Source organism: Canis lupus, chromosome 24 (genome assembly GCF_011100685.1).
Source record: "Canis lupus familiaris isolate Mischka breed German Shepherd chromosome 24, alternate assembly UU_Cfam_GSD_1.0, whole genome shotgun sequence".
Classification (NCBI taxonomy): Eukaryota; Metazoa; Chordata; class Mammalia; order Carnivora; family Canidae; genus Canis; species Canis lupus.
Window position 1 is genome coordinate 42,850,701 of NC_049245.1, and position 261,600 is coordinate 43,112,300.

The 261,600-nt window shown below is 51.9% G+C and overlaps 2 protein-coding genes and 3 long non-coding RNA genes across 27 annotated transcripts; 3 read left to right on the plus strand and 2 right to left on the minus strand.

The window, feature by feature from the left end:
* Positions 1-70,410: 70,410 nt before the first annotated feature.
* On the minus strand, positions 70,411-72,005 carry LOC111092118. The gene is made up of 2 exons (XR_005378029.1): positions 71,726-72,005; positions 70,411-70,892 (listed from the first exon to the last, which is right to left on the minus strand). It is a non-coding gene; the product is annotated as an uncharacterized LOC111092118 (long non-coding RNA).
* Positions 72,006-72,931: 926 nt separating this feature from the next.
* Positions 72,932-82,179, plus strand: LOC111092161. 3 transcript variants are annotated; one of them, XR_005378027.1, is made up of 3 exons: positions 72,932-73,508; positions 75,618-75,814; positions 79,096-82,179. It is a non-coding gene; the product is annotated as an uncharacterized LOC111092161 (long non-coding RNA). The 3 variants fall into 3 exon arrangements; XR_005378028.1 differs by lacking the exon at positions 72,932-73,508 and adding an exon at positions 73,843-73,890; XR_005378026.1 differs by lacking the exon at positions 72,932-73,508 and adding an exon at positions 73,971-74,337.
* A 6,387-nt stretch (positions 82,180-88,566) lies between these two features.
* LOC111092062 lies at positions 88,567-100,278 on the plus strand. Of its 4 annotated transcripts, none has more exons than XR_005378033.1 (9): positions 88,567-89,443; positions 90,063-90,151; positions 90,251-90,384; positions 93,387-93,422; positions 93,595-94,959; positions 95,778-95,963; positions 96,620-96,785; positions 97,636-97,734; positions 99,077-100,278. It is a non-coding gene; the product is annotated as an uncharacterized LOC111092062 (long non-coding RNA). The 4 variants fall into 4 exon arrangements; XR_005378031.1 differs by lacking the exons at positions 97,636-97,734; positions 99,077-100,278 and adding an exon at positions 97,049-97,457 and having other exon boundaries at positions 88,567-88,794; positions 89,342-89,443; XR_005378032.1 differs by lacking the exons at positions 97,636-97,734; positions 99,077-100,278 and adding an exon at positions 97,049-97,457 and having other exon boundaries at positions 95,775-95,963.
* Positions 100,279-102,178: 1,900 nt separating this feature from the next.
* Positions 102,179-192,032, minus strand: BMP7 (bone morphogenetic protein 7). Its single transcript, NM_001197052.1, has 10 exons — positions 191,615-192,032; positions 158,142-158,322; positions 142,547-142,556; positions 133,163-133,175; positions 130,871-131,011; positions 115,549-115,746; positions 114,736-114,738; positions 107,482-107,558; positions 105,874-105,984; positions 102,179-102,328 (listed from the first exon to the last, which is right to left on the minus strand). Exons 1-10 carry the CDS (start codon positions 192,030-192,032, stop codon positions 102,179-102,181), a joined length of 1,302 nt encoding a protein of 433 aa, NP_001183981.1.
* Positions 192,033-243,292: 51,260 nt separating this feature from the next.
* Positions 243,293-258,532, plus strand: SPO11 (SPO11 initiator of meiotic double stranded breaks). Of its 18 annotated transcripts, none has more exons than XM_038572660.1 (15): positions 243,293-243,523; positions 243,872-243,943; positions 245,727-245,840; positions 247,081-247,169; positions 247,576-247,642; positions 247,869-247,977; positions 248,417-248,503; positions 249,420-249,456; positions 249,781-249,890; positions 251,259-251,358; positions 251,676-251,713; positions 252,844-252,920; positions 255,377-255,488; positions 257,158-257,191; positions 258,408-258,532. In XM_038572660.1, the coding sequence occupies exons 1-15, from the start codon at positions 243,393-243,395 to the stop codon at positions 258,467-258,469; spliced, it is 1,239 nt and encodes a 412-aa protein (XP_038428588.1). In that variant the 5' UTR covers positions 243,293-243,392; the 3' UTR covers positions 258,470-258,532. The 18 variants fall into 18 exon arrangements, with proteins under 18 accessions (XP_038428588.1, XP_038428595.1, XP_038428585.1 ...); XM_038572667.1 differs by lacking the exons at positions 257,158-257,191; positions 258,408-258,532 and adding exons at positions 255,906-255,951; positions 256,042-256,175; XM_038572657.1 differs by lacking the exons at positions 257,158-257,191; positions 258,408-258,532 and adding an exon at positions 256,894-257,031.
* Positions 258,533-261,600: the final 3,068 nt, after the last annotated feature.

Consider the following 261,600-nt stretch of genomic DNA (forward strand, 5'->3'; position numbering starts at 1 on the left):
AAATTATTTCTGATTGAGAACCAGTGCTCTGGTGGACCATTCATTCATTCATTCATTCATTCCTGAGCTCCCACTGTGTGCCAAGCTCTGAGGATGCCTCAGGGACAAGACAGAGGTGATCCTTCTCCTCCCGGGGCTTGCAGTGGAGTAGAGGAGACATGAGGAGAACTGAGAGGCCCGGATGAATCCAGGGGTAGGTGGTGCTAGGACATGGGATGGCATGTGCCAGCTCCAGAGAAGGGGATCGGTGCTCTCCTGAGTGCTGGGCACAGAGTAGGTGCCCAATAAACACACATTGCATTAATGACCACCTAAAATAACTAATTATTAGCTGCCGAGGGTGGGGACTTTGGATAGAATGGTGGGAGGTGTGCCCGCGGGGAGGTGGCATCGTGGCTGGTGACTAAACAGCTAGAAGGAGCACTGTGGGAAGATGGCCGGGGCCTGGGGTAGAGGTCCAGGCTGAAGAAGCAGCAAGTGTTTTGTTCCCCGGCTGGAAGGGGCTTGCTTTGTTCAAGGAGCTTACTTGGAATGTTCCTGATCCTCATCCACTTGGTTCATTGCGACCTGCATTTGGAGTTCAGCTCATATCTTGCTTCTTCCGAGCCTGCCAGCCTGGAGGAGCCTCGGGCATACCCCTCACCGTGCTCTGTCCTTCTCGATGGCTCTGAGCACAGTCCAAGCCATTGCTTCTGTCTCAGTGGATAGTGAGGGGCCTGGGGCCAGAGGACCAGAGGCCGGCCACATCTGTTTCTGTTCACCACTAGCCCAGCTTCAAAACTGTGCCTGTCATGCTCACTGATGCATGGTGAATGAATGAATGAATGAATGAATGAACTGACTGGAAAGCACACAGGTAAAACCAGAGCTTCTGAGAACCAGGAAAGCCCACAGAAGATGAGTGTGGGCGCAGACTAAGCCTCTTGGCCTTCCTAACTCCACAAACTGCACCCCGTTCACCCACTTGCCCCCAGGTCCTGGTCCCACTTCACTGGTGGGTTCCAAGAACCAAAATTATTTTCTAAAAGGTAGGAAGTCGATGTTATCTTACCAATAGGAAAGGATTCAGAGAATAAGCTTTCAGTTGCCATGGCAACATTAAGTACCAGAGCTCTGTCTGTAGACTTAGGAGCTTGTGTGTGTCTGTGTGTGTGAGCATCTGTGTGTGCGTGTGCATGAGTTTGAGCGGGGAGGAATAGCACTGGAGTTCAGACAAACTTTGAGACATTGACAGGGGATGTGAGCTAAGTCTCCTGGATCTTGAAGGCTGTCAGAGGGTGCACTTGAACCCTTTCCCAAATCCCAGAGTACTAAATCTCAGGGGACCAGTTTGAGGACAAGTGTGTGGCTTTCAAACAACAATCTTACAAAAAACAACCCGGAAGAAAGGCTCGAAATAGAAGTCAATACTTCCAGCCTGGAGAGGCCGCAGTAGGGCAGAAAAGAAACATGCAGAGGAGATTTTAAGTCCTTGGTTTTACCTCTTACTATCAGGTAGGCTTTCAGCAGGTGACTCGGGCCCTCCAAACCTTTGTTTCTACATCTATAAAATGGGCGTAGTTATGATATCTCCTCTTCTAGAATAAAAAAGGATTGGGAAAAAAAAAAAAGGATTGGGGTGGGGCAAAGTACAGGGCAGGGAACAGCACGCGCAAAGGACGCGCAAAGGCCCTGTGGGAGCTAGAGAAGTTTCCTCGGGAGGAACTGCAGGGAGACCAGGGAGCCAGGTGAGCGAGGAAGAGCAGTGTGACACTCGCTGGTGGGACTGGCAGGAGCCGGACTGTGAGGGGCATGTGGGGCATGACGGTGGAGGATGGTGGAGGCAGCCTGCAACCTGAGGACACAGGTTGCAAAGTAAGGACCCAGGACCAGCATCTTGGGACTTGTTAAAAATGCAAATTATCGGGCCCCACCCCAGGCCTCCTGAACTGGCAACTGGCATCGGGACCCGCTGCCAATGTTTCCATAAATCCCTCCAGGGCATCTGTTTGATGCACACTCAGAGTTTGCAAACTATTGCTAAGAGCCATAGGAAATGGTTAGCAGTTGAAGCCAGGCCTTGAGAGGGTCAAGACTCCATCCTGGAAGTCTCTTTTCTAGAGAGGTGGGGCTTGCTAGATGAGTGTTACTTTTGCTCAAAAAACAAAAATGGTACATAGGCAGGGTTGTAGACAGAACACAGGACGGGATGCCAGTTAAATCTGAATTTCAGATAACACAACAAATACTTTATTCGTATAAGTATGTACTGTGCTCTATGTGGCAATGCTACCACAAGCACCGAATTCGGACCCCCTGGAGCCCAGCCCGGCTGGTTGGGTAAATGAGTAGTTTCCTTGCAATCTTCTGGAAGCGGGGAGTCATCTCTGAGATGGTGCCCATTGATACGATTACTCAGCACACCATCACTTCCAGGGGAATGGTCTCAGCTTCTACAAAGTGACTCATACTGAACTGATTAGTTTCAGAAAAAAAGAAAAAAAAATCTCTGACTGGTTGTTTATTACTGGGCTGCATTTCAGACAGCTCCTGTGTTGCAATACTGGACTGATAGCTTTTTTGCTCGGCCAACCCCAAGCCAGGAGAGGAGCTGTGTTCCCATCCCCTTTGCCTGTCGAGCCCTCCTCATCTGCCAGGGGCACCTGTGAGGCTGTGGACACAGCCTTGTTTAAGAGAGGCAGGGGGGACATCGTGGCAGACACACCCAACCAGGGCAGTGGGCATGTGCACTCCTGCTTTGTGATCTTTCCTCTTTTCCTTTTTGTTTTTTTTTTTTTTAAGATGTTATTTATTTATGCAGGAGAGACACACAGAGAGAGGCAGAGACAGAGGCAGAGGAAGAAGCAGGCTTCATGTAGGGAGCCCGATGGAGGACTCGATCCCAGGACCCCGGGGTCACAAACTGAGCCAAAGGCAGACGCTCAATCACTGAGCCACCCAGGTGTGTCTCTTTCCTCTTTTTTTAAAAACTATTTTTTTTTTAATTTATCTGAGAGAGAGAGAGAGAGAGTGAGAGCACAGAGGGAGAGGGAGAAGCAGACTCCCGCTGAGCAGGGACCCCACTGTGGACTCGATCTGGACCCCAAGATCATGACCTGAGCCGAAGACAAACGCTTAACCCACTGAGCCACCCAGGTGCCCGTCTGTGGATCTTTCCTTTCTACTCATTGGCCAAGCTAAATATACCGTGAACCCCTTGCCTCTTAACATCAGCGTTTTTACCTGATTTCCAGGTCAAGGTCTCCTGGGGGCTCCTGCCCAACCCCGTGCTCCCCTCTGACTTACCAGATTCCATAAAGGTTTGGAAGAATGTAGACTGATGTCTGAATATTGACTCCCCTGCTTCCTGGCTGGAGGAGCTTACACGGGTTCCTTTATTCCTCTGAGCCTCAGTCTCCTATTCTCTAAAAAGGGGATGAGAAGAATAGCCCTCCATCGGAATTTTGTCGTGACTAAGGAAACGCCGCCGGCCCCATGCATCTTTGGCACCGGAGCGCATCAGGGGCCTTCTAGAGGGGCAGGTCACAGTCAAGCACCCAGATGAAGACAAATTAGGAAAATGGGCTTTGGGGAAATGTTACTAGAATACTCGGACACCTTGAAAATTGTTGCAGCTCATTCTGGTTTCACAGTATAGGAGCAGGAGGGGGAAAAGGGAAATCTCTAGCAAGAAACAAAGTCTTGTTTCTGTGCTTTTGAAGACCTGAGAAGGTTAATGTTTTCGTCTAGTTGGCATTTCGTTGTATGTGCTTTGTGTTTTAATGTCTTTCAGGAGCCTGGGGTTACGAACATGGCCATGGCTCCAAAGTCCATCTACTGGTGACCACTGTCTTCCCCCACTAATTTCTTCCCTCTCTGAAGTTGTGTTGCTTTCATGTTATCTCATTTCACATAAATTCTCTTCTTTCTCCAGAAAATAAAATGAATCATACATCTACCCTTTACGAGAAAAGTGGGTTCATGTTGGAAACTAAGGGCAATAAAACGAGAAAGGAAAAAACAGGTCCCGAGCACTCAGAGAGATACTCCCTCTTTTAAAATAACATTTTTGTTCCTGATTGTTATCTGAAGCAAATGGTATTAAAGGAGAAAATTTGGAAAATAAAGATATAAAAAAGAAAATTAAAAATTGCACTACCCAGAGATATCTCACTACCCAGAAATATCTCATTTCAGGATATTTCCTTACATTCTCTAACACGCACATGTCTACACATCTGAGATGTAATCATATGAACTCCTTCCACTATTTGCAGTTTAGGACACAGTTTCTAACCGTTTCATTTCAAGCCATGAGCATGTTCCCACGTCAGTTTGTTCTCCTGGAAAACAATTACTTCGGTGGTTGCACAATGGCCCATTCCTCCCTGTGGTTTTGCTGCGATTTAACCATCCCCCATTGTTGGGCATGTAGGTTGTTTCTGGCTTTTCCCCGTTGCACACTCAGTGTATTCGCCCGCTAATCTGTGCCCTCATTCTGACTGTGGCCTAAGGACAGATTTTTCAGATGTCTGAGTCTTCAGAGAGTGCAACTGTCTTAAACTTAAAATTAATTATGAATTTCCTTCTAATTCTATGTCGATGCAAGTCGAGCTATTTGGAATTCCCAGGGTGGAGGGGGGTAGGGGATAAAGCAGAAGAGGTTCGGAATCCCTCTCTTAAATTCAATAATTCATGGTAGTATAGGCATGGCCGGAAACCCTACAGCTCTATCTGAAACATCTGTGCGTGTTTCACAGCAGCCAACACAAACAATGGTGCGATGAGAGCACAATGCTCCCTGTCAATGCCTAACACGAAAACAAGACAGCGCCAGCTTGCCAGGAGATTTTCTGGGGACACTGGACTCTGTTCTCAGAAAGACACAATTCGCTCACCATCGCAAAACGTCCTCCTGGACTGTCCCCACGACGCTCCATCTACCCTGGTCTCTACCCCTTCGGATAGGATCCACAACCTCAGCCCCAGCCCAGTGGCAGCAGTCCTGGGATTTCACCCAGTTGCAACTTGGAATGGGTTGAGTGGCTGATTTTTATCTCGCATGAATAATGCCAGGTTCCCTGGGATGAAAGGGAATTGCACGGACGAGACTACAGACTGGGAGGGTGGTGCGCTCATGCCCCGGCATGCGGCACCCTGCCCTCCCTGCTGGAGACCCCTAGCTCAGAGCACCTGCGCCTTTCCAAAGCTCCTTACTCACCAGACACTGTTCCCAAGCCGGACACCACCTTCATTCCCGTCCCGGAGAAAACCCCAGGTCCTACTGTGTCACCCTGGGTGAGTCACCTAACCTCTGATAATTAACGCTACCTACCTTTGAGGGTTAATGTGAGGATTAAGTGGGCTAATGTGTATAAACATGTGTAACAGGCCTGCCACGGAGTCATGAGTTCTGTGATGACAGTGTGAGCTCCATGCAATGTGAGACACTTGGTGGCGTTTGCTCCAGCATCCTCCGCACCTCCATGAGTGGGTGCTGACCGTGTGCACCCGGAGCCGGGACTCGCACTCCGAGCAGAGTGCCCGGCACACCCTGAGCGTTCCACTCATCTGTTTTGAACCCAGGACCACATGCTGCTTCAACCCGGGTAGAAGTACCCGGGTATCTGTTACAGAGCACAACGGGCTGCTGATTGTGATTCGCCGAAAGAAAGCCTGAGCGTATTCGTTTGAACCACCTTGGCAAAGACCCTTGCTTCCATCATCTTTTGAGCACTTACCACGTGGTGCTAGGACATCAAGAACCCAACCTCTAAAAAAAGACAAAACCAAAAGCAAGCAAACAAAAAGAACCCAACCTCTGGTGTCTAGAGCAGCTCTTTCCCTTGTTGGCAACAAGCACCTACGGAAGATGATAATACGTAGATGGCTCACTGGGATCCACCAGACGGGTTTGAGGGCATCCGCACTGAGCCCGGGGGAAAAATGTGTTACATTTAAGCACTCTATAATTATGATGAGGAGGATAAAGTACCAAGGATTATGGGGTATATTACTGACTTTTGTTTAGAATTTCCAAATGAAACTTTGTCACCAGGGCTCCTGGGTGGCTCAGCGGTTGAGCATCTGTCTTTGGCTCAGGTCATGATCCCAAGAATCCTGAGATCGAGTCCCGCATCACGCTCCCTGCAGGGAGCCTGCTTCTCCCTCTGCCTGTGTCTCCGCCTCTCTCTTTCTGGGTCTCTCATGAATAAATAAATAAAATCTTTAACATAAATAAATAAAATAAAACCTTGTCACCTTAAAAAGGAAAAACAGAACTTTGAACTTGCTTCTGTAAATGCACCTCACTATGTCCTCTTTCATGCCTGGCACAGTCATGCATTATTTCCGAGTGAGAATTTTGCTAGAGATATCTTGGAGTTCTTCCTTTTCAGTAGCTATATCAGAAATTTTGAATAAAGAAGGAAGAAAAAATTTTAAATCCGTTGAAAAGGAACACTCAAAACAGGAAGCAGAAACAAGGGCGGAAATCACATTTGAAGAATCCAAAGGTGTTTTTATTTTTTATTTTATTTTTTTAAAGATTCTGTTTACCTGAGAGAGAGGAGGTAGGAGCAGAGGTGGAGAAGAAGAGGGAAGGGAGGGGAGGGGGGAGGGGGAAGGGGGGGGAAGGAGAAGCAGAGCTGAGCAGGGAGCCTGTTGCGGGGCTTGATCCCAGGACCCTGAGATCATGACTTGAGCAGAAGGCAGACGCGTCACTGAGCCCTCCAGGTGCCCCTCGAAAGGCGTTTTTAAAATGACATGTGTCAGGGATTCTTGGGTGCCTCAGCGGTTGTGCACCTGCCTTCAGCCCAGGGCATGATCCTGGAGTCCTGGGATCGAGTCCCATGTCGGGCTCCCTGCATGGAGCCTGCTTCTCCCTCTCTCTCTCTCTCATGAATAAATAAATAAAATCTTTTTAAAAAAATGAAATGTGTCATCTTGCTGTTTGTCCAGGTCAAAGGCAAGCACTCCCCTCTGTCTGGCTTTCCCCAACCATGCATTTCAAAGTCCTGTTCCATCTCCAGTTTGCAGAACCGCTGTGTTTGACGAGCAGTTGGGGAGGGCAGGGGGTGGGCCAGGGAAGGCCATGTTCTCTCTTCACTGTGGTGCTTCTCAACTGGGGGAGGTTTTGCCCCTTAGGGGTCATTTGGAAACGTCTGGAGACATTTTTGGTGGTCACATCTGTGGGAGGGGGGTACAGGCCTCTGGAGGGGAGGGCCCAGGAACAGCCCCACAGCACAGGATGAGCTGGCCCCAAATGACAGCGATGCAGATGCCAAGAGTGTCTGCTCCAGGGCTTCATAAGTCATTGCAGTGACCTTAGCGGCACTGCGGGGGGTTCCAGAGGGATAGCCGGCAGCGAGGCGAGGGTGGTGGGACAAGAAACCCGCAGGTGCTGGCCAGGTGCCCAGGTGAGAAGCTGGTGCCCTGGGAGAGGTGACGGTGGATTAGAGCCCCTCCCTCCTGTGATCTCACCTTCTCATCTAGAACTCCACACTGAGGAACCGCACTACAGAAACAGCCAGGAAAAAAAAAAATTGAAAAGGGGCTGGGGGGAGGTTCAGGAGAGGCTCAGATAGAAATGCCAGAATTATAATTTAAAGCAAAAAAAAAATCACGTGTGGGGAGCCCCACCCACATCCAACAATGGGGCACAGCTGGGTAGAGCTGAGGGGCGAAGCCAGCGAGGGGGCACCCGCTGTGTCCCCCGGTGCCTGGAAAGGAGCTCCATCTCTGCGTGTCACCTGCGTGTTCAGAGAAGGACCCAGTGCCGCTGCGGGCTCCCCACAGGTTCCCCAGGGGTGAGGTGGGGTGCCTGGGGGCCAGGCCTGTGCATGGAGGCCAGAAGGACACACAGACAGTGAAGACAGGGGTGCTTGAAGGATTTTCTTTGGTATTCCTTCACATTGTGAGGACATCCCGACCACAGGAGCACGCAGCGGGAGAAAGGAGGGGACGCGCCGAGGCCCCCAGACAGCAGGATGGCCTCCAGGGAGGGTGGGGGGCTCCCGGGGCGCACCCAGGTGGGCAGGGGTGTGGGCAGGGCCTCAGCACCAGGTCCGGGGCCCTCTGAAGGCCTGGCCTCTGGAGTTTCAGGGTCTTGTCTCCGCTCCTCTCCCCCACCACCTGCTGTCAAGTCCCTCTCACTCCCCATCTTCCTCTCTCCCCCTTTCCCCCTCCTCCTCTCTCCCTCTCCTCTCTCCCCCTCTTTCCCCCTTCTGTCCCCCCTCCTCCCTCCCCCTCCTCCTCTCCCCTCCTCCTCTCACCCTCCTCCTCTCTCATCCTCCTCCTCTCACCCCTCCTCCTCCTCTCACCCTCCTCTCTCCCCCTCCTCCTCTCTCCCCCTCCTCCTCCTTTTACCCCCCCTCCTCCTCTTACCCCTCCTCCTCCTCTCACCCTCCTCCTCCTCTCTCACCCTCCTCCTCCTCTCACCCTCCTGCTCTCTCACCCTCCTCCTCCTCTCACCCTCTTCCTCTTTCACCCTCTTCCTCTCTCACCCCTCCTCCTCTCTCACCCCTCCTCCTCTCACCCTCCTCCTCCTCTCACCCTCTTCCTCTCTCACCCCTCCTCCTCTCTCCCCCTCCTCCTGTCTCACCCTCTCTTCCCCCCTTCCCCGCTCCCCGCCCCCCCTCCGCAGTTGCCTAACCATAGCAGGGTAATTACAGTCAGCACTTTCCTTGTGGGGCTCTTGGGGAACAAGTGGGTACAAGAGCTTGGATCTGGCCTGCCTCCGGACGGGCGGGAGGTGTTTCCAATAAACCTTCGGCTTTTTTAATGAGTCCTTTACAACTGCTAAATGATTAAGCGAAAGATTGACAGGAGTAACTGGTAGCCCGAGATCTTGGCAGCGACTGAGAAGAGCGGCCGCCCTGCGCCCCCGGCGCTCCTGTAAGTTAGGGCAGCAACCTCCTGAGCCAGCGGCCAGCACAGCCATTTGTGCTGTTTAATTAATAAACTAATAAGCACCATGCAGTTCACGGTTCCCTGGGAGACCTAGTTTTCCTTTTCTTCAGGTCTGCCGGAGATCTGCGTCCAGAACAACCTGGCTCTAGGGCTGGGGCAGAGCAGGGGCGGGGGAGGCCGCCCTCGGGCTGGTGTGGGGGCCCCGGGCCTGCCCTGGGGGGCGCCGGGCAAAGCAGGTAAAATAAAGGATGCCCAGGTCCAGGTTGATCAGAGCCTCAGACAAACAAGTGAAAAGATTTTTTGATATATAAGGATGTCCCAAATACTGCATAGGGACACGCTTATACTAAGTAATTGTTCATTGTTTACCCGAAATCTGAATTTCACAAGGTGTCTGGTATTTTAGCTGGCAATCCTGTTTACAGTTAAAGACTTATTTGAAAAAAAAGTTTTGTTTTTTTTTTTTTCTTTTTCCAATCCAAAAAAAAAAGGTCACTGCTTTCTCATTGTGACCTTCCAGGGTGTGAAGCATCCATGGGAGCCCGAGGCAGGCGAAATATCCCACAGTTGGTAAGAAGGATTGGAGCCTAGATTCAAATCCTGCCTCACTCCCTGTGCCGAGGTCCACTGCGGGCCTCCTCTCAGGACCCAGGTAACTGATTGCGTTCGGCAACAATGCCAGTCTCCTGACTTTGAATTCCCCGATGAGCACCAGGCCTGGTTGGAAGTAGGATCCAAACCCTGCCCTCCAGGAGTCCGATCTGGTTGGAGGAGAGAGAAGCAGGAATGTGAATGATAGGAAATGAGGGGGCAGGGTGAGGACTACTACTACTTTTTTTTTTTTTTTTTTAATTCATTGAGCAACTATTTGTTCCCAAGTGTCATTTGTATATGACATGACATCTAATACAGTCCTCGGGACAGCCCTAGGAGGTTGTCTGTAGAGGGGACCAGGGCTCCAGAGGAGAAGGAAGTTGTCCCAAATGACACAACTGGTCACTAGGGAGCTGAGCCTCCAGACCTGGATTTGATGAAATTCGATGGATCAGAGCAAAATTCAGGTCTAGGAAAAAGGGAGGTATGGAGACAGAGGGCAGGAATTTCTTCTGCTTTGAACCCTGAGGGGAAACCCTAATCATTTATGGAAAAGAAACTAAGGCTGCTCTGAGACACAGGTGGCTATTTAAATTTTGGGTAGTTAGATAATTAACTAATTTTGGGTAGCTAGATAGTTAATTTAGATACAATTTAAAATTCCATTTCTAGGTGACACTGGCCACATTTCAAGAGCTCAACAATTACGTGTAGCCAGTGGCTACCATACCAGACAAGCAAATGCAGAATGTTTCCATCATCACAGAAAAGTTCAGTCGATAGCTCTGCTGAAGAGACAAAAATTTCTTGAATCAGAAGCTGAACTTTCCAAAGCATTAAAGAAAAATATGTTTCTGGCTTCAAATGAAAAATTCAACCCCCAGACAATATTTGGGTTACTTAAATCTAAGGACACAAACCTACGTTCTGGGTTTGTGGGAGGAAGGTTCTAGAACCCTAAGAAAAAATTCAGGGTGGGGTATGTATGTATGCTGATAATAAGCACCAGAACCCCAAAGTTCCCGTCCTAAAAGTTCTAGAATTCAGAAAACAACCTAGAGCTCTTAAAATAGAGAGTATTTCAATTCTAGCCTTTTTTTTTTTTGACTTCTTAGTGGATCATCTGTTGAAATGATCATGTAATTTCCATGCGGAAGAGAAATAAAGATAAAACCATACGCTGTTAGTCGCTCCTGGCAGACTCAGTTGGTTATGCAACTGCCTTTGTCTCAGGGACCCAGCCCTGCGTTGGCCTCCCTGCTCAGTGGGGAGCCTGCTTCTCTTTCTGCCCCTCACCCCACTCATGCTTTCTCTCTCTCAAATAAATAAGTAAATAAAATCTAAAAAACACACAAAAAACCCATACACCGTTAGAATTACATTCTGCTACCTCCAACAAAGAATTTTAATAAGGTAGGCCTGTTTCCTTTTCAATGAAAAGATGTCTAGAGGACAGTAGGCCAGGACTGTCAAGTGACACCCAGTCAGTGGGAACCCAGGCTTCTTCTGGTTTTCTGCTTTTCATTCTCAGCAAAAGACGTCCTTACGTCTTGTTATGGTCTAATATGGCTGCTGGAGCTCCAGCCATCATGACTTATTCCAGGCAGGAGAAAGCAGCAAGGGGGTTGCACTGAGAAGCAGGGCACACTTCTTAGCAGAGTCAGCCTGCCTTGAAGAAGCCGACCAAGCAGCCCCATGTGTGGCTTTCCCTGACATCTCGTGGGCCATTTCTACCTGCAGGGAATCCAGAAATACAGTCATTTCACGGGGCACATTAGTACTCAGTATAAAAGCAGGGTTCTCGAAGGAAGGAGAAAGGGAAGGAGGGAAGCAAGCAGGAGAGCTGATATTGGGTAGGCACCTAGCAGTCACAGTCACCCCTGGGACAGGTACAGCCCCTTTGTCCCCAAACCCCAAGGAGCGGCTTAGAAATTCAGTCTGTTCCCTGGTGGTGGAGGGCCGGTCCAGGCCGAGTGTCACAACGGGGAAGGGGCAGGCAGTGGCAAACGGGAGTATCCGCAGCGTCTCAGGAGGCGCCACTCAGCTCTGGCTGATTGATGGAACCAGGCCCACTGGTCCCAGTTTCTGCTTTTCTTTTAAGGAGCATCCAGAAATCTAGACTGTAGAGTATCATGCCTCATTTTTAAATGTTGAACTTGCAACTATTAAAAAAAACATTTTTAAAACTCTGTGAGTGGCAAATAAAATTGGCATTTTGACCCAGAAGAGGCTATCAAGTGTTTATTCTCTGGTTAGAGACAAGACTATCTGAGAACCCCATCACACGGGGCCATCTAAGGAAATTGGTGTGTCAATTATTAGGGGGGAGGGGAGGAATGAGCTACACACAATCCAATCCACCAGGGTTGGGTGATGTTTGGGACTTTGAGTGGGGATCAAAGGGCTGCCTCAGAGAACTGGGTGCCCGAGCCCCACAGTGTGGTGAGCGGAGCGCCCCAGCACCCCCTCTATGTTGCAAGCCCCAGGGTTTCAAAGTCTCCCAAGCTCCCAGATGCGCTGGGGCCAAGCCATGCGGAGAGGGCAGGGCGGCGGGGGGGTCGCCCCGCATCATCCTGTGCAAGCCGCGGGGGAAGGCCAAACCCCATCAAGTCCAAGCCTGCTTTCCTGCAGGCTGTGCCTCTTCCCAGATTCTGGGTGGATTCCTTTGGGGATGAGCCAGGTTGCAAACTCAGGGTCCCGGGTCTCAAAGCCCACATGGCACATAGGAGCTGAATTCAGGGAAGGGGCCTGGAGGCCTCACTCGGGTTCTCCTGCCGGCCCCAGCCAAGGCCAACACGTCAGGCGCCACGCCAGCGTCCCGGCTTGCCATGTCGTCACCAGCTAAATGCCAGTTGCAAACATACCCATTCTGCTGTGAGCGCACAGAGCGTCGGGGATAAATATGTTTCTTGGTTCCAGCTTCCGGCCAGCGTGAAGGCAGCTGTGAGTCCTCCACAGAGGGCCACTGTCCTCCCTGGCTGCCTTCTGGGGAGTGCATTCCAGCCGTGAACTTAGCCTCATTGTGGCATCTCGTGAGCTCCCAAGAAGCAGTTAGAGGCTGCTCACCACCCAACGGCCCTGGTCTGCCCAAGACTAAGGGAGCCCCCAAGATACTAAGGGAACCTTCCGCTTTGACCCTGAGTTGACACAGCGTGTGCGTGGCCCTGCTCTGCACTCAGGCAAGCCCACCCATGAGCATCCCTGGATGAGTTGGTGGCCCTGTGTCTACCATCACTTTCCTGGGGTGAGCTCATGTCCCTGGCCAGGGATGGCCCAGGAAGCCTGTACTCCTGGAAGAGTCAGAGAGGGCAGGTGTCTTCCAGGGAGGCTGAAAACAGCCCTGAGTTCTCAGGATTCTCTCGGAATCCTCCCAACCTACAGAAAACCCCAAGCCGTAAAGGGGCTTGAAGACAAGTCAGCAACATCATGCAAGAGTCACACTGGAGATTGTTGTGGTTGTTATTTTAAGTTATCTTTGTTCAAAATCCAGCCGGAGACACAGAAACCAGTCCCCACCGTGCTGGACACTGTGTGTTCGTGACACAAGGTGCAAGATGATCCTGTGTTGCTTAAAATCAGAAATGAGCCAGGGATGCGCATGGGTGGGCTTGCCTGAGCGCAGAGCAGGGCCACGCACACGCTGTGTCAACTCAGGGCCCTCTGGGCCGTGGGAGGCCGAGCGCCGATGAGCAGCCCTTCGTCTTAGACTGTCCTGGTTGCTTGAGTGTTCACCGATTTTTGAGACTTGACACCTGCAAGGCTTTAAAACCGAACTATAATTTCTTAAAACTTAAAATGCTCCGGACCGAACGCGAAGCAGCCATCGGCGAGAATGGGTACTGAATGGCCAGGATCCGTCCTGCAAGGAAGGAAGCCAGTCGCAGCACAGAGTGTGTGGTATCATCGCAAAAACAAATAGATCTACACGTTGCAGATACTTATTTCAGTGTCAAAAAAGGTCTGAGAGGATTCACACTGCGATTTGATTATAAGTGTACACCCAGGAGAGGGAAAGTCAAGGTATAAACTAGTACTTTTAAAGCTACCCTCATCTATTCGGGTCGACTTTCTTCTCCCAAAGAGCATGTCCTTCTTCTTCTTTTTCTTCCTTTTTATCCCCTTCATGTTAAAATCACGTATCGTAAATCTCCAACCAACAGAGCAGGTGGGCCTCCTTTAAAAGCAAAGCCCCAGTGTTCCCAGATGTCTAAGAGCAATAGCGTTCCCTCCTACGGGTGATCTCCCTGGTGCAAAATAGGACACATTTTATACACCTTTTCGAGAACAAATCCCTCGTGTAATTAATTAAGCCTATAATTACACACCAGGCTTTCAAAATGTAATTTGTACTTTCCCTGCCATACTCATTTCGAACCTGACTTCTGATGTGGGCTAAATTATATTGGAACCAATTTTTACTACTTGGAGACTCAGGATAAGCCAGGCTTAACTTGTGATTGATTCAAACACATTGCCATTTCCACATTTGTTACTTAATCGCAGCTGGTATTTCTGGAGCCGTGGTGCACACCAGGCCCTGGATGTGGGGCCCCTGAAGAGTGAATTTTATTTCAATCTCAGCATCACCTTCCTGGGCTTGGAGAGATACGTCTTTTATTATTTTATTTATTTATTATTTATCTTCCTGCCTGGGGTTGACAGTTTTACTTATTTATCTTTTTTTTTAGTCATTTAAAAAAATCTTTATTTATCTTCCTGCGTGGGATTGACAGTTTACAGGACACTGTGCTTTGTGCCACTTGGAAACATCTCTGGATTTTACTAAGATGCCCTGTGCCTGGGTAAACAAATGAGAATTTTTTTTAAAATAAAAAGAGCAGCAGGGGAGTGACCGCTTTCAGAACAGCGCGGGTCTGACTCCCATCGGCTGTTTGCTTTATAGGAAAAAGGATGCCAGGCTCATCCTTGGCACTCTTGGCGGCTCTGTAGTTTTGCATTCTTTCCTGGCCATTTGCAGGATAAGAATGATGCAGACACAGACCTTCTGTAAATGCTCTTAGGAAGGGGGGGCAGGGGTGTGAAATCGCCTCCTGCCCATCTTTTTGTCTCCTCCAAGGGCTTGGAGGCTGAACTGATCTCTCACCGACACAGGAGATGGTTAGGGTGAGTCCTGCTGGAATTCTGACCTGTTGGGGCACATGGGCCCATTCCCCAGGTGAAGGAGAGTCAGGTGAGCACTTCCTGCCTGTTGGCACCACCAGGACTGGCAAGGCTCCGAGCCCCCTGTCTCCTCCTTGTCTCAAAGTGAGCAGACGAGGGAGTCCCATGGCCCTTGATTCTGAGCACAGGGGCTTTGGGGAGGGGCTTTCTACATACCTGGGGAAGGAGTCTCACCTGGAAACACCTTCCCAAAGCGGCACCTATACCAAACCTCCCTACCTATACATTGCCTTATTTTGGACTTTCACCCTGGAGACAGTTTTCTTATTAAATTGCTTGTAATCTTTCAGCAGGATTACTCATTCTGACCAGCGGGAGGAACCGCCTCCAAAATACCTTTTGAGTCATTTGGGGCTTCTCTCGCCTTGCATAAACTTTTGAATTATTCCTTTTGTTGAAAAGATGAATATTAGGAAAGACCTTTGCAAGCCGTCCGTACATGTCATCACATTTCCCCAGGAGACGGAGCCCAGACACCTGGCCACAGAGTTCCCAGGGTGGATCTGCTGGAGGCAGGTCAGGGAAGCAAGGGCAAACTCTACAGAGATCCAAGACAGTTGCTCAAGTTCCCAGGGATCATGTAGCAAGGCCCCAGCCATCCTCTACCTCCAGGCCCTAGTTGGAAGGTTCTGTTTGTGCCCTGCTGAAAACTGCCCCTCTCTAAAAATGAAATGAAGACAGTTGCTCCAGGCCAGAAACAAACCAACACACACACAACACACAAAAAACCCCTACTTACTCTCTTTCTAAAAATATAAACCACCATTGTTTTAAAAAAGATTTTATCTATTTATTTGAGAGAGGGACAGCGCACAAGCAGCGGGGAGGGGCAGAGGGAGAGGAAGAAGCACTGAGCAGGGAGCCCAGTGCAGGACTCGATCTCAGGACCCCGGGATCATGACTGGAGCTGAAGGCAGACGCTTAACCCACTGAGCCACCCAGGTGCCCTAGACCACTGTGTTTTGATGGCGACTTTATCTGGCAGGAGTTCTCAATCCATTCGAAATGGAAATAGGAGAGGAGAGGGGGGCAGTGGGGAAGGTTCTGGTGCTCGGGGTTCCACCCTCATCCAACAGAATCGGAATTCCTGGGCATTTTCATCTAATTGCTCTGGAAAGCTCTCCGGGTGAGTCTTCCGTGCAGCCAGAGCCGTGAGCCACTGAGCTAAAGCAAGAGGACGATTCAAACCCAAAGTGCAGAAAGGGATAGAGTCTCCAGGTAGGTTTCTAGAATTCCGAGTTTCCCCCATAATAGAGACATCCCAGGCAGCTGAGCCACCTCCAAACTCGGGCGGGGACCCTGCCAAGGGGATTTGGCATTCATGTAGCCCCCTCTGCTGGCCACAAAAATCAGTCACTTCTCATTTGAAAAGGACCCTGCAGAGGAGCCTCCCGCTGGGCTCGCGGTCAGGATGGGGGCTTCTCAGGTGCTGGATTCCACCGGGCGGGGAGATTTACAGAGCAAACCCCCCAAAACACGGGGGGATTGAGGGCTTCTCCAGTCTTTTCCTTTGCAATCGCATCTACCAACACCATTGTTTCGGGAAAGAAGACGTTTTCCCAGCAAAAACGTAAAGGGAAAGCAATTGCAGCACAGCTAACATCTACCCTTTAGAAATAAACAGTAGCCTTTAGAAAAACCTCACCGCATTTTCTGTATGTTTCTTATTTTGCTGCGAGCCAGCGCATGCATCCTCGCCTGGGACTCTCCTTTGGGGAGTGCTGGCCCCAAATAAGAGCTTTTTTTCTTTTAAAGATTTTATTTATTTATTCGAGAGAGAGAGAGAGACAGGGAGAGAGAGAGACAGGGACAGAGGGAGAAGCAGGCTCCATGCAGGGAGCCAGATGCAGGACTCGATCCCGGGACCCCAGGATCATGCCCTGGGCCAAAGGGAGATGCTCAACCGCTGAGCTACCCAGGTGTCCCCTAAATAAGAGCTTTTATTTAAGAAATTACTCTCTGGTCATTGTTACACAGCAACATTGCAGTCAGAGCCAGCTTCACCAGCATGTGACCAGTGGGGGCCCCCAGGGCCCTGCCCTCAGGAAGACCCTGCCCTTGGTTTAATGTTCTCCTGTCATCATCTGGAAATTCCTGATGGTTTCTGAACCAGGACCCCCACGTTTTCATTTTGCACTGGGCACCGCAAATTCTGAACCAGGACCCCCACGTTTTCATTTTGCACTGGGCACCGCAAACCGCAAGTCTGTGCGGACACAGGGCTTCAGCTGTTCAGTATGTACTTGACTGAGCCTCCGCCGTGCCAGGCGCCAAGGTTACAGCAATGGAGCACACCGAGCGCGCTTGCCCGCAGGAAGCTGGCTCTCTGGACCAGGCACATGGCCGGGACTTACGATGGGATAAGACCAATGACTAAGATCTGAGAAGAGTATGATTCTCTAAAGGATATTTCTGGAGGATGTAAAGCGGGGAGAAGCGGTGGCATGTGCTGGGTCGCAGAGGCCTGGGAAGCTTCTGGGAGGAGGGGACCCTGGAGCTGGGATGGGAAGAAGGGAGCAGTCGAAGTACAGAGCAAAAGTGTTCCGAGGGAGGGAGGGAGTGCTGGAGGCTGACAGAGGGAAGCTATGGGGGGGGGTGGGGAGGCAGGGACTGAACTGGAAGGAGAGGACAGCAGGTGACTTCCAGATTTCTAGTTTCACTAGCAATGACAGTGGCTGAGATCTGGTGTGTCTGGGGGAAAGGATGTGCAGGTACGGGGTGGAAAGGATTGTTTCAGCCAAAAAGATTGGCTCCCCCCACCAGTAATGGTCTTCTCGGTGGGTGGGGGCTGCGGGAAGACCGCCCGCTGGCAGACACTGGCCATCACCCATTAGGGCTGCCAGAGAAAATACAGGGATGCCCAGTTAGACATTGCCTGGGAGGTACTTATTCTAAAAGTTATTTGTTGTTTGTCTGAATTCAAATTTAACTGCTCAGTTTTTTAACCTTTTTTAAATGATCCGTTTGTACGTTTATGCTAAATCTGGAGCCCTATCACCTGCCCACCTGCCTTTATTCTGATTGGTTCAGATATCAAAAAAAAATCATAGGTTTCTCAGGTTTCATAGGTTTCATAGGGCATCAGTCCCAAGGATGAAACCCGTTTGGTCCACGCCAGTCACGGTAATTCCATTTCTTGCTAGTGGTTGGTTTAGGAAACAGCATGGGACACAGTTCTGGCCAATGAGAGATGAGAGGAAGTCTGGAGGTCTGGGAGTTGGTGGTATTTTTTTGTTTTATTTTGTTTTTAAGGTTTTATTTATTTATTCATGAGAGATGCATAGAGAGAGAGGCAAAGACACAGGCAGAGGGAGAAGAAGGCTTCCTGCAAGGAGCCCGATGTGGGACTCGATCCCAGGATCTCAGGATCATGCCCTGAGCCAAAGGCAGATCCTCAATCACTGAGCCACCCAGGCGTCCCCATCCCCAGATTTGGGAGCTTTGAGAGAAGGTTTTTCCTATGCTTGAACGGGCTCATAACAAATATACTGCTCTCCTTCTGTGAGTGTCTGGGCTGAAGCTGTGATGTGTGGAGCTCCAGCAGCTGCCTTGCAGCCATGAGGGATCAAGCCTGAAGATAAAGCCGAGGTGGCAGGGCAGATGATGCTCAGGGATGCCACCCAGCCTCCCAATCTGCCAGCTCTGGAGCCACTGCCTCCTTTTTGGACTTCTCGTTAGTGAAGTGATACATTTCTTGGTATTGAAGACAGTGGAGATGGCTCTTCTGTGACTTCCGCATGGCCACGCTCATTCCAGCTGCTGCACTGGCCGGCCACCAGCTTGTGGGGGGAGCCCCGAGGCTGAGTTCTGTGGAGGGAGATACAGAACATTTTCATGCCACACTCAGTACGGTGGAGAATAGACAATTAAGAAGAAGTAATTAGACTACAGATTACGGGGGCCGAGGGGTGGCTCAGGGGTTGAGGATCTGCCTTCAGCACAGGGTGTGATCCTGGGGTCCTGGGATCGAGTCCTGCATCAAGCTCCCTGTGAGGAGCCTACTTTTCCCTCTGCCTGTGTCTCTCACGAATAAATAATTTTTTTTTTTTTTTTAAGTGGCCAACTCTTGGTTTCAGCCCAGGTCATGATCTCAGGGTCCTGGGATCAATCCCTGTGGTGGGCTTGCACTCAGCAGGGACTCTGCTTGAGATTCCCTCTCCCTCCCTCTGCCTCTTCCCCAGTCTCTGCTTCTCTCTCTCTCAAATCAATCAATCAATCAATCAATCAATACAATCTTTAAAAATAAAAAAAAGACCACAGATGCCTGCCATCTCGGCCTCATGCTCTGTCCATACAGACCTTCGTCGAAGCCCCTGTCTCTCCTCCCTGCTCCTCACTCCTGCTGAGAGTCTCTGGGATCACTCATGTTTCTACCCACCTCGTGAGCAGAGGCACTGACAGCTTTTCTTCCAGATTGTCTTTTCCATGATGTTTGTTAGTGAACAGTCTTGGAAGACAGAGCTCGTGTCTCCCTCCGGGACAGAGGGCAGATCTGTTCGCTGTCCAGTTAGCAGCTGATAAGGTCTCCCTCTCAGGCGAAGGCGGGCGAGTTTGTTCACAGACTGGGGTTCCCTCCGCTGTGCCATAGCCTCTGTGCCTGCAGCAGCTGCCCGGGCCCCCTCACCTGGCTCCCCCGGAGCAGACACAGCTGGCGAGGCCTGCTATGCCAAGCACCGAAGCCCTCCCTCTGCGACACAGGACCATCCGGGGAACTGTGGCGGGCTCATGCGTCAGCTTGTAAGCAGGGAAAAATCTCAGACCCTTCGAGCTTTTGAACTCCCCTCCTGATCCCAGAGCTTGTCTCAGGACTCTTGAGCTTCCGAGTTGTCACTGGTGCTATTTTACCTGCATCCAGGTGGGCAGCAGCTCAGTTGACTTTTTGAAATGAGTTTTGGGGAAATGGACGCTGAGAGGCCCTTATTGCGTGGTGAGTGACCAGAGGCACGTTCATCTCCTGGACCTGCCCCATGGCAGCTGCATGACCGTGGTCAAGTCCCATCATGCTCCAGAGTCTGTATCTTCATCTGTAGGTTGGCTGTGAAGGGTATAAGTAACCCTCTCAAGGTAGATTGAGGAGAGCCGCCTTCATGGTGGGGAACTGGGGAGATTCCCTGGGGAACCAGGGAGGTTCTGTGAGTTCCACTCATGGAAATCCAGCCAACCCCAAGATGCCCTGGGAAGAGGGAGAGGCAGGGAAGCTGCTCGGTCCCCTTCCTGTTCGCTGTGGAGCTCTCTCCTCCTGTCCCTGCTGCTCAGCTGCTTCCTTCTTCCTTCTGTCCCAGGCCCTCCTCTACCCCTCATCCGTGTCCTCTGGGCCCCATCATAACCACCCAAAATGGCAGCCTTGGCTCCGACGATGCAGCGCATTGCCCTGTGGGCAACCCAGTCCCTCAGGTCTCCAATTCCCAAGAAAAAGAAGCTGATTGACCAGGTTTGGGTCCAGCGTCATCCTTGGTCCCATCCCGTATCTTAAGGACACAGGCCGGGCTGCCCTGTCAGGTAGTGCAGATTCTCTCAGCAGGGAGTTTGGATGGGCAGGAAGTTATTATCTCTGGAGCAACCAGATTCATAGAGTTCCTATAGAGGTTCATAAAGAGGTTCACAAAAAGTCCATCCTACAGGGCCTGGCACACAGGAGGTGCTCAAAAGAGGGCAGTGACTTAAGGGTGGCCCGGGGTGTTCATCACCAGTCCAGGGCACGTGCCTTAGAAGGTCAGGCCATGCTTGTGAGGTGTCTTTCTTCCTCAGCGCCTAGTAGGTGCTGAACCCCGGGTGGGATGAGGCCCTGGGACTCAGCCTTGCCCCCAACTCTGCTTCTGAGGGCCTCAGGCTGCACTGTGAGCTCCTCTCCATCTTTGCAGGATGCACTATTGGAACCTGTGGCCCATTTGTCATATTGAGTAACCACAGGTGCTTGGGGTTTTCTGTTTGTGTCCAGGTCTTTTGCGCACCCGGGACCAATGTTTGTTCATCATTTAGCTTTTTTCTTGGTGGGGTGGGTGGTGGGTGGATAACATTTATATGTATGAAATCTCCATCCATTTCCATTTTAAAATGGAAAATTTTTAAATCTTATTTAAAATCAGGAATGGATGTTGAATTTTATGAAATTCCTTTTTGACGTCTATCACAGCGATGACAGAGTTTTCTTCCTTCACTGACTCATATGAACTATGTTCATGAATGTCTTCCTCCGGAAGCATTCTTGCATGTCTGGAAGGAATGCCACGGACACTCTGCTGGGCTTTTGGGGATGCAAGGGCCCTTTTTCATTCTTCTCTAACTCATTTAAGTTTTCCTGGGCTTTATTGGCAATGAAGAAAGTGAAATGAAAAACCTCCCATTGTTCTTTACCTGTCGTCAAATAATTTTTTTTAATATTTTTTAAAAAGTAGGATTGTGCATAACATGGATCTACGATGAGTGTTTTCCAGTTGGGTTGCTGAGCCTACTCCCTGCAGAATACGGCCAAGCACTCTAGGCCATCTTGCTTCTTTGGCTGTTCTTTTGGGGGAACTTCCTTTTTCCTGTGGCTCTTCTCTTTTTTTTCTTTTCTTTTCTTTTCTTTTCTTTTCTTTTCTTTTCTTTTCTTTTCTTTTCTTTTCTTTTCTTTCTTTTTAAAGATTTTATTTATTTATTCATGAGAAACACACAGAGAGAGAGGCAAAGACACAGGCAAAGGGAGAAGCAGGCTCCCTGGGGGGAGCCCAACCTTGGACTCGATCTCAGGACCCCAGGATCACGCCTTGAGCCAAAGGCAGACGCTCAACCACTGAGCTACCCAGGCATCCCTCCTGTGGCTCCTCCAGTGTAGAGGTTCCCCAGGATTTTGTCCTCAAGGCCCCTTCCTTTCTCCCCATCCTCTTCTGGTTCTCTGTTGCCCCCAACGCTGCTCCCCTGCCCCCGGAAGGACCTGTAGACCCAGCCACCCTGCCTGCCTGAGCGTCTGTCCCCAATCCCCTTGCCTCTTGCTGTGCCCTCCGCTGCCCCCCACCCAGGGAAGCCCAGGACCCCAGTCCACGGCGTCACACCAGCGAGCAGGAGCACAACTTCTATGACAGGCCAGGGGTCCCAGAGAGCTGGTCTTTAAGAAGTACACCCCCAAAGGCGATTGTTTGTCCTCCCTTTGGAACAGATGCAATCAGTTCACAGAGGAAAACCACATTTTGTTTAGTCTTTTCCCGGCCCAGAGGCCTGGTATTTAATAAAGCCTGGAGCCAGCCCCGAGGGGGACTGGCTTTTCTGGGCTCCAGGCATTGCTGCAAGCTCCCCCTGGGAGGGGGGTCTTGACCTGTGGGCCACTGATCGGAGTTTCTTCCCGGCCTCGCCTCCCCTGATGCTGCCACCCCTTCCATCAGATGAAGAGAAACGTGGCCTCTCAGGGGTCAGTCTCCTTCCCAGGGATGCTGGGAGGAAGCTTCTCCAGTTTAAAGACTTCCCCCCGGCTCCAGGGAAGACCCCAGAGGAACTCAGGGTGACCCCTGACCTCTGGTCAAGGATGACATGGTTCGGCCAAGTGGTACTTGGGGTCCTATTACCTAAGTGAGTGCTTGATTTCTGGCAACGTAGCTGTGGAGGCGACGGCTCTCTTGAAGATGGGCATGAAGGATTTTGGGGAGCCTTCCCCAGGGCCTGAGTCACAGCAGTGCCACCCAGTCCTTGGCTCATTCGCAGCTAAGACCACCAGGCCCTGGGGTGCAGAGACAGGCCCTGCACACTGGGCACCCCTGCCGGTGGTCAGAGGGGGAACGGGCTGTCAATGGGGCATTTAGCCCCACCCCTCCGAGAAGCCAGCTTTCAGGAGCCGAGGGCACGGAGCCCTGGCGGAGGGTATTCTGGCCAGTGGGGACGGTGTCCCACAGGCAGGCTGTTCCTGGGGAAAACAGAACACGCAGGTCAAGTAGCCGCTCATTAATTCTAGGTCTCTAACTGCTTATGGAAGCGCACAGGGGGGCCCTCGACGCTGGTGGCTTAACAACAAGTCTTGCGTTGTATTAAAGTCGTATACTCTTAGGAAACATTTTCCAAAAAATGCAAAGAAGAAAAGGAAGATTACCGGAAGTCCTATCCCCGAGATCCCTCACTGCTTCCTCTTGGGGTGACAGCATCTCCCCATGCCACCCGAGGATGCCCCCGGTGTCACCTGAGGGAGACCTGATGAGACCTCGCCGCACCTGGTTTATCACTGCCCTGGGCGCCTTTCCACATAGGTCTCCTCCTCCTCCTGCAGAGCTCCTTCCATGCAGGTCTCTTCCATGCAGGTCTCCTTCCACGCAGCGCTCCTTCCATGCAGATCTCCTTCCACGCAGATCTCCTCCATGCAGATCTCCTTCCATGCAGTTCTCCTCCATGCAGAGCTCCTTTATGGAGATCTCCATGCAGGTCTCCTTCCATGCGGATCTTCTTCCATGCAGATCTCCTTCCACTCCTTCCACTCAGATCTCTTCCATGCAGGTCTCCTTCCACGCAGGGTTCCTTCCATGCAGATCTCCTCCATGGAGAGCAGAGCTCTTTATAGAGCTCCTTTATAGAGATCTCCATGCAGGTCTCCCTCCATACAGATCTCCTTCCATGCGGATCTTCTTCCATGCAGATCTCCTTCCATGCAGGGTTCCTTCCATGCAGATCTCCTCCATGGAACCCTCTTCTACGGAGATCTCCTCCATGCAGGTCTCCTTCCATGCAGATCTCCTTCCACCCAGATCTCCTCCATGCAGTGCTCCTTCCATGCAGATCTCTTCCATGCAGGTCTCCTTCCATGAAGATCTCCTTCCATGCAGAGCTCCTTTATAGAGATCTCCATGCAGGTCTCCTTCCATGCAGATCTCCTCCATGCAGATCTCCTTCCACGCAGCGCTCCTTCCATGCAGATCTCCTCTATGCAGAGCTCCTTTATAGAGATCTTCATGCAGGTCTCCTTCCATGCAGATCTCCTTCCATGCAGATCTTCTTCCATGCAGATCTCCTTCCACTCCTTCCACGCAGATCTCCTCCATGCAGGTCTCCTTCCATGCAGGTCTCCTTCCACGCAGCACTCCTTCCATGCAGATCTCCTTCCATGCAGATCTCCTCCATGCAGATCTCCTCCATGCAGAGCTCCTTTATGGAGATCTCCATGCAGGTCTCCTTCCATGCAGATCTCCTTCCATGCAGATCTCCTCCATGCAGATCTCCTCCATGCAGAGCTCCTTTATGGAGATCTCCATGCAGGTCTCCTTCCACGTAGCACTCCTTCCATGCAGATCTCCTCCATGCAGATCTCCTCCATGCAGAGCTCCTTTATGGAGATCTCCATGCAGGTCTCCTTCCATGCAGATCTCCTTCCATGAGGATCTTCTCCCATGCAGATCTCCTTCCACTCCTTCCACGCAGATCTCCTCCATGCAGGTCTCCTTCCATGCAGGTCTCCTTCCATGGGATCTACAGCAACATTAAACCCATGCAGGGTTCCTTCCATGCAGCTCTCCTCCATGGGATCTCTTCTATGGAGATCTCCTCCATGCACGTCTCCTTCCATGCAGATCTCCTTTCATGCAGATCTACAGCAACATTTTAAACAACTCTGAGCATTCCGTTGCTCAGGGTGTTGCTGCCCAGATGGTGTCACAAATATAGAAATAAACAGACAAAAGAACAGGGGAAGAATAAATAAAATAAATGCAGGAGGAAGGACTGGTCAGGAGCATACAAGAGGGGAAATGCTTTGTCCCTCCATCTGTCTTCCTACCGTCTATCTCTCTCTGCCAGACCCAGTCTGGTCATAAATATCACTAAAAGGGCACCTGGGTGCTTCAGTGGTTGAGCATCTGCCTTTGGCTCAGGTCGAGGTCCCGGGGTCCTGGGATCGAGTCCCGCATCAGGCTCCCCGCATGGAGCCTGCTTCTCCCTCTGCCTGTGTCTCTGCCTCTCTCTCTCTCTGTGTCTCTCATGAGTAAATAAACAAAATCTTTTAAAAAAAATTATGCACAGTTTCCTTTATCCTCACAGCAGCCTCGTGGGGTGACTGGCCAGTCTCCTATTTTACAGAAGGGTAAATTGAGGTTCTTAGAGTTACCACCTTGCCCCCAGCCACCCAGGTGGTCCGTGGCAGAGCTGGGCAGACTCAGATCTGTTCGAGGTCCATCCCTGCCTTTCTCGCCCAGCAAGCTGTGTCTGTGTGTCAACACACACCCCAAGCAGGCCCATAAATTCTTGGCGTTCTGGCTCACTACATTACTATAGTTTCAGGACCAGCAACCTCAGCATCTCCTGAGAGCTTCTCAGAAATGCTGTGTGTCGGGTCTCTGCCTCTGCGCCAGACACTGCATTTCCCCAGAACTCCTCAGTAACTCAGGCAAACATTATAGGCTGAGAGACACGTGGTCTCCAGCGCATCTGCACAAATCTGGACAAATAAATATTGGTCCCAAACAAGGACCGAGGAACACCCACACCCAAGCTGAGGCCCACGTTTTCTCCTTCCTGTGAGCCCCCTGCCCTCCCAGACCCCATCGTGGAAGGCTGAGCAAGGGAAAGACAGGAAACCTCGCATGTGGCTTTGTCTCTGCGATTAGTGGGGAAGAGAAAGCCCTGATGGTCGCAGCAGGGTCTGGGGGCTGTGGGGGTTGTGGCCCGGCCCAATTATCCCCCAGCGATGCTCACTCAGTCTCAGCACTTTGCCAAGATGCCGCGGCGATGGAGGCAGCAGTGAGGGCACCAGGGGGGTGGAGATGGGGGGGAGGCAGCTCTGGAGGCTCTGGGGAGACCGAGGCAGTGTTGCCTCTCTATCACTCTGCCCCGGGGCACTGGCGCTGGGAAGGCCTGGCTCCCCTGGTGGGGTCTCAGACTTCCCCTTGGGGAAGATGGTGATTCCTTTTTCCTGGGGAAAACTCTGACTCAACTCACCTAATGCAGCAGATGCGTTGGGTCCTGGGGAGAGCCTTCAGGTGGGGGCACCAAGATCCAGAACGCTGCTCAGGTCTGCAATTGATATTGTTAATGGAATTACATACATGCAATAAAATGTTTCCTTCTACTGGTAGTAGCAGTAGTAATGCATGATTCCCACATGCCTGACACTGCAAGGCACTGACCGTACTTACGGAAGCATAAAGCTTTATGCTCAGAGCCTCCCTCAACCCCCAGTTCCAAATTCAGTGGCTCTGAGAACTCACCTTTGTGCCTTATTCTCTCTGCCTCCCCCCCACAACCCTACCTCCTCTGGCTCCATCACACAAAGCACTGGGGATTTATAGCATTTGCATAAACACCCAGCAACTGGAGAGTGGATAATCCCATTGTGCTGCACCACACACTGGGTGTTCCAGAATGAAAAAGAAAAAAAACTGCCAACACCCTGCAACACAGGCTGGGGCAGAAATACATTATAATCTAGGGGAGACTCCTTCCTGGCCCTTTCCATCTTCTAGGAGGGCTGGCAATCCATGCTGTTCCTTGGCTCGCAGACACATTTTCTTTCTTCCTCTTTGTGTTTTTGTTGTTGTTGTTGTTTGTAAAGATTTATTTATTCATTTTGGAGAGAGAGAGAACACGAGTGAGAGGGAGAGAGAGGAAATCTCAAGCAGACTCTGCGTGGAGCTCAGAGCCCAATGCGGGACTTGTGATCTATCTCGTGACCCTGAGATCATGACCTGAGCTGAAACCAGAAGTTGATCCCTTAACTGACTGAGCCACCCAGGGGGCCCCATCACTCCGATTTCCGTCTCCATGACCACATGGCTTCTTCCCTCTGTGTTTTTATTTCTCCTTATAAGTCATTGGATTTAGTGTCTATCCTAATGCAATGTGACCTCATCTTAACCAAGTCTATCTGCAAAGACCCTATTTCCAAATAAGTTCACATTGACAGGTACCAGGGTTAGGACTTGCACGTATCATCTTTTTTGGGGTTTGGGGAGGGGGCATAGTTCAAACCATGACACTTGCCCAAGACAGCACAGAATCGTCCCAACCCAGGTCTGCCTGATTCTGGGATCCCTACTCTGAACCACACCACTTTTGGGCCCTAAGCCCATCCAATAGGAGGCATCTGCTGTGGGCCAGGCCCTTGAGAGTTGGGTCCCATCCTGGCCTCAGGAAGCTCAGCAGAACCATGTGGAGGGGCAAAGCATGATTGCTTCATTCAGTCCTCAAATACAGACACCCCAAAGATGTACCAGGCACTGTCTGGGGGTGGGGTGGAGGCAGGATCGGGGCAGATGTCACACTGGTGGACACCATCTCTGAGACTGGAAGATGAATCGGGTTGTATGGGGCCCCAAAGAGGCATTCCAGGCTGGCGAAAGGCAGGAACAAAGGCCTGGAGGGGGGACACTGGTGGCCTGGTGTGTTTGGAGTGGGGTGGATCCAGGAGGGCAGCAGATGACCTTCTGCGATGCACCCAACCCCTCAGTACCCTTGTCTCCAGAACTGCCTGTGGTGAACCCGGGGGACTGGAAGCCAGTGCAGTGTGGATGCCCTGGGACACTGCCCTGGATCCTGGGCATGCCACTGTCACTTCCAGATTCACCCACAATACAGGGGTGAGAGTCTTCACTCTGCCAACCCCAGAGGCCATTTCAAGTCTCAAAATAGGACTTGGGCAGCATCGAAGCTTAGAGACAAGGGAACATGTGAACAACAGCCCTGAAGAGAAAGCCTGTGCCTGCAATCCTATTTGGAAATAGGGTTTTCTCAGACATAATCAAGTTAAAATGAGGTCACGCTGGATTAGGGTGGGCCCAAATCCAATATGACGTGTCCTTAAAAGACACTGGCACACAGGGAGAAAGCCGTGTGACAATGAAGGCGGAGATTGAGACGACACACCTATCAGCCAAAGACTGCCGGAGCCACCAGAAGCCCGGCGAGCTGCGCAGAACACGCTCCCCCGTGGAGCCTGCAGACCCCTTGACTTTGGACTTCCTGCCTCCAGACTGTGAGAGAGTAAATATCTCCTGTTTTAAGCCGTCTCATTTGCTGCACTTTGTGACAGCAGCCTCAGAATGGGACGCTAATTCAAGTGTGAAGGAGGAGCAAAGCTGGCCGTGGTGATGGGCAGTTGACAGGGAGTGACCAGGAGGACCACTGAGAGAAGCCAAGTGGGCCAGTGGGTGTCCAGGAGAAGAGCATCGCAAGTGCAAAGGCCCTGAGGCAGAAGCCTGGGAGTGGGATTGGGGGGGAGGGAGGACAGACCACGAGGGTAGAGCGAGTGACAAGGAGGGAAGGACAGCTCAGTGGGGAAGGGGGCCCAGCTCACACGGCGCAGCGCCGGCCAGCACAAAGACTTCAGTTTTTACTCCAAGCTTTTAAAATAATTTCTTAACTCTCTTGCCCCCCACCCTTTAAACAAATAGCTTTAAGGAGATTAAATTAACTTGCCCTAAAATTCAAAATCTTTGAAGTGTACACATCCGGGGGTTTTAGTACATTCACAGAGTCATACGACCATCATCGCTGTCTTCTTTGAGAATATTTTTGTCACCCCAAAAGAAACTACCCCCCCTTTTCTTCTGAACTTGACACGTGGCCATCAGAGGGCCTGAGAAAGGAGCCACATGAACTGACTTTCACTTCAGCAGGATTGCAAGTGTGGGGCGCTGGGGTGGGTGAGGGCGGGGCGGGGGAGAGCGGGCCAACAGGTGAGGAGGCTGCGAGCCACAGGTGAAGCTGAAGGTGGCCTGGACCAGGGGCAGGGAGGGCGAGATGAACAGTGCACAGATAAAAGGTGCGTTTTGAAAGCAGAGCCAACAGATCAGATGTGAGGGGAAGAGAGAGAAGGAGAGACATCACAGTGATCCCAAAACTGAGCCCTCCAAAGGGATGAGCCCACAATGATGGATGTGGGGAGACCGTGGGAGTGCCCGATATATATATCTCCTAACTGGGATCCCTGGGTGGCGCAGCGGTTTAGCGCCTGCCTTTGGCCCAGGGCGCGATCCTGGAGACCCGGGATCGAATCCCACGTCGGGCTCCCGGTGCATGGAGCCTGCTTCTCCCTCTGCCTATTTCTCTGCCTCTCTCTCTCTCTCTCTCTGTGTGTGTGTGTGTGACTATCATATATATAAAAAAAAATTTATATATCTCCTAACTTCCTGGTTTTCTTTGGCCCAGAAGTGAGCATGGGATCCAAGCTGAGCCAATCAGAGCCCTTCCCTGGGAAATGCTCTTTGTGCACCTGCAAGGCAAAATATAAACCTTGGAAGTTGCTGACGGCCGTGTTTTCTTCCATGTGGCCTGAGAAGCCAAGGGAAGTAGTCTTTCTAGAAAGAAAAGAATGAGGCCCCTGTGCAGACAGGGGAGGAGCTTGAGCCCTGCCTCTTGGGTTCTCGAGGTCCGCCTGCAGGTTGCCCTTGCAGCCTTCTATCGCCTTCCCCTGGTGTCTGCAGCTGGTTCAGGTCGGGTTTATCACTCATCCAAGAGGCCTGGCAAACACAGCGTGAGTCCGCGTTTGTCTGTGCAGCTCCTGCCATGTGCCGGGTGCCGCGGGAAGGTCTAGGCTGGCCTCCAGGATTTCCTATTCCTGTTGCATTCAGACCTCGTGTCCCATGGCACTGAGGGTCTGGATTTGGGAATCCACAAAGCACTGTTCTGCACAGCCTCTCAATCCTCAGGACAACCCTGTGAGATGAAGAATCTGGGTTTCAACAGAACCGCCCTGCCCCATGCTTGCAGGTGACAGGTTGTTTAGACCCAAAGTTCTGGATTCCTCCTGCCTCCCAGTTTCTGGAAACTTCAGAAAGATGGAAAAACCTTTCTCCTCTCTTCTCTTGGACTCTTCTTTGACTCCCGAGGCAGTGCTCTCTCTTTTCCTTCTTTTGCCAATGCCCACAGTCCGCTAAATTCAGTGCCAAATCCCAGGAATGGGCAGAGTTACTGCGTGCCGATCCACCCGTCCTTGGCTGGGTCCAGGTTGCATCATAAGAAGCAGATGTGCCTCCCAGACCCACCTCTCTGATCAGCAGTGAAGAGCCGTGCCCCTCCCTGCTCCCCGGGGATTACCTTGGAGCTGTTGTCCAGACTCTGCTCCAGCTCTACGGGTTCCCATGACCCAGGTGCCATTTGAACCCATGGGACTGAAATGGGAATGCCTGTAATGGTCCTCCCCTGTAATGTCACCTGCCCAGGATTGGGCGGCCTGGGGCTGGGTGGTGCCCTTCTGGTCTTTGAGGCCTCGGGGACTCCATTTCTTTTGCTGAAAACGTCAGAGTGCTTGGCCCTCTACCGGTGGCTGCCCGGAGGTCACACGAGGTCAAACCTGGGAACAGGGCCCAAGTGTCCCTCTGCTGCTGGGACATAGTTTATCAAGCATCGAGGTGATGCAAGAAATTCCTGTAATTCCTTCTGAACAAAATGCTAACATTTTGTTCCTCCTGCCTGTCTCCGTGTCTGCACACACACACACACACACAAGCGCACACACTCTTTATGATGAACGACTGAGGAATATATTGCAGAGGCCGCACCTCCTTGTCCTAAGATCGAAGGCAATCTGTTCCATATGGTACAACTGCCAGAATCAGAAAACAACCTTGACACAAGACTGTGACCTACCGGCCACATCCAGGTCCCACTTTTTGTCTCAGAAACAGCCCTACAGTCCTCCTTCCCCCAGGAGCCCAGCCCAGCCCAGGCAACTGCCTTAGGTGTCACGACTCCCTGGCCTCCCTTGATCAGTTCTTCAGCCTGCTTTGTCCCTGCAGACACTGATGTGTTGGAAGAGGATAGGCAGGGGACACGATGGCATCTGGCTCACACATGTCTTATTCATAGCATTCTGACGACACATCCCACCCCCTCCAGACTGTTCTCTTTGCATCTGTTTGCAGGAGTTATAAACCCATCCCTGCCGGGGGTTGGCTGGTGGCCCCCACAAAAGATATGTCCACACCCCAAGCCCTGGAGCCTGTGAATGTGGCCTTATATAGAAAAAGGGCCTTGGCAGTTGTAATTAAAGACCTCGAGATGAGGTCATCCTGGATTATCTAGGCGGAGCTTCAATCTGATGTCAAGTGTCCATAGAGGAGACACACCAGGGGGAGAAACAGAGGAGGAGGCCGCCCGAAGTGGACTGATGTGGCCATAAGACAAGGGATGGCTTCAGAAGCCTAGGAGACTAAGGAACTTCTCTGCTCAAGGGAGGGAACCCAGCCCTGGGGACACCTGGATTCCGGACTTCTGACCTTGAGAACCGGGAGAGACTAAATTTGTTATTTTAAGCCACCCAGTTTATAGTCATTTGTCCTGCCAGCACCAGGACACACACACAACTCCTTTTCTCCCCTCAAAACTATCAGTTAGAGACACCTGGGTGGCTCATGGTTGAGCATCTGCCTTTGGCCCAGGGCATGATCCTGGGGTCCTGGGATCGAGTCTGGAATCGGGCTCCCTGCAGGGAGCCTGCTTCTCCCTCTGCCTGTGTCTCTGCCTCTCTCTCTCTCTGTCTCTCATGAATAAATAAATAAAATCTTAACAAAAAACGGTTATAAGGTCACCTATCCCATAACACCTTTCACGGAGCTGGTGATTAAAGGCTGATCGACAGAAGACACAATCCAGCTCCCACGGTCTGCGGGTCCCTGTGTCTCAGAGTAAGGTCTTGACGGGGTATGGTCGGGGTCCTCCTCTGTCCAAGGAGTGACCCAGAGGAAGGGACATGAAGTGACACAGGGTCCCCTCCCCATGCTGGGGGCAGCAGCCACAGCCCAGGATATGTCAAGACACCTTGGGACATTCTTGGCCGGGGTGGGTGCGAAGAAGCCACTTGCATTTGGGTGGCCCCATGCTAGGTGTTAGCTGGGCTTGGACCCTGCCAGCCTCGGCACCCAGTGGGGGAGACAAAGCCGTCCCAGTTCAGGCACATGCACCCACCTGGGAGGCTGGGTCTTCATGGACTTTCCCATTGTGTCCGGAGGAAGCCAGTTCGAGTGGAGCAGTGGGTCGCTCGGGAGGCCGCAGCTCCCACGCCCAGACGGGGCACTCAGGGACACCATCCTTAGAGGGGCAAAGCCTGGATTCACTTTGCACCCCACTCCCCACCCCAGGGACACCCTGCCTGGGGCGAGGGAAGGGGGAGGGGACGGCCAGGGGAGGGCAGGCTCCCTCAGCCTCCAGCCTCCAGGGGTGGGAGCAGCTGCCCTGGGAGCAATCGGGAGGCTTCAGGGAGGAGCTCTTCCTTCTTTTACTCTTTTTAGCTATTTTGGTTTTAATTTCAATAAAAAGGGAACATAACAATCTTTAATGAACCGTGGGAGGTGCTTCTTTTGTACCACGAAGAGGCAGTCAAGGTCCTGGGGCAGCTGGGATGGGTCTGCCTCCACTTTATGGAAAAGTCCTGGGTTTATTGTTAACATCCACCCCCAAACCACAGTGTATCAAGCCAGGACAGTAATGGCCCCCCTCCCGCCCCCCCCTCCCCCGGGGACCTGCGAGCTCCCGGCCTGGCCCTCAGGCTGACACCAACAGTGACCAAGTCATCACGGCGATGCTGAACTTAGACGCTGGCCTTGCCCCCACCCTCACCCCAACACGAGACCCCAACAGGCCCAGGAGCCGACGCCGAGTGACCGTGTTCAGTGGTCCCAATAGAAAGAGCTTGAAAGAGAGCAAACAGGTGACCCCACTCTCTCAAACTGCATTTCCAAGAATTGTGTGTATTTATTGAGCAACTACTATATGCTATGTGCCCCGTGTCGGGGGCCCTCCTGGAAAGTCTCGTGTCAGGAGGCTTCTAGTTGCAAATAATAGAAACTTTTAGCCACCTCCATAGCTGAGGGGCTACCCCCCACCCCAAGACAGCCACCAAAGGCAGCCCCAATGGTGGCTGATTCAACAGCTCGGAGAGGTCACAGAGCACACACAATTGTCCATCCTGCTACCCCAAACTGGCTCTTCTGGGGTCTCGGGACAGCTGCTATGATTTCAGGGCACAGGTAGAAATGTGCCCAGCCTTTCTGCACATCTTTAGTGACAGGGACCCTCCCCCAGGAGGCCCCCGTCAGACCCTACATTCCTCACTGGCCAGCACAGTGGGTCACATGCCCAGCCCTAAACCATCACCACCCAGGAGATGGTGCTTCCTCTATGTGACCCTGAGCCTCCACTCCAGGTGGGCCACCTGCCTGGGTGGTGGGCCTCCCCCGGGGCTGCGCCAGTGGCTTCAGGAAAGAAGGGAGAGCTGATGTTGGGTGGGCAGCTGGTGGGGGGCCGCCGCTGCCACGACTTGTTTCATCTTCAAATAACGAGTGCGTTTCCTAACCCATGAGGGTGACAGAGACAGGGGCGGGGGGTGGGGGGCATGCAGCACCCTCTGAGAGTCCCCGCCCTCCTGGACGTGGCAGGATTTGCAAAGGCAGGAGAGCCTGATGGCCCAGACCGTCCTTCTGGCACACACACCTGCCTACTTTTAGTCTCGCCCTTTTTTATTTTATTTTATTTTATTTTATTTTATTTTATTTTATTTTATTTTTTGGCCCTTGGTTTCAACCGGACGACTTTGCACCCCTTAGGGGACATGTGCGGATGTGTAGGAGACACTTGTGGTTTCCGTGAAGTGGAAGAGAGGAGCTCGCTGTGGGCATCTGGCACGCAGGGGCAGCGGCCGGGGGCTGCCAAACACCCTGCAATGCACGGGACAGCCCCCCCGCCCCCAGGGTACGTTGCCCCAAATGGCACCAGGCCCGGGATGAGAAGCCAGGGTAGCTCAGGGATTTGTCATACAAGACTCTGAACACACATCTATGGATGTTTTTACTTACGGGCACTGGAGGAGGTTTTGAAGAACGGCGTTAACAGAATGCACGTTTTGGCATCAGAATCTCCGGAGGAAATCACACGCTGTCTTATTCTTACACCTGGCCTTTGCACGAGCCATTCTGTGGAAAGCAACCCTGTCCCCACCACCCCTTCCCGGTGACCCTTGCCTTCTGAGCCCACGCCTGGCCTGGCTGAGCTGTCTCTCCCTGCTGTGGGACAGCCAAGCAGGCCTCACCCATGCTCCACCCCACACTGCTGCCCTTTGCCATAAAAACCCACATGCTCCCTCCGCCTACCTGCCACTCAGGGGACTTGAGAGGGCGCATCTCTCTTTGTCATCAGAAGCACACCTGCTCTAGGGTTGAGATGCAAATGCATGTTTTCATAATTGACTTTATAAGGCAAAAATGACATAAAGGAAAATTCCCACTGGGAAGCTATCCGTTTCCAGACACGTCGGTACCTGTGGTTTTGTGCGGACTGGGCCAACTCTCTCGGGCTGCAGCTGATTTTCCTCTGGCATGACACAGACTGGTGTTTCTTCTACTCGGCACCAGGTAAAATAAACCCCATTAAGCCAAGAAAACCGTGCAGGGAAGTAAGCAAACAATAAACTGTGGACAACTTATCAGCTGGGAGACTTTTAGCTGTAAAGAAACTTTTCTGAAAGAGATGCTTCAAATAATACAAATCTCTACAATTTCATGTCATAAGACCACAGGAGGGGTAGCAGTACCAGACTGTTCACTCAGGGACTTACTACCATCACTGACAGGATTCCTCTACCCTCTGTAGGTCACTTTTGGTCCTTAGGCCCGTCTCCTGAAGGCACAAGAGGGCTGCACCAGCTCCAGCCATCGCCTCACCAGCCTCACCCAGATGCAGAGAAGAAAGGTTTCCATTTTCGGTCTCCTTTTGAGACGAAAGATCGTTTCTAGACTCCCTTCAGTGGACATCCCTCAGGCTTTATGGGCCGGAACCATCGCCCAAACTCCTTCCTACCAACTGTTGGTGAAGGGGATGTATCGCGGGCACCAAATCCATCCATCACCTGCTTATGTGTAAAAGGCTGCACCCGTCCGCCTCCGTGTTGCCTAGAGCTGCTTTCATACGACAGCGTCAGAGATCACATGCCTAAAACAGTTACCGGATGCTCCTTTTCCAAAAAAAAAAAAAAAAAAAAAAAAAACTTTGCTGCCCCCCGCCCCCACCCGGTTTAGACTAACAAAATTGCTGGAAGGGAAGGAAGCCTCCCCAAGCACAGAGGCTTGGCCCCTGAGAGGGGGTGCGGAGGAGGACGGGATGATGATTTGGGCAGGAACCCCGCAGCAATGGGTGCAGGCCCCGCTTTGCCTCATGTGCGCTCTGGGGAGCCCCTGGGCGTTGTCGGGCTCAGCTCTCCGTCCGTAGGAGAGATGACGTTTTGCCACAGCTGCTTAGGATTCGGTGAGGTGACAGACAGGGAATCACCTGGCACGAAACAGGCCCGGGGGTGTTTTGTTCCCTTCGAGAATTTTCTAATGGGTTTCATGCTGTCAGGCTCCCCCAAAAGAGAGGCTTCCGGAGGGATTTGTGGTTTACTAACTGGGCTCAAAACACTGCTTCTGCTCTTACAAGAGTCAAACGACCCAAACAGGGTTTGGATTTAGGAGCTTTCTCAAAAGCAGAAAGAGCTGACAACAAACACTCCGGAGGGGAGTTGTGCAACATGGTGACGGGGTGAGGGGGGTGGTGGTGGCAGGGACGTCTGCTCTTTGCGGGGGGGGGGGGTGTTTCAGAGTCCGGGGGTGTCCCTCACTGGCTGGGATCATTGCCGCGGGCTAGAAGCCGAGGAAGGAGGCCGGACAAGATGTAAGGCTGAAGGGACCCTGGGCGACAAGCATCGGAGGCGGGGGGCTCAACCCCGTGCCCCCAAGAATCTTGTTTAATACCGCAGCCACCACATGTTGAGGGAGAAAATGACTGCCAGACAAAATGCTTTCATTAACTAATTTATTTTTCCTTTATTTAAAAAAATAAGAAGGCAAACAACAAACCATCGAGAACACATGCATCGGCCACCCTGGGCTTCCGCCGGGGCCAGAGGCCTGGGGACATAACGTGGAGAGAGCGCACCGTGGGGTTTAGACACCCCAGGCTGACGTCCCAGTCCTGCCCTCGGGGCCGCATGCACCTGCTTCAGGAGACTTGGCCTCTCTGAGCCTCAGTTCCCTCATCTGTACAATGGAAAGCACAGCAGGGCCTCCTCCCCAGGTTCTGGCAGACCAGCTAAATGGGGCCCAGACAGTGACCACCCTGCAGACATGAGCCACTATGTCGGCTGACGTATGTAACGCCGACACTGCCACGTGGGTATTAATCCCGTTCCTCAGAGGAGGAAACTGAGGCTCGGAGAGGTTATGTAAGTTAGCCAAGGTCACCCACGGCCAGGAAGCGGGAGAGCCACCTGTCGCTTGGAGGGCCCCAAGTGAGGTGTATTTTGAGTTGGCATGTGGGTCCGAGTGGCTAGGATGCCAGCAAGGAGACCCCAGGCCACAAGGCCACTGGACAGTGACAGGGCCGCCCACTGAGCTGTGGTCCTTCCTGCCCAAAGCCAACGGGGTTAGGGGTGCGAGGGGTGTTGTTTGCATTTCGTTGCATCATCCTGGGAAATGGGCTTCCGCTCTTCACAGCTCTGGCAGTAGCTTGTGGGGGCCCCTGCCTGAGCCCACCCCAGGGTGGGGACCCAGAGAAATCATGCCGACCAAGAGGGGGAGCCAAGGGGAGGCAGCCCCCCAACCCCGACAGCGGAGGGGAGGCCGGCATGACTCCTCACGGCCAGCAGAGGGCAGCAAACGCACCCGTAAGGGGGACCACCTGCCACCGCCGCCGCTGGGTGGCCTTTGTCTGTGCCCTGACGTGGTGACAGCAGTGGGGCCCTCGTGGCCCGGACCAGGGTCCAGGGCTGCGGGCTATGGTGACCACCCCCCGCCACCTTTTCTCTGGAGCAGGCACTTAGCACTATGGCCCCACACGGAGGGCGTCCAGCCATCCACCCGGCGGTGGCCTGAGGCCGCAGCCTAACCACACTGGGGCTCCAGCAAATTTGCACTTGCAGAAAATTCCCGAGCTCACTAGCGGTGCAGGTGCTGCGGCTGCATTGCACTTGCAGAAAACTCCCGAGCGCACCGGTGGTGCAGGTGCTGCGGCTGCACAAAGCGCCCGCAGCCCCCAGGGCAGCCAAATCCCTAGAGGCGGGCCCAGGTCACTCTGGTTTGACCGAGGCAGACGCTGAGGTGTGGAGAGGCGCCGCGATGTTCCCGGAGTGGTGGGCAGAGTCGCGGTCCCCAGCGAGGTCCGCGTCCACCTCCCCGGGCCCTGCCACCGTGTCGCCTGGCACGTGCGGGTGTGATGCAGTCACGGTTCACGGGATGGGGTGCGGGCCCGGCGCACTGGGCGCCCCGCGACACCCCGAGGTCCCTGCGGGAGGGAGGCAGGGGTCAGAGTCAGGGCAGGCCGCGCGCCAGGGCCGCGGAGGTCGGGGGCTGCGGTGAGGACTGGCTCGAGGCCGTTGCTGCCTGTGACCCCGGGGAGGGCGCGACAATCCCCGGAGCGAAGCCGCTTCCAGACCCTGGGGGAGGCGAGAAGAGGGGTTCGCCCCGAGGGCCTCCAGGGGCACCAGCCCCGTGATCCAGGGCCCCCGCACGTAGGAGGCTGCGCGTGCGTGTGTAAGCCACTGGCTTGTGGCCCGGAGCCCGCGGCGACCTCCGCGCGGCCTGGTCCCCGGCTGCTCCCTGCACCGTCATCAGTGTCCCCGTGGCGCAGAGCTCTTGAGCATCCCCTGAGCTCGTCCCCGCCCCCGCGCCTCCTGGGAAGCCTCCGTGCGCGCTCGCTCAGCCCGCGATCGGTCCCTCAACACGTTTACTAAGCACCTACTATGTGCCGGGGACACAGTGGGGAGCAGGGCAGTCTGGTGGGAGGGGCAGACACGGGGCGCGGGGGCGCTGGGATGAGCCAGGAAGCCCAGAGAGCCTGGAGGCGGAGGGACCCCACGGAGGGCTTCCTGGAGGAGGAGGAGGAGGAGGAGGAGGAGGAGGAGGAGGAGTCTCAGGACTGGGAGCCAGGTAGCCAGAGAGGATAGCGCCTCCTCTGGCCTGGGCCGTGGGCGGGCCCCGAGGACACAGGGACGACCTCGGGGGGCTCCGGGCGCCCCGCGCATGCGCACTGGCCGTGAGCCGTGGGCCGAGCCTTGCGGGCGGGACGGGGAGGGGGGCCTCGGGCAGGTGCGGAGCAGCTCTGCCGAGGGCCAGGGCAGCGGGGACCCGGCTGTGTCCCAGCAGGTGTCCCGCTGCAGGGGACGACAAGCGCACCCAGCCACCAGAGGGCGCCCGCGCTCCCGGTGTGCCCCCAGCACGCTCGCACACTCACCTCGCACACGCCCCACTCGCACTCGCGCGTGCACCCCCACGTCCGCACACTCACACTCACACCCACTCACCCTCGCACACACATTCACCCGTGCACACTCACACCTCACGCATGCCCCACTTGCACACCCACACGTTCACCCCCACATCCACACACTCACACACACCCTCACACACATCCACACACGTCCCTAGTCACACACACCTGCGCGCTCTCGCACACACGCTCCTACCCATTCACACGCACACGCGCAGACACCCCTTTCCACGCATGGATGGGCCTGTGGCACCACCCAGCCGTGACCCTGGGGGGCAGGCCCTGCGACTGTGGTTTGTCACACCTGCCAGGAGGCCGGGTCGGAGACTCAAGGCCATCGCAGGACCGGAGGCCGTCACTCACTCAATCGTCACGGCAGGCCCAGCGTTGGGACTGTTCTCGTCTTCCCTTCAGAGGAGGGAAACTGAGGCTCAGAGAAGGTAGGGGACTTGTCTGGAGGAGGACGTGGGGAGCCAGGCTTCCAGCCCAAGCCACAGAGCCGGTCTCTGCTGGACTGGTCACGGCAGCAACCACACGACGCCCCCTGGGGAGCTGCGGTCCTGGACGGCCGCCGGCCTGAGCACTGCACAAGGATCGTCTCCCCAGCATCACCCTCGGGGCCTCACGACCGAACGAGCTCCCGGTGTCAACTCATGGGACGGACGTCGGGGCCCAACATGCGGCTGCTCCCTAATCTCCCTCTCCTCCCTTGGAGGCTTGGCCTCGCTCTCGGGGCCCTGATGCTCTCGCTCTTTCTCTCTGTCTCGCTCTCTCTCCACGTCTGTTCCTGCTGCGTGTCCATTTGTCCATATGTCCATGTGTCCGTGTGTGTTCCCATGTTTCCACTGTGTGTCCATGTATCTGTGTGTCTGTGTGTCTGCGTGTGTTCCCATGTTTCCACTGTGTGTCCGTGTGTATTCCCGTGTTTCCACTGTGTGTCCATGTCCATGTGTTCATGTGTTTTCCCGTGTTCCCACTGTGTGTCCATGTGTCTGTGTGTCTGTGTGTCCATGTCCGTGTGTCCGTGTGTCCCCGTCCCTCTGGCGGTCACCCTGTCTCTCCCCACTGTGTTCCCTTTCTGTCCCTCCATGTGTGTTTCTCACCATCCGTTTGTCTGTCTGTAGTCCTCCACACGTGTGGTTGTGTCCGTGTGTCTGTCCACCACGCTGTCTGCTTGTCCCTGGGCCGCGTTCCCACACTTGTGTCTGTCTGCCTGGCCTGTCCCGTCATCCTGCAGCCGGGCCCGTGCACAGAGTCGGGATGTTGAGGCCCCGCCGGGAGCAGCGTTGAGCCCATGGGCTCTCCTGGGCGCAGACCAGCCAGGCCTTGGTGGGTGCGGGCCCATGTCACTGGAGGACACGGGCCGCCGGCCCCATGTATCTGCCGCAGGGCCATCTCCCAGTGTCCCGCCCACTGCCCTGCTCCCTCCACCCCCGCCGGAGCCCCAGCCTCCCCTTCAGACCACGCAGAGCAGGGGGCAGAGGGAGGCCTGGAATCAAGGGATTGTAAAATCGGGCCCTGGAATTTGCTGGAAGCAGAAAAGCCCCCCATAAAAGTCTTCCAATCCCTCATATTCGATTTCACGAGCTGGTCGTCTGGGTAATTGTGGAGACAGCTCGGGCATCAAAGCAGCAGCCCCCGTGCTCCCAGCCACATCCTGGCGGGTGGTCAGGAGGGGGACGACCAGGCCCAGGAGGGCGTGCTTCCTCTGCTTGCACATGCCAGCCGCCAAATGACAGTGTGCTGTCCATTACTGTCTAGGAGAGGGTGGCCCTCCCGCCGTGTCCCCATTACTGATGTGGGACACAGGAGGGCAGAGATCGTAGACCCCAACGGTCCTCCTCAAGCTTGCTCAGCACCCTAGTCTGGGCTGCACCCCTCATTTCCCTCTACAAAACTTCTTCTTACTCCAGACCCCCTCACCAGAATAAAAGTCCCTACTACTCAGATCAGGTGGCAGCTCCTGACAGTCAAGGGCAGGATGGGCCAGGGTGAGAGGGCTTGGGGTGGGGAGGTCAGTGAGCAGGTGCTATCCTCGGGCAGAAAAGACTGTGCATCTTGGTTAAACAAATTCATTCTTTCAAAAGCTCTTTCTTGAGTGCTGACAGGGAGCAGATGTGCCAGCCTGGGCCGGTGACCTGGCTTCTGCGACTCTTGTCTTTCTCATCTGTAAAGCAGGGATATTACCCGCCTCACAGGTTGCCGCGAGGATGAATTGTTTGTGGTAGTCAGAATCAGCTCAAGGTCAGGCCTCAGTTCCAATCTCAGGTCCACCCCTTACCAAGTGGGGGTCACGATGCTCAATTGGTTGTGTCAACTACAGTGAGGCCAGGGCCCCGGCTACCCAACTGATCATTCTTCTAGGTGCTTTGAGGGTGGAGGCGTTGTAGAAGTCATTACAGCCCCCAATCCGGTGACCTCCAGGAAAGGAGAGTGCCTGAGGGGATCTGGGTGGGCCTGGTCCAATCAGTTGAAGGCCTGAAGAACAGGCCTGAAGATTCCCCGAAGCAAAAAAGTTCTGCGTGTGGACAGCAGCCTCAGCTGGAGTCCGAGAACCCCAGCCCCTCCTGAGGGCCTGCCCCACGGATTCCGACCCGCCCAGCCGGCCCCCCCCCCCCACAGTCACCTGCACCTACTCCATGTCATAAATCCCTTACTATCTACCTTCTACCGCTCTGCCTCTCGGCTCGGACCCTGACGGATACAGGGCGTCTGGGCGTGCTATGCCGCCCACTTCCTCAGCCATAAAATGGGGAGAAACAATCTCTCATAAGATTAGAATGTAATCTAATCTGGGTAGTTTCTGGAACACACTGAGCTGCTTCCTTCCTCTAGGTCTTCGCGCTTGCTGTTCTTTCTGCCTGGAACGCCTTTCCCTAGCTTTCTACATGATGGGTCCATCCTTCAGAACCCACTCAGTGTCGCCTCCTCCCGGAAGACTTCCCTGACCGCCTCGGCCAGAGTGGTGCCCCGCACTCTTATGCTCAGTTGCATCACCCTGTTTAATTTTTTTTTGGGGGGGAGCTGCATGTAGTACAAATTATTTCACTAATGAATAGACCGATTTCTTCAGATCTATTTAGATAAGTTGGTTAGCTTGTTTATGGCTCGTTTCTCCCACTAACCTCGGTTTTTTAAAACTGAATACTCTCCCTGGAGGCTTTTTAGACATTTTTTTCTAATCATTGCGCCCCCACCCCCTTCCCCCGGCTCCGGCCCCCATAGCGTCTTTGGATGTTACTGACTCAACCCCGAGCCTGGCACACGGGCACGCAATGTAAGCGTGTTTTCTCTCCAAATTATCTTTCTCCACCTCCCCCTGCACCTCCCGCACCCCAGGCGTCTCTAACAAAGGACCGGCTGCCCGAAGCCCCAAAGCCACAGAGACGGAAAGAGCACAGATGCAGACGTCTGAGTCGCCCACGGCCTGCAGCTCCTGCCTTGAGTCTGTGAGCAGAAATAGGTCAGGGTGGGAAACGGGCACCTGGGTCCTTTCCACGTGCAAGTCAGGGGCACATATTCCCCTCGGGACCAATGTCACTGAGACGACAAAGCTGGATCTCTTTCCTTTGATCGCTGGCTTCAAAACTTGATAGCTGTAGGCGGAGATCCCAGCCACGGCCCTTCGGGTCCCTCTGATGTGATGGGCGTAAGGTTGCCAGATACAACACAGGATGCACGATTAAACTTGAATTTCAGATAAATGACAAATACAATTATTTTGTTTTAGCGTAAGTATGTGCCACGTGTTGCCAGGGATATACTTATACTAAGCAACGATCCTCTGATTTATCTAAAAATCGAATGGAACTGGGAGTCCTATGTTTTTATTTGTTAAATCCGGCCACTCTCAGTGGGCAGGACGGGCCACATAATTAAGTATGAAGAACTTCAAGACGGTGACGGGAAGCCTTAAACCAAGCGTGGAGACCTTTCCCTGCCTGTCCGAGGTGCATGCAGGCCCACGGAGAGGCTACACTGAGCCGTGACCATCCCCTTCCTGCCACATCTATAATGTTTCAGCTACTCCCACTGTCTGCCAAGCAGGGCGGGGGGTATGGCCTTGACGGGTGACAGGGTTCGGGTGACCTCTTAGAGCCGAGGAGCAAGACAAGGGAGCCCGAGCCCCTTTATCATCTGCTCTGATTCCCCTGTGGTCTGATAGATGTGATTCGGCCTTTTATTGTATCTGCGCTTTCCATTTGAGTTACCTCGATCTCTCAGGAAATCAGATTCAAATAGCAATTCCCAAAGGAGCCGTGGACATGGGACTGTCTTCATAACTATTTAGTTCTTTTTATTTCTTTAAAAAAGATTTTATTTATTTATTTGAGAGGGAGAGAGGGAGGGAGAGAAAGAGTGAGTGCAGAGGAGGGGGAGAGGCAGAGGGAGAGGGAGAAGCAGACTCGCCGCTGAGCAGGGAGCCCAATGTGGGGCTCAATCCCAGGACCCTGGGATCATGACCTGAGCCAAAGGCAGATACTCAACCAACTGAGTCACCCAAACACCCCTGATTTAGTCATTTTTCAAACAAATCTGAGGGCAGGCCGCATGCCCTCTCTGACCACGGCGGATTATCAGGAAGGCAGAAATTCACAGTATTAGTATCTAAAGTGTTCTGAAAAGGACGGGTGTGCACTGCACACCTGCTGAACCAAGTGTCCTGCTCTGTGGCTCAGGATGGCTGACAGGACACAGGCTGGACTTTCATTACTGACACCTTTGCTTTCTCGTCCCACCTGGACGGTCACCTACCTCGAGGAGCAGAACTTTGAGCTTTGCCGGATCAGTTCTAAGCGTTGCCATGGGTTCACCAGCATTTGCAGTCAAGCAGCAGATAAAGACCTAGCATCCGGATGACACAGAGAGCTCCTACGACTCGACAACAAAAAGACTCACAACCCAATTTAAAAATGAGCAGAGGGGGACACCTGGGCGGCTCAGCGGTTGAGCATCTGCCTTCGGCTCAGGAAGCGATCCCAAAGTCGCGGAATCGAGTCCCACATCAGGATCCTCGTATGGAGCCTGATTCTCCCTCTGCCTGTGTCTCTGCCTCTCTCTGTGTGTCTCTCATGAATAAATAAATAAAATCTTTTTAAAAAATGAGCAGAGGATTCCAAGGAAGATGTCCAGATGGCCAACACACACACGGCGGATGCCCCATCTCGTTTGTCATTAGGGAAATGCAAATCAAAACCACACAACTGTCCTCACTAGGATGGCTATAATTTTTTAAGGATGGAAAACTGCAAGGGGGCGGCTGGGATGTAGAGAAACGGGAACCCTTGCTGGTCGGAACACGAGATGGTTCAGCCGCTGTGGAAAATGGCCTGGCGTTTTCCTCCAAAAGTGAAGCATAGAATTACCAGGTGAGCCGGCAAGTCTCCCTCGGGGTACATGCCCCGAACAGCTGAAAACAGGGGTTCAAACAAATGCACGCACATGCGACTTGATAGCGCCATTCACAGGGGCCAAAAGGCAGCAACAACCACGTGGCCACCGGCTGATGCTGGTGGATAAACAAATGGTGGTAAATAGATGCATGGAATATTACTCGGTCCTAAAAAGGAATGAAGCTCTGAGACATGCTACCACGTGGAAGGAAAGCGTGAGGCTGAGCGACAGAAGCCAGATAAAAAAAGGCCACATGTTGTATGATCCTATTTATAGGACATATCCAGAACAGGGATAAATCCATAGGGACATATAGCAGATTGGGGGTTGCCACGGGGCTGGAGGGAAAGGAGGATGCAAGGCATCTGCTTAAGGGGTACAAGGTTTCCTTCTGGGGGTGACGACAATGTTTGGAGACCAGATAGAGGTGGTCGTGGTACAACACCAGGCACACACTAAATACCACTGAATTGTATACTTTAAGATGGCTAATTTTCTTGTGAATTTCACCTCAGTTAAAAAATATATATATTAAAAATATATATTATATATTTATATAATTTATTTAATTTATAAAATTATATTATAAAATTATTTATATAATTTATAAATATATATTACATATATATTTATATATATGTAATATATTTATATAAATATATTACATATAATATATATTATATCTTATCTATATTATCTATATTTATAATATATATCTTATATATATTATATATACATATAATTAACTGTTGCTTGGTGAAAATCATGGAAATGTATTTTTTTTAAAAATCTTCATTCTGAGCTCTCTATCACCGCCCTGACCCTCACCCCGCACTGCGGTACCCCAGACTTTAGTGGGCTCTGCCTAAGTGTCTGTCAGCATTTGCCAGCTGGAGATCAGAGATGGGAGCATCTGGGTTTTACAGCTTTTTATTTATTTCATTTTTGGGGGGGGTTATAGCTTTTTAATTTTTAATTTTTTAAAGATTTTATTTACTCACGAGAGACACACAGAGAGAGAGACAAAGACACAGGCAGAGGGAGAAGCAGGCTCCCTGCAGGGAGCCCAATGTGGGACTCGATCTGGGGACCCCAGGATCACGCCCTGGGCTGAAGGCAGACACTCAACCACTGAGCCACCCAGGTGTCCCAGTTTTACAGCTTTTTAAGCGGTGCAGCTACCAAACCCCGAAGCTGAGCGGTGAAACGGGTACCTGTGTAATCTGTCTAGAGCTCCCAGTTTCATCTTCTCATCCTATAAAACAAAATCTCTTCAGAGAATGTTAGAATAAAATACATTTCCCTACTCGCAAATTCTTTTTCAACTCTTTCTTCGGGTGGCTTGGGCTGTTCACTGGTCCTGTTTAACAGTCGGCATTTTGGGGGAGTTTGCTCTGTTCCTACGATTCTCTGAGTCGACGTTGTGCATTTTGGACAATCGTTTCGACCCTGAAGTTTAGTTTCTGAGAGATCATAAAATTATGACCAGACAAGTCCTAAATAAATTGCAGCCATGAAGATGATGGTGACCTACTGGCCACCCGCCATCGCAATACACAAACTTTAAAACCCTAGTGAACCGTTGCAAGCACCAGGTGCCTGGAGGGCTTGATGTCTGACTTTAAAGTCGAGATGAAGAACTAAATAAGTAACTTCACAGGTTGTCTGGAATCTGAGCAACTGGGGCTCACAGAGGCCAGGCCAGGATTTGCACCCAGACCCCAGCTGAGCCCGGGTGAGTCTCTGTCCACAACTCCGTCCCACCTCTAGCTGCTGCTGTGGCGTGGAACAAATAGCTTGGCCCCCGGGGGCTCAGTTTTCTATGATATGGGCATTTCACTCTCAAAAACAGCTTCAGTATTATTTTTTGTCCTTTGATCACATGGTTTGAAGGAGGGCTTATCAATCTATATGTAATAATCCATTTCCCATCTTCAGTGATCAAACAATTCTTGGCAAGTCAGGGGGTTCTGATGAGATTACCAGGATTAACACACGGGGCTGAGGGGCTGAGTGTCTCTTACCCTCCTACAGCTAATCCAACTTCAGACCCCCTCCCTCCTCCCCCAAGAGCTGGAAAAGCTAAATTTTCACTTTCTCAGACTCCTCTGCGGCTTCATGCCATAGTCTTGGCCAATGAAATATAAAGGGAAGTCTGCTGGAGCCCTGGGAAAACTTCTGATTTCCTGCTGAAGGGGATTTCCTCAGTGGCATCACTTCTTCCTTCCTTTTTCCTGCCTTGCCTACTGATGTGGTGGTTGGTGCTGCAGCAGCCGTCTTGTGACCTTCAGGAAAAGGCCAAGAGAATCACAGAGGTATCAGCATCTGACGTCACTGAGCTGCTGAACCAGTGGCAACTGCCTCCCTCCGGTTTCTTGTCATATGAACAAAATAAGTAAAGCCCTCTAAACTGGGGCTTCCGATCCTTGGAACAGCAGGCTAGCCCAGCTGATTCATAACCTGTCCCTCAGCACTCCCACAGACGCAGTGACCAGTGTATTAGCTGGGATTCTTCTGATTGCCAGGGGCAGAAACCCAACTCATGGTGGTGGCTTAAGTAAAAAAAGAAAGGGGGGGGGGAAAGAAAGGGGGGACTTTACTGACTCATGTCATTGGAATATTGAGTGACAGGACATCTGGCTTCAGATGCTGTTGGAAACGAGGGCTGAGATGAAGGTGTCTCCACATTGGCATTATTGACATTTGGGGGCTGGGTTAGCCTTGGATGTGAGGGCCGTCCAGTGCATAGTTGGGTGCTTAGCAGCATTCCTGACCTCGACTCGCTAGATGCCGGTGGCATCCTGCAACCCCGATGAGACCAACAAAAATGTCCCCAGATCTTGCTACACATCACCTGGAGGGCAAAACATGCCTGCTGGACTCCCTAGTCAAGATCAAGTCTTCCAGGCTGTGTCCATCTTTCCACGTCAGTGCTCACCGGGCCATCTTTTCCTGCAGGCGAGCTTCCTCTGTGAAGCCAAAGAAGAGTCACCAGACTTACATCACTCTGGTGAAAAGTGAGTTGCTCCTTCCCCACACCCTCCTGCCCACCCCAGGGAAGGATTCCGATTGGTTCTACTGGGGTCACTTGGCCTCCACTGAACCAGTGTCTCTATGGGGAGAAAATAAAAATTGGGACATCTGCTCATACCTGACCTGGACAGAGGGGTCTGTTGGTGGCACAGGCAGGCCCACCAAGGCCAAGGAGAATGGCAGCAGTATAGTTTCTTAGGGGTAAAATGGGGCCCTGCCACAAGAAAAACAGGGTAATGGACCCTGACCCATAAGAAAAGTTGATGTCCTACTCCCCTAACTCTAAAATAGGCAAAGAGGGCTGTAAAATCAAGCAGGTTGACAGTTCTTAATGGAGATGCAATTCACATGCCATAACTTTTGTCATTTCACAGTGTACAGGAGGGACTCCTGGGTGGCTCAGCGGTTGAGCACCTGCCTTGGCTCAGGGCGTGATCCTGGAGTCCCAGGATGGAATCCCACATTGAGCTCCCTGTGTGGAGCCTGCTTCTCCCTTTTCCTGCCTCTGTGTCTCTCATGAATAAATAAATAAAATCTTTTTTTTTTAAGTGTATAAGGAGTGGTTTTTAGCATGTCGACCAGGCTGTGCTCTGTCACCACTGATCCCAGAACATTTCATCACCACCCCCCCTAAATAGTCCTTGTACCCACTATAGTCATTCTGCATTCTTTCCCAGTCCCTGGTGCAACTTAACATTTTAAACAATGGTAGATGCCACTGTAGATAGTATGCGATTCCCATTGCACTTCTGCAGGATGGAAGATACCCTAGGGACCCTGCCACTGCCATCAGCATCTGGTGGACACACTCTCCCTTCCTGATGGAAACCACCACTGGCCTAGATGATTTCTAGGGTCAGTGCCAGCCATGGAGACCTGGTAGTGTGTTTATAAGATGAGTCCCTCGGGGGGCCGGCTATTTATAACTAAAAGCCAAGCCTATTGACTTTTGGTTCAGGTTAGATGAGGTGGTTGACCAGATCTCCGCCCAGAGCCATGTGCTGAGCTGACCCAAGAAGCCAGGAGGAAGGGGCTGAAAGCCAAGTCAGAGCCTCCACCTTGGGGCCTTACAGAGAGGGCTGTAAGTGCCACATCTTAGGGTCAGGTTTATCTGGATTCAAATCCCCCCTCTTGGGGCACTTGACGGGATGAGCACTGGGTGATATGCTGTATGTTGGTAAATTGAACTCCAATTAAAAAAATAAAAAATAAATTAAAAAATAAAATAAATCTAATGTGGCTATTTAAAAAAACAAAAACAAAACAAATCCCCCCTCTTGCCTTCTGCGTGACCTTCATTTCTCTGAGGCTTTGTTTCTTCCCCATCGTATAACCCATCTTAGGGAGTGGATTTAAAGCAGACAGGCTCACACGTGGGCCTTGAACCTACCAGGTCCTCGGTTCACATTCATCCAGCACTCATCACATCCCCACTGGAGACTGCTTTCAGGTCTGTTTTGTAGATAGGACCCTGAGGCTCAGATGGGGAGGAACTCACCGAAGATCACTGCCCATTTCACTCTTGTCATGGCTGCAAGGGCACGTCCCTATCTTCTTGGGGTTGGGCATGGCCATGTGATTCACTCCCACCATGTTCTTTGTTCCCCTCTGGTTTGGCTACTGGGTCCCTGAGTGGCCATAGGGAGCACTGCCTCTCTGCCAGTCTGTGATGTGTGTGTGTTAAGAATGTGTGTGTTAAGTACATCTTTGTTGGTGTAAGCTATTGAAATATTGGGATTCTTCATCACCACAGCATAATCCAACCTATCATGACTGAGACAGTCCCATGGTCAAGAGCTAAGACTCATACCCAAGTCTAGCTGATTCCCAGGCCTCCCCTAGCACGCTGCCTCGATGGAGAGTCTGGGCCTTTCTTGGGCTTGCAGCTGGTGCTTCTGAAGCCTGGCATTGGCAAGTGGCTCTGAATGCCTACCAACGGCCATGAAGACAGACATGGCAGGCAGACGTCTACTGATGGCTGGTCAATGATCCTCACCTTTGAATAACCCTCTGCACCTTGAGTATGAGAGGGGCCTGTAGACAGTTGTGTTACATGGCACAACTGACCTTAAGAAAGGGAATGATCCTCGGTGGGCCTGACCTAATCAGGCGAGCCCTGAAAAGGGACAAAGCCCTCCCTGGAAAAAGAGATTCGCGACATCTAAAACATTTAACATGAGGGACATTCTCTGTTCTTGGCTAGCTTCGAAAATGGAAGAGGCCACGGAGCAAGGAATAAGGCCACACGGAGTTGAGAGTGACCCCTGGCTCACACCACTAAGCAGAGAGGACTTGGGTCCTTCCCCACAGGGCTGGAAACTGTTACCACCACACATGCTTTGAGGAGAACCTAGAGCTCCAGAGAACAGGCCTGCCCACACCTCAATTCCAACCCAGTAAGACCTTTGGAGAAACGAGTCACTTTGGGCCTAAACTTCTGTCCCACGGACGTGAGAAAGAATAAACAGGTGTTGTTTTAAGCCACGAAATTCGTGGCTACTTGTTACACAGCACGGAAAGCTAATGCAAAAGGAAATCTTTTCATGTGGTCGCTGACCTGGGAGGAAGCTTCCTGAAGACCCAGCTTCCCCCCCACTGTCCTCGGGGCTCCCGTTGTCCCAGAAATCTCTCCCGGCCCCGCCAGACGTCTCTCCACCCCCTCTCCTGCTTTTATTCCTGCCACTGTCCTAATTCCCCTATTATCCCCTTCAGGACCCGCTCAACAGATGTGCCATGTGACACAGAGCTCTCCTTAGCACGGGGTGAAAAAAAACGAGCTTAAGCTCTCAAATGTAGGCTCCTAGTCAGAGCTGGAAATACCAGGCCGAGCTGGCACGAGGAATGCCAGTTCCTTGCCAACCTCGTTGAATGAGGTTTTTTAGTCTGGAACAAAGCTCTCCCTTTGAGGATTAACTGCCAACAGGGAGCTCTTTGTTTTGAGTAGAATTTAAGATGATTGCTGGGCTAGGAAAGGGGAGAAAGGTGACACCATCAAGATCACACTGTGTAAATCCTGGATCATACGAAACATAATTTTTTTCAACTTGTTGGCAAATATGGATACATATCGCGCTGACACTCTGAAACATCCGTTTGATCCGTGGCCCCGTCCCTGGTCTCACATTTCATGGCAGGTGATGCCTTCAAAGATATGCACGGACCTATGTGGGGCCTGGCACAGAGGAAAGGCCTCTCCTCGCTTGTCAGCTTTTTATGCTTTTGAGAAAAAAAAAAAAAAAAGGAAAAGAAAGCAAATCCTCCAGATACGGCCTTGATGTTGTTTCTCGAGGTAGAAGACTTTGGAGGCAGGGAGGGAGTGTGGGTGACTCTGACATGGGACCCAGAGCTTCCGTTTAGAAACGAGCCCCGGCCTGGTGTTCATGGCTGTTTATGACACGCCACCCTGCGCCTGCCGTGCTCTGCATGGAGCCTGCTGGGGTGAAGGGCTCTGCCCCGGACCCTCTCACTCTTTAAAGCTTGCCGCCCCCCCCCCCCCACCCCGTCTACTGGGAATAAACCCCAGCGTGCTCCCCCCTTGGGAGTGTCCTTATGATCTGGCTTCCCTGCTACGCATCTGACACGTCCGCTGGCTCTCTCCATCCAGCTATCACTGTGCCTGGAACACAGTGGACACATTCCCACCCCAGGACCTTTGCACAGCCACTCCCTCCACCTGAGATTCTGTTCCAGATACCTGCCGGGTGGACTCCATTTCTTCTGGCTTGTGCTCAAGAGTGCCATCACCTCAAAGAGGCCTCCTGGCGCCCTCATCTCTCTTCTCTGTGGACTGGCTTCACTTCACAGGTTGTATTTTTAATTCCCTCCCCTGCCCCTTGGGAATGTGAACTCCACGCATTGCTTCTGGCCTCATTAGGGAGTTTGGGCCAGCGGAGGGACAATTGCACACCAAGAGGCCCTAGTCAGGCTCCCTGCCCTCCTGGGGAGTGGGGGGGCACATCCTGGGCACCGGGCAGCAAGAGAGGGGGTGAGGGTCACTAGCTAGGCGGGGGGGCCTGTTCGCCTGCACTTGCCAAGAGGTCCCCGGTCGTGCTTGGGTGCTGGCAAGCGGCCCCGCGGCTGACCTCCCGCCCGTTAATGATTTTAAGGCCGCTCCATTTGTCAGCACGGCTTCGCGCAGCCTTGCAGGCGTGGGCTGCGGGCTGCGGGCCCTCCTCGGTGACCTCAGCTCAGGGAAGGGAGTCGTGACACAGATAATCCAAAACAGCTGAGAGCCACAGCGGACACGCTGATAACAAGAGCTGGTGCGTGCGACGGGGCTCGGGCCCCGAGACCGGACTCCGCTCCGCACTGTACAGCTGCTGGCAGAGCGTCTGACATCTGTTCTCTCCTCTCTCCCGAGCTCATTCCTTTGTTTTCACGAGCCTATCTCTCATCGTACGGGAAGCTTTGCTCCTTGGCTTGCAGACTAAGCCTGGCTACTACGCTGGGAAGATGTTCTGGAAACTCTGTTTATGAAAGTGAACACCGTTTATTTACTGAGCTGAGTTCACACACAGTGGCCGAGTCCTGTGAGTTCTGATGAGCACCTGCACACGTGAGCGCCCGCGGTCCAGATGCAGAGCGCCCCTCCCCGTCCAAATCCCAGCAGCGGCGCTGGGGGCCCCGGGGCCTCGTTCCCGGCCCTGGCATAGGCAGCTGCTCCCTGCACCAGAGTCAAATGACTGAATGAAAGACACCCGCGTTATTGTTATGCTGGGTTTACAAACCAGGAGGCGAGCTCCAGAGAGCGCAAGTTCCATCGCTGAGCACCAGCGTGCAGCTGGGGGCTACTGTTTGCATCTCCAGCCTCCTGCCCCCGTCACCGGCTCCCAGATTCATGGTTCCTTTCTATGGGATGGCTCCTCGGGGCCAGGGGGTCTCCGTACAGCCTCAGGCCAATCCAGCCTAACTACTGACTCTTGCTTTTCAGGTTCGTGGACATTCACGTGTAAAGCATGCTTGGTGGGCAGGAGTGAGGCCGGCTGACCCTCCGCACCCCGGGGGCAGAGAAAGGAGTCCTAAGCTGGGACTCTGTATCCTCAGGTCCAATCTTGACTCTGGCATGACTTGCTGTGTGACCTCATGCAAGTATCATGGCCTCTCTGGGCTTTCGTTTCTCCAGCTGCAAAATGAGGGCAGGGCTTAAACCTAATGGAGTCAGAGTCCTTGTAGTTCTGCCTTTATGGTTCTGCACTAGTGAGGACTTTCTCGGCTGCAAGAGGCAGAAAACCGCCTCTTCACACTCAGTGAGGGAAGGACAAGGGAGGATTCCCCTGGCTTATCCAGGAGTTGTGAAGTAATGCGGAGTCAGGTATGGCTCCATCCAGGGGCCCTGACACTGTCCCCCAATCTGTCTCTCTCTCTCAATCCACTCCCTTCCCCCCCACCCAATGTTATTCCCTCCACCCCTCAGCTCTGCATTCCTGTGTGTTAGCTCCGTTGGCATGCAGAATCTCCCCTTGGGATGGCGAGATGCTACCAGCAGCCCCAGGCTTCCATCCCTTCACCCCAGAGCTACAGGAAAGGGCCCACGTTGGCTCTGGTTGGACAAACCTGGGTCGCATGCTCCCCCCTGAACTGATCGCTGTGGCCACAGAAGTGGGATTCACTGACTGGCTGAGCTTGCATCGTGTATCATCTGCATCCCGGGGCCGGGTGATGCTGAGCCCACCTTATGTGGTCTGGAACTGGGGGAAGCATGGCTCCCCAAAGAAAAACCTAGAGGTGTTTTCAGAATAAAGGGAGCACACGCTGGACAGGGAAACAGTTTTACAAAGTCCACTACAGAGTCTTTGGGGCTGGCTCAGTCTGTAGAGCATGTGACTCTTGATCTCAGGGTTGTGAGTTCATGAGTGTAGACATTACTTAAAAACAAAGTCTTGGGGGGGAAAAATCCATTACAGAGTCTGAATTACACCTCCTGCAATCAACCACCAAGGAGGTTTCCCTTCTGTAAACCTGTCTGGAGAAACCCCACTGGTCCCCAAAGCCAGCCAGGAATTGCCCGTGCAGCTTGGCTCCATTTCCTCTCTCTACTGCGGTGTCTGGAAAGTCCCCTCCCAAACCTCAGGCAGCCCGCAGGGAAGAGTTCCATGTTGACTTCCTCAGAAGTGGGTGGTGCACGAGGCCCTTCTCCGAGGTCCCTAAGGTGGCGCCAGCCCTCGGCGGAGCCTGGGAGACACTGAAGCCACACTAAAGAAAGTGGTTCAAGGAGAATGAGATGCCTCCGGCTGCTGTAGCAAATCACCCCAAACGTAGGGGCTTAAAACCACACAAATTTCTTAGACACCAGGCTGGGGGTCTTTCTGGAGACTCTCTGGGAGAATCCATTTCCTTGTCTTTTCTGACTCCTAGCCGCTGCCTGCATCCCTTGGCTCCTGGCCCCTCGCCCCAGCCTGAGAGCCAGCAGTGCAGCATCCCCCAATCTCTCTCCTCCCTCTGCCCCCTCCTGAGGACCCTTGGGATTACACGGAGCCCACCTGGATAATCCAGGATCATCTCGCCATCTCAAAGTCCTTAATTTATTCACATCTGCAAAGTTCATTTTTCCAGGTAATATTGCATATTCCTGGGGATTAGGATGTGGACATCTTGGGAGGCCAGTAATCCCCCTACCCCAAAGGTTGGTCCACTCGTTCCCCTGCTGCATGGTCCTGCATACAGCCCATGGCAGTGAAAATTTGCTGTGCGTTACAGCCTGGGATTTGCAGTGGGTTGGACCAAGGTGGAGTCCCTACAGACACCTACACGCACAGAGCCTTTCTTGCCTTCTAGTTTCCCGCAGCGTGTGGCACGTATTCACTGAACATTTACGAAGCATCTACTGTGTGCTAGTCACTGAGCTTCACACTGAGGGATGACGGAGTTGGAGACGGACAGGGTCGCCCTTCACGGGTCCCTCTTCATGGAGCTTCCAGTCCAGGAACACGAAACCGGATGAGCCCTAACTAATTCATTAATTAATCCATTCAACCAATACTTTTTTCTTGAGGGGAGGAGGGGCAGAGGGAGAGAGAGAATCTCCAGCAGGCTCCACGCCCAGTGCAGAGACTGACTCAGGCTCGATCTCACAACCCTGAGATCATGACCTGAGCCAAAACCAAGAGTCGGACGTTTAACCAACTCAGCCACTCAGGTGCCCCTCAATCAAGACTTATTAAAGGCCCAATATATACTAGGCCCTATGCCAGGCTCTAGTGAATGGGACAGACCCAGTTCCTGTCCCCATGGAGCGTGCACTCTAGTGTATAAGACAATCACTGAAGCATGCGATGGCCACAGAGGGTTGGATGGGAAGAAGGACCAGCCAGGTGGGGGTGCTGACAAGAGGGAAGGGGAGAGGTAGAAGGTATCAGTTACCCACTGCTGCATAACAGATCACCCCAAAACTTAGTGACTTAAAACGACAACCACTAATTGTTTCTCACAAATATACAGAACAGCTGGAAAGTTCTGTTGACCTAGGATGGTGTCCACTGGTCGAGGCTGGGATTGAACTTATGTCTGTGGTCAGCTGCAGAGATAGGTTGAGGGCTCGCTGGTCTAACGGGACCCCATTCACACTAATGGTGGGAGCGGGAGGGGGCTGTGATTGGACCCCATGTCTCTCCTTCCCCAGCCTGCCAGCCCAGCTCGTTTGCCAGCAGTGGGGGGGGGGGGGTGGGAGTGGGCACGAGATGGAGCAGAAGTGTGCACAGCCTCCCGTGACCTAAGGTTGGAACTGGGGCAGCATCTCCTCTGCCAGAGGCTAGCGTCAAAAGCAAGCCACACACAAGCCAGATTCCGGGAGGGCAGGACAGACCCCACCTTTTGGTGGGAGGCACGATGCCATCACAGTGCAGAGGGTGACGCATTAAAAATCTAGCCGAAGGGGGATGAATGCAGAACCCGCCGGTACTTCTGTTCTGCACCTCCAGTCTGCGGGAAAGCTTCCCCTCGCTCCGGGCCTGACCCCTTGGGCAGTTCCACCTCCCCGCCACCGCCTTCTGCATCATCCTTTCCCATTCCAGCCCAGGTCCCCTTTGCTGGGCGAGCCTGCCTCTGTGGAGCCCCGCCAGGCGCGTGCGTCCCCAAGGCTGGGGCTTCCCGACCACCGGTGCCAGCAGGCTGCCGACTCCGAGGGAGCCAGAGCATTCCTCAGCTTGACTTTTCATTTTCCATCCGCCAAGTCCTAAGAGCTCCTGTGCAAATGTCCAGGAAAGCCCCCTTAGCCCTCGCACCGAGATGGTTTCTGGGTTGGCCTGACCAGCAAGGATCTTTCTGGATTTGCAGTAAAACCTGACCTTTGGTTCAACCCAGTTTAATGAGTGCGTGAGGCTGACAAAGGCTCAGTGCAGTCCCCAGAGCTGCTTTGGGGTGAGGCCTCCAGCCACGGGGTTGGCCCTTCCCTGTGATCTCAGTGTCCCCTCCCAGTCCCCACAGAGCCGGCAGGGGCAGCTGCGGGGCCGGCAGTTTGGGAAACAGGCTGCAGCTCTTCTGCAAGGCGGGAGGTGGAAATGCCGGGAGCCGGGGCAAAGCCTGCTGCCTTGGAAGTCCACGGAGGGCGGCCGGGCTTCTGGGAGGCCCCAGGGCCTTGCAGCCACTGTGACTGGGTCACTGCTCTGTGGCTGTTAGTAGGGCGGCCTCCGGTGTCAGACCACCTGGGCTCGCCGCTGGCCACTCAGCAGCTCTGTGATTCGAGCAAGTGGCTTAACCTCTCTGAGTACGGATCGGTCATCCACAAGAAGGGGTTAAGACCACCCACTGCCCAGGTCCCCATGAGGAGGAAGGAAGACACACTAGGAGTGCTCGATGAATATTAGCTCTAATTGCTGTTGTAGGCTTGGGGCACACCTCGGTGACTTGGAAGGACCACACCCAGCCCGGCCCTGAGACAACGTGTGTTCTAGTTCCAGTTCTGGTACTGGGAGACTCTGGAGACACGCCCTGGAATAGAGGGCTCATCCTCTCTATCAGTTGAGGAGAGCAGGCCAAGAGAGGCCCCTGGCCGTGCCCAAGGCCACCCAGCTAGAGGGTGGGACCTCGCCCCAGAGACCCCACAGCGCCCCTGGCCGCCCACCAAGGGTCGGGCACTGGGCTGGACACTCCACCTGCGTTGCGTCATCTGCTTGTCTCCACAGCCTCCTCCCTGTGGATGGGGAGAGGGGGCCCAGCAAGGAAAGGCCACCCTGTCGCCTGGGACCCTAGAGTCTCTAGTTACGTGACTCAGTGCTGAGCAGTTGGCAAGGCTGCCAACGGGGAACGAGCTTTGCAGGACGGTCAGGCAGGGGGGAGCTCTGCTCCTGCAAACAGAACGTGCCCTCAAGCTAGAAAAAACTGTCCGGAGAGTGGCTGCTCCTTTTAGGGGACCCTTGGGATCAAACAGGCGCCCAGAAGGAGCGAGAGACCTCCCAAAGACAGCGTGCCTCTGACCAGCACGTCATCAGACATAGTGATAGTCATAGTAGCAGACACAACAGCGGTCCCGGCTTGGCTTGCTCGCTGAGCTTGGCTCAGGACGTGCCGGGCACTGAGCCCACTCTCTGCCTTGGCCCACTTCCCCTCCACCTCGACCACCACAGCAAGGTAGGTTTCTAACGCCCATTTTATAGACAAGGAAACTGAGGCCATGGGAGGCTAGGTCACTGGCTCCGGGTCCGCCAGCTGGGAGGTAGCAGAGCTGGACACAGACACAGGCCCACGCAGGCCTGAGGCCCTCACATCCCTCCCCCTGCATGACGCCTGCTGCTCAGAAGGCCTTTGGGGTACAGTTCTGCGATGCACGGGCCCCTCCCTCGGAGCTGGGGATGCAGATTAGAAAATTGGGGCAGGGCCCTCAGGCGGGGTGGTGCACTGCTGGGAGCACAGGTTCTGGAACACAGCTGCCTGGGGTCCCGTGAGCTCCATGCTTAGGGGTCACTCCAATCTTCTGGTTCCTGAAAGATGCAACAGAGGTGGCTGAGCCATCGTGAAGTTTTATTTTATTTTTTTAAGATTTTATTTATTTATTCCTGAGAGACACACACAGAGAGAGGCAGAAACATAGGCAGGGGGAGGTGCAGACTCCCTGTGGGGAGCCCGATACGGGACTCGATCCCAGGACTCCGGGATCCCAGGACTGCCCAGAGGTGAAAGCAGATGCTCAACCCCTGAGCCCCCCAGGTGCCCCTATTTATATGTTTTTATAATATGTGTGGAAATACACACATATATACATTTGTTGTACAAAACAGAGCTCCTTTCTTTATCGTTTAATACTTTGCATTTTTATTCATATTATCTGTAGAAATACAAATCTAAGTTTGAACCGCATGACATCACCAATATCCAGCTGTTTTGATCTATAACACGGCAATGTTACATCGTTTGGCCAAACACATACCTGGTTTTTAATGACTGGCTACTATTTCATTTTGTGCCTGTGCTACTTTTTTCTTTTTTCCTTTTACATCCCCTGTCACTGGACACTTGAGGTATTTTCAGTTTTGGATCTATTCTGAGCCCCTACTATCCTGAATGTTTTTTTTGTGTGTGTGTGGTTTTTTTTTTTAATACCATCTTTGTACGTTAGCCCCATTACTTCCAGAGCTTTCCTTAACCATGTGGCTCTGCTGGGGCCACCAGAAAGCAAGAATCAGCCAGTGGTACAAACTGATTCCAGCATTTGAGTGAGTTCCCTGCTCCTGTCGAGCAGAGTGTGGGGATTCTGACCCCTTCACTCCCGGCCAGGAGTCGGTCGCACCCTGCAGGCGACCTGAGCTGGGGAACGCCTGTCTGACCTGGGGCTCCAGGAAGCTAAGTGTTTAACACCTGCCCAGAAAGGGGCAGGTCCCCCTGTGACGGGGAAAAGCAGGTGCTGGCAGCCCTGAAGGTTAATTTCCAAGTCTCCAGGATTGATGGCTCCCTCTCAGGATCCCTCCGTGGCTGCATGTGAACAGGGGATCCCCGCAAAGGGAGCCTCCTGGGGCCTCTGACCCTACACTGTGAGCCGGAGCCCCAGCCCCTGCAATCATTGCAAATGTGATCTGGCCCTGGAGGACGACCCTGAAGACCAAGCCACCAAAGGCCAGCGGTCAGGATGGCAGGATACGCTGCCCTCCTCCCACAGCCTGGGAGAGGTCCCTCCCCTGCCCCCCCCCACCCTTTCACCCTGAGCTGGGGGTGGGTAGGAGGGCGAGAAGCCAGCAGTGGCTGGGCACCTGCTCTGTGAAAGACGCTGCTTGCTGCCTCAGATGCTATCGTCATTCTAGTGGTTTCTGAGCAGGGACTCCTGTTCATTGGAAGACTTTGGGTTCTGAGTGCCTTTGAGGCTTTGGGCGAGAGAAGGCAGGACCTGAGCTGGGGAGCACTCCGCAGAACTTGGGGAGAAGAGATTGGAGCTAGGGGTTGGGGGAAGGTCAAGGCAGGAGGAGGCCAAGATGGGCAGGGATGAGCAGGGAAGGCAAGCGCTGACCATCAACCTGCAGGACCCGACACCCACTTATCGGAAGCCCGAAGGCAGATGCAGACTTGGCAGAGCCTGGAGAGCAACCTCATCACCCCACATGGGCTCTTGTTGAAGACATGAATCTTGATTGGAAATGAACTAAACTTACATGCCCACAGAAAGCTTGCGTCCACCTCCTTACAATCCTGGACAAGCCCCACCATGAGTCAGGCACAAATGTCATGCCCCAGAAGGACATGCGACGCTCTTTTTCCGTAACTCCACCCGCTGCTTCCCGGGGCCCCTCACTCAGTTGGTGTGGGAACTCTGTATCCGCCCTGGATGCGCCTGTCTGAGGCCACATCTGCACTCTGAGGCCCTTGCGGGGGTGCCATCACAGCTGGGGGCACACCAGGTCGCCGGCCGTCATCACCGCAGGCCAGCACCCACTGGGATGGATGACATCCCTCCCGCCCTGGGTCACAGGCTCTCAAAGGCAGCATCCGCAGCATCTTCATCCCTGTGTGTCCAGGCTCCCATCTCTCCAGGGCCACTCTACCTGCCACTGCTTCTGTGCATCCCCCGGAGACCAGGGGGACGGCGACTTTCCACCCAGGACACCGGGCCAGCTCTTCAGGCAGAGGTGGGGCCTCCGCAGAGGCACGGAGCCCGGCAGCCTCATCTCACCTGATCCGTGTGTGACCGGGACTCGCCAGGGTCCACCACGGCTCTGGGTCCCACCCAGAGAGCACCTGCTGGGGCCTTCCTTGTCCATCCTCGAATCCCACCCCGACCCCTCTCCGGGCCTCTGATACTCTGTTTTTAAGTTGGAGAACTTGGAGCTCCTCCAAGGAGGCAGACAGCACGCATGCTTCCCACCATCAGGTCCTGCCCTTCCGTGTCCTCACCCTGCGCCCTCCAGGGGCGACCAGGGACACGGGCTCATGCACACTGTATTCTTCCTGCTTTGAATTCTGTGAGGATGAAAGCTTTAAAGAAATTCCTAAGTTTTTGCAAATGGTTCCATTGACCGTTGGCATTTTGGAAGGCCAATAAGCCAAAGTGGTTAACCCGTAAGCAGGTGAGAATCACTTTACGAAAAGGAAAAGTCTGAAATACTGCTTTGCACGTAGAACCCAGGCACAGTCGTGTTTTCCCACAACAAAATAAAAGGCCTTTTGATTTAGCTAGGAGAAACTTCCCACAAGTTTTTGAACCCACACTTGAAAAAACAGATTCAATCGCCTGACATTCTGTTCGAGTAAGCATTCACGGCTCCGTTTGCCGAGCAGGGACTCCCGATCCCACGCGAAGATCTCAGTTACTGCTGCTCCATTCTTGCAGTTGCTCGGGCCAAAAACTTAAAGTTATTCCTGACATTCTCTTTCTCTACACCTCATATCCAATTAGCAAATCCTGCCAAGTCTTCCTTCAAAATATATCCCACAGGATGAGTTTGCAATTTGGAAATATCATTTGACGGTAAAGATGAAGCTGGTGGCTCCCCTCAGTGGCTTCTCATCCACCAAGAATTTTCTGTTCCTTCCGCTTCTAAGTTGGAAATATCTTTGGTTGTGACAAGGACCTTGATCTGGCTTAAGAAAAAGGTATTGGGGATCCCTGGGTGGTGCAGCGGTTTAGCGCCTGCCTTTGGCCCAGGGTGCGATCCTGGAGACCCAGGATCGAATCCCACGTCGGGCTCCCTGCTTCTCCCTCTGCCTATGTCTCTGCCTCTCTCTCTCTCTCTCTCTCTCTCTCTCTCTCTCTCTCTGTGACTATCATGAACAAATAAATAAAATCTTTAAAAAAAAAAAAAAGAAAAAGGTATTGGCTTATGCAGTTGAAAAATGGAAGGGTAAGGGACGCCCGGGTGGCTCAGTGGTTGTGCATCTGCCTTCGGCTCAGAGTGTGATCTCAGGATCTGGGATTGAGTCCCACATTGGGTTCCTTGCAGGGAGGCTCCTTCTCCCTCTGCCTATGTCTCTGCCTCTCTCTCTCTCTCTCTCTCTCTCTCTCCCCCCCTCTGTCTCTCATCAATAAATAAGTCTTAAAAAAAATAAAACTTAAAAAAATGGAAGGGTAAGTCTTGCAAGGAAGGCTGGATCAGAAGCTTATATAACATCAACAAGATCCATCCTCTCTCTCTCTCATTACTCCACTCTTCCTTGTTGGTTCTCCTCTCAGGCTCTTCCCTCATAGCAACAAAACGACTGCCAGCAACTCGAGAGCCTACATCCCCTTCAAGCTCTTGCTCCTGCTTGAGCAGCACCCACGTCCCCCACCAATCCCTGCAGGCAAGGAGCATACAGATTCTCAGTCAGGTGCTCAGCCTTTAGAAAAAGGAGGGGCAGACAATAAGCGTTGCTCGGATCCTGCAGACTGAGATTGGGGGAGCGTGGGCCGGCAGAAGGAAAGTGGGACACGGTCACCAGGGGGGAGGGCACGCCGAGGTGGGGGAACCAAACACCAGCAGCCATCACACCGAGGACGCTGCCCACCTGCCTCAGAAGGAGAAACAAGAGTCTCCAGCAGCCCGAGAGGCTCACTCAGTGCAGAACTGGAAACATTCCTGAGAACTGCTTTTTCAGAGATTCGGAGATTATTCCGATGCCTATCACCTGCCTGGGGATCCTGCCTCCCAGCAAAGGTGACTGTAATTTCAGCCTTTAAAGAACATCTCGTGATAAGCAGGAGAGCAAAACAGTGGCCACAGCAAAGAGCTAAAAGAGCTGCACTTCGATGCAACAGGAAAGTGATGCTTTGGCACCTGCTGCTTCTCAAATGAGTCTCCAGGTTTACTGGGGTGGGTTCTCGAAAACTCTGCCTGAGAACAGCAACACCTTCTCCCTCTGGAGGGACGATGCTGGCACGTGGTGCTCATGGCGGGGGGGTTTTGCTTCGGGTTGTGGGCCTGTGTTGGTCTATTTGGGATTGACGGCGCCGTGTGGCCAAAGAGAGAGGACAAAGGCAGGGTTTTGTAAAGACAAGAGGCGGTGCAGATGAATAGCCTGCAAATTCAATATCACGGGGTGGGGGGGGGCTTGTGTGTCTCTCCGAGGGGCGCAGCGAAGTGGGGGGAACCTGAGAGTTCACTGCACCTGGGCCCCAGGCCAGTTTTTCTCCACAAATCAGGTGTTCCATGTGAAGATCAAATGATGTGGACGACGGAAAATACTCAGGTCAGTGCCTGACATCTAGTATGTGCTCAATAAATGGTGAGATTTAAAAAAACAAAATCATCCTTACAGTGAGAGTTAGACTCATGAATATGAAAATATTTCTGCCCCAGCTGCACCTTGACCTCCCCAAATTAATTCAAAATATTATATTTGCCAGATATTTGGGGATGAAAAACTGAACAATGGTATGAAAGTGGTCACAACCCAGCTAGAGAAGCCATTAATCTACATAAGGAAGAGCCGCGGAAGGGGACAGAGGTGAGGGGGATGGGTCCGGCACATTTACAGGTGTGTAGGGGGAGGCTCAGATCGGCTGAGTGGTGCCAGGGAAGTGGGGGGCGGGGGGAGAGCATTTGAGAAGTGAGGTCATGAGTTGTGAATTGGATACTTGTCCATGTTCTTTTTAGAGATGCCCGTGGACGTCAGAATGCCTTTTTAATAACTTCTGGTCCCTGGCCTGTGCTGCTCTGTGTGAAAGTCCATGCTGAGACTGGGCCACGGGGAGCCCAGCTGTTGTTAGGGCTATGCTGCTGATTGCTTTTTAACCCTAAAAAGGAGGTTAAAAAGGAGCAGAGGTGCCTTCAGTTTGCCTCAGATGATGGGGATCTGTTTTCAGGACACTCAGGGAGGTAAGAAATTCAGAGAAGAATCTTTTTTTTTTTTTTTTTTTTTTTATTCAGAGAAGAATCTTAAAAGCCAGGCATCACAGCGTAAGATGCTTGCTTGAGATTCCAGATAACTGTAGGGTCCCAGTTATACAGTTTCCCACACAGAAATGGGCTTGTCATGACCCTACTTTAACGGGTCACCATTGTGAGTCAGCCACAGGCTTTCTCTTTTGAATGCTCCTTTTTTGAGCTCCCTGGGAGAGATGAGCTGATTGGACATCACCAACACCCAGGTGAGCCCAGCTGTCTGGCCAGGTATCAATGGCTTCTTTTGGGATCATCCTGAAGGCCTGTGGTAGATGCCATGATGTGTCTGGGATCCTCCCTGCAGGGCTGTTGGGGTGTCAATGGCCCATCATTCTTAGCTGAGTTCCCTCGTTAGGAATTGCCTTCAGCCTCTGACAGTTACAACCCCCATAGGTCAGGCCCTTTCTTGGGTGTCTGGTGTTTAGTGACTGGCCAGAGAGAAGGTAGAAAGGCCCAGACCCATCGCCCTGTTCCTGAGCACTCTGCAGAGCATCCCCACCCAGAGCTCCCTCCAGGGGTCAATGAGGCCTTCCTTGTGACCACCCTGCAGCCCATCCCACCTCCTCCCACGTATGTGTCTGTCCCCCCACCCACCCACCCACCATGAACATCCTAAGAGGTTCTGAGGCACTAATTTTGTCTGAGTCTGCTTCCTCAGGAACCCAACCCGTAAGGATCCCTACTCCAGTTAGGGAGAGAGGAGCGGGGTTGCCGGATTTAGCAAAAAATAATTCAGGATTCCGAGGTAAACATGAATTTCGGGTCAACAGTGAATAACGTATTAGTATAAATACGTCCCCTGCGATATCTGGAGACATACTCATACTTCAACATTATTTATCATTGATCTGAAGGTCAAATATTCTGTATTTTATCTAGCAACCCTAGAGGGACTGTGGAGTATAGAATATGGGGTCTAGATCCGTCCAAGTGGTCCAGGGGCCATAGCACATCTTCAGAGCATCACAGACTCCTATTCTACATGCAGGTCAGCTGGGTTCCTTTTGTGAGAAATATAATAATTCAAATGTGACCCTATTTTTTACTTACAAATAATACAAGTAATAACCACCACATATTGAAGACTGACTGTCTCTGACCAGGTATTAAGCATTTTAAAGCTGTTAACCCCTCTCTGAACACATCTAAACTTCACGAGAAACTTTGTAAGTGAATGTATTAGGATCAAGTCCCACATGAGTGACAGAAAACCCAGACTATGAGTAGTTTAAATAAAACTAAAAAACAAAAATAAAAATGTAAATAAATAAATAAATAAATAATAAATAATAAATAAAACTAAAATTCCAAGGTAAACAGTGCAAGAACTGGAACTGGTGGACTCCTAGCCCCTTCCTTCTTGGTCCATGCCGTGTGTGGCCTCCATTTAAGGTCACCCTCATAGGCCAAAATGACTGCTGGAGATCCAGCCATTACATAAAATCCCAGCCAGACAGAAGGAAGAAGCAACAAAGAGGGGCACACGCACTCCCCATTGACATTCTCTACGTATAAGCATGTTGTTTTTTGCCCCCTTTGACAGAACTCAGTCACAGGACTTTGGTGTAAAAAAAAAAAAACAAACAACTGCAAAATACAGCTTCTATTTGAGCTGGCAACAGGTCTGAAAGAATCAGAGTTTTTCTTGCGAAGGTAGAGGGGGGGGGAGCAAAGTGAGAGATAATTAGCAGATTTTGCCATAAATAAATGTTATTATCATCCTCATTTTTGGATAGAATTGAGGCTCAGAAAGGTAAAATAACTTACCCAAGGTCACTCAACTGACAGCCTGCCCCCAGAGCCTGCATCTGTAATAAGCACCATCCTATAATTGAATTTAATCAGACTTCATCAATGCCAATGGTATGAGCAGGATCTGCTCATTGGCAAACCCTGTTTTTAGAAATAGAACATTCACACAAGTCACGGACATTCAAATATCAGTACTTTGTGAAACACCTTAATGATTGTGGCAAAGGCACAAACCCCAAGGCAAAAATGACACACACCGAGATACGAAAGAGGGAAGAGATGGCATTTGCACAGATCGGGGATCCTGCCCACGGGGAGGAAAGCCCGTCCCGTGTCCCAGAGGTCAGCGTAACGAGGACGATCCAAAGGGAATGTCAGACGTGCTGAGGTGGCTGTGGTCTGGGCAGGGGATGCTGGAAATCAGTGCCCACCTATGTGGGAGCCCTTGGGCGAGAGTGAACACTGCGTGGCTCTGTGGGTTCAAGAAATACCATTCGACAGCGCCCTGCAGTGTCTTTGAACCCCTGGGTCTCAGGGAAATGGCCTTGGGAACAAAAACCTTCTCCAAGAGAAATATTGTTTGTATTGTACGGTTGTAAAGTGACTAGCCCTCCCCCGACCCGAAGCAGAGGAAGGGAAATTTGAACCGTGTAATTTAGAAGCTGGGCTATACGTGGGAGGGCCTGACTCCCACGGGGAAGCCGCCTGGGGCCTCCTCGGGCAGGTTCTAGAGGCAGAGCAGCTCTCATTATTGGGAGAAATGCTCTCTGACTCCACAACCTGCTGGGATTGGGTTGTTCACAAAAAATCATGATTTCACAGGATGCAAAAAGTGGACTAGAGCTTCGAGACCATTCTGGCCTCTGAGTTCAGCGGGGTCCCATCCTGTTCATTTCTGAGCAAGCGCTGCCAGGCCGAGCTGAATTGAAGGAGATGGGTGCTCTGCTGTGATCGACGGCTTCTGCAGGCACAGAACGGAATGGGGGGAGCCCTGTGCCCTATGTTTCCTGGCCCTGAACTTGGCAAAGTCTTTTATAGAGGAGGTAAACGAGGCTCTCTGAGGGAGGCCGACTGCTCTGAGCTCTTTGGTAGCTGAGTAGGAATGAGAGGCACCTTCTCTTGGATTCCGGTCCTATCTTCCTTTTACCATTAGCATTTGAGGTTGGCAACTGGGACCTTCTCCAGAGCAGTTCCAAACAGGCATCCACACCTCCACCCAAAGAGGAATCTCTCCTTCCAAGAAAATCTATTTCACTTTTCCTCGATTTACATTTGGGTCTGCGAGGGGCGGAGGAGGGAAGGGGGCAGGACAGAGGGTTTTGCGCTGGTAGGTTCAAGGCCCAGCGCACACGGGCTGCACTTTCACAGGACATGTGAGCGCTGCTCCCCCGGGTCGGAGGACTCTTATTACCCTGCCAAGAGCAAGGCTCCGTGCTAACCTGTGGCCTCAGAGGCGTTGCTGTGCTCTCAAACACTCTCTTTTGATCACTCCCCCCAGAGCCGCATCTCTTCCAAGGCCTGAAGACAAACTGTTATTTTTATGGGGTCAATTTTACTCCCACCAGAAAATAAAACAAATGCATGACATTGTGTTTTGGGAAACCTGTGCAATTCTCGCCGCTGCGCCTCCCTTCAGCCGAGAGACGACACTCCTTCTCCAGACGGATCTGCTGGCCCCTTTCCAGCCGAGTGAAGGCTTCCTCCCACCGCCAGCTCGAGGGGCCCTGCCCTCTTGTACCCCCGTTTCTCGTCTGGGTGTCACTCTCAGGAAAGAAAGCAGCAAGCCTGGATCTGGGTGCATCTCAAACCAGGCCTGTGTGCAGGGAAAGGACGAGAAACTTTCGGAAATCTACAAGATGTGGCTCTGGAAACAGCGATTATTGCACATCTCTTTATACCAGAGAGAAAACCGAGATGCTCAGATGGCGAATGCCACGGTGGTGCAGCCTTTAGGAGGCCACACTGCAGCCAGGACAATGGATGTGGAGGGAGCGCATTCACTAACCGGGAAAGCCATTTGTTTTACGTCCGAAGGGAGGATTCATGAAGGAGACTCTGGCCAATGCTGCCGGGGCCCCATGTGTTCCCCCTGGGCCTTCAGGCTTTCGGGGCATGTGACCCCCCACCCTCCCTGGCTTCCAAGGCTACCTAGCACCTGCGAGCACTCCCGGAATCACCCTCTGGCCACCATGAGGGGGTCACATGGCTTAGAGGGTTGGCCTCCTCACAGGTAATTCGGCTGCATGTCCTATCCTGTCTCCCAGAGGCCCCGGCAAGACTGCCCCCCAGGAGCTGCCAGCAGGAGCCTCCTCACTCCGCCCAGGACATGGGGAGGAAATGCCACTCATATTAGTTTCCTATTGCTCCCCAAACAAACTACCACCAAATTAATGGCTAACACAACAATCATTTATTATTGGCAAACCACAGTCCCTTCCGTGAGTCAGAAGCCCTCGGCTTGGAGCTCACAAAGCCCAGATCCAGGTGTCAGCAGGGCTGCGCTCTGTGCTTGGGGCTCCAGGGAGGAATCTGCTTCCATGCCCGTCTGGGTTGCTGGCCGGTTGCTGGTGGCTGGTCTCCCTCCATTCCCTGCTGGACGGTGGCTGGGGACAGGTCTGTGCTCCTCGCCACTGCTTTCCACATGGCCCCTTCTAGCAACAGTGGAGAGAGGCCCTCCTGCCTCAGATCTCTGTTTTCCCATTCTGCCACATCTCTGACTCCAGCCAGAGAAAGTTCTCTGCTTTTAGGGGCTCATGGGATTGGAGTGAGCCTACCTGAAAAACCCAGGCTAATCCCCCTATCTTCACACCTGTAACCTTAATCAGGTCTGCAAAGTCCAGTTTGCCAGGTGACATCCCGTAGTCTCAGGTTCCAGGGACCCGGCTCAGGTCACCTCTGGGAGGCTGGATCACAATGCACTTCCCTGTCTCCTGTCTCAGCTTGAATGACTCTTTACTCAGAGTCACTGTGCTGAGGCCAAAAGGCAGAGGAGTCAGGCCTGCAAGGACTTGATGGCAAAGACTTTCTTCCCCGACAAGAGCAAGCTGTGGGAGAAGAGCCTGCCTCACTCTCCTGCCCTGAAAGCCACCAGAAGATAGGACCAAGCATGGGGATGGTGGGCCTGGAGGAGCCCAGGAGGCCACTGCTGACCTTAAGGCATCAAACCAACCCTGAGACCATCTGTCTCCAGATGACTGGCGGGATTACTAAATCTGTTATAAGCTACGATGAGATGAGTGTTCTGTTCTTTGCCGATGAAAGCCCTTCCGGCAGACAGCATGATGGCTGTGATCATTGTCGATGGGTTGTTGTTCAGCACTCTCGCCCGTCTCCTTCACAAGCACAATATCCCTCCCCGCCCTGTTTGCTGTGGACTTGGCTGTGGCTGTGACTTGCTCTGCCCGGTGAACATCAGTGGATGTGACCCTGGCGGTGGCCTTCAGAGTGCTTGCATGCTTTGGCTTGGCCCTTGTCCCAGCGATCCGCCATAAGAAGACTGTGCCCAGGATCACCTGTTGCCACTGGGCCTCCGAGCGCACACACCTGGGGCTGAGTGAGCCCAGTCCTCCCGCCGTAACCCAGTCCAGCAGACCCTCAGCCTGAAGCACAGGCCCCAGCAAAGCCCAACCCACATCAGCCAAACCACAACCAACCCTGCTTGTTGTGCGAGCCACTGAGCTTAGGACGGTGTATTCTGTGGCGTTACCGTGTTGATACCAACACAATAACGAACATGCCAGAGGTCTGCACCCTTCCCTCTCAACAGGGCTCCCGACGTTGGGTAGAGGTGGGTGATAGAACTTCCCATTGTGCTGGGGATCCAAGAGATGCCAGCCATTCGTAGAAGAGGATCCAGGGAACTGGTCGACTCCTGGCACTCTCCCCAAGCCACCCAAGGGGGGCAGCTGTTGAAGAAATGTCTGTTGGGTGTGCTTGGGAGCCTCACAAGGTTTCTTTGGTTCCACAGTAGCCAATAGGCCTTGGGCTGCTCTGCCAGTTGTGGCCCTGGGACCCAGCACCCTCGGAGAGGCTTTGCTCCCGAGATGCGGAGGGTGCCCGTATGGCTGGTGAGCACCGAGGGAAAGGAAGAGGGCTCAGCGGGTGCCCCAGGGCCCTGGGGACAGCCCGGGCCAGCTACCTACTGCCACGTGATCTCCCTCAGCAACACTCCAGGGACAGGAGGAGCCCGAATCCCTAAAGTGAGATTTCTGCCATCTGGCCTGCGTTGGGGGGCTCTCTTGCAGAGAGATTCACTGCAGTCGGAGTGACAATCCTTGCTCACACCGGAGACCGGACACGGGAGCTCACAGCCACTCCGGACAGGCAACTGACTTAGTCTCTGGGTTAAAGTGGCCGCTCGCTTCAATTCCGTGTCTCCGTTCCCACCGGGCTAAACCAGGGCCTGTGGGCTGAATCCCACCTACCGCCTGTTCTTTGCAAATAAAGTTTTATTGGAACAGCCTTGCCCATTTGTTTACATACTGCCCAGGGTTAAAAGGAGGGACTGAATAGAGGCAAAGCTGAAAATCTTTATCAGCTGCCCTTTGCAGAAAAAAGGTTGTTACCTCCTGCATCGGAACGTCCCTGCCTTTCCTACTTACCAGCTCCAAGTTCTAAAGCCCCCACCTACCGAACTGTGCTTCCATTACAGTAACTCTGCAGAGGCTTGGGGACGATGCAGAGCATTAACAGGAATAAAACCGGCTTTATAAAAGGAAACCAGACCCTTCAGTGGGCCAGGGAGCGATTTCCCACATACCACAAAATTCTTCAGACTTCCCCCTCCAATTAGCCAACGGGATGTGTCAGGGGCCTGCCTGGATCACACGACGCTTGTACCCATTCCCGTCCAAGAAAAATGACTTTTCCTCTTAAGGCCCGCACCCCACCCCCTCCTCCGCATGCCCCATGGTCCTCCCTCACCCCAGTGTTCCATAAGAGAGGCCGAAATGAGACGTCCCAGGGTTTGAGCAGCTCTGGCCCGACTCCACCCAGCCCTGTGGATGCCAGCAGAAATGCGATGTTTGTCTCTATTCACCACAGACAGAATCAGCAACTTGAGCCCTGTGCACCAGAAATGAATGGAAAAAGTGCAACCTGACCACAAAAGTATTATTTTATAAATAAGGCCCTTCAGTAGTGGCTAATTGGATACACATTTTGCAAGATTTGGGGAACATTAAAACTATCGTACTTGTGTTGACTGGCTGGGTTCAGATTACAGCGGTGGCCATCTTCTGCACGATGTCAGGCCCCAGGTTGCAAATTCTAGCTCAGAGACTTTATTTTTCCCTTAAGGATGTCCCTTCTCTTCCCCCCAGCCCTCAAAAAAAGGGGGAGGGGGAAGCAGATTGATTTAGTGTATATTTAACAGCTCCATAAATCACTCAACATGCTTGAATCTCATCAAAATTCTACCAGAAGTGATTTTCCCTGAAGCAGATGGGCCTGTTTGGGAAACTAATTTGGCATGCTTTTATTTCCACCAAATTTCAATGAGCTCCTACTGTGCGTCAGCCTACACCTAGCACCCGAAGGCTCACCCAGGGGAGCTGTGTCCAATATATGGCTCTGCATCCCGGAAGTGAACTGAATTGTGTTGGAGGTAGAAGCTATCCAGGGGGACAGGAGCCAGGCTCCCAAGATCGAAGATCGTGAGACGCAGGTCGCACTCCCATTTGTTCTGAGGCCGTTGAAAATCCACACACTTCTCATGAGGACAGAAGATCAAATCCCAGCCAGGCACTGAGTGCCGCCTGCCCCGTGCTAGCACTCTGCGGGTAGCACAGGGACAGTGAAAGGGACCCAGGTTCATCTATAGCATGCAGACTGGAAGGAAGGGTGGCATGCTGGGGAGGCCAGAAATGGCACCCTGATTGTCTCATGGATGCCTCCAAAAGACTAGACTCCATGAGGTAGACACAATTATGGTATCCAGTTCACAGATGAGAAGACCAAGTGTCTCAGGCTTCTCAACATTTCCATCAAAATGCTCCTGATCACTCACAAAGAGGAACATAGAGGCTGGGACCTGGAGGTTTCCCAAACCCGCCTACTCCAAAAAGCAGCCCTGCTCTGAAGTTCCAGGTTTTTTTTTTTTTTTTTTTTTTTTTTTTTTTTTGAGTTTTACACTGTGCTCTGTAATAGTTTCTTTTAATATAAAAATGTTTCTGGTTGTCTATCAGTGAAATCCCACAAACTTTCTTTCAAAAGAACTTCCAAAGCAATTATCTTTCCCAGAGGATGTTCCTCGTCTCTTCTGAGCTTTTCTTTTCTTTTCTTTTTTTTCCTTAGATTTTATTTATTTATTCCTGAGAGACACAGAAAGAGAAGCAGAGACGCAGGCAGAGGGAGAAGCAGGCTCCATGCAGGGAGCCCGATGTGGGACTCGATCCCAGGAGCCCGGGATCATGACCTAAGCTGAAGGCAGACGCTCAACCACTGAGTCACTCAGGTGCCCCCTGTTCTGGGCTTTTCTGGCTCCTTCACTCACTGACTGTACCTGGAGGCTGAACGTGCTCCAGTTTAGGAAGCTCGGCTGGAGAGCAGTGCTTGTAAACCAGTGGCTTTTGGGCTCTTTTGTTTGGTTTGGCTTATATAGTATGTTTAAGTTTTCACCAAAATAAATAGATAATCCAGATTACCAGGTTCTCCTGAAAGATAGTCCTAAAACAGCCATCATGTGGCCCCGAGTAGTGGCAGCCCCTTCTAGCCGGGCGTCGGATCTGCAGTGTGCCACAGTCCCCACCACTCCCTAATGTCTTATACCTCAACCGAGTCACTGGTTTACACTTTCATTTAGACCTCTGGCAGCACCCTGGAGGCATTGAGGATGTGTTCTTGTCTTGTAATTACTGGTATTAGGGGTGCAAGGTGCTGATCCCCCCCAGGAAGGCAGAGAGGGCCACAAGAGAAAGAAAGTGAAGTCCATTCACAAAGAGCCTTGCAGAAGCATGTCAACACAGAGGAAAACAACCCAAATGATGCTCAATGAAGCCTTTTTTTATTTTCCACTCTACCTCTGATGCTGCTTGAAGTGTTGGATGGGAGAAGCTCATTTCCTTTGGTTGGGGGGGGCGGGGAATTAAGAAAGAAAGAAAGAAAACCAGAATGCTAAAGAAAAAGGCAGTGTTTAATAAAACACGGAGGAATGACGCAATGGTGCTCGGAACCCTCGGGGTGGAGCTGTTAATTGCTTCCTTCCCCGGGATGCTGGTTAGCCCTTCTCTGGTGGACTTGGATGTGTTTGTCAAAGAAAGTATCAACCCCCCATAACTCTCCGAAATGATACAATACATCACTTGAAAGTAAGCTAGGATCAACACGTTGTTAACTGTTTGATCTCACAAGTCAGAATTAATGATAGGTATTTTGCACAAAGAGAAAAAAATGAATGTTAAAAGCCTATTTATGTTAACTAAAGACATCCCTGCAGCATCAGGGTTGAGTTGGAGGCGATTTCCTGCGGCACAGCTGTTCCACGTTTGTTAGTCTGCGGGTGGGTGGCAGCAACCGGTAATCAGAGCCAGATTGAGGGTGCAGAAGCTGAAATGATGGGGGGACAGGAATCTTCAAATAGAAAATCCCAGTGACCGCCTGGAAAAAAAGGGGGATCCCGCATTAGAATTCAGTATGAACGCCTTCAGAACTTTGAGGAGAGTAGAGGGTCAGTTTCTTTACCTAAAAAATGGACTTCATTTACCCGTTCTGAAAAATACTTAGAGCTTGGGCTGTGCATGGGGATCCAGTGGGGGGGGGGCGGTGCAGACCAGGTCCTTATTCTCGTGGACCTCACAGTATGGACAAAGGCACTTTAACCAATAAGGAAAGAAACAGATTAACAAGAAAACTCCAAGTCATGATGAATTGAATACGATGTGCCCCAAAGGGACCGAGATGAGCGGTCAGGGAAGGCCTCTCTGAAGAGGTGCCACTGGAGTTGAGCCCTGAATGAAGTGAAGATAGGGTGAGCTAGGCAAACACTCTAGAACAGAACATTCTAGCAGAAGCTGAAGGCCGTGCAAAGGCCAGGAGACAGGAATAGGCATCGGGGTGTTAAAGCTGCTGCGGAGTGGCTCATGTGCTGGAACTAAGGGAGGGGGGCAGATGGAGAAGCCGGGACGACAGTGTGAGGCTGTGGAGGCAGAGTCTAGCTGCTGTTCTGAGTATGAAGGCCCCATTCAAAGAGTTTGGGTAGGAGAGTAATAAGATATGATTTTCATTTTAAAAATTTCCATGGCTCTGGGTAGAGAATGGGTGGCTGGGACCAGGAGGAGCAATGTAATCAGGGGGATCGGTGTGGGTATGGGTGTTGTCCAGGCCGGGAGGAGGAGGAGGTGGAGGACTGTGAGAGCTGAGCCAGGCAGCCCAGGGCCAGCAGCCGCTGAGCCAGGCTGGAACTCCGGGAAGGAGGCGCCGGCAGCACTTACCTCCAGAGCAATGTTTAAGATGGTGGAGAGCAACTGCCAAAAATCTGACGAGTCAAAACGAACAAAGACACCATCAGTATTGCTGATTTTTGCTTCTGCTTTAGGTTCCGGGCAGGACAGGTTGGCAGAGCCCTGTGACCGATCTTGTCTTTAAAGTTTTGATATTTTTGTTCATCATGGATTTTTTTTTAACATTCATTACTTTTTTTTTTAAGATTTTATTTATTATTTCATGAGAGAGGCAGAGACACAGGCAGAGGGAGAAGCAGGCATCCTGTAGGGAGCCCTATGCAGGACTAGATTCCAGGACCCGAGATCACATCCTGAGCCAAAGGCAGACGCTCAACTACTGAGCCACCCAGGTGCCTGATTTTCTTTTTTTTTTAAAGTACTGTATCAAAACATTGTTTATCTGGATGACTGTAGGTTTGGTGCGTTCACAGTCCGAGGACCTAAGTGCACTCCTGCAACTAAGCAGTCGACAAATGTTGAGTGATCGCTGTCCTTACTGTGGCTCCTGGGCGAGTGTGCAAGATCTCACCTGGCTGGCAGGAGACGCAGGTGCACCAGGGCTTCTGGAAGCTTCTTATCCCCCACCCCACCCCACCCCCAGCTTATGACCGAGGTGGAAAGGAGCAAAGCGTCAGGAGCTGTGTAAGGCGCCCCCACCCCCCCCCCCCGCCTCCCCAGAGCTCGGGAGGAGGGAACCTGCCAGGCTGCTGGACCTGTGCTGGCCGCCCACGACTCTTCACCTGGGGCGCTCCTCAGTTATTCGGATGCTCAGGCCTCATCCCAGACCAATAGGTGAGAAGCCCGGGATCCGGCCCCAGGCCCCCCGAGGAGTCCCGACTTCCGACCAGATCCAGAAGGTGAGTCTGCGCAGTCCGGCCTTCGTGTGTGTGCGAGGGGCATGTCTGTGGACCTCCACTCTTCGACTTCCATTGCAGAAGGATTCAAGAGGGGGTCCTCGGGGTACCAGGGCCTGCCCAGGCTCGGTGCGGGGAGCCGCAGCCAGGAGGACAGACAGACGCGACGGGGCGGCCCCTGGGGATGCTGCCCACCTGCCCACCTGCCCGCCTCTCCCGGGCTCAGCCCAAACTGTGCAGAGCGAGCCTCTGATTGGACCAGTGAGGGTCACATGATTCCCCCCGAGCCAATCAGCTGCGGCCACCCAGGCACCCTTGCGGCACAAACATGGCTGCGCGGGGGGCGGGAGAGGCCCTGCTGGGTGGACCTTCTCCGAAGACAGCGACGGGGCTTTGGGGAGGGGGGCTGCTCCCGGCCTCTGCTCTTACAGCGGCGGTCGCTGCTCTCCGGGAGCTGGAGGCTGGGCTTCAGGAAAGGCTGGGGCATTTAGGGAAAGCCATTTCTGAGAGGTGAAGGGGAAGCTGAGGCAGCTCTGGGCTGCAGCACGCCCAGAGGGTCGCCTCCTGGACCAGCGAGGCCCTTCTCCTGCTCCTTGCTCCTGGGACCGCGGGCGCCTCGCCCGGAGCACCGGCGATTTCCCCGGACTCGGCGGGTGTGCGGTGCCTGTCCCACAGAGGAGGCCCTTCTGGAGTCTCAGGGGCTCGAGAGGGCTTCGCGGCCGGCGGGTCCCCCGGATGGTCCCCGGGTGCTGAGGCCGGACGGTCCCCGGGCGCTGAGCCCCAGAAGGCCCCTGGATGCTGAGGCTAGAAGGCCCCCGGGTGCTGAGTCCCGACGGCCCCCAGATGCTGAGGCCGGACGGTCCCTAGAACTGAGCCCGGAGGGTCCCCGGGAGCTGAGCCCCGACGGTCCCCAGACGGTGAGCCCCAGAAGGCCCCTGGATGCTGAGCCCCGACGGTCCCCGGATGCTGAGCCCCAGAAGTTCCCCGGGTGCTGAGCCCTAGAAGGCCCCCCGGGTGCTGAGCCTGGATGGTCACCGGGTGCTGAGCCCGGATGGTCCCCGGATGCTGAGCCTGATGGTCACCGGGTGCTGAGTGCCAGACGGGCCCAGGTGCTGAGCCCCAAGGTCCCCGATTCTGAGCCCCGACGGTCCCCGGATGCTGAGCCTGATGGTCACCAGGTGCTGAGTCTGGATGGTCACCAGGTGCTGAGCCCCAGAAGGCCCCCGGGTGCTGAGCCCCAGAAGGCCCCTGGGTGCTGAGCCTGGACGGTCCCCGGATCCTGAGCCCAATGGTCACCAGGTGCTGAGCCCCAGAAGGCCCCAGAAGGCCCCCGGGTGCTGAGCCCCAGAAGGCCCCTGGGTGCTGAGCTGCAGCGGGGGTTGGGGGGACAGTGTCCCACCTCTGCATCCCCAGGGGCAGGGCAGTGGGGGGAGCTCTGCACCAAGGCACGGTGCCCAGCAGCCAGCTCGTCTGTCTCCAGTGCTCCGAACCAAGGCTGATATCCAAGATAGGTTTGAATTGATCCGTCCTGTCTTGAGTTCATAATAATGTCGTTTTCTATTGCAAGGGATTGTCACCTGCATGAGTTTATGTCGGTGTTTTGCAGAGGCTATTCTGGACGCGCCTGGTTGCGCACACACCTGATGGTTTGAAGTAACACACGGAGACCACTCTTTTTCTTTTACCTATATGCTGTGAACTGTATGGGAAAGAACCTAGCAAGCACAACAAAGTCGTGACTTAGAGGTGATTGCTGAGCTTGAGAGGAAAATGGGTATTTAAATGAGAAAAGAGAAGGAGGTAGAGTGGTTCTATAAAGTGTCAAATAATGATATGGTTATTTTATGGGGACGAGTAGAAATCGGAAAGGCAAGCGAGGAGAGTTTGGGGCACACTTGTTCAGTTGATGGCCACAAGTTCTGGAGAATCCGTTGGACGTGTGCTATTGTGCAGGTGACAAAGGAGGAGACAGAGGGAGGGCAGTGACAAATATGATCTCAACCACACTTACGGTGATGAAGAACCAGGACCAGAATGCTGGTTTTTTTAAACTCTTGGTTCAAAAGTCTTGTCACCTCCACTAAACTGAGAAGTCATCTTCATCTGTCACCCTAAAACGTGGATTTTTACAAACTCATCCCAATGCAGTGTTTCTCAATACTTCTCTCTAGAAGCAAACACAAAATCCTATAAAGTGTGGTGATTGTCACTCTGTTCCCATTTTTCCTTCTTTAGCAGTGTTTCTCAACCAGAGGTGATTTGGCTCCCAGAAAACATTTGGCAACGTCCAAAGACATTTTTGGTTGTCACGAATGAGGGTGGGGTGAGGTGGGCAAGCTGTGAGTACAGGCCAGAGAGGCTGCTGTACATCCTGCCGTGCACAGGACAGCCCACCCAGCAAAGGACTCAGCCCCAAACATCAATCGTGCCAATGTTAAGAAACAGCATTTTGAGAAACAAAATATAAAATAACCGTCTATAAAAATATGATCCATCTCACTTCACAAAATCAAATCTCAGACGGAAGGATTAGAAATATGTCCCTCTGTTGTATTCGTGAAGCTTGCCCAGAAATTAACTGGTGGGTTTTTTGTTTTGTTTTGTTTTATTTTTGGCTAAAAAATAGAAAAATATTCTACAAATGGCAGTCATAGAATAATACCTTTAATCAAGAGCTAACATTCATAGAGCCTTCATGTTGTGCCCGATGCTGGCCTGATGGCTTTGCAGGTAATCCTCAACCCACCTCATCAGGTAGGTGCAGGGGGTCTGGGGCACAGAGAGGTGAAGCCACCTGCAGGAGGCCACACAGCTCAGTGCTCTCCACTTCGCTGTTACTCAGAACAGCATGGAGCCTAAATTGTAAGATTGTATATTTCTATGGGACACACTTTAATGGTTTTCATTATTAAACGGGGGAAATGCCACACAAAGACTTTTATTTTTCCTGAGTTTGGTCTTGGTGAAGAAAGAGGACTCACTGCTGTTCCAGCTTATTCCCTTTATTGTGGTTATTTCACCTGCAGTTTCCCTTTTGGCCTCAATTTCCTTTTCGTCCTCAAGTGCCATGTAAACTAGATCGGCGGGGTTCACGTAGAGGGCTTCTGTTCAGCCCAGGACATGTCGTCAGCTTCTCGGAGCGAGATTCTCAGGTTTGATGGCCTGAAGAAAGGAGTTCTAGAACCATGCAAGTCAAGCATCTGCCTCCAGGAAGCTGAATTCAGTGAGTCCTTGTTCCAGGCCGGGCATTGGGCAAACACCTCACGAGTGTGTCTCCACATCAGACCCAGCTCTTTGAGGGTACATATTGTTTGGTTTGGGTTTTCATTGAGGTGAAATTGGTATAACAAAATTCAGCACTTTCACCGTTTTGAAGTGTGCAATTTGGTGTCTTTTCATGATTTTGTGAATCACCATTATCTCATTCCAGAACATTCTCATCACTCAAAAAAGAAGCCTCATACTCTTTAAGCAGTGGCTCCCTGTTTCCCCTCCCCAGCCCCTAGCAACAGCCAATCCACTTATTGTCTCTAGGGATTTGCCAGTTCTGGACATTTCCTTCAATGGAATTATAAAATCTGTGGCCTTTTGTGTCTGGCTTCTTTCACTTAGTGTCATGTTTTCAAGGTTTATCCCTGTTGTAACAGGTGTCAATCCTTGCCACATTTTTAGGGCTGAATAATATTCCTTTGCATGAGTAGACCACAGTTTACTTACCCGTTCATCTGTTGATGGGTGTTTGGGTTGTTTTCATGGTTTGGTTATTGTGAACAATGCTGCTGTGACCGAACCTTCATAGACAAGTTTTTGTTTGAACACTTGCTTTCAGTTCTCTTGGGTGTATTGTTGAAGAGCAGAATTTCTGGGTCACCAGTAACTGTGTGGTAGGTATGGTGGCCAGCTGGCTCTAGAGAGGAGAAATCTGAGTCACAGTGTACATTTGTCCAAGGTCTCAGTAGTAAGCATTAGGGCTGGGAGTTGAACCCAGGCCACAAGGGCCTAACCTCTGGCCTCCCCTGCCCAGCATAAATGAGGCTTGGGAGAAACTATAGATGAATCACATGACACAAATCCTCCTCTATTTTAACTTTTATATTTTTCACTGTGATTTTATTTCCTTGTAAAAGTTCTGTGCTCATTACAACATCTCAAATGATTTTTAAGAGCAAATATATTTAAGAACATACACTTGATAGTCCACATGGTCTCACTTTTTAAAATAAATATTTTATTTAAATTCAATTTGCCAACGTATAGTGGAACACAGAGTACTCATCTCATCATGTGCGCTCCTTCATGCCCGTCACCCAGTTAACCCATCCCCCCTCCCCCCCTCCCCTTCTGTAACCCTTTGTTTCCCAAACTTATGTCTCTCATGGTTTGGCTCCCTCTCTAAGTTGCCCCACTCAGTTTTCCCTCCCCTTCCTTTATGGTCCCTTTCACTATTTCTTATATTCCACATATGAGTGAGACCATATGATCATTGTCTTTCTCCAACTGACTTATTTCACTCAGCATAATACCCTCCAGGTCCATCCACATCAATGTCAATGGTGGGTATTCATCCTTTCTGGTGGCTGAGTAATATTCCATCATATATATACACAGTGTCTTTATCTATTCATATGTCAAAGGACATCGTGGCTCCTTCCACAGTTTGGCTATTGTGGACAATGCTGCTATGAACATTGGGGTGCAGTTACCCCTTGTTTCACTACATCTGTATCTTTAGGATAAATATCCAGTAGTGCAATTGCTGGATCATAGGGTAGCTCTATTTTTAACTTCTGGAGGAACTTTCACACTGTTTCCAGAGTGGCTGCACCAGCTTGTATTCCCACCAGCAGTGCAAGAGGGTTCCCCTTTCTCCACATCCTCACCAACATTTGTTCTTTCCTGTCTTCTTAATTTTAGCCGTTCTCACCGGTGTAAAGTGGTATCTCGTTGTGGTTTTGATTTATATTTCCCTGATGCCGATGATGAGCATTTTTTCATGTGTCTGTTGGCCATGTGTAGGTCTTCTTTGGAGAAATGTCCTGTTCATGTCTTTTGCCCATTTCTTGACTGGATTGTTTGTTTTTTGGGTGTTGAGCTGAATAAATTCTTTATAGATTTTGGATACTAGCCCTTTATCTGATATGTCATTTGCAAATATCTTCTCCCATTCTGTAGATTGTCTTTTAGTTTTGTTGACTGTTTCCCTTGCTGTGCAAGAGCTTTTAATCTTGATAAAGTCCCAATAGTTCATTTTTGCTTTTGTTTCCTTTGCCTTCATAGATGTGTCTTGCAAGAAGTTGCTGTGGCCAAGGTAAAAAAGGTTGTTGCCTGTATTCTCCTCTAGGATTTTGATGGATTCTTGTCTCTCATTTAGGTCTTTCATCCATTTTGAGTCTGTTTTTGTGTGTGGTTTGAGGAAATGGTCCAGTTTCATTCTTCTGCATGGGGTGTCCAATTTTCCCAACACCATTTGCTGAAGAGACTGTCTTTTTTTACACTGGATATTCTTTCCAAGCAGCTCTCATGTTTGAGCTTCTTTCTATCATCAATAAATGCTGTACAGCACGATGTGCCCACAGAGCAACGCTCAGGTCTAATCATTTTAACCTTTGGGAAGGAAGGACTGATTCTCAGCAGCCAAGGGCTGTGCCATTCCCATAAACATGAGAAGGGGGACCCTCGGGGCCTGAGCCAAGTCATCCAGGGAAGCTCTGTGCCCTTTGCAGCCCCTGAGGCCCAGCCACCAGCACTGGTGACCCTGTGCCAGTAGTACCACCTCCCACTTTAGGGCAATACCATCTGACCTACATTTCATTCTCAGGAGAATGGCCCCTTTTTCCCTCCCATTTTTTAGATGAGGAGACAGAGCCTCAGGCAGGTGAACTGCCTTGCTGAGTCACAAGGAGGGGGCTGATCTGGGAGTCGGACCCAGCTCTTCCTGACCTGGAAGCCAGAGACGCATATTTCATATATACTCTCTGCCTTTATATGCCTTAGCATATTTGACTCACAGCAGTCCCAAGTGTAGATACTTTCATTACCCTTGTTTTGTAGCCAGGGAAACGGAGGCTCAGAGACAGGGAGTGATTTAACTGAGATCACTTGGTTAAAGATAGAGGCGGGCTTGAACTCTGATGCCAGATCTGAATCTCTTTTTATTATGAGAAAGTGTTTTCTTGCAATTCAGGTGTTCATGAAATGCCTCTTTGGCTTTCCATCACAGTGTTAAAAGCTTCTAGGTTTCCACCTTGATTAGCCGGGTGGGCTTTGGTGTCATACAGACAGGGCTTGGTTTCAAATGCCAGCTCTGGCAAGTTGCTTAATGAGAAGTCAAACTAAAGAAATTAAAGCATGTGTGTTCCATGGAGAAATGACAAAGAAATAGCCAACTTGTCCAAGGAGCTTATTTGGTGCCAAAATCCAGGCAAAGCCCTTTCTCTGTATTAATTAATGTAATTCTCACAACAATCTTTTGATCTAGGTACTGTCATTATTCCTATTTCATAGATGTGGAAGCTGAGGCCCAGAGAGGTCAAGTGACTTGCCTGAGGTCACCCAGCTCCCAACTGCCAAGGCTGGAATTTGCAATCCAAGCAACTTGGCTGCAGAGCCTGTGTTCTCAGCCACCATCGCTTAAAATCATGCTGTGAAACTACATCCACCGGCACGGAAAGCTCCATGAGTTCAGCTTGAAAAGTAGGTCACAAATCAGCACGGATGGGCCTGTTTATTTTAAATTTACGTGTAACACTATGTTTTCTGAGTGCTGACTATATGCTGGGTGCTGAGGCTGGCACAGGGAGCGTGTTGTTTAGCTTAATCTCCAAACAGCCCTTAGAGGAAGGCACCACTCTGGACGTACTCAGAGGCAGAACTGAAGACTCAGAGGGGTTCAGTCACTCAGCTGTGGTCACACAGCCCTGCGAGTAGAAGCCAGGATTCAGAGCCAGACACTCAGGCCTGCAGAATCCCCCCACAAGGATGCACTCACTGCCTGCTGGCAGGAGCTCTGAGCTCCTTCTCTGTGAGCCCGTGACTGGCGGCTGTGATCTGTGGGTACCCGGCATGGCCCTGCATCACCCTCACTTTGCAAGATGCTTTTCAAAATGTTTAACAGCACACAGTTGGAGGATGGTGCTGCCTGCCCTCATGTGCAGATGCTGCTTCCTTAGACGAGGAACTGAAGGGGGGCCCTGGGGTAATGGGGGGCCCTCAAGGGGCTCAAAGCAATGCATTTTGCCAACTTGCAGCTTTTTGCCGCAGCCCCGTTGAACACGGGCCCTGTTCTTTTCCCTCAAGAGCCGGCTGGGTGCCAGGGCTTCCTGCATCTTCCCAGGAGCCGCCTCCAAGCCGGAACTCCAAAGCCCCTCCGCATGCAGAGCTAGAAGACAGAATCTGGAAGACGTTGGGAACACGAACAGCTTTGGAGAAGTGGCAGAGGGGACATGGAGTGGGGACCGGCTCAGATACCCACCCCTGCATGTGCAGGCCAGATGCAGGATGGGAAGCAGGAACCACATCAAAGTGGCAGGCACCCAGGCTGGAGTGGGAGGGGTCCAAGGAAGTGTACAGCATGGTGATAAAAACCCAAGCCCTCATGGCCACCACCATCTGCAGGCACAGAGCGGGGGCCAGCCCTGATCAGGGCGACACCGAGAATTTGGGCTCCTTACATCTTGGAGCTGAGAACGTGGGCTGGTGTGCCAGCAGGGCCATGGCAGGGTTGCAGCTGCACCATTGCCAGCAAACGGGTGGGGCTGGGCCCAGCAGAGTTTCAGAGCCTGGGCTGTAGACCCAGATGGGTGGGAATCCCAGCCTGATCGGTTGCTGGGATTATAACTTTACAACAGTTATTTAGCCTCTCAGGGCCTCGGTTTTCCAATCTATAAAATGGGCATGGGCAGCCCGGGTGGCTAAGCGGTTTGGCACCGCCTTCAGCCCAAGGTGTGATCCTGGAGACCTGGGATTGAGTCCCATGTCAGGCTCCCTACATGGAGCCTGCTTCTCCCTCTCCCTGTGTCTCTGCCTCTTTCTCTCTCTGTGCCACATGAATAAATAAATAAAATAAAATGGGCATAATACCTAAACTACAGCATGGAGTCGCGGTGGAGAGGATCAGATGTGTTTAGCACAACATGAGGCACACGTAGGGAGTGCTCTGGGAGTCAGCGCCCCCAGGGAGCAGCCCCCAGCTGCGGTAAACACCCCAGGATCCACATGGCTCTGGAGTGCATGCTCCACACTGTCACCTGGGTGTGTCACTGTCACCCCAGCAAGATAGAGGCCTGGCAGCCTGCCGCTAGCTATAAGCTGTCCCTGTGCTGGCCGCCTCCCCTCCGTGCCTGGTGTCCCCGCTCCTGGGCCTCCCACGCACCCTGCTTGCCTCATGTGGTCACTGTCATCACCGTCTCAGGGTGGGCCCTGGGAGGAACTAAGTGCACGGCATGGACCACAGCTAACATCACCCACCGTCCGTGCTGTGAGTCCGACCTCGATTCAAACCCTGTGCTGCCACTTGCACGCTGAGACCCAGGATGAGCCAAGCAGGGTCTCTGAGCCGCCACTGCGCATCTTTAAAATGCAGACGAGAATGGCAGCCGCCCTCGGGGTTCGTTTCAAGACTTGGTATTTTCCCTAGGCGTGGACCCTGGCACATTGTCACTGCTCAACAAGCATGAGCTGTTACTACCGTAGTCAGGTAGACGTGGGGCGGCACTCCGGGTGAGAGAGCGAGGTAGTCCCAAGGTCCTTTGTCTGGTTTCAGGCTCTGCTGTCGCCGTCTTGAAATCCATAGGACTTTTGAGCAAAGCATTCTGTTTTGTCCATTGGACCCTGCTGGTTGGGCAGCCATCCCTGGGAGACCTCGTTGGCCTCGGTTTCCTCATCTGTCAGGCGGGGGTGACAGCAGAGTGAACTCTACCCCGCAGCAGTGACGTGGGACAGAAGTGTGGGTATTTCAAAGGGCATTGCTAATAACAGACGAATAACCCAATTAAAACACTGGCAAAGGAGCTGAAAAGACATTTTTCCAAAGAAGATGTATAAATGGCCAAAAGGCCAAAAAGCACATGAAAAGATGCTCCACGTCACTAGTGTACAGGGAAATGCAAGTCAAAACCACAGGGAGATGGCTTCACACCCATGGCAATGGCTGGGATCCAAGACTAAAGCAGGTGCTGATGAGGATGTGGAGCAACCAGGACTTTTCCGGGCGGCCAGTGGGAATGGCTCATGGTGTGGCCACCTGGCGGTTCCTCAAGAGTTAAAATATAGAGTTATTATGACCCAGAGATTCCATCCAGGGCACAGCCAAGAGAAACGAAAACATGTCCACATAAGAACTAGTACGTGGGTATTTACGGCAGCATCATTCACAGCAGCCCAAAGTGGAAACCCCATTACCCACCAACTGACGAGTAGGTGGACTGTGGTCTCTCCTACAAGGGAACATTATTCAGCCATAAAAAGGAGGGAAGTGGTGGCACTCTGCTGCAACGCGGATGAGCCTTGAAAACGTGATATGGAGACGCCTGGGTGGCTCAGCGGTTGAGCATCTGCCTTCAGCTCAGGTCTCTACCTCTCTCTGTGTGTCTCTCATGAATAAATAAATAAAATCTTTAAAAAAAAAAGAAAAGAAAAGAAAACGTGATGTGTGGTGAACGAAGCCAGGCGTGGGCCACATCCTGTCTGATTGCACTTGTGAGAAACGTCCAGAAGAGAGGACGCTCTCTTCCCTCTCAGACACTGAGAGCAGATTAGTGGTTGCCAGGGGCTGGGGGTAGGGGAGGGACTGAGGAGTGCTGGCTGACCAGCCTGAGGTTTCTCTCGGGGTGAGGAAAACGTGCAGATTCGCTGCCACGGATGCACAACTTCTAACACCTGAAACACTGACCTGTGTTCCTCAAGCGGCTGATTGTATGAATGGTATATTCGGGTACATTTTTGCAAATTCCAGAGTGCTTTAGGCTGTTAGGATGATCCCAGCACAGTGCTCCTGCTTGAACGCATGTGCACGGATACACACATCACACACATGCACACACACACACACGCAGGCTCGCGGTCCTGGCTGTGCATGTGCCAGACCTGCGCCACTCCCCTGCTGTATTCCTCGTGTTTATTCTTCATCTTTAGGGAAACACATCCACTGCCAAGTCCTCTAGGGAGAGGCCTCGAATAAATATACCATCCAGGGGGACTCCCTCCTTCCTGCTGCTTACTCCGTGCTGCATTCCGAAGCAGAAACAGAGGTCACAGAGTCCCTGGTGGGATGACATGTGATGTGGGCCCTCTGGACCCTCCTTTGCACTTCCTGACCTTGCCAGGAGGTGAAGAGCCCCCTCCCCTTGTTTCAGGCTGCAGATGACAGAGGGCTCAGGGCCGTGGTGCCCAGCTGGGGGGCCCCCCCGAGAGCAGTCAGCATTCAAATAAAGTTATGGTGACTCCTGTGGGGTTGTCTTCTCTCCTCCTCTCTCTCTCCTTCCCTCCTTTCACCTTCTCTCTCCCGACATTGCTTGTGTGTGTGTCTGTCTCTGACCCTCCGATTCTCTCACTGTCTCTCCCCATTTCTCCCCTGATTCTCATGTTTAGCGCCTCATAGCTGCAAGATGGCAGCTGAGCTTCCAGACATCACGCCCCTGTCCCAGGCAGGAAGACAAAGCAGAAGGAACAATAATCAATGCTTCAAAATATGTTTCCAGATAGTTGTTGACATTCAAGTTGGTGAATGCTTGAACCCTCCTTCTTTTACCTAAGCACCTCGGAATCAATCACCACCACTAAAAATAATTTTATATTTTGCCTGTGCAATATTGTCCTGTGCTCCATGCTCCAAACACAAACTAGGTTGTTCCCGGGCTTTTGTGAAATGGAAGTGGAGGACTGACAGGGCCATGGGGGCTCAGGGGCCCAGAGGCTGGAGGCACATAAGGGAGGGGGAGGGACTAGCTCAGCTTGGGGAGTCTGGGCAGCTGTGTGGGTTCTGGTCCCTCAGTCCTGGGGCCTCCCCGACACCTGCACTTAGCCCAGCCATACCGCATCTTCAAGTTCCTTGTTCATTGTTTCTCCCACTTCCCCCGATGATCCCCTCCCTCACCCCCACAGAACTGTGGGCTCGGCAGGCTGCGTCATTCTCCCCCTGGCGCCGTGAGCTTGAGTTCCTCCAGGACCAGGTGGGGGGTCGCTCCCATGCTGCACGGTCCTCAGACAAAGGAATGGCTGTAGGGGCCGCCGCAGTGCATCCAGAGAAGGGCCTGGCTGGGAAGAGCTCAATTAATCGGAAGTCTCGGCCCCAGAGGAGGTGGAGAGAATGAGCGAGTCTGATCACCCTTCTCCTTGACCGGCTGCTAGTGGAGTTTCAATTAATTGTGGTCTCACTTAGCTGAGGCTGGCCGAAGGTCTGCTCTTTCCCGTGCCTTCTGTCTCAGGTGGTGGCACCCTACAGCAGGTGCCTGGAAGAATGATAAAATGAGCCTAAAGATGGTGATAACACCCATAGTAACACCAGTCCTGCACACTTAGGATGTTCCACAAGCACATGGGGTTGTTTTTCTTTTTTTTTTTTAATATTTTTTTAAAGAATTTATTTATTTATTCACAGAGACCCAGAGAGAGAGAAAGAGGCAGAGACACAGGCAGAGGGAGAAGCAGGCTCCATGCAGGGAGCCCGAAGTGGGACTCGATCCCGGGTCTCCAGGATCAGGCCCTGGGCCGCAGGCGGTGCTAAACCGCTGAGCCACCAGGGCCTGTTTTTCTTTTTAATCTTCACAATAGCCCTATAAAGTAGATGTTACGATTATACCCATTTTGCAGAAAGGAAACCGAGGCTCAAGGAGGCCAGCAAGTGGGTGGAGTTGGGAGTGAACTGCAGGGGGTCCACCATCAAGGCACCCACCCGCCTCCTTCTTGCCTCCCCCAGCTCCTCCTCTGCTGCTACCCTTCCACCTGCCCTCTACCTGCTACCCTTCCACCTGCCTTGTACTTTGTGTAAGTTAATTTATGCTAAGGTGTGAGTGACTGCTCAGCTCCACTCATCATAGCAATATTTGCCTTTTTAAGTGCCAGTTCTTCCAAACGCGTGCTTAATCAGAATGTAGAGAAGCATCAACCAAATAAAAGGGGCCCCTCTCTTATGCCTGTCCCTATGGGGTGGGCTGGGGGTGCCGAGGAAGACCTGCCGCTCTCCACCCATCCACAGGCCCTATCACAGCAGAGGCGGTGAGAGCATCACCTCCAGCCCTGCCCTTGGCCGTGAGTAAGTCTTTCCCAGCTTTTTCACAGCGGCCGTTAATCTCCAGCCCTAACGACCAGACTGTTCCCCGCACTTCCAGGTCTTGTTTGGACTGGAGCAATTTTAAATGCTCTCTTATAATTACAGAGGTAGTGCAGGCGGGGGCTGCGCCGCCAGGAGGCCACTGGACTTGCACGTCTCGGCTGTAGCCGGCAATTTCAGTAATGATAGTCATGCATGCTGGTTATCTTTGGGGTTTCCAGAAATACAGGGACTTTTCCAGACACTCGTGAGTGTCTGTGATATGAGTGATTCGGTCTGCATCCTTCTCAGAGGCTGTGGAGGACTCACTCCCTGGATGAGCAGGGATGCCTTTTGTGACTGTTCAGGGAACACTGAGCTCAGAGGGGTCCAGAGAGTCTATGGGGGGAAAGATGTCCAGAAGCTAAAGCTGGAGAAGTATAGTTTCTCAGGATGGAGGGATCTCCTGGGATGCAGGCCTTTGAGTCTTAAAACCAAGAAAGTCCTGGGCACATCAGGAGGAGTTGTTCACCTTATTCCCAGTGAACTCAGGGAATCGAACATGTGTGTTCTCTTAAATTCCATCCAGAGCCTAGGCTAAAAAGGTAACAAATGTTTAAATAAAGGTATAAACCTGGGCAGCCCAGGTAGCTCAGCGGTTTAGCGCCGCCTCCAGCCCAGGACCTGATCCTGGCGACCCGGGATCGAGTCCCACATCAGGCTCCCTGCATGGAGCCTGCTTCTCCCTCTGCCTGTGCCTCTGCCTCTCTCTCGCTCTGTGTCTCTCATGAATAAATAAAATAAAATCTTAAAAAAAAAATAAAGGTATAAACCTAAAGAATAATAGGGATAAAAGGGGGAACAACTGCTGATGAAGGACATCCACAACGTTCTCGGAAATGGAAACCAAATGAATGAAGACAACCCACTGAGCCCAGCAGAAAAGCTGCCCTCTGAGAAGCATGGGGTGGCAGAAGGCAGGCAACGACAAGAGGCCCAGCAAATTAGGCTCTGGATCTAGCCCTTCTCTGGAAGGAGATGGGAGGTCTACACTGCAGAGAGACGAAATTCAGGACTCGCCATAGCCAGGGATGTCACCAGGGAGAAGACAGGGCGACTGTGTTGTGAAAATGGGAGACTTAAGTGCAAGACAGTGTGGAGAAGAGGGAGGCCTTCCCCTTCACCTGCCACAGGGACTGCCTCCTCATCAGAACCAGAAATCAAAGCACACACACAGAAAACAATGCAACATGGAGGAAACAAAGACAATGCAGAGAGAAGAAACTCACTTGAGAAGAAAACCAAAAAGCACAGTTAATATCCTCACAGAGATAAAAGACTGAATTTGTACAAGAAAGAAATGTGATTTTTTTTTCTTAAAAGAACTTTTGGAGAAGCAAGAATGTCCTTTTGTAAAATTGTAATGAGAGAGTCAATACAATCATTGAGAGATAAAAGTAAAAAAATATCCCTACACGTGGCGTAAAAACCTGGAGATGGAAAAGTAGAAGTCAGAGGCTCCATGGTGGGACCTGGCTCACAGCTAGCAAAAGTTCTAGAAAGAGACGATAGGATGGAGGGAGAAATTATCATAGCATTAACAATTCTTGGAAAACTGGAGATAAAAAGGACACGCCAAGTTTTCCCAGACAAAGAGGGGAAAGTTCATATACAAATGAACAGGAATCAGAATAGCCCCAAACTTCTTAGCAGCAATCCTGGAAATGTTGCAACTCTGAAGAGCACGAGCCAAGCCTTACTAGGCCTTCAAAAGTCTGGAGGAAAATTATTCTCAAATGAGACATTTAATACTGGGCTAAATAATCAAAGTGTGTGATAGAATGATGTTTTTATATATTAGAAATTTCAAGAAGTTGCCTCCCATGTATCTCATCCCAGCAGCTCCTGGAGAACTTGTTCTGACCATACAATAGCATAAACCCTGAAAGATGAAGGCATGGGATCCAGGAACTGGGGGCCCACCGCAGGGAGGAGGCAAAAGCTCATCCCTGGGTGATGTGAGGGGAAGTTCCAGGCATGCATCTGGCCTGGAAGCCACTGCCGGGAACCAGGAATAACTGAAAAACCAAAACAAAAAGAAAGTCACCCAATAGATTACCTGATGTCTTTGTGTTGAAAAATTTTTAGAATTCTTTTGGAGAGCTGGAGAAAGACATAGCTAAAGGCACAAAGAAAACTGAGCAGATTATTTTCTAGAGGCAATCATAAACTTCAGGAAAAACAAAGGATTGTGCAGGAAATGATGCCATAATATACTACATGGCCTCAAGGGAAACAGTGTTTCCATGGCCATAATTACATAAAAACTAAACATTCATTTCACTAAGAATTGGTATCAATAGATCGACAAGTTGTGGGAGAGTAGTCCACACGTCGGGATAGTATGTGTTTAATCCTTATGTTCCATATGAGAAGTCAATGAATAATGCTTAAAATAGGAAATCAAGAAAGAAAAGTATGAGCATATTTTTTAGAAACACAAAGGTATATATGAGAAGAAAGAGTCAAAAGAATTTTTTAAAAAGTGGTTTCTTCTAGAAGGCACTAATGTCCACATTGCAAGTGCTCATCAGGTGCCCAGTGCAATAAAGTCCAGAGTGGTAGGTCCCCTTCTGTATCCCCACTGAGAGCAAGAGGCAGTGCTAGAGCTGGGGCCAGTCCACAGCTGCTCTATATTATAAACTTGTATTTGGTTTAACTTTGTACTTAGGGCAGCCCCGGGGAGCTCAACGGTTTAGCGCCACCTTCAGCCCAGGGCGTGGTCCTGGAGACCCAGGATCAAGTCCCGCATCGGGCTCCCTGCATGGAGCCTGCTTCTCCCTCTGCCTGTGTCTCTGCCTCTCTCTCTCTATGACTCTCATGGATAAATAAATGAAATCTTAAAAAAAAAAAAAAAAAAAAAAAAACTTTGTATTTACCTCTGCATAATAAAAATTAAATGTAAAAAGTAACAAAAGCACAGTTTCCTATGGGAAGAACAAGAAATAGAAGAATGTATTGGCATACACATCTGCGAAGCAGGGGTGGTGGTGGCCTGCTTTCAAGGACAGCTGGATTCAGCAGCTCACGTGATGTCACCAAGGGCTGGGGTGGCGGACTCCAGTCAGTTCGCCTGGGACTTTCTCAGTTACAGCACCAAAATTTCCACCCTCGGAAGAAACTGGTCAGTCCCAGGCAACCCGGGACGGCTGGTCCCTCTAGCAGCAAGGGCCCGGTGTTTCTGTTTCTCCGGCCTGCCTTCCACGGGGTCAGTGTCGTGCTCACATCCCACGGGGTGGCCCCTCGAACATTGTGTGGTCCTCTCCCCCGCCAGGTGCCCAAGCCATTAACTTCGCCACTCCTTTTCACAAATTGCTACCCCGATTTTATTTTTAATCTTCCTATTTTTCATATGTTTAAGCTTTCTTGTCAAGCCTCCCACAAAACCTTTTTTGGGAAGCAGTCCATCTATAAATCCTAAATAAATAAACACATCACTCTCCTTTCCACAGCTGCCTTGGCGAGCGCAGCGTTCACGGTGGACCTGCCAGGCTTCCCAGGGGTGGGGACTGCCAGAGCAAAGTGGATTCTTGAGCCTGAATTATCAGGGTTGCTCACAGAGCGGTCAGTGAGCAGGACCACTGCCAAAACCCCTCTTCATGCTGTGCTTGGTAGGTGACCAGTGAGGTCACTTGTTTATGTTTTAACTCATCCACATACAGGTTTGGGCAAGAGGCTGCTTCCCTGGATTCTGGTTCAAGTTCTCAGACGGTGGGCTCCCACGTCAGTGATGTTCAAAACCGGAAGAGTGCCGGAAGTCAGAGCGGGATCTGAAGTGCGACAGACCTGGGTTCAAAGCCCTGCTCCCGGCTGTGTGACCATAGCAAGTGACTTGCTCTCTCTGGGCCCAAATCCTCTTCCCTGGGGCCATTTCCAAGCCTGCCAAACGCCTCTGTGTGAGTAGGGGTGAGGTGGCCTTCTCGGTGGACGTGGCCCTCCACATGTTCTTGGGGGCCCATCACAGCATCTCTCTTGAGGGGTGGACTGGGACAGTGGGTGGAGATGCCCGGACCAGCACCTGGCCACAGTGCACAGGTCAGCAGCTAGTGGAGAGATTTCCCCCTCCTGTCTTGGTCCTGCCCCAGCCCCTGCCCCTGCCCCAAGACTTTTAAGGGCTTGTGCAGCCCCCTCAAATGAACAGATTCAAAACAAGATATTCCAAACTGAACTGAATAACTCGCAGGACTGTGCAGAATGAAAAAGGTGGACATACCAGCCGTTGGCAAGGATGCTGGGCCAACGGGCCCCCCATGCTGCTGGTGAGGATTTAGTGTCCAGCCACCCTGGATGACAGTTTGGCAGAATCAACTCAAGCGAACGACTTGCAACTCCTTGACCCAGCCGTGCTGTCCCCTGGGAATAGATCTGACCGAGGTGTGGGCCAATGTTCACCAAAAGGCAGGGAGGAGAGGTCGTTCGTAGCAGCGGCTCCTCCTTCAACAGGAACTGTGAGCCACCAGATGGAAGGATGAGGAGGATTTGCTGCATCCACATAATGGAGTACGACACAGCGGTGGAAAGGAGCAGCTGACAGCCAGACACAAGGTGGGTGACGCTTACAAACCGAATGTTCAGGAAAAAAGGCCAGACCCCCGAAAACACGTATCATCCTGTTTTGTTTGCCTGACTTTCTCTGACAGGCAAAACTAATTTGGGGGGGGGGTAGGGGTGAGAATCAGGGCAATGGTTCCCCCTGGGAGGCGAGGCTGTCCCACAAAAGGCCCCTTAGAGCCATGATGCTATTTCTTGATTTCTTTTCAGCGCAGAGACTATCCCTCAGGGTTCACTTGGTGAATATTCATTCTCGCAAGCTTATGCCCTTTGGGGCACTGATGTCACACTTCAGTAGGAAGCGCAGAATAATGCAACGACATGCCCTTGACTGTGTTCCCCTTGTCCAGGGGGTGGTGGGGAGCTGGGCTGATGGGAACTCCCCTTGTCATCCTGTCTCAGCTGAAACGTCACCTTCTCAGAGGAGCCATCTCTGGAAACCTGTCCTAACGTGGCCAGAGTACCCCCCCCCCCCCGCATAATTGTCCCGTTGTCCACAGCCGCTGTGTCTTGTGAGCCTCTTTCCGTGGTTGGTGGGCTGTCACTTGGTTTGGGACATCGGTTGATGGTGTCTAACCTGTGTCTCTCTCCCTGCTGCGTGCTCGTTTTCCAGGACAACAGGTGTCGGGCGTGTGGAACGGACGAGTCAGACATTTATGAACAGACCAGAGGAGCGGAAATGCACACAGTGTTTTACGTCCGGTGAGAGAAGGTTGGGTTTCTACGTGATGTTTTACCTCTTCCCATGAGCTGCTGTTTATTTCCAAATCTAAGATTAGGAATAATCCGTGTTAACCACAGGCGCGTTCTGGTGATGAGCTGGACGTAGGCAGCCAGACGGAGGCTTCGGGTGACGCTGCAGGGGAGCCCCCCGCAGCCCATGGCAGGGACAGGAGCTCACAGCTGGGCGAAAGCTAGAAGACATGCCGTCCCAGGTGAGTCCACCGAGCATCCCCAGCGCCCAGAGGCCCACTCTGGCTGAGGACACTGGCCGAGGAACAGTGGCACCTGCTGTGCGCACGTGACTCCATGGGTGTCACGGACCCAGGGTGTGCCAGACTCTGCCACCCATGTCACGCCTGCACAATCAGGCCTCCGTTCCTGGGCTATTTATACCCCTGGAATGTCACCAGGCTGGCTGGGAAGCAAAGACCCTTGCGGTGCATCAAACCCACAACCGCCGTCCCCGTCTCAGCCCAGGACTTCCGAGAAGACCCGCTCAGCGTTATCGGCGGGCCCACTCCGAAGATAAGGAGCCCCCGCTTGGCCCCACTAATGGTATTATTTTAGGGACCACTCAAAGGGACAGGATGGGATGGGGCACAGGCGTCTGTCATCCTGTCCTTCATCAACAGGCTACACAGAGGAGAACAAAAGCCAGCGCTGGTTTGGAGAAACCATCCTCCCCCAAGGCCATTGGGGGAGAAATCTGCTCCGAGTGGTTATTTCCATCCCCCTGGCAGCCCCTCCGGACAACCCACCCGCCCACAGGCCACGGTGGGACGCAGGGCGGAGGGGCAAAGCTCTGGGCTAGACGGAAAGTGTAAGAGGGCTTCTGCTAAAACCTCCTAAAATAGAGAGATCCCGGATCTGGATTCGGTTAGAGGGTCAGAACTCGAATGTGTGAGTTAGAGGGTCAGAACTCGAATTGTTGGCTTTAACGATTGAAACCATTTTTAATCAGCATTTCTATGACTCACTTAAGTCGGAGATGCACCATCGAGGGTCAAGGACAAAGGTGCAGGCCTCAGCAAGTGCTGGTCCACGTAGCACCCCCCCCACCTCGGTCCCCACCGCTCCCGCCACCCCCACCCGACACACGCACAAACTGTCCTTGGGGGTTATGTCATCTCGCACTCGGAGGCTTGCTCACAGGCATTAAATAAGGCCGTGAATGTGGGGGAGCAGGTTCAGAGGCGTGGTTCCCAACTCCCCCGGCCACTCGCCGTCGCAGAGAGGACAGCCACCTGCCCGGGATGAACGTCAGCGAGAAGGTTCACCGCTCCGTTGGCGCGCCTGGGCACACCCGAGGAAACCCGAGGAAACTTCTCACTGATGATCCCAAAAAGTACCCACCCAGGGAAGCCAACTGTGAGACCCTGACCCGAGCCTGGATCTGAAAGGGAGGGATGCAGAGGGCCAGGCCTCCCCAAGTTCATGCAGCTACTGAGGGCAGACCCCGTCTGGTTCCAAGCCTGGCAATGACGGTAATGACATGTATTCCTCAAACAAGTCAAGGAAGCTCTGCTGTGTGCCAAGCCCTGGGCTGGGCACTGGGGACAGTACAGTGTCCGAAACAGACCAAAGTCCTGGCCACGAGTAGGGCTCATGCACAAGGTGACCTGGGGCAAAGAACTGATGAAGCTTAGGGAACAGCAGGCCCCTGTCTGGAGGAACAGCCTTCCTGGCACAGGCTGGAGCCAGTGCAAAGGTCCTGAGGCAGAGCACGCCTGGGGTGTTGAGCTCGGAGGGTGTGCCGCTGTAGCGGAGTACAGAACGGGGGAGGGGGTGGGGTGAGGCGCAGAGGGCTGAACAATGTCCCCTCAAAGCTGTCCACATCCTAATCTCTGGAATCCGCGGGTAGGGTACCTCCAAAGAGGTGGCCTGTGTTACTCTGTGCCAGCTGTTTTCACCTACCACGCTTCTGACTCCAAATGTGGTGGTGAAGTGGGGGAGTCCCCCACACCAGCCAATTCTTCAAATCCTTAGACACCCACTGAGTGTCCTGTGATTCCCTTCGTCCTGCACTAGTTACCGGGAGAGTGTGCAGACCCCCGGGTTGAGGGCTCCCCCGCAGGCCACCCCACGCCCCTACAGCACCTGTAGGCCCCAGGAGTCACCTATACTTCTGACCCACTGGCTGTGCGTCGGGGGTTTCCACGACCCCCCCTCGGTCTTGACAGTCGGCTAGAGCAGCTCACAGAACTCAGGAGTCACTTTACTACAGTTTACTACAAACTTCCAGTTTATTCTGAAGTCAGGAATTGCCAAATGGAAGAGATGCCCGGGGCAAAGGATCTTTGTGGGGAGAGAGGGACGTAGAGCTTCCAGGCCCTCTCCCTCGCCAGCGCACCCCCCTCCCCACACCTCCCATGTGACCTCCAGTGGGGAAGCCCCCCAGACCCCATTTTTCAGGGTTTTATTGGATGTCCCATTAAGTAGGCAGCGTTGGGTAAATCCTTGGCCGATGGTGACTCCCTTGATCTCCAGCCCCTCTCACCTCCCGGAGGTCAGGGGATTGGGCTGGAAGTTCCAACCCTCTAATCCCAGGGTCCCCCTCCCAACCCCCCCCACCCGGTTCAGGCAAGCATCACCTCATTAGCATAAACTCAGATGTGGCTGGAGGTAGCTAGTTCTGGGAATCAGAGAACATCTCGAAAACCCCTCTTTGCATCCCTCAGGGAATCCCAGGGTTTTAGAAGCCCTGTGCCAGGAACTGGGAACAAAGATCAGACGTTTGTTTGTTTGTTTGTTTGTTTATTATCATATCCCACCTTGCACTGGGGACCTTGCAGATGCGAAGGATGCTGAGATGGGGAGATTATCTTGGGTTAGGTGGGTGAGGCCAACATCATCACTAGGGTCCCTGTGAGGGAAGGAGGCGGATCGGAGAAAGATGTGAGGAGATGTGAAGATGCCACCCTGCTGCCCTGAGGCTGGGGAAGGGGCCACAGGCTGAGGGGTGACAGCAGGGAGCTCTAGGAGCTGGCAAAGGCGGGGGACCCTCCAGTCTCTGGGAGGAACCAGCCTTCTGTGGCCCGAGAAGACTCCTGAGCCCCAGAACCGTAAGGGGTAAGTTCGTGCTGCTGGAAGGCACTGGCTGGTGGTCATTTGGTACAGAGTCCCAGGAAACCGGGAGCGGGGCAGGTGCTGTGGGGCCTTTCGGGTTATTGGACTCACAGTGGAAGGTTCTGAGCAGAGGTCTTTTGTTTAACAGGATCACTCTGGCTGCGGCAGGAAGCCAGGCCCTGAGGTGAGTCCTCTGCTTACGTCCTGTCATTTCACGCCCTCAACGTCCCTAAGAGGTTATCATTACTATGCCCATTTGACAGAAGAGGAAGCCGGGGCTTTGGGGAGCTATGTGGTCACCACGTGGTCTTCGGGATGTGTCAGCTCGTAAGAGACTCAAATTCTCCCTTTACCAGGGCATTCAAGGTCCCACGGCCCCACCGGCTACAGGAGTTTCCTTCCGCCGTCCTCTGGAATAAATGCCAGCTGTCAACTGCCCCCTCACTGCCCCGGCAGGTGCTCACCGCCCTCCCAACGAGGCAGGCAGTGCCAGAGAGCGGACTCGGTCTCCAGTCCAGCAGGCTGGACATCACGGGGCTTCTCCAGAACCTCTCACCATCGGTGGCTCTCAGCCGGGAGCATCGGTGTTCCCAGGGGACGTTCGCCAATGTCAGGTGACATAAGCGGCTGTCACAACTCAGGGGATGCTATTGGCATTGAGAGGATGGGGGCCAGGGATGCCGCTGAGCATCCTACAGGGGCCAGGATGCCCCGCAGAGAGAATGACCCGCCCCAATGGTGGTGGTGCCGAGGCTGAGACGTCACCCGTCTGCCGGCCTCGTGTCTGTCCCTCGGGGTCTGTGGGGCACTACACGTGGTGATTCTGTACACTCTGCACACCCTTGTTGCACCCCCTTCCTGATGCCCCCCTCAACTGGTCCTGATTTGAGTGCCTTCTGTTCCCCTCGGGACCCCACACTGATCCCCACCCAACTCGTCCCATGCTCAGCCCCCTTCCCTCGGTTGTCTATTCGCCCTGCTGCTCTCTTGGCTCGTGGGGTATGGGTCTAAGAGCATGGGGCCCTCGTCTCCCCATTGCTCATGGGGTATCCTCGGTGCCCAGAACACTGGTCACGGCGTGTCGGTGCTCCAAATGTACTTGCTGAACAGCCAATGTGGCAAGGACCCAACTGGACCCCAGGCCTGACACCAAAGTCTTTTTTCCTCACCTGGCACAGGACAGCCGGGGTGGTGGTGGTGGTGGTGATGCTCGCTTAGGAGGCAGGAAGAATTTCAGGACAGTGACAAAGACACATTGAACCCGACAAGGGGCCATTCGGAGCACAGAGCCCTGCGTAGCTGCCTGGGGCACGTGGCCCGCGAGGCTGGCCCTGGCGGCAGGAGAGTTTGTACCGTCTCACAGTGCCCGCTGTGGTGACGAGGTCTGTGGCCACACCTCAGTACTCACAGCACGGCAGGCAGGGCCAGCTCTGGGCCTTGCACCCCGTGGAGTCGGGGGGCCGGAGCCCCTGCTCCCCGGGCCACCCCCTGAGCCTGCTCGCCGGCGGAGCAGGCACCGCTCTCCAAGGCCAGGTGCACTTTGCCTCCGTCCAAACAGCTGTCGCAGCTCCAAAGGCTTTGGAGAGTTCTGTGTTTTTCCTCTTCTATTTTTATTTTCTCAAATCTAAGACCAAGAGGGGCCAGTGCCAGAGTTCTGAGGCCGTCTGAGCCAGTGTGAAGTGATCCACAGGCGCAGGGAAACGCGTCTGGAAGAAGTCACTGTAAGTATCCTTGGAAGGGATGGACAGACTTCACCCTGAGGGTGAGGCCGAGTCCTGGTAAGGACTGGGTCCCCTGAGAGAGGGTCCGTCCCGCCGGCACATGCCCCTGGACTCAGGGCTGGGCAGGGCTGCCTCTGCAGGGCCCCATCTGGAAGCGCGGCTTTCATGGACCCCCCAGCCTGTAAACAGCGCCCCCTGGAGGTGTGCGGGGTCCGGTTCACTAACATCCAGCCACCGTGAATGGTCTCCACCTCCCGGGTCATAGAGAAAGTGGGAAGGGCAGTTGGCGTTCGCAGCTCTCAGCTTGCCCCGGCTTTCGATGAGCTCAAGTGCAAAGCTCCGTGTGCCTTGGGTGGGGTCCCCGGCCCGGAGGGAGCACTCCAGAGCTCCTACCAGGTCTTGCAAAGATCCAGTCAGGTCAGTCCATCATCCTCCCCAGGCACATATGAGAGTAGCTCAGGCGATGAGTGACTTTACAAAGAATTTGGGGATGACAGGTAATGATTCTGGGCACAACTCAAATGGTGCCACTCATTTGGTGGGGTAGGGGGCTTCTCAGGGGCAGGACCCTGCATTCAGCTCTAGTCATCGCTCTCTTCTGGGCCTGCTACTTGCCAGGGACCTTCTGTGTACGTGGTGCCTCTCACACCCTCTGTAACGCGCGGCTCCCCCAGATTTCTGCCCGACATATAATCATTGGCCCCAAAGATGAAGGGATTTTGCAGGTGCAATATGGGCCCCAAACCAACTGACTCTGAGTTAATCAAAGAGAGATTATTCTGGGTGGGTCTGGCCTAAGCAGGTGAAATCTTTAGCAGAACAAGGAACCTCCGGCTGGCTTTGAAGAACGAAGTGGCCACATTGTGAAAGGTCCACATGTAAAGGAGCTGAGAGTGGCCTCTAGGAGCTGAGAGTGACCTCAGCTGACAGCCAGCAAGGAAAGGTCGCGAGGGATTGAATTTAGCCAACAACCCGAATGAACTTGAAGAAGACTCAGGCTCCTGGTAAGAATGCAGCCACGACACGTTGACTGTAGCCTTGTGAGGTCCTGAGCAGAGGACCTGGCTACACCTTGCCTACACTTCTGACCCACAGAAGGTGTAAGATAATAAATGGGAGATGATTTAAGGCAACAAGTTTCAGTAATGGGTGTGTAGCGATAGAATTTGAATACAAACAGCTAACTACTTAGGATGTTCCAGCGTCCCTAAAATTCCGATGATGATAGAACCCTCACTGCTGATTTTTGACTATGTACATTGCCACCTAGAATAAAACACTAGAGTTTCCAGTCTCCCCTACAGCAGGGTGTGGCCATGTGACTGTAATTTTGTTAATTGGAAGTGAATGGGCATTTTGTGTCTACTTCTTTAGGATGGCTGCTTGAAGGGAGCAGTCAGCCTAGAATATGGATATGATGGCTGGTGCCCCAGCAGCCATGATGGACTACGAGGTGGATTGTTGAGGATGGAAGCCATGAATTAGGATGACAGAGCAGAAAGGCAGAGACTAGATCCCAAATGGTGGAGCTGCCATCCTGACCTAGGACGGCTGCCTTTCAGACTGCTTTTAAATGAGAGGGAAACATTTATCTTATTTAAGCCCCTGTTATTTGGGTTTCTCTGTTATATGCCACTGATGCTAATTCTAAATAATCTAGGTGGGCACCATACCATCTCGCAGCTGAGAAAACCGAGGTCACAGAGATGGCAGAGAGTTGCCCACAGCGAGGGACCCACGGCTAAGTAACCGATCGCAGGCCCCTCTGCCCAACACACGCTGTCTCTGGACTCTGTGGCGTGAGAATTCTCCTTCATTCCAAACAGGTATTTGTAAGAAAGCAGCAGAGGTCTTCCCCCGAGCTGGTGAGCTGGTGGTGAGTGCCCTCTCTGCAGCCTCCACCAATGAATTTGACGAGGTGTCACTTCTCACCCCAAACACCGGGTGAGGGGCACCAGTGCTCACCCCACCTTCAGCCTCTACAGATGAGGAGGCGGGAGAGGTTCAACTGGGGCCCCGGAGCCTTTGCACATGCTAATCCCTCAGGCAGAAATGCTCTTCCCTACAGTAACTCCATTGCCTTTCACAGGTCTGCTCTGTCCTTACTTCGGGGTCTCAGCTGCAAGGGCCCCAAGCTGTCCCTTGACAGCTCCATCTGAGGAGCGTGGCTGACAACCCTCACTTCCTCTCCCTGCCCACTGTTTCCTCCTGATACACATCATTACTTGCCGCCAAATCACCCGCTGTCAGTGCCAGCTTGTCCATCAGGCACCGTGGACACAGTGCCCGGGGCTCGTGGTACCATCAGGGGCCCACAAAATGGATTGATGTCTTCTAAAATCAGAAGGCAAGGGCATCTGGGTGGCTCACTAGTTAAGCTTCTGCCTCTGGCTCAGGTCATCATCCCCGGGTCCTGGGATCGAGTCCTACATTGGGCTCCCGGCTCAGCGGGGAGTCTGCTGCTCCCTCTCCCAGTACCCCTCCCTACTACTTATGCGTGTGCTCTCTCTCTAAGTAAATAAAATCTTAAAAAAATAAAATCAGAAGATAAGAAATGAATGTGATTCAGCCTGATCTCTGTCTTTTTTCCAACACCATCATAAAACAGAATTTGTATTATTTTGCGTGAAGGAAGGGGTCCGCACAGCCATGCTGTTTGTTTCCTGTGCTCCCCAGATGCAGGCTTCATCGAGCAGATGCCTTGCCTGGTCCTCATCTCCGGTGCCTGCAGCGGTGCTGGCATCCAGCAGATACCAGGAATTAGTGCATGAGCAGGTGAGTGAAGGAATGCTTCTGGCCAGAGGGCGGTCGGGCTTTCTCCAAGTGATCGCTGCTCCTGTAGAGGGCTCCATGGTTTGGCTGCCCTTGGCTGTGGTCACCCCTGTGAGTGGTCTCCCCGCCCCTCCAGGGCTGACCTGGCCTGGATCCCTGGGCCGCATGAACCCAACCAGAGGATGGTGGCTCCTGTAGCGTGTGGGCAATGGGTAGGAGTCGGGGGAGCCGGGGGTGGGCTACCAGGCCCTTTGGCCAGCCACGGCATAGGGCAGGAAGCTGCAACTCTCACACCACCAGCACGTCGGGCACGAGGCACATTGTGTGGACCATCTGAGGCTGGCTGGAAAGTTCTGTGAGGCCCCGAAACTTACTGGTGGGAGAGAAGGACAAGGCCTTGTGAAAAGGACGAGAGGCTTACAGTAATGGATCGAATGGTGGCCTCAAAATGATCTGTCCACATCCTCATCCCTAGTACTTGTGACCTTATTTGGAGAAAAGGTCTTTGCAGATGTAATTAAGGCTGTTGAGTTGAGAGCATCCTGCACTATCCAGGGAATCCTTAATCCAATGACAAGTGTCCCTCTAAGAGACAAACACAGGAAAGACACATAGGCAGATGCAGAGGCCACGTGAGGACAGAGCCAAGACTGGAGTGACAATTGCCACAAGCCAGGGAAGCCAGCAGCCCTAGAGGCTGGGACACACGTGGAAGGATGCTCCCCAAAGCCTCTGCACGGGGCACAGCTCTGCAGAAGCAGCTGGCCCGGCCACAGGCCCCACCCAGGGACAGAGCTCCACGTCGGGCAAGGGCGGACTTCGAGCAGCGTGGGAGTAGTGGGGAGTCCCCAGGCCTGCACTGTGGTCCAGGAAGTCGGCATGGGTCCAGGGCCTGACGTGTGGGATTGGGACATTAGGAGGGTGGGGGCTGAGGTCCAGGAACTCCCACTTTCACGGGAAGCCCCAGCAGATCTCAGCTCCAGTGAGCTCAGCGGAGCCCAGGCTTTGGGGTTCGGTTTCTAGATCCAGTCCTGATTAGCTGGGACTTTGAGTAAATGCCTTCACCTCTCTGCACCCACTCTGTATGGCCAGTGGAGACGTCAGGCCAAGCAACAGAAGCAAATGGTACCCGATGCTGGAGCTCAGAGAGCAGGTGATGAAAAACTGCTCCACGGTGGAAATGAGCAAGAGGTGGAAGGCAGGAAGGGAAACGTGAAGGCAAAAGATGAGGCTACGTGTGGTGCTGCAGCCACAAACACACGTGCCTACCGGGGCCCGGACAGGTGCCAGACGGGGAGGTGAGGCAGGGGTGAAGAACGCTTGTCCTCTCTGCTTCCTCCTGCAGGTGAGGCCCTCCCGACCTAGCTTGTACCTTCCCGCTCTTCATAGACACACGGGACAAATACATAGCGGGCTGCGATGATTGTAACAGCAACGGACATTCACCCCTTCGTGAGAGGCAGCTGGGAGTAGTGGGGAGTGTGGCAACAACCACTCTTCGGCCCTAACCGAGAGTTCCATGCAGGAAGGGGGCCCAGGGTAGCCAGATCTGCCCATTTCTCAAGAGAAGCCAGGATGGGGCTTTTTTTCATCCCCTACTTCTAGTTCTCAAAAACACGTTGGCCATGAATTCACTCTTTGAAGACATATAAACACCATGCGGGGGTGGGGGCTGGAGTGGATAAGACACGTCTGCAGGCCGCATCTGGGCCCCCCTCTTCCGCCCCCGGTTTGTGGCTCTGGTCTTTGGCCTGGAAACAGAACAAAAGCTAATTTGCGCATCAGGACAGTGACAAGAGGGTTTGGAAATCACAGGCGCTGGAACTGGTTAGGAGCAGCTGCTTCACTGGGGGCAACGGGGAAGAGCGAACAGTCTGGCCCTGGAACAGCTGCGGTTCTAACATCCATCAGGTGACCTCAGGGTGCGCTTCAAAGCGAGCAGGAACCTGAGCTGTCGCTGCGAGCTGCACCACCGAATGCTGCTCTGTGCACAGTTAGGTGGTGGGCCCCTCCCTGCCTCCTCCAGAGCCCCAGGGCCCCTCCACAGCCTGAGCCGGGAGCCAACAGCAGCCCCCAAACCACTGAAATAATTCGCACTGGACAATGTTGGCTTTGGGGCCTGGGCTGCTTTAGTTTTGGGTGTACACTTCCCCCACCCCGCCTTTCTTTTTTTCTTTCTTTCTTGTGCCTCTATTTTATTGGGATGACTAAATCTTTAAACTATGTTAGCAGTAAACACAGCTAATTTACCCCCTGCCTCTTTGAAACAGCTGTTGACAGCTGCACTGTAATTCAATCAAGGATCTTTGTAGCAGAGCCTACCAAATTCCCATTTGTTGTTGGGTTCCATCTCTCCTGCCTGGAGCCCCACACAGCTGCACCAAATATTGATGAGCGCCCCTTTCTCCCCAGGGCCTGTATGATAAACAGCGTGTTAATGGTGGGGGCCCAAGCAGAGAGTTCTTAGCAAACCAAGAGAACTCTAATGTCCAGGAGTTGAGAGAAAAAACGACACACACAGACATACACAGCCCCAAGAATCAGAACCAAATGTCTCCTTTTTATTGAAAAGTCAAAACCCTTTTTATTTGTCTATTTATACAGAAAATTTGCTGAAGACTGCTCTATGCAACAGCTGAAGGTACATTGGTCTGACCATTAATAAATAGTCTTAAATAAGAAAACAAACAGGCTGGGGGTAAGCGAACTCATCATCCTGAACAAGGGACCGAAGGAGGGTGTAAAATGAGCTTCTGATGGACATAAATAATTTCTTTGTTTTGTAACAATTATTTACATGTTTCAATGTACAAAGGATGCTAGCCAGGAGCCAGGTGGGGTGTAAGTGGTGAGAGAATCTACAACAAGGGTGAACCACACGAAAATCCCCAGATCTGCCAACAGATAAAACAAAGTTCAGCAAAAACAGTGACTGTTCCCCATTTACCAGGCAGAGTAGAGGCTGCAGCCTAAGCTACTGAAGAAGAAAAATAAAAGAAAATTAAAATGGGGCCCCAGTGTTTCTAGGAACCAACTCAATCAAAGTGAAGAAATGATTCCCCTTGGCCTGGGTTCCAGGGGCACAGGCCTCATCTGGATAACCCTGCTCTTTGTTCCCAGACAGCTCAGAGTTCTGCAAGGTCTGTGTTGCAGCTAGAGGCGGGGTGCACGGCATTTAGGGACCCGCTGGCCAAGGGAGGCTCATGCCAAGAGCCACATCAGAGATGGCACCTTTGAATCAGAATGCTCAGGACATCACTCTCAAAGCAGCTTCTAGATCCCTCCATATGAGATTCATATCCAGCATACCCTGCACCTAGCAGATCTCCAACCATGCTATCTGCTCCTTACGTCAAGGAGCTGATTGTTTGCAGAGCCCTCAGTAGGGGTCTGCAAATGAACATAGGTGGCCACAGGGGCCCTGGTTGGAACCCAGAGTTCAGAATGCTGCTGCCCATCAATAACCAACAGGGGAAAAGACCTGGAGGAGGGACAGTACCCCTGCCCACCCCACCCTTATCTAGAGTGAGGTTTTGTTGGCACTTCTTTAAATAGGGCTGTGTTAGCTACAGTTCAGGGTCACGTTGTGGGTTCTCTCCTGATTGCTATCCCTTCCACTCTGTCATTCCACATTGATTTTTCTACCATGAGGAGGGCTGGAAAACCAATTCCAAATGTCTGCCGGTGCTTCACACGCCTATTTTAATTTCTGCCACCACACACCCAGCAAGGATGGAACGTATTTTTCCTTCAAAGTCAACACAACCCCTCCTGCGAGCAAAAATTTGCCCTCTCTCTTCCCGGTCAAATCTTGGATTTGGGCAAGTCTATGTAAACAGCAGGCCTCTGCAAGCCTCAGAATGAAACCAGAATGGAACGGAGAGGGGGGCCTCCCCTTCCTCCACCGGCCACGGCTTCTGTTTATGAAATCAGAATAAACCAAGAAATGGGGATAAATTGTTTAGGAAAATATATCTGTAACATCCTAACCATTTTCATTCATTCGTTTTATTGTGACATTTATTACAGGAACTTCCGTGTCAATTTTCCTTGTGCACAGACACAAATGTGCCCACCCCTCGCCGTGCCCCCTTCCTCCCGCTGCTGGGTGGCCTGGCTGAAGGGTGCTCCTAATTACCCCTGGGAACGAGTCAGTGCACGGCTGAGACTTCACAACCAATGATCGTGGCCGGGCAATTTTTCTTTATATATTTTTTTTTCCTTTAGGTTTTGCCTGCAGCAGCATGTAGGATCTTGTCCACAGGAGGCCGATGAAAACCTGATCAAAAGGCATTTGCCTCTCAAATTCCTTAATCCTCCTACACCATTAAGATTGGGGACGGGGGCGGGGCAGGTCTCCAAAAGGTGGTCACTGTGCTGGGTGGTGGGGGTTCCCAAGGATCCGGGAACAACGCGGCCTCCCTGAGGGCCTGACCTCCAGGAGGTGCTAGTGGCAGCCACAGGCTCGGACGACCATGTTTCTGTATTTCTTCAGGATGACGTTGGAGCTGTCGTCGAAGTAGAGGACAGAGATGGCGTTGAGCTGAGTGGGGGCACAGCATGGCTTGGGCACCGTTTCGGGGTTGATGAAGTGGACCTGGAACACACACCGAATGGTGGCAGTGGTGAGAAGCGCTGGGTCACTGCTCCCAGCCTCATTTCTGTAAGGAACGGGAGCTGCTTGGGCAAAACAGTGGCATGTGACACACACACACCCCCACCTCCCCAGCAGTGACTGCAGGTGACACTTGCAGTTCTAGCCAGTGACACATGACCTCTGCTGCTATTGCACAGACCAGGGCACCAGAGCACACAGGTCTGGGCAGCACACAGCTGGGAAGCTAGGAGCCAGGTGGTTCTCTGCTGCGGGGCTGTCCTGTGCACTGCAGAGTGTTTCACAGCGTCTCTGGGCTCTACCCCCAAGCAGCCAGAGGCACTCCACCCCCAACCGTGCCCACCAAAAATGTCTCCAGACATCGTCAAAGGTCTCCTGGGAGGCGGAACTGCCCCGAGTGGGGAAGCCCTGGCTTAGACAGAGTGGGCCTGCAGGCCGCATCCTGCCCCCCTGCCGGTTTGTCAATAAAGTTTTATTAGCATCCAGTCACGCTCATTCGCTCTGTAGTATCTGGGGCTGCTTCTGCACGCCAATGGCAGAGTTCAGCTGCCACAGAGGCTTTGTGACTCACAAAGCTAAAAATATTTACCATCTGGACTTTTTCAGAACAAAGTGGCCGACCTCTGGGCTAGACCTGTCCCGTCCAAGAAAAATACAATGCAAATCACACGTGTAATTTAAAATGTTCTAGCAGCCACATTTGAAAAGATGGAAAAGAAATTGGTAAAATTAAATAAGATATTTCATTTAACCCAATATTTAAAAAAAAAAAAAAGACTATTGTTTCAACACACACTTGCCACAAGTATCTTTTTTTTTTTTTTTTAATTTAAAAAATTTTTTTGGTATTAAGTCTTTAAAACCTAGCATGTATTTTAGACTGAGAAAGCATCTTGATTCCGACTGGCCGTATTTCGGGTGTTCAAGAGCCACGTGCAAAAGCGGTCACTGTATTACTATATTGGATAGTGCAGATCCAAATTATACTAGACTCTTCTAGCAGTAAAACCAGGAGGACAAAGTTGGGCAAACACTGGGTGGGACGTCAACAAGAAGGAAGAAGGTCTAGAAGGGAGGAATGAAGAAACACGCCAGCTAGCCGCTCGGGTTACTGCTCCTTCTCGCTCATAGGATTCTCTGCACCTTACAGGGGACGAGAGCTGGGGGCAAACAAACTCAAAAGCCTGAAGGGGGGGATCCCTGGGTGGCGCAGCGGTTTGGCGCCTGCCTTTGGCCCAGGGCGCGATCCTGGAGACCCGGGACCGAATCCCACGTCGGGCTCCCGGTGCATGGAGCCTGCTTCTCTCTCTGCCTGTGTCTCTGCCTCTCTCTCTCTCTCTGTGACTGTAATAAATAAATAAAAAATTAAAAAAAAAAAAAAAAAGCCTGAAGGGGCCGCGTAAGCACCCCTGGGTGCGCAAGGCAGGTGAGGAATAAAACAAGAGGGAATAGTGGGGGTTGGGGCGACCCGGAGGGCAGCTGCTGCCGCTGACCGCGGCCAAGCAAAGGCAGTGCGGTTGGCTGTGCCGAGTGGCCAGGACAGGCCAGAGACCTAGTTCTGCTGAATTTTTATGTGAAACTTCCAGGTTTCCGACGCACAACGTGTGCCAACTGAAAGCACTCTGTGGCAGCCTCTAGCCTGTGACCTCTGAGATAAGCCAGCACATGTTTTAGCTTTTTATTACGGACTGTTTCAGACCTTACAAATCTATACCGCCTCCTCCACCCTTGAATAATTTGAAAGCAAATCCCAGACATCAGCTCATTTCCTCTGTTTTTCACCAGGACTCCCAGCAGGCAAGGATTCCCACCCCCATCAGCTTTTTTGTTGTTGTTGTTTCAGAGGTAGAATTTTGTGATTCATCAGGTGCAAACAACACCCAGTGCTCATCACATCACCTGCCCTCCTTAATGCCCGTCCCCCAGTTACCCCAGCCGCCCACCACCCTCCCCTCCAGCGGCCCTCAGTTTGTTTCCTAGAGCTCGGCATCTCTTATGGTTTGTCTCCCTCTCAATTTTTACCTTATTTTATTTTTTCTTCCCTTCCCCCTTTTTAAACATGACCACAGAACTTCTTTTTCAGAATAATCAGAACTCCCGTTCTGATCCCAGGGCTCTCTTGTGACACGCAGACTAAGTAGGTGATCAGGGGACAGCCAGGCTCCCGCTACATGGGCCATGAAGCAGGGGTCGGAGGGTAGAGGTGTGCCCTGGTAGCCTGGGAGACCCCCCTGGCACCCCCCAGGGGCCACCAAGGCAGGGCCTGAGGGGGCATGCGGGCACAGGGGAACAGGCCTGGCCCAAGGAACAGGTTGGGGGCATTATTCATTTCAATCCTGAGCAGGGCTTCAGAATTTACCTTCCTTTCCAAGGAAGGGCCTTGGAAAAGCATGGCTAAAAAAGAAGCCTTCCCTCGGAAGGGCAGAGCATGGTCCAAATGAAAGGAACAGGGGAGCTTTTTCTCCAAGACATAACACGTGGGTCAGTACCAACTCTACCACTAAACCTTTAAAAGAAGCCAAAAAAGTTTCAGAACAAACAGAACTGTAGGACTGAGGGGATGGCCCTGGGTAATGAGCTCTCTGTCACCAGGAGCATTCAAGCCAGGGAAAGGCCTCAATAATGTTCCTGGCAGGGAGCTAGATAATCAAGATCCCTGAGCCTCAGATTCTAAGGAGAAGAGCCAAGTCCCTAATTTTTATTACAACTGATATTTTCGGTAGAGTAGTAAAAACCACTTCTACCAAGGGTCGCCAGGGCTGTGCATCCTGTTAAAAGCCTATCTTCTTATCACACTGAACCCTCCAGTGACCCCATGGAAGTTCGACCTGAAACAGCCCCCGCCCTGCCCCACCTCGCTGTCCTGCTTACTCCTCTCCCGCATCCTCTGTTCACCTGATTGCTTCTCTCCCTGGAAACTGAGGCCCTGAAGGCAGGGACCAGGTCTGTGCTGTTCCCTGCAATGCCCTCAGCTCCCAGGGCAGGTTTACCTGCAGAAGATGCTCAGCAGACACCCTTGGGTGGCTGACCCCCCAAAGTTTAAGGCTAGGAGGCAAAGACATGAGTTTGGGGAGTGGACAGGCTCTCAGGCTGGTCTGAACCCAGGGACGCCCCGACTCTCGGGGATGCGGGGGCACCTATGGGGGCGGAGCAGATGTGTGGTCAACTAAGAACAGCCGCCCAGAGAGGCAGGGCCAGGACTGACCTCACCATTAGCCACAGTGACCATTATCCAAGACACCTTTGGGAGCCCCTGAAACTGTGCTTATTTCTTCCAGAATGGGGAGAAATACATGAACTTGAGGGTCGGGGATGATACATATCTTTATGCCAATGCTGTTGTAAAATAACATCTTTAATCTCTCTTTTTTTTTTTTAACGGAGGAAGGGGCCTATGACAGGAGGAGTGCCCAGGGCCCGCGGAAAGTCAGGGCCCCAGCCTGGAGGAGCAGCTGGGCAGGGCCACCAGACCCTGCCGTCACCCCACCGAGCGGAGCATGCCCAGACGGCACGCAGGCCCCACTCACCAGCGTCTGCACGATGGCGTGGTTGGTGGCGTTCATGTAGGAGTTCAGGGGGAAGGCACACTCCCCCTCACAGTAGTAAGCGGCATAGCCTTCGGGAGCGATGATCCAGTCCTGCAGGGGACAGAGCGTGAGCCCCACAAGGGCCTACCCTTCGTGCCCAAGCCCCCACCTACCCTGCGGCCCAGACTCGTGCTCCCAGAGGACAGAGGACAAAGACCCGGCCCACACCATCCCGGCAAGGGTGGGGAGTGTCCTGCAGAAGCATGAGAAATGGAGGACCCCCTTCCATGGTCCCCCACAGAATGCAAAATGAAGGAAAGACCACCCTGGGGCTGGGCTGGGCTGGGCTAGGCCCAGAAGAGACACCTGCAGGGCCTTATGGGGAGGCGGCACAGACCAGTGTGACCAGGGTGGCTTCGACTCCAGCGCTACTAGGTGGTTACGCGTTGGCAGTTTGCTTCAAACAAAAGCTCCACCCCTCAGTTCACGGACGTGGGAGAAAGACTAATAACCCACAACATCGAGAATTAAGCGCCCATGTAGACGAGCCAGCTCAGCGCTGGTGCACGTGTGCGGCTCGGTGGAGGATGCACACGGCCACGTCTGCCGTCAGGGCTGGGTTAGCACCGGAATACTGCTCTAGCACTCTGTCCACCCCTCCCTGACTCAAGTCCATGGACTCTTCCCGCAGAGGAGCTGGAGTCTGGGGCTCAGTTCCAGCACCAGGATGCAAGCACGGGAGCCGTGAGTGTGAGGTCAGCACAGCGGGAGGGCTCCACGCTGCCCGAGCGCAAGTGCTCTGATAGTGCGCTTGGGCATGATCCCCAGGGAAGCATCTGGACTCCCTCGCTGAACCACAAGCTCAATGAGGAGTGAACAACAAGACCAGTGGCCTTGGTGATCTCAACACCCCATTAGGACTATTTGAGCTCCACGAGGGCAGGCACACGGTAATGCTCCCTGTGGCACCTCCAGCGCCTGGAACAGCAGCCGGAATGTCAGATAATCCTAAATAGTCATTAGACTGTATGACCCTCATGCCTGTCCCAGGATTCACTCTTGCCCTTCGCCCCATTCCATCCAAATGGTTCTGGAAGGAGCAGTCATGGTCCTATGATATGATCCCATCCCCAAAACAGCTGACTGGTTCAGGATCAAGCCCCTGACCCCAGGTAGGCCAATCAGTCCCTGCCCTGGGATCTGAATCATGGAAGGGAAGGAGGGACAGACAGGGTGGAGGGTGGGAGCCGGCCCTGCAGCAGCTGAGTTCTAGGGCATGGGCCCCACCTGAGAGAAGTAGCCAGCCGCAGGGTGGAGATGGAAGTTCACATGTAGCATGGGGCTTAGGGTTCAAAGTGTTTGGGCTCCTGGTTCTAGCATGAGTCTCCACCACATTTCTGCTCCTGGGTGTCATGAGGCATCCCTGCATCCTTAACCTCAATTCTCTACCCTAGTTAGGACACCTGACACTGGAGTCCGAACTGAAGTAGATGAGAAACGTGACTCAGTGCACACATGGGACCCAGCCCCACTGCCTTGGGCGGGGGGCACGAGGAAGCCCACACCAGAGCCCCCACCATCGGGGCAGATCCGGCCACCCGTCCTTACCTGCCAGCCCAGATCGCGGAAGCTGACGTACAGTTCGTGCTTCTTGCAGGCCTGCCTCTGGTCGCTGCTGCTGTTTTCTGCATTGGTGGGAGACAGAGGCACGGGGGAGAGAAAACACACACACATATTAAGGTTCCCTCCATCTAAGGCAGTGGTGTGAGCACGGTTGAACTCAGCTAGAATGTGACCTTCCTGACATGAAAGCCATTCCAGTTCCTATAGCCTTGAAACTCATTTCCATCCTTAGCAAATGGCCTCTGCACCAACGTCCCCATCCCTCTTGCGCCATGTTAGCTCCTAGTATGCTCTGGATCCTTCTGTGGACATTGGCTTTTTTTGTACATGTGCGTTGTTTGGAGGCTGACCTCTGCCTGGGTTCCACATAGGAACCAAACTATAGCCACGTGCCACCATGCTGGCTGCAGAAGCCTGCTCAGAGGGGTCTGCCCTCAGCTGCTGAGGCCAGCCCACCTCACGATGCTCACCCCTCTTTCAAAGGGCAAAAGGGGCACAGCCAGGGCCTGGGACAAAGACCCCACTGCCAGGAAGAAATGCAGAAACTCACATCCCATTGACCTCCCAGAGAAACACACTACTTAGGTTTTTCTGAGGAGTGAAAACTATGACTGGGGTTTTCCAGAAGTATGTAAGGTTCGCAGGCATCTGCGTTAGGGCTTGAGCACTTGTAAACATGTAGAAAGCTCTGCCCTTCGTCTCTCTGTCACTCTCACACAGACACACACAGAGACAGACAGACGCACACACACACATACTCTGGTGCTCCTGCACCGTCTTCTACCCTGTAGCTATGGGGTTATGGGGATGGTTTTTTTTTCCTTACTCATGACTTGTCTTTCCTCCACCTAAAACTTTCTAGGGGCTTTCTATCATGCTTAGAGCAATGTCCCAACTCCTGCCCTTGGCCTGTAAGCCCCTATGTGGCCACAGCCTTCTTTCTGTGCTGTGAATGTACTGTCAAGTCTGTTCCTATCAGGGCTTTTGCACTTGCTGTTTCATCTACCTGAAATGCTCCTTCTCGTAATCTTTGTATGTCTGGCTCTACTGGATATTCAAGCCTCACCTCAAATGTTGCCTCTTCTAAAAGGTTTTGGGAGGTTACCATTGGATCCCCAAGGCCCAGTGTCCACCAGTATTTGTGTAGTTAACACACAAATACAGGAGACGTCAATGCCTCAGCTTCTGTGCCCTGCTGTGATCCCTCCAGGCTCAAGCATCCCAGAAGGTAATGAACACCAGTGGGTGAGGAACACAAGGACAACTCTTTGCAGGATGAAGAGGAAAGCCAAGGAAATGAACCAGGGTTGCTTGCCTACCTGACTTGCACTTGGGAGGCATCCAGATGCACCCAGATCCCCCTGCCTGGTCAGCTCTCTCAGATGGCCAGGTGAGTGGCCCTCCTTGGGCCTGGGGGGTCATGGCAACCCCAGCCATTGTCAGTGACTAGTTCAGAACCCAGGTCTGAGCTCACCAGCCCATATGTTATCCTTAGAGCGAGGATTGGTTCAGATAAGAACAACAACAACAAAAAGAACAAATGACACAATCCAAGCCAACAGGACATGGGTGAAAGCATGCTGGGGGCTTCCGGAATAAGTTTCTTTATTCCTAAGAAAGGCTCATGGGAAAAGATGCTCATCTCTTTCCCCTATTGCCTGGGAATAGAAAAGCAGTAGAGCCTGATGACTACCTACAGCCATAGCCTGAACGTGGTGAGCAAGGACAGAAAGCCTTCACTGTTGAAAGCTTTCACTGTTGTTGACTTTCTGGATCAACCTACCCTCATGTCCACCCAACCCCGTCACTGTGAGCCAATGGCTTTTCTAGTGGTTGGAGCCACCTGACTGGTATTTCTAAGACTTGTAGCCAAACCACGCAGTGGGTCCTACTTGGAAAGGTGCCTCCCAGTGTGGGGCTGATAGTCAGCTGGAGCCCAGCTGTAGACTCCAGAGCACACCAGCTCCCAGGTGGGGTCTGGCCAGGTAAGGGGGTGCTGCTCCAGCTCTGGAGTCAGACCCTGGTTCTCCTAGACCTTGAGATGCTCATCTGCAGAGTGAGGAGGAAGTGCCTCCAGGGACAGCCGTGCACATTCCCATCAGTTTAGCACACCTCTTAGCTCATAGCAACAAGCTGCTGATTATTATCCTTCCAGCCCACCTGCCAGGGAAAGTTAAAACTATACACAAACTTCATTCCTACACACACTCTTTAACCATTTGGAGTAAATGACTGTTTTTTCCAAACCCAATGTTTGGAAGAAGTGAAACACCCATCATCCATTTGCTGCTTTCCCCTGAGTCATAAGACTTCTATCTGTGTGGCTTCTAGGTTAATGAGAAACAGTAAGATTAAAAACGGTATTACTGAATTCCTTTCCCCAGACCTCAACTTCCCCATCCATGAAATGGGTGTGAGAGTGGTGGTGTGGTGACCATACACAAGTCAGGAAGCTTCCTCTGAGGCCTGCTGGACATTATGCTGTCCTAGAAGCCCTGGAGGTACAGCCCCCAGGCTACCCCAAGGCTAGGTACAAATCAGAAATGGGAAGAGTGGGAAGGAGAAACAGAAAGAAGAACGGGGTGGAGGAGAAGAAGACAGGGAAGGAGGGCAGCAGAGGGCACAGCGATCAGAGATGTGTAGGCCCAAGATGAGCACCTGTTTGCAGCTCAAACAGGGGGTTCAATGCAGCTTCCACCTCTATCAGCCTCTGTGAATATCCCCGATTTTATACATAGTTTTACATCTATTGTGCAGGAAAGCAATTTTTAAAGATTTGCAACCAATGAGAAAAATGAGAAAAATGGATTATGACAGAATTGTGTGTGTCTTTATAGGAGGGATCCTGGCCCTTGGGGACACTCAGAACTCCTGAGGTGACCTCAGTGAGGGCGGGGTGGGCACAGTCTCATCCCCTGGGGGCCTGGTGCACCATCCATCCATGCATCCACGCATCCACGCATCCATCCATCCATCCATCCAAGCATCCATGCATCCATGCATCCATGCATCCATCCTGGCATCCATCCATGCATCCATCCGTCATGCATTCATACAAACTGTTACTGAGTGTCTATTGGTTTGCAGACACTGTTGTAGGTATTAGAGATGCAGGTATGAACAGAGGCAGTCAGTAAGTCAGTGAGTAAATGTAAACTCTTTCCCGTGGAGATGGAGAGCAATAAGGTAGGAGAGGAGGCCGTGGGATGGAGGATGCCAACAGAAGGCTCTTCTGAGAAAGTGATGTTTGTGTAAGAACCAAAAGGAAATAAGAGCTAGCCAGAGAGTCATCCAAAGGAGGAACATTCCAGGATGAAGACATAGAAGTAGGGAGAGAAGGGTGCCCTTCATGACTGAGAAGACCAGCAAGAACCCAGACAGCAGTGGCTGCTAACAGAGGGACAGAGAGTCAGGCACTAGAGCCTTCCAGGAATGAGAAGGCATGAGCGGGGCTCAGCAGTGGGCAGAGTGGAGGGGGCAGGAAGTCAACCTTGCTGGGGGCTGCGGGGGGATTGGGAGGACAAAGCAGCAATGGGGAATCTGGGGTCCCCCTTCCCTACCTCTGGGCCTGGCAGCCCAAGGGCTGAGAAAGGGAACCAGCTACAGAGGTAGCTGGGCCTCCAGAGGGCCAGGTGGTCATTGATATGTGAAGGTCAAGGGAGCCATCAGAGAAGAGCCCAAGCAATCTACCGGACCGTTTGCAATACTGTCCGTAACGCACCGAGTGGAAGTCCAAAGATGGTCCCTGTTGCTGAGGCAAGGCCCACGGCCACAGGTAGCAATGTCAATGTGCAGGCCTCCTTCTCCCCTTCACTGCAGGGAGGTGGAAGGTAGAGGGGAGGGACGAGGAGCACCCCTCGGCCCAGTGATGTGTGGAGCAGCCTCAACAAGACAGGATCGAGCACATTAGTTTGGGACAGGGACGTGGCAAAGAAGCTTCGCATCAAGTGCCAACATCGCTGGCTGCTTAAGGTCCTGAGTAAAAAAAGGATCCGAAGCTGTGGAGGCTCAGTGAGAAGAAGATGCCACCATTGATTAGTGATGTCTACCATGAGCAGAGGGAGGGCAAGTATCGGCCTGAGTGCCACGTTTCCCAACCCCATCTTGAAGCAAAGCAATGATAATTGGCTTAATGTTGAAACCCAAGTCTGTGAGCAGCTTGCGAGGCCGGCTGGGGGTGTAAGTGGGGGCTGGACACAGGCCCTGCCACCAGAGACCCAGACCTGTGCACAGCACCTCTGGGCCTCCTTAGATCACGGGGCTGCTCCGGGAGAAAGGGGTCAGAAGTCCTGTTTCATGGTGGCCTCGTATTAGCAGAAAGACCACAACAAGGAAGAAGAGATGCTCGAGAAGCAGACAGCTCCCCTGTCGCTCTGGCCTGGCCCCCGAAACCCACCCAGCCGCTCCATCTGCCTCCACCAGCCCCTGCCTGAGCAGCTCACAAGTTACAACCCCCACAGATCACCTGGGGAAGACACCTAATTACCAGGGGGTTGGGTGCAAATGTGGGTGAGGAGAAGTAAGTGGGACCCGGTCTTTCAACCCCAAGCCACACTACCTAGGAGGAGCTGAAAGCTCTGGGCCTGCAGGGAAGAGAGTTTTGCAGCAGACGGCAGGCCAGAGCGTGTGTCCCTCCAGCACATAAAGGGCTGCCACATGAAAGAGGATTCAGCTCGTGTGGCCCTGCAGCAGGATCCCCAGCCATCTTCACATGAGGTAAAGCCCTTCGGGAGGGTGTGTATGTGTGTGTACATGCACGTTCAGATATTCTGCTTTACCAAGCCTGGGGTGCGGCTCAGGCCTTGGTATTTTTTAAAATTAAATTTCCAGGAACGGTTTAGATAAACTGCATAAAGGGCTGGGAAGTAGAAAGTCCCAGGAGGGGAGGCAGATTCCAGACAAGCCATAACGGCTGCCACATGAGGTAGTGAGAGCCTCATCCTGGGGGTTATGTAAATGGAGCGTTTGGCGAGGATGCAGCAGGGGGAAATCGGGTGTGGACTTCTAAGATTTTGAGGCCTGGTCCCTCTTCCTTCACTCCTGAGGTATACCTGATAGACCTCCAAGACCCTGGAGTCTGCTGGCATGGAATCTTCCAGCATTTTCTGCCTGGCTGATAAGGAAAGCCATTTAACAAGTCTCCCTCCTCTGACCCTTCCTCAGGACCCCACCCTGCTCCCCACCATTCTCAGGGCAGCCCCACGATCATCCGATCACCCCTGCCCCCGCACCATAGCTTAGAACTGCAAAGGCTTCCAAATTTGTTTTGGTTGAAGTTCAAACTCAAGGCACGACTCTCCGAGGACTCCTGATCTTGCTCACCTTGCCGGCCCCACCCTCCCCTTGTCCCAGACACCATGGCCTCTCTCTCCCCTCGAAGGAGCCCTGCTGCCTCCTGCCCTAGTCTTCTGTGCCTGTGGGTCTCACTCCCTGGACCCAGCCGGGCCTCAGGGGCATCTGCTGGTCCCAGAGCTCTTGGCGGGGCATCTCCCCTGTGATGTGTCACGTGTCACTTCCTAGTCACCATCCCCTGACTCTCAGGCCTGTTAGTAAGTGTGTCTGTGAGTGGCAGCCACCCCCACCCGGCCTAGGCCTCGAGGGCGGACCATGGCTGGGCTCTCTCCATCGGATCCCAGCCCCTAGAGTCAGCCCAGAAAGGGTTTCCAATGCAAGTTAAGGGATTCAGTTGGATTTTTATTAGGGAGCATTTCAGACCCTTTCAAAAAGCCTAAAAAAAGAATGGGTCCACTTGCCAGTACAGGATCCCACCAAAACCCCTGCACATGAGCTTCAGGGCCACAGAAATCCATCCAGGGGCCCCTGGGGCCAGGGAACCCTGCTCTGAAATCTTCACTAACCACAGCAAGCATTCCTTTCTTCTCCTTCCAAAAAAAAAAAAAAAAAAGAACAAAAATGTAAAAACTGGCTACACGAAGCCAAGGACGCTGGTTAGAAGGTTCATCTGGGGGTGGGGGCTGCTCAGCCACCTGGACACCAGGTTTCTAACCACCGCCGTGCACCTGCCCGTGAGCCTCTCCGGGCCAACCCCGGGCCTAGGAGCCGGCAGGGCCGAAGAGCTGAGCCAGCGGGCTCCTTCCTGCTGCAGACCCTCCCCGACCTCGCCGCCCACCCAGGGCCCAGAGACGGCGCGTGGGCAGGCCGAGTAAAGCCCTCGGCAAACGTGTGGACGGGCTTCCTAGGGCTGCTTCAGCGGATTAGCACAAGCACGGCGGCTGGAAACACCACCAAGTTATAATCTTCTAGCTCTGTAGTTCCAAAGTCTGACGCAGGCTAAATTCACGGCGTCAGTGGGGCCGTGTCCCTGCTGGAGGCTCCAAGGGAAATCCATTTCCTTGTCCCTTCCAGCTTCTAAAAGTCACCCGCGTTCTCCACTTGTGCCCTGTACCTTGTTCTCAGCTTGTGCCCTGTACCCCGCCTCCACCTTCAAAGCCGGCGACATCTCCCCTCTCTGCCTGCCTCTGGACTCCCACCTGTCCGACCCCAGTAAAGAGGGCTTCTCCCCCCTTGAGGACCCCTGTGATTACAGTGTGATGTGGGCCCCCCTGGGCCATCCAGACCGACACTATTTTCAGGTCAGATGATAGCAACCCTCATTCTGTTGGAACCCTTGGTCCCCTTTGCCATGTAGTCACCAGTTCCAGGGACTAAGACAAGGACACCTGGGGACCTGAGGGCTCACCCCTCAGAGAGCAGCACAGCCGGTCAATGTGAGGGGACAGGGCAGGTGGGCTTTCAGCTGCCGAGCTCCTAGCATCTGGGTGGTCATTTCTGCAGTCCACTGGGAAATTGGTTTGCTGGTGAAGTTCATTTGTTTGCAACTTTCTTTTTGTTCTGGGGTAGAATCGAAGTGCATCTTTGCAGAGGCAGCACTCAATGTGCTGGAGAACATGGCACAAGCCAGGGTGTGGGCATGGAGGCCTCAGGTGTCCACAGTGCTAGAGGCTGGTCCGGGCCAGCCCAGTCCCCAAACTCATCCCAGCCTCCCCAGGCCACCAGATGCCAACACCAGAGGCCTGGTCAGCCTGGAGGTTAAGAGGACCATGTCCCAGTCAACCCCCGATGCTGGCACAAAGGTGGGCCCAAGCGGGGCTCTGCAAATGCCTGGTGAATTGTCAGAAGACATTTAACAGGATCGCTGGGGACGCCAGAGCCCACCAAGTATAGGCAGGTGCCTCCTGGCAAAACCAAAAGGGCTCTAATCCCAGGACTGCCACCTACTTGCTTTGCTGACTTGGAAAAGTTACCTACGCTCTCTGAGCCTCATTTTTGGGGAGGCCACCCTCCTCCGAGCCTCAAGAACCACAGAGCACCACGCACCCTACAAGTACCTAAACGTCTCAATCCCTGGAAGTTTCCTTGGAGGAATGTACCAATAAACATTTTCTATTAATCTTAGAATTGCTTGCTATATAAATTCTACCTTTATTTTTAATTTGTTTTTACTTATAATAATGCAACATGGTGACGAACCTAAAAGTATCCCCACAAAATATACCAAAAAGTCTAGTGCTTTTTTTTTACCTATAGTAACAAGACATTTCAGACAAACCTAAAAGTATCCGAAATAATACACAAAAAAACCCCAACACCACTCCCTCATATTTAACAAGTACTAAAATATTTTTCACTCTAAGAACAAAAATGAAAAACACAGCAAGCAAACTCCCCTCATGTCTCCTCCTCTTCACTCCCAAGAGCAGCCTCCCTGGGGACGGCGGTGCCGTGTTCCGCTCCACGCCTTTCGAGCTTTCTTTCAGGTATTTGTGGCCATCAATTCGTCTACCTGGGAATTCACACAACTGGCATCTTGTCATACTGATGCTTTGCTACGCGCACTTCTCACTGAACTTTCTACTTTTATACGGTGAAGGCGGTGAGCTCGGCGCAGGATGGGATTTTGTGGGGTTGGCTTCCTGCCGTGTCAGCTGGGGGATCATTGGCCGAGCGGAGTCACAGCCCTATGGGGGTCCTGCTGGGGCCCGTGGGGTCCCCAGGGTCCGCACATCAGCCCCCACCCCGCCCTGCACATACCTGCGACGTTGGCCACCCGCAGGGCTTCCTGGTTCTTGGGCGTCTTGGAGCGGTTCTGGCTGCGCTGCTTGGCGCCCGTGGAGCGCGTGCTGCGGAGGTGGACTTCCGTGGCCTTGAAGAAGGCCACCATGAAGGGCTGCTTGTTCTGGGGCCCGTGCCGCCCGATCAGGCCCGCCAACTTGGGGTTGATGCTCTGCCCTAGACCGGAAGCAGCCAAACACACAGATGGATTACGGGAGAAGCGGTTAGCAGGAGGGGCTGCGGGGACACGAGCTCGTGGTTCACCCCTGCATCTGCCGCGCTCCCGCCAGCGAGGCCTGCTTCGGCATCTACCCTGGGCCAGGTTGTTCAGGAGCTCGGAGCACAGCAGGGGGACCCACGGAGAAAAGCTCCTGTCCCCCGGGGCGTGCGTGCAGCCAGGGCAGGTGGGCCACCCTGGTGACAGGTGTGCAGGGAGAGAAGCAGGGGGGAGAGGGGGCCGGCTGAGGTCTGCAGGACTCGGGCTGGAAGTTCCACCTACAACCCATTGGCCAAAGCAGGTCATGCGATCCACCCAATTTCAAGAAGTGGGGGAGACCCGCTTGCGAGGGGTGGGAGGTGGGGATGTTGAAGCAGCAGCGGAGAGACCGGCCGCCTGGTTGGAGCACAGGCTGGGGGGAAGCGGGGAAGGAGGAGGGCTCCATGGGACAAATCATGGGGGACCTTGGGGAGCACAGATAACAGACGGTCCTGTGGGCAACAGCACGCGCTCTGCTTTATTCTGTTTATGGAGTCGAAGTGTCACACGCAAATCAATGTCCCCCCAGAACCTCAGGACGTGATGTTATTTGAAAAGAGCCCCTTTGTAGATATAATTAGCTACGAGAAGGTCATACAGGACTTGGGGGGTGGTGGTGGCACCAACCCAATGACCAGTGTCCTTAGAAGAAGCCGCCCACACGCATGCACACCGATACACACCGATGGGGCCAACGGACGCCAAACTCCAGTGGGGCTGGGAGAGGCAAGGAAGGACTCATTCCTCGAGCTTTCAGAAGGGGTAGAGCCCTGGGACTTCTCCAGTCCTCGGGGAGGATGGAGGCCTGCTGCTGTGAGCCTCCCGGGGGGGGCCTTTGTAGCTGCCCTGGGGGGGCACTGAGACGGCTGCCTGAAGTGGCAAACGGTGGGGTGAGCTGCTGAGCAGCGGGCGCCCCGGGCGGACAGTGACGGAGCACCCCAGGTGCCCCAGGGCCGGGGGAGGCCAGTGGGCATCCCGGGAGAGGAACAGGGCTGGCCCCAGGTGGCGGGGAGTGCGGCTGGCCGGAGACAGATCCTCGGTGCTACGTTTTTCAAATGCATCCTAGGAAATTTTTTTTTTTAAGATGTTATTTATTTATTCATGAGAGAAACAGAGAGAGAGAGAGAGAGATTGAGAGAGAGAGAGGAGCAGAGGCACAGGCAGAGGGAGAAGCAAGCTCCATGCAGGGAGCCCAACGCAGGACTCGATCCCAGGACCCCAGGATCACACCCCAGGCTGAAGGCAGGTGCTAAACCGCTGAGCCACCCGGGCTGCCCCATCCTAGGAATTTATGTCGAATGTTTGTTTTGAGAGAATTACAGATTCATAGGAAGCTGCAGAAGAAAGTGTAGAGGGACGGGCCCAGCTGCACCTGGCGGTCACGCTACAGACCTGGGTACAGGTACATCCCAGGCTGGGAGGCAGCAGGCCCCGGACCTACTTTGAGAGAAAACGCTGGCCGAATTTGCTAAGGGGCTGGACAGAGAGGGTGTGAGGAGATGCAGAGTCACACCTGACCTTCACGCTCTGGGCCTGAGCACCTGGAAGAAGACAGGTGGGGAAACTGAGGCAGGGGTAGGGGCAGGGTGGAGAGAATGAGCCGGGGAGGGAAGGGCGGAAGACAGAACGCAGGGTGGTTTAGCGGCCGCTGTTTGCCACGTCCACCTGTCCCGAGGGAAGCTGGCAGGTGGGCAGCCTGGGTGCGGCCCTGGATCCAGAGGGAGACGGCCCTGGCACCAGACGTGCTCTGGCCTGGTGCCCGCCTTCTCGGGTTCAAGTCCTGCCTCTGCCACTCAACACACAGACGCTTCTCAGAGCAGAGCTCTGCCCGTCGGAAGCGCCGGATAAACGCGGCTCAGGGGCAGCGGGCGGGGTCCCCCGGAGGAGCTCACTGGGGACAGCGTGTAGCTGGACGAGCCGCGCGAGGGCTGAGCCCGGGCACCCCGGATCCCCCCTCCGCTGAGAGGTCAGGGGTTGCACCGGGGAGCCCAGTTAGGGAGGACCTGGGAAGATCGGGAAGGTGCTTGGGGAGGAGGAAGGAGGACCCCCGGCGGATGTGGGGCCCTAGAGACGGCAGCGAGGAGGAAGCAGACGCAGCCAGCCCCGCGTCCTGTGCTCCGCGGCTGGGGGGCGGGACGGGAGCCGAGGACAGCCCGGCCGCTCGGGCCCGCGGCCAACATGCAGTTAACGTCACGCGCATGGTGATGAGAATTCCGAAGAAAGATGAAGCAAGAGACAGGGCAAAGGAAGCCTGTCTCACTCACGAGAGCGCAGCTCAGAGACGCCCAACAGGCTGCCCACGGACGCCCAGCTCCGAAGGGAGGACAGAGCGGAATTTGAACCCAGGCCGCATCACTGTGACACGGAGGCGCGACCCCAAGTGAGGTGAGGGGGTCAGAGGCCAACGAACACGGTGCTCTGGGAGGCCCCGGGCCGCCCGTCCACATCTGGAATCAACTTCACCTGGAGCCCCCCCCCCCCGCCCCAGGCCCCGACAGGCCCAGGTCAGGAAACCCAGCCTCCCGGGACCTCATCGGCACCACGGGGTTCGCTTTGGTTTTTTAACAGCTAATGTTTAAGAGCGCAAACTTCCTCCATCCACCACGGTTTCACCTTCACCCCCTTGAACGTTCTCGGCTTGCCTGCATTCTTCAGCAAGGGTTTCCTCGAGTTCATGCATTTATAATTCGAACGATTCTATAAAAGAAGCCATTAAAGCTGAGCCCCTAGGAATTGTATCTTGCCCCCACCCCCACCTGGAAGGCTTTTAGGGCAAAATAAAAATGCCTGGCCCGAAAACCTGATGCTGTTCCAGATACAGTAAAGTCATGTGCTGCGAGGGCTCCGTGCAGCCCGGCAGGCGGGGGTCGGGCCGGCTCTCGCAGCTGCTCGCGCAGCCGGGTCCAGGGACCCAGGGACCCAGGGACCCACAGCCTTGGGTGACGATGGGCGGACGGAGTGGGGGGAAAGGAAAAGAACTTCAGGGAATTTAAACTCACATCTGCCGCTGCCCACCCAGTGTGGGCCAGCAGAGGTCAAGTTGGATGCTGGGGCCTCCACGGCCTCATCTGTAAAATGGGGATGATGCCACGTGTCTCACCCGTGCCCCCGTTCCCTGGCACCTAGCTCAATTTTCATTGTGGCCTCTGTGCCTTAGGGGACCCCACTCCGGCCACAGGGTCTAACGGACAAGAACTAACCCTCCAGCTGCAGTGACTGGCTGGACAGGCACATGACCCAATGCAGCCAATGAATGGAAGAGGTTCCCTGGACGTTCAGCCTTCAAAAGCAACCTTCTCTCTCCCTGGACAAGACGGAGGGAGGAGGAGTGGACAGAGCCCCAGAAATGGCCACCAACTGGAGACCACGAGAGGGTTACATTTTCAAATGGGGCTGATTCCTTCAAATGGAAGGAAGAGCAGAGACAGACACGGCATCGCTGGTGACATCGCTGAGCCACTGGATCAAACCAGTCCTGAAGCTCGTTTCTTGCCCCAACCACCGAGATGAACAAACCCCCGTAACTGTTTAGTCTAAGCTGCATGCACGTGTGCGCAGTTCCTCGTAACTGGGACTGCACTGTGACCGCTGTCTCATATAAACCCGGCCTTTACGCAACACACTGTGGACGTCTTTCCACATCAGGGAAACACACTGACCTCATCCCTCATGGCCACAGAGGAGCCTTGCATCTGGAATGGCCTTTACCTCATCCTCTCCCACCAACGGACATTTAGGTCATGTGTCCCAGGCTTGAGTGACCACCCTGTTACCAATCCATTGGTTCATTTGGTGACTACCGATGGACACCTACCGTGTGCTGGGCTCGGAGCCAGGTACAGGTGCAGCAGTGAGCCAGGGCGGCCCCCCAAGGGCCCCCAGGGAAGGAGATGGGCTCGGGGATGCGGAGTATCGTGTCTGATGGTGGTGATGGCCACGAAGCAACAAGGGCCGGGTCGGGGGCAGGGACAAGAGAGACTGGTCAGGGAAGGCTTCCTAGCCACAGGAGTCCCGGGGAGGAAGGTCCCCCACGGAGGAAGGGCAGATGCCAAGACCAGGAGATAGGAACACATGCAGCGTGTTGGAAGAATGGGGCAGGGGGGACCAGAAAGGGGGGGTGATAAGGCTGGGTCCCTGGGGGCCTTCATGGGGACTCTGGATCACATTCTAGGTATGGCGGCAGCCTCAGAGGGTCTGCAGAGAGGAACAGGGCCAGATTCCAGGCTGAGAGGCCCACGTGGCCTGGCGTGTGAGGCAAACGAGGTCCCTCCCACCACACTCTCCCCCAGAGCCCCGCACTTTGGGCAGCCTCTCTGGGTCCTGCACATATTTTGCCGCCCTCCCACAGCCCAGGGATTCAGGGCAGGGTGGCCGCCTCCACCCACCACCCCAGCACAGGACAGGGCTCTAAGACTGGCCAAAGCACCTTCACCAAACAGACAGTGGCGACACAGTGGCTCGTCCCCAGCACCGGGCACTCGGGCCTCAGGGGCACTAGAGGATGTGCAGAGGGGTCCCCGGAGCACCCTCTCTGCAAGTTCTGACGACCAAAACTGTCTCCACGCACTGCTTAGTGTCCCCTGGGAGGCCATGTGTCCCAGGTGGAGAGCCAGGGCTCTACACATACCCTCCCCTAAAGCGAGCACCTGTCCTGGACGGACCCACGAAGGAAAGTCCTTGCAGTCAAGGTTTTCAATGCAAAACGCTAGAGACAATGTGGCATTTTTATCAAGACAACGAACGGACCAGACACCTAAATAATTCATTCATCTCTTTACAAAATATTCATGGTGCATAGGCCAGGGCCCAGGACCACTCTGTACCCTGAAGGTCACAACCAGAACGATACAGGCCCAGGCCCCGCCAGGCCCCGGGAAGGAAGCACAGAACAAGACAGAGCGACGTCACATCAGGGAGAAAAGACATTTAAAGCCTACGCCAATACATGCAAGTATGTACATGTGTATGGTTTATTTTTGCTTTAATACCTCCAAAAAGGGCCGAGAAGGGTTTTAGTGAAGGAGAAGACATGTGGGTTGTCTGGGAGAAGAATTGCATCTCATTTTATGGCATCACAGGATATTGGCTTTACTTAGCACGTGCAAGGGCAAGTATCTGTGTCGAGAGTTTGTATCTAAACGTCCGGGACGAGTATCACCGAATAGGGAGCCAGGCCACACGCATTTGGCAGAGGGCTCGAGGTAGGAGAAGCTAACAGATCATGGCAAGGAGGAACACGAAACGTAATACTTTAATCGTAACTTCTGTATCTTCAGGGAAGTTGGGAAAGATCTACAGTCTAAGCTAAGAGTTAATAGGTGAAAAACAACCAAAACCAAAAACCTCACCTGAAGATTTGCCCAAGAACAGGGTTGCCAGACTTTGCAAGTAAAAATACAGGATGCCTGGTTATCGGAGTCTCAGAGCAATGAATAATGTTGGCAGCGTGTGGGGCATACGTACACTAAGTAATTACTTGTTGTTTACCTGAAATTCAAACCTCACTGGGGGTCCTGTATTTTAACCTGCCAAGAGGTGCTCCTCAAGCCAGGAGAGAAAGGTCTTCCGGATGGATCATCAGCACTGATCCCCCTGCTGGCTGCAGCAAAACATGATGGTCCGGGCATCTGGTCCACCCAGGAGGCAGGTCAGGGGGCCCAGGGCGATGGCTTCACTGGTTTCTTCTTCTTTAGTAGAACACACGGTGGGCCTCTTGGAGGGATAGATTTTACCTCTGTTTTTTTTTTTTTTAATTTTATTTTAATTTTTAAACGAGCATATACAGATGTGTATACAGATGTGAGTCTTCACGAATATATAGACTGATGTGATCACCACCTCCACCAAGATGCAGAACGGCTCCAGCACCCCCAGAACTCCTTTGAGCCGCCTGTTACCTCCGTGCATCGAAACCGGAGATGCCTCTGCTTCCCAGGGACACGTGTTGATGTCCGGAGACATTTTTGGGAGATTTACAACTCGAGGGAGGGGCATCTCCATCTAGCGAGTAGAGGCCAGGGATGGTGCTAATCATCCTACGATGCTCAGGATGACCCAACAGGGAATGAGGCAGCCCCAGCGGTTCAACAGTGCCAGGGTAGAGAAACTCTACCTTGTAGACCTGCTCTTGGTCCACTCCCGGCCTCTGGCAACTACTGATCCGTTCTCACCCCCATAGCTTTGCATTTTCTCAATATCTCATGTATGTGGACTCCCACTGTCTTCCGCTTCAGCTTACTTCAACCTGGATGTCTCTGAGATTCGCCTCTGGGGTCGCAGGTTCCAGCGGCCCACTTTCTGGTTGCTGACTACCCTTCTGTACTACGGATTTGATCCAGTCACTGAGTAGTAGTCTGCAGTGTGATCTGACCTGGCTCATTGATCCATTCAGCTGGTGGAGGACACCTAGGTTGCTTCTAGTTTGGACGGTCATGAACATGAGGCACAGTGACCACCAGGTTTTGCGTGAACTTGTGTTTCCCTTGCTGTGATGGAAAGCGGAAGTGAAATCCTTCGTGCTGCTTATTTCCACAGCCTTTGCACACTCCACGTGCCTGCCTGTTCCCAAATCACCACACCTACTGTCTGTAGAGGCCGGCAAAGCTGTCTGAGCAAGACTCTGCTCCACTCCGGAGCTGAGAGGAGAATGCCCAACCCTTGCAGTGCTCAGGGAGGCAGAACTGGCTGGTTGTGGATGCACGCACCATGCCCAGCCCCTTTGTCCCTGGCCCTCCTCCACACAAGGAGGCTACAAACAGACCCTTCCCAGTCCCCCCGCAGCTCCTTCTAGGATGGGCGCTGCAGGCTTCTCAGAGATGTCCTCCTCCCCCAAAAGGGCTGGCGGATGGAAAGAAGAGCCTTGATCTAGCCCCCCTGCTTCCTTCTTCCATGCTTGGGGATGTGGAGGCCAGCATCTTGCCAAACGTGATGTGATGAGTCCCAGGACACAATGGGAGGCCAGGAGGGAAAAAAAAAATCTTGACTTGTTGATTCTGTAACCCAGGGATTGGCAGGTGACACCCTGCAGGCCAAATCCATTCTGTTTTTGCAAATAAAGTTTTACTGGAACGCCACCTTGCACACTTGTGCACACGTTTACCACCTGCTTTCACGCTCTAATGCCACAGCTGAGGAGCTGTGCGAGAGAAGCCTGACCCACCAAGCCTAGAACGCCTGCTGACACTTTACAGGGAAGTGTGCTGACCTCTGCCCTAACCGACCCCAGACCCACATACCTCCACACCTGTAAAGGAAACCATAATCGCCCCGAGATAAGACGCTTTTATTGTCTATCATTTGCCGATGAAAGTATTGCTGGCAGAGTGGGTTCTAGCCACTGCTGGCTCACGATAAAGATGAGAAGTGACCGTTACTGAGCGTTTGCTCCGAGCCAGGCTGCGCTGAGGCCATTCCATGTGTGGCTGCTCCTGACTCCACACTTACAGATGGGGAGGCTGGCTCGGAGCTATGGACATAACCACTAAACCATCGCTGAGTCCAGGTGGATTGAAACACAGGAAGGGAAAGGTTCCCGGGGCATGGATGTGGCCGACCTACAGAGCCTCCAGGGAGGGACTCCCCGAGGCGTGAGGAGGAAGGTCTTCCAAGAGGTGAGCGGCCCGCGGTGTGGCTGGGGACTGGGGGCGGAGGGCCAGCCGGTGCCTCAGGCCACCGCTGGCGGGCCCTGGAGCGCAGTGAGCAGAATCGGCACGCCCAGCCCAGGGGGCTCCCCAGGAACAGGCATGGAGCCCAGATGGGGCCCCTCAGGAGAGGAGAGCACAGCCCAATCAGGGAAGGCGACATTTCTGTTTCTTGGGGCTTGTTTATTTTCCAGGCCCCGTGGAGGCCCGCAGCACAAGAATGCACTTTGCTGAGTGTGCAAAACACATACATTGCAGCCACCTGTCTCGATGCTGCAAGGCTCAAGTGACAAGTGACAATGGAGTTAACGCTCAGGGCATCTGCTTGGCCCCAGCCACCCCGTGTTGTCCCAGCCGCGGCGGCCCACCCAGCCCTGCAAGGACCCATCCCAGCCTCTGGGTCATCATCAAGGCCTCCTCTTTTCTCTCGCTCGGCTTCTGGACAAACAGGATGTGAAGCAATCGCAAAGGCGAAGGCACCTTGGAGCCAGCTGCGCCGTGGGCGGGATCCCTCGCCAACCTCGGCTTTACGGGGCTTAGTCTCCCCAGCTGCCGTGGGCGAGTGGCTCACCTCCCAGGCCCGTCCCAGCCGCTGCAGCCCAGCCTCGCGCTGGCACAGCATCCGCCCTCGATCCTTTAAATGCCTCGCAATCCCATTCAATCCCATCTGGGATGATCAAGAGACGGACACGTGCTCTCGCGCCCGAGGAGAGAAGCCCGAGGCTCCCTCTGCGCCCAGACGTCCAGAACACACGCGTCCGACTTCAGGAAGCAGACACAGGGTGGGTGGGAGGAGACGGGGCCCTCCTGGTCTGCGAGCAGCAGCCCGACGCAGGGAGGCGTGAGGTGGGCCAATGAGGCCGCCGGCTTGTCCTCTTGGATTGGAGAGATAGGGAGGAGGGGGACCCTATAAACTAGGACAAGATGCTGAAGTCCTTGTCTGGGGGACAAACGACTACATCTGCAAGGGCAAAAGTGTCTTCAACCCAAAGCGGTGTCTTCATCTCCCCGTAGCTTTGGGACGGAAGGTGACAGACGCCAGGAAAACCATGAATGTTGATCTGGGGAGCAGCTGGAAGCCCTTGTGAGGACCCCAGAACTTGTCTTCACAGCCTCACCCCTGACCTGCAGCATATGGTCCCGCCACCGTCCACCTTCCTATGAGAATATGGGCGCTGTGACAGCAAAACCCTGCAGACCCGGGCCCCAGGGCCTGCAACGATCCCTGGCTCGATCACATGTTTGTTGAGCGAAGAAACGTGTTTCCAGGACAGGCGGAGAGGCTCTCCACCGTAGGAAGCTGGTTCTAACAACCAGGTGTGGGGCGGGGAGAGTCCGGCGACGCTCCACGGCCCGGGATGCAGGGCCCGGGGCCATCCTGTCCGCAGGCACAGTGCCCAGGCCCGCAGGTACTTTTAAGGGCCCATGAAAATGTTTGACTGTCTCTTAAAATCCGAAGAAAACTTTTGAGGGTTGTGGAAAATGTTTTAATTTTTAAGCCAGCCAGGATTATGTTCATCTTTATACCAACATGGTCATAAAACATGGTTTTCCTTTTTTTTTTTTTAATGGAGGGAGGAACCCACAAAAGTCAAATGCAGCCCTGGCCACTTCTGTTAGCCCTGCAGGAAGCCCACTGTCTTCTGGGTTTTTTTCTCAAACCCCTTCCTTCCCAGGCAGGAAGCAGGGTGCTGTAGGGGTCCTGAGCTGTCTGTCCGGATGGCCCGGCCGTGCACCCAGCAGGGGCTCATAGAATACACACCACTCCCCAAGCCTGGTCTCTGCTGACCACACTCCTCGGACGGCGTTCCAGGGAAGAGTGAGGTTGGGGGGCTGGAGTCACAACCCCCGATGAAGCCCAGGTCTGCCCAGGGCACCAGGTGACTTCAGGTATGTGGCTCCTCCTTCTCGGCCTGGGTTTCCTCATCTGCTAACGTGTTGATGCTAATGGCTGTGCTTCCCAGGCAGGTCCCCGCGAGCACAGAGCACGCTGACGGCAACCAGGAGGGTAACAGGAAGCATGAGTGAGCGTAGACGGGGTGCCAGGCCCAGGGCTCAGCATTCCACGGGAATTCACTTTTCTTCCCAATCATTATGCACCCGCAGAACGGAAGAAGGGACAAGGCATCGAGAGGCTGGACCGACTGCCCAATGAGCAGGGCCTGGGCCGTTGGCTCTAGGGTCCGGGTGGGAGCCGCTGGCCTGTCCCTATTGTGCACAGGAGCCCCAAGCCAGTACCCTGGGCTGCGGCCACAGCCCCCCTGCCAGCTGGCTAGCCCTCCACTCCGGGGAAGCCAGAACGTGTCTGCACCCCACCATTCAGGGTGCCTCCTCTGTCTCCCACCGGCACCCAGCAGGGAGCACCGCCTGCATGGCTCAGGGGCGGCTGCCTCTCCTCTCTTCTGTACAAAGGAGAAGACAAGCAGACGCCAGCCCTCCTTCCCACAGCGTCCTGTCCTCTGATGAGACAATGCTCCCCGGCTGGCTCCCGATGAGCCACAGGTGCCCGGAGCGTTTATGGGCTTCTCCCCCGCACGGCGCTGGTGGAGCAGAAGCCCCGGCGTCTCCCCAGGGGCCCCGACAGGAAGGCGCAGCTGCAGAGGGAACAGACGCTCGCCTCCTGGGTGGTCTCGGGAGGTATCTGGAGACCCGCGGAGCAGAAGGCTCGCCTCACACCAGACACCAAACTTCTCAAAGACGATCTGGGACATCTGAGCCTCACTAGGACGGAAGCAAGCTCAGCAGCGTAACCGTCGTCAGCATGCCCATTGTATGGGTGTGAAAACAGAGGCCCCCGAGAGGGGACATGCTCCATATTCTGGGAGCCACCCATCTAGTGGCTGCAAGATGCTGCCGGGGTCTGGATGAGGATTAGACGCTGTACCTGACTCAGGGCCCCTCCCCGTCACCTCGCAGAGGGGGCCCTGGGGCCTGGGCACGGGCGCCACGCCCGGAACTCAGCTTGCCCAGGTGCCACAAGAGGCAGGGACCTGGCTGCTCCTACAGGCCACACGGCCCCGGTGTACCGGCACACGGAGCCCAGCACCCACGGGCACGGTGGGGCGCTCAGCCTGGGCATCATCTTATTAGCAGCTACCCCAAAACACGGGGCAAGGTGTTGCCGGCGTTGTCAGCCCTGGGTCAAGGCCCTGAGTTATTCAAGGAGCCTGTGAGAAAAGGCAGGTTCCTGGGCCCAGTCCTCTGGGACCCGGCAACAGTGGGTCTGGGGTGGGGGCCCAGGAGTCAGTCCACTCAACAGGCCCCCAGCCACCCCACCCGGGGGCTTCTGATGGACACCGGGGTCAGAGGCAAAGCAACACATCGCCAGGAGCCCATGGTTTCAGAAACTTTGGGTTTATTTGCTTGTCTCATTCCCAAAAGGATCCTGAAATTCATACCCCTTGAGCCATTGTACGCTTTGCGCCTTTCGGATGGCTCGAGTGGGTAGGCCTTCCCCGACCCAGGCCACCAGGTCAAACTTGCTGCTCCGGCATGCACCGTGCCCGGCCAGAACACCCAGATCCTTGGGTGGCGGCGGCAGCCTTGCCCAGCTCCAGGTGCCCCCGGGGAGGAGACGGGTCCCAAGTCAGGGGTACAGCTTCCGATCCTTGGCCAGACCCTGAGCAGCATCGTATGTGCTAGGCTATGCTCCCCCTAGATGAGGGGGATCCCCGGGTGGCTTCCCGGAACGTGGAGCCACACACCTCTGTCTCCTCTGCTGTACCATGAGGATCTTACTGGCAGCACCTGCCTTGCGGCCCCCAGGGTGGGCATGACAAGAGACCACAGCGTAAAGCACTGACTCTGGGCTCAGTCGCTGGCCCGAGTGGAACAATTAAGCTCTTCACCCATGAGCTCATCTGATCCTTCACCACCACCCTGGAAGGTGGAAACTATTATTAACCCTACTTTCCAGATGAGGGACATTTAGGTGACTCACCCTGGATCATGTGGGTAGAAGCAGTAGAGATGAGGTTTGAACCTGTGAGTCTAGCCTCCTGAACCCAAGCTTTAACCATCGGGCTGTGCCATCTCAACGCTAAGCCTCACCTACATTCTGGGGGCAGAGGAAGCAGAAGCTGGAGGAAACGAGGGCACAAAACCTCAGACTTTGGGGGAGAACAATGATGCCAAGCCTGACACCAGGGGAACCGGGTTGGGTGTCACTTAAGAGAAAAACTAAACTCAGGCCACCCCAAGCCAGCAGGGCAGACAGCTCAGAGAAGCATAGGACCCGTTAAGGTCAGGTTGGAAGAATGAGACAACATCCACACGTCCAGGGAAATGGTCACTCCCCAGAGAGGAGCCAGGTCTACCCGAGACTCCTTTTTACCTCATCTCCAACATGTTCCTCAGGAACTTGTAAGTAAAAAGAAGAGTTGAGTGACTCTATTGCCGAATAAGTTTAGAATTCCTCTATGCTATGTTCCCCATCAGGAAATCCACAATGGACGTTGACAAAATAAAGGTTCTGATAAGTTCTGTAGAGAAACCTGCTTAGTTTATCCAACCTAACACTTTCTTTCTCACACTTTCTCACACTTAACTCATGAATGCTTATTCCCTTTACCCCTGGGACACCCATCGACACTTCATGGGACACAGTTTGAGAGATTTTGGTATACAACAGGGACCGTACATTTGGCCCATGATCATCTGAAAATAATATTTTCAACTTCGTGGACCACAAAGTCTCTGTCCCAACTACCTAACTCTGCTGCGACAGCATAAAAGCAACGCCTAGACAATGTGTAAATGAGTGTGGCTGTGTACTAATAAAGCTTTATGGACACCAAAATGTGAATGTCATATAACTGTACGTCATGAGATAGTCGTCTTCTTTTGATATCTCTCACCCATTTAAAAATGTGAAGACTATTTTCAGCTCCCAGGCCACAGTAAATCAGGACGCAGGCTGAATTTGGTCCACCAGGCATATAGTTTGCCAACCCGATACAGAACAACAGAAAACTCTAGCATTTCTGGGATCTCCCTCCCCCTTTAGGTGTCATGGAAAGAGGAAAGAGGAGGGGAGAGAGGCTGAATGCTCCATCAGTAGAAAGAACAGCCTGGAAGCGAGACAAGCATGGTCCTAAACTCTGCAGGCACCTCCCACATGGTGCCTGGCCTCAGGCAAGCCTCAAGTCCAGGCGGCAGCTCCGGACCAAAGCAGTAGGCCTCTGATGATAGGAAAGAAAAGAGTCTGCAAAGCCCACCAGTGATAAAGCAAAAGGTTAGACAATGTAGCTGCTCTGTCCATATCCATTTGGTAAAACCTGGCATTAGCCGTAGTAAAAACAAAAAAAAACAAAAAAAACTAGAAAGTGGCAGAATATTTGCAGCTCCAATCACAAAGGGCCAGATATCCTTAGAATATAAAGAAGAAAAAGACCCTCACTCCGCCAGAGCAATGGGCAGAGGGTACGAGCGGATGGCACGGAGGGTTAGCTCCGGGGAGGGCACCCAAGAAAGGGCCCGTCTCCCAACACAGACAGAAAAGCAAAGCCCAACTACAAGGTCCCATTTGTTGTCTCCCTGGTCACCAAAGATGGACAAGTTCGGGCACGGGTACCGTCCAGGCAGGGCCAGCAGGTGCCCCCGGGCACACTGGTGGGGGCGTGAATGGGACGAGCCCCGAGGAGGGGGGACTGACAACATCTCCCAGACGCACAGACAGCGCCCTTTTGGGAATCCGGCCCGGAGCTACACTCACGGGGACAGCGACGTATGCCCTGAGGCTCCACTGCGGGCCCCGTAGGTAAGAGCCGAGGACCCGAAAACACCTCCCCGCCCTTCCCAGGGGCCTGGAGAGGTCAGCGTGGGCAGCAGGGGCAGTAGAAGCACCACCAACACCATTAATACCAAAAGCAACAGCCTCGGTTTAGGGCGTGTGTCCTCGGCATCAGGGGCCACACTCCGCCTCTGCTTCTCGACCCTCTGCCGACCCCAGGCCCCCCAGACCCGCGGAATCAGAATCTGCACCTTAACAAGCCACCCGGGGGATGCATATGCACACTAGCGAGGCCGCAGCTTAAAAACTCTGTGTTTTTAAATTCAGAAGTTTTAAGCTTCTGTGTTAACTCGCCCCATGGCAACTGTGTGTTGGAGATGAGGAGGCTCCGAAAGGGTAGGAAAGTTGCCCAAAGTCACACAGCGAGCCAGCAGCAGACGCTCACCCCGCAGGGACACGACAACACAGCGGCCTCTAACCAAATAGGGCCGCTCTTCAAGGGCTGCAAAGGACCGACCCTCGAGGTAAGTTGTCAGGTACAAAAAAGCAGGGCGGCCAACACCGTATATACTATGCTGCGACTTACAGGAGGAAGAAAAAAAAAAGGAAGGCAGACTCTATATACAGTTGTTTAAACACCCAGAGGGCAGCTCTGAAAAGATAAGCGGATCGGGAAACAGCAGCTGCCTCTGGGGGTGGAAGCGAGCAGCGGCAGAGGCAGCCCCGGGGAGAGTCCACACTCTTGTGCGCATCTGCAGCTTGCATTTTGAGCCACCGGCAAGTTTTACCTACTCAAAAATAAATGTGTTTTTAGTTTGGGTGTTTTTTTTTTTTTTTTTTCTGAACGCTGGTGTAAGGAAGAAGCTACCCACTCCAAAGTCATCCCCCACTTAATAAGAAACACACTTTGGGGGAAGAAACGGATGCAAGTGGCTCCACCCTAGCTCTGGCTCATCCTCTGTCCTCCCTCGTGGGAGCCGGTGGATGCCTGGCAGAGGGTGAGTGGAAGGCATAGGGCGACGCAGGCGAACACTGGATTCTCCAGGTATTTGGGACGCAGAACCACATTCAGGCTCTCTTGGAAGGGGCTTCAGGCCTCATCCAACGCTGTGGTCCTTAACCAGGGGCAGTTTTGCTCTGCAGGGCACATTTGGTAACATCTGGAGATGTTTTTTTTTTTTTGGGGAGATGCTACTGGCGTCTGGTGGGTAGAGGCCAGGGATACTGTTAGACATCCTGCCACACACGGGACACTCAGGGTGTCCTCTGTCTCCCAGTTGGGGCACCTGGGTCATTGCATCTCAAATGGTTATGCGTTCAGGCACCACCTGGGGCTCCAGTTAAAATGCTGGTTGTAACGCAGCAGGCCTGGGATGCAGCAGAGTCTGCCTTTCCAAGAGGATGCCAACCCTGCTGGTGCAGGACCTCACTCTGCACACCGAGGCTTCACCCAACCCGGCCTTGGCCAACTGTGTAATCATCTCTTGCAAAGGGGGCAGGTACTACTTTTGCTGGGGATCGAAATGCTGGACAATGAGTACTGGTGGCAGCGGGGAGGGGGGGGTGGGGGGGGACACTCTTTTGATGGAAACAAGCATGAGCTTGCTGAGCACCTATGTGAATCCAGGAGCACAGACTGCATCAGAATCAGTGGGGTGGCGGCTGGGGACCTACCGTCCAAGGTCTCCACGCAGAGCTGCAGGCCCAGGTTGTGTCGTGGGTTGACCACCCAGTGGTTGCTGGTGGCTGTGATGTCGAACACCAGCCAGCCCTCCTCCGAGGCCCAGAGGGTGCGGCTGTCCAGCAGGAACAGGTCTGACTCCCTGCAAGAGAGGAGGAGAGACACAGGCTCCAGGTCAGCAGGGCGTGGCTCGGTCACCCTGTCACCAGACAGCTGCTGCTGGAGAGAAGGAGCATGTGGAGTAGGGGAGGCAGGAGGAGGTCCCCTGGGCCCCCAAAAGTGGCTGCATCAGAGCAAGATCCAGGCCTGAAGACCTCATAAGAGCTGTGATGCGAAAAGGGGGTACAGAAGTGGCATTAAGAGATACATAGAGGGGACACAGAGCTGCTCCGAGGCAAACTCACCTTCCTACTTGTTGGGGGCACACCGATGGACAGGGTACGGGAAGGCCAGAATTCACAGCCTCTGTGTTGCTGGGCATCTCAGGGAACGGAGGCCCACATTTGTTAGATCTCTCACCATTTGCCAGGTACTGCCCCAAGTATTCTACACACATTATCTCATTCAACCCTCACAACCCTATGGTTTCGTGATATTATCATCTCCATTGATCATGGTAAAGCCATGATTGCCCCAGGTCATTGAGCCAGGAAGTTACTGAGTTGGGGCGTGAGCTCAGGTCACTGAGCACCAGTGCACATGATCTTCATTTCCATGACCTGCAACTTCTTCATAAGCTCAAAAGCAGTAGGAGGTAAACTCCTAGACTTCACATTTTTATGAATAGAGATAACTCTTTAATACTCTCTTCCTCATATTTTGCAGTAGTAAAATGGGTAAAACTACAACTGATGTTGTAATGGATGGAAGATGGATAGATGAGTAGATGCATGGGTGGATGGGTGGGGGATGGATGGATGGGTGGGTGGATGAGAAGATGGATGGGTAGGTGGGTGGATAGGTGGGTGGATGGATGGATGGATGGATGGACAGGTGGATGGGTGGTTGGGTGGGTAGATGGATAGGTGAATGGGTAGGTAAATGGGTGGATGGGTGGGTGGATGAATGGATGGATGGGTGGGCAGATGGATTAATGGATGGATGGATGGATGGATGGATGGATGGATGGATGGATGTATAGGCGGACAGATGGATGGGAATGTGATGGGTGGTTGGGTGGGTAGATACCCAGGTAGGTGGATGGGTAGATAGATGGGTGGATGGGTGGGTGAATGAATGGATAGATGGATAGATGGATATAGATGGGTGGGTGGTTGGGCAGGTAGATGGGTAAGTGGATAGATGGGTAGAAGGATGGATGGGTGTGTGGATAAGAGGATTGATGGTGGGTAGGTGAATAGGTAGATAGGTGAGTGGGTGGGTGGATGGATGGATGGATGGATGGACAGGTGGATGGGTAGGTGGATGGGTGGTTGGGTGGGTAGACGAATGGAATAGGTGGGTGGGTCGTTGGCAGGTAGATGGGTAGGTGGATGGGTGAATAGAAGGATGGATGGATGGATGGATGGATGGATGGATGGATGGATGGATGATGGATGGATGGATAGATGGATAGGTGGATGGGTAGGTGGATGGGTGGTTGGGTGGGTAGACAAATGGAATAGGTGGGTGAGTCACTGGCAGGTAGATGGGTAGGTCGATGGGTGAATAGAAGGATGGATGGATGGATGGATGGATGGATGGATGGATGGATGGTAGGTAAATGGGTGGATGGGTGGGTGGATGAATGGATGGATGGGTGGGCAGATGGATTGATGGATGGATGGATAGGTCGGTGAATTTTTACCTTCGTTGTAGTAGAATTCTAGAACAAGGTAACATCTTGTGCAGTTTTACTTATAAGCATTCAAAGTTTCAATATTTGGAGTCCTTCAATAATCAGTTAAAATATTTGAGCCCCCACATTGTGCCAGACACTGGGGTACAATGAACAACACCTAACCAGCCCCTCCCCCAGGGCACTGACATTCTCCATCATATCTGGAGTGACCTAATTTTCCTGGGAATTATGGTGAATCCTCTCTGCTCACACATAAAGGCGTGAGATGTAGTGGCATCTCCGCTCGAACTTATCGAGCACTTACCATGCATCAGGCTCCGGGTTGAAATGCCTGACCAGCATCAGGTCAGCACTGAGTCCTTACTACAACTCTCTGTGGTGGATAATAGTATCACCTGTGCCATCGTGCAGACCCCAAAACTGAGGCTCAGAAAGGCATGGCTGTCTACCTGGGGTTACCAGGGGTCACCGTGTGTGAAGACACAGTCAAGGCTGGACTGAAATCCAACCAGATGACCTGCAAGCCCAAGCTTGCAACCACCCATGAACACCATTCTTCTGGACACTTCCTTTGCTCGGATGTAACTGTCGTCATTTCAGCAAGTCAAACTCATCGTGATATAAGCCATTAAGCCATCAGCTGGCGCCGAGGAGCAGATGCCCCCTTTGCCAGGCACACATCTATTGGCCTCGGTCCCTGAATCTCCGGTTACCAGTCATCCCTATTCATCTCTCCTGTATGGCCCGGACACTCCTTGTTTGTGAGGTCAGCAGAACTGTAATTCTGCAGCGTGGTGTGCCGTAACACACTGACATCCACCAGTCCCCTTAACAGGGAACAAGACTCGTGAGAAGTCCCACGGAAGAGAAATCAGTAATTTCAGCCAGTGTCTCACATTCGCTGTAATGCAGAACCCACTGGAAATGTATGGGGAGGTAAACAGGTCACCCAGAGAAGCCTACACAGGGATGGAGAAGCAGCCTCAGAGCAAGATGGGAGCCACAGCAGGTGTGAGGACATGGGGCTGTGTCATCCAGCAGAGCCATGGAAGGCAGGACTGGAGTTCGATTTCTCTCTTGCATCGCTCCGTCCCAGAGTCCGAGAGCGGGGAACCTAGCTGGCTTGGACAAGTTGGTGCCCAGCCCGTGGCCATGGGAGGGCAGGGCACCCCACGGTGACGGACAGCCTCCCCGGGGCCACAAGACAGGAACGTAAGGATTATCTGCATCCATGTCCCCCCCTGAATCTCGCTTTTTAGCTCATACTCAACAATGGCCAGAACCTGATTCAGAAAAAAACCTGAATTCTATCACCAGTGTGTGTGAATGGGCCGCGACTGCCGACCTGGCCAACGGCACGCAGCCCAACAGCACAGGCCTGCCACGCTGGAGTCCCCAATGGGCGCACTCCCCGCTCCCGTACAGGGAGATGACAGGCGCCGGGGCGGCCCCGTTAGAGCCACAGGGACCTTGAGGACCCTCCCTCAGGCCCATCGCGTCCCAACTAAGTAACAGCGAGACGGTCTTTGACGACCACGCCGCTTCGGCTTTGTCCCTGTACCCCTGCCAGGCAGCCCGACAGCTGGCGTGGGTGGGGGACGTCCACGCAGGTTTCGAACTCACAAACAGGAGTCTCCCGCCGTCTTGGTCTCCGCTCTGCCGCGGTGACTCCCGGGCCGTGGCGCGCCGCCAACACTGTCAGAGCACCAGTCAGCTGTTCGCAACAATAACAGGCGGGGAAGGAAGCCCGATCCACATCAAAACAGCTCCCCCGCGCAGGCAGGCTCCCGGGGCCCTCGTGGGAAGCGTCCACACCGCAGCACAGAAGTCGCAAACCTGGGTGGTGGCTTTGCTGGAAATTGTTATTTGCAGGAAAATGTGACCAGATATCTGGATAAGCCCTTATGGGCAGTAAAACAAATAGTAACTGAGGGCCTCGGAGCCGTGCACGCCTTGCCAAACGATACTAAACATTCCTATTACAGCCGTGACACTGCGCGCCAGATGTTACAGGCCAGCGTTGACTCATCCCGTGAATCAGCGCAGCGCACGGCTCCCCGCCCCCGGGGCACGGTCTGCAGTCGTCCCAGGCCTGCCTGCAAGAGGCCGAGGCACCGGGGCACGGAGGCAGGGCAGTCTTAGCCAGCCGGGGAGCAGGGGATGCTAGCACGGGCTTTGCTTCTGCACCAAAGGTCCGGCCGCAAGGCCAGCACGTCCACAGGGATGGGTGGGAGAGGGGGGAGGCCCTTCTGGCTGCCACCTGGCGCACCTCATTAGAGCACAGCGGTGCACACGCCCAGGAGGAACCAGAGGAGCCCCTTGTGATGTGTTCCTTACCTTGGACACCTTGGCCTCCCGGACCCAGCCCAGCTGCGAGCGGAGGCAGGAAGACTCCGGGTGAAGGGCCCCATTCTCCCACCCCTGGCACTGCTGGGGATCCGGGTCCTTCCTCGCGTCAATCCTCTGGAGCCCCCAACGGTAAGACGGTTGATGAGCACAGTGGGCTCCAGAGAAGCGAAGCCAAGCGTCCACGCTCAGTGGCCTTATAAGGGACAGACCCGGGCACAGCGTCGGAAGTCTGACCCCAGAACTTGAGCCCGTGAGCGCTGTCACTTCCCTGCCTCACCTCTCTCCAAAGGACAAGAGACACGGGAGGTGGTGAGATCCTGCGTGATGCAGGTTACTGTCACGACACTGCATGGAGCAGAGAAAATACTAGATAAGGTACGAGGTCTGGGTGGTGGGGGAGGGAGGAGGGTAGGTCAAGTCAGCGGATTCCTGGGCCTCAGTTTCCTCCTCTGTAAAATGGGGGTGATGCTACCTTCCTCAGCAAAGGGGGAGACCCAAGAGAAGGCCAGCTTGGCAGCAAACTCTCAAGGCTTCCTGGGGCATCTCTGGAGTTACTCGAGCCATGCAAGTGCTTGGTGCACGTTCCCTGCTGTGGATCTGTCTTCGTCCCCAATTTTTTTTAAAGATTTTATTTATTTATTCATAAGAGACATACAGAGAGGCAGAGACACAGGCAGAGGGAGAAGCAGGCTCCATGCAAGGAGCCCAATACAGGACTCGCCGGGATCACGACCTGAGCTGAAGGCAGACACTCAACCACTGAGCCACCCAGGTGCCCTGGCCTCTGCTGTATCATGACTGCCTAAAATCCACACGTCAATAGACTCAGTCAATCCACTCACTTCAACTCCAAAGTTCATCAGACAAGTATACTAGGACGTTCAGAGTCATAGACTTTCTGCAAATAGGGCCGCCCCCAATTCCCCCCACCTTGGCACCCAACTACAGCCCTCCCATAAATCACCGGGGTCTGTTCCCCACCTCTGAAGTCTGGGCTGACCTTGCAACTTGCTCTGATCCAGCAGGACCCAGTGCAAGTGCGGCCTGGCTACGTCCAAGGCTTAGCAGTTCCATGTTTGCTCTCTGGGAAGCCACAGCCGCTGGATCAAGAAATCAGACTGCTGTGCTCAAGAGAGAGACAGCATGGAAGGGGGCAGAGGCCATGGGGAGGAGGGTCTAGAAACAGAGAAACCGCGCCAGCCCCCAGACGAGGTGCCTTCTTGGGTGTTTCTGACCCGGCCACACTGCCAGCTTCATCAGTGACCACAGCAGACACCGCGGAAAGTACAAGAGCCTCGCAGCTGAGCCCTGCCCAAATTTCTGAGCAACAAAATGACTGCTGATTTATCCACTGTGTTGTGGGTAGTTTGTCCCTCACAGGGACAGAACCCAAACCATAGTTACACTGCGTATTACAGGAAAACTGAAAACCATCTCCTGGGAGAAGGTTTTACCAGAGACACTGGTAAAAACATGGTGCACCTCAAGTGCCGCACAGCTGCTTGTTCCAAGGACCGTACAAACCAACCCTTCTGGACGAGGGGGAAATCAGGTACCAAGTGACATGGTGTTGTAACACAGAATGTGTAACGCACATTTCTGGAGAAACGCAAAATGCTAACGGCAAAGAAAAGGAAACAAAATCTGAGCCTAAGGCCACGTAATGTGCCTTAAGAATTTAAACAGGAAAAAAAAATAAAATAAAAAAATAAAAAAATAAAAAAAGAATTTAAACAGGAATATAAAAGCCTTGGGACATCCGGGTGGCTCGATGGTTGAGCGCCTCCCTTCAGCTCAGGTCATGATCCTGGAGACCCAGGATCAAGTCCCAGGTCGGGCTCCCTGCAGGGAGCCTGCTTCTCCCTCTGCCTGTGTCTCTCTCTCTCTGTGTCTCGTGAACAAATAAACAAAATCTTAAAAAAACAAAAACAAAGACAAAAAGAACCACAATAAGGTAACACCTCACACCACCAGGATGGCTAAAACCAAAACAGACAGTAACAAGTGTTGGCAGGGATACAGGGCAGCTAGAGCGCTTGGACCTTTCTCACGGGAATGTGAAATGGTGCAGCTGCTGTGGACACTAGTCTGGCCGTTCTCCGAAAGGCAAAAGACAGAGCTACCATTTTGGGGTAACTTTACTACCCAAGAGAAATAAGAAAATAGATCTGTACAAAATCTGATTCCACAGATGTTCAGAGCAGCGTTATTCAAAAGTGGAAATGAAAAAAAAAAAAGTGGAAATGACTCAAAAATCCATCAACCGATAAATGAATAAACCAAGTACGGTAAATCCACACAACGGGAAGTTGTCTGGGAGTAAGAGGGAACCTGCGACCACGTGGATGAACTCTGAAATCATCACCCGAGTAAAAGAAAGCAGACACCAGACCACATGTGGTGTGATCCCATTTATAGGAAATGTCCAGAGACACAAGAGAGCTCGGCAGTTGCCAGTGGCTGGGAGGGTGGGAGCTAGTGGCCACGGAGTTTCCTTTTGGGCTGATGAAAATGTGGAATAGTGGTGACGGTCACACAGCTCGGAATAGACTAGAAACCACTGAACTGTACACGTTACAAGGGTGGACGGCTACATGGTGTGAATCGTACCTCAATAAATCTATTATTTTCTTAAACGGATAAAGCCAATGTAAGCCTAAAATTTAGAATGCAGAGCCATTACGCTAACGATACGCTCAGGCTTGCACACCTACGTGCCAAAGGCCTACGTGCACACACCCGGCGTCTGAGCAGCGCTCCTCCCTGCACCGCTGCCCTCGGCCCGGCATGTGTTCATGGATACCGCCCCAGCGCAGCTGGCACCTTCTACCTCTGAGGGAAGCGAGGTCGACACGGGCAACACGTCCCCAGGCTCTAACCGATCCGCGCTACGAACCCTCGGCCCCCCTTCCGTGGCTGCGGGACCCGCTCCCCCCAGGCCCACAGAGGAGCGGCTGAGCCGGGATGCGAACGTGGGCTCCCTGCAGCCCCTCCTGCCGCTCCCGCTCCCGGAGGAAAGCTGCAACAGCCAGACCCCGGAGGTCAACCTCGCTCGCCCAGACTCAGGCGGCCCTGAAGCCCTGCTGTCTGCGAGGCGTGAACCTCCGGTGACCCCGACGTCGCGGCACTGAGGGCTGTTAATGTTTAACCAGCGGCCTGGGAACAGGGTGTTGCTGGGGCCTGCGGCCTCCTCCTCCTCCCAGGGACAGCGCTGAGAACCACTGACATCTCACCCACAGAGAGAAGCGGGAGCCACCACCAGAGCTGCCTTCCAGCGCCTCACTGCCCACCTCCCCTGGAAAGTTCCACCACACCGGAAAAGTGGGTATTTTTAAGTCTCCAACGTGGGAAGGTGGAAAGTCCTTTTTTTTCCCCCCCCCCTCTGGCTCCTTAGGAACTATTCAGAGCCGGTGATCTCAGGGGCCTTCACCACGACCCACTCCCAGAGCAGTAGGATCCCTCGGGGGACGTGGGGTGCCAGCCGCGGACCAGGGCCTCAGAGAGAGCAGCACGCCCGACAGTACGGCCCTGGAGCTGGCAAATGGCCAGCGTGGGAGCCTGAGGATTCCCTGGCCCGGGGTGCTGCCGGCAGGAGCAGGGGCCACGGGAAACAGACCCCGGCGCCTCCCCCAGGGCCCGCTGGCTGTCCCCAGGACCGAGCCCCCGTCCTGCAGCCATGTGGGGACGATGCCTCCTCCCGCCTCCAGCCAGTGGGTCCCCACAGATGGAGGCCTTCAGAGCTGGCCCTGGAAATCTACTGCCCTTGCTTTAATTTTCAGCTTGGGAGGCCAGACCTTGTGCGTGGGCCACTGTGGCCACACGGGGATAGCCTGGTCTGGGCCTCAGTCTCGGGGAGTAGGAAGCAAAACACTCCCGCCATCCTAGCCTGCCATCCAGCTTGACCGTCCCTCAGGGGCTCCTCAGACATAGCCCGTCTCCTTCAGGGAGCCCACGCAGCTGGGGTTTGGAAGGGCCGCATGGGGAGGCGCCCAGGGTCTCTCCCCTGGCAGCCAGGGTGCCCAGCACCCCAACACCGAGGCCTGGGGAGCTGCTGTGCCACCAAGTGCAGGTGACATTCTCTCACCTAACCCTCCCTCCTCCAATGGGCTACATACGGTCGACGTGACCATAAGAACCTGCTTTATAGATGAAACAGTGGAGGCACAGATGAGTTCTGAAAGTGTCCCCAGGCGGTGAGTGGCAGGCCCCAGACAGGCAGTGACGTGAAGCCAGCCTTCCCATTGGGACCCCCAGCCAGGAGTCCTCCTGGGGGTTCGAGGGTGTGGAGAGAATCGAGGAGAACGTGGCTGGCCCGGTGCCAAGTGGCACCCATCAAGGAAAGAGAAATGAATTTCAGGATGTTAGGTGCGCAGAATCACACACACACGGACACACACACCCCCGATGCCCACGTCTGAATCCCCAGAACCCATGACTCGTCGAGGCAAGTGGGCTCTGCAGATGTGATTCAGTTAAGGACGCGAAGCTGGGAGATGCTTCTGGGCTCTGCAGGTGGCTCCGTGTCATCCCCAGGGTCCCTGCAGGGCAAAGAGGGTGACATGCCAACCAGAGACGAGGTGTGAGGACAGACGTGCAGTCACAGGGACGTGACTGCTAGCCGGAGGCCGTGAGCCAAGGAATGGGGGTGGCATCTGGGAGCTGGCAAAGACAAGGAAGCGAATCTCCGCCGGAGCCCCCAGAAGGAGGACAGCTCCCGACGCACCTCCGTGTCACTCCTGTGAGGTCCGAGAACTTCCCGCCTGCACAGACATAGGGTAGCAGCCGGGGGCCGTCTCGAGCCACTGTGTTCGTGGGGATTTGTCACAGTAGCCGATGCATTCCTGAAACCAGCCCCGGACACCCTCACCCCCGCCAGGCGCTCTGAGCGGAGCCAGACACACCACGGCAGCCCTGGCGGGGCCCTGACTCAGGAGCCGAGCGCACCCCACAGTGAAGGCAGTTGGACCCGATGGGGTGGCGTGAGGAGAGGAAGGAGCCCTCCAGGGCAGCCGAGGAAGGAAAGGCCTCGAGGGTCTCCCGAGGCAGCCCAGAGGGAGGGGCGGGCCGACCCCGCGCAGGAGGGCACAAGGGCCTCCCAGCAGAGGGCACGGGTGTGCGAAGCAGGACAGAGGCGAGGCGGCCTCCGGCCACGGGAAGGCTCAGGTCCCAAGAGAACCGGGAAGCCGGGCGGAGGCTCCACGCAGGGGTTACCAGCAGGCCCCCTGCCCGCACCCCTGCTCGGATCCTCACCCTCACCCTGGGCTCCCTGGAACCCCGCGGGGCCCGACGCTTTACTAAAACTCCGCACGCCAGGGACTGCGGCTGGGCCTCGGGGACAGGCCCAGAAGACACAGAGCAAGAGCGAGTGTGCCAGGGAACCCCGAGCTTCCCGGGCTGACGGATGTCGCGGAGGCACTGCAGGTGTCCTGCTGGTGTGTGTGGTGGGGGGGGGGGGGGGTCAGGCCGGGAAGCCCGCGGCCACCGCGCCCCTGGCTCAGACCTGCCCCAACAGCGGCCCGCGGGGCCCGGGAGGAAGCTGGTCCCAACTGGGGAGGACCCCGGGGCCCCAGCGCCTCACCTGGGGCTTCTGGGAATGCCCTGCCCTTCCTCCTTCGTCGCCCAAACCGCCCCTGGCCTCTCCGGGGCAGGATCGTGAAGTCGGGGAAGTCCGAGGCTTTTTTTAAACATGCTTTCTTTAAGACGATGCAGATCCAGGAAGGCTAAAATTAAGTCATTTGGGAGGAAGGTGGAAAAACACACAAAGCGGCAAGATGCCCTCCTCCCACGGCCAGAGCATGAGTCGCCAGCCCCCGGGCTCCCCACCCCAGGACCGTCTGTCTGTCCGTCACTCTCCCTCCTCCTTTCCCGCCCCTGCCCCTCGCCTGGGCGTTCACTGGACGGTCAACAACACTCCTGTCCACAGGTTGTCGAAAGTCAGGAGGCAAATCAGCAGCCAGCAAGGTCTGGGCCTCTGGTTCCTCACCTGGCGAGGAAGGGTTTGGAGTTGACCAAGTTCTAGAAAATGCCTCCATTAATCGGACACCCAAGAGAGGAAAACGAGAGGGTCAAAAATCAAAAGGCTCCGTATTCAAATAAGGAGGCAATGCACCATCGGTGCTCCTTGAGAGACCTCATAATGTGCATTAGCTCCTTATAAAGGTTCTGAGAAGTCCTGCTGCAAAGAAATGTCTACTCTGGCCTTGGCATGTGATAAGGAGGCTTTCAAACGTGTGTGTGCACCTGGGTCATGGGGGGCAGGGGGCGGATGAGGAGGAGCAGAACGAAGAGCAGGTTTTTCCCTATCGGGGATGGAAGAACCACAGGAGAAAACAATCACGAGTTCTGAGTGGAGCCCAGCATCCTCTTTGTGAAGAAGCCCCAGGGTTTTTGGGGTCACACTTGGGTGGGCAGGGACGTAGGCATTATAACCCATGGCTGTGGATCTTAGGGGAGTTAAGGTGGAGGGACCCTGGGCAGGCCAACTTCTATCCTGCAAGTTCTTTTATTTACAAAGTGGGGGTGACTAGGAGGATTGGAGGATTGTTCTAAAAATGGAGTAAGTGGGATGATAGAGTCACGAGGCCACAGCAGGGCGGAGACCTCAAAGTCAAGGTTAATCTTCCCTCCCCCTCCCCCAGATGCAAGCAGCCCCAGCCCTCAAGCAAGGAGCCCACAACCGGGATCTGACCCTCACTTAAGATGATCTTACAAGAGGTCTGGCTCTGTGACACCCCCAGAGCTTGCTGATTCCCGCAGTGCCCGAGAGGCAGGGGCTGAGGCTCAGGGAAGCCAGCAGCACTCCTGATGGTGGAGGGGGGCTGCCACCTGGAGGAGCCCCGGGGGGGGGGGGGGGTCCTATGCCCTCCCTTCCTGAGCCAACCTCCCCAGTCCCCAGCAACCGGCCAGGGCTCTCAGAACCTCAAATCCTGCCTTCAACCATCTATTAGCTCTTAGGATAAAAAGCCCGAGCTCCCTAACATGTTTCCCTACTTCCCTGGCCCCCTGCACCCCACGGGCTGCCTGCCCGGCCCCACTGCTTCGGCCCCCCGGCCTCTCGTGGGGTGCAGCCTCCGCACACACCGTCACTCCACCTGCAGCACTGTTCCTGGTCCATTTATGCCCAGCACGCCGGTTCCTCCTCCAGCTCTCCCAGGAAGCCTCCACCGACGCCCCGATGGGCACGTTGTCACGGGACACGCTCGGGGCCTCTCCCTTCCCGCACAGAGCCTGGTGTCTAAATTTGGGTTCCCCCTTTTCCTACAGATCCTGAGCTCCCAGGCCACAAGAACCGGTCCCGCTTTGCTATTGCCGTAGACCCAGCACACGGCGTCGCACAGAGGAGGTCTCAAATGTACGTCGAGTGAAGGTGCCAGTGCCTTCAGAGGACCCCGCCAGCCTGGGGGGTCAGCGGGGGCACGATTCTGGGATCATGTTCTGCAGTCTGCGTTAGTAAAAGACGAGAACTGATTTTTTTTTTTTTTAATGACTCCAGTGTTTCCAGCAATGGATTCACCCCCACGTCCTGGGGCCTCGGCCCACTGTGGGGCCCTGGTCACACCAGCTGGTCAGTCCCAGGCCTTGCGCAGCGCCCCCTGCAGACCCACCCCTGCCGGCTAACCCAGGCTGACCCCCAGGGGGAGGCTGTGGGGGCTTCACCGCCCCCCAGCTTTGTACCCTCAGCACCATCAGCAACAGCTCCCTATGGGCACGAGTGCAGGGGGCGCCAGGCGGGGGGACCCTGAGAGACAGGAAACCACAGCCGGGCAGGAAGCCAGTGGCAAATTCACTTCTGGACCCGACTCTTATTCCCCTTTGCTTTGGGTTCCAGAGTCTGGGCCCCAGGATTTCCGGAAACTGGGGGGGTGTCCCCCTCATTCCATTCAACCCGGGCACAAACCACACAACATCAGGAGACCAGCAGCGAGCCACGCCCGTGACCCCCGTGCTGGGGAACATCTCGGGGGTGGAACAGAAAGGCCCTTGGGGTCCCCCCCAGAAAGCAGGGCTGGCGGGAGCGGGGGCCGCCGTGGGGCTGCTGGGCGGCCTTGGCCCCAGGGGTGGAGGCGGGCGGGCCGCGCCGACGACACACTCATCCTCCCAGACCTGCCCTGGTCGCCCCATTTCCTCCGGCCTCCAGCTCCAGACCAAAATAGAACGAGGTGAAGTCGGCCTCTTTCACGCACACTCAAGGGATAAACAAACCAACACAAACACAGCTTTCCTGCTGGGTCATCTTCCCTCCCTCCCGCCTCCCGCCCTCTCTCCTCTCTCCTTCTCTCTCTCTCTTTTTCTTAAAAGAACCACAGGCTGTTTTAGGACTCCGAAGCCAGAGGCAGGAAAGTGAAGCAGGCCGACGTCGGGAAGGGAAGGGAACCTGGCGCGAGCTTCGGGCGATCACCAACCAAAGTCAAGGTTTTCAAAAACAAAGGTCCGGGGGATCCCTGGGTGGCTCAGCGGTTTGGCGTCCGCCTTAGGCCCAGGCCGTGATCCTGGAGGCCCGGGATCGAGTCCCTGGAGCCTGCTTCTCCCTCTGCCTGTGTCTCTGCCTCTCTCTGTGTCTGTCATGAATAAACAAATAAAATCTTAAAAATAAAAAAAAAACCATAAAGGTCTGACCCTGGGCCCTTACACAGAAGACTGGTGGCCAGAGGGGAGGCTGAGGAAGCTCTCGGGAAGCCCACGCCAGGCCCGGTGCCCGCGCCCCACACCGCTGAGCCCCCCAACGGCCCTGCCAGCTGGACCCTCCATCATACCTTCCATCGTATTTTGGGGACCCCCCCAGCTGCTGAAAGTGGATCCTGAGTTACTTAAGTGCAAGTAATCTGAGAAGTGACCCCAGGAACCCCCTGGAGGGGAGAGGGAACACGAGGCAGGGATGGAACAAAGGCCCAACGGGACACCGTGTGCATCTGGGGCTCACACCCCCCCCCGGGCCCCCAGGACACGGCATGAACCCAGCTCAGCCTGGTGCTTCCCACGGTGACAAGAGGCTGCGGGATTCATCTCCAGGGCCCCTGACCACCAGCAACGGAGGGCTGCTCCCCGGGGCCTTGGCTCCTCCGCGGGCTGCACACATTCCCAGGGTGAGAGGAGACCCTGGGGCAGGAGAGGCCAGTGCTGCGCAGGAGCATCCGGGTCCGGCCACCTCACGGGGGAAGGACGGCCTCCGTCCGAGGCCACAGCTGGCGATGCCAACATGGCAGGAGTCACTGCCCTCGGGGTGGCCAGCAGGGGCCGGAGGAGAAACTGCTTCCAAGACTCGGGGCAGGGACACCCACCCCAAACGTGGTGCCAGCGAGAGGAGACAGTGACAGAGGAAGGCAGCCCCCCTTTACTGCCCAGGAAGCAAGACCGTGGGCGTCACAGGTTTTTCTGGGGATTCAGGCTCTGGAGATGCGCCCCCTGGACCCCCGATGGGAGAGGGATCTGAAGCCGGGTTCTGTCGGCAAAAACTTTCCAAAGAGAACCCCCATTTCCTTTCCTTTGACAAGAGGTTTCTCTGGAGGCTCCTGGTTCTGACAATCCCATCTGACTCACGGACCATCCTGCCCTCCCTCCTCCACTCCCCCCCCCACCCCGTGGGCCCAAACCCCAAGTCAAAGGTTGAGTGCTAACCTCTAACCCCACAACATCGAGGGGGAAAAAGAAGTCTGCTTGGGGACCCAGGTATCATCTTTAAAGAGTCCTTAATTAGGTCCTAAAGAAGAGTTGGAAAAAAACCCATTCCTTAAAAGACTCTTATATCCATTCATCTTTCAATGGACCCCGAGGCTCCTTCCAGTTTGGCTATTGTGGACATTGCTGCTAGAAACATCGGGGTGCAGGCGTCCCCGCGTTTCATTGCATCTGCATCTTTGGGATAAAGAAAATGTGGTTTATGTATACAATGGAACATTCCTCAGCCATTAGAAATGACAAATACCCACCATTTGCTTCAATGTGGATGGAACTGGAGGGTATTATGCTGAGTGAAGTAAGTCAATCGGAGAAGGACAGTGTATGTTCTCATTCATTTGGGGAATATAAATAATAGTGAAAGGGAATATAAGGGGAGGGAGAAGAAATGTGTGGGAAATATCAGAAAGGGAGACAGAACATGAAGACTCCTAACTCTGGGAAACGAACTAGGGGTGATGGAAGGGAAGGAGGGCGGGGGTGGGGGTGAATGGGTGACGGGCACTGAGGGGGACACTTGACGGGATGAGCACTGGGTGTTATTCTGTATGTTGGCAAATTGAACACCAATAAAAAATAAATTTACTATTTAAAAAAAAGGCTCTTATAATCTAGTCTTCACTCAAGAAGCAAAACCATTTGCTCTATGCCAGGCCCTGGAGGGTGGGTGAAAGCACCAAAGGGCTACATGGTGCACCAGGCTGAGGGCCTAGTAGGGATCTTGACTCCCAGCTGTCCGGGTTGAGAAGACAGCGAGACGCCAACGCAAGGGGGGATCTGGGCTAGATTTTCAAGTAGGCAAGGTTGTGGGGGCACCTGGCTGGCTCACCCAGGACAGCACATGGCGCTCGACCTTGGGGTCGGGGGTTTGAGCCCCGCACTGGGTGCAGAGGTTACTTCAATAAATAATAAATAAGTAAACTTAAAACAATAAAATACAAAGAAAATATAAAATACAGAAAGAGTCAGATGAAAAAAAAAATAATAGGGATCCCTGGGTGGCTCAGCAGTTTAGCACCACCTTCAGCCCAGGGCGTGATCCTGGAAACCCGGGATCGAGTCCCATGTCAGGCGCCCTGCATGGAGCCTGCTTCTCCCTCTGCCTGTGTCTCTGCTTCTCTCTCTCTCTCTCTCTCTCTCTCTCTCTCTCTCTGTCTTTCATGAATAAATAAAATTAAAAATTAAAAATAAAAAAAATAATAATAACAACAACAACAACAATAATAATGTAGGTAGGATTGTGACAGACCAGCAGCAGTGGGAGAGGGTGACAGAGAGACGCTCTGTGAAAAGCTGGTTTGGGGAAGGTCGTCAGAAACAAGCAACATCTAAGAAGGTCAGAGAGAGAAGTACCTAAAGGGACATGACCACGGAAAGTCATGTGGTGTCCTGGACGGGATCCTGCAACCGAAGGAAGGCATTAGGATAAAGAAAAATCTGGATAAATTGTCCGGATAAATTACTGACCTTAGTTAATAAATAACAATGCATCATCATGGGTTCATTTTTTATAACAAATGCACCCTACTAATGTCAGATGTTAATGGGAGGAGCTGGTTACAGTGAGTATGGGAATTCTCTGTACTAGCTACTCAGTTTTCCTATGTCTAAAATTTCTAAAAAAAAAAAAAAAAAAGAAACTAAGAAAAAAAAAGAAAGAAAGAAAGAAAGAAAGAAAGAAAGAAAGAAAAAGAAAAGAAAAAGAAAAAGAAAAAGAAAAAGAAAAAGAAAAAGAAAAAGAAAAAGAAAAAGAAAAAAGTCTAATAAAAAGTGTATTTTTTAAAAATCTGGTTTGGGGGTGTAGGTGTGGGAATTAAACTAGAGTAGAAGACTGGACAGACAGGGAAATGGGGTGAGAAAAGCAGTGGCCCGAAAATGAGGGGTCTCCAGAGAAAAGGGAGAGTGCAAATGCCAACCTGGCCACACGGGAGGGCACGCATGCAGGCACGCGTGTGTAGGTGTGTGTGTGCATCAATGTGTGTCTGTATATACGTCTGTGTTTTGTGTGTCTGTGTGCATGACTGTGCGTGTCTATGTGTGTGCATGTCTGTGTGGGCGTGTGTGTGTGTGTCTGTGTATCTGCACAGGAGACAGCTGGAAATGAGGCTGGAGCTGGACTGTGGGTGGTGTGCCCTTGGACTCAAATATTGGAATTTCAAGGTATAGATGCAAGCTATTCAAGTAGAGCCACATTTTCATTTTGCACTGGGTCTCACTAATGACGTGGCCAGTCCCAGGCACTTGGTCTTAACAATGAATAGTAACAGCTACAACCTGTATGATTCCAACCACAGGGCACTCTGGAGAAGGCAAAATCATAAAGACAATAAAAAGATCAGTAGTCGCCAGGGTTTGGGGAAGGGGAGGGATGAACAGGGGGGGCCCAGAAGATTGTTAGGGCAGTGCAAATATTCAATATGACACTACAGTGGTGGATACAAGTCATTACACACTTATCCAAGCCCAGAGAATGGATCCCAGCAAGACTGAACCATAGGGTAAACTATGGACTTGGGGAGATGATGACGTGTCCGTGTGGGTTCATCCACGGTGACGGTTGTTCCACTGTGGCTGGAGATGTTGACGATGGGGGACAGGACACTGTACATGTGCGGAGCCAGGAGATAGAGAGGAACCCTGTATATCCTCTCCTCAGTTCTGCTGTGAACCTAAAACTTCTCTTAAAAAAAAAAAAAAAAAAAAAAAAAAAAGAATACACATGAAGAATTCTAGTCTTGACACCTGACCTGGTGACCTGTTAGGGTCGGAAATGGAAATCTCTGTTTTTCTCTCTCTCTCTTTAAAGATTTATGTATTTATTTAAGAAAGATAGAGAAGAAGAGAGAGACAGAGAGTGTGTGCAAGCAGGAGGAAGGGCAGAGGGAGAGAAAATCTTGAAACACACTCCCTGCTGAGCATAGAGCCCGACGCAGGGCTCGCTCAATCCCAGTACCTGAGATCATGACCTGAGCGGAAGCCACCTAACCGACTGAGCCATCCAGGCGCCCTTCTGTTTTTCTCTTTAAACCTGTTCTCAGGTGGTCCTGATGACGCCTCAGCTTAGGCCTCACCATCCCAGATGCTGGGACCGAGAGAAACCGTGAGCAGGTGCTTTAGAGGGTGGACAGCGGTCAGCACGACAAACAGGAAGGTGGTCAGGACTTCCTACTGTAAGCACGCATCAGAGCAACACCATCCCCCGAGGCCCCAGAACCCCAGCACCGCAGTCCTCCGATGTGGCTGCACGGCTCCAGGGAGCTTCCCCCCACAAGGTGCCAGCACCCACGTCGCCCGTCAGCATCCAGAGTGGAAGCGCCTGGGGACTGCCATCCGTCTCCTCCACTCCAGCGCTTCTCAAGCAGGGGACGTGTGACCACATCCGCAGATAGTTTGGGTTGCTGACACTTGGCAGTGACATCGTGGGCAGAGAGGCAAGGATGCTGCCCGACGCCCTGCAGCGCACAGGACCCCCAAGCTCACGCGGTGATCCCTGGTGACACCGCGGCGTGTCCGTCTTGCCAAGCCTGAGAAACCCCACTGATGGCGGTGGAGGCACTAACATTTAGGCGTCTTGAGCCCTGACTGGGTCAGGGGTGCAAACCTACCTCCCAAAGGCCCTGCAAGAGGAGGGAGCCACAGTCCCCCTCCTGAGACCCTAGGCGGCCCAGCTGCCTACCTCTGCCCACCGCCTTCACTTCCCCTCTGCCGGGAATATTTTCTAATTACTCACTTGCACACACGGTCCTCGTCGTGGGCTGAGCTTCCAGGAGGCCTGACCCGAGCCCCGTGGCCAGTGGGCTTCGCTCCACGGCCACTCACTCGGCCGGCAGAGGCTGCCTCCCGGCGCGGAGCGGTGCTGAGCACGGGGCAGGGGGGGAGAGCCCTGCCCCATGAGCAATGCCTGCCTTGGATCCCAGAGGGGGAATGCAGGCCAGGTGTCGGCTTTCCTTCCTCCATCCTTGGAGTGGCAACGTGGAAAGCCGTGGGCATTGTGCGGCTCGGGGGAGGGGGGCGGAAGAGTGGTGCTGACAGGCTGGCAAGAGGACAAAGCAAGGAAGAACCAGCATTTGCGAGAACCTTGAGCGTTTGCCCAGACGCCTCCCTCTGCCGTGAACCTGAACCAACCGAGGACTTCCACAAGCACGGGTGACTCCTTTCAAACATCGTGACTCCTTCCCCATCCTCGCTGAGTTCACATTTGAGCAGGCCCTTCACTTCCCAGCTACAGATGACCGCTCGCGACCAAATTGAAAAATATTAATTCTCTTTGTCTCCTGCCAAAAAGGCTAAAGCAATTACAGGCCCTGATATGAAACACAGATGTTAATACATTTGGAAAAACAGGCTCCTATAGGCGAGCAGAGGTCCAAGTATGAAGTGCTTTTGGAATTAAAGCGCCAGATCAAGTTATACAGCCAGCCCCCAACGCGAAAGCCATTCTCCCCGAAATTCATTCCAGTGTAGGAAACCCAGGGCCACGGCACACACGCTGACATTTCCCTTATTTGCAGACGAGAACCAATCCACCCTTGGGTACCCACTGGCACACAGCTCTAAATAATATAATTATAATCATCACAGGGAAACTTCCCTAAGATCGAAAAGTATTATAATTACGGGCAATTTTCACTTTTTTGGAAATTGGGCTCAAATGCTGAAGAAAGACTGCAAACAAGGCATTCTCAAGTTTCAGTTCTGAAAGAGGGAACACGCTGGAAGGTTTGCCGGGACGGAGCCGTCCAGGGCTGGAGGCAGTGGGGGAGTTTCGAGGCCGGACCAGGGCTCCTCGGCCGGCACTCACTCAGACAACAGGTAACTGCTGCTTGCGTCCTGGGGCCAGGGGCCAGCTGCACGCGAGAGGCAGCCTGGTCCCACGCGTCAGGAGGTCCACGCCCTAGAAGGCCCACACACTTTCCTCCAATCACACGCACAGAGGTTTTACTGAGGGCCTACTGTGCGCCAGGCTCCAGGTACAAAGAATAGGACAGTGGGCAAAACGCAGCCAACTCCTGCCCTTCGAGGCACCTGTCCCTGCTCTGCCGCTGGGCAACCGTCATCGTCTCTGCAGCTCCCACTCTGATCTTCTGAGGCTCAACCGGGGTCCCCGACCCACCCAGCTTCCAAGTGGTGGAATGGGGGTGGATCCGGGGTCTCCAGAGCCTCTGGTCCTTCCCTCTTTGTTGCGCAGGATCGTGGAATAAGCCGGCCAGGTCTTTTGTCTTCTCTGCCTCAGTTTCCTTTCCCCCACCATTACCTGATTCCCAGGATTGCCGTGAAGGAAAAAGGAAGATGTGTATCTGCCAACCAAGGAAGAAAAACAGATGGGATGGGAGAGAGATGCAAGCTTCCTTTCTTTAATCCCTAAGCTGGTACCGTGACTCAGTTTCCCTGTCTGGGAAAAGAGGTGGGGGGTGGTACATCCCTCGGGGGTGCTATAATGGGAGGGACTGCATGGCTAGTACTCAAGGCTAAAATTAGCCCTGTCATCATCTCTGTTCGAGAAGGCCCGTGTCTTCTCTCCATTGGGACAAGTGTCCTCACGAGGGGAGGGTGAAGGTCGGGCCCGTGAGATGACGGGCATCGCCCAAATCGCCGCAGATGCACAAGCAGCAGCCCTGACCCGCAGGCAGGTCTGCAAAGGGACCACTTCATGGGGATCGTTGCACACCTTGACCTTGGCAACCAGGTGTGAAGCCCACGTGGAGTGATCAGAAGGGGGCAGAGGCGGAGGAGGGCCCCTGGGTGGAATCGTTTGTGTCCTCTCGCAGAACGACCGCTGGACGCATCCACTCACCTCGGGAACCCTCCGCGCCACTCAGCTGCACCGTCCACAGCCCTCGAGCCCTGGGAGGACAGGCATGTGCACCCCCAGGGAGCGGATGAAGCGACTCATCCAAGGTCCCTCAGATCCTCAAAGGAGCAGCGAGGGCAAGGACCAAGTCCACTCTGGGCAGCTCCAAAAAAATCACTATCAAGGTGACACTGGGAGCAGTTACATCAGAATTCCACGGGGACCCTGTCCCCCATCTTTACTTATTACCTGGTTTGAATTCTGCCTCCAGCGTGTGACCTCAGGAGGGTCACGCAGCCACTCAGTGCCCCCAGTGATCCCATCCACAAAATGGGAGAGTATGGACCTGGTCAGTCACAGGCATGTGACCAATGGAACCTGTCACCACGGACTCCCTAACAACCCTATTCTCCCACGAAGCCAGGCTTGGGATGAATTATGGAAGGAAACAGAAGCACAGAGATCAGAAAATCCACCGAGGCCCACCAGTCAGCCTCAGCCTGCAGGACCCGAAGCCAGTGGCACTACCTGGACTGGACAGTCTCTGCCCAGTGGGTTGTCCCTGCTTGCAGGCTCCCTGCAGGGTGCTCCCTCCGGACACGGGAGAGGATCCAAGGGGCACCAGGGCCTCTGCTCCCGCCCAAGCAGCTCTGAGCTGGGATTTGACAAAGGCGGTAAGGAAACGTGCCAACGTGTCCTTGACCAGGCTGCCCCGGACATGCTCTCCCCTGACCTTCCAGAACATTCACTGGTGCCAGGCAGCCAGCTGCTCCCTCCCTGCCCTTTGAAAAGGCTACTAGGATGCTGAATCGGCCACTCCTGGGAAAGCAGCTCAAAACCAGCGCTCCCACCCTGAGGCTGAGGTGTTGCGGTGACGCGAGCAAGGCAAGAGACAGGGACCCAGGCACTTAGGCCTTCAGGAATGGCAGAAAGGTTCCAGAAGCTTCCGGAAGCCTCTGGAGCCAGAGCCCAAGGGGACCCCTACCCTCAGCCAGCCCCATCCCTGTGCTGCTGAGATTGTCAGTCAGGGCCTGGACTACACCTGGGCTCAGTCCTGGGGAGAAAAACAATCATCTTTGAGAGACCAGGCGAGAGGGAAGCCATGGGGGCCTGGACTAGAGGGGATCTGTCCCCCTCCGTCTCTCGGGCATAGAACATGGCTCACAGATGGGGGAGAAGGGAGCTGGAAGCTAGTAAAAGGAAGCCCGGCCCCGGGCAGCCCGGGTGGCTCAGTGGTTTAGCACCTGCCTTTGGCCCAGGCTGTGATCCTGGGGTCCTGGGATCGAGTCCCATGTCGGGCTCCCTGCATGGAGCCTGCTTCTCCCTCTCTGTGTCTCTGCCTCTCTCTCTCTCTCTCTCTGTCTCTCATGAATAAATAAATAAAATCTTAAAGAAAAAAAGAAAGCCCAGCCCTGCCCCCAAGACTCTGACGTATCAGGAGCTTTAAAGGCACTCCCCCCCCACCCCGCCATCCCACCCCCGGTGATTCTAATCCACAGCCGCGGGTGAGAACCAGAGCTTGACCAGAGCTTGGAGCTTGGGAATCTCAGGCGAGGAAATCGGTACAAGTGAGAGGCTCCATGGTGCCGCCATGGCCGAGAACGTGAGCCCTGGAATCCCAGAGACCCGAGGACAAGATCCAGCTCTGCCACTTTCCAGCCACGTGACCTCAGACAAGTTACTCCCTCTCCCTGAGCCAGCCTCCACACCTGGAAAATGGGGACAAGTCTTCCCAGGATCCTTTCCAAGGCACATAAGGAAGCTGAAGGGTCGGCACAGTCACGTCCAGAGCGCACCAAACGACGACAAGCCTAGAGCATGGGGGGGGTGGGGGGGGTCCTGCTGTGTGACCGTGTCCCTCTGCCCAGACATGCTCCCAGTGCTGAAAGTCAGAAAAAAGTCCAAGTCTCGCTACCAAGTCCTCAACTTGCACTTAACACGAGGGAGACTGGGGCAGGGGCCACTGACCTGCGCCCTGGAGCCGTCCCGGCTCTCCCAGTAGATCTCTGCTTCCAGCACCCACACCCCTTCTCCCCTGCTTCCACAGATGCAGATCATGAGGGCATCCCCTGGGAGCTTGTCAGGAATGCAGAAGCTCAGGCCCCTCCACCCCCACCCCTGCAAAAGGTGGACTCAACCTTTTCACCAGAACTATCAATCTTTTCACCAGATCCCCAGGAGCCTTGTCACCAAAGTGTTTAAGGACAAGGATGCTGCTGGGCGTCCTTCTCGAGAGGAAGAGATAAGAGCTGTGGCAGGTGTGAGTGTTCTGGGGGGGCCGGGAGGTCGCGGGGAGGGCCACTGGGGGTGACACAGCCCCACTTGGCAGCAAAGAGGCACAAGCTTGCCTCCTCCCTCTCCTGGCCTCCGGCTGCCTTGGCAAACAGCCCTTGGCCCCTACTCCAGCCCGTCACAGGGACAGCTCCTTCTTCTTCAGTGACTCAGGCTGCGGCTGATCCAACCGTGGCCCCGGAGACCACTCTGAGGTCACCCTCCTGGCAACCAAAGTCCGACGCTGACCGAGGGCCATTTTTCTTCCAGCTGCCCACAGCCCCTCGACCTTGGCAGTGACTGACAGCCTTTGAGCAGGTTCTGCTGCCCTGTAGGCCTGTCCACTTTCCATGAATGAAACTGGGTAACTAATGCAACTAGGCCCGAGCTGGTCCAGCCGGAGGCTTGGGGTTCAGAAAAGGAGGGAAGCCTCTGCTCCCTCGCCCCCCCACCGCCTGCTCCCCTGGCAAGGCCACAGAAGCCAAGGCCCCCAGCCCCACTAGTCCTACAGCCTGCCAAGGGCGGCTCCGGCGGCCTCTCCAGCTGTCTGGGGCCACGCGGTGCACAGGGCCCGAGGGCTGTGGAAGGCCTCCAGCTCCGCTCATTATCGGAATTTAATCTGGATTCCGAGAGATCAAGAGGACTTGGTGGAAAGTGGCTGCCACAAGGGGAGAGATGCTGAGGCTAACCCAAAGCCAGCTAATCCCCGGCACCCCAGAGCCTTCCTGGAGCTCAGGCATGAGGCTCGCCAGAGAGCCAGATGTCCCAGCTCCACACAGCTGGGCGGCTGGCAGCAGCAAGGGCCCAGACCCCTCAGCAGGGGGAGCAGGCTGGCCGCACAGCAGGGTAGTGGGGACAGGGTCTGGGATCCTCTGGGGATCGGCCTGAAGAAGATGCATGTCCCCTCCGCACCCCCCATTGCCCCAAGTTGGGGAAATGCAAACAAGGGCCCCACTGCCACAAAAGCTTAGGCCTTCATCCCTACCGGAGACTGCAACACGAAGACATTCAGCAGAGATGGGGGAAAGCACTGCTGCAGCCAAAACCTGGAGCCCCCCACCCCCATTTTCCTTAGAAGGTTTCTGCATTCCCTGTGATGATGGTGATCATGGTGAAGAAGATGGTGGGGGGGGTGATGGTGGTGATGGTGACAGTGGTGGTGATGGTGATGATGAAGATGATGACGAATGTGGTGATGGTGATGGAGGTGGTGATTATGGTGGTGATGGTGGTGATGGTGGTGGTGGTGGCCGTGATGGTGATGGTGGTGGTGACACTAGTAACAGTGAACCGTTACCGAACACTTACTATGTTCTAAGTAAGCATGTTAACCCATTTTATCCTCTCCACAGCCCTGGGAGGTAGATGCAGTTATTATCCCTTTGTACAGAGGAGGAAACTGAGGCTCCAAGGGTCATGCCGTGTCAGGATTTGAATCCATACTCTTAATAGCCAGGCTATCCCACCTGAGGAATTTATGCATCTGAATCATTTTGCTTCTGGACTAAAAAACAAAACAACCCACCCAGAAAAAAAGCATAAATAATTTTAAAAAATTGTTTGACCTTTTAATTTCTGGAGAACAAAGGCCTTGCCTCTTTCTTTCGGGCATAAAAAGGAAATTCAGAAATCTAAAGACAGCAGCCCCTTCCTCGCCCCCCCCCACTCCCTGCCTCTTTTATACGTTGCTCCTGCCATGTTATTTCCTCTGCCTGAACACGAGCTGGAGGGTTGGGGCGTGGGTCTGGTTACTTCCGCTGGTGCACAGCACATGGCAGATACTCAAACATTTGCCAACAATGGACCTGGTCTCCCAGCAAGCCAAATGCCCCCAGAGTCAGGAACCCAAAGCAAGGCTCACAGCCCCAGAGATGGCCTGTGGCCAAGCTGCTCCCTGGGGACAACCTATTATGCCCACCTTCGCCACCAGCCAGGAGCTGCCAACAGCCGCCCCACCCATCCTTCTCCCAACCACAGTGACTCAGGCCTTCTCCCTCCCCAAGGGCCTCCGGATCCACCCCATGGAACTAAGCAGGGGGCAGCAACCTTAAACCATGATGAGACAGGTGCCCACGATGCCAGCAGGTTGACACAGGCAGAAAGACGAGCAGCTGATGGCAGCCCAGTGGGGAAGCCAAGGCTTGAGTTTCATTAAGCAAGGACTCAGTAGCTCACCGCGTCTGGCACCATCATGTCCCACTGTCCTCCCTATGACCCGTGCTTGTCCCCACCTTAGGACCACCGCCTTTGCAGTTCCCCTGACACTCCCCCTGTTCTAGCCCATGCCCCATTGCCAGATCCTTCTGGTCACTCAAACATCCCCAGCTCAACAAGGCCATCGATGACCAATCGCTTTATGAGGCTAGCTGGTCTCCTGGCTTCCTGCCCTTCTTCTTCACCCCCTGTTCTGGGTTGGATCGTATCCTCTAAAAAGATAGGCTCAAGTCCCACCCCTGATACCTATAAATTTGACCTGATTTGGAAAGAAGGTCTTTGCAGATTAACTGAACAGGCGAAGGAAGATGAGGTCTTCCAATGCAAGGGAGAAGTTCATGTGAAAGTGCAGGGCCACGAGGCAAGAGCAGAGAGTGGACCGACGCAGCTGGAAGCCAAGAGCACCGATAACGGATGGCCACCCCCGGGAGCTGCAAGAGGCAGGAAAGACCCCCACCCCCCACCCCTCAAAGCTTTCAGAGGCAGCACTGCCCTGCCAACACCTGGACTTCAGACTCCTGGCCTCCAGGACCGGGGGAGAGCACAGCTCTATTGTTTTCAGCCACACACCTCGTGGCACTTGGTTAGGGCAGCCCCAGAAAGCGAGATCACTCCTCAGCCACCGTCTTAGATGAGGCCCCCCCTTCATGACCCGCGCTTGCTCGACCCCACAGCCCAGTTCCCCAGCCAGCGCCGGCACGTAGGTGCTCAGGGTGGTGGGGACACACATCGCCAGGCTCGCGCGTCTCTCCCCTGATGCAGTGGCCTCTGTCCCCCACAGAGGAGGTCCAGTGCCTGTCCCGCCAGGCTGGCCTGACTCAGTCTCTGGTGTTGTCCCCAGCGCAGGGACCCCTCACGAGAAGTGGCAGCAGCTCAGCCAACCCCAGCGACCAGTGGCCAGGCAGGGCAAACGCATTCCTGTGTGGGAACTCGGAGAGGGCCGTGCAGGTGACACCAGCCAACCCTGCAGCTCTGTTCCGCCAAACCCACAAACCCACTCGGAGCAGCCACATTCCTGAGGCTAAGCCTCTTGATGGAGACTTCTGAGGCAGGTGTGGGGAGCCTGCCAGGGGGGTGGGGAGCCAGCAGGGCTCGGGGTGTGCACAGCGGGCCGATGGAGTGCTATTGACGGATTGCCTCTGGGCACCTGCCTCGCCTCCAATGAATCAGCCTTCAGGAGAAAAGTCAAACATATGTTTTTGTTCAGGAGTCCGGGGGGATCTATCAGAGCACAGAGCCAACATGTGTCACACCCCAAGAAGGAACTCGATGCTTCTTCCTACCATTGGGTCTGGGGGCCAAGGCACAGATGCCAGGGTGCACTGGGGCGTCCGAGTGCCTACGGTAAGATTCAGAGGTGACTGCCACGACCCTGTGTCACTCCCCGCCCCCGACACCACACCCTCCTTCCCGATACCCTCTCCTCCAGGAGGGTCTGCTGCTCCCCCCTCTCTGTAGGGGGAGTAGGGCAGCGCATTCGAGTGGCGGCTCTGAAATGCAAACCCAGCTGGTGCTAAGATACCATTTGTTGCCCATCAGACTGACAAGGACCAAAACAGTTTGATAAGAGAGGATGTCGTGAGCACGCGGGGCATTGGCCTCTCTTAGGTTATGGGTATAAACGGACCTAACCTCCAAGCACAGCCGTTCAGCGAAATCCATCAGTGGCCAACACGTGCACCCTCTCTGCCCCCACGATTCCATTTCCAGCGCTGTATGTGATAGACACGCAGCAGTGTGACATAATGACAAAACCAACGGGCCGCCGCCTGCAACACAGAGACACGGGGGACCCACTGGGCACACGCAGGGAACTGGCTGCGGCCCGCCTCTCGGGGAATGTGTGGCAGTTCAAGGAAAAAGGATGTTCTCTGTGAACCAACACGGGGTCGCCCAGGCTCACTGTCAAGTGCTCACAGCAAGATGCAGGAGGGAGGATGTGACGAGATGCCACCTGCAAAACTACACACGCGCACAGACGTTCGCCGATTTGAGGGACCCCGAAGACTGGGGTAGGGGGAGGCTGCAGGGGATGGGGCTCGGAGCCCAGAGCCCATCTTATGCAACAATATCTTTGTAAAACACATAGTTCCTGTAGGACTTTCTCAAGTCCTAATTCGGCCGCTTTCTCCCTGGACGGTGGTGAACAGGCAGATGACACACCTGTGCTTTGAGCTCCTAACTCTCCCGCGTCACAGATGAGCGCCACCCCCCAGGGCTACTGGGAATACGAAAGCAGCTCACAGCTGCAAACGCTGGAAACGCTCAGAAAGTGGGGCTTGGTGGTCTTAGTATTTAAGACCACCCCTGAGACGGTGGCGCTCGTGAAGGAGGTGGTGACCGCTCCTCTGTCCCCAGGGCGGGAACGGGTCCCCATCCCGGCTGCCAATGCGAGGACTGTCCCTCAGGAAGCGCCCACAGCACCTCCCGGCCATGAGTTACGGAGCAATGGCATCGGGCGATGACACGAGCCGGCCGCTGGGCAGCACCGCCGGGAACACAGCCGCCTCTGGAATGCACGACGCTCGCTCGATGCTCCAGCCCATCCAGCTGGGGGGTCAGCTCCCCTGGCCTCTCGGGAGACCTCGACACTAAAGGGTCTCAAGACAGTAAAGTCTTTCAACACAGGATCTGGGTTCCTGGCCTTGTGCTTCTTAGAAAGCCGAGTTCTCTCTCTCTCTCTCTCTCTCTCTCTCTCTCCCCCTGGGGTTGGGAGTTTTAATCCCATTTTATCACCAATGGCCGTCTTCCCTGGTTGCCTGACATCATGTTTGGAAGCGAGCAATGGGCGAGAGGCAGACCCTCCACCAAGAAATGTTTCTTCCTCTTCCCTCTCCCCATCCCCCCATGGCCCTGAACACACGCAGACCCAGACCCCCCATAAATACCCACACAGGCTCGCCTGGCTGGCTGTCCCCTTTTCTAACTCAGTTTCCCGACGGGGAGAGTCTTAAGAAATAGCGACCTATGCCATCAATGTTCTTGAACAAATAGGTTCGGTGTAGGGCCTGGCCCGTGGTGGGTGACCATGACAGAAGCAGCCCTGACCGCCCCTGCCCGGCCCGGCCCCGTCCTCTGGCCATCGTCCCCTTCCTCCTCTGCAGCCGAGGGCAGCTCAGCATGCCTCCCAGGCACCCGGCACGGTACCCACCTGCCCAAGTGCTCCTGCAGCACCTGGTAAACGCTGATCCGGAACGTCTCGTTGTCGAAGCGCTCCCGAATGTAGTCCTTGTAGATCCGGAATTCGGCTGCAGTCACAGCTTCCCCCTCTGGGATCTTGGAGAGATCGAACCGGAACTCCCGGTGGTGGTAACGTGGATAGAAGAACTCTTTGTCATGCTCCACTAGAAAGGGAAAGAAGACACAGCGACACCAGGAGCTCATTAGTAACTGCCTTTCAGGGCCCTGGCTCAGAGTCAAGCCCGCGGCCACAGGTCCCTAGTGCGAGCTGCCCCTTTCCTTGCTGCCCCCACTGCAGCCTGGACAGTCATGGCCTCAGACCCTGTGGTCACCGTGACATCGAGAGGAGTGACTCTGTATCAGCCCACTGGGAAGAGTGGGTCACTGACCAAGCCATCCCGAGCCGCTGGGCAGACCCGGGTTAGTGGGTGCACAGGCCTGGGTCAAATCCAGGGTCAGCCACCAACTAGCTGAGAGGTAATCTCCCTGGACCTCCATTTCCTCATCTAAATATGAAGATATTGAGGCACTTGGGTGGCTCAGTCAGCTAAGTGTTAGCCCTCGGCTCAGGTCATGGTCTCCAGGTCCTGGGATCGAGCCCCCATTCAGGGTCCCCGTGCAGTGGGGAGCCTGCTTTTTTCCCTCTACCTCTGCCTCTCTCCCAGCTCATGCTCTCTCACGCTCTCTCAAATAAATAAACATCTTTTAAAAAAAATAAAAATAAAAATGAGGATAATAATCCTGCATGGGTTATGGGGAGAGCTAAGTAACCTAACTCACATCAGCAGCTCAGCGTCTGGTGGGGCTCGACAACTGGGAGCTATTAGGAGTGTAGACAGACCTCACTCTGCCTATCAGGGGGTCCCCGGGGCCCAATGATGCTCAGCCCTGGCTGCATGTAGGAATCGCCGTGGGGGCTTTGAAAAGTATCGACGCCCTGTCCCAGTGGTGAGCTGGTAAATATTTAGTAAGCGGCTCCCTGGGACCTGGTCTGTAGCATTTGCCAATTTCCATCTTGGCAGATTTCAAGCTACCGACGTGAAATCACTGACGATGGAGGAGGGAGTCTACCACGGGGGGGCTCTAGCTCACGGCTGTGCTCACCCCCCCCTCAACCGACTGACTCAGTACCTTTGGGAAGGGGGCCCAGAGACCTCTACTCCTTAAAGCAGCCCAGATGTTTCTAACAGCCAGCGGGGTTTACAACCACAGCCTCAGACTAAAAGCAGAAAAAGGACTGAATGGCAAGGTTGGGGGATGTGGCTTTTGACAGTGACTTCTGGAAAAAATAAGCCCTTCACCTTTATACTAGCAACGACTAAGAGATTATGCCCATTTCGTCAATAATAAATGTCGAAATGGACATAAGCCCAAAAAGAGTGTTCCTGGGAGGGGGCCTGTGGTTCCCAAGGTTCATGCATCCACTGGTCCAAACTGGAGCCGTCACGTTCTGGAGAGAAGCAGAATGGCCAAGTTCAGGCAGGTGTGTGGCATCTGCAGACACCTTTCTTCTCCTAGGAGACAAAGCCCCATCTCTGCTTCCTGCCTGGGGGTGGAGGGAGACCAGAGACACAGGGAAAACAGTAGGAACAGCGTTGCTGGAAGAGAGGAGAAACCCGCTCAGCTTCAGTTCCAGCTTCGGCTCAATGAGCCCTAGAGGCTCTCAGGCCGGGTCAGGGTTGCCAGAGCTGCAACCAGGACCTGAACGTCTTTGAGGAAAAAGGGTTCCCAACACTGGCAGCCCCAAGGCCCCTCCTACGGGCCTTCATTTAAAAAAAAAAAAAAAAAAAGCTGTTTTAAACCTTAATAATAGTTCCAAAAGATACTGGGATGAGGGCAGTGGCGTTGACAAGTTATCCACTCATCAGGCTGTTCCCTGCTGGGCAGAGAGGGGGCAGGTGAAGTCCTCAAGGCCAGGGGACTCTGGCCGGGCACAGGAGAGACCTTGCCTCTGCAGAGATCTCAGGAGGGTGACCTCTGACCTTCAGCTGCTGGAATCTTAGGGCCCTAGGAATGACCTCTTCAGAAACCGTCCTGTGGTCCCTGCAGACACCACCTGTCGTCCTCACTTGCTCTGTGCTCGACACCCACACAGAGCACTTGCCTTCTGACCCAGTCTAAGAGAAAGGCTGAGCTGGGGACAAAGAATGCTGATAGGGGCGTCACCCATGCCCCCACTCTGATTTATGTAGAAGGCAGGGAGGAAGGCATCTTTGGATAGTCTCTAGGAAGTGCAGCCCACTGGGGATCAAGGGAGCCTCAGGAGGGGACCTCAGAGTGAGGGGGCATGGCAAACAGCCTTGACTCTGTCACTGTGGAAATGCCTGAAGCCAGTCCTCTGTCATCCTTCTAGCTCATTCAACCTTCGGGTCACCCTAGGAAGGGAACGCAATGCCATTCGTAGGGGATGCACCTGAGACCCGAGAACCCAAGAGGTGTTGAGTGGCCTGCCCAGGGCCAAAGAGCTGGGACTCAAATCCAGGCCCCACCAACCCTTAGCCACTTAGCATCTCAATGGCTGAGCCAACAGCTCTGCAAGAGCAGCTCCTCTGCTTGTCAGAACATTCTCATTGCGTGCGGGACAGCATGCATCCGGTGCGCACACAAACTGCACGCGTGCGGGTCTGCGCATCGTCAAAGCGAACCTACCATGGAGCCTCCTCCCGGGTCAAGAACCAGAACATCGCCAGGCCCTCTCTTCTCTTCCCCCAACTTCTCAAGCCTCTGGCTGGTTTTGCTTGTTTTAGAATATCATAAACAGGAAATAGTACGGCACATATTCTTTTGCACTTGGCTTCTTTTACTCAACAGTGTTTGTGTGGTTCCTCCGCATTCCTGTGGCTGCTCATCCATCCTTGCTGCTGTCTAGTATTCCACACTTGGATTACCCCACAATCCACACGTCCATTATACAGCTGGTGGGCATTCGGGTAGTTTGCATTTGGGGGCTCTCAGAGCAGCACGGCTCTGAGCATTCTGGTACCCGTGTTCCCTGCATCTTGGAGAATGCGGCTAGGCACCCAGAGGTGGCATTGTGTGTGTTCACGTCAGGTCACACTGCCAAGTTCTCCCCACGTACCGCCCTGGGGGTTTTTTAGAGCGTGCCAGGAGGATCCCAATGGAAAAATACAAGTCTGTCCTATTAAGGAGAGGGGCACAATCTGGGGACCCTCCAAGTGCTTTTCTGCAGTGGACTGGGTGAGGGCAGTAAGACAGCAACCCCTGGAGAACGGCCCTGCACCCCAGCGAGCAGCCGGTGTGCACCATGCAACAGGCCCCACTTGCACTCCCTCAATAAGTGAGCTTCCCATGAACACCCCAGAGCTGCCCCCCGGCCCCACCACCCTACCCAACCTGAGGTCGCCAAAGACCATCTCATAACCAAATGGAAAGGCTGTTTTATGGCCACCATCTTGCCAGACTTCCAGGTAGCAGCATGCAACACTTGGTTCTTCCGGCCTTCGAAAACCTCGTCTTCCTGTGGCTTCCTGTACTGTGTGAACTGCGAGTTTCTCCCCAGCTCTCTGGCCATACCTTGAAACGTTCCCTTAGCTAGCCCCATTTAAGTTCCACGGAGCAGTGGAGTAACAGGGGAGCATTCCACAGGCCACCCCCCTGATATGGGTGGGGTGCTGATAGATCACACAAATTAAGTCTCCATTTCCAACCATCTGCCTCTGCCCTCCCCCAGAGGATGGGGGTGCAGAACCCCCAGCTTACAGCAAAAAGGGCTTTAGAACCCAGAAGTACAAAGAAGCTGGTTCACAGAGCACCTGCTCTCTGTTGGGTCCCGCTCTGGGCACTCTCAGCCATCATCTGACGGAGCCCGGTGAGGCGGGATTGATCCCCATTTCACAGATGAGGAGCCTGAGGCTCAGGGACGCAGGTGACCTGCCCAAGGTCACACGTTAAGTGAGTGGCTGGGCTCTGCAGCTTACACTCTTGACCTTTACACTTTCTGGAGCCAGGTGCGCTCTTGGTGTGGTCTTGGCCAAGTTGGTTGCCCTCTCATGCCTCCCCTCGCCCCAGGATGATACTGGCCCTTTCTCACCGAGCTGTACAGAGTCGGCCCTTACGGCACTGTACGTTCATGTTTGCCTTTGTCTCGGGGCCTCTCAAACAATGAGGCGGGAGGATGACAAGCAGTGCAGAAGCCTCATGCGCCAGTGGGTATTTGCATAGTTGGGCTGTGACAACTGTATTTGAAAAATACCACAGTCAGACCAAACAATAAAGAAATGTTTGAATGAGCACGACATTAACACAGGTGCAACCACTGAAGTCACACCCAGTGGAGAAAGAAAACACTGATACATAATCACAGAAATCAATCTGTTCCTGCAGGTGTGTATATGCATAAGATTAAATGTATCTTAACTGTTAAGACAGTTAAGGGATCAGGGTTATGAGGTTTCTTTCGCTACCAGGACCTACGCAGAGAGTGGCCAGCTAAATTTCTCGCAAACCTTTCCGGGCTCTCTGGAACAGGCTTCTGTGGGAATCGCCTTCATTAATTATTTTAAGACAATGAGCAGAAACGAACCGCGTCGGCCTCCTGCTCTTCCTGAAACCACATCATCGCGGGTTCTAAAAATAATTCTGTAATTTATCAAAAGACAGAAGAGTCATATTTTAAAAAGAGCAGTTCGTGATCCGAAGCCCAAACCAAATTCCCACTCTCACGTCTCCGAGGCTTCCACTCTCTCCAGAAGCCTCTCCACGGCATGGAATCTGCATCGTTTCAAGGTCAGGGGTCAGGACGGTTCAACGGTCACCAGAAAGTAGACAGAAGCAGGTACTTTTAGGGAGAGAACACAGCTTTACGCTTCCTTCATATGCTACCATACTTGATTACCCAAGACTCGGGTTTTTAAATCACTGTCTAGAGCTGATATATCCCTTTGTCCATAAAGAGAAGCTTTCTCAAGGCGATCCAGACCCTAGGAATCCAGCTCTTTCTGCACCGCCCTTAACATTCCAGCACCCCACCGGCTAAGCGAGCTCACAGGCATTAACGAAGACTTTCATCTTCGAAAGATTAAAAGCGCCCAAATCCCTGAGACCAAAAGATAAGTCCCAAGAAAATGGATTCCGGAAAACCCCATCCTGACTGACAGCAACCAGCCCCCCAAAGCCCAATTCTAGCGTCCTCTTACAAAAGCCTGGAATAACCCCAAAGCAGGTCCTCAGAGGGGTAATTCTGGGATGGAGAGTGTTCCATAAAGGGTAGAGGCAGGTGGCAACCAGAAGCCGCCTACCAGGGTGTCCCTCTCATGACCCTAAGCCTGCTCCTCTGCGTCGTCCAGAGGTGTTTTGCCTCCTCTCAGCATCTGGGCTCGTCCTCCCACCAACGTTACACAAATTGCACAAGCATACCTCTCACTAAGTCAGTGCCCTCGGAACAAAGGGGTCATGGCAACCCCTTTGCGAATGCAACTTGCCGTGTAGACTTGTAAAGGGCAGCATGTATTTATATGGTACCTGAGCGCAGGGTGGACACCATAAAATTAGGCATATGAACTTCCCAACATATTTATACTTACATCCATACATAAAAATACACCCCAGAATACAATAAATTCTTACAAGTGCGAGAACACAGACCCAGGAGGTATCCTATTTCTCCTCCATGGGTTCTTTTGCGCCAGGGCCCAGCCTGCCCCGGTGGGCAAAGTGGCTGCAGTACAGCTCAGTTGATGTCACAAGTGGGTGCTGTGACCGTACCATGTCTTTCTCTTGGAAAGTCTCATGGGGCTCCCCCGGTCAAGCCTTGTGGTCCCAAGGAGCTGCCATCATGTCCCTTGACCCCTTTCTGCGGAGTTGAGGGAACAAGCCCCAAACGGGGCCAAACATGGGATTTTATTTTACTGGACCCTGGTGGGAAAGAGTCCATTTGTTTTCTCTGCCCTGAACTCTAAGGGTATAAGTCGGCCCTGTGGGCAGCCACACGCCACTGCTGTGCTCCTAGAGAAAGCGGGTGTGTGGGAAAGAAGATGCCAGGCGGAGGAGAGCAGACATCAGCTTTGAGGAGAGAAGCCGTTCAGGTTTGATCCTCTGGGCCGGTGATCCCCATGCTTCCTAAAGTTCGGGGTTTCAATTCTTCCCATCTGTGAGTCATGCGGGGACCCCTCAAACAAGTCCCCTTTATGCTAGCTGGTATCAGGTTTTGCAGTTTGACAGTTTGCAACCTACCCCTTGCAACCAAAGCAGTTCTGAACAAAATAATCATGAGCCCAGTTATACTATTCCACACCCGGAAATGGAACCCAGGTAATAGCGGTTCTTTCCAGGTGACCACTTGCCACGAAAGCTGCGTTCTTCAGATCTGGATAATTTCCAAATACAAGATGACCCCCCGATCTGGCTCTGCAGGAGCACGAGCAATGGCTGACCCCATCGTGAACCCCCAGTGCCCAGCACAGCCTGACACACAGTAGGGCTCCATGTCTATTGGACTGAATATATTATTCTTTGTGTAATTCCCTTCTAGTCTTTAAATAACATACATACTGTAAAGCGTACAGATCGTAAGTGTTCACAAAGCTCGATCAACTTTCTCAATCCAAACACACCTCAGAGCAGGAAATGGTACATTCATTCCTAGAACTGAAGATCTCTCCACAAGGCCCCTCTTGAACACAGGCCCCACCTCCCCAAAGGTGACCAGCATTCCAGCACCCTGACCCCACCGACCCAGTCCACCTGCTGGGTGCTAACCTCCTGTGTCTGCTTCCGTCACTCAACCTCCCCCTGTGCAGTTGCATGAAGAGGTGGATCATCCGTTTCTAACTGCTGCATAGAACCCTGCTGCATGAATAGACCACAATCTATTCTTGGATGGGCCTTTGGGCCGTTTCCAGTCTGGGGCTGTTATAAACTGTGCTATGAGGAAGCGTCCTGAGCATGCCTTTGGGCGAACATGTTTCTATTGGGTGGACACTTTGAAGCAGGACTGCTGGTCACAGGGCGGGAGTGTGCTCGTCTGTAGTGTACGCATCTGTTTCCATGTCAAGCATTTGATGGTAACAGGGAATGGGGCCAAATGAGACACAGTCCCTAAAGGAACAGTTCATTCTAGTTTATTTTAGTAAACCTCAGTGCGTCTGTTTAGGTAGGAGGGAGTTCTTCAAGGGGAAGATGTTGGATGCAGGCCTGAGGAAGGATGGAGGTTGCCCAGCCCCAGAGAAAAGGCAGAGGAAACAGACTGGCCCGAAGAGCTCCAGTTATAAACCTTTTTCATGAGGATGAGGCTCTGGGAATCAAGAGAGCCAAGCAGGGTCCACAATATAACCAGAAGCTAGAACTGAGCTTTCAAGGACCCTTGACGGCTTAAGATCCCATATCCCAGAATCACCCCCCAGCCTGATTGGACTCTAAAACCTCCAACACAGGCTTCCCTTCTTTTCTCCATGGATGCAATTCATGCACATACCAGAACCCGGGGGAGCGGACTGTGACAAGGCAGCTGTCGGAAGGCGATTTATGTTCCCACTGCTTTGGGGATGTGAGCCTCAACGGTGGCTCTTCGTTCCTTCAAAGATTTACATGGCAAGATGCAGGAGCTTGACAAAGCCGCCAGGGGCGTGCCATAGGCTGGGAGCTCTGGAAAACGGACAAGACGCATCCAACTACTCTACCAGGAAAATGTTCATTTGCTCGGTAACAGGAGTGTTGACACACTCTGCTGCACACTGTTACAGAAGAGAGGACGCTGTCCTGTACCCACAGGGAAGGAGGAATACCCCATAAAAGTCTAAAATGATACATGCCACCGGGAAAATATCTCCGCGTCTCCTCACACCCCACTGTGCTCATTCCACAAGCGCTTCCTGACACCCCCCACCCCCCCGCCACCACCAGCAAGGTGGGAGAGCCCTCCGTCGTCTTGTGAGGGAGAGCGGGGATGAAGACAGATGAGAGCCCAGTTAGATGGCAGCTCTGTCACCTGCTGACCCCTAAGCTAGCTAATGGCTACTGTGTTTTCAAATCTATTCTTTTTTTTTAAAAGATTTTTATTTATTTATTTGATAGAGAGAGAGCAAGCTTGGGTAAGAGGGAGAGGGAAGAGAATCTGAAACAGACTCCGCACTGAGCACAGAGCCCGACGTGGGGCTCAATCCCACAACCCAGTGAGCATGACCTGAGCTGAAACCAAGAGCCGGACGCTTAGCCAACTGGGCCATCCAGGTGCCTCTCGATTCCATTCTTAATTGTGGTATAAAATAGACCTAAGATTTACCATCTTAAGCATTTTTTGTGAGTAGTTCGGTTGTGTTAAATACACTCGCGGTGCTGCACAACCAATATCCAGAACTATTTCAATCTTGCAAAAGTGAAACTGTATGCGTCAGACAAGCCCCTCATTGTCCACCCCAAGCCCCGGCGCCCACCACTCCGTCTTCTGTGTCTATGAATCCAGCTCGTCTAGGGACCTCGTACGAGAGGTCTTTTCGGGCCTGGTATATGTCACTGAGCATCACATCCTCCAGCTTCATCCACGCAGTAGCAGGTGTCAGGATTCCCTTCCTTTTCAAGGCTGAACAGTATTCCATTGTCTTTTAGACCATATTTTGTTTATCTGTTAATCTGTCGATGGACACTCTGGTTGCTCCTACCTCTGGTTACTGTAAATAATGCTCCTGTGGACATGGGTAGGCAAATGTCTCCTCCGAGCCCCGCTTTCAATTCTCTTGGGTGGTGGAACTACTGGACCATATGGCAATCCTATTTTTAATTTTTTGAGGAATGGCCATACTGTTTTCTGTAGAAGCTGCACCATTTTACAGTCCCACCAACCGTGCGCCAGGGCCCCAAGTTTTTTCCACATCCTCACCAACAAGCACCGACCTGTTATTTTCTGATGTTTTGTTTTGTGTTGATAGTAGCCACTCTCCTGGGGGTGAGGCGGACAGTCACGATTATAAAGGCCCTCCCACCGTCCTGGAAGCCACATCACATGCGTCACATGCAACATCTGGTGGAATCCTTATAAAATCCCCGCTCAGAGGCAGGCACGTGAGTCGTGTCCGTCTTACAGATGAAGACACTGAGGCTCAGAGAGGCAAGGTCACTTCCCCAGAGCCACACGGCGGGTCTGAACCCCCACACGGTCTTCCCCACTCGGCCGTGCAGACTCTCTCCCAGACACCAGACACCGCCAACATCCCAGCCGTGGAGATAATCACGTAAGGACAACTCTGAAGGACAGCGAGCTCTTGGCCCACAAGTCACACTGACAACAGCAATCTCCTTAAAAGCTGCACTCCGTAAAGACTGCACGGGACTCAGGTCCCTCTTCGGATTGTAAGTTTTGCGCCTGCCCAAGGCCAGAGTCGCCCTCGAGGGAAGGTGCGACAGCTTGAAGACGGCCTAGCATTAACCTGTCTCCCCATCCTCCCTCCGCAGCCCCCCACATCAGGGCGGGGGGCAGGGCCCTGCCGGGCGGAGGGCACACAAGCAGCATTGTCTCCCCTGCCCCCCGTACTGCCGCTTCAACTCTCGAACTTTCCACCAAATACTTGGGCTGCCAACGAGACCACCTGGAGTCCCAGCGCCGGGCGCTCCGAGAGGGTCTTCGGAGACACTGCCTCCTTGTTCGATGCCCAGCGACGCAGGCGCGGAGGCCAGGCGGCTGGCAGGCCAGGCATCTGTCATCGGGGCCGCGGCCCAGATGTGGGTGGGGGTGGGGCCGGGAATCACTGTACCGCAAGATTAAACGCTTCAGTGTCAACATGTGCGCCGCGTTGCCCGAACAATGTTATCATTGTGAATTGAATGGACCAAAGGGTTTAGGGGATGGGGTGGAGAGAGGGGAAAAAAGATGGGTTTAATTATCTCTAGGGCCGAAGCCAGTTGTTTGCCTAAAAAGACCCAGACGCTGGTCGAGCTGAAAAGAAAAATGGGCTGTAAGCACACGCGGATCCTCCGGCCATAAACCGAGGCAGCCCTCCCTCCTCCACGGGCGCCCAGCTCCGCGGGGGCAGGGGCCCACCCCAGGGCCCCCTGGGTCCCCAGCTCATCTGCGGCCAGTTGAAAAAGAGGGAGAAGAATGGAAACTGGCTACTATTTTCAGCTCAACTAGTCATTGGCAACCGGGGTGATCTCGTCCTCCCTGCCACCCCGCTGAGGGGTGTTGGGCAATGCCTGGATGCATTTCTGTTTGCCACAACTCGGGGGCGGGGGGGTTGCTACTGGCGTCTAGTGGGTGGAGGCCAGGGACGTTGCTAAACATCCTGCAGTGCACAGGCCGGCCCCCCACCGCAGGGAACGGCCCAGCCCCCACTGTCAATCATGCCACGTGGAGAATCCTTGAGCAGACAAGCAGATCAACCTCAAGAGCGCCTGGGAACCTGCGTTTGCACCCCATCCAGGCTCTCACCGAGGTGGGTGGGTCCCCAGGCTCAGTGGGTCTCAGTTTTTCCCTCTATAACAAAGGGATGGATTTGGGGCGCCTGGGTGGCTCAGTCAGTTAAGCATCCGCCTTTGGCTCAGGTCATAATCCTGGGGGTCCTGGGATCGAGTCCCACTTTGGGCTCCCTGCTCAGTGGGGAGTCTGCTCCACCCTCTCCCTCTGCTCCTCCCCATTTGTGTTCTCTCTCTCGCAAATAAATAAAATCTTAAAAAAAAAAAAAAAAAAAAAAACAAGGGATGGATTTAACTGGTCTCGCCCCCTCCCCATACTTGTATTAGGTTGTACCAGAGAAAGTCACCAACACTCTATCAATCTTGACCTGTATGGTTCAGCCTAATACCTCCAAACTTGGATTCCATATCTGTGCTTCCAGCATGACAGCCACTAACCACGTATGTCGATGAGCACTGGAGACGTGGCTTGGGTGGCTGGGAACAGAGTGTTCACCTTTATCCTGGTGTGATTCTCTGGATCTAAATGGCCACGTGAAGCTAGTGGCTCCTGTATTAGCACAGATACACAATATTCCCATCATGCCAGAAAGTTCTATCGGACAGCAATGCTCTACAGTATCAATGTGCTGGCTTCTTAGAGCAACAAGATGATACATAGAGCTTACTGCAAACCAGGGTCTGAATACACACTCTCAGAGGCACAAGAGGGGTTCACCCCACCCCATCCCACCCCAAAGACACTGTAAGAAATTCCATGGAAGCTTGGAGCTGTGCATGAGGGCTGGGATGGAAGCTGGTGACTCCGTGGCTCTCAGTTCTGTCCGTAAACAGGCATGACGACCCCTGCTCTGGTTACAGGACCCCTGGGAACCTGTCACTTGTGAGTGACATCGCGATGGATAATCATCAGACACACCAAGTTCTGGAGCCCAGGGCAGGGGCTTTGCTCCAGGTCTACCCTGAGCACCCCAGCCCCTTCCCTCTTGCTGGGCTGGGCTCAGCCTCATGGTCACAGCCCCACAGGGCCGCCGTCCCTTAACATCCCCTCCCTGCTAGCCCGTCCTGTTTCCCTCCTAGAACTTAACTGCTCTGATTATCTTATTGATTGGCCTGCTGACCTATTTCCTGTCTTCTCTTCTAGATTTTACCTAGATTTTACCTCCAAGAGAATACAAACTGAGCAAGGGCATAGAACAAAGCAGGTTTCAGCCGTGGAGCTACGCTGGGGTGAGAGAGTCCCAGCTCCATGGCCCATCCAGGGGGCTTAGCAAGTTACTTCTCACCTGTGAAATGGGAGGATGATAATACTTATTTCATCAGGCTGTTGTTGGGGTAAAACAGACAAGGGATTTGCAAACACCAGCATGGTCCAGAATCACCTAGGAGCTCGTCAACACAGAGACCCCTGGGGCTGACTCCCAGCATTTTGAATCCAGGGGGCCTGGGGTGGAGCCTTCAAAACCAGCATTTCTAACACACTCAGGGGATGCTGATGGTCTGGGGACCCCACTCTGAAAATCACTAGAATAGAGGCTGTCTGTGGAGTCCCGGGAGGTCGACGTGAGCTGTCACTATGTGGTTCTTCTCCACTGTTCCATCTGCTGGACTCACCTGCCTGGCACTTGGCAGAGTCTGGAGTATCTCAGTGGAGAGGCTTCAGGAACGTCCCCCGCAGGCCCCCTCGCCTCACTCTGCTCAAGGAGCGCTGGAAAACTGGGGCCTCAGGTGGGCCAGGGGCCTGACGGCCTGGGTTGGAGCACAGGCTCTGCCAATCACCAGCAGAGACTCAGGACAAGTTACCCATCTTGGGGAGGCTCAGCTTCCCTCCTCTGTAAAATGGAGACATTAAGGCCTCCAGTTTGGGGGCCTTCTGAGAAGTCAAGGACACAGAGGCTAGCAATCACGGGGCGTGGGAGGGGGGACGCATGTGCCTTGACCAGAGCAGGCCCCAGGAGCGGCTGGCGGCGGGGAGGGGGCTGCTGCGGGACAGGAGGGTGCCTCTCCAGACCTCCCCCCAAAGCAGCCAGAGAGATTCCTGGGTCAGCTGGCAGGCACAGCTGGTTTAAGGTATTTTTGAAGCAAATCAAACCAAATGAGAATTTATAATCCTTCCTGAGGTCTGGGTTCCATCAAACCCAAACTCATTAGGCCCGGGCTATACAGGTGCAGCTACGGAAGAGATGGGTCTGCGTTTCCTCCGTGCCGGGCTCCCGTCTCCCTTTCAAAATAAGAGTTTCTCTAAAGCCCTGCACTTGGGCCAAAACACCACAGAGCCATCTGCACTCAGGATGGTGCGGAGGTGTGCAAAGCCTGTGCCAGGGGCTGGCGGGCTGGTTTGCTGGAAACCAGCAATCTTCAGGAGCCTGAGGCATTTGATATTCAAAGTTTTTTTTTTTTTTAATTTATTTTTAAGTCATCTCTAACACCCAATAAGGGGCTCGAACTCATGACTCTGAGATGAAGAGTCGCATGCTCCACCGACTGAGCCAGCCAGGCAGCCCGATGTTCATATTTTCCACCAGCTGAATGAACTCAGATTCCCAAGCCGAACTACAGAAATAGCCTCCACATCGCAGCCTTGTCCTCTGAACCTATTTCTGGTAAGGGAAGGAGAATCAGCAATCAAACCAAAGAATGGCTTCGAAATCTGCGGCATGTGATCAGGAGAGGTGCAGATGGCTTGCAAAGTGAGTCTCCAGCTTGCATGACGCAGTTCTAAATGGGGTCGTCTTATAAATCACTGGAAATGACTAACAATTTAAGAGAATTCCTGTGCAATTAAACTTTTTTTTAAAAGATTTTATTCATTTATTCATGACAGAGGCAGAGACAGAGGCAGAGGGAGAAGCAGGCTCCCTACAGGGAGCCCCATGCAGGACTCGACCCCAGGACTCCGGGATCACGCCCTGAGCCAAAGGCTGAGCCACCCAGGCGTCCCCCTGTACAATTAAATTTATATAAAGCTTAAAAACAGGCGAGGCTCATCTATGCCATTACAAGACAGGACAGTGGGTGCCCTTGGGGAAGAGCGCAAAGGCGGCTCTGGGAGCCGATTGTGTCCTGTTTCTGGATTTGTGCACTGCTCTGTACACATTTACACGTCAATAAACAGTGTTAGTAGCAAATGTCGGCTGGCTTTATCCACCTTCAGTTCAACATGAAAAGTATTTGTTCCTTTATCTCCTCTGTTGTGAGAGGTATGATCAATGTCATGGCAGCTCTTTGGGGGAAAAAACTACCTTTATCAATGTTAAGACGTTTTGGTTTCAGAAACAATGATAATCAAAGAAATGGGGGTTTGATGCCTGAAGCAGACATTTATGTGGCCTCCTACTGCCCTCACACAGGACCTGCCCACTAGCAAGGCTGTTTACTAACTGGCTCCAAACCCAGCCTTTGAGCCTGAGGAGCACTTCGGGATCAAGTTTAAGAGGCAGGGCTCAGGAACTGGATCTCTGAATTTATTTTTTTTTTAATTTTTTTTATTTATTTATGATAGTCACAGTGAGAGAGAGAGAGGCAGAGACACAGGCAGAGGGAGAAGCAGGCTCCATGCACCGGGAGCCCGACGTGGGATTCGATCCCGGGTCTCCAGGATCGCGCCCTGGGCCAAAGGCAGGCGCCAAACCGCTGCGCCACCCAGGGATCCCGGATCTCTGAATTTAAATTCACATCCTGGCTTTATATCCTAGGCCAGCTACTTTACTTCTCCGTGCTCAGTTTTCTGGTCTATAAAATAGGGAAGGATAAGGATGGCCTCCCCCTGAAATGGTGGCCACGAAAATTCACGAAGTTAATTTAGGTAAAGAGAACCAAGGGTGCTTGGCACACAGTAAGCCCCTGACAAATGTTACCTACTTAGACGATCATCGTGATGGCTAACACTGCTCTAGCTGAATAGTTGCTATACCCCCAGGCCCTCGAACCACCGTAAGGGACCAGAACCTGACTCCCAGCAACCTTATTTACGTAGCGTGATCTACCTTCTAGAACTGATGTGGGCATGAACATGTGATTCACTGTGCCTAAGAGTCTCTCCCCAGAAATTTTAGTTGCGTTAAAGAGGTTAATCATGTCATCAAGAAGCCAAGTTCTGGGACCCCTGGGTGGGTCAGTGGTTGAGTGTCTGCCTTCCGCTCAAGGTGTGATCCGAGGGATCCAGGATCAAGTCCCTGCTTCTCCCTCTGCCTGTCTCTGCCTCTCTCTCTCTCTCTCTGTGTGTCTCTCATGAATACCTAAATAAATTAAAAAAAAAAAAAAAAAAAAGAAGAACCCAAGTTTCTTCTCTTTGCTCTGCCATTGTCTCCACGTGATATCTAATCCCTAGGCCTGTGGCCTCATGATCACAAGATGGCTGCCACGACTCCAAACATCACATCTTCACAGAACCACACTCAAGGCAGAAAGAAGAAGAAGAAGAGTACAGAGAGTTCTGTTTGCTCAGCTGTCACTCATCTGAAAGCAAAATATTTTTCAGGAGAACCACCTCCTATCCCATTCCTCCTCTAGCAAATTTCCTCTCGTGTCTCTCACTGGCTAGGACCGCATCCTGTGGCCATTCCACCCTGCTAGGGAAGTTGGGAAAGCAAGTATGTGGCTAGCCAGATAGTTGTAATTACAAGTTGCTGTGGGTGGCCTTCTTTCTCCCAATCGGCAGAGGAGCAGAGGAAGCCAGTGAGGCAGAGAGGCAAGAGGGGCTGTTCACTGACAGATGAGGGACACGGACAGAACAATACTTGGATTCTCTACGGGCCTGCAGCTTGCCGGCATGCCCTTTCCTCCGGCGTGGGAATGCACTGACTTCTTTTCCCCCCCAATTTAAGCTCGTTTGAATGGATTTATTTTGCCAGCAACCATAGAATCCTGTTTCATGTACTCTTGTTCACACCAAACACACACCGCCCAAAAAATTATCCCTGAAAATACCTTCTACCTCCTTCTCCTCTGATCATCCATTTTTTTTTTTAAGATTTTATTTATTTATTCATGAGAGACACGGAGAGCAAGGCAGAGACACAGGCAGAGGGAGAAGCAGGCTCCCTGTGGGGAGCTCAATGTGGGACTCGATCCCGTGACTCTGGGATCACACCCTGGGCCAAAGGCAGATGCTCAACCGGTGAGCCACCCAGGTGCCCCTGATCATCCATTCTAACCGTGAACCCAAGGATGCGCTCAGACCCTCGCACGTTACTGTAATCTTGCAAACCAGCAGAAGCAACCCGGGACCCCAGAGCCCACCTGCTGGAAGAAGTAGTTTCAGGCTGTCCGTGGGCACACGAGGTTCCACCGGGACCGGCGGACCTTCCTTCCAGGCAGCCCCCCTCCCTTGGCTTAGCAAACCACGAGATGCACATTCTTGTGACGCCTTGAGGATCTCCATCTATTCGTCCCCTACCCACAGGGCACAGGAGCCACCTGTCCCACAAGCACAACTCAATCCAAAGCCCTGGCCCGGCCTCTGCTTCCTCCCCAGGGGACGACAACGCCTGACCTTCCCGGGTCTCTCCTCAAACACCTGGGGTCCCCGTCGAAGGAGATCGGGAGGGCTGAGCTGGTAAAGTTTGTTTTCAGCAAACAACTGGCTGTTGGGCTGGAATCCTCTGCCGCCGTCGAAGTGAGGACCAGAGGGTCGTACACACTTAGGGGTTTGAGTGTCAAGAGAAGCTCAGGGTCTCTCCTCGGGTTGCAGGGGGTCTGAACCCATGTCAGCACACCACCAACCTTCCGCCTACATTCGCGAGCCGCACTCTTCATGTGGACACCAGAAACGAGCCGAGGGCCTCTGCCGTACAGAGGAGCAAAACCACACGTGCAAAGAACTCATGTAAATCCAACTATTCGGCAACAACGAGAAAGAGAAACAACCTAAATAATTTGGGTGTGGCTACCCTGCGACCACCTCCCATACACTTCTCCCTTTCATCCCTTCCCACCCTCCCTTGCAGCAATAGCTGGCCTTACCAACCAGCTGGGCTCACGGGACTTGAGAACTTTTCTAGACACTTGTAGGCAATGAAGAGCTAGGCAAGCAAGGAGAGCTCTTTGAACCCACCCCCTCCCTCCTGCCTTAAAGGTGCGATTATGTGAGGGTGTGATGTCTGGGGCTGTAGCAGCCGGCTTGTAACCATGAGGTAATGGGCGAGAGGAATTCGAGGATGGAAGCGAGACATAAACCTCAAGGATACCAAAGTGATATCACTGCGCCATGACTCCAAACTTGGAATCACCCCCCACCCCAAAGTCTTGCTGTTATAGGAGATAATATGTTTTTAATGCTGAAGCCACTGTTGGGCAGGTGTGTTCTGTGACGTAGAACACGTCCTAAAGGAGACGTCTGAAGCAGGGAGCGGGCTCTGGGAGGCATATACCTCACAGCATCGCCCGACCCTGAGGGTGATGCTAGTGGTTAAAGGTAAGCATTTGGATCCACTATGAATCCTGAACCTCAACCAAGGACATGACCTCATGGGCAGTGGAAGCAGCAGCAACGTGCCCGACCCCCAAGGAAAACTGGCTCCGGGATTCCACACAGAGCCAGCGTGTGTCCATCTAGCTCCAACGTGGCTTCTGAAGGGATTTTTTTTTTAAGATTTTATTTATTTATTCACAAGATACACACAGAGAGAGGCAGAGACATAGGTAGAGGGGGGAGAAGCTGGATCCATGCAGGGAGCCTGATGTGGGACTCGATCCTGGGACTCTGGGATCATGCCCTGAGCTGAAGGCAGACGCTCAACCACTGAGCCACCCAGGCATCCCTGAAGGGATTTCAAGGGTAATTTCCACTCTGCTCAACTTCTGTCCAACCCACTGGCTACAGCCTAGCCCCACGGGAGGGGTGACTGCAACATCACAGGCCTCTTGTCAAAGTCTGCAATGGGGGGTGGGACATAGCTGGGGGGCTCAGTCGGTTGAGCATCCAGCTCTTGGTTTTGGCTCAAGTCATGATCTTGGGGTCACAGGATCGAGCCCTGCATTGGGCTCCACACTTAGAGAGGAGTCTGCAATAAGGACTCTCCCTCTCCCTCCCTCCCCCAACTCGTGCTGTCAAATAGAAAAAGAATAAGTATTTTTAAAAAATCTGTAATGAGAGTTGTAAAAAAAAGAGAAGTATAATTTTTAAACTGTGGAGTCCACCTACAGAAATGCCGTCTTGGATACAAGGGCCCAGGCCAGGTTGAGAGAGGGATTCAAAAGTCCCCCGATCCCACACCCCGCAGAGTGTTGCAGCTGGCAGACCAGTGAGCACATCAGGGGCTAGCCCATCACCATGTTCACGGATGGGCCTAGAAGAGACTACAGCAGATGGGGCTCCAGAGGCAGCCCCAGGAGCGGCCCCCGTTTGCTGAGAGCTCCCTGTTAATATCTGGCTTGGTCCAGGGGCACTGAGCTCTGAGTCATGCTGCCTTACAGGATAACTGCTATGGACCGAACTGTGCCCCCCAAATTCACGTGTTGAAGTCCTAACCTCAAAATGATGGTATTAAGAGATGGGTCTTCAGGAGATACTAGGTTTAGACGTGGTCATGAGCATAGGGGCCCCTGCAAAAGTTAGTGTCCCCCCAAAGAAGAAGAAGAGACTGAGGACACCTGGGTGGCTTAGTCAGTTAAGCATCTGCCTTCAGCTCAGGTCATGATCTCACGGTCCTGGGATCGAGTCCCGCAGCACGGTCCCTACTCAGTGGGAAGCCTGCTTCTCCCTCTGCCTCCGCTGCTCCCCCTGCTTGTTTTCTCTGTCTGTCTGTCTGTCTCTCTCTGTGTCAAATAAATAAAATCTTTTAAAAAAGAAGAGGAAGAGATTGGAGCTCTGGCTCCCAGCCTTGTGAGCATGCACGCAGCCAGTCATCTGCAAGCCAGGGAGAGAAGCAGATCCAACCACGCTGGCAGGCTCATCTCAGACCTCCAGCCTCCACAGCCGTGGGAAAATACATGTCTGTGCTGTAAGCCCCCGGGGGTACGTGCTCTGTTCTGGCCCAAGCTGACCAAGGCAGAAACTGAGGCCTTGAGCACCCTTGTGTCACCCGCCTGAGGTCACACATCAGTGCCCAGGGACTCAAAGCCAGATGGACCTGCTGTCCCCAAAGGTGGACAAGAGACTGGTCGTGCCCCACCTCTGCTCTCCTCGCAGGTAGTAGCAAATGTGAAATCATGCTAACGGCTGGTGTGGGTAGGACCTCATTTAAGATGAAGAAATGGGAAACTCCTGGGTGGCTCAGTAGTTGAGCGTCTGCCTTCGGCTCAGGGTATGATTCCGGGGACCCTGGATCGAGTCCCACACGGAGCTCCCTGCAGGGAGCCTGCTTCTCCCTCTGCCTGTGTCTCTGCCTCTCTCTGTGTTTCTCATGAGCAAATAAAATATTTTAAAAACTAAGATGGAAATAAATTAAATAAATAAATAAACAAACAAACAAACTAAGATGGAAACGCCACCCCACTAACTCTGACATACATGGGATTCAGGGGGGAAAAAATCAAAAAACAAAAAACAGGTAAAACTTTACTGTGAATTTTTCATTAATTAATTAATTAATTAATTAATTAGGAATAGGCCAGTTCCCGGTAAAGTTTATAAATCTGAGGGGTTGTTTGTGCCCTAAGCTGGTGGGCACACGTAGAGCTGGGCCTGATGATGGTTCGGTGTTTCCTTAAAACTCTGCCTCGATAAAGACAGATTGTAATCGGCAAGAGGCAACTTTCTAGTATAACAGGATTGGTCCGTACGAAAACCAGCTTCCTGGTTTATCTCGTGTCTGGGTAACACAGTTGAGCTTCCGGCTTCACCACAGGGTATCACAGCTAAGGGTGGACCACCCTCAACCCCAACCCTGCAGAGCTCAGCGGTGGGACACACGCACACCCCACTGTCACTCCCAGAGCGAGCCGGCGCGTGTCCCACTGCCCTGGACGCCCAGAGGAGCTGCACCCAGGCCTGGCACCTGCAGGCCACTCCCCCTGGTCCAATGTTCCTGGGCACCTGGCGCCTCGCAGGCACCATACCTGGCTCTCCTGCCTCCACGCAGGGGACCCCCCCAGCTACCCATGAGGCAGGCACCAATATTAACACAAAGGAGGAAACGGGGACCCAGAAGATAATCACCTGCTAACAAGTCGCAGAAATAGGATTTAGAGTCATGGGGTCCGACCCCAGAGCCAGGCTTAACTACCACCTGAGATGTTTTAGGAGAATTAAAAAAAAAAAAAAAAAAAAAGCAAAAAACAAAACATGGAGATGAGGCTACTAGGACCAAGGCAAATTTAGGAAGAGCCAAGCACTGAGCTCCAGCACCCTAGTGGGGATACACGATGCACACCCCACGTTACAGATGCCGAGAAGCCATCAGAGCAGCAATCTGTTTAAAGCAGAGTTTCCTCGAGCTACAGGAGCCCCTCTGCACATCCAGGAGGACACAGGGTGCACTGTGTCACTGATCGTCCGCAGAGGGGTAAGGAGGGCAGGTAAAATCAAGCTGTTTAAATTTTTATCCCTTCCCAGGTAGAGGGGCCAGGGCAGTAAGCAGGGGTCAGCAAACTTCTCGAACGGGCCAGACGCTAAGTATTCCAGGGCTCTGGAGAACCTAGCCTCTGCTGCCGTGACCTCCCTCCCGCTGCAGGGGGAAAGCAGATGCAGATGATACATCAGTGAGCATGTCCCAATCAAGCCTTACAGATGCTGGAATTTGAATTTCATCTAATTTTCAAATGTCATGAAACATTATTCTTCTTTTGATCATTTATCACCCTTTTAAAAATTACGTAAAAACCATTCTTGCTCACAGGCTGTGCAAAAACAGATGGAGGTTTGGATTTGGCCCGTGGGCCGTGGTCTGAAGCCAGCAGCTTTTTTCTCTGCTCGGAGGAGCTCTGGCACTAGCTGCGATGCCCCTGCAAACACGAGGCTTCTCTGCTGCCCTCCCGCCCCCCGCCCATGAGTTACCTGCCCACAGAGGAGAACAGGTAAGAGAGGTTATTGCCCTAATTGCTCCTGACAAAAAAAAAAAAAAAAAAGAGGGACCATTTTTAAGTGTGTCTTTAATCATCTTTTAGCATCAGGGAGCAAAAAGCATTGTAAAACCATCTTGGTTCCCAGGACATGATGCTTCTCTGCAGAGACGGGATCTCCATCTTCGTCCCGAGGGTGTTTCGAACCCAGGCAGGCCGTGATCCCAGGACAGGGCTCACATTTTGATCGCGATCTGTGTTCCTTTCACCCGGAAAATAATCCATCAGTCTAGAAATGCTGGCTTCCCCCGTTCACTGCCATGGGCCAGAGGGTTTGAAGCACAAGCTCTCAAATCAATTGCCAAGTTTGAGGAAAGTCACCCTCAACCGGCTGTTTGCAACTGGGGGCAGTTTTGCTCCCCGCCCCTCCCTCACCCCGGGGACACTGGCAACGTCTGGAAACATCCTTGACTATCCCAGTGTTGGGCTGGGGTGCCCCAGGCATCTGATGGGTAGGAGCCAGGGATACCGCCCCACGTCCAGTAACACACAGGACGGCTCGCACAACAGAGAACTGTCTGGCTAAAAATGTGATCGTGCCAAGGCTGGGAAACCCTGCCCTAAATCTGCCTTTAAAAAGCCATCTCCCAGGTCGTAGGGTGTTTGAGCCACAAGAGACCCAGAGACTTCTGGATCCCCTTTCCCATCCCCTCCTCCCCCACCACCCACCAAGTATATTAAGACAATGAGGAGCTCAGGGTTCGAGTTGGTATAAGGCAAGTAGCTTCATTTATTGTTTCCTCCTAAAGGAAATGACCAACTGGTGCCTCCACCCTATAAACATTTACTAGCCCTGGAAGGTTCTGAGGCCCCACTGCCATGTTTAAGGGCTTCTCTCTCAACAAATGTTAGGTCACGTCAGTCCGACGGTGGAACCTGAGAAAGGGGAAGATGATGGGGGCCTTTTACAAAGTTCAGGACCAGGAGGAAAACCGAGAGCCCTAACCCGACCTCCCCACCCCGTCTCTTGCGCTCTCATAAACGAATGTCTGCTTCACACCGGGCATCTTATGAACAGAGGCAGCAAGCATTTTAAAGGTCTCGGGGCTCAGCTGCACAGGGTTTTCATTTGCCAGCCGAGTCCCTGTCGTGCGAGTGGGTCTGCAGATTGATGGGTTATTGGCCCTTGGGGCACAAGACCCTGAACACACTCCAAGACTGGCTCTCCGGGAGGGTTTCCCGGTTCCTTGGGGTTTGGGGGGAAAAAAAGAACATAATCACAAAGAAGGCAGAGGAAAAGTGTAACAAGCATCCGGGTGCCCACAACTGAGCATTAATGAGAGTTAATATCCCGGTTGTATCCTTTGCCGATAAACTCCTTGTTTTAGAAGAACTTCAGATTTACAGAAAAGTTGCAAAGATGCCGCAGAGATTAGGAGCAGGCTCGCCAGCTTCCCCCAGCGCCAACATCCACCAGAACCATGGGACACTTGTCAAAGCGAAGAAGTGCACATCACTGTTCATTTCCACTTACTATTAACTAAACTCCAGATTGTTTTTTAAATTGCACCAGTTTTTCCACTGCGGTCCATGTTCCGTTCCAAGATCTAATCCAGGATACCACATTGTACTTCCTAATGGCTTCTTAGTAAAAGAAAGAAAACCGTGAAGGGAACAGTCCGAGTTTATTTAAAATTTCTCCCTAATTGCATCCCACGCCGCGCCCCCCAACCCCCTTCCGTCTCCCTAGAGGCAGCTGGCCTGAGTCCTGCTGCCCGTGTCACGTTCCCCTGGTGTGATCACGTATGTATGGCCCACGAATGACATATAATATTACCTGGTGCCCTCCTGAGTGTGTGTGTTTTGACACAGGGATAAATGGTTACACCCTAAGCGTCCTTCCACAACTTGCTCTGTCCCTCTTGACAGTGTCTGGAATCGGTATTGATACCTCAGAAAGAAGTCCTTCCATTCCCTTTCTGATTTATTATAAATTTACAAATAAATTTATTACAAATCTATTTCTCCAATCTCCTGTTCATGGGCACTTAGACTATTAATGATTTCATACTATTACAAACTATGCAGTATTTATTCTGGTATATCCATGGTCTTGATGGATATCTGTAGTGTCTTGAGGTATTGCTATGAAAATGCCAATCTCGGGATCCCTGGGTGGCGCAGCGGTTTGGCGCCTGCCTTTGGCCCAGGGCGCGATCCTGGAGACCCGGGATCGAATCCCACATCGGGCTCTCGGTGCATGGAGCCTGCTTCTCCCTCTGCCTATGTCTCTGCCTCTCTCTCTCTGTGACTATCATAAATAAATAAAAATTAAAAAAAAATCTCTTTAAAAAAAAAAAAAGAAAATGCCAATCTCCAGCTGCCTCTGGAGTTTTCCCATCCAAGGAGGGTGGGTGTCTGCAGGAGCCCCAGGACATGGCACTCAGGACGGGACCCTCAGCCCTGACTATTGTTTGAAGTCAGAGAGATGGCGGAGGGGGAGTGATGGTAAACGGGACGGAGAGTGAAAGAGAAAGGTAGGGCAGCCCTGGTGGCGCAGCGGTTTAGTGCCGCCTGCAGCCAGATGTGATCCTGGAGACCCGGGATCGAGTCCCACGTCGGGCTTCCTGTATGGAGCCTGCTTCTCCCTCTGCCTGTGGCTCTGCCCCTCTCTCCCTCTGTCTCTATGAATAAATAAAATCTTTAAAAAAAAAAAAAAAAAGAAAGAGAAAGGTATACACTGCTCACCTCTATCTTCCCCTTCAGGACCCCAAGCCACAAGGTCAAGGGCTCGGTGTGTGCTTCAATGGCCTCAACACCACTGTCCTTGTGTGTCCCCCCCTTAACCCCCATTCACACACATCCACGGGAGTAGGAGGAAAGAGTGTATGGCTTTACCTTCAGAAAGAGCTGGGTTCGAGGGACGCCTGGGTGGCTCAGTGATTGAGCGTCTGCCTTTGGCTCAGGCGTGATCCTCGAGTCCCAGGATCGAGTCCCACATCGGGCTCCCTCATGGAGCCTGCTTCTCCCTCTGCCTGTGTCTCTGTCTCTGTCTCTCTCTCTCTCCCTCTGTCTTTCATGAATAAATAAATAAAATCTTTAAAAAAAAAAAAAAAAAGAGCTGGATTCAAACGTCAATCCCACCACTTCCTCTCTAGGCAAGTTTGGGTTCCCACCAGTTCCTTCCTCCCTAAAATGGAAATGATCCCACTTGCTTTGCAGAATGCCGAGAGAATTAACCGAGAAGCCCCATAAAGAAGGGTACCACAAATCCATCACTGCTACGGAAAGATCTCAACCCTCCCACTTTATCACTATGATTTATTTCAGCGACGCATGTAGGTAACGAAGGACTCTCTGAAGTCCGTTTCTAGATTCAGCCCTGCAAGATTCTTTCTGCCTGGACCAGGGATTGCCTCTGAGGGCCGGGAAGAAAAGGCAGCAATCCCATTCAGGGCAAGACTTCATGACGGGCAATCGCCTGCACGACCCACACAAACGCCAGCCAGGACCCGCACCTCTCCAGCCAGGACCAGAGTCAGCCTCCTCAATTCTCTGGGTAGTGAACCGGACTAGGGCTGAAGCATGCTTTTGCTGAAAGACCAGTCCCAAAGAGGCGAGTCATTTTACAAGTGGGAATAGAGAGAAGTGGTTATTCTTGCTGAACTATGTGAATACCTCGGTGATGCAGAAACTTCTAGAAACACTGGTCTCCAGGATGGAGGGGCAAGCACCTGGGGGGATGCTGGGGGGATCTGCTGGGATATGGGGAAAATACTACAATCATAATTATAATAAATTTCAAGGACTGATGGACATCAGGAAAGGTGGAAATTCATAATGGAGCTTTGACAAAAATCTCAGCATTAACTGGTGGATGAGACTGAAAAGAAAGGACCCCGTTGCAGCCAACAATCTCTGGGTTCCATTTCCATATTCTTCCCGGGAGACAGTCTTCCTACCATAGTGTGGCAGGCACTGGTGACATTTCCAGGGCTCCTTCCGGGGCTTCCCTCTCCAAGCCCAGGTTGATAGTTTCCCACCCACCTCTGGGCAGATGTGACTACCCGACTAGCTTTGACCAATGACATGGGAGGAGAAGTGGGGCATTCACGTCCAGGTGGAAATTTTAAAAGCCCAGGCACAAGTCACAGAGTCTTTCCCTCTGACACGGTGACCAGTGACATTCGAGAGGGGGTCAGCCCCATCAGCCAGGGGACCTGAGCACCCTCCCACCTGGCCAAAGTGCAGAGGCCCCTACGAACCCACAATGGAGCCATAACTTTATACGAGAGAAAAAACCTCTGTGGCTTTACCCCACCAAGACTGTGAGGTCTTTGTTATCACATGATGACTTCATTTGTGCCACACAGACAAATGAAGGATGAAAATAATCAAAACGTAGGACCAGGCCTTTAGCTCACTGATCTCACACTGCCGAACCACGATTTTGAAAGACACCAAATTCTATCCATAACATTAACTCATTTATGAGGGCAAAAAAATTTTTTGAAGATTTCATTTTATTCATTCGTGAGACACACAGAGAGAGAGGTAGAGACACGGGCAGAGGGAGAAGTAGTAGCTCCCCCACGGGGAGGCCAACGCAGGACTCGATCCCGGAACCCTGGGATCACTACCTGAGCCAAAGGCAGATGGACGCTCAACCACTGAACCACCCAGGTGCCTCTGTGAGAGCAAAATTGAATGTGTCTTGTTCATTAAAAGCATAATTTTGTCTGTCTTAATAATGACCAATTAGTTAAAATGTGATTAACATTCAAACTTTTATCTTGAGTGCCTCCTCCTTAAGTTTTATATTTTAGTCTACATTGTATAAAGTAAGAAAACTAGACTACAGCAGTAGGATTTATTTCTGTTTAGGGCAAGGACCCACAAACTTACTGGCGGGGATGAAATCACAAAGCATTTAGAAGATGCTGCCTTAGAACAAACACCTTCAACGCATCCATGCACATGAATAGCCAATATCTGAGCACCTCCCGTGCCATGAGAATTTGGCGAGGCAGTGCAAGAACAGGATAGTAAGAACGTCTGAAAAAACAGTCAAGAAAGGAGTCCTTTATCAAAGGCCAAACACAAGTCATTGAAACCACAGAGTAGCTCACTTGCCTCTGTTGGCAACGTTACATTGCCGGGCAGATGAGCACTGGGACGGGGATAGAATCGGTCTAAGCCGACTGTCACGCTAAGTGTTTAGATTTTATTTTTTCATTTTTTTTGCAAACTACATAAAAGCAACAGAGAGGCTGGCATTACAAGACAGTACAGGCCTAACTCTGATGCTTAAAAACACGCAAGTCCTCGATTTTGGAAACAGTGCAAGTTTTCATTCACAGCCAAATTTAATTAAGCCAGACAACAAAAGATTGGAACTTGAAAGCTACTCTGGGGAGATAAAGATGTGAAAGAATAACACGTGACCTCAAAGATGCAGGGAAACCTAATACTCACCGAGTCAGATTTTTCAAACAGTACAGAAAGAGCTGAAGGGAATTTACGGGAAGCCTTGAGTGATTAAGCCCACCCCTTGTCTCGGGCCCTGGAGACGTTCTCTTTCGTCCCTCCTGCCCCCCCACCCCCAGGGTCTCCAGAGGCTTCTAAACGCACTGAATCCACATGGGGCTTTGTTGTGGCCTCACCCCAGCCGGGGGAGTTGGGGGGCAGCCTTGCACCTGCTCCAATAAAGAGTGGGGAGGCTGTACTGTTCTGTTAATGAATGCTTTGGGCTTGTCACTCCCTTGAAGGAAAAGACAATTTGTACTTTGACCATCTTCCAGAAGGGGTGGGAAGAAATACTTCAGTCATGTGCTTTTTTTTCTTTTTATTTATTTATTTTTTTTGAAATTAAAACTTTTGATTTTGGAATACTTTTTGACTTAGAGAAAAGTTGCAAATACAGTACAGAGAGTTCCCTCTGTACCCCTCACTTTGAGTTTCAGTTTGCCTAGTAGTAAAATTTTTAAATACCTATAGATGCTAAAAGCAAGGGAAGGAGCATTATACTCTATTTATCCTCAAATAAGTTTGGTGTTCTCTTTAAAAAAAAAAAAAAAAGATTTTATTTATTTATTCATGACAGACACAGAGGCAGAGACACAAGCAGAGGGAGAAGCAGGCTCCCCGCAAGGAGCCCGATGTGGGACTCAGTCCGGGATCCTGGGATCACACCCTGAGCCAAAGGCAGACACTCAACCGCCAAGCCACCCAGGCGTCCCTAGTGTTCTCATTCAAATTCCAAAGATCTCTGAAAGAGGGAAAGGTGTGTGTGCAAATACACATTTTGGGGGCCGTTTTTTTGACATCTTCAAAATAACGTGGGTGGCTTAATCTCAACATTTTAAGATTAAGTATTTAAAAACTGCTATTGAAAAAAAATAATGATAAATTTTAAAAAATTAAAACTGCTATTGGGGGCACCCGGTAGCTCAATCAGTTATGACTTGGACTCTTGGTTTCGGATCAGGTCATGATCTCGGGGGCCTGAGATTGAGCCCCATATACCTTGCACTCAGCGGGGAGTCTGCTTGAGAGTGTCTCTCCCTCTCCCTCTGCCCCTCCCACTCATATGCTCTGTCTCTCTCTCTCTCTGTGTCTCAAATAAATAAAATGAAACTTTAAAAACCGATATTTGGACCGGTATAGCAAAGTGAGTAGTGATGTGGCCACCACAATAAAAACGAGAGCTACGATTTATTGTGCACCTACTGGTGCGAGACTCTACGCACCCATGTTATGATTTTGGCTTCATGAGGGAGCAGTTTATTATCCAGCTTTCTCTGAGACAAACTCAGAGATGTCAAGTAAGTTGTTCAAGGTCACACAGCTAATAGGCACCCACAGTGGAAACAGACACATGGATTTAAGCTGCCTCGAAAGAGAATCGCTGTAGATGCCGGTCCATTCTCCCTCGCCAAGTCACACCCTCGGCTGTCACCGAGAACTTCCGTTACACGGCAGTGAAGCCCCCCAACCCCCCACCCCATATATCACCCAGAATTAGCTGCAAAGTGTCAGGAAACTTGGCCAGGCAGCCCCAAGCATCAGCGAGGGCTGGAAGCCTTCACTGTGAAGCCCTTTATAGAAAGCCGCAGTTGGCAGCCCCCTCTCCTGCATGGGAACAAATTAACATTGGCATTCCAAACACAGGAAAGGAAGGAAATTGGAAACACAGTTTATACTTGGCCAGCCCTTTGAAATACTGTACCATGCTACCGACATCAATTAATGGAAAGCAGGGTTGTGCTGAGAGGCTCTGGTTTGGAAATGCATTAACACACGTTAAACATGTTTGTACAGGAACCGGATTATAAGCACCCTAGCTCCAAAACAATAAAGCAATTACCCTAAAACTGGTGCTCTCCGAGTTGTCATTAATTCAATCCACCCCACGCGGATCAGCAGAGGCTTTGCGCGGCTCCCAACAATGCCTTCTGCCACAAATGCTGAAAGGACGCATCGCACAGGCGTCTCCGAGCTGCACATAAGTAAGTGTCAAACTTCATGCGCTCCTCGCATCCCCCCCAAATCATAAACACTCCACTGGGGTGGGGGGGAGACGCGCACAGCGGCGGCCCTGGGGTTTGTCCCCGCGGCCACTCCACGCTGGGTACGCGCCATCTCTCGCCCGGGGAAGGTCAATGACCAAATATCTGTTCCAGATTAAGAAATACCAAGTCCCATTTTTGTCAAATATTATTTGTCAAGTGCCAGTCGCTGCAGACCCCAGAATTCAATTGCAGCTGAACACACAAGCTAATACCAAACGGTTCACATAAGAGCCGTGGTCATACGTGGGATCGTTTGCAGCGAAGGAACCCCCCCCCCTTCCTCTATAAACTGTTTCAGGAATTGGAAAGAAAAGCATCTGAAGCTCTGGAATAAATAAAGTACTGTGCCTTGAGCCGCCCCGTGCAAAAGACCCAGCACGCCGGGAGCGAGGACTTAAAAGGACCAAAAAGGCAAGTGCCCGCTTCACGATTTTGTAAGAGTGCCCGAGAGGAAAGATCGTAGAGGATGTGGGTGATTCTCGACGTTTCTGGCTCACGACGAAAGCATCGGCTGGTTGCTGGCCAGCCCAGCCTCCCCCCGGAGCCCTCGCCCACGGCTGTGCCCACCTGCGCGGGGCACCCGGGGTCCCGGGGACGTTCCAGGCGCCCCCGCCCTGCTCCCGCGCCCCGGTGACGTCACCCTGCAGCCCCACGCTGCTCTGGGACCCATCAAGTCCGAGCAATTTGGGTGTGTAAAGCTAAATGTGTTATCATTTTCACCACAAATTAACAGTTTCTATGTAAATATTGGTATTTCCTCACCCCATGAAGGCGAGAGGAGGCAAAATGGCACCGGCGCATTTGATTTAAACTAATTAAAAGCAGAGGGTCATGCAATTCAATATATTGATTTTACCAGTGGGACTTAAGTCTTTTATAATAAGTGTACACAGCTGCAGCACTCTCCCACCACCACGTTTTAAAGGCTAATCCTCGCATTCCTTCTGACAATAACATGACAGGTCCCACACATCCCTGACTGTGCCCTAACCCCGGTGACACTGCCAGAGTGCATTAAGGCGAAGCGTTGCAGCAGCCTGCCAAAAACAGTGTGTCGACAGCCCCCAGCTAGGTCTGAAGAGTGATTGCAAAAAAATTAACATGGCCAGCCATTCGGGCTCTCCATTCAAAATATTCATCCGGCAAAATGGATGGGCAGGCTGGGGAGGGTGGGGACTGGGGGAGCGTTAGGACACTCTGATGCTTGCGATGGGCCAAATATGACCTTACCCAATAGGGAAAAAAGATATTAAAGCGATAGGGGTGATCAATCAACTTAGATGGGACTCTCCCCGGAATGAAGTCATCACTTGCCTCTGAGTTCAGCGGACATGTGATATTCGCTCACATTGCAGGCATTCCGGCGGTCAGGGGATCGGACACCAGCTGTGTTTATCTCGCGGAGGTCTGATAGCCCTACTACGCGATGAAAGGCCCCTGAGCCGCGGCTCACAGGCCCCTTCTTCTCTCGGGGCATTCACAGAATCATCCCTTTACTGCCCGGAAATCGATCTTTATCTGGGCCGCCTCCCTTGCACCTTGGATGGACCACTACGCAACCAAACAGAGAGGCCCGGAATAAAAACCGAAAATAGCCACGCAGGCTGGCATCCGGGGCTGGGCCTTAACCTGCCTGTTTTCCAGAAGGCAAATATAAAGAAGATCAAAAAAGTTCAAATCTGGGTCACATACATCCTTGGGAAGGGAGGGGGGGACGGTGGGGGAGGGGGGACAGATCTTTGATTTAAGAACCAGGAAAGTGAGGTTTAAAAGAAGTGATTTTGAAAGGGTTGCTAAAAACACAGCTGTTGGTGCACTCCTCTAGCGAAGGCGCTCTGCAGCAAGCAAGAAAGCAGGGGGAAAGCCTGTGTGACATCTATATTAACCTCTGGCTGCTTACCAGTGAGGGCCGGCGCTCCAAGTGCTGGAATGTAGAACAGCCCCTTCCAAATTTTAACACAAGCCAGGTTACAGCTGCAAATGCCTGCAGCCCATGCTCCCTTCACGAAGCACTCCCTGAAGGAAATTTTTAAACTGTAACAGAATCTTTTTCTAATACTCTACAGTGGTAGGGCCTGTAAAGGGGCAAGAGGAGAGATCTTAATGCCAAACACTTGTCAACGAAAAGGACAGCCAGATGGTATAAAGCAAAGACTCCACAGCCTTCTCACTGCTCTTCGGCTACATTAACAAAAGCCACTTTTGTACACCGAGTCCAATAACGACCGGCTTCCAACTCCGTATTTTTTTTTTTTAATTTAGCTTCGAAGATTAAAACAAATTTGGTTCTTTCATAACCTGGGCCAGAGAGGAACATGCATCACACACCCCTAATGCCAGCCGGCTTCTTTTTGAAGATTCCAAAAGGAGCTGCTGGATTTCTCCAGGGGCGGGGGGAATGGTTAGGGGGCTCTAGCTGATTCGGTCTGCAGAACTCACGTTGCCTGGGGACAATTTCAGAGAGGGTAGCCTGTTTTGAATTCCAAAATTAAGGCTACACAGAGGAGTCGGGGGCTTGTTAATCCAAACCAGTTTACAAATCTCGCCATTGAACTGAAGAGGCCCGGGCTGAGAAGAGGTGGGTCTCCCTCCGTGGCTCGGCGAGCATTACACGGGGCTTCATCGGACGGGCCACTCTTTGTCACAAGGTGGGGTCTGAAGTCCTCATTCTCAGCACCTGGTTTTGTCGTACATTCTCCTCTAGCTCCCTCTCTAGTTTAGATCCCGCTCCGCCTGGCAAAAAGCTTGAATTCCAAGGAGGAGGACTTATAGGAACAAAAACCAGTTTGGCTGCAGACAGAAGGAAGAATAAAGGCACCAGGTCTGCAAAAGCCTTCAGAATCTGGTCCGAGGTCCCCCAGGCACGGCAGGACAGCAGCGCTATGTGGCGGAGGAAGGAGGGGGCAGTAGAGAAAGTCAGCCTCTCCCTCAGCAGCCCCCCGAAGTCGCCCCAGGCCTCCACCCCCTCCACGTGTTACCCAAGTAAGGGTCTGATATGAACAAATGACATTTTCTTATTATTGGATAAAGTGTGAGACTTAATGCACCTTTAGAAAACTTTGCATGTTACAGATCAATTATGATTTGCAGTCCAAGGAAAAACAGTTGTGCTTCCTTAGCAAACTTAGCTTCCAGATTGGTCTCCTACGCACTCCCCTCCACCGCCACTACCACCCCCAAGCCCCTGCCATACAGAAATCCCCAAGCCCCAGACAGAATGGAAGAGACAGGAGCTTTACTCGTCCCATGCTGCTGCTGAGCAGAAATAAAGGCCACCCTTAAAGTGCCTACAGGAGGAGTCTTGCCAGACTGCAGGCCAGGTCTTCACCCAACCAATTACCTCGAGTTTTAGGGACAGCTAGGGAAAGAAAACAAGACCAGTGCACACTCTGTTAAAAGCCACTGCGCCATCTAATTTGGAGTGATGTTCCAGAAAGCACGACCTGAGAAAGTCAGGACTGTCCCACAAAGCCCAAAGCCAGCCCGACTGATTAAGAGGCTCAGACAAGCCGGTCTTTGTCCTTTCAAGATGAAAGAAATGGGGCTAACGGGTTGAAAGGTGTGTGTGTACAGCCAGAGGAGGAGAACCACCCAGCTATGGCCTTCCCAAACAAGTATCGGCTTGCTCCCACCACCGAGGGGGAGCAAACAGCTCTGCCCCAAGGTTCCCAGAGGCACCCAGTCAGCAGCCTCCTCCTCCTCTGGGGTGGGGGGAACCCCGGCCACACTGCTGGTCCACAGAAGCAGCAAGGTGATTTTTGGCACTGGGTTTGCAGAAGCCAGGGCTTACAAATGCCTTTTTAATGACCCCAGCCTGGCCCTGAAGGCCACCACTGGGACCTGCGGCATTCACTGAGACTCGTGGGTGGGTACCCAACAGGACAGAGGATACCACAAATCCCTCGCCAGAGAAAGGGCCTAGCCCCAGCTAACCACCAGCTTCTGGACACTACAGAGTGTGTCCTGCTTTAATTTACATATTAATTCATATATATTTATATATGTGTGTAAGTCTTTAGTTTCTGGTATAGGTCACACATACACGTTGCAAAAAAAAAAAAAAAAAAAAAAGAATCACACGGACAAAAGTGCAGACAATGAAAAATCAGAAATCAGACCCCAGCTCCCACTGCCCTGCCCCGCCCCCCAGTAAAACCTACTTCCAGTTGGCGGTGTCTTCTTCCAGGGGGGAACAGATGATATACAAGCGCCTACGTAACCTCACTGATCTGCACCTTGCTCTTTTCCACCTCATACATCTTGGAGATTGTTCTAAATCGGGACATATGGAGCTGCCTCCTTCTAACTGGCCGCTTAGTATAATTTAAACTTTCTTGAAGTTATTTTGGCATCTGAACCTCCCACCCCTTTCTCGCTGAAACTCGTTGCACTGTTTGATTTTCGGCTATTAGGAAGGGCAGACGAAGGCGACCTTCTCCGCAGCTGGGAGCATCAGGGTGGGTCCCCGGCGCCCCGCGCCCCCACCCGCGCGCCCCGCGCCCCGCGCCCCCAGCGAGGGGCTCCAGAATCACCGCCGGGGTGACGCGGCGTCCGTGGGCGTGACTCTGCGGTCTCGATCCCGTTCGGATTTTCGCCGCAAGTAGAATGAAATCGGCTCAGGAAACAACGCTATCGGGGCGTGTTATCTCGGAAACCAAATATTTGATCGCCAGCCCTGCAGCGCGCCGCCGGGGGTTAGTTTGAGCAAGCCTGGCGGACGTGCGTGCACGGAGGGAGGAGGAGCCCCCGCGCCCCCGCCTCGGCCCCCCCAGCCCCGGCCCCCGCGGCTCGGGTCGTCGGCGAGGTCCCCCGGCCGCCCCCCGCGGCGGCTGCTCCGAGCTCCGCGCCACTCCATCGCCAAAAGCCGTGGTCTGCGCGCCACACGTGATAAACGCTGAAAATGGATTGTGCCCGCCCGGGACCTATCATTAAATATTTAAAATAGAAAGCTCGCCATGGCACCGTTTCTTCCCCAGCCCCCGCCAGGAGAGCTGAGAGCCAGGGGGCGCCGGGCCGCACGCAGGGCCCCCCCCCCCAGGCGCAGGCGGCGCGCGGCACGCTCGGGCGGGCGCACCGCGAGGGCGCAGGTAGGGCGGGCCGGGGCGGCGAGGGGGCGCGGCGTCGGGGTGCCAGGTCCAGGCGGGGCCCAGGGGGGCCCCGAAAGGGCGGGAAGGCGGCTGCGCCCCGCAGGGCCCTTTAAATCCAGGTAGCCGGGGCGCGCGGGCCGGCACAGCTCACATGACCCAGCCCCGCGCTTTGAACTGAGCCGCGGCCGGCCCGGCGCCTCCAGCCCCGGAGGTGCGGCCGCCGACCTGACCCGGAGGGGGCTTCGGAGCAGCCCTCTCGTCCGCCGAGCCCCCCCCCCACCCCCAAGGCCGGACGAGCCCGGGCCGCCCTACCTGGGGGGCGCGCACAGCTGGGAGTCCGCCGGGGCTGGGGGTCGGAGCCCCCGGGGCGGGCGCTGCGCTTCTGCAAAGGGCCGCGAGCGTCAAGATGCAAGCAGCGGCCCCCTCCCCGTCCCAAAGCGCCCCTGGACCGAGACGCTGCCCCCACCCCCACCCCGCCTCCTGCCCTCACTCACCGAGGTTGACGAAGCTCATGACCATGTCGGCGTCGGTGAGGAAGTGGCTGTCTTGCAGGCTGGCCAGAGGGGGGCCCTGGGTGCTGAAGACGGCCTTGTAGGGGTAGGAGAAGCCCTGGCCGTCGGGCCCGCCGCCCTCCTCCACCGCCATGGCATTGTACAGGTCCAGCATGAACATGGGCGCCGAGTTGTGCTTGCCCTGGAGGTGCGGGCGCGGGCGGTGGGGCAAGCCCAGGATAGAGAGGATCTCGCGCTGCATCTCCCGCCGCTCCTGGCTGCGGAGGCGCCGGTGGATGAAGCTCGAGTGCACCTCGTTGTCCAGGCTGAAGTCGGCCAGGGCGGAGCGCAGCAGGAGCAGGGGCGCCCAGAGCGCCACGAAGCTGCGGGGCGCCGCGGCGCAGGGCGAGCGCACGTGCATCGCGCCGGCTCTACGCGCCACCCGGGCTCCGGGCCCCCGGCTCCGGGCCCCGCGCCGCCCCAGGTGGCGGAGGGGGGCAGGCGGCCGTCCGCGCCGCTCGGTCACTTGCTGCAGACGGGCCCCGCTGCGCCCGCGCCAGACATGGCCCCTCCCCGGCCGGCTGCGCTCTGCCCGGACCCCCGCCCCCCGCTCGGCGCTGGCCCCGGGGCCCCTCGCCCCGCACTCGCCCGGGCGCACCGCGGGGCTTGGAAACCGGCTGGAGGGAGCGAGCGGGCGGGCGGGCGGGCGAGGAGGCGGGCGCGGGTGGGAGGAGCAGCCAGCAGACCCGGGAGCCGCGGAGCGAGCGCCGGGGAGGCGGCGGGCGGCGGCGGGCGGCGGGCGGGCGAGCGCTCCTTCCTCCCGCTCCGCTCGCGCTCTGCCCTCGGGCGGCGGCGACCCGCGCTCTTCCGAACTCCGGCGCCGGGAGCAGGGGCCCCGGGCCGCTCCCCCAGCCGCGCGCGCCCTGGATCGCACGAGAGGCCGCCTCGGGAGCCCCAGACTGGTGCGCGCCCGGGCCTGGGAGGAGGAGGCGGAGGACGGGCTTCCAGGGGCCCCTCCCGCGCCCGCGGCCTCCCACCTGCCCTCGGCCCCGCCCTCCCCCCAGCTGCGCCCAATGGGTTCATTCATTCCTTCTACTGCGCTTTACAAATATTTACCGAGTGCCCACGGGGTGCCCGGCGCCCGGCCGAGCGCCGCGGGGATGCGGACGGGGGAATCCGAGCCGGCCCTGGCCTCTCCGGGCTCGAGGTCGGGACAGGGAGGGAGGAGGCCAGAGCGACCCGTGGGATTCGTTTTGGGGCTGAGGTAGAAGAAGATGAGGGAGGGAGGGAGGGAGGGACGGAGGGAGGGGCGCAGCGCAGCAATCGGGAAGGCTTCCCGGAGGAGGAGACCCCGAGCCCCTCTCGTCCCTCTGCTCCACCAACTCGCCGTTTGCTCCAGCCACGCGGACCCCGCCGCGCCTCCCAGCACGAACCGCTAGGCTGTCTTTGCACTTGCCATTCCCTCTGCCTGGAATCCCCTTCCCTTTAATCCCTCCCACCCCCATCTGCGCCTAGCTCCGGTGGCCTCCACCTCCCCGTGCCACTTGGGTGCCACTTCCTCCCAGGTCGGGAGAGAGAAGGTGGCCTCCCCTCCTGACCCCTGTGCACATTTGTCTTCTTTTCTCTGACTTCCCTCACGGTCTGCAATTGCTGTTGGGGTTACTCGCGCCTCCCTTACCGTATTGTGTCCTCCAACGGAAACAGAGGTGCCGCTTGGGGAAGGGGGGGAACAGGCTGGCGCTTTCTCGGTCTCCTCTGTACCCACAGCGCCTTGAACCCAGGTCCCCGTAGCTGCCTGCAGCTGCGCAGTGTTTGAGGAACGACTGTGTGGACTGCAGAATTTCTCCCCACCTCCTCCCCTGGGGGCCCCGGCTTATTTCCAAGCACTCTTCAGCTTGACTCTACATACCGGATCCCGACCCCACCCCTGGGCCCTGCCCTGCCGGCAGTGTCTGGGGAGCAGGTGGTCACCTTGCATCCCAGTCCTCCTCTGAGGGCCTGTGCCCGAGGTCCATCCCGCCAGCATCCTGAGCTGCCTAGAGCCCAGCACATCCGGCCATGGACACAGGCACCCCGACAGCCTGGAGCATGCCTTGAGACCTCCTGTGAGTTACTGCTCTTCAGGAACCCCATTCCTTCACTGCAAAAATGGGAGCAAAACAATGCAAGTGAGGCCACAAGTGAAAGTGCATCCTCGCCTCCTTCCCCTCCTGGGGCTGCCCCCACCAGGCAAATCCACAGCTCGGGGTTCCCAGATGATGGGCTAGTTGGAGGGTTGCCACGGGCAGCTTGGGATGAAAGGTGGATGGCTGAGGTGGGGAGACGAGGGTTGGCGGGAGCAGTCAGGCCAAGCCTCACTGGGGAACAGGAGAAAGCTCCAGGATTGGCAGAGAGAAACCTGACCTTCTAGAGTTTTCTGGAGCAGAGCTGGTTCTGCCCTGTAGCCCTCTGGGGGCTTTGGACAAGATGGCAGTCTGAGGGGTCACGGAGGTGGATAGGTGAGGCCAGAAGGTGGGCAAGGAGGTGAGGGATGCAAGGTTTGCAGGTCATGCCCATTCATATCACAGGCTCCCACCCGTTATTGAGGCCCCAGCTCTGAGATGCAGCAGGTCCTGAGCGCCCTGACCCTGGGCTGGGCCTCTGCCCACCTGTCAGTCGAGGCACTCTGGGAAGCCCCGTCCACCTGCCCTTTATCCATTAACTCCTTCCTTCCGCAACAATCAGTGAAGTACTTCCTGGGTGGCAAGCAGGGTGGGCTTCATGGGCGTGACACCCGTGTGGATGCCCAGGCTGCCACGCTCAGAAGGGCCTCATGCTTGGCTTATGTTCTGCTGCGTCCCTATTCTTCCTAGCCTGTGCCATTCTTACTAGCCTGTGAGCAGAGGGCCCCTGTTTTCATTTTGCATTGGGCCCTGCAAATTATGTGGCCCATCCTGGTGCCAAGCACCATGTTGGGCTGGAGAGCACAGAGGTGAGGGGGCCCGCGTGGCAGCCTCTATCACAAAGCTGGCTTTCAGCCCAGAGGACACAAAGCGGGAACCTGCAACAGGATTTGGGGGTGGGAAGGGTGGCAATGCCATCCCTCGATTTTCTCAGGGAAGGAGGAGGTGTGCTCAACAGCCAGAGCCCGCTCCCAGCATAGGGAGCACAGGAGGGTCAGGGAGGAAAGACCTGGATGGGCATCATGGTGAGTGGGAAGCCAATAGCACAGGGACTTGTGGGGGCACTCAGAGGGGTGCTGGCTGGCCATCTGTGTCCACAGGTGAGCGTGCCACCCATATCATCATGGCCTGTGATAAGCGACAGGGATAAGTCAACAGGGTGAGGGAGTAGGAGGTGGGAAGGGGATCTCCTGGAGGAGACCCATTGCCCTGAGTCCTGGAAGAATGAGGAGGACACAGCTTCCCCAGGAAAGGCCTCCCAGGCCCAGCGACCAGCAGGTGCACAGACACCAGGCTTTGTTGCCCTGAGCTGTCCTGTGCCCCCGGGGCTGACCTTCCAGGAGCAAAATCACTGCAACTGCCCTGCCCCCTTCCAACACCAGCTGAAATGCTTCTGGAAAGCAGCCGCCTTCTCTGCTTTTTAATCCACTCTCAAGACTTTTGGAGTGGATTTTTGTCAGGCAAGGGAGGCTGGTGCCAACAGTTTACATATGAAGACAGCTAATTGGTCAGCATCCACGTTATTCCCATCCCCCACCCCCTCCAACCACGGGAAGGCCCTGAAGCAAGGATTATAGTTTACCCCCTGTGCATCCCACCTGAGCCCATGGGAGCCTGGCACACAGCAGGTGCTCCACAAGTATCCATTGAATGAATCACAATAAGCACAGCAGATACCTAAAGAGCACTGCTAGGCAGGTGCCAGGCTGAGGTGCCTCCCAGGCCCCTCACTCCGAGCCCCTTCCTCTGGGATGCCATCTTTTCTTATGCAAGATGAAGAGAAAACCTGTTCTCCATATCCATATTCATGGAAAAGATAAGATTCCCTTTGAATTCCCACAGCCCCATTTAGGCTTATCTTTCCTGTAATCCATGCTGGAGGAGGGGTCTCTGTTTTCCCTGCTTCCTGCCCCACAGGAGTGCCCAACACTGCACAAGGCCCTCAGGGAAGGCTTGCTTGACTTAATGAATGAACGAACCAAATGAATGAATGCAAACACACAGGCAAGAAGTATCTGGCTGGGAATACAGCAGATGCTGCTTTGAGAGCTGAGGGCACCAGCAAACCCTTCGAGATTGTTTAAGAGAAAGTTGGGTGGGGGCTAGCAGGCAGGCCCTGGGAGCCTGTCCGTCTGGTTTCACACCCCTGGCCTGCACTTGTGTCTCAGAGATTTAAACTCTCTGAGCTTCGGTTCCCCCATCTGTATAATGGGAGGCTATTAGCACCCCCTCTCCTAGGGTCACCTGTCTCCTAGGGTTGCCAGGAGGATTTGGAAGTTAAATCAATTCGCGTCAAGTGCTTTGCAAGGTGCCTGGGGCACAGAGAAAGCATCTGGTCAATGTTTGTTACCATCTGGGTGAAAAGGAAAATATGTTAACAGGAAAGCCTTCTAAGTTAAAAATGACAATTCTTCACGATGGTCTGCTTCTTGGCCACGCGGAGAAAAACACATTTATCCTGACCAGGAGAGGTCCAGAGCAGGGGTGAGAGCAGGAGAGCAGAGTGAGCGGGCGGCCGGGACTAGAGATGAAAGGGCAGGGCTTGCATTCTGTCCCCCTCATTGTCCCGCCACCCCTCCCCGTGCATCCAGGGCCCCGGAACCTCCCCGGGGCCTATCTCATTTCCCAGCAGCCAGCGCCCCAGCCCCCACCCCGGTCGTGGCTCTCCACCGGGGCACCCAGCGCTGGACTCCCAGGCCTCCGTAACCCGATCTGCCCTAGTCTGCTCCACACCTGGGGCCGGCTTCAGCCGGCTGAAAGACAGCCTGGAAAGCTGAGAGGGTATCATTGTGTCTGGCCAGCCCAGCCGAGTGTCCACACCCCGCGCTCGCCGGCCTCCCAGCACCGGGCCAGGGGTTTTCATTTCATACATCATCAGTCACATCTTGCCGAAGCGATTTTGACCAAGTCAGCATGTGTCTCGAAGGCAATAAAAAAAAAAAAAAAAAAAGAACAGAATCCTGCTGATGCTCACATTCGGCAGGAGGCAGGGAGCCCATCCTCACCGGCAGGACTCTCGTACCACCTGTCCTGGAGGAAGTTCAGCAGGCCAGGGGGCTCCCTGCGGGCACCGTCCCCAGCCGAGGCCGTCTGGGAGCTGACGACCCGGGCCTCAGACCCCAGCAGGGAGTAGGGGGCCAAGAGCCTCCTCATGCGCTGGCTTTAAAATCCTCACGTGCAAATCCTTGTGTGCGTGTCCACTTGCCCTGGAGAGGAAATTATTTTAGCACACCTGTAATGAAATGTTGCTTTCCATGCAGATCTTTCACTGCACTGGACATACAGACCCAACTTGCTTAGTCTGGGGTTTTCTTTGCACAATTTTTTAAGCAGAGGAATAAAATACTAAACTTCTTCAATCCGTCTTACATACATGTGGCAGTAGCCACAGTTGCAAATGGGAAATACAGACACGGACAGACACACACACACACACACACACACACCCCAGAGAAAGCTGATCTCTGGATCTCTGAAACAGCTAGGAGGAAGCTTGGTTTTATCACGAGCGTGGCTTCTATTTCTCCCTCAGTCAGAGGAGCTGGTTTTGAGCATTTACTAATCCCGGTTCAGCTTCGGAAGGACCCCTTTCCTCCTTCCCTCAGTCGTGAGTGAGAGCAGCTGACGAGTTTGAAGCCAGGCACCTGCTGCACCCTACACCGCCTCAGCCCACATCACCCTCCCGCATGCAGGGCGCTGCTCGACCTCTCCGGCCACGGAGCAGACCGAGATTCTGACAGCAACTTGCCCAATGTCGCACAGCTCATTCGAGATGGAGCCATTATCCGAAGCTGTCTACACAGCCCAGGTTCTTCAACACCTGGTGGTTTAGCCATCTGGGAGCAGATCGTTTTTCCCCCTTGCTTGATCAGAAGGCAGCGCCTCTCCATCCCGGCTGTGCACACAAATTCCTGGGGAGCTCTTGAAATGCAGATGCCCACTTAGCGGGTCTGGTCTGGGTGGGCTCCAAGATTCTGCGCTTCTACTCAGGGGTGCTGATGTCGCTGGTCTGAGGACCACATGTGGGGAAGCAAAGTTGTGAAATCACAGCTAATGTTCCTCCTCTTCCACTGTAGGAGACCCTGCTTGTGACAGACATGACAACAGGAGACAGATCGCAGGCCTAGATATAACAGGGAGGGCTGGGGAGAGGGTGACCTGGAAACCACATTCCCATGGCATCCAGGAATTGTATTCTAGGGGTGTCTGAGTGCCTCAGTCTGACCCTTATAGAATCTTGACTTCAGTTCAGGCCACGATCTCAGGGTCGTGAGATCGAGCTCTGTGTCCAGTTCTTGTGCTGGGTGTGGAGCCTGCTTGGGATTCTCTCTCCCTCTCCCTCTGCTCCTCCCCCACTCTCTCTCTCTCTAAAGAAAACAAGCAAAACAAGTGAGGGAACAAACACATTCTAAAAAAAAAAAAAAAAAAAAAAGAATCCTATTCTAAGGTTACCACCCAGTTCTGATTTTCAAGAGAAGCTGAAAATCTGTTCGTATGTGACAACTGTCTACGTGTGTTGGCAACTAATTCAACTTGTTTAACTACTAGACCAAAGAAAACCCATCTACCAGTCAGATTCTGGACTCCAGCGTACCTCCGGCCTTATAAAGGGCTCTGCTGGGCTTGGAGGGTGTATCAGGCCTCCCCACCCCCCAAACCGAAAGACCCCAAGGTCTGTGCATTTCAAAGCAGCTCCATTTAACACACTATTCATGGAGCACTCAGTGAGTGAGAGAGGTGGGAAAGACCTACCACCCTCCCCACCAGACCCTAACCCTCCCCACGGTCCCCTTCCCACTGACACTCCTGCTATTTGGCCCTGGTAACTGATCTTTCCATAAACTTGCTCTCCCCACAGCTCGGAAAATTCACCCACAAACATCAACATCCAGAATTCTTCCTCGAGGAGGCAGAGTCTTCATGGATGTTGCTCCTAAGTGTCTCCCACCTCCACGCTGTGTCTGGGAGCCCTTCTTTGCGTCCAGGGAATCTCCCATCTTGGAAAGTGGAGCCTGTCCACCCCCCCCCCCCCCCCCGCCCCGGCCCCCACAGGAGCTGCACTCAGAGATACACTGTCACAGCCTGCTTTGCAACTAGAGCATGTGAGCAAGTCCCAGCCCATCAGACGCTGCTGGTCTGTGCCTGGACCACTCTGCAGAGCCCCCAAGCCTGCTTCTCTGGCCTTCCAACAAGTTCCGTGAGCCCCTCAAGATCCTCTGGTGAGCTCCTTTCCTGTAACACTCAGCCCCAGATGGCTTCTGTTGCTTGCAGCTCTGAACCCTGCGGGATACAGCAATAGGGAGCTGGAAGGGGCCATCGAAATCCTGTCAATCTAAAGTGTACAGACCTTCCCTTTTTTTCAGCAGCTGAAACTTTTGATCAAGGAAGTTTTCACAGATGCTCAGTGCAGAAGACAGAGCTTCTGTGGTTAAACAGGGCAAGAATGGAGCTAGAGTTGCTACATTTAACAAATAAAAACGTAGGCTGCCCAGTTACATTTGAATCTCAGATAAATAATGCATAATTTTTAGTCTAAGTATGTCCTATGCTTTGAGACATACTTATGCTAAAAATTTATTTCTGGGGATCCCTGGGTGGCTCAGCGGTTTAGCGCCTGCCTTCGGCCCAGGGCGTGATCCTGGAGTCCCAGGATCGAGTCCCACATCAGGCTCCCTGCATGGAGCCTGCTTCTCCCTCTGCCTGTGTCTCTGCCTCCTCTCTCTTCTCTTTCTCTCTCTCTCTCTCTCTCTCTCTGTCTCTCATGAATAAATAAATAAAATCTTTTAAAAAAATAAAAATAAAAATTTATTTCTTTGTTTATTGAAAAAGATGTTCAATAGTTGAAGCCACCTTGTACTGAGTTAGTCAGTTACAGCTCAAATCCTGCAAATGTGTGGTTCCTGCCCTTCATCTTGAAGATGGAGAAATTGAGACCCAGAGAAACCCTGGGGGCGGGGGGATGGGCGGGGGTGCAAGGTCTCCCAGTGAGTCAGGGCAGAGCTGTCATTCAAATTCGAGCTCCTGGCTCCCAGGGTCTAGGAGCTCTTCACTCCGCCACATCATGCACTTCTCCATCTCTGTTTCTTCTTCTTTCCCTTGCCTCCCTCACTGTGTTCCTGCCCCCCTTTTTTTTTTTTAACATTCTTTCTTCTACTTTGAGTTTTATCTTTCTTGCCTCCCCCTTGGTAAACCCTCATTCTGAAAAAAAGTTAGTCTTGACTCATGTAAAAAGATAATTTGGAAAGATGAACAGATTTGAGCTCATCTTGCATATGATGCAAAGAATAATGAGGGTCAGCAGTGATGACGCTGCTATCTGGTGCTGGGCACACCGCAGATTATCTCGAATCTTCTAACAGCCCTAAAATTAGATGCTCTGTCTCTCATTTCACAGATGAAGCTATCAAGGCACAGAAGTCAAAGAGCTGGGCCAGGACAAAGGGCAATGCCAGCATTCAGACCCTGGGGAACCTGCTTCTGACTCCCTTATTTCTTCCAGCCACACCTCTCCATATAAAGCCAGCCACAATTTTTATTTCCATGGCTCACACGATGACTGACCACTGAGTAAGGTTGCCAGATTTAGCAAATCAAAATATAGGACACCCAGTTAAATTTGAATTTCAGATAAACAATGACTAATTTTTAAATACAAGTATGTTCCAAATTGTGTGGGACATGCTTATGCATACTTACCACCACCCGAAATATATAGTTACATGTCTATTGGTTTATTGTCTCTCCCTCACAGGAAAGTAGGCATGGATTTTGGTCTGATTTGCTCATTCCCGTAAACAGAGCCCAGAGAGCATCTTGCGCGTAATAGACGCTCAACAAATATTTGCTGAGTGAATGAATGAACTCCCTGAGAGCACATCTTAGTTTCTGTCTGGAGCATTGCCTGACTCAGAATCAGGAGCTGGGATGGTCACTGATACCCTATCATGGAGGCACTGAGTGACAGTGGGCATGCCCCTGAGGGGCTCATCATATAGCCCAGTGTCACTGGGGCGATCAGGTGACAAAACGGCCCTGATGGTTGGATCTAGATGAGAACGGCCATGTGTTCAGGTGTTCAGGTGTGGCCAGGGAGAGGCTGAGAACAACAGGTGGGAAGGCTTCTCTGAAAAGGTGAGGTCTGAGAAGCCAGGCATGTGACCCACAGGGAAAGGGGGCTCCTGGTAGAGGTAACTGCCACTGCAAAGACCCTGAGGTGAATCCCAAGAGCATCTGGTCTACTTGACTCCAGTAACACCTTCTCACTCCAGCTTTTCCTGGGGCCCGATGGTTCCCTGTGCCCAGATCCCCAGACACAGGTGTCTTTATGACACCACCACATTCTTGGGGTGGCTTGAGTGGGTGCTTAATTCTTACAGCCAAATTAGCCCAAAGTCTGAGCCTGTGCCCCTGTCCTGCAGCAGAGCCCAGACGTGGGCATTGCTGCATGTACGTCCACTCTGGGCTGAAGCTCAGGGTCCTCATGGGCCAGACCCCGGCCACCTTCGAAGAGCGTGCTCCCAGGAAGCTATCTGCAGTTTCAAAACCAGGAAGCGTGATGTTCCCAGACATCAAAGAGGTTGCAAAGATCGCAGTCACCTCAGACCTAGACCTCTTCCGGAAGCTGCTATTTAGATACCAAGTCTGAGGATTTTTCTTCAGGGCTCCCATGAATGGTAGAAGCCACCGCCCCCACCTCCACGTCCCGGCTGTCATCGGTCCCGTGTCCCTCCATGTCTCTGGCACTATGGCCCTGATTTTGTTTTTATGGGGTAATATTCTTTGATTCCCAAATGCCTTGTGGGAACTTGCTGGAGGTTGGGGGTGGGAGCCAGAGAAACAAAAGGATGATTTACAGGGCTTCAAAAGCTTCATCGTAACCAGAAAATTTAATTACAGACGTTTGGTTGTTTCGTTTCCATTTTTGAAGGAGGAAAAAAAAAATCAATTGAGTGTGGCCACACTGAGTCGCTCTTAGAGGTTAGTTCAAGGCATGTGTGACTTCTGAAATCCTTGTTGGCGTTCAGCGATAAACAGGCTGAGAAGATGAAGCTGTCCCGTGTTTAAACAGGGGTCAGTCTCTGAGGCAGAATTTTTATAGATGAAACAACGGAATGTGACTCACAGAGGTTTTCTTGTCCAAATGGCCCCGTGTAGACCCAGATCTCCTCACTCAGGAACTGAACCCGAAAACACACAGGAAGGTGGAGGTAGCCAGAGATGAGGGGGAGCTAGATCCTTTTCTGCAGCTGGCTTCCGAGGAGCCACCTGGAAGCTCCATTCTCCAGTTGAGTTTGATGTTGTGAACATCCCCTCCCCGCCTCTGCTATCTCGCTGCCCGGGCCGCCTTTCCTCTCCTTTCCTCTTTCTGTCCATTCATCAAATGTGCACACGCAGTACTTGGAAAAAGGACTTCCTGGTCAGGTCAGTTCAAGAAATGATGAGCTGGAGAAAGACAAACAGGTTTCTTCACTTCGGAGCTTCCCAGTCTTTAATTAGAGCACAGTGTTTCCCTGGGCTGTTGCATTAAGTCAGGAGTGCATCCGGTGCCAAGGATACGAGCCCAGACCCAAGAGGGAGTCCTGTCCAGGCAGTGCTGGGTCCAGGGGCACACAGGGCGACCTCGTCTTCGTGGCCCCATGCTCTCTGTCTCTCTAGCTCTGTCTTTTGACTTGGCATCTGGCTGAATGTTGGCTTCGCTATTTCCCACCACAGACTGGCCTCCTTTGCATGGCAGGGAGACTCAGCCACCGACTGTTCCAGATGGACCGTGCTGGCTGGTGACCATGATGGAGAGGGAGAGCTTCTTGCTTCCAAAAAAAGGACGTCCAGGTCGTGGGCCAGGGAATGGAGCACTTGAGTTTCCTGGTCTAGGTCACCTGCCCACCCCCAAGTCAGGTTGGAGGTCAAGGTGACAGGCCACCTTCCCCGGAGGCTTATACCATGGGGCAGAACCAGGAATGCCAGGGTGTAATTCAGTCTAGGTCTGAGCATCAGGGGGGCAATGGTGTAAGCCCTGGTGCAAGTCTGAAAGCCCGAGAGCCAGCAGCGTAGATGTCCAAGGGCAGGAGGAGACAGGTGTCCCAGCTCAGACAGAGACATCGAATTGGCCCTTCCTCCACATTTTCACAGTACTTAGGCCCTCAGCGGATGGGATGGCGCCCACCCACATTGATGAGGGCAGTCTTCTTTACTCCATCCACCAATTCAAATGCTAATCTCTTCCAGAAACACTCTTCCGGACACACCCAGAAATAATGTTCTAGCAGCCAGCTGGGCATCCCTCAGCCCAGTCGAGGTGACACCTAAAATTAAGGATCACGGGGAGGGGGGGGTAAGACGGCCCCACCCCACACTTCTACGAGCATGTGGTGGGTGAGTTTCGGAACCACTACCCAGGGGCACGAGGATGATTCAGGGGCCATCCGTGTCTTGGGGGGAAGGAGAGCCACAATCGTGGCGGCGTGAACACTGCCGTGGCGGGAGAACCGCGCCTCCTACTCGTCCACCGCTTTCCAGCTGTTGGCCGACCAGGAGGGGTAGAGAGTCATGACACCCCTTTCGTGCCAGGACATGTCAAGGGGAAGGGCAAGGGAAGACCACATGTCATCAGCTGGCACAGGGTCACACAGGCACGCTTGGCTAACCCGGGAGTATTTCTGGCTGGCCCCTTGTGGCTCCTGGTAGACAGGAAGGCGAGAGAAAGGAGACTGGGTCAGCAACCAGCAGCATCTGCCCTGTACGCCACGGCCTGACTCGGTTCACCCTCCTGACATCCTCTAGAGGTGGCAACTATCGACATCTAGTCGAGGGACTAGATCAGAGGTCCGCATACTACATCCTGCGTGCATATGCGATCGCCTATTTTAGTTAATAAAGTTTTATTAACACAGCTACGGCCGCACGTTTACATCTTATCTAGGCCTGCCTTCATGTGTCACGGCAGCGTTGAGCTGCTGTGACGGAGACTGTACAATTCTGCAGAGTCAGAAGTATTTACAATCCAACTCTACAGAAAACGTTTATGGACCCAGGCTAGGAACCCTGGCTACTCGAAGTGCGGTGGGGGGACCAGCAGCATCGCGATCGCCAGGAACAGAATCTGGGGCCAGAGGAGCAGAACACGTGCTTACTCACTGCAGGAGCCTGCCCCTTCCCGAGTCTCCAGTTTCCCACCTGCAGGATGGGCACGATCGTCCCTCTCATCTATCTGCCTCACGTTGCCTGGAAGCATCAGAGAGGCAGTCCGTGGAAGTGCCTGGCGGATGAGAACCACTTGAGAAAGGGCAACAAGTCACTGGTACTGGTCTTCACGTCACTGTCACAATCCACTCTCAGGAATTCCTCGGAGGGGGACAAAAAAAGACAGGCTCCTGCACGCTCCTGGTTGCTGGGCCCTGATAAGAAAGCGGCCACGACACCAATCCGGTACCGGATTCTCTTTGGGGCTTTTCTTTGACATCACACAGAAATGTTTTAGTCCTCCTATTGCTCTGTAGTTTTCTGGCTACTTCTTGGGTATTTGCACAAGAGGATCACGTTTTTCCCCAAATTGAGTCCCAAGCAGTAAGGTTGGTTCCTTTGACCTGTGTTTAGATGTGCTCATGAGCCTACTACGTACACAAAGACACTTGTGAGCTGCATCAGGCCCTGCACAGCAGGGAGAGCCTACAGCCTGCTGGGCTCACCCTTCTGGAAATGTGGAGGAGGAGTCCACAGGTCACATGAGATGAGTTTCCGAACCTAGTCATCCTTAGAACTTCATCTTTGCTGGCACATAAAATAATAGAATTAAAAACTAATTTCAAAACCCAAAGATTTAAAAATGGCCTTTTTCGGTGGGGGGGCAGGGGGGCATCCATTCCAGAGCATAGGTGGTGCTGAACTTCTCTGATGTCCCAGGAAGCTGGCCACAAAAGTTCCCATCCCCCACAACACACAGGAAAGCTCCATTTTGGGGCCATTCTCCCTGTTTCCGGAAGGTTCTGGAGGTTTACCACAAAGGCCCCTGCCTGTTTGGAGCTTCTCAGCAGCAGAAAATTACTAACCACAAAGCTTTCAGGACAGACATTTAGAATCAACCCAAAGATACTCCTCTTTCACGGGCTTCTGCCTCCAGATAATTTCTCACAGTCCAGTCCCACACCGTTCCTCGCAGACGGGATCAGCATCCAAACCCAGGATTTTTTTAAGAATTCAGTATACGTTAATACGATCACCTTGAGCCTGTGCAGGATGAGGAGCTCCAGTTAGCTAGGGACTTTCGGAGGCTTTTAATAGGAAACATTTGTGCCAAATAAAAGGGCTTCTCCTTGTGTTTTGCTTTAGTTGTAAATTATCTCCTCCAAGGATCCATCCAGAAATCTCTGCGGAGGGTGAACTCTGCAGCATGGCTGGATTGAGATTTGTTGCTTGGTGCAGATAGATTTTCAGTTGCTGCATCCAAACCGCAATGGGGGTGGGGGGGAGGACAATAAGAACAGAACTCCTTTTGTTCTGATTAAACTGTTTTTAATGGTCCCTTCTAGTCTGGGCCTTGGTGGATGTCTCAACAAGGCCACTCATTGAGACGTCCTTGAAAGAGGCAAGTGGAGCAGAGCACAGGGGAACCCTCAGAGGGGGCCGACGGCCCTTTGCTCAGCCTTGGTGGTCCTGCCACAAAGGAAACTGGGCTATTTTATGTGTTGTCTAAGATGGAAAAGGGGAGGGGGTGGCAGGAGCAGGACGGTCCCACAAATTTCCGTAATTAGTGCTTGCAAAGTGTTAGGGCTCACACACACACACATACAGGGTGACATCAAAAGTCATCCTGGAGGGACAGGGGTTCCCAAAAGCTGAAAACCCAGAAGCTGGTGGAGCCTATCCACTAAATGGAACAGCATGTGTTCCTCTGGCCCGAGAACTCAGACTGCATTAAGGGAGTCACAATTCTGACCACTTTGCTCTTCATCTGGAGGCCTGGGGAGTCGCTCTCGTTCGCGCAGAATCCAGAATACAGGAGAGAAGAAACACAGTGAGCACCCCCCACGGCGCCAGTGTGCATCCCGCTCAGCACCTTTGTTAAAAACCCAGGACCCACAGTGTCCATCCTGGGAGGGTCTCCCAGATGGCATGGGAAGGATATGGTCCCCGTAAGAACAGGGACCAAAGAGATATGGAAATGCAAGCTGTGATTTAGCCCTTGGAGAAAGTTTCCCCGCTTTTAGCTTTAATACAATTGACTTAGTATCAACTAATGAAAGATCACGATTGGGCAATGACTAAAAATGACACATGAAGTCGAAGAGATTTGTTCCTTTTAATTCAAACCTTTTCATACGTATTCAAGGAATCTGAAAAGAGAAAAGACAGAAATGTGTGTACACGTGTAAGCACGATTTTAAATGTGTTTAAGAGTTCTTTGCTTTTCTAAAGAACACACGTGGGTTCCTCATATTAGTGAAGTCTAGATCAGTGGTTCTCACCCGGGGCAGTCCTGCCCACCCCACCCCCAGGGTGCATGTGTCAATGTCTGGGGACAGTTTTAGTGTTCCCAACCGGGGGAGAGTATTACTGGCATCCGGGGAATGGAGGCCAAGGGTGCTAATCGATATCCTACCGTGTCCGGGACACTTTCCTACGACAGACACGGACCCAAACTGAATGTTCATAATCCCGAAGCTGAGAAACCCGGGGCCTAGAAGAAAGTGACCCAGACCCCAGTCAAGCCCCCCACCTCTGTCACCGAGGTTGGAAGGATCCCGATCCTCATTTAGCTGAAGGTTAGGAAAGATCGAATTGCTTTCTGACCAGTGGAGGCACAATTTCTCCCAAATGCGTTAGAACAACAAGGGGGACTGCAGCTCTTTGAAGCAAGGGCTTGGGGGTTAGTCTTTATTTGGCACTAAATCATCTAAAATTGCATGGGGCGATGGACTACAATTCAAGTTATATTACTAATCAATCTTTCAGTGGAATAAATCATGTGGAATGATATTCTATTAAATCTGTAAGTAATTAAAGGTCACACGGACTTCACGGGGAAAATTCTGGACTTTCATCAAGTTTCCCTCATGCTCACCACCCCCCTCAAAAAAAAACACACCTGCTTCTATCACAGGGGACTGTCTGGAGGTAGAACATGCTTATTATTTGACATAGTGATTTATTAATCACGTCTATTTTTCTCCAGGAAGTAATGGGAAGGGGCTGATACCAAAGAACTTTGAACGGAGATCTGGATGCAATGTAGAGTCCACATCCCATGGTTTGCATCTTGGCTCTGCCGGCTGTGACCTTGGGCAGCTGACCCCCTCCCACCGAAACTTGGGTTGCCTCCTCTGTAAAAGGGGGAAAAAATAGTTCCTTCCTTGTAGGGTTTTCACCAAGACAGAATGAGATCATGGATTGTATCGTTCAGCACACTCCCTGGACCCTGAGAGTCCTGGCCCTGGACCCAGGAGGTGTTAGCTACCTTGATGGTCCAGCTCTGCCCCTCTGCAAGAAGCCTGGAGCAGCGAGGCCCCCCCCCCCGGCAAGTGTCCTTGGGGTACCCTGCCTCTCTGCACCATGTAATTATATGGGCCCTTAGGACGTTTGTGATTGGAGTCTGAACTTCCCTTGAGATTGGAAGCTCCCTGAGCACCCAGCAGGTCTCAGCACCTGGCCCAGCACACAGTAAGAGCTCAAAAAGTGCTTGTGAGATGAATGAAGGATGAAGAGAGTATTTGACCAATGCCAAGAGCCTGGATTTCTAGTCCTTTCTCCACAACGCAGTAGCTGTGGACTTGGAGTAACAAAAACAACAGGCTTCTCTTTTCTCCTGCACGTCTGAGCCATCAACAAATCCTACTGCTTCCACCTTTGAGGTAGATTCCAATTCTACCCACTTCTCCCACCTGCAGCTGGATCCAGGCCACCACCACCTCTGCTTGGACCGTGGCCATGGCCTCCCCGCTGGCCTCCTTCAAAGCCCCACAGTCCACAGTTACCCCCACCTTCTGGCTGCCTTTACCACTCTTGCTCTATGCCCTGCGTTCCAGCCACCCACCCTCCTCCACGCTATCGGCATGGTGCCTTCTACTCTGCAGCCCTACACATTGAGGCCACCGTCCCCGTGTCAGTCACTCTCAAAATCCACTTTAGTAAAAGTTCTTCAGGAAGCTCGTGACACTGATCTACAAACTGAGACTCCTTCACATTACACCTCTTGGCTTCAATACTTTCTTTTTCCCTCCTTTCCCATGGACTGTCTCCCTGGTGACCAGAGGTTTAGGGGTATTCTCTGTTATTCCTCCACTATTCTTACCGCTATGGGTGCCTTTGAAGCTAGAGGTCAACCTCTGACTGCCTGAAATCTGAGCTTTGTCCAGCATCAAGATACACACCAGCGGGATCCCTGGGTGGCTCAGCGGTTTAGCACCTGTCCTTCAGCCCAGGGCATGATCCTGGAGTCCCAGGATCGAGTCCCACATTGGGCTCCCTGCAAGGACCTGCTTCTCCCTCTGCCTGTGTCTCTCTCTGGTCTCTCATAAATAAATAAAATCTTAAAAAAAAAAAAAAAGATACACACCAGCATTCTCTTTTAACCTCATTTTTCCTATTACACATAACAATAACCAAGGGATTACATATTTTGCTTTTTTCTTGTTAGTTTGCCTTTCCTTACGTATCCTATGACCCAACTCTCCAAAAAGAGTTGGATCCAACTCTGAATTCTGTTGCTTTTACCTTTAGCAACTGATTACAGTACAGAAGCTGCTCTGTTTGATGGGTGACTGCGTGGCCATAATCCTCAGGCTTCCACTGCTCTCTTTTCAAATCACACGTTCTCATGAAACAGGGTGAGGTGGACAAATCCCACTTCTGACACCAACTGTGATCTCTTTCTTCTCTAAATGTGTGTTTTTTTCTACCCCAACCAATACTCCAATTCTCTGGACACCAGTTGGATGTCCTGCAGTTCAATTCAATTCTGATATTACCTAGAGTTAACATAGACCCCACAGGACAAGGGCTCGGTCCCATAGGACTGTGTGCCAACATCAGGTGCCAATTGCAAGTCCTGGGCCTCCCATACTTTTGACTGACCAGCTATAAACTGGAGGAGGGGGGGGGCATGACACCCCTCCTCAGGTTTAATGATTTGCTATAATTACTCACATAACTCAAGGAAGTACTACTTATATTTACTGCTATATTATAAGGCATATTACAAAGAATGCAAATGATCAACCAGATGAAGAGGTAAGTAGGGCTGGAAGCATCCCAAGCCCAAGAGCTTCTGTTCTTGTGGAATTGGGGTACATAATGCCCCCAACATTATGGTGGATGTGTTCAGCAACCCAAGAAGCTCCCTGACACCATCATTTAGGGTTTTGTATGGGGATTTCATCACATACATATGACCAATTTTAATTTATTAACTCAATCTCCCACCCCTCTCTCCTCCACTCAGATTGGGGGTTGGAGCTAAATGTTCCAAGTTTCTAATCACGATTTGATCTTTCTGGTGACCAGCCCCCATCATGAAGCTATTTAGGGATCTGTCGAGAGTAGCCTCATTAGAACAAAAGATGTTCCTATCACTCATTAAATTCCAAAGGATTTGGGAGCACTGTATCATGAACCAGAGCCAAAGACCAAATATTATAACAAAAGACGCTCCTATCACCCTATTACTCAGGAAATCACAAAGGTTTTAGGATCTCTATTGCTAGGAACTGGGGATGAAGGCCAAATATGTATCTTCCATTATATCACAGCCCCTCTCCCCCAACCACCTCTTAGCTTCATGCTACTACCATTATCTATATTTTTTATTCATCTGCTATGTGTTATCTTTCTCTCCCCATGGGATTGGCAACTTTACCTTCTTTATCACTATATTCCTCATGCCTAGAAGAGTGCCTGGCCCATTGAAAAAAATCCCAATAAGTATTTCTTGAATGAATGAACAGATTGATTTAAAATAATTGATGGTTGATGAATGGTGAAGAGCTTGGGTTCTAAAGCCAGACTGCCTGGGTTCAAATCCTGGCTGCTACCCATCCTAGGTGAATGTCTCAGGGTACATGATTTGGGGCATATAAGCCTCAGTTTACTTATCCACAAAGTGAAGATCAGCTGTATCCAACCTTGGGGTTGCTGCAAGGATTAAATGATGCCCACGTTATGTGCCGACCTAGCCTAGTGCTTGCACGTCCCAGACATTCAGCGACTACTTATAGGATGAGCTCACCTCTTGCATTAGTACAACATGTACCCATTTTCAAAACACCCTTGCACTCTTCCCTTTTAACCGATTCAGGCTCAACCATCTGGAATTGCTGATATCTGGCCATTTTTGACTTACAAAAACAGCAGTTCCAGAGGGTTTGGTCCAAATAGGTAGGCAGGAGCATTCTATTACTGATCCTGTTTTGCACGTAAGTAAAATCACAGTGAGGCCAAAGCCAGGGACCTTTCCCCAGGCCGCACAACTGGGAAACCCTGGAGCCAGTCTGAGTCCAGAACTTCTGCGGGGTGTTCTAGCTGGGACCCTTCCAGTCTTCAGAAGCTGGCATGTGATGCCAAGAGAACTTCAAAATCCCTTTGTTCTGCCCTGGTTGCAGGAAAGAGGCACGATTTAGGGGTGGGGGCAACAGGGGGAGGGCCATGGCAGGAACCACTTTCCCGCTGAGCAGGAAATGAGCTCATTCTGTGATAAGAGTTGTTCCTACCCAGCCCCCAGAAGAGCCCCATCCCCTGAGAGTATCACCCGCTCTCCTTCCTCCCCTCCCCCTCTTCTCCTTCCTCTTTGCTTCTCGTTCCTTCCTTCCCTCCTTCTTGCTTCCTTCCTTCTTCCTTCTCTCTTCTTTCTTCATTTTTTTAATTAAACAATGACAGGATTCCTTTCTAGTGGTTTCACAGGCGTGAAATCACTTAGCAACCTTAATTATTTTCAACTTACTAACTTCCTGGGGTTGGGGGGAGCGGCCGAGCCCCCAGTGGGTGAAATGCCTTGCTGGTTAAGCTGCTCAGAAGCAGGGTCTGGAGCAAATGAAGCGTTTGACCAAATACTTCTCATATTTTCCCTCTCCCTGGTAAGCGCTTTTGTTTGGAGTGAACTTTTTTTTCTCCCCCTGATAAACATGAGTGACTACAGTTGACTGCAATTTTTTCAGCTGGCTGTAGCTTCAAAGGTTTGCGGGTTTCGAATTCCAGGCTTTTAAATTACGGTTTTTTTCCCCCCTTCTCAGACACACCTATAACAGATAGTAGAAATATGAACTTCATCTTCAAATAAAAGAGAAAAAAGGAGGTTGTTGGCAGTAGTTCTCAGTGTGGTCAAATCGGCATGGATGGTTTCCAGGGGTGGAAACCCCGTAGATCATTGCAACCCTGAGCAGTGACAAGGGGACCAGAGTTGCCAGACCCTATCCCACTGGGACCAAATAATCACAGGAAACGAGTACTGAGCCCTGACCATGAGTGCTTTGTGGAGACATAAAGTCACTGGCCTCAAACCGCCCTAGGAGGCGGGTGCCAGGACTACTGAGGGAGAAGCCGAGGCACAGAGAGGTCAAGCAACTGATCCTGGGTCACACAGCTCCACAATGAAGCTGAACCTGAACATGATTTGACTCCCAAGCCGCCTGCCTCCCCAAAGTCACTCCTTGTACCGAAGGACTAACGCTCTATGAGCAAGCACCTATAAATCAAGACTAATAAAATGCCTACTTTGAAGTGCTGCCATGGTGATTCAATGAGATAAAGGGCATGAAAGATTCTGGTACGTGATTCCTTAAGAAACATTCGCCCATTTCCTGCCTCTCCCAGCTGGCAAGACACATTTGTAAATACCAAAGACAAAGATTCAGACAGATTAGGTTCAATTTGAGCACTCATCACTGAGTGGCCACGTGATCTTGAGTGAGTCACTTAACCCTTGCTGGGCGTCAATCTTCCTCACCTGGAGAATGGAGCCAAGGGCAGTGCCTACTGCTCGGGCTGGCTACGGCGAGGGTACAGGAGGAAGACCTGGCAGTCCCTGTGGTTTTAGAAGACAGTAGCCAGCTGGTGACCTTACAGGGCATGGCTTGACCTGGAGAACACAGGCGCCGTGGAGCCTGGGGAGGTGGGAGACCTGGGACGCCACCTGGAGGGAGCCCCAAGGTGACTCTGCACCTTTGCTTTATGCCAGGTGCTGAGCTAAGCTCCACTCAGGAACTGACCCAGGACATTTGCTCTGATTCTCATTTAAACCGTGCAAAAAGCCCAGGGAGCGAGGTCCAGGGATGAGACCTGAGGCTCAGAGAGAAGTCCCTTCCTCGGTCGGCCACGCAGGGGTGTGGCAGGAGGAGACCGTGGGGCCCCTTCCCTGCCCCAGCTGCCCATCACACCCCCGGGCACCGGGCCTCCCGCATTTCCACTCATCAAAGGCCTAGCGTCCACTCTTCTGGGTTGGCTGCTGAGCGACCTCAGAGCCTCACCAGGCAGCACAATCGCGACATCCTTACCGGGCCCCTTAGCTGTTTAGAAAGGACTCAAGGAGAAGAAGACTTTGGGGAAACTGCTGGGATTCTTCGGTGGCTACACCCTCGGGACACAGTTGGCAGCCTCGCCGTCAGAGGTGAACTCGGGTCAGGGTTCTTAAAAAAAACTCAAATCCCACAAAGTGGCCGGGCTGCAACCTGTGCGGATGTGTCCCCACCCCCGCCCCCAGCAGAAAGAAGCAAATCCCCGAATTCTTAAAGCCCTCCCAAGAGCGCTGGTCTGGTGGGATCTTCCAACCTCCTCCCTGGCGCCCCGAGACCAGGCAATTCTTTGTCATGTTAATGAATCATTTTAATAGGGAGTTTTAACAGAAACATTCATCACCTTTTGTACAACGCGGCTTTTCTTTTTTGTTTGATTTAAATGGTTAAGTAGGTAATAAATGCCTATCAGCTTCTCCGCTATAGGCTGGTAATCCCTCCAAGCCGTCAATCATCCCAAAGATTATTATTGTCCTGATAAATTAACACTTGGAGGAAACGGTAAGCCAGGGTTTGGGGCTGTCTGGCCCACAGGAGAAAGGAAGAAAAATCTGGGTTTTCTTTGAGACGTTAATCTGCTGATCAGTGAGGGTCTGGGTAGAGGAGGGCCCCACTCCTGCCCATCGAGGCTGCGATGCCAACCAGGGATGGTCACTTCTCTCTCCCCGTGCAAAAAGCCCTGCCATGTGCTGGGGACTTTCTAGGCCTGGGGCAACTGAAGAGAAGGAGCCAGATGGCACGCTTGTCTTTACGGAGCAAATGGGCAGCTGAGAGCTGGGCAGAGATGCCCAGTGACCCGACGCTCTGCTTTGTCCTGCTGTGGTTCCACCAGGATGGAACTGGGCAAGGCCTGGCTCAGCTGTGCTCCTGGTGGGGGTGACGTTCATCTGAGAGGCTGGGCTTGCTCTGATGTCCTGATGTGGCCAGGCTGAGCCATGGAACCCCCTTCTCTGTGGGGTGTATGGGGGGGTTGCATTTGTTTCCTGGGGCTACTCTAGCAAAGTACCAAAAGCTTAGATGGCTTACCAGGACACGGCTCTATTCTCTCACAGTGCTGGGGCGGGAAGGCTGAATCAAGGTGTGGGCAGGGCTGCAATCCCCAAAAAAAGCCTTTAGGGGAGGAACCTTCTTCCCCCTTCCCATTTCCAGTGGCCTCAGGCCTTCCCTGCCTTACGCCTGCCTGCCCCCCCCACCTCCAATCTGCCTCCTCTGTCACACCAGCCATCTACATGCCTGGGTCTGAATGTCCTCCTTTTAAGGTCACTGAGCTAGAGCGGGACACCCTACTCTGATATGACTTCATCTTATGACCTCAATGAAGCACGTCTGCATTGACCCTACTTCCAAATGAGGTCACGCTCAAACATCCAGAAGGTCAGAGCTTCAACATCTCTTCGGCAGGGACACAATTCAACCCCTAAGAGGGGGCAGCGGGAGAGATCCTCGTGTGAGACCCGGAGGGCGCCGTGGGGCTCAGCCTCTCTGGCTCACCGCCACTCACCTCCTGGCTCACCTCCGTAGCACCAGGCCTGCCACTGGCCCTCCTCCTCTCCCCTGCTTCCTCCTTCAGCTCCTGGGCCAGGCTGTGTTCAGCTTTGGGACATTCTGGCTGTTGCAGGACCCCCTGGCACCAAGTCAGAGAGAACAAGAGGGGACCGGCTCCAGTCCACCCTCAGGGACTCCAGCTCATGCTCGCAACCCCAGCATGGTCTGGTCGTCCCCCACTTTACATGCACCCCTGCTCCCTGCCAGTCCTCCACATGTGTCCAGGCTGCCTGGGATCCCCCTCCTGTGCTGTGCTCACCTCTCCAACACCCCGACGCCCCCGCACCTGCCCTCCTCCTCAGAGGACGTGGCCTGGGCTGCGGTGGCCCCTCTGCCTTGCAGGTACAGGGACCAAGAAGCACCTGGTTGTTGACATGCTAGCAGCCTCTAGGCTCTGAGTGTCCTTCACACTCCAGAACCTTCCGTGGGACTGTGGGATCGGGCCCAGCTGGGCATTGTGCCCAAAACCACCCCCAAGTTTGGCTTCTTCCCTCTCTTGTCTGGCTGCCCCCGGGCACACATCCTTAGCAAATCACGCGCACATGAATCAGCAGCTACTTCAGGGGGACTCGACCTAATGCAGAGGCTTTTAGCAAGGTGGTTTCAATTTGGGGCTAGGGGTCAATCTGACTGCGTTCAAGTTCTGAGAAGCCAAACGCAGGGGTATTGGAGCATCAATATGTGTACTTTTTTAAAAGATCTTATTTATTTATTTATTTGAAGGAGAGAGAACACGAGCAGAGTGAGGGGCAGAAGGAGAAGCAGGCTCCTCGCAGAGCAGGGAACCCCATGCGGGGCTCGATCTCAGGACCCTGGGATCACCATCTGAGCCAAAGGCAGACACTTAACTAACTGAGCCACCCCGCAGCCCTAATATGTGTGTATTTTGAGTGGCTTTGCTTTGTATTAGTGGAGCCTCACGGGGCTGGTGGATAGACGAAGGACAGGCCTTGACCCACAGGATAAGGAGGTCTCGCCCTCCGTGGGGCCTGAAATCAAGTCCTCTAGGACCGTCAGGATGAATGGGCCCCTTTTCTTGTTAACTTTTTGTTTTGGAAGTAATTTTAGACTTGCAGCAAAATTGCCAGAACAGCACAGAGGGCTCCAGTACACCCCTCGCCCCGCTTCCCCTAAAGTTAGCGTCTCACATAATCATGGTACAGGGGCATCCTTTACAAATTCATACTAGAGACCCAGGGCCAGCAGCTGCTCTTCCCCCAGGGTGAGTGGAGGAGACAGGGAACCAATGCTTCAGGGAGGGGTGACCCTACCTGATCCTCAGGGCAGAGGCATGCCAGGAAGAAGGAACAGCTCATGTGGAGGTTGGGAGCAGAAAGCACAGGCTCGGGGGTGCTGCAGGGTGGGAATGGGTGGGGACACCAGCGAGGGCACAAGGCAGAGAGAGCCGCCACCCCAGCATTTTGGAGATTATGTGCAAACAGGGGATCCCGGGCCACTTCTTAGGACACCCCCATTCCCAGAGTTTACTGTCTTCACTCCAAGGGAGCAAAGGGAGGGGGTAGGGAGTGGATGAGGACAGAGTCAAAGGCAAGACAGAGAAGCAGGGTGTCCAGGACCCATCCCCCTGGGATGGAGTCACCTCCTAGCAGGGGCAGCCTTCGGCCTTCCTGCTGTGGTGAAGGCAGTGACCTTATCACCAGAGGGCTTGGCCGGTTACCTGGGACCCTACATCTTTCTCCCATGCCTCCCAGCAATGCCCAGGTCTGGCACCTTCCTCCCGCCTGCACCAACCCCTTCTAAGTGTCTGGGAAGTTCCCCCCCTCCTCCCCGGCCCCCTCTGTTCCTCCTGCAGTTCCTGAAAGTAGCTTTGTCCCCACTCGGCCTTGGGTTAGCTTCCCTGAGAAAGAAGTCTGTCTCTTTCCTGATAAGGCCTCAGGGGAAGTTTGGACATCTAGGAGGCAAGGTGCTGATCTAATTAGCTGAGTAAAGCAATTGCCACTAAGGTGTGAGTGACAATAGGCCTCACCTGGAGGGGAATGTTTGCAGGGCCACGGAGGAGACTGGGTGAGTTCTGACAGTGTGCAGGGCAGGCGACAGCCACAGCGAATGGGGAGGGGCACACAGGTGGCTGCCCCAGGAGTGCCAGGAACTCCCAGAGGGGCTCACCTGCTTGTTACCTGGAAGTGCAAACGCCCTCCTGGCTTGCTTCCTCACCTTTAGGGACTCTTGGCCGCTAAGGACTATCACAGCCTTGCCCAGGAAGAGTCTTGCCCTTCTGTGGATGGAAGCCTGCCCAGCTTTGTCCCCAAATCATCCCTAGCCATCCCCGTAGACCTCCAAGGGCACTGCCACTGCCATCCACCAATGACACCAAGCCTACTACCAATGTAGTCAAGGAACAACTGGGGAAAAGGATCACCTGAGGGGCCAGGAGCCATGGACTTCCTAAGATTTTCATGTGAGTTTTCTTTCATTTAAAAATTAAACAGATGTCATAATCCCAATTCCTCTTGTATGCAAGCTAGGTGATCTAAAGCAACAACCATTTGGCCTCTGTGCCTTGATTTCCCCAATAGTGAAGTGATGGGGTTGTGATGATTCCAACGGGATGATGCACAAGGCATTTTGGAAGCGCTCCATAAGTGTGGGCTCCGGTCCTCCGCAACCTGCTTATGTTGGAGAGTAGGAAAAGAGGGTCAGTTGGCAGGAGAAGACTTGGATATGATCCTTCTGGGGGTCAATGATAGAATATGGGCCAAAATTTAAAACATGCTACTCACCAGCTGTGATCTCAATTACTTCACCTGTCTGTGACTCCGTTTCTACAGCTGTAAACGGGGCTAAGATTGCACAGATCACTGTAAGGATTAAATTAATTAATAACAGTAAGCATTAAACAATGCCTCAGTCCTAGTAAGTGCTTGATTCCTACCATGATATTCACTGACCCACTGATTCTGCTTTTCTAGTTTGAATTCTAACTTTCAATTTTATGACTCCTCCAGTGCCTTCCAATACGGGCATAAGGCTGTTCATTGCAGCAGTGTTTGTAATAGCAAAAAATTAGAAACCACTCAATACCTACCTGTAGCAGTGGGAATGATATATTACAGATCATCCCTACAACAGATTCTTTGCAGCGGTTGAAAAAGGATTTGGGACTCCTGGGGGGCTCAGCAGTTGAGTGTCTGCCTTCAGTGTGAGGGGGCGTGATCCTGGGGTCCCGGGATCCAGTCCCGCATCAGGATCCCCACAAGGATCCTGCCTCTCCCTCTATGTCTCTGCCTCTCTCTGTGTGTCTCTGATGAATAAATAAATAAAATATTTTTAAAAATAAAAAATAAAGAAAGAAAGAAGGACTTGATTTGGAATGATGTCTAAGATGTGCCTAAAGGGGGATCCCTGGGTGGTGCAGCGGTTTGGCGCCTGCCTTTGGCCCAGGGCGCGATCCTGGAGACCCGGGATCGAGTCCCACGTTGGGCTCCCGGTGCATGGAGCCTGCTTCTCCCTCTGCCTGTGTCTCTGCCTCTCTCTCTCTCTCTGTGTGACTATCATAAATTAAAAAAAAAAAAAAAAAAAGATGTGCCTAAAGGTAAAAGAAAAAAAAAGTGACTAAATTACACATAGTGTTGCCCATGTTTGTTTAACAAGTAGTCAGGATATACCCCAAAAAATCCTAAAGAATTTTTCAGAAACTGCTCATTTCTGGGGAAAGGGATTCACTCATGTTTCAACATTTAAAAAATGAGACTATACGGCTTGCGTAACCTAGAAATAACAATATAGTAGTAAAGTTACATGGAAATGAAAACGGCTATAATTGCTCTCCTCAGGGGAGGACAGAGATTGAGCTCCTGAGAGGCGGGTGGGAACAAACCATGGAATCGCCTAACTCTGGAAAAGGGCTGAGCCAGTCTCTGGGGGTCAAATTCCACTGCAGTGACCTGGAAAGGGCTGTCCCGCACTTTGCAAAAGGAACCTTGGTACACTGAGTGTGACTTTGACGTAGGTGATCCGGGAGCGTGGCTGGGAGAGGTTTTACTATCCAGAGGTAGGTGCAGGCAAGCAAGGAGCAGGACCCGGTGGTGCCCTGTGTCAGTGCATCCTGGCCACCCAGAGAGGACTACTGGGGCCTCAGAGCAGGGAGATGGCCCTGGGAGCTTGGCAGGCAAGGTCTCCATCCCCGCCATCCCCCACCTTGGAATGCAGCCACTTGAAGGTGGGAGAGGAAAGACCAGAGGGGGGTACAGGAGACAAGGAGGTCGAATCCTCCTCTCCTTCCCATGTCCCTGGGACACACCTTCGCTCTCAGCCATGCGCGTGCCTGAGATGGCTCACAGCCCTCTGTGCATGAGCATCATGTGAGCCAGTGTAATTGAGGGCTTCCCATGAGCAGATGCTGGGCGCTCAGCATTACACTCACTTTATTTCGTCTCTGAACAAACTGTGGCTAGCCCATTCTCCCCCTTTCTAGAGTCAAGATCCTGAAGCTCGGCGCTTGAAAATAATTTATGCCAAATCACACACATCACAAGCAGTGGGTGGAATTTATACTTTTGAAATGTGTACATCTTTTTTTTTTTTTTCTACAAGCTACTGTTTTAATAAAATGTAAAAGCAGGGCAGCCTGGGTGGCTTAGCAGTTTAGCGCTGCCTTCGGCCCAGGGCATGATCCTGGAACCCCAGGATCGAGTTCCACGTCGGGCTCCCTGCATGGAGCCTGCTCTCCCTCTGCCTGTGTCTCTGCCTCTCTCTCTCTCTCTCTGTCTCTCTCTCTCGGTGTCTCTCATGAATAAATAAATAAAACCTTTAAAAATAAATAAATAAATAAACGTAAAAGCTGAAATATCAGCTCATGATGCCTTGAAACCATCACAACACAACATAGTAAATAAAGCACCAATGTCTGAGAACGTCATTGCTGACAAGCTCTTGAGAGATTCACTGCACCGTCCAACAAATGTTTGACGAGTCTCTTCCATATGCAGCACACTGTTCAACTGTTCCAGTCCTGAAATGCCTGCTTGGACTTCAACAGGAGGGACACCTGAAGGGAGGACCTCAGCCGGTATTTTAAATGAATGAATGAGCTAGTGAATGAGTGAATACACTTTTAACATTGCAAAGTCACTCAGACTCCTGGATCAAAAATCAGGTGGATGTGTTCTTTGGGTTAGTGGGGGAAGAGCTAGGCTTTGCCCTAGAAGATGGCGACAACACATTTCTCAAAAATGTAAATGAGTGAATAATAGGGCTGCCCACCCTCATCCTATAAAACCTCAATCCATTGAATTTCAGCATTTATAGAAAACTTCACGGAATACCTTTTTAGACTGGATTTCCTTATACTAATATCTCCAACTCACTTTGAAAGGATCGCCAAAAAGCAGATGGAATGATTGGTGGCCAGAGGGAAGGAGAGATGGATAGATATGAGAAGAAGTGAGTTTAGTGAAATGGGAATATGGGTGTTCACTGTACAATTTTTTCTGCTTCTCTGTATTTGAAAGTTTCCAAAATAAGAAGGAAACAATTCGGACTTCTTTTGAAGCCGTATGTTAAAGAGTATTCCTATAATTATTCAGACCAATGTCTATCAATGAGCTAACTGATCATAAAACCTACGTTTTAGTCTTGTGACTCCAAAGAGCATGTGAAACAAGAAAGAAGAAAATCCATCTGACAAGAGTAAAGCCAGATAGAAACGTTCATGTGAAGAAAACCAATGTTCTTCTGATGGAGACTTAGGGAATTCTTTGCATTTCACTTAGCAATTGGGAGGAAGGACCCCTCCATTGTGGGGACTTCAGCACAGGTCCCCTTGCTGGGGAATCAGCCAACAGATATTCTCTTGGGGTTGCAGGACTGAGGACGGCTTGAGGGGCCTCGGGGCCCTTAGCCTGCGGCCTAGGGGCCAGCCGCTGGAAGCCACAGGACACACGAAAACCTTTTCTGTGTTAAGACATCCTCCTCTACAGGGCCGTGCACGTCTCCTTTCCCAAGATTAGAAATATGTAGCCAAGGAGCTCATCCTTCTGCCTGCCCTAAATCTTCGTGCTGAGGTGTGGACGGAAGGCTCTCAGATGCCCCCGTGACCCCCAGCTTCTGGTATTCATGTCTTTGTGGAATCCCTCCCCTGAGAGTAGGGCCTGGCCTGTGATGTGGGATGTCACTTCCTGAGTAGGCTACCAAAGATCGGGCACTCTGATACTGCCATATTCTATTGATACACTGTGATATTCCACTGATACACATAATACTCTATTGATAGAAATGAAACTCCATCGATAAAACACAATACTCTACCGAAACACTATGGTACCCCATTGATACACATAATACTCTATAAATACACTAGGATATTCCACTGATACAGTGCAATACTCTATTGATAAACTATGATACTGGTACATATAATACTCCATCGATACACTGATACTCCACTAAGTCAGTGCAATACCTATCGATACACTACGATATGTCATTGATACTATGTAATTCCGATCATTCCAATCCCTACCTCACTCCTGTTCTTAGAAAAAGGATGGAAATTCTCACGGGTCTCTCAGGCTCCTGCATGCCTTTGCCCATGGTCCTCTCCAGCTCCCCTTCCCCACTCGCCACCTTCCCCAGCTCTCCAGCCTTGCCCACCTTCTGAGGTCACCATGCTTTCCCCAAGCCATTTGCACATGCTCCTTTCCCCTGGAGCTCTCTTCTCTGCCTCTTGGGCCAGGTAACTCTTCCTCAGACCTCAGCTCAGGTGTCACATCCTGCATGAACTCTTCTCTGGTTCCCCAGAGGAAATAAAATCCCTCCTCGCCCCACTAAGCATGCCCTCAAAGTCCAGAAACACTTTTCCCATTAATCCTCTGTGTGACAATGTCTGCCCACCCATCTAGACTGTAAACTTCACAAGGACAGGACCATGTCTGTTTGCTCTCCACTGTCTCCCCCAGATAGATGCTCATTAAGTAACCACTGCATAGGGTCCAGCCTTAAGGGGGAAGGTGGACATGTGGTCCAGATAACCCTAAGTCAAGACAGGCCAAAGCCATATACGATGTTGCCGTAAGAGGGGAGAGGAAGGTAAAATTGCCCCCAGCCAGCAAACACAGAGGACACCTGATGGGGGACACACAAGGACCCAGCCTCAGAGAAGGCCAGGTATCAAGGTGGCAGGGGCAAACAGTCAGAAAGGCTGAGTGGACAGTGCATCCTCTACCCGGGTTGAACCTGGCAGGAGGCATGAAAGATTGAATCCTACGTACCTACGATGACAACAACTTTTGTTTCTCAGAGTTGCTGCCCTGGTATTTTACAGTATGACAACCCTGCTCACACCGAGTCTGGACATTTAGGCAAGGTACTGAGTTGAGGATTTTGCCCTAAGTCCCTGCTTTGCTTTTTCCAGGGCCTCTTTCAAAATAACTACTTAGTGAAGTAGTTCGTGACGTTAGTGACCTCCACCCCAACTACCTTCTAAGTAATACTAAGTGCTCGAGCCTGGGATGGAAGAGGGCTCTTGTCCCGGTACATTGCGCTCCCTTGGTCCTGGGATCTGTAAGCAATAAATCTTGCAATTTTGCTTCCGTGGCATAGGTGTACTGAAACTGCCTTCAATGAAGATGACCCTGCGGCCTTCACTTCCCCAAAGCGGAGCTCAGCTACTGAGGGAGCTCCCTGCCAACCCCGTGTGGGTGGCATGAGCCACCCCATTGCTCAGGTCGTAATCTGCATCATCTCAACTCAGCACACCAGCTCCAACTTCCCCACGCAGTATCAACCTCTATCCTTTCATCTGCACGAAGCAGAACCACCACTCCTCCCAGCAGGGATCTCTGCTTTTCCTCAACTGGCCCTGCACAGCCCTGGTGGGGCTGCCAATCCCTGAACCCATACCTCCTGGCCATGACGGGCGGCACAAGACTCAGCCTGGGCCACCAACGTCCTTATGAAGACTTTTAATGGGGCAGGGAAATGGTGCCACTACTAACGTGCAGGAGCACCACACACACTTAGATATGTAAAATGACCTTAATTATAGGAAAAAATATTCATAGTACATAGGAAACATGCTGGAATGTAATATGGAGGGCTTCCTCTGAGTGTGAGATTATAGGTTATTTTGTTTGTTTGTTTGTTTGTTTGTTTTGTATTTTTCCACACAGTCACATATTCCTTTATAAACAGAGGAGAAAATACTGTTGAAGGTGTGTACAGGTGGGTTGGGCAGGTAACACCTGAGCAGCTCCTGAGGGGGAGCTTCCTGCCTTTTGGTTTGTGAGAGCCTGCAAGCAGGTGAGCAGCTGGGGGTAATGGCAGAGTTACTGCACCTGCGGTGGTTGAGAACGGGAATGGCAAAGAGTAGAACCTATGGGAGATTTTTCTATAATAGGAAAAAGCTTGGGGCACCTGGGGGCTGGCTCTGGCAGGAGAGCACGTGACTCTCCATCTTGGGCCTGTGAGTTCCCACCCCATGCTGGGTGTAGAGATGATGTTTTTGTCTTCTCTCCTCAGTATGCTTAACACTTTTTTTTTCTTTTTTTTCTGAAAATTTCATCGGAGACACACCCTCCTCTGAGTCCAGGGAGCTCTGGTGGGGCTGGCGCTGGCTGTGTATGGGTGAGCCAATCAGAGTGTCACATCCCCCTGTGGCCAAAGTGATTGGTTCAGGGATGGGCACATGACTCAGGCAACGTTGGAGTTAGTGCCACCCCGTCCCAGCCTTTCTGTTGGAAGGAACTATTGTGGGAGAGGCACTTCTTCCCACTGGAGTTGCTGAGAGCACTGGACACAAGCCTGGAGCTACTGGCTACCATCTTCCCGGGAGAGTGCCTGCCTGAAAAAGGGGGACACCGCAGAGAGCAGCACTGTTAGAGCACCTGGACCCAGCCGCACCTGAAATCGTCTACTCTGCACTTTTAAGTGAGGGAGCCAATATTTATCTTTCTGTTTTTCTGTCAAGCCAGTTTGATTAGGTTTTCTGTCACTTGCAACCTAAAGTGTCCTGCTAACACCAGAGGCAGAACACGCAGAGTTGCTTTTGAAGTGGCTTCTTGAGGCCACACCTCCTTGATTTCTTCTTGGAGTTCCGCAGCTGCCTGACTGCAAGCTGACACTCCTGCCCAACAGGCTTGGGCTCCCCTGGGAGGCCTGTGCCAAGCATCAAGGCCATCCAACCTCCCTCCCTGACACCTGCACCCCTTTCTTCCTCCAATTCTCCTGTCCCCTCACCATCTTCTCCCTCTTCTCCTGAGGCCATTTTTCTTTCCTGTTTTTCTAAGAGGAAGAATTGTGAGCCAATCAAGGATGAGAGGATGGAATTTGGACTCAAGACAACCCAGACTTCAGATATCCAGTGTCCCTGCTGTGTGACCTAGGCAGATTACTTAACCTCTCTGAGCCTCGGTTTGCTTTTCTATAAAACAAGGATAATAATTCCTTCTCACGAGGAATCTTATATATAAGTTGTGCACAGTTTGTAGGAAGTACTCATCAACGTTGATTGCCACTGCTAGCCTTTTCCCAGGATGTGGCCCCTTGATGCCCATAGCCTTTGGTGGCCTTGAGCCATCTCCCTGGCAGTCTCCACGGAGTCATTTGGAGACACTGTTGGCTGATGACTTAACTCTTCAAACAAGGCCCACCCCAAAGAAATCCTGTCTGCTCAGCCACATTTTAAGAATATAAATACCACCATCGGCAAGATTCAAAGGCCAGGACCAGGTAATGACTACCCCTTATAGTCTAAGGCAGGTTTCAGCTTGCTGTGCAGGGCACGGAGCTTGTCTTCGATGAGGCTGTAGCAAGCAGCTTTGTCTTGCAAGGAGCATTTCATCTGAGTTTAGGGAATAAGAGTCACGTAGAGCTCTGCCGTGTCTTCTCGTCCCCAGGTTCAGCTCCCTTACAGCGGAAATGGAACACGGTCACTGAGTAGACTTAGCTAGAGGTCACTAGGAAACCGCATCACCAAGTGTAGCCTGTGAATGAACTGGAGCAGCACCCTTAGCCGAAACCGTCCCCGGGGATGCTGCTGGGTTGTGAGGTCTATTACGAAGCCTCTTCCATTCACAGAGCACTATTCCAACAACTTGCTATTTGTGTGAAATATTCAACGTGTTCTAGTCCATGTCTTTGCATAACTGGGGATTCTCTTGGAGTGACACAGACGTCAGTCCAGGGCATTCCAGAAGCCATGGAGTGCAGTGTCGTGACACGAGTGTGGGCTTTGGACAGTCCTTCTGTAAGGAATGGGATCTGAGGCACATTGTCTGCATTTGACTTTTTTTTTTTTTTTTTTTTTAAGTGCAATGTAAAGCAGAGCTGAGTTTTTGGTGTAGTTGTTTTCTTCGTGCCCACTAAATTGCAAACTCGCTGAAGGCAGGGTGGGCCTTGTTTGGCTCTGTCTGCTGACAGGCTTGCTTAGTTTCCCAGTCTGCTAAATGGGGATCCTAGTGGTTCCTGCTCAGTAAGGCTCCTGTAAGGCTTAGCAACGGCTGCCTTGGCTGAGCCTATACCCCGCATGGAGCACCTTTCTATGTATGCTACAGACCTCACTTTATTTAATCCGACAACATCCCAGGGAGATGGGTACTGACATTATCCCCAGATGAGGGGGATTTACAGATGAGGAAATTGATACCAGGGAGCCTGAGCAACTTGCCCAAGGACACAGATGTAGCAAGTGCTGGGGGCAGAATCGAACCCGGACAGTTGGACGGTAGAGCCATGCATGCCCCACAGCTCCCCAGTTCAGCACGTAATGGGTGTGCAACACACGCACAGCACAGCATCTCGTCCAGCCGTCTGTAACTTGCAGCATTTGACCTCAGCACCCTCCACACCCCACAGGATTTTCACTCCTTCATATTTAGAGAATGGATTCATGCCGTTGATCATCAAGTACTGGTGGGGTTCCTGCAATGCCAAGGGTACTATTCCAGACATCAGGAACGGAGCAAGGCCGAGCAAGGCCTCTGTCCCGATGCTTCCACTGCAGTAGAAGGAAACCACAGCAGACAGAGAGTCAGATACGGAACCAGATGTAATCTAATGCCAAACGGCGGTATGAAGGAAAACACAGCAGCCCCAAGGACGAGGGAAAAACAGGAGCCGAAAGGGGAATCACTTATGGTTTGTTTCAAAGTGTGGACTTTTCAGAAAGAGAGGGGCAGTGAGAAAAGTTCCAAAGGGAATATATTTGTGACTCTGTCACACTTTGGTGAAATTAAGTGCCAGCACACAGCAGTGAGAGTAATGGTAGGGGTTTTGGGGTGGCAAGCAGGAGAGGTGGTTGGTGGGGTTGGGCTAGGGGAGGGGAGCGGGGGTTCGTGGGGAAGCCTCGGAGCACACCTGCTTGCTTGGGCTTCCAGAGCCTAAGGCCCAGTTGAAGGCAGGGACCAGCCCCCAGCAGAGGTCGTCCACCTGCACCTCACCAGCCTGCCTAGTGGACCTGGGAAGGGTGCCTCTCGAATCCTGTATTTCACCTACTCTTGAGTGAGTGGTGGGGAGGTGAGCACAACCTAACATCTGATGCCATCCATCTGTGGCTGGCACAGAAGAAGCTAGACCCCCCAGATGGAATGGTCGATGACGTCAAAAATGCAGATGCAGTCCCTGCCCCGGTTGCAGCTGCTGGACACAGCGAGAAGCTCATCAAGACAGGGATTTACAAGCACCTGACAAAATGGACAGCTTCCCTGGTTGAGAATCCCACAAAAGAGGGTGGGTATCTTCGAGTTGCAGATAACCAGATAAGAAAGAAAAGAAAACAGATCAGTGTGCAATTATCTCCGGCACTGAGTCCGAAGGCACATGAGTGGCGTCCTGCAGGACTGTCATCCATAATGACAGCTGCGGCCTTGGCTGGTGGCCTCCCTGCTTCTCTCCGTCCGCTGAAGTCCCCAGGGAGCTCGGTGGTGACTGCATCAGTGTCCAGTTCTGGCGCTCCCTAGGGAACCGGCTGTGTGGAAGCTTGGATGAGGTCAGTCGAGGAAATCCACAGGGAGCCAGAGATGGAAGTTACTAGCAAACAGAAGCAGTTTCTGCTGCAGATTCCCACTCAGTCTGTGGAATCGCCTTCAGCAGGTGGCGTTATGGGATCAGAGCAGACCACCAGGGCCCCCTCCCCAGATCAGCACCTTGCTCTCCCTGAACAGCCTGAGGAGGTGAAAGGACACCGAGACCCAGTGGCTGAAGTCTGCAAGCCGACACCGTGCGTCACCTCGGGAGAAGACAGGAAATGACAGAGACAGAGGGATAAGGCCAACGTTATTCCTAAAACTCCCCCGGTGAGGTTGGATTTGGCATGTAAAGAACAGCCCGTCTTTGCACACCCAGCCCTGGGGATGGAAGGACAAGCGTCAGCTGCCATAGCCACGTCCCGATGACACATTGTGTTTGTCCTCTGCCTCTAGCACTGAGTACGTGGCTTGCTTGGCCACCCCCAAAAGAAATCCATCTTCACAAGAACATTCTATCAGCGAAGCAGCTGAGCCAAAGGGTTTTTGGTGCTCTCTGGGGAGCACCTCAGGACCATGCAGACACAGGGAGGAGGAGCATCGTGAGTGGAGGTCCTGAGCTGGGACCCCAGGAATCGAGGCCAGTGTCACTCTGGTGTGTTGATCCTTAAGAGGTGCTTCCACCGGGGACAGGAAAGAGCAGGGCTCCTGTCCCAGGAGAAGTTGTCTCCCACGGTGGATACACACTGGAGTTTGGGAGACAGGCCCAGGCCCCAGTCCCAGCTTCACTCTGTTCTTGCTGGGGGCTTGGGGGTAAGTTCCTTAACCTCTCTGTGCCTCAGTGGCCCTGATCTGTGAGATGAAGATGATCAACACCACCTCAAACGCCCTTTAGGAGGACTCAGTGCAACAGTGCACACGGAGCACAGACCCAAGCCTTGCATGTAGTCTGCGCTCCGTAAGTGCTCTCATTTACCACGAACTCTGTCACAGGTGCAATGTTGAAGAGCTCTTATGTTCCAGCCACCCAGGGCTGACGCTGGCCAAACACTTCAGGACTAGGCGCTGGGCTAAGTGCTTTACAAACACCGCTACCTCCCTTAATTGTTGCATTGGATCTGGGGCACAGGGCCTGGGGTTAGGTCTGACAGGTCACAGGAGGGTCAATTAAAAGGAGATCAAACAGTAAGAAAGTAGGGACACCTGGATGGCTCAGTCAGTTGGGCATCTGACTCGTGATTTTGGCTCAGACCATGGTCTCAGGGTCATGAGATCGAGCCCTGTGTTGGGCTCTGCACTGGGCATGGAATCTGCTGGAGATTCTCGCTTTCTCCCCCCCACCCCCCAAAACAACACAACAACAACAAAAAACAATAAGAAAGTGAATTTCCTCCCAGAATGTGATGGCCACTGGTAGGTGGCTCCACTTGGGATCAGTAGTGTCCCTGGGAACTGTTCAAGGATCCAGAGTCATCTTGCTCGACCCCATCTACTTCAGACCGGCCCATCCCCTCAGGGTCACGGGATGCTCCTGGAGCTCCAGGCATCACACACAGATGTGACAACATCCTTCAGAGAGCCTGAGAGATCTTAAAGCACAAATTTTCATGCCTGTTGTTTTGGGGGACTCCCGATTTACTGCTGAATAAAAAAGAGTAAATGGGTCTCGGGGATCTGACTGTGATCTTGTTATAAGGACATATATAAGGTCCCCTCCTGCAGGCTGGTCCTCAGCCCACCTGTTCCTTTTTTTTTTTTTTTTTTTAAGATTTATTTATTTATTCATGAGAGACACAGAGAGAGAGAGAGAGAGAGAGAGAGGCAGAGACACAGGCAAAGGGAGAAGCAGGGTCCATGTAGGGAGCCTGATGAGGGACTCAATCCCCGGTTTCTGGGATCATGCCCTGGACTGAAGGCAGTGCTAAACCACTGAGTCACCCGGGCTACCTTTTTTTTTTTTTTTCTAAAGAAGCCCACCTGTTCTTAATCACGGTTGGGGTTCTTGGTCCTCCAAGACCTGAGGGGAGTCGGCCTCTTGTCCCCGCTGTGGACAAGCAGCCAAGAGGCCATGTCCTCCCTACCTCCCGTGCTGCTTCTCCTAACTACCTAGAAAATGGCCTTTGCTCCTGCCTCTCTTTATTGGAGCAGGAAGCCTCTCCCATAAACTGATGGTATGGAGGCCCTTGGGTCTCATTGGCCAGGACGGGGCATAACCCAGACTAGAGTCTGAGCATGTGTTTACACTGACCTACATTTTCATCACAATCAAAAGACGATGATAATAATATTAATACAGAAAGTAGTGGTAGTGGGGCGCCTGGGTGGCTCAGTCGGTTAAGCATCTGAGCTCAGCTCAGGTTATGGTTTCGGGTTCCCAGGATGGAGCCCCCATCGGGCTCCCTGCTCAGTGGAGAGTCTGATTCTCCCTCTCCCTCTCCCCATTCATGCTCTCTCTCTCTCCATCTCTCTCTCTCTCTCAAATAAATAAGTAAAATCTTTTTCAAAAAGTAGTGGTAGAGGAGCAGCCCGGGTGGCTCAGCGGTTTAGTGCCACCTTCAGCCCAGGGCATGGTCCTGGAGACCTGGGATCAAATCCCACATCGGGCTCCCTGCATGGGGCCTGCTTCTCCCTCTGCCTGTGTCTCTGCTTCTTTCTCTCTCTCTCTCTCTCTGTCTCTCATGAATAAATAAATAAAAATCAAATAAATAAATAAATAAATAAATAAATAAATAAATAAATAGTAGTGGTAGATATTTACAGAGTACTTACTATGTGCCAGGACCTGTGCTAAACCCTTCACGTGTATCACCTCACTTAATCCTTCAAACAGCCTATGGCATAGACACCTGATCATCCCCATCTTAAAGGTAGAGAAACTGAGGCCCAGAGGGATAGATCATTTGTCCAAGGTCACACAGCTAATAACTGGGAGAAGTTGGGTGAGAGCCCAGGAATTCTGGCCACAGAGCACACATTCTGAGCCACAAAAACCAGAGTGAACTGTGTGTCTACCGCCGGGAAGCCGAGCTGCTCTCAGGGTGATGTTCTCGTTTCTGGTCCTGACTGCCAGGCCTTGAACGAATCTTTTGAAAGAGTTGCCAAACGAACTCCTCATCACAAACGCAGCAGAAATGGAAGCGCTTGGACCCTGGAAGGCTTGTGGCTGTGGGACAGTCCTGAGAGGCTCTCCAACCACAGATCTGGTGACGGCTCTCCTCTGCCTGCCTCCTTGCTCTTTTCTTTCCAGAATCTACCTTGTCTGGACAACATGCTAATGAGCTGAGAAGCTCTGACTTACTGGCAGTGTTTCTTAGTGAAACCCGCTTGCTCAACAGAAGAGCTGGCACTGGCCAACAAGCCTGAGTGGCAGGGCCATGCGCAGGTGCCAAGTGGCATTGGGATAATTGAGTTCAAGGGGTTGTCCAGCTGCCAGCACCACCTCTACACATAGAACTAATAACAGGGCCAAAGCATGTGGGTGTGATTTTCTTTCTTTCTTTTTTTTTTTTAAGATTTTATTTATTTATTCATGAGAGACACACAGAGAGAGGCAGAGACACAGGCAGAGGGAAAAGCAGGCTCCTAGAGGGAAGCCCGATGCAGGACTCAATCCCAGGACCCCGGGATCACGCCCTGGGCCGAAGGCAGATGCTCAACCACTGAGCCACCCAGGTGCCCCTGGGTGTGGTTTTCTAGGTAGTTAGGGGAAGCAGCATATGCAGTAGGGAGGATGTGGCCTCATGGCTGCTTGTCCACAGTGGGGACAGGGGCCAACTCTCCTCAGGCCACCGAGGACCATGACACATAACAGGATTAAGAACAGGTGGGCAGGGGCCCTGGAGTCAGTTGGGCTGCTACCTTCAGCTCAGGTCATGATCTCAGGAATCTGGGATGGAGTCCTGCATCAGGCCCCCAGCTCAGCGGGGAACTTGCTTCTCCCTCTCCCTCTGCCTGCTGCTGCCCCTGCTGTGCTCGCTCTCTGTCAAATAGATACAATCTTTAAAAAAAAAAAAAAGAAAAAGAAAAGGCAGGAAGCAGCAGGAATGAGGATTTGTACCTTGAGATCCCTGGGGCTCTCTGAAGCCGAGACAGGGAAGGAAGGAGACAAAGTCGCAGATATACCAAGATCCTCAGTGACTTCCACTCTGGGAGGTTCATGCCTCTTTTCCTTTTTCCTGATTATGAAATAATCCCTACCTTAAAAAACAACTCAAACATTTCAGGAATGTACAATACGGAAGGCGAACATATAATCTACTCAAGTGGGATTATGTAACACAAGTGGCTTTTCGCCTGAAATGTCCCTGGGTAGCGCTAGTTCCCATTATCAGCCTCAACGGCTTCCCCTGGGTATCTGGACGGTGGAGCCCATCAAGTATTGGAGAATATTTTTGAGTGTTTGCAACTTGCTGGCTTTTCCGAACAATGAGGCAACCTCTGTGCCGGTTTTTACGGACGTAAAACGCTGCACGTTTTAGAACAGACACCGGGTGCCCAGAGAGGTCTTAGAGGCAAGGATTGCTCCTACGTGTTGAACACGTTACAGTGTCGAGGCCTGTTATCCTCACGACCCTCTCTGGTGTGTATGGCAGTCGCCCCCACTTTACAGATGGGCAAAGCGAGGCTCACGGTCACAGGGCTAGTAAGTGGAGGGGCTGGGATGAATCCCAGCATGTGAAGGGGGAAGGCTCTGCACCTCAGCCGTGGGGTTGCGGCAGCAAAGCTGGGGAGGGGGAAGCAGAGCCCAAAGGGAGCCAGGGACACGCACGGGCAGCAGGACAAGCATTGTGGGAAGACAACGTTACAAGCGCTCGGCTTTCCTGGGCTGGAAAAACGGAGCAGTCCCTGCCAGGCAGCAAGGCGACGAGAACTGGGGTGAGGGCAGCTGGGCCAGCTGGGGTGCTGGGGGCGGCACGGCTGTGTGGGGAGGTCCCCAGGCCCAGCTCCCCTTGAGACGACGGTGCCCTGCAAAGACCTAGCCCTACCTCAGTTTCCCCCTCTGCTCAGCGTGACATAAGCTGTGCCTCCCCACGCACGGTGTCTGGCGGGCAACGAATGATGAGGCCATCATGACGCCACCCTCCGCCCACGACCCCGGGCCCCGTCCCCACGCACCCTGGACGGGCTGCCATCCTTGCACCCTGGTCGTACAGGGCTGGGCCCAGCGGGGCCTCTGGGAGGTCGGGCTCTGCCCACTACCTCACTGTGCAGCACCTGCAAGTGTCCTGACTCCCACTGAGCCTCAGTTGCCACATATGGAAAATGGGGGTCATGACAGACCTCCATCTCTCAGGGGTTGAGCTGCGGCTGAGCTGAGTCCACACACGAACAGCCCTGGGCGCAGCACCCACCCCCGGTAAGCATCCTCAGCCGGGGACTATTCCTCCCACCAGTGACCCACTCGACTCAGTGTTGCTTGAGGGCCTGCTGCGTAGCAGGCAGGGTTCTCAGCGCTGCAGTGCGGCAGTGAACAAAACCGGACAAACCCCGCCCTCACGGGGCTTAGATTTTAGGGGGAGAAGGCAAGAAATGAACAGCTAGGTGCAGCACACGTCAGGTAGGGAGCGGAGCAGAGGAGCACTCCGCAGGGCGGGCTTCACAGACGCAGGTGCTTACGGGGAGGGGTAACACTGAGCTGCTCCCCAAGTGTCTTGGTTCTTCTTTTGGACCCTTGTGACTCGCTTTGGCCAATGAAATGTGACAGGTGCCAGTTCTGAGTGGCAGCGCAGAGCCACTGCGTGATGTATCATTGTCCCTTCTCACGCCACTGTGCCCATGAAAATGCAAGTGGGGGAGGCTGGATCAGCCTGGGCCTCCGAGGGAGGGACCATCAGAGTGCCCAGGCCGTGACATTGGATATGCAGAGTTTAGGGGGGTTGCTAACTGCAGCATAATTGGGCCAAAGTCGTATGTCTTAAGGGGGTAGGAGCTTAAAGAGAGTGAAGGAGCAGCCACAGGATAATGCATGGGATAGTGATGCTGGTGGGGGGGGGGGGACTGCAGGTGCAAGGGTCCTGAGGCAGGAGCGTACTGGTGTACTTCAGGAACAGCAGGGAGACCCTTGAGGCTGGAGTAGCTCCAGCAGCAGAATGGAGTTAGAAGGGGAGAGAGGACCCATCACACCCTTGTAGGCCACTGTAGGCCAAGCACAATGGTATCTGGGGAGAGGAGGGTCTTCAAACCAACCAGCACACCTGTCCTCCTAGACCTGTTTCCAACACTGCATTTAGAAAAGTAACAAGGAGAAGATGCAGCTGTTGGTGCCACCCCCACCTAACACACACACACACACACACAGGCCACGGGCTGGGGCATCCTGCTGGACCACCCCCATCCCAGGGCTCCCCCCTGTGGCTGGGACCTTCCAGCCGGCCTCACACTTGGCTACAGGTCATCGTTTGTTTGGGGCTTGGACAGACTTTCCAAGCTGCTCCTCTCAGCATCTGTTTATGAAGATGACTCTGTTGCACGAGCCTCCCAGGGTTGCTCCATGGCTCCAAGCATCTGTTCTGCTGAATTTCTTTCCCTATTTATTTCTCCAGTAAACAACCAGGGCAAAGGCAGGGTTGTGTGGTGTTTCCACAACTCCCGCTGCCTGTGCCAAGATCTAATAGGATGCAGAGATAACGAGGCTGAGAAGAGGGGGCCCCACAATTGGAGGGGAACCCAGGGTATGGCTCTGGAATCTCCATGCAGAAGCTGTATCGCCCACAGCTCCCACAGCTCCCACAGCTCCCATGGCACCCACAGCACCCATAGCTCCCAGAGACGTGGGCAGAGCTGGCACTAGTAGATCTGCTGGCTTTGCCCCACCAGCATCTCTTCCCTCTTTTGCTGTTCACAGCCTGCCGGTGACCCCCTTAAAGACCCCAAGGGACCAACCCTCCTCTTTCTCAGCCCAGGGGGCTTGAAGGTAGGCCAGAAGACCCCTTACTCCCCATCCCCTGAGCCCCAAATCCAGGAACAGGTCCATGGCTGAGGCCTCCCTACTGCATCTCCTTCCCCCACCCTTTGGGAAGAAGAACCAGTGCAGTTCTCTGGTGGTCAATGACCCAAGCTGGGCCATTCCAGGTCATCCCAGGATTTTTAGAAGAGCCATATAGAAAGGTGGAGGGAGGGGGGGGCCCTCTCTGGATTGTTAAGAAGATAGGATGTGACTCACAACTGCCGGTGACCGTTTCAGCTGCCACGTGGGGGAGAGCCTGCCTGAGAATGAGGGCAAGGCAGAAGAAAGCCAAGCGGAGGGAAGGAAAGGCAGATTTCTGAAGGTTATACTTGAGCTCCTGGATCCAGCTACTCCTGAAGGCCCTGGATGTGAGGGTTAAGTAATTTGTGTGGTGTCCTGTCACTCACACTTAACAGTGCTCCAGTGGATTCACAAACACCCATATGTAGGTAGACATAAGGAAGTAGGGTGTGGTGACGGAATGAACACTGGGCAGGATGGAAAGTGAGAGAAGGCAAGTCTGTGAACAGACGGTGAGGAGGTCTGAGAGTTACACAACTGTGGTGCTTTCCCGTGTCCTCGGCACACACGCAAAGCCCTGCATGATCTGGCCTGTCACCTCTTGGGCTTCACCACCTCTTCTCCCATTTGCACCCTCTGTTCTAGCTACACCACCTCCACATCTGCTTTCTATGCTGTATAACAAATGACCCACATCTACCAGCTTAAAACAACACCTTTCCATTAGCTCACAGTCACGTAGGTTGGAAGTACATCTCGGCAGAGCTGGTTCACTGCTCAGGCTGAAATCAAGGTGTTAGCCAGCTGTGCTCCCTCCAGGAGCCGAGGGTTCTCTCCCGCGCTCATTCTTATAATCGGCAGGATTCCATTCCTCGTGGTTGCAGGACTGTAGTTCCATTTCCTTGGTAGCTTTCTGCCCGGGGCAGCTCTCAGCTCCCAGGGGCCAGCATGTCCTGTGGCTCCCAACCAGCAACAGCACATCAAATCCTCTTGGCGTCCAGCCCCTCTGACTTTTCCTCCTGCCTCCAGCACCCCCAGAACTCACTTTCTGCTCCCAGAGAGCTCACCTGATTAGGTCAGGTGCACTGGCTCACCTCTGCACCTGAAGGTCAGCCGGCTCGGGGCTTTAATTACTGATGCAAAGTCCCTGCCCAGCAGCACCTAGATTCCAGTTTGGATGAATAAGCTGAGGATGGGAATCTGGGGGCGGGGGCAGCTTGAGGATTCTGCAGCTTCTCTGTTCCTCCAACATCCCGTCTGTACTCTCCCTCGATGCCTGTATGTGCTGTCCCCTCCTCTGAAAGAGCTCTTCTGGCAAGTGCCCATGTGGCTCATCACTCACTTCGTGTTTCCGTACTGATGGCACCTCCTTGAGGAGACTGCCTTGACCTCCCAGGAGAAACATCACCCCTCTCGCTCCCCAGCCCCTTAACCCCACTTTGTTTTTCTTCACAGAGCTCACGTGACATCACAGATTTATTCGCTCTCCCTCCCCCGTTGGACTGCGAGCCCTGGGACAGGGACTTTATTTTGTTTGCACAGCCTGGCACAGAGTAGATGCTCAATAAATATTTGTTGAATGGAAGGATGAACATGTTTTTTAGATTTTCTTAATGGTCTTAAATAGTCACCGTGAGGTCTTTCTTGTGTTTAGCTGCCAGCTCCGGGCTCCACAGGAGGCATAGTAAAACCGAGGCAGAGAGCCCAGGCATCGGAGCCAGACCGCCTGAGTTCCAGACTTACAGGCCAGCGCTTCACCTCTCAAAGCTGGTTTCTTTATCCGCAACACGGGAGGATACTAACGACCTACCTCAAAGGGCGTCTGTAGGCGTGAGATAGTCCAGGTGAAATGGCAGGCACCCAAGTCCAAACCATAAAGTGACACCATTTCACACCCTCAGAAAGGCAGGGTTGTCATGGATGGACAAGGATGGGTGTGATGGGCCCTTCTGTGGGAGGGTCCCTCGAGGTGGTCACTTCAGAGATTCATTTGGCAAACTCTAGCAGAGGTGAGGACGTGCGTGTCCCATGTCCCGCCCAGAGACAAGCCCGGGAATCCTTTAGAGGTTTGCAATCACATCCACCCCTCTACCAAGAAATAGTGTTCACATCAGTAAGATCTCACAATACGGATTCATAGATGCTACCAGCTTCAGTTGATGGACTGTCAGACACTGGAGCAAGCACTTTCTATAAACCACCTCCTTTAGTGTGTGTGTGTGTGTGTGTGTGTGTGTGTGTGTGTTTTAAGATTTCATTTATTTATTCATGAGAGATAGAGAGAGAGAGAGAGGCAGAGACATAGGCAGAGGGAGAAGCAGGCTCCCTGCAGGGAGCCCCCTGCGAGATTCGATCCCAGGACCTTGGGATCACGACCTGAGCTGAAGGCAGATGCTCAACCACTGAGCCACCCACTCTACAGATGAGAAAATCGAGGCTGGGGAGGTGCACATTACGTGCTCAAGATCACACAGCTGGGAAGCGGCAAAGTTCTGACCTGCACTCTGGACGGTGGAGAGGGGAGGAGGCAGGGACGTGAGGGGGATGGCAGAGGGGACACAATGAGGGCTTCAATGAGTCTCAAAGAAAGCCCTCTTCTGCAAAACGCTGAACGCACACCTACCACCTGGCCCAGCTGTTTCACTCCGAGCTCTGGACCCAAGAGCCACAAAAACACATGGCTACACAAAAACTTGTATGGGAACGTTCATAGCAGCATTATTCATAAAAGTGGAAACAGCCCAAGTGCCCATCCGCTAATGAATGGGTAAACAAAACAGTGTTCTTTCCACACAGTGGGATATTTACTTGGCCATAAAACGGAACGAAGCCCAGATACACATGGATAAACCCCGAAAACATGCTGATTGAAAGAAGCAGTCACAAAAGGCCTCATGTTGTCTGACTGCATTTATATGAATTTCCAGAATAGGCAAATTAATGAAGTTAGAAGTTTGCCAAGACTCTAGAAAGGAAGAACGAGAAATGACTAATAGGTACAGGGGGTTCTTTGCGGGGGGAGGAGGGTGGGGAGGAGGGACACAAATATGTCCTGAAAGTGGGTAGTGGTGGTGGTTGTACAGCTCTGTGAATGCCCTCGGAACTGTGAACTTTAAAAGGGCGAATCTTGTGATCGGTGAATTGTATCTCAGGATAGCTGTTGTTAAAACGTATTCTAAGGATCTCTGGTTTTTCTGAGTGTCAGTGAGGAAAAGTCATGAAAAAGTAAGTTTGGCAAATGTAGGTTAAACACGTTGGGTAAGATTTTTATGCAGGGCCTTCAATTTGTAGATATGCGTGGTGACACCCCGAGGGACGTGCTCTACAAACAGGTCGTGCTGGCCGAGTACCCGCCATGTGCCAGGCACATACACACTCATGTACACACATTAACGAATCAACTCGCCCCACTGACCCTGTGAGGTGGGTACCACTATTCTCCTTATTTTAGAAATGAAGAAACTGAGGCACAGAGAGATCGCAGAATCTTACCCCAGATCGCATAGCTAGCAAGTGGCAAAGCCAGGGTTTGAACCCATCTCGCCTTGCTCTGGGATTTGTGCTAGACTGCGGCCTTGGTGGACTATCCTGGATTTCCAAAACATGTATGACCATGGCTTACCTGGATAAAATGCATCCCCAGACCTGTGCCTTCTCTCCTTGGAGGACAGCACCCTGGTCCAGGAGCACCCTGGTCACCTGCATGGGCTCGCTGCCTCCACCCTCACTCCCTATGCTCCGTTCTCCGTTCCTAACCCAGCTTGTGTGGTTCCCTCACTCTGAACCCTCTGATGACCTCCCCCCCCCCCCCCCCCCCCCCCCCCCCCCCCCCCCCGCCTTTGGACCAGGCTTTCTCAGCCATGGCACTATTAGCATTTGGGATTGGCTCATTCTCTGCTGTGGGGGCTGCCCTGGGCACTGCAGGATATTTAACAGCATCCTGCCTTCATCCTATTACATGCTGGTAACACCTCCTTCCCCCTAACCCTGACCTCCCGAAAGTCTGACAGTCAAAAATATCTCCCAACATTGCCCAATATCCTGGGGAGGCTAAATTGCCCCAGTTGGAATCACTGCCTTATAGCAACGTCCCAATTTGTCCTGCTGGCTGGGAGGCCTCCAATGGTCTGACCCTTGCCCACCTCGTCTCCACCACCTTCCTGTCCTTCACACCCTCCACCAACACTGGCGGGCTCTCGATTCCCATTTCTCCTCAGGGCCTTTGCACGTACTCTTCCCTCCACCTGAGCCCAGCCCTTCTTCATTTTTCAAGTTTTCTCTGTTCACTTCACTTCGTGTTCGGCTTTTCCTGTCCTAACATCGGGATCTGTGTTCCCAGCAACACAACATTATTGAAATTATGTCGTGCATCTGGCTTTTCCCCTTTATAATCTGTCTCCCCCACCAAAGTACTAGCAATGTGGGCCTGGCACTCTGATCTTGCTCTTCGTTGAATCTTGGTGCCAGGAAGAGCCCTGGGCACCAGGCAGGCGCTTGTCTCTGTGTGCCAGATGATTCACGTCAATATGTAAATCCAGAAACCCTTCTGGTGTGAGCCTGTGCACAGTAAAGAAAGGAACTGAAGGGGAAATCACCTTAGGAGAGTTTCATCACCTTGGCTTTGGGCACCAAATATGCCTTCTGGTCTTTCATTAAAGGTCTCTTTCCTTCAAAACCAGTTGCCAAGAAGCCTTTAGAAAGGAAGACAAACAATAAAAGAAGAAAAAGAAGGGGCAGAGAGGAAGGATGAGAACTACTTAAAAAATTTTAAAGTCTCTTAAATCAAAGCAAGTCGACGTTTAGTGTCAACTGATTTTTCCAATAAAGCAGAGACTAGATGTTGGAGCAGGGCTGGAAAACAGTTGTGGTAAGGGTGTCTCCAGGCCAGGGCTTCGCCAATTCCGACACACGGGGTGGGTGGAGGGGAGTGATTAGCAGCCCGGTTGGGGTGTGAGGAAGAAATGAAAAGCCGAGAGGATGAGTCAGGCTGGGCTGTGGCAAGAAGACTCTGCGTGTTAGCCAGCCAAGAGGCAGCCAGGTGGAGAAACCTTCCCTGCAAATCCGTAGGTCAGTTCCATGCAGTGGAGGGAAATTGTGGACTTCCTTCTCTGAGTTGGTCTTCCTGGAAGGGATTCAGAACTCGGCAGGGATTTTGCTGAGTGTGACTTCGCCTCCTGGGGTGAGTTTCTCCTTCTGCTAATTGGGAGGCTCAAGCTGGCTCTGAGCTTATCAACCTGGAAGCCCTAGCCACAGAGGTCCTGGAAGGTTATAATGGAAATCTTACGTATTTCAAACTACCTATGATATATTTTTTGCTGAAGGAAGGAAGGAAGGAAGGAAGGAAGGAAGGAAGGAAGGAAGGAAGGAAGGGAGGAAGGGAGGGAGGGAGGAAGGAAGGAAGGAAGATTCAAGCAGGACCAGTCAGGCCCCTAAATCTAACCTCCAATTTACAGGAAATACCAGGGACAGAAAAACATGTTAAACGACACCACAGGGGTGCAATCCACAAACTATTAATTGCACGAAACTCTCCAGGACAAATGACTTGTTATCTTCAACAAATAAATGGTAAAGAAGGAAAAGAGGGGAAGCTATAGAATAAAGGAATTTAAGAGACATATCAGCCAACAGCTGATTGAATGGGTGGATCTTATCAGCACTTTGAATAGAAGAAACTATAAAAACAATTCATGGAATAATGAAGATCACTGAGCAGTGATAGAATATTGGGGGAATATTAAAGGATGATTGTGAATAGAAGATTGGTTCTGAAAATGGGGTTATGGTTATCTTTTAAAGAGTCCTTATTTTTTAAAGATACCTGTTCAGATACTTTTTTTTTTTTTTAAGATTTTATTTATTTATCCCGAGAGACACAGAGAGAGAGAGAGGTGCAGAGACACAGGCAGAGGGAGAAGAGGCTCCATGCAGGGAGCCCGATGTAGGACTTGATCCCGGGTCTCCAGGATCACACCCCGGGCTGAAGGTGCCGCTAAACTGCTGAGCCACCCGGGCTGCCCTACCCGTTCAGATACTTAAGATGAAATCATATGACACGTGGAACTTGCTCCCAAATAATCTGGAAGGAGGTTTGGGAAGGGGGTGGATGTAGGTGAAAAAGTTTGGCTGCAAGTTGACAGTCATGGAAGCTGGTGTTGGGTTGGCGGTGGTGTGTATATATTTTACAGCACTCTCTCCCTCAAAACAACCACCATGCCCTGCATCAGTAAGATGACCCACAAATGCTCACAAAATATTTTGCTGATATTATTAAAAGTTGATTTGTCTTCTATTCATTGATCTGCTTCACATCACACATCCTGTTATATAATCACTGGCTATGAAAAATGGGCAAAATAATTCACCAGTGCTAAATTACCTTGACTTTGAGGTGACATTGGATAGTGGCTGACAGCTCAGCTTTGTCATATGCATCTCTAAGAAACCCAGAAGTTTTATTTTCTTTTTTAAAGATTTTATTTATTTATTCATGAGAGACACACACATAGAGAGGCAGAGCCACAAGCAGAGGGAGCAGCAGGCTCCATGCAGGGAGCCCAATGCAGGACTCAATCCCAGGTCTCCAGGATCACGCCCTGGGCTTAAGTCAGATGCTCAAACGCTGTGCCACCCAGGTGCCCCCAGAAGTTTTCTTTTTCTTTTTTTTTTTTTTCAGAAGTTTTCTTTATACTTCTTCAAGCCTCAACTTTCTCCCTCACACAGTGGGAAGGAGTAAATGAGATTTTGTGTGTGGAGCGTTTGGCTCAGTGTCTGACCATCAGCAAACTGCGGTTTTGATTATGACCAGTGGCAGCAATCCCAGAAGAATGTAGAGTAGCATCTTATTCATATAAAAAATTATGCTTATTTGGGCATGCACAGAAAGATGTCTTAGGTGAAATACTACAAGTAGATAATAGACATAATCCCACAAGGGGTCATTCATTCATTCAACAAACACTGCTGAGTGCCTTCTGTGTGGCAGACACAGGGGAACTGTGGGGTACTGGATGAGCTCAGCGCCTGGGGCTGACAGGGTAAAGACATGCAGGCATGTCGAGACAGGGAGAACACAGGGGTCAAGACTTGGGGGTGGTCCAGGGAAATGTCCAGACAGAGATCTGAAGGATACAGGAGAATTAGCAAAGCTGGATTTAGTGGAGGGACGACAGGCAGTAGAAGACAAAAAGGACAAAACATTCCAAACTACTAAAGGATGAGCAAGTGCAAAGGCCCTGGGGTCAAGAAGGAGAAATTCTCAGGGTCCAGAGGATGGGAGAGTCCACAGTAGGACACATGAAGGTGGGGCAGTGAAGGGCTGCATGGGGGGAGGGGGGTTCTTTCACTCTTACTTTGTATCTTCTGAATTATGTAAATATTTTATGAAAAACATATATCATTCTTACAAAGTTTTAGGAGCACCTGGGTGGCTCAGTGGTTGAGTGTCTACCTTTGGCTTAGATTGTGATCCCGGGGTCCCGGGATCGAGTTCCAGATCAGGCTCCCCATGGGGAGCCTGCTTTTCCCTCTGCCTGTGTCTCTGCCTCTCTGTGTGTCTCTCATGAATAAATAAATAAAGTCTTTTTTTAAAAAAAGCATATATTGGGCAGCCCGGGTGGCTCAGCGGTTTGGTGCCGCCTTCAGCCCAGGGCCTGATCCTGGAGACCCGGGATCGAGTCCCACGTCGGGCTCCCTGCATGGAGCCTGCTTCTCCCTCTGCCTGTGTCTCTACCTCTCTCTCTCATTAATAAATAAATAAAATCTTTAAAAAAAAAGCATATATCCCTCTTACAATGCTTTAAAAACCTAAAAAGCCCCACACATAAAAAAAAAAAGAGAACACCACTTAAAGCTCCAAGAAATGAAATTATTATAGCATTTACTTTTTCCCCCAAGAATCTATATGTTAAAATCCACTTACATTTGCTAAGAAACCACCTTGCTTAAATGTAACAAGTATGGCATCCCCTCCTGTCTGGTTTGCTGGCAGGGCCTCCCCATCCTCCCCTACGATAATTGTGCCTGATTTAAATAACGCTCCTTGCCAGTCCGCATGTGGGCTCTGGCTCTCAGACAAGTTTCTGGAAGTCAGGTTGGGTTCTGAGGAAAGGCCCACTGGCGGGGTTTGGGTAAAAGCTTTTCATTTTCCCAAGAGCGGCTTAGAGCACGGCTTTGTGCCCCTTCTCTGTCCCCGCGCCCAGCACAGCCGGCCAGCAGGAGAAAGAACCCAAGAGCGAGACTACCCTGCAAAGTGGCACTTGCCAGTTTCATTTGCAATCTGCTGCTAGGGGCGGAATCTGTTTTTCTGGCTTCCTCCCCGGGCCTGGGGCTAGGCTGGCTGACTTTGATGTGGAGGTGGCGCACGCAGAGCCTGCAAGTTACCTGAGTGCAGCCTGGTACCTGAAGGCAGAACTACAGCTGCCTGGAAGGACGGCTAACGCCTCCCGCTTTGGTCTGCCGCAGTGGGAACACAGCGAGGCCTTTCAAGTCTGCCCCTGTGGTTTCTCGCTGCAGGAATGCCAGGTTTATTATGGGTTGTTCCCTGCTCTGTTTTGATCCCCTCCCTGTGCCCCTGCCCAGCTCAGGACTTTTCATTTCATGTCAGATCTAGTGAGGCCACTGGCTCCTGGCTGCAGAGCGTTGCACTACGTGATACAGAACGGCCTGTCCAAGAGAGAGAGAAAGAGAGAGAGATGCAGAGACACCCACACAGATGGTTCTAGTCCCAGGAGAGGCACTTCCCAGCAGACAAGCACCCAGGTGATATCACTGACTGGCCCTGTCCCTTCAAAAGTCTGTTGTTTCTTCTTTGTTGAGGATGATAAAGGAGAGCCCACCTGTGGCACCACCTTCACCGAAACCTGGAGCAAACTCAGACTCCAGGGGTAATCCCACCGCTAGAGAAGTGGCTGCAAGATTACTGCACCTTCCCGAGCCAGCCCCGCAGTGGTGCCTCCTAACCCCAGCAACTCAACTGCCAAGTCAAGATTTACCTCTCGGCTCTCTCAGCTTCCAGAGTGCGATTTTGCACAAATTGCTCAACTTTTCTAAGCCTCAGTTTCTTCATCTGTGAAATGGGGATAAGAATTCTTGGGGCACCTGGATGGCTCAGTGGTTGAGCATCTGCTTTTGGCTCAGGTTGTATTCCCGGGGTCCTGGGATCGAGGCCCGCATCAGGCTCCCCGCAGGGAACTGCTTCTCCCTCTGCCTATGTCTCTGCCTCTGTCTCTCATGAATAAACAAATAAATAAAATCTTAAAAAAAAAAAAGTGAAGTGCACAGTTTTCCTTTCAAAACTATCAGATAACCAGGATGCGAGGGAACAAAATAGTTCTCTGGAGGGGCCTGATATCTGGTGGCTCTTCTGGGGCATAGCCCTTGGGCTGCCATTCCTGTAGGACCAGACCCCCATAAGCCCCCATAGGCCACCACAGGCCCTGGACCTAACAGGCTTTATAGTCTTTCCCCATTGTCCTCTCTCTCACGGACACCGTCCCCCAGAGGCAAGAGTCCTTCTCTGGCGCTTCAGAATTCCTAGGTTCTTCTCCAAGTGTGCATATGGGGGTGCAGCTCACCAAATCTGCCCCCACCCCAGGTAAGGATGTGATCCAATGTCAGGACTGCTGGATGAAAATACTGGATGTCCAGTTACATTCTAATTTCAGACAAACAACAAAACCATTTTTCGGCAAGAGAATGAATGTCTCAACGATTGCATGGGACCTTGTCATCCTTTAAAAAAAATTAAAAGGGCAGCCCCAGTAGCCCAGCGGTTTAGCACCCCCTTCGGCCCAGGGCGTTATCCTGGAGACCCGGGATCGAGTCCCGCATTGGGCTCCCTGCATGGAGCCCACTTCTCCCTCTGCCTGTGTCTTGGTGTCTCTAATAAATAATAAAAAAAAAATAATAGAGTATTTGTCGTTTATCTGAAATTGAAACTTCACTGAGTGTCCTGCATTTTAATTTGCTAAATCTGGCAACCCTTCCAGGCCATCCAGCTGGGATGCTACCCCAGCCTGACTGAGCTGTGCATGCACCTCACGCTCCTCCTCTCCCGCAAAATCACCACGACGGCATCAGGAACCTCCTGGGATCGTTATGAGGATTAAGAGAGCGGCTACTGTAAACATATCAAAAAGGGCAGGAATTTTATTTGCTTTGACCGCAGCCGAACCCAGGGCCTAGTGCTGCATCTGGCACGGAGGCGGATCACCAGAATGATTTATTTTCATGAAAAATCGCTAGTACTATTTTCCCTAAAAACCACCCCTTAGTAACCAACTAACCAACCAACTAACCAACCAACCAACAAGCCAACCAACCAACCAACTAACCAACCAACCAACCAACCAACCAACCAACCAACCAACCTCATAAACCCATTTCAAGGAAAACTGGGTCCAACACCCAAACACGCCCTGCGGGTCCCCACTGGTCCATCACTTTGCCCTGCCCCCAGGTGCGCCTGCGCACTCCCCTCACCGCAGAGAGGCGTTATGCGCATGCCTAGGGGCAAGGTGTGCGCATGCGCAGAGGTGGTGGTATGCCTGGGGGGGGGGGGGCAAGGTGTGCGCATGCGCAGAAGCGGTGGTGCCCGCGGAGAGGGTGGTGCGGAGCAGGCGGCAGCCCCGCCATCGTGGGTGCCGGTGCTGGAGCCGCTGCCCTTGGAGGTTTCCCTCGCCGTCGGCCGTCATGGCCTTTGCGCCCATGGGGCCTGAGGCCTCGTTCTTCGCGGTTCTGGACCAGCACAGGGCTTCCCTGCTGGCCGCCCTGAGGAGAGGCGGTGGGGAGCCCGCGGGCGGGGGGACGCCTCAGGCCTCGAGGTAGAAGGGCCCCGGGGTCCCGGGGCGGCGCGCATGCTCGGGAGGTAGAGGGCGCGGGTCCCGGTGAGGGGGGGGGGCGCGAGGCCCGGGTCTCCAGGCCGCTCCGAACCCCCAGGCCGGGCCTTCCTCAGCTCGCCCCTCCCTTCCCGGCGGGCAGGCCCCGCCCCCGACTCCCGGCGTCTTCTGGAATGTTCCCCGCCTAGAAGGTTCCAGGAGCTGCCCCCGCGGCCCCGCTCGCAGGTTCCCTCAGGTTCTCGGAGGTCAGGGAGTGTGGGGCGCGCTCTGGCTTTGTGTTTGTTTTAAAACACAATTTAAAAAGAAAAAAAAATTTTTTTTTTTTTTGTATAGTTTTAACTTAAAAAAAGCTCTGAGGAGCGTGTGTGAGGAGAGAAAGAGGGAGGCTTGTGGAGAGACCTCGAGGTGAGCAAGGATGCGGTCGCGGTGAGACGGCGACGGACCTGGAACAGGACAGCGTCTACACGCGTTTGAAGTGGTTTATTCAAAATCTGTGAAAGTCAGTGGCGGCTGGCGGCGGCAGGTGCTGCGGCCGCGGGGAACGTGTTCGTGTTCTTGGCCATTTTTACTTAAAATGCTGTTTTTTTTTCCCCCCTCTGGATCCGCTTTTCTGGTTGATCAGCAAAGGTTTCCTTTTTTTTTTTTTTTTTTTTTCTTTTTTTGTTAAAGATTTTATTTATTCATGAGAGAGAGACACACACAGGCAGAGGGAGAAGCAGGCTCCACGCAGGGAGCCCGACGCGGGACTCGACCCTGGGTCTCCAGGATCATGACCTGGGCCAAAGGCAGATGCTCAACCACAGAGCCACCCACACGTCTCACTACTTTGAAATTAAAAGAGGTCTTTGTTGTTGTTGTTAAGGATTTTATTTATTCATGAGAGAGACAGAAGCAGAGACACGGGTGGAGGGAGAAGCAGACTCCACGCAGGGAGCGCAACGCGGGACTCGATCCCGAGATCCCGGGATCGTGACCTGGGCCCAAGGCAGACGCTCAACCGCTGAGCCACCCATGCGCCCCGATCAGCAAAGTATTTCAGCTTAAACAGCTTGCTGTCTTATTTTTAAGAAGACTAAGCCAACTACCAACAACAAAACCAAACAAACCCCCCCCCCCCCAAAAAAAAAAAGTGGAAAGCCTACAAGCAAACCGATTTTTATGAAAGTATTTGCTTTGAGGAAGAATTCGTGAGGGGGATGGAAAGGAGGGAATGGAAGGCCCTGGTTTCGGCTTCAGATGGGAACGAATCTAATTGTTATTTTCTAGTTGGTCACACTATCACCTTGCAAGTTGTTTTTTCCCCCCCAGACTGGAAAAATGAATGAGATCTTGGAGTCAGTTTTTCTCTGTGTTAGAAAAAATACTGATCGTTTTAAAATTTGCTTTCTGACGAGGTGCATGTTCAAAGCAAGCTCTGAAGTTTCTGGGGGAAATTAGAACGTTCTGCATTTTTACGCATTTTCTAGATTTAATTTGATTTCCCTTCTTAGGCAATACACTAATGGTATTTATAACTGAGCAGCATTTTTTGAAGCTGATGGCTTGTGAAATTAAAAGTCAGCTCACAGAAAACTGGGCTAAGTCTTCATATTTTGCTGTAAAGTGGTGAGATGGTTGCCAAGTCTTTCCATGGTAGTGATTAAAACTTTTTTTTTTCTCTTTGTATCACTAAAATTCAAAACGGCGGATTTAAGGCATGAGATCAATCAGGGTGATGTGCTACAATAAGAAGTATTTATTTTGGAATATTCTTGCATTGCATTTTTGGGAAAGAAATTAAATTCAAAGCCAGTATTACATCATTTTTAATTAAAACATTTATCAGTAGTATTTCGAGCCAACAAGTTTGAATTTAAGTAGGTTAATATGAAGAGATTGGAATATATTTATAAATCATTGTCTAGTTATTAATATTGTCTAAAAGGGAGATATTACTTCAGTTGGTAATTGAGAAGCAAAATTACAAGCAAATGAAATTTCTCTGCAAGAAACTACTATGAATACAGTTCTTTCAGTGCAACGCTGATGTCAAAATTTAGTGGGAGGGATCAGTATGGAGGCGAATTACCTATTCTTAAAAAACAACCAATGAAACAAAAACCTATCTGTATTGATCTGGTGAAATGTTACATTTTGCAAAGGCCTAATCCAGAATTAAGACTGAATCACAGTGTGTTTATTGTTTCAGTTCTGAGGTTCTTGCATCTATAGAAAGTGTTATCCAAGACATAATCACAAGCGTGGCAAGGAATGAAGCACCTGCGTTCACAATAGGCAACAGATCAAGCTGGGAAAATATAAAGTGGGCATTTTGCATTTTTAAATTTTTAAATAGAGTATCTATGTCATTATTTGAATTTATTCGAGTTAGAGTTCTAGTCTGATTTCATTCTTTTTACTGCTTTTACCCTGCCTAGAAGGATTTAAGGAAGTTTACAAAATACACATCTCATAGGCAGGTCATATAAACTAGAAGTGGGTGTGAAGATAAGGCAAAGGGAAAAAAACAATGTTAGGAACAACAAATGAAAGGGCCAAAAGAGTTTAGAATTAAAAATGTATATGATAAAGTCTTAGGGTTCTGCTAAAAATAGCCTCCAGACTGGGATCTAAGCTTCCTAGCACTCAAAGGGGGGAAATACGACCAGCGGAATTCTGCAGAAACTACAAAAGCAAACCACTTGGCTCAGGGAAGCTACAACCAATCCTGATACTGGAATGAAAATAAATGTATCCAGAACACAGCACATTTCAAAGGCTCTCTCTCCTGGAAGATTTGTGCCTTTGCTAAGTCATGTGTCCAGGAGGGAAAATCTGCAAACAGCTTTGTCAAAGTCCTCCAACCTGTTCCTATAGTTTGTGTATTTCATATGCTCAGCCTGTAGAACCTAAATAATGAAAAACACTACAGTAGTTCTCAGTAAGAGTTGCAGAAGCAGAATAAAAGTAATTTTGAGTCTCTTTAGTCACTATTCTTTTATGGTCAGTATAATTAGTACAAACTGTAAACTTTTGAATCATATTTTGCATCATTTTCCAAGATGGATTTCATGAAGCCCTGAGGCAGCTAATATCTGGCCTATTTGCCTGGTGCCTTCTGCCACCTTTAGGACAGGCTTGGCAGTTCAGTTTAACAACCTAATGCAACTTGTTATTTCATGTAATGTAATTTTGGAGGTAAATCAGAAATGCAATATTTGAAAACTTGTTAATTGAGCAAAATGAGTATATTAAAATGAGAAAAATGCTAACAAAATAGTGAAATGCCTAAAATAGTTTACATACACTAAATCACACATTATACACTAAATACACACATATACACTTATTTTAAACACTTTTAGTGCCTCTATATGTCACAAAGCCAATTAATTACCACCTGGAGTTATCTAAAATTATAAATGTAAGTTGTCCTAAAGCTTCAGTGCTTCTGTTGAGAAGTAATATGGATTTTGATGATGTGCAGAAGAGGATATTACATGCATATTGTTTGGTGTTCAGAAGTTAATTCTTTTTTATTTTGCCTTTCAACAAAATGACAGGTTTGAAGATTCTGTGGGTCTTCAGATGGTAACTCACTTTACCACAAGAAAAATCAAAAGTGATTCACTAAAATCAGTTAAAAAATTTGGTAAATTAATCTTTCTTAGCTTTTAGTAGTAAAATAAGTAAGTTCGGTTACCTTCTGGGTCTAGTTGTTCCTAGTTGAATGATTTTTAGTTGTTCTTTAATAATAGACTACCCTTACACCTGAAATAAAGTTACAAAATTTTGCATTGTCAATAACAATGGAAGCAAATTTTAAAGGTACATGATTCAGTGGAAAAGTATTCTTTTGGTTTTGCTGTTCAGAAAGCAATTAATTTTATCTGATCCTTCAGGAAATTATTATTCTGTACTCAGTACTTCTATTTTGGAAAGATATTTTTTTTAATCTTATGGAAAGTAACTGGGGGCAGTTGAAATCCTTGATAGTGGGTGTTTTGAATTAATGAGTGAAATGGTGAGTAACTTGTTTATCGCATCTTATTTTCCAGCCCTAATTCTTAAAATACTGTCCAAGATTTATAAACTAGTACAGAGCAACACTTATGCAACCAAAAGGTAAATTCTTGTTATGGTAAATTACTCTTTAAGACACAATGTGAGAGTTGTTTAGGTTAACTCCCATTATGTTTTAAAAAGGTACATAAGACTAGACTATGGGTAATAAGTTACTTTCTTTATATGTTGTATTTCATTCAACAAAGCTTCCTACAAATAATACTCCAATACTTGTCATAGTCAAAGAGAATATGGCTAATTAAAAATATATATTTAATTTTCATAGAGACATATATTATACTGACAGCCAACTCTTCGGTAACCAGACTGTCGTGGACAATATTATCAATGACATTTCTTGTATGTTAAAAGTGCCGAGGATGAGTCTACATATAGTAAGTAGCATTTAATATAAAAGATTTGTGTAAAATCATAACAGAAAAATACAGATAATCTGTGCCATGTTTTCGTATTAGTTGATACTACATTTTTCTCATTATGAATTTAAATAATCTTTTAGTATATATACCCTTGGATGAATGGACCAAAAGGCTGAATTACTAAATATTTTTTATCCCTATATACCCTTACATATTTTCTCCTTTACTTCTTAAATTCCATCCTGAGTTAAAATATACGTAATCTGGTAGGTGAACACGAGGATTGGCTCAGCTGTAGAGTATGTTGGTCGGGGGCACCTGGCTGGCTCAGTCGGTGGAGCATGAACTCTTGCTCTTGGGGTTGTGAGTTTGAGCCCCACATTAGGTGTAGAGATTACTTTAATAAACTTAAAAACATTAGTGAAGTGTTCAAATATGGCTATTATTTTTTCAGTTATCTACATCAAAAGGTTTAATTGCTGGCAATTTAAGGTACATCGAAGAAGATGGCACCAGAGTACACTGTACCTGTGGTGCAACAGTAAGCATTTTAATGTTTTCAGATGTTTTTACTCTCTTTCAGATCCTTTGTTCTTGAAGTGTATTTTATTTCCTGCTTTCTTACGTAGTTTCAACCTTAAGATTTTCAAATAAAACTGAAGGGTGAATAAGCATATGCTTTAGGGGGTCTTTCAAGCCACAGTTTTAAAATACACCAATTGTTCAATGTCATATTGAAATACACAAAGATACTCTTTCCTTTGAAAAATATACTGTTGTTTTCAGGTCGCATGTAGCTTGTCTATTAGCATAATTATGTAATCTTTTTGCAGTTTTCTGGTTCTGAAATTGATCTGTTTAATTCTGAACTATTTCTGGGCTTTGGCACCTGGAAAGCCCACAGCACTAACCTGCACAGCAGTTTGGAAATGAGCAAGACGAACACTTGTGTGCTCTAGGATAGGAGGGCTTTAATTTACCACTTCCTGCCACCTAAGCCACAGATCCACAAAGTTTCTGAGAGATACTCACCCGTTAGGATGTAGTTAGGGTGGCGCATCTGTCTTTTTATTTTATTTTATTTTATTTTATTATTTTTTTTAAAGATTTTATTTATTTATGATAGTCACAGAGAGAGAGAGAGAGAGAGGCAGAGACATAGGCAGAGGGAGAAGCAGGCTCCATGCACCGGGAGCCTGACGTGGGATTCGATCCCGCGTCTCCAGGATCGCGCCCTGGGCCAAAGGCAGGCGCCAAACCGCTGCGCCACCCAGGGATCCCGCATCTGTCTTTTTATTGAGGAGTAAATCTGTTTCCTAGCATTTCCTTACTGAGGAATAAATCTCTGATGACTAGTATATTCAGAGGAAAATGAAAACATAGGATTTTTGTGACATATTTCTCAAATGTGGTTATACTTGCTTTTATTTAAAATAAAAACTCTCTTGTTCATTTAGGCTGTTGCTGTGCCATCTAATATTCAAGGAATTCGAAGTATCCTTTGAATGGGAAAACTATTTAAGCCTGTAGAATTTTCATTTGTTCATTATTTTGATAAACCAAACCTTCATAATGTGTAACTGTCAAGCTAGACCCTATAGTGGTCAAGATGAACACACATGGTCCTGCTTTAGGGGCTCCCTCTCTAGTAGGAAAGATGGGTATCTAAATATGTAAATACATACCTATATATTTGAAGGTAAAAAGGAATATACTGTATCTATAGCTGCTTTAGAATTGATTTATGTGGCACTGCTGTTTAGTTGGTGATTAAACAGAAATACTCTTGGCTTCAAATTATCAGCCTTAATGTCACAGATTTAATTACAGATGCAAAATTTCTATTAATTGTGGAAAAAGATGCGACATTTCAGCGACTCCTAGATGACAACTTTTGCAACAGAATGTCCCCATGCATCATGATTACGGTATATTATCTCCCTTTACTACAGTTCCAAGACTAACATACTACTTCAGTGTTTGGCAAGAGGGGTTTATACCATTATCTGTACAGCTTACACGACATTCTGTTATCAATATGGTGCATCCTTTGGGGTGATCGAATAAGAATTTCCAAGGCATTTATTTAAAGATCCTCAATTCTGGGGATCCCTGGTTGGCTCAGGGCATGATCCTGGAGTCCCAGGATTGAGTCCTACATCTGGCTTCCTGCAGGGAGCCTGCTTCTCCCTCTGCCTGTGTCTCTGCCTCTTTCTCTCTCTCTGTGTGTCTTTCATGAATAAATAAATAAAATTTAAAAATAAACATCCTCAAGTCTGACTAAAATCAAGGTGGTGGTCCCCACTCTTAAATACCAGTGATTTTTTCTTTTTCTTTCTTTTTTTTTTAAAAAAAGATTGTATTTATTAGAGAGAGCTTGCATGAGCAAGAGAAGGGGCAGAGGCAGAGGGAGAGTCAGACTCCCCACTAAGCAGAGAGCCCAACATGGCGCTTGATCCCAGGACCCTGAGATCCTGACCTGAGCCCAAGGCAGATGCTTAACCCACTGAGTCCCCGGGTCCCCCAGTCATTTTCTAATCCCACAGTGAGTTTACATGGGCTCTCAGAGTCACCTATGTGCCATTCCCCCATGGCTGCTTGTCTCAAACATAATATGATAACACTGGAGCTCTGGGTGGGTTGAACGTACAAGGGCTGCTTTGTGTTCTGCCTCCGCAGGTTTGTAGATCAGAAAATTGCATGAATTCCATCAAAGGAAGCCTGCTTTTCTATACATATATATACATTCACATATATATGCACCAAGAAGGGCAGAGAACGCAGAAGCATACGTTGAGATGCCACCCAGACAGCTACAGGCTCTTGAGCAAAGGGTAGTAAGCTTCCCACTACAGGGTTAGTTGTATGGGAGAGTTGGTAACATTGGAGCAGTCAAGGAGACCTGCTGGCCTAGGGCCAAACGATGTGTGCGATGCTGCCTCCACGTCCCTGTTGGTAGATACTTGGGCCACTTACATAGCCTTTGTCGTTTTAAATAAGACTGCAGTGAACATCTTCGTGTATGTCAGATTTTTATAATTTCCGTTTTTGCTGAAACGTTTCCTTAGAATTATTTCCCAGGACTGGGATAGTTGGGTCACAGTTACAAATATGCAGGCTTTTTCACTCTGTTGTGTAGACTGTACATTTTTCACAGTCCATGCTGGTCTTCCATCTGAAATTGAAGGTGACCTAACTTTTCTAACTTCTAAATTATTAAGAAGATAAGGGAAAGGTTTTGTGAGTTTCATTCTGCTAGAATTAAAATGCATAATTTCTTTCAATCTTGTTTTTAGGGAAAAGGAGTACCTGACCTGAACACGAGACTTTTAGTCAAGAAGCTGTGGGATACATTTCATATTCCTGTTTTCGCTCTTGTTGATGCCGATCCACATGGTGATTTGTGGTTGGATTATTTGAAGCAGTCATCCTACCTAAATCCTGTTTATCATATTTCTAGTTGTGCTTTTCTACTCTTAGAACACTTTCATAAATTATTTTAAAAGAAGATGATTATTAGATTAAAATTAATGACTGTAATCATTCAAGGTAATTTATTGCTGTTTTTGCCACACTAAACTGAACCATAAATTTTTTATTGGTAGCATCTATGAAAATAAAAGTTGCAGATGTTAGATAAAATGTGAGAGTGCCCATGCCCTGACCTGTAATGTACAAGGAGACTAACTGTATGGGTGACTTTCTTTTCACAGGCATAGAAATCATGTGCATCTATAAGTATGGATCAATGGTAAGTACAGAAAAGTATTTTTCCTTTTCCACTATTGAGATAGTTTATATTCATCAGAGTGATTGCTGCATTCACTTCATGGCCCATAGTTAGCTGAGGACCCCCAGAGTGTTCTGGGGAGCTACTCTCCAAATTTAGGGCCAATCTGCTTCAGAGGCTGTGACTCCAGCTTCCAGCATGACCAGTGTGACCACGGATGACAGAGTGGGATTAGTTGTGGACAAGAGGCACTGTTATTCTCCACTCTCCCAGCTTGCTGCACTAACTGTGGGACCTTGGGGGTAACAGGTCTGATTGCCAAATAAACCCTGAAAGTTACATATATTGCCTTGAATTCTGACGTTGCCAATTCCTTTTCCTCCCACTGTAAGGAAAAATAAAAACATCACCAAATTTCACCACTAGAGTGTCTGAACTACCGTACATCAATGGTTCTGGCCTCAAATGCCAGACAAGCAGTATTGGCATTACCAGGGCACTTGCCAAAAATGCACATCTCAGTCCCCATCCAGGTCTCCTGAATTGGAATCTCTAGGCTTGGACCCCAAGTGATTCTGATGAATGATAAAGTTTGGGAACCACTGGTATACACCTTGAGTGTTCCTGACATATATGTTTATATGACATACATGTTTAGACAAAACAGATGACGAAGCAAGATGTTAAAATACAGAATCACAAACAACAATAAATGTAGGTCAGAGAGGTTCATTTGTAGTTTTACTTTATATAAAATCAATGTGGAAATACTAGAGCAGTTTTAAAACCTTCCTGAAAGCCAGGTTAGCAAAAGTCTTGGTGATTCACTTAGTTCTGTGGGTTCAGGGAGTATGCAGTCTTTAGTATTTATGCTTTTTTTTTTTAAAGATTATATTCATTTATTCTTGAAAGAGAGAGAGGCAGAGACACAGGCAGAGGGAGAAGGCGGCTCCATGCAGGGAGCCCAACATGGGACTTGATCCTGGGTCTCCAGGATCACACCCTGGGCCGAAGGCGGCGCTAAACCACTGAGCAGCCACCCGGGCTGCCCATTTATGCTTCTTAATAAGTAAAAAATGTGTCTGTAAAAACAGATATGCTAGTTTTCTGCAGTTTAGCTTCGCCTAATGTACTTTTGCTCTTTATTTTAGGCAATGTCTTTTGAAGCTCATAATCTCACAGTTCCAGCTATCAGATGGCTTGGTCTCCTCCCTTCTGATATTAAACGGTTAGATTAATTTTGGTTTTAGTAAAACTAGGAGTTTTGAAATGATGACTCATCATAATATGTAACAATAAGCTGAAAAAGTCACCACGGGGAAGGTGTTTTATTTATATTGTTACTATGACTCAAGATTATAGAATCATGAATTAATTCATCGATGTTTCTGTTTCAATTAGGAAAATATTTAAATGAATTTGGCAAAAAATAAAAAATAAAAAAAATAAATGAATTTGGCTAGCTGAATTTTCAGCTAGAGGATATTTTTTGTTCTACCTTTTGGTTAATAGATTTTGTAATATTTTTATTCTTTAATTTTAGTCTTTAATTTTTTTAAGGTTTTGTAGTATTTTTACACTCAAAGTGTAAGACATTGAATCTAGTTAAATGGTCATCATTGACAACATCATTTGCCATATGAATCAGCTTTATCATAGACTTAAATTTTTAAGTTCCTTAAAAAAAAAAATCTCATTTTAAGGTGACTTAAATTTTGGAAATCTAAATTTGGCAAGTTCTATGTGTTAATTATAGAAAAAATATAATTAACAAGATAAATATCACCTACCGATCAACAGCATTACTCTTATAGTTATTACTCTATGTATAGCCATAACTTTTTCACAAAAATGGGATCATACTTCATTATTCTGTAATCTGCTTTTCTCACACAACACAATGAAATCACTTTTCCGTATCAATAAATACAGTTCCATGACCTCCTTTTAGTGTCTTCTAATACTGAGTTCCAATTCTGGATGTACCAGTGTTTATTCAGCTAGCACCTCAGAGTCCGACATTTGGGTGGTTTCCAAATCTCTGATAAATAGTGCTTTGATGGGCCCTTCTGTAACCAAATCTTTGCCTGCATCTTTAATTAGTCCCACAGTCCTGAAGGCTGAATTCTCAGAATTGCTGGGTCAAAGGGTATGCACATTTTTAAGATTCTGACTGCCCTCTGGATAGGTTAATTATTTTGTTTTCCCTGGAGAGTAAGAGCCCACCTGTCCCTCAGCACAGGACATCATCACTTTTATTCATCTCTGCTAGCGTGCTATTTTAAAATATTCTATTGTTTTAATTGGCTGGTGTGAATGCACTTAAAAGTGTTTATTGGATATCTTTAAGCAGTGAGCAAACCTCGGTACCTGGGACTTATTTCCTACATTTGGAACACGAACAGGTTTTGGGTGATTGCCACTTCTGACAAAATGAGGGCATAAGAGAAAACATTCAGTTGTTGATTTTTGAACATTTACACTCTAGTGAGTTAAACTTTTTTTCTATTTGGTGTGTGTGTCATGGCCAAAATCTCTTGGGGGTGACCTGTTTGTATGAAGAGCTTTCCTAACACAAACTCGGGTAAATGATCTCATAATTATTAAGGTGGAGGGCTTGGAGAAACTCTAGCTGCATCTCATTAATTCCATTAGTGCCCTCAGAGCCATTCCAAAGAAATGGACAATGAAAAATTCTTAAAGTGTGGTAGCTACCCAAACACGATTTCAGGGGAAATCCTCTGCGCCCCCACCCTTTTTAATCAAATTGTCACCCTATCTGGTAGCTGCCACTGGCAAATGATCATAATTGAGAGGAATTGAAAAAGACTATTTGAAACTGGAGCTCTCCTGGGAAATCCAGGATTTGTGACTTCAAAAAGTAGCCTATTCCATAAATAGGAAAAAATCTTGTGTTCTGTTTTTAAAATACACACCAAGAAAAAAAATTACACCTTTTTTAAAATTTAAAATTAGATAGGGGTGTGTGTATGTGTGCATATTAATGAAAATAAGTTAGAGACAAACTTCCTTAGCCCATAAAAGTTTGAGTGAATTACAAGGAATGAAGTGCCCAGTAGAACCTGAGACCCCACAATGAATCTTGCTGCTGCCCATGTATATTAATTAGCTCACTGCTTCAAGGCTGTAGTGCTCTGGGAGCCACGTTGGTGTCCGCATACTTGATGTTAGTGCTGTTGGCATTTTAAAAATTTTTTTAGTTTTTAAAAATTTTATGTATTCATTCAACACAGTGCAAGAGAGTCTGAGTGGGAGGAGGTGTAGAGGCAGAGTAAGAAGCAGACTTCCCACTGAGCAGGGAGCCTGGACCCAGGCCTTGATCCCAGGACCCTGAGACCATGACCTGAGCTGAAGGCAGCCACTCAACTGACTGAGCCACCCAGGCACCTGCATTTGTTTTTATAACCAATGTCTGTGTTCTTGTCATTGTCCTGTGGGTGTGATGTGAAGGAAAACAACAATTTAGGACAGACGTCCACTGTGAACTTGAATACTTGCCGGTCTAGGACGTGCCAGATCCCCCAAATTCTGGATTTAAATGATGGATCCATCTGTTACTTCTGCATTTCTTGAAATAGTATAATAAATACAAATAAATACAGGCCCTTCAAGTTATAGGAGCACTTTGTTTTTGCTGATTTTTTTAAATATATTTTTTTCCAGGTTAAATATACCTAGAGATACTTTAATTCCACTGACAAAACGGGACCAAATGAAACTTGACAGTGTCCTAAAAAGACCTTATGTTACTTGCCAACCATTTTGGAGAAAAGAAGTATGTTTCTTTTTTCTTTCTTTCTTTCTTTCTTTCTTTCTTTTTTTTTTTTTTTTAAGAAGTATGTTTCTTTCTAAAATTCAAGTATTGTATGTTTTATTGCTTTTAACTTTCATGGTGGCTATTCACATAATGTTTTGAAGATATTCTTGAAATTTTATATAACTCAACTAAAGTGAGTGTTGTTTGGCAATAAATGACTGTTGAAACACTGGATTATGAATGCTAATAGATAAGATCAGATGGATGGAGCTGACCTATTATTATCCTCATCATAGTTCTATGCGTATTGTCTATGGCTGTAGCACAGTTTAAGGGGGAGGAAAGAAGAGAAAGAAATTACATAAAGACCCCAGATCATTCCTAGTTATCGAAGATCCAAACTGGGTGGTATTCTGACATTTTTTGCTGTAACAGCTCTAGAATGTTCTGGCTGACCTGAAGCCTATTGTCCATGATTTGGGTGAGTAAAATAAGTCTAGATTTACTAGTTTGAGTCAACAGAGCGGTAGCACAGGACTCTGTCACAAGTGTACTTTGCTTTTATTGACAGATGGAAATAATGGCAGACTCTAAAATGAAGGCAGAAATTCAAGCTTTGACCTTCCTATCATCAGATTATCTCTCCAGAGTGTACCTACCTAACAAATTAAAATTTGGAGGATGGATATAAAAATATATCAGAATATATCTTTTGATTTGCAAGAGATTTTTCATTAGTTTTCAGTAGTAGATACTGTTGTGGGAAGAACATATATTCCTGATTCTGTAGAGATAAAATAATTTTCCATTGGTGATCTTTTTTGTCAAAACAGCTTTCTTTAGAAGACTTTGTTTTATCCTTCTCTGTAGAGACTGAGTTGTATCCTATGTTCTAAAGTAAATTATAAAAGAGCATATGTTACTTTGGCTTTACCACTTTATTTGAAAAAATATACATGCCATCAAAGTCTGCAGGAATATTTTAATTTCTATAATGCAACTAATGTTAAGCCATAAAGCATCTTTTTAGTATCAAAACTAATAATCTAAATTTGAGAGGCTGCAAATGAATTACAGTGTCTAGCATTTCCTTTTTAGTTGCCCTTTTGTGTTTTGCCTTCATGGTGTAGGGGTCGTACCCCCTTCATTCACTTGTGAAAGTAGTAAAATTTATTATGAATAAAAATTTGGGTTGATACAGTCTGAAGCACTTAATTTTGTTTCTGAGTATGCTTGTTATTATTAGAAATTTATATGAAAATTTCCCCAGGGTTTTATCTGTCCTCACCCAAAATCAAATCCCCTGACCTCCCCTCTAGTTACAGGTTCAAGACTTGTACCTATGGTATTCCTACCATACTCTAAGTTCAAAACTTAGAGAAACCTCGAATTTTTTTTTAATTTTTTTTTTTTTTTATGATAGTCACAGAGAGAGAGAGGCAGAAACATAGGCAGAGGGAGAAGCAGGCTCCATGCACCGAGAGCCCGATGTGGGATTCGATCTCGGATCTCCAGGATCGCGCCCCGGGCCAAAGGCAGGCGCTAAACCGCTGCGCCACCCAGGGATCCCGAAACCTTGAATTTTAATAAGGCTTTTCTGTAATAGTAAAGATTCCATTTTCTACCCTTCTGACCCTATCTGAATTTTTCCAGAGATGAGTTTTATGACTTTATTCTGTACTTTCAGCAAACATCTAACTGCATTGAAGTTACTTGTAATGGTAAGCAAGAATATGTATTTATAGGAGAATAGAAACGTGGTGAATTATTTTATCAAGACAAACCTTAATAGTAGTGAGTCCTGTTTCTGAGAAGGTACCTAAGCCAGTTATTTCTTACACATTATTTTAACTCTCCCAAGAGCCCTGTCAGGTCTGTCATCACATCCGTGGGTTATAGGTGAGAACAGGGGGGATGTTGTTTGTCCAAAGCCACATCGCCGGAACATGGCAGAGGAAGGACACCTCACACTGTTGACCTCAAGAGCAGGACCAGCTACTGGATATGTGGGGCCCAGTGCAAAAGGAAGCGTAGGGTCCTCTTTCAGAAGTTACTAAGAATATCAAGACAATAGCGAGAATTAAAACATGCACAGGGGGCTCTTCTTAGCTTGGGGCCTGGCATGACTGCACACCTGTGAAGCCAGCCCTACTTAAGGGGTTCTAGTAAATATTAAATGAGGTAATATAATAAGAAAATAAAATACCTGTATAGCACCTATTATGTGCCAGGTATTTTTCTGAGTGCTTTGAACATTAACTTCATCTTCACAGAAACTCTGTGAGCTTAGGTACTTTCCTTATCCTCCCCACGTTAGTAAGATAAGACAGCAAAGGCACAGAGATGCTAAGGAACTTTTCCCAGGGTCACATAACCACTAAGCAGTGGAGCTGGGATTTAAACCCATAGTCTGGCTCCATCCACGGCTTGTGCTTTTAACCATGGCACTAGTACATATGAAGTGCTCTGAAAAGGTCTGCAGTTCGTATTGTTGGCTTGGGGTCAAATCAGGTCCTCCTGATTTCAAGACTGTAATGCCAACAATTAGGTTATTTTCCTTGGTCATGTCAGAACCAGATTTCATTTTGAGAATATTCTGTGAGACTATCAAGTTGACTTGTGTGACTATCCTACCTTTGTAAAAACATTTTTATTTATTTTTTTTAAAAGATTTTATTTATTTATGAGAGCCACACAGAGAGAGAGAGAGAGAGAGACAGAGACACAGGCAGAGGGGGAAGCAGGCTCCCTGCAGGGAGCCCGACATGGGACTCCATCCCTGATCTCTAGGATCACGCCCCGGGCCGAAAGCGGCACTAAACCACTGAGCCAACCGGGCTGCCCAAAACATTTTTATAAATTTATAACTTATAAATCATAAGTGTTTCTTTGAATTCCTACCATCCTTTACATCTAATATCACTTGAATGTCGACAGGTTCTGTGAAGGAGAACATCACCAACCTAGAAATACAAAGTCAAGCTGCAAGATTGGATTAGGACATACTGTCAAAATGAGAAGCAATGAAAAATCGACAGTAGTCATTAAAATATGAAAATAAATATAAAATTTTTTGAAAATAAATTTGAGAGGGGCTCGCAGATACATTTAGTTTAGATAATTACATTCATTTCAAGTTTATGATTGGAAATTTACTTAATAATTTTCGTTTACTTGGGAAAAGAAAACGAGACGAGAGCAAAATGCGCTGTGGTTTGGCTTTGCTACTTATCTTTGACACAGATGAAAACCTAATATTTGTAGCTATTTGGGAACCATCTAGAATTCTAATTCTCAAGACTTATTTCTAAAAAGGATTACTGTAAAATAGATAATTATTTAACATGACAACTGACAACAGATATCCCCTCTACCTCATCTACTGTGTTTATTTTTAATATTTTCATAATTTTAATTAAAAAAACATTTTATTGGAATTAGTTTCTAATGAAAGTGAATAAAAACTGGTGCAACAAGATGTTCAGAGAATCTTATTCTTAAGAGCTCATAATCACCCTCATAAAAGCTCTTGTAATATCCCCAGGTTTCTGGGAAATTTACCTGTCATCACTGATGGTACTAAGTGACTTGAGAAGTCATGATTTCATAGAGGAAAAAAACATACTGCAATTTCTACAAAATAGGCAAAAACACTCCAGGATTTTATCTCTGACTTCCTTTAACTAGAGCATCTCGGTTGAACTGTTTGATGGTACCTGTTTATTGGTGCTAAAGGATGCCAAGAACAGAGACTGTCAGAGCTAAACCACACTTACATGTGCACTAAAAAATATTTGCAGCAGAGTGTTTCTGTAGCAAAGTATTGAGAAACATTACTTCTTTTTGGACTTGGGTTCACCCTTAAAAGTCTATATCCCAAGGAGACATTCCTGTAAACATAAGCCAAGGGCGCCCTCTGCTGGCAGGAGCTCTGTTCTCTCAACTCCCACTATTTGGGGGAATTACTTCTTTTCCTTTTCCTTTTTTTTTTTTTTTTTTTTAAGATTTACTGATTTTTTGGAGAGAGAGCAGGGATGGTGCAGAGGGAGAGAGAGAATCCTGAAGCAGACTCCCTGCTCAGCGCAGACCCGACGTGAGGCTTGATTCCAGGATTCCCAGGTTACAACCTGAGCTGAAATCAGGAGTCATGGTGGCTTAACCAACTGAGCCACCTGGGTGCCGCTGGGTGGATATTTCTTTAAAATATTTTTGGGGCGCCTGGGTGGCTCAGCGATTGAGTGTCTGCCTTTGGCCTGGGTCGTGATCCTGGGGTCCCGGGATTGAGTCCCACATTGGGCTCCCTGCATGGAGCCTGCTTCTTCCTCTGCCTGTGACTCTGCCTCTCTCTCGCTCTCTCTCTCTCTCTGTGCCTCTCATAAATAGATAAAATCTTTAAAAAAATAAAATAAAATATTTTCAACTTGGGGCACTTGGATAGCTCATTTGTTTGAGCGTCTGCCTTTGGCTCAGGTCATGATCCCAGGGTCCTGGAATCAAGCCCTGTGGTGGGGCTCCCTGCCCAGTGGAGAGTCTGCTTCTCTCTCTGCCTCTTCCCCCCTGCCTCACTTGTGTACGTGCTCTGTCAAATGAATAAATAAAATCTTTAAAAAATATGTTTTCAAAAAATAATAATAAAAATAAAAATATGTTTTCAACTCGTTAAGACATGGGGTAGAAGAGTCTGAGACATAGCAAAAAGAATCTGAGTAGAACCATGAGGGTTTCTGTGTGAGATTGAATACTAGTTTTTGATAAAAGTCCATTCTGCATCAGCTTTGGATGCCCCAAATTTCTTGTAAAGCTGCACTTTGTGTATGTTTCTTGGTAACCAAGCTCTTTATAAAACCTTTACATATTAGAACTTTTTAATTAAAATTTCAAAATTAAAGATCACTTTAAATGAAAAGGAATTAGTACTAAACCAGAAGCAAAATTTGTTTCTATTCATCTAGAAATGGAATATAAATATTGCCTTGGGTAAAACATGCGGAAGTGGGGATCCCTGGGTGACTCAGCTGTTTAGCGCCTGCCTTTGGCCCAGGGCATGATACTGGAGTCCCGGGATCAAGTCCCACTTCGGGCTCCCTGCATGGAGCCTGCTTCTCCCTCTGCCCGTGTCTCTGCCTCTCTCTCTCTCTGTGTGTCTCTCATGAATAAATAAATAAAATCTTAAAAAAAATGCGGAAGTGTTTGGCAATGCTAATGATTGCCATAACCGAAATTTAATTTTAATTATTTATTTTTGATAATTTTTTGCTTATATTTTGTGGCTCAATAATTACACTTGTGCATAGAGGTTGTTTTGACCCCCCCTTTTTGTTTCTAGGGGAAGAAGTGAGGTGACTTTTGCAGTCAGCTAATGTGGAGGTGTGGAGTCTGATTTTCGGGGCAGGATGCTTGCATCCCAATTCCCCTTCTTTTTACAAAAAAAAAATATTTATTCATACCCTGAGCCAAAGGCAGACGCTCAACCACTGAGCCACCCCAGGCCTCCCTCCCAATTCCTCTTCTACTCACTGTCTCTATGAGTGGGATAAGTTACAACCTGGCCTTGGTTTTGTCAACTGTAAGATGGGAATAATAATAATAATACTCCCATAGTGTCATTGTGAGGATTAAATGAGATAATTCATGTAAAGTGTTTTGAGTAAAGTATTGAGTTCAGAAAAAGTCAAAGAATGTCAGTTATTGTTACATTTGGGTGTGCTTGCTGCTGCTATTCTTCCCAGTATGGTATATGCAAAAGAAGCTGGTGGGTTGTACATCCCTAGACAGCAGAAAGAGTTTTTAGAGTATGCTGAATGGCCAGTATTATATGAGAATCTGTATCCTAATAGAGGTTTCTGGGATATTCCTCAGGCACAGAAAATATTGAACAGATATTGATTTTGCAGCATATATGCGTAGGACCCTGTGCTTGGTGCTGCAAGGGTGTGCACTGGAGTTAAGGCATAATGTTTAAAATCTAGGAAGCTGGGCAAGGCAAATACTTGGACTGTTTTATGAGACAGGATATGATAAGCACTGAAGAGGCTCTGAGAGGTTAGAAAGATGGTAGGAGATGATCCACTTGGGAAAGAATGGGGAAAGGTGTCGTTGAGGAGGGAGTACTTGTCAGATGATTCCGAGA

Excerpts from the sequence above, each read along its gene's own strand:
- BMP7 (NM_001197052.1), bottom strand. The coding sequence starts at position 192,032 with ATGCACGTGCGCTCGCCCTGCGCCGCGGCGCCCCGCAGCTTCGTGGCG. Across the intron at positions 158,323-191,614 it reads CATGAGCTTCGTCAACCTCG|TGGAGCATGACAAAGAGTTC; the intron begins GTGAGTGAGGGC and ends TTCCCTTTCTAG. Across the intron at positions 105,985-107,481 it reads TCCGCGATCTGGGCTGGCAG|GACTGGATCATCGCTCCCGA; the intron begins GTAAGGACGGGT and ends TGTCCCCTGCAG.
- SPO11 (XM_038572657.1), top strand. The coding sequence starts at position 243,393 with ATGGCCTTTGCGCCCATGGGGCCTGAGGCCTCGTTCTTCGCGGTTCTG. Across the intron at positions 243,524-243,871 it reads GGGACGCCTCAGGCCTCGAG|TTTTAACTTAAAAAAAGCTC; the intron begins GTAGAAGGGCCC and ends TTTTTTGTATAG. Across the intron at positions 247,643-247,868 it reads AACACTTATGCAACCAAAAG|AGACATATATTATACTGACA; the intron begins GTAAATTCTTGT and ends TAATTTTCATAG.